Source organism: Eubalaena glacialis, chromosome 4 (genome assembly GCF_028564815.1).
Source record: "Eubalaena glacialis isolate mEubGla1 chromosome 4, mEubGla1.1.hap2.+ XY, whole genome shotgun sequence".
Classification (NCBI taxonomy): domain Eukaryota; kingdom Metazoa; phylum Chordata; class Mammalia; order Artiodactyla; family Balaenidae; genus Eubalaena; species Eubalaena glacialis.
The window spans coordinates 177,140,350-177,353,204 of NC_083719.1; the positions used below are offsets into that span (position 1 = coordinate 177,140,350).

The following is a 212,855-nucleotide window of genomic DNA, read 5'->3' on the forward strand; positions in this document are numbered from 1 at the left end:
CAGCAACTGTGCTGATGGCGGGACTTGGCATGAACTCCCTGCCAAGCCAAGCATTATCAGACTCCCCAGACGTTGGAGGCTGCTATCAGGTGGGGGCCCAGAACAGCCAAGGTTCTGTCCCTGGTGAGTGGGAGGGCTGGGGGCTGGGGATTAACTTGGTTTTAAATTTCCTGGGTAGTGAGCTCCCAGGGTCTGAGCCCAGTGGCAGGAGAGGCCCCTGCCAATCAGCCGTCACTGTCTACCATGGACACCCCCCCACCCCAGGCGGCGTTGCAGGGAGAGTAGCTGCATGGAGGCTGAGGCTGGTGCAACTAGAGCTGCTCCAGTGTGATGGGGGCTGGGAAGGAGAAGGTGACTCCCGCTCCTGCGTGGCATGGGAACGTTGGATCGGGCCATGGGAAACACCTGACCTGCAGGAGACCTGGCTGCTTCTTGATTTCTACCCCACATGGGGGAGGGAATCTGAGGTTCTGCACCAGAGACTGTGGTGCCAAGGGAGTCCAGGTGGGTGACACAGACACATAGTTCATAGTCACACACCCACACCCACCCCCCCACCCCCCCACACACACACTATGCAATTACATAATGACACAAATCCCCTGGTCCCTAAGTCACACACCCCGCATAGTCCTTGCACAAATACTTGGGTGTCTGTGTGTCGCATAGACCATGCACAGACATACAATTCTCAGGCACAAAAACAACCATCCACTATGTTGGTTACATGATGTTATAGCCACACAATCCCTCAGACATAGAATTCATAATCAGGCGCTGACAATCATACACAGTTACCCAAATCACACACAGTCACACACACGATTTAGTCACAACCGAACAGACACATGGAGGATCCTGGATATATTGTCACAGAACTATAGAAGATGCAGTCACACAATCCCATCAAACACAGATGAAGCCTGAGACAGAAAAGTGTAAAACACATCCACACAACCATTCATAAACACACTTTTTTTTTTTTTAATTGATTTATTTATTTACTTTTGGCTGCATTGGGTCTTCATTGTGTTGCGCGGGCTTCTCATTGCAGTGGCTTCTCTTGTTGTGGAGTACGGTCTCTAGGCTCGAGGGCTTTAGTAGTTGTGGCTCTCGGGCTCTAGAGCACAGGCTCAGTTGTAGCACACGGGCTTAGTTGCTCCCCGGCATGTGGGATCTTCCCGGACCAGGGCTCGAACCCGTGTCCCCCGCATTGGCAGGCAGATTCTTAACCACTGTGCCACCTGGAAAGCCCCATAAACACACTTTTGATGTAGTTAGGCACACAGTTATACATCAGGCACAGACATGATCACACACTACAAACTTACATAGTCGCAGCCACCTGTCTCTGATACTGTATATAATTAGTCACACAACTGAACTACTAATGCCCAACCACAGGGGGCGCACCCAAACACAACCACACTAACATGAAATCAGACACCCTGATAGTGAAAGGCATACAGCCTCACCCAGATGGAGGCACATCACCAGAGTTGGTGCACCATAAATGCATCACACAAAAAGACAAAAAATTGTCATGTGCAACAAGGGTGGGGGGAGCAAAAAAGTAATGTAAAAACCAGCTCGACAAACCTACTAGGATGGCTATTAACAACAACAAAAAAAGGAAAATAACAAGGGTTGGTGAGGATGCAGAGAAATTGGAACCATCGTACACTGCTGGTGGGAATGCAAAGTGGTGCAGCTACTGTGGAAAACAGTTTGATGATTCTTCAATAAGTTAAACATAGAGTTACCATATGACCCAGCAATTTCACTCCTAGGTATATACCTAAGGGAACTGAAAACATGTACTGGATCAAGTACTTGTACACTAATGTTCACGGTAGCATTAGTTTCAGTCGCCAAAAGGTGGAAACAACCCAAATGTCCATTAACGGATGGATAAACAAAATGTGGTCCATCTATACAAAGGAATATTATTCAGCTATAAAAAGTAATGAAGTTCTAATACATGTTACAACATGGATGAACCTCAAAAACATGCTATGTAAAAGAATCCAGTTACAAAATGTCACATATTATATGATTCCACTTATATGAAATATCCAGAATAGGCAAATCCACAGAGACAGAAAGATTAGTGGTTGTCAGGGGCTGAGGGGAGGAGGAAATGGGGAGTGACTGCTTAATGGGTATAAGGTCTCCTTTCAGGGGTGATGGAAGTGTTCTGGAACTAGACAGAGGTGGTGGTTGCACAACATTGTGAATATACTAAAAGCCACTGAACTGTACACTTTAAATGGTTCATTTTAGGGAATTTCCTGGCGGTCCAGTGGTTAGGACTCAGCACTTTCACTGCTGTGGCTGGGGTTCAGTCCCTGGTCGGGGAACCAAGATCCTGCAAGCCACACGGCACAGCCAAAAAAAAAAAAAAGTTCATTTTATGTTATGTGAATTTCACTTCAATCAAACAAAATGGTTGAAATTAGAGTGGTTTCCTGGAGAGGAAAGCAGAGTGTCTCTTGGGGAGACATCTTGATTTAGGATAAAGCACTAACAGGCATGTTTGGCTCTGAAAGGTGAGGCAAGAGGATGAGGGTCGGGGGGAGGTGTGGGCATCTGGCTGGGAGATAAGGCCTCTGGGAGCAGGTAGTCAGTACGGATGGCAGACTTTCCTGGGTGGCAAGGCCTGAGCCTCAATTTGGGTTTCCTAATGTGTATGCTGTCATCACCATCTACACCCCCCTACAGAGAACTCCAATATCCACAACAACTCCAGGGCAGGGAGCTTTGGTGAAAGGAAGGGATGGAAGAAGGGAGGCCATTGGTTCCTGGTGGAGGGAGGTGTCCAGAAGAATAAGAGTTATGCAGAATCCCAGACAATTCAGGGTGGTGATGGACTCCCTACTGAGCGAGGAGGAGAGTTCAAATCATTTTATTTGGATATTAAGGGCAAGAAGGGCCCAGAAAGTGGAAGAGTCTGGACACACCCAGGCCTCAGGCACTTGGGGATATGCAGGCTAGTGATCACCTTCAGACACAGTCTCACAGTTACTCCCATCATACTCAGTCAGAGACAATGTGTGAGACAGAGCATTCTACACACACAACTACCCAGACTGTCTATGTGGGAAGAGGTGTTCCTGGGTGGGCAGGGAGGGGTCTGTCCTGGGAAGCAGGAGGCCTGGATCCCAGTCCTGGTCCCTGCTCTGCACCTGGTCCACTGTGACCTTGAGCAAGACCAATCTGCTTGCTGAGCCTTACTTTCCCCAACTGGGAAATGGACAGGGTCATGGTAGATGAGTGACTTTCAGATACAGAGATGGTCAAGCATGATACATCCAGATTCGAAAGCACACCTCACAAGTGCTCATAAAAGTGATCTAGGTGAGCACAGCCATTCACTCAGCTATATACTCAAGCTCACAACCCCACACAACACATAGACCAAATCACACTGACACATGTTATATACAATCGCCCAGACATACACAAAAATATCTAGTCATATTCTCACAAAGATAACAGCCACATCTACAGAGAAAGCCATCAAAACAGAGTCATGGGGCTTCTCTGGTGGTGCAGTGGTTGAGAATCTGCCTGCCAATGCAGGGGACAGGGTTCGAGCCCTGGTCCGGGAAGATCCCACATGCCGCGGAGCAACTAAGCCCGTGCGCCACAACTACTGAGCCTGTGCTCTAGAGCCCGTGAGCCACAACTACTGAGCCCGCGTGCCACAACTACTGAAGCCCACGTGCCTAGAGCCCGTGCTCTGCAACAAGAGAAGCCACCGCAATGAGAGAACCGCGCACAGCAACGAAGAGTAGCCCCCGCTCGCCCCAACTAGAGAAAAGCCCTCACGCAGCAATGAAGACCCAACGCAGCCAAAAATAAATAAATAAATAAATTAATTAAATTAAATTAAATAAAAAATTAAAAAAAAATCAGTAGCCCTGAAAAAATAAAAAAAAAAGTCATGCACACAGTACCACAAAAACACACGATCACACAGAATACCATTACACGAGCTTACAATTAGACAAGAAACCACAATGACGTTCAGCCACACAGTCACAGACAGTTACACAGGCACACAACCACCCATAGTCAACAGCCCCACAACGTCACAGAAACAGTCAGCCCCATTCACATATAGGTACACAGTCACTCAGGCTCAATCAAACGCACAGAATCACAAAGCATAGGGAATCACACCAAGTCACACAGTCACATGTGGCTAGCAAGCTTCCTGGGACAGACTTGCAGACAGCTTGGGCTGAGATCGCCCACCAGAGCCCACCTCCTCCTCCCACACAGAGTACCCCATTAAAGGAGACTTTGAGGTCTGGTCTCCTGGGTACTAGGACTCATTTTTCTCGTGCCTCAGTTGCCTTCTTTAACTCCAGACTCTGCCCTCGCCCCCTACAACCAGGAGCGGGCCGAGCTCCCTCCTAGGGCCAATCAGAGCAGGAATACAGCTGGCCAATCGAGTTGGCGCACTCGCCTTCCGCCCCTTCCCTGTTCCGCCCCTTAAAGGGGTTAAGGTGCCTCGGCTTGGGCGCGCCCGCTTACGCCTGCAAGGCTGCCGTGGCCCCTTTAAAAGGCAGAGCCGTGAAAGAGTGGAGTCTTAGGACGAACCAATGACAAGCCCCATTTGGCCTCTTCCCCGCCCGCCCCCTCCGGAGGTCAAAAGCCTTGGTCAGTAGCACTGTGGCCTGTGCGGTGAGCCCGGGGGCTCCAGGTAAGGACTGGCTATAGGGGCGAAGGGCGCAAAGGGCCAGGGGAGCCAGTCCGATCAGACGCCTCCATTCCTCCAGGTCGGCCTTGGTTGTTCCGCTCGCCAGCTCGCTGCCCACATGGCCCTGAGAGGCGTCTATGCGCGGCTACTGAGCCGCGGACCCAGCCTGCGAGTCCTTCGTTCACGGAGCTCGGCGGCGACGCAGACCGGTCAGTGCCGGACCGGGAGTGGGATGGGGAGGGAGAAACTTGAGGCTCGGGGACTTTCCCGGGGTGATTTTCCCGTCCTGTGTTTGCTGAAAAAGGCGGGAAGACCCAGAGCCGATCAGCCAAGTGTAAGGACCCCTTGTCGCGCCGTGCGTCTGCGGCCCTTGTCCAACTGTCTGTCTGCCCCGGATGGGCTCTATCCCGGAATCCGAGGGCTGCCCAGGCGGGGAGGCAGGGCCGCTGAGGCAGTGAGTTTCCCCGAGAAAGGCCACTTTGTCAGTCCTGTTTGCAGCCCACATTTGTTGGGAGCGAAATGGGGGTTGAGGGATGGAGCTAATGATTCTGGGGGAGGGGAAGGTGTGGTGGTCGGGTGGGCAGGGATGAGCCCCACCTCCTCCAACTCTGCCCAGCCTCGCGGCCCGAGTTTGACTGGAGGGACCCACTATTGCTGGAGGAGCAGCTGACAGCAGATGAGGTCCTCATCAGGGACACCTTCCGCACCTACTGCCAGGAGCGCCTCATGCCCCGCATCCTGCTGGCCAATCGCAACGAAGGTGCCCAGGCAGGCGGGTGGGCACCCTGGAGCTCCCGCTGCCACCTGAACCACACTCTCCACCATTCACACCAGCTATGCCTGCTCTAGCTGGGCCTTAGGGCACCTCTGGCCCTGGGTTGGGGCTCCAGTGGGCCAAGGCTGGGCCTGAAGTTGGGCATCTGTCCCTTTGCAGTTTTTCACCGGGAGATCATCTCAGAGATGGGGGAGCTGGGTGTGCTGGGCCCCACCATCAAAGGTAGGGACAAATTTCTCTCCACACTCTGCAGCCCCCACTGTGCCCTGAAAAGCCCCTTCCTTTCCTTGAGCCTAGTTTCCCAGTCTGTAAAGAGAGGCTGTTAATCCCTCTGTCTGAAGTGGCTGTGGGGATGAAACCCTCAAGTAAGGGCCAGCTTGGTACCCTCTCCTTGGGTGCCCCTATGTAGGTCTGTCTCTTGGGCCCCAGGAGTCACTGATCTCAGCTGGGCAGGGCTTTGTCCCCCATTGCCCTATTTCTCGCCCCCCCCGCCCCCACCAGGGTATGGCTGTGCTGGAGTCTCATCTGTGGCCTATGGGCTCCTGGCCCGAGAGCTGGAGCGAGTGGACAGTGGCTACAGGTCAGCGATGAGTGTCCAGTCCTCCCTCGTCATGCACCCTATCTACGCGTACGGCAGCGAGGAACAGCAACAGAAGTACCTGCCCCGGCTGGGTGAGCAGCTGCCTGTGGAGCCTGGTGGAAGGAAGGCAGTCCCAGTGGTCTGAAACTCAGGGGCGGGGCTATCCCAGGCTGCCTTCTGTCCTCACCCCAAGGATATTACCAGTGGCCACTCAGGCCCCCTGCCAGACCCTGGGCTTCACCCCCACATCTGATTCTCCTAGGTCTCTCTTTTTTTTTTTTTTCCCTAGGTCTCTCTTAACTCTGCCCCTTCCTCACCAGCATCATATCCCCCGTGATTTGCTTTCTGTACTCCCCATTCCAGTCCAAAGTTTAAAGTCTTAGCTTCCTAACTGGGTCCACAAAACCCCATGTGAGCAGGCCTCTGCTGATCTTTCCACCTCATCTCTGGCCACTCCCTTGATTGCTCCTTCCCAGCCACACTCAACTACTTGGAATTCTCAGTTGTACCACTAGGCCTTTGCACATCCTGGTCCCTCTACCAGGACTGCTCTTTACACCTTTTCCTGCTTAACTCCTTTTCACTGCCCTTCAAGACAGTTTAGCCCACCCTTTCCTGACTTGTATTGGGCCTCACCCCATCATGGCATTGTGACTATGGCCTGGGTGAGACCTGTCCCCCCACCACCTGGGAGTGCTGTGAGGGCAGGGCTGGATCTGCCTTGGCCTGGCTCACTGGAGAGGCTGACAGTTTTCAGTAGAGGGAATGAATGGGGGAGAGGCAGCCTCGTGACCCTGTCTCATGCCTGCAGCCAAGGGGGAGCTCCTGGGCTGCTTTGGGCTCACAGAGCCTAACCATGGGAGTGACCCCGGCAGCATGGAGACCAGAGCCCGCCACAACCCGTCCGGCAGGAGCTACACCCTCAATGGGGCCAAGACCTGGTGAGGGGCCTGGGCGCCTCAGGCAGGTGGGCAAGGGCAGTGGGTGACGGCCAGATGCCTCACTGCCTGTCCTGCCTCCAGGATCACCAACTCGCCTGTGGCCGACCTGTTTGTAGTGTGGGCTCGGTGTGAAGATAGTTGCATTCGGGGCTTCCTGTTGGAGAAGGGGATGCGGGGCCTCTCGGCCCCCAAGATTGAGGGAAAGTTCTCTCTGCGGGCCTCGGCCACGGGTATGATTATCATGGACGATGTGGAAGTGCCAGAGGAGAATGTGCTGCCCAAGGCGTCTGGTCTGGCGGTAAGCAGCAGCCACCTTGGGAACTGGCATCAGGTCACCTGCTGGTTCTCTTTTCTTGGGCAGGCACCATGCTAGAGACCGAGCTGGGGAACAGACACACATGGAGTTCACACAGTAGTGATTTGGAGAGGCTCTGCCTGGCTCACTGATGTGCAGAAGCTGCCCCATTTTGGTGACCATCTCACTCATGCTGGCTCTGCCCAGTACATACAGGCCTGAACCAGCTTAATCCTTTGATGCATGTGTATCTTCCTGTCTCCTTACATCAGCCCCTAGGTCTGAGCATCCAATCCAGACCCTGGGCTGGGTAGAACTGTATGCAAACCAAGAGTGAGCAGGCAGTGAGCAAGACCTTATGTGCATGAGCTTTGGTGTCAGGGCCATGTGTGACTTAAACAGTTGCCCTGAGTCCCCCTTGTTTACACTGACTGCATGTCTTGGGTGCCTGGGGAGGAGGCCTCCCCCTCCTACTTAAAAGTTAGTTCTGTACAGGCTCCTCATCTCCTCTTGGTGGGGCTGAGGCCCCCTCTGAACCCTGCAGGGTCCCTTCGGCTGTCTAAACAATGCCCGCTATGGCATCACCTGGGGTGTGCTTGGAGCTGCTGAGTTCTGTTTGCACACGGCCCGGCAGTACACCCTGGACAGGTGTGTAGGGGCTGCCATGAGAACTCCTGGGGGGGTGTGTGGGGACTTGGGTTCCGTCTCTTACCCCCCCACCCCTGGCCCCCACCCACGAGACCTAAGTTCCCTGCTCTGTGAAATGGCCGAGGAAGTCCTTCTGAGCAGTGAGGGGCTCAGTCAACAATAGGGCCAGAGTGAGCTGCATGGGGGCTGAGGCAGCATGGGAAGGCCCTGGGACAGGACTGGGGAGTAGGGCCCTCCTTGTACTTACCCTGACCCTGACCACATAGGATCCAGTTTGGTGTCCCACTGGCCAAGAACCAACTGATTCAGAAGAAGCTGGCGGACATGCTCACCGAGATCACGCTGGGCCTTCAGGCCTGCCTGCAGCTCGGCCGCTTGAAGGATCAAGACAAGTAGGGGCTGTGTGTTTGGGGAGGAAGCGGGAGGCAGCTGTGGTGGGAGGACCCAGTGCCCCTTCTGGGCATGGTGGCAGCTGGCCCTGGAGAGAGAGGTCCTTCCTGCCTGGTGGCCCCCTGGGACCCATCCCTTCCTGCCTCTCCCTCATTACAAGCTGTGTCTGTTGCTGTGACGGTAACCCTCCTCCCCAGCTGGGTTTGCCCAGGGTGTAGGGATGCCTGGATGCCCAAAGCAGGGTCAGTTCTTTATAATCCAATGCTCGTTACACGTCTGTGCTGTTCCCAGGGCCACCCCGGAAATGATCTCCCTGCTGAAGAGGAATAACTGTGGGAAGGCCCTGGACATTGCCCGCCAGGCCCGAGACATGCTGGGAGGGAATGGGATTTCTGATGAGTATCACGTGATCCGGCATGCCATGAACCTGGAGGCCGTGAACACCTATGAAGGTGGGGGCCGGATCCCTGGGGTGGGGTTCACAGTGGCCTCACGTCTGGGGAAGAGGACAGCAGACCCAAGTCCTACTCCCAGCTGTCACCAGTCGGCAGCATGACCTGGGGCAAGCCCCACCCTGTGTCCCTCATCTGGAGAGGCCCACACTGGGACCGTGGAAATAAACCCTCCCAGTCCTTTCCTCCATTATGCTCCAGGGGAGGGATGTTCCCAAGCCTGCTTACGGCTTCCTCAGGCATTCCCAGAGCGGGGCATTAATGCCCAGCAAGCTGGTGGATGCAAGGGAGTGAGAGTGCAGCTACACACAGGAATCACCACTCCATTTTATGTGAGAAAAAAAGAGAAAAGGTAAATCATTTGCAGGCTGTGGTGTTTGCACCTGACAACTAGTTGTGAGTCACATGGGGCCCAGAACCCCTTGCCTCATGGGAAGACAGACATAGAAAAAGATAATTAAAAAGAAAAGAGATGTGGGGAATTCCCTGGAGGTCCCGTGGTTAGGACTCGGCCTCTTCACTGCGGTGGCCTGGGTTCAATCCCTGGTTGGGGAACTAAAACCCCACAAGCTGTGGTGTGGCCAAAAAAAAAAAAGAAAAGAGGTGTACAATTCCAGTGTGAGTCACACAGAACTGGAGGGAGCTGTAACAGGCACTCAATCTCTTAGGGAGAAAGTGGGACCATGTTAAGCCTTGAGGGAGGTGTAGGAGCTCCCTGGGCAGAGATGGTGAAATAGCGTCCATGTGCTATTCTGGATGGGACATTCCAGAAACAGCAAGAAGGAGGGCTGGGGGTGGGGGTTTCTACAGGCATGACAATGACCCGGAGGACAAGCAGAGGGCACCTTCAGATAGTTTTACGCAGGGGAGGGACAGGGTCAGATTTGCACTTTAGGAAGAAAATAGAATTATTTTGCTCCATAAAAGGGAGGCCATAATCTCTGCCTTCCACCTCTGGAAGCTGAGGAAGAGCAAATGAGAACACTGAGGGCTGTAAAGTATTACTTAGACATGTGGATGTGGGATGGGATGTGGAATGTGGGGCGTGGGGCGGTGGCTCTAGGATGGGGGATCATCTGGGACAGGCAACTAACTGTCTGATGTTTGCTTTCCCATTCCTCCTGTGGGTGAGAAAGGGCCTGATCCATTTCTGCAGAGCTCATCAGCTCTTTCCACCTCTGGGGGAAGAAAGCATGGCTGGGTTGAAAATCAAACGTTTAATCAACCGTGTGGGGTTGGGGTCGGGTGAATCGGGGAGCACCAAAGCTTGGCCCATGGTGAGGGCTGGACTCGCTGCAGTTTTGGGCCTGGCACAAGGAGCTTTGGGTTGGTTGGTCGGTCGGTTTTTGCCAAGATGCATTACAGAACTCTGAAAAACAATTTTCTCAGCATGGCCAGAACAGTGGCCTCTGAGCCTTCCCTTGGTGGCTGTCACTAAGGGGGGCTCTCCTGGCAGCTGTCAGCATTCGCTGTCTTTGTGGGTCTGTTCTTCTTCCAAAGTAGTAGCCTGTGGGGAGACATGAAGATTGACTTTAAAGGGAAGTTGTGAGCTGTTAAGACTCCAAACCAACTCTGCATTTATCTTGCCCAGGCACTCATGACATCCATGCTCTGATCCTCGGAAGGGCAATCACAGGGATCCAGGCGTTCACAGCCAGCAAGTGAACCCACTTCACCTGGGAGCCTGGATGGTACCAAACCCCTTCCCAGGGAGATACTGCGCTCTGAGCTTAGCCAGGGAGGTGGCAGATGGAACCAATTCTTCTGGTGGGAAGTGAGAGACGCTGATTTTTAAATATCAAAATTTCCCTTTTGAAGTCATTCAAATGTGTTCCTTAAAAAGAAGATGGGACTCTCTGTACTGAGTTTCTCAATCCAGTTTTAACTGTGGACGGGAACAGACTCCACTCACCTTGGAACAGAAGCTCCCTTTGACAGGGGAGCAGGGAGAGGGAAGGAGAGTGACATGGAAGCAACTTGTGAGACCCACCTGGTGTCTGACTACGCAGACTACCCCCTCCACACAGCAAGAGTTTACTCTGCGCCCTCTGACCCTCCCATCTTAGGGTAAGTGCCTTATGCTGGACGTTGGAGCAGAGTGAGGGGGAAAGAGAGAATAATAAAGAGTCTGCATGTCTGAGCCCACAGTGTCGGACCACAGTTACTTGTAACCACCTGAGAAGTTATTTCAGTCACAGGGGAAAGGAACATGTGTCGGGGCTGTGAAGCATGCTGGGACCTGGTGGGGATTTCGCCCGCCCCAGAGTGATCCACGCCTGAGTCTTGGGCTCAGCTGTAATAAATAAACCCGGTTAGGCACTGCCAGGGCTGAGGGCTGAGGGCAGAGGGGACTTTGTCCTTTCTGTCACCACAGAGCTGACGCACAGTGTGGGAAATAACGGTCCAGCCTCTCAGTTCGGACTCACCACATTACAGGGGAGCACGGGGCCACAAGTGGGATGGCAAGAGCCCCAGGGCTTTTGCAGTAATAGTGGCCCTTGTGGGGTTTAGGGCCCGGCGGTGCTAATGTCCTTGTTCTCTGTTGACATTTACTTTCATCTTAGCCGCTACAACTCTCGTTCCTCCGGCGGCACCCATGTGCATGTGTGAGTTCAGTCATACCTCAGGCTGGCCGCACAGGTCTTTGTACACGGTCTCCACGGTGTGGCACACTTCTTTGAGCTCTGTTTCCAGGTGACTGATCTTTGCCATTTTTTGGGTGAACTCTTGGAGCTTTTCCTGAATGATCTTGTTGTGGTGATTATAAATCTGATACATCCTCTCCTCTAGCTTCTCTGTTAGGTCTGAAACCTTTGAAAGAATAAGATGTGTTCTTGGAAAGTCAAACAAGAGGCATCACAAGACATTTGTTCTAGCTGGCTCTTTCAGATTTCTGCAATTTATCTTATAAAAGTGGTAAAAACAACTCCTGTGACTGGAGGTGAAATTGCCTGTATGTTAAGTTTTTCTTTTTAAAAAGCAAGGTGCGGGAATTCCCCGGTCGTCCAGTGGTAAAGAATCCGCCTTCCAATGCAGGGGACGCGGGCTCAATCCCTGGTCGGGGAACTAAGATCCCACATGCCGTGGGGCAACTAAGCCCGCGTGCCACAACTATTGAGCTCCCACACCTCAACTAGAGAGCCCGCGTGCCACAGAGCCCACGCACCACAACTAGAGAGAGGAAAACCCGCATGCCACAGCTAGAGAGGAGACTGCGCGCCGCAACTAGAGAGAAACCCGAGCAGACCGTGTGCCATAACGAAAAAGATCCCGCATGCCTCAGCAAAGATCCCGTGTGCCGCGACTAAGACCCAACGCAGCCAAAAAAAAAATAAGGAAAATAAATAAATAAAATAAAATAAATATTAAAAAAAAAACAAGGTGCAAAATTATGCATATAGTATAAGCTCAACCAGGTTAGGAGGAAAGTACATAGAACAGAGACTGGAAGAAAACATGCAACAAAGTGGCTTCTGGGTGGTGGTATCATAAGGGTGTTTTTATATTTTTTTCTGCTATGTTATATTTTTCTCTACTCTCTAAATTTTCTATGTACAAGGTAGGTAGGGATGGTGGGGGGCAGCGAAAAAAGTCAGCCTGTCATTGAGAGATGACATGTGGAATCCACAAGCTGTCCAGCTCACAGGACCCATTACGCATTTTGAAGAAGCATTGGCGGGGACAACCATTAACACCAGACCTGAACATAACATCAGGCTTTGTTAGACATAAGCCCCAGCCATGTCCAGGGACCTCCACTCTCCTGTCACAAATCATTCGACTTCTGGAGGACAAATGGGTGTGACAATGCAGGTTACGCCTCAATGCCCTCCTGCCACAGCCATTAGTCCTGGCATGAAGTAAGGGCCTGGGCTGTGGGTGCAGATGAACCTTGGCTTCTTATCCTGTTTCTCTCACTTGGGCAAATTATTTCCAAACCTTACTTTTCCCATCTACAAAATGGGTCCAATCTCTTCTTTGCAGGATTTTTGTAAGGGTGAAATGAGGTACTGCATGCAAATTGCCTAGCACCATGCTGGGAACATAACTGCGGTTCATTCCCTCCCCTTTCACTTTTTACATAAAGAACCCCCTCCCCTTTCATTGGGGCTTGGCAGTATGTGGGGGGAAATCCGTCACCTTGATCCTGAGGCTGTCTCTGAAGTTGGTCATGAGGGCATGGTCCTTCTGCCTGCTCTCGTTGATGTTTTCGATCAGCTCCTGGGCCCTCTTGTTCAGGATGTTGATGCTCGAGTCCAGAGAGGAGAAGTAGGGTCCTGACTTCCCTTCCAGCATCATCAGCTGGCGGTTGGCACTGGAGGTGGAGATAGAGGGGCTAGAAACCTGACTTCTGAAAGTATAGGAAACTGAGATCAGCGCCAAACTCTGTTGACAGTGGCTGATCTGAATTAACTCTGTGGTGGGAGGAGAACCTGTGTTGTGTGTCTCTCGTGGGTGACACTTGTTTATTTCACACATACACCCCCACCCCACCCCTGAGAGGCAGGGATGGCATCCCATCTTATAACTGTGAAAACAGACCCAGGAGCACAAACAAAATCTGCCCAAGGTTCCAGAACAAGATCTGCCTGACTGCAAAGCCCACAGTCGTTTTATTACACCAACTTGCTGCTTTGAAATGAGCATCAATAATATTAAAAATAGTTTAGGTGCTTTCTTAGATGATCTTCCTGTCACCAGCCTGCTGAATCCCTTTCCATCCCTTTCTAAACCTACTTAGTGACGCTCATAGCAGCATGCAGACCACCCGGGGCTAGTGTACCTGCGTGTCTCTGCTCCCATCAGGTAAGGTGGCCTGTCAAGAGGTAGTTATGTTAAAAAATAAAAATTTAAAAAATACCCCTCAAAAGAGTTAGTTATGTTTGTCCCACACTGTACACATGACTATAATTATGCAATTCATTAAATATCGTGTTAGCTAGTGACATGCGAAAAAGGGACAGGTGTCTAATAAAGCTAAATGGAATGAATAAAGGTGACCCTAATAAAACATAACTATTAAATCAAGTGTGGGGGAGACAGCTATATATTGGGACCAAGAACATAAAAATCTAGAAGGATTCTGCATACAGATCGCTTTGTCAAGGCCTGTAAGTTTTTGCTCTGCTATAGAAACACAAAAGTGGAAATTGTGGGTAATGCATTATGAATGAGGTTTATGCAAAAAAAAAAAGTTGCAATCTGATCAGCAGACCCATTGGTGTTTTAAATTAAGCTAAAATGTTTAAGGTAAGCTGCTTTTTTTTTTTTTTTTGGCCATTTCTTTGCTTTATCTGCCATGCACCATGCTAAACTACATGCCTCATCTTGCTGCATCCTCACAACCACGCTTTGGGGTCTACCCGCATCATCTTTACCTCATAGCTGAGGACACAGGCTCAGCGTGGCTGTGTCACTTTCTCAGGATCACCAGCCAGTCTGTGCAGAGCCGAGTGTGGCGCCCAGTTGTCCTGACCCCCAGCCTGTGTCCTGCTTCCCCCAAAGTTCTCAGTTTCCTCCTCGCCCCCTGAGATGCTTCCAGCTCTGAATGGCTGACTCGGAGGTGCCAACACAGCAGTTCCTCAACACACCAGTTCACACACAACCATAAAGTCAGGCATGACTGCAAGCCAGGCACAGCTACTTAGAAAAACACATCTTGATTTTTGGATGCTTCCTCCATACAACTATTTTTTGGACTTCTCCCCGACTGCCTGAGCTCTTCATTTTGGCTCAGGATGCAAGCACAGTGAAACCTGGGTGCATGAGAGCCAGGCTCTCACTGACACAAAAGTCCTCAGGCCCGAGACACTGGCTGTGTCCTTGTCCTCGTGTATTCCTTACCAGAAGTTTTCTTGCCCCTGGGCCTTTGCATTTGCTCTCTGACTGTGAGACCTAGCCCAGACCACGGCATCTCAAAGCCGCCTATGACCTATGCTTGTCACTGTTCACACCCTTATCTCCCCATTTATCTCTGCATTCCCAGCATCCAGCACATAGTAAGTCCTCCACTGTTTGTTGAATGAATGAAGGATACTGATCTAGTCCTCCCTCCTCTGGCTTCACACAAAGCATGCAAGTTCATCTGCCTCCAAAGCCAGACACTTGTGTTCAGTGCATTTGTCAAGGTGAGAAAGTGTGCCTCTCATCAAGGCAGACATTTTATAGCAAAGCCTTATATCAGCTAAAAAACAACAGACCAACTAAAGTCTCCCTGGGCATTCTTGTTAAAAAACGTTTTGCTGTCCCCGGTACCTACCTCTCATGGGAAGAATAATAAAAGTGCATCAAATAAATGAATGAATGACTAGCAAGGGCTTTCATTACCATCCATGCTTTCATGACTCCCAAACTTCTGGGCTCCCAACAAGGTACCTATCCCCAGGCCCATTCCACTTGGCTGTCCCAGAGGCATTTCAAACTCCTCTAAATTTGCACAGCAGGGACTTCCCTGGTGGTCCAGTGGTTAAGACTCCATGCTTCCAGGACTTCCCTGGTGGCGCAGTGGTTAAGAATCCGCCTGCCAATGCAGGGGACACGGGTTTGAGCCCTGGTCTGGGAAGATCCCACATGCCACGGAGCAACTAAGCATGTGTCACAACTACTGAAGCCCGCGCACCTAGAGCCCGTGCTCCGCAACAAGAGAAGCAACCACAGTGAGAAGCCCACGCACTGCAACGAAGAGTAGCCCCTGCTTGCCGCAACTAGAGAAAGCCCGCACGCAGCAATGAAGACCCAATGCGGCATAAATAAATAAATAAATTTATTAAAAAAAAAAAAAGACTCCATGCCTCCAATGCAGGGGATCCCTGGTCGAGGAACTAAGATCCCACATGCAGGGCAGCGCGGCCAAAAAAAACAACAGCAAAAAAAACTGCACACCAGCCCAATGTTGTCCTCCCTCCTCATTTCATTGAATGACACCAAAAGCCACCTGGTTCCCAAGCCAGAAACTTAGCAGTCAGCCTGGAGCCTGGCTTCTCTCTGTCCTTCCAAATCCTGTCACAAAATCCTTTCATTTCCACCTCCTTAATTTCTCCCAAATCTATCCTCTCCTCCCCACCCAACCATTCACAACCCCACGCCTATCATTCTCACCTGGGCCCTAGTGACCTTATAACCGCAATCTGATGTCCCACTTCTGCTCCACAGCCTACAAGAGCCCCCACCAGCTGCAGGAGCAAGTAACTTCCCTAGCACAGCACACAGGGCTTTCCAGGGCCCTGGCCTCCACCTTCTCTTTTCACCCTCCACTCCCAGCAACTTGAAACCTTCCACAATTTCACCAAACTCATCAGCCTTTGCCTGAAATGATTTTTCCTTTCTGTCAACTTCACGAGGCAACGTTTGGAGCATCCTTACCTCACCTTTGCTTTCTAATCACAACACTGCCAGTTTGTACACTAGATTGCCCCCAGGCTCCATGCACACTCTGGGCAGGGACTGCATTGCCTTCATTCCAAAGGCATCACAACTATTTGCCGAATACCTAAATGAATGAACTGCTGCTGGAGCCAGAGCCAGATGTAACATTCTTGCTTTTAAGCCACTTTGCACCCAAAGTTGCTTTGTTGTCCCAACAGTATAGGATTCTGAAATTAAAATCAATGATAGAACCAGGTGCTTCTTTTTGTGTAATTGCTCACAACCTGCTTGACCTGCTAACTGTTCAAAGTTGCTCCTTTTTCAAGCTCAAGGGATAAAGCTGGAACTGGTCTTCGTGGCAGCTACACAAATGGTGAAAAATCAATGGAATTCAGCTCACTCAAATTTCGTTATGGGACAAAGGCCTGCATCAGATGTCTGCAGAGAGCTTCTTGATTTTCCCCAACCTCTCCTTTGGGGATTTATTCCTTTCCATTTCATTTTTCTTAATACTCAGCAGCTGCATATTAATCAGGATGCTAATGAATCATAGGCTTCCCTGGGCCTGCATTCACCAATTAACTTTAATAAACAAAATACACCGTGTCCTCTCCACTGGCAGGCTTCCCCCCATTCCCGGGCCTGCCTCTGTTGCCCAACCCTGGATGGAGGCCAGGGAATGGAAGTCAGCTCAACACAGCAGGCCGCGTGCGCACGGGGTAGGGCAGTGGGGGGTCGGGATGGGGGCTGTGAACACATCCCTCCGCTCATCTATGACGGTCTGTCCTTCTAAGGAGTACCTAATTCGGCTTTGAGGATTAGGACCTAGTTCCCGAGAAGAGCTCAGGCTGGCAGGGGGCCCAGGAACTGCGGAGGAAATGGGTTTAAGCGAAGAGACCATCTGTTCGCTCCAGGTAAAGCTGTGATTGGCAGGCGTGTGAGCCAGAGCCACCCGCTGGTGGGGCCCTCCCTCCGTGGCCTCTAACGGATATACAAGTAAACAATCCGCCAGCCACTTATGACCACCGCAGGCGGCAGTCCCAGGAGGGGAGGCAAGCTAATCAAACATTCAAGGAGGAACACAACAGAATCTTTGGTGCTTGGGCAAAACGATGTTTTGCTGAAGTACAGCCAGGAAGGGGGAAGGTTTGAATCGAAGCTGCGGAGCCCATTCCTTTCACCCTCTGCTCTTCTCGCCCGAAATGTGCTCACATTTTAATCATGTCACTGAGAGTCTGCTGCTATTACCAGATCTATTAACTGGTCCTCGCACTGGTTCTAATTCATCTGCTTCTCAGCCCAAAGCTCTTTTGGAACTCCTCGAAGTATCTCAATGATTCGCAGTTGTCTGTGTCTCCTCACCACTTAGATCCCAGTCTAAACATACTATTTGCAGGAAGGTGTTATCAAACTACTTCAGTTATTTCCTTCTTTTTTTTCTGGTCTCCAACTGACTGCACACACCTGGAAACCATTCTGCCCTGCGGTCTGGTTTACAACTGAGGAATCTGGGAGGCAAGAGGAAGCTGGCTTTGTGCGTGCAGTCCTCAGGCGCCCTGTCCTGAGCCTGATTCTATCCCCAGGTGAGCTCCTTCACTGAAGCAGCACCATCTCCAGCTCCTGGACCACCACCACCCCCACCCTGAATTCTGCGTCAGAAAGTTCAACCCCTATCTTGGATGCATTCATGTGTGTGTCTCTGGTCACCTCAGACTCAACAAGGGCAAAATATAACTTGTGCTTCTGCCAGCTGGAAACTGCCCCAAGCCAGAAAGCGGGGAGCAGTAGTGGCAGGGGAAGCCTTGATTTGTAGTGTCTGCCGATTTCCATGGTGCAGAGACTCCCACTATAGCCACTTTCAAGCTACTAACATGAAGTTGCTAAATGCCAGGTCGGGAAGAGATGTGTAGAACTGGCTCTTGCGGGCAGGAGCTGGCTCCAGCACACCGCAGCTGGGAGACGTCCTCAGCTCATTCCCTTCCTCATGCCTCACTAAATGACCCCCCTCATCTTCTCTCCATCTGCCCTGCTGGATGCCACCCCTGAAGAAGCCTCCCACCTATCTCCCAGGTCCACTCATGCCCCCTCCCACCCATTCTTCACAGAGCAGCCGGTGTCTTTTTATAACAGGAACCTGAGCATGTTACTTCTATGACCCAGCCATTCACCACCTGGGTATCTACCCAAGAGAAATGAAAACTTGTGCTCGGGTGTTCATAGCAGCATTACTCACAAGAGCCAAAGAGCAGAAACAACCCAAATTTCCATCAGCTGATGAATGGATAAACAAAACGTGGTACATCCATAATATAGAATATTATTCAGCCACACAGAGGAATGAAGTTCTGATACATGTTACAACAACATGGATGAACCCTGAAGACATTATGCTCAGTGAAAGAAGCCAGTCACAAAGGACCACATAATTGTATGATTCTACTTATATGAAATATCCAGCAGGGGCAAATCTGTAGAGACAGAAAGTAGAGTTGTGGTTGCCAGAGACTGGGAAGGACGCAGGGACTGGGAGGTGATGGTTAAGGGGTCAAAGGATTATTTCAGGGCAATGAAAATGTTAAAAAGCTGACTGTGGTAATGGTTGCAGAGCTCTGTGAATGTACTAAAAACAATTGAATTGTACATTTTAAGTAAGTGAAGTGTATGGTATATGAATTATATCTCAATAAAGCTGTTACCAAAAAAACAAAAATCCTTAGGATCAAGTCCACAGCCAACAAAATGCCCTGTGACCTAGCCTGTGCTGAGTCCCCCTCTGGCACTCACTCCCCTGCCCACAAGGGAAACATTTTCCTACTACCTGACCTCCTCCGTGTCAGTACTTGTTCAGTATATGCCTTTCCTGTCAGATGGAAGCACTTGGGAGTGTATGAGCATGTCTGTCAGCGTACCCCGGGTGTCACTGCTGCCAATCACAAGGCCTGACATGCTGGCCTTCCCACTGTTTTGTGAACACACCAGGCCTGCTCCTGCCTCAGGAACTTGGTACTTGCAGCTCCCTCTGCCCGGAATGTTTGGGGTCCTGGGCGCCTCCTGGCTGGCTCATCCTCACGTGACCTCCTTAGAGATCTCCAGCTACTCTAAACTCCCTGTCACTCTACTTGCTCCTTCTCTGTTTTGTTTCTTCACAGCACTTGCCACCAAGTGAAATCACATTTTTAAAAAAATTATCTACCTTTTAGAAAGGCAGCTTGGCAATAGACCCAGGATAGCCAACACAATATTAAAGAAGAACGAAGTTGCAAGACTGATGCTACTTGATTTCAAGACTTACTATAAAGCTGCAGCGATCCAGATAGTGGTACCGGTGAAAGAATAGAAAATAGGTCAATGGAACAGAATAGAGAGCCCAGAAATAGACCCACACATATATAGTCCACTTATCTTTGACAAAGGAACAAAGAAAATTCAGTGGAGAGAGTCTTTTCAACAAATGGTGTTGGAACAACTGGACATCCACATGCAAAAAAAGTGAAGTTGGACACAGACCTTGCATCTTTCACAAAATTTTTCTCAAAATAGATATCATAGCCCTAAATTAAAACACAAAACTATAAAACTCCTAGACGATATCATAGGAGAAAATCTAGATGGCTTTGGGTTTCGTGGTGACTTCTTACATACAATATCAAAAGAAAAAATTGGTTAGTTGGACATTATTAAAATTTAAAACTTCTACTCTGCAAAAGACACCATTAAGAGAATGAAAAGACAAGTCGCAGATCGGGGGCAAATCTTTACAAAACACAAATCAGATAAAGGACTGACACCCAAAATATATAAAAAACTCTTGAAACTCAGCAATAAGAAAACAAAAAATCCAATTTAAAAATAAGCAAAAGATCTGAACAGATACCTCACCAAAAAAGATATACAGATGTCAAACAAGCATATGAAAAGATGTTCAACTTCATACTTCGTAAAGAAGTTGCAAATCAACACAACGATACCACTACTGCCTGTTAGAATGGGGAAAATCCAAGACACTGACAACACAAAACGCTGGTGAGGATGTGGAGAAACAGGAACTCTCATTCATTGAAGACAGGAATGTAAAATGGTTCAGCCACTATGGAAGACATTTTGGTAGTTTCTTACAAAACTAAAAATACTCTTACCATATGATCTAACAATTGTGCTCCTTGGTATTTACCCAAAGGAGCTGAAAATTTACATCCACACAAAACCTGCATATGAATGTTTATAGCAACTTTATTCATAATTCTAAAACTTGGAAGCAACCAAGATGTCCTTCAATAGGTGAGTAGATAAATAAACTGGGGTACATTGTGTAAATTACTAAGTGCGTATTACTAAGTGAAAGAAAGTCAGCTCCAAGAGAGCAGGAATTCTGGTTTGTTCACTATTGTATCCCCAGCATCTAAAACAGTGTTTGGGTAAAGAAGACCCTTGATAAATACTTGGTGAATAAATGTACAAGACAAAAATGTCTTTTTAAAGTCATCCGTGACACTCCTCTTTCTCTCACTCCAACATCGAATCTCCTAGCAGTTTATGTTAGTTCTATCTTCTTAAATCTATCCAGAATCTGACCACTTCTCATCACCTACATGGATCCACCCTGGGTCAAGTTAGGGTCATCTTGCACATAAATTATTCCAACTGCCTCATCACTGGCCTCCCTGCTTCCAATCCTGCCCTCAATAATCTATTCTCTACACAGCAGCTAGAGGGAGCCTTTTAGTCCAGAGGACTACAAACTTCTATAAAGGGCCAGATAGGAAGTCTTCTGCTTTGTGGGCCATATGGTCTCAGTTGTAACAATTCACCTCTGCAGAAGCAACCCTGTTCTAACAAAACTTTATTAACAATAGTCCTCACCCTGCTGTAGTCACTTCCTGTCACTCCTCTATTCCAAATCTTTTCATGGGTAATTATCATCCAAAGTCCCATCACCTGTCTGACTGTATCTCTTACTATCTCCCTCTTACTCATGCTGCTCCAGCACAGTCCTCCCTCCGGGCCTTTGCAGCTGCTGTGTCTCTGCCTGGAGTGTAGTCCTCCTTACCCTCATGGTTCACTTGTCACCTCCTCCGTGAAGCCTTCCCTGACCCTCTGATCTAAACTGGCCACCTGGACCACCTAGAGGTGTGGGATAGGGAGGGTGGGAGGGAGACGCAAGAGGGAGGAGATATGGGGATATATGTATATGTATAGCTGATTCACTTTGTTATACAGCAGAAACTAACACACCATTGTAAAGCAATTATACTCCAATCAAGATGTTAAAAAAAAAAAAAAAAAGAAAGAGCAGCTTCTAAGATCACTAGAGTCTGGTGGGTCTAGGAACATGAGCCCTGTTGGTTTTCAGAGTTAGATATTTGGGGAGCTTATCTCTCCAGTGTATGTCTTAAAAGTTGAAATGCCTGAGGAGTGGGTTTGAACCCTTCAGTCCTCAGGGAGAGGCTCCAGGGTTTGAGTTCCCTCCTGCTTGTGGGACACCACACTGGGGGTGGGGTATATGGTGAGATTGTTTCCTAGCCTTTCCTACCCACTTTGATGTGATTTTCTTCTCATTTGCCTAATGTGTAGTTATTACTCAGCCAGCCTTTAGGTTTTTATAAGAGGAAGTTGTTCCACGTGTAGCTGTAGACTCTTGGGAGGAGGGGAGTTCACACGCATCATACTGGGTTGGCCAAAAAGTTCGTTCGGGTTTTTCCTGACCATTTTATGGCACACTCGAACAAACTTTTTGGCCAACCCAATACATAGCTGTCTTGAACAGGAACTGCTATATGATGTTCTTAAGCAATTTTTTCTTCATTTTCAAATGAACTCCAGGTCTCTAAGGGCCTCTTCATAGCAATACTTGGCTGGATTAATTTAGATTGGCTAATGCATATATATAAAAGTTGTTCTGTAGTTGTTAAAAGCTTATTTTATAATTTAGACTTAGCTGATTTAGACTGGCTTTGCATCAGAATAAACAAAATGTATTTTATCAACTTAAAAATAAGTAAATAAATAAACTGGCCACCTGTCACTCTCTCCCTATTTTTTCCCCCAGAGCACTGAGCATCCCCTGACTACTGCATATTCCCGAGTTTATAGACGTTCTCCTAGAATGTCACCTCACTGCTGTGTCCCCAGCACTTCCATCCCAGGCACATGGGAGATGCTGGACGAGTATGTGCAACAAATGCGACAAGAGCAGACACTGGTAGGGTCTTGTGGAAGAAAAGGGTGAATGAGAGGGTCTCAGGGGTCTGTTTGGACTCGATGGGCCGGGTTCTTCCTCACCTAGCTGGCCCTCGACCAGCCTCCTCTTCGCGGCTCTCCTCGCCTTGCTGCTGCTCCTGGCTCTCCCCCAACAGCTGTGGCTCCTGGTCCTTGCACTCTACCTGGGGCATGTCCACCTGTGAGCACGGCCAGCGCTTGAGAGGTCGAAGGAGAGCGAGAAGTGGTCAGATCCCCCTCCTCCCGCCCCTTCAACCCTGGGCACCTGTCTGCCGCTGCGGCATGTTGGGGACCCGCAGAAGAGACGGGGGGTGCTGGGACGGGCACCACGAGGACCGCGGGGATCCTGTGCCTGGAGCACAGGAGGACTGAGGTGGGGAGACCTGGAGGGGGCGGGGTGAGGACAGGTGCTCCGGATGGGGTGCTGGGGGGCCTGGGCTAATTGGTGTGCGAGTCGGCTCAAGGCCTTCAAGGAGGGAAAAGAGGTAGGAGAAAAAGGAGAAGAAAAACGGGTGAGGCGCGTGGATGTCTGAGTCTGTCTCTACCCTACTCCTGCCACTCGCCATGCGTGGAAGTCGGTCTGGCCTGGGCTGTCAGCGCCTCAGTCACACAATCAGTCGGTTAGTCAGGGCCCGGTAGGTCAGTCAGGAAATCGGAGCCCAGCCGGGCGAGGAGGGGCCGCGATGGCAGGAGACAAGTGGCAGGGCTCGGGTTCGTCGGGGAAGTCCAAGATCGCTGCCATTCCCTGCCCGTCCGCCCGCCGCCCGCACGAAGGAAACAAGCGCAGCTTACTCCCGGCCGCTCCATTCCGTCTTTTCCCGCCTTCTTGTTCGCGCCCTCTGCGCACGCGCTGCCCCGCCCCCGAAGTGCCCCGCCCCCAAGATGGGCCGCGGTGCGCACTCCTGGCCCCGCCTCTTTCTGGGAACTTGCGCGCGCAGCGGGGCGGGGGCGGCCGTTAAGTGGCGGTTGGGCTGTCTAGGGGCTGCGCGCGCAGCCGGCACCGCCGGGAGGAGCCTGTGGTCTCTGAGCGCGCGTGTGCGCATGTGTGAGGTTCCAGGGCCCAAGGTCAGTAGGGGAATCCTGAGAACCTTCCGTTCATTCCTTACGTTTCCGTTCATGTGCTTTGCCCGGAGAAGTCTTTCCAATAAAAAATTCTGACCTTTGCTGTCCCTTGATTACGACCTATTGCCCTCAGTGAAAAAGTTTATGCAGTTACCACCTTGAATCAGAGTTACCTGCGCTCCAAAACCAGAAGCTCCTTGAAAGCGTGGGGGCCTGGCCCTTAAGAGTTGGGCCCATACCCCTTAATAATAATAGTAGTAATAACAATAATGAATTAATAGTGACAACAGTAATAGTAATTGCCACACAAGGAGCCACAGACTGGGAGAAAATATTTAACAACTTGTATCCAGTATCTACAAAGACCTCTTGCAACTGAGACAGAAAAAACCCAGTTAAAAAATGGGCAAAGGGCTTCCCTGGCGGCGCAGTGGTTGAGAATCTGCCTGCCAATGCAGGGGACACGGGTTCGAGCCCTGGTCTGGGAAGATCCCACATGCCGTGGAGCAACTGGGCCCGTGAGCCACAACTACTGAGCCTGCGCGTCTGGAGCCTGTGCTCCGCAACGGGAGAGGTCGCGATAGTGAGAGGCCCGCGCACCGCGATGAAGAGTGGCCCCCGGTCGCCGCAACTAGAGAAAGCCCTTACACAGAAACGAGGACCCAACACAGCCATAAATTAATTAATTAATTAAAAATTAAAAAAAAATTCAATGTTGTAATTCTTAAATTTCTAATTAAAAAAAAAAAAATGGGCAAAGGATTTGAAACGGTTGGGCAAAGGCCCTGAGGTCTGAGCAAGCTCAGTGCCTTTGAGGAGTAGCCAGGCCTGGTGGGGCGAGCAGGGCTTGGGGGAAGCAGTGGGTGATGGATGAAGGGTTGGGACTTGGTCCCAACTGACTGGGAAGGAGGTGGAGCTCCTCGTTGGGACACCTGTCACAGTGTTCATGAAAGGGAGACAGTGGGAATCTGCTCACATTGCTCAGCCCTTCTGTGCAGGGCTCTGTCCCTGGCCACACACTAGAGCACACACCTTTACACCTACGTTCTGGAGAACTGGGTTTCAATCTGGGTTCCTACCAATGGGGGTGATCATTAAACTGCCACTCACTCTCAAAACCCATCTTGGTCTAATAGCAAGGCGATAAAATCTAAAACATGAGACTATTATAAGGGTTTCAGGGATAAACATTTGGAACACATTAAGAGTTTAATAAACAGTGGCTAACAGTATCTTGTGGCAAAGCTACAAGTTAAACGAGATGCATCCTCCTGCAGCATCAGATTTGAAGATTTGAGGATTATCTACTGGGAAAAATCTCAGACTTGCTTTTAAGCATGCATACACAAACACACGGCACCAAACCAAAACAAAGGCAACACAGAAGATGCAGGATGATTTTTATGGTGCACGGTCTGTGTAACATTCGAAAACATGCAAATTGAAACCATGTCTTATTAAAGTGACACACGTAAGTAGCAACAGTTTAAAAGCACATGAGAATGATAAATACCAAATTCAGGAGGCGGCAACCTTAGTGGGCTGGGGGCAAAAGAAACTAGGACAAGCTCATAGGGTCTTCAAACCATTAGTCGCACAGATCTAAAAAGTGAAAGATCCAAAGCAAATATAATCTATGTTCAGATTCGAATGAACTAGGGGTGGATTCTTGGGTGTTTGCTGTATTATGCTTATACTATATATGCTTCACTCTCATCAGCCTTTACTTTTTACATGGCTTCTACCCCTCCCTCCGTTTCTTTATCTGTTCATCCTGTCTCTCATGCCTCCCCAGGTCCCTCCCCACCCCCACCCCCCCAACAGCTCCTGAAGGCAGGGACCTGAGCCAGCTTTGCCCACTGCTGGGTCTTCAGCTCATGAACACTGCTGGCACTTGAGATGCACGTTTCAAACTATTACATTTAGAACAGATAGACAACAAGGTCCTAATGTATAGCACAGGAAGCTATATTGAATATCCTGTGATAAACCACACTGGAAAAGAATATTAAAAAAGAATGTCTGTATGTGTATAACTGGGTCACTTTGCTGTACAGCAGAGATTGGCACAGCATTGCAAATCAACCATACCTCAATAAAAAAAACCTAAAAAAAAAAAAGGTGTACATTTATTAAATGAAGGAATATTTTTCTGTATTATTTAATTTGAAATAAACAAAAGATTTGAGTGAGGAGCCCTTGGAAGATCGGTGCCCCCAGGCCCTGGGACCAGCAAAACCCATGGCCTCAGCTGACTGCCAACTGCCCTGGGTATAAAAATGGCCTCATGGTTACATAAAAAATTGTCTATGTTTCCAAAAGCGTGCTGCCCCTGAAGATCTGGGCTGAGCGACGTGGTGATTGGGATTGGCTTTAAAATATTCCCATAGAAACAGGTGTGAGATCCTGCTCACTGTTCAGTGTGAGTGGTGGGTTCATGGAGCTTTATCCTGCTCATTCATCTCTATTCTGGGCTCATTTGAAATCCTTGAGAGTTTTTTTTTTAAGAGTAGTTTTTTAGGGGGAGGAGAAAGGGATAAATGTGTGGAGCACAGAGGACTTTCAGAGCAGTGAAAATACTCTCTATGATACCATAATAATGAATGAATACAAGTCATCATACATTTGTCCAAACCTACATACAACACAGGGAGTCAACTGTAACGTAAACTATGGACTTTGGGTCATTATGCTGTGTCAAGGCAGGGGGTTTATAGGAAATCTCTTTACCTTCCAATCAATTTTGCTATGAACCTAAAACTGCTCTTAAAAAAACAAAAAGAGCAGCTTTAAAGGCTTAGCTTGCTATACGCCCCACCCCACCAATGCTGGCTCCCAGTTGGTGGGAATGCTGGCTCCTGGGGCCCCGACACCCGCCTTGGCCTCCCCTTCCCCAATGCCCCTTCCACAGGAGTAGGGGGTTCTGTTCCCTTCACCTAGAAGAGACCTGGCACCAGGAGGTAAATCAGTAAACGCCTGATGGAGCTAGTCTTCCCTGGCGGGATCTGGCTCAGGCTGGCCAGGAGTTCCTGAGGATCCGAGACCTCCAACCCACCACGCCTCACACCCGGGGCTCCAGCACCCCTCCACCCCTAAGGAAAGGCACCAGATGAGGGCAAGTGCCCACTTTATTAGCCAGCAGCTGGTCTGCAGGGCTCCCCAAGGCCACCCTCACAGGTGGACAACAGAATGAACCTGTTACCCACTCCCCTGTCCCTGGGACCCCGGGGCCAGTGGGGAAGAGGAGATACCAGGGGCAGGAGGACTGGCCTCACAGAGGCCTCGTAAATACAAGGGGGTCACTGGCAGGGATGCAAAGGGAAGCAGGGTCTTGGGGAAGGCGGCCTATCCAGGGCGGTTCGTGTCATGCAGCCTCCTGTGTCGACGGGGGCCCCCGCTCGGCGTCTAGGCGGCACAGGGGACTGTCGTACACCATCTGCAGGTTCACCTTGTGGCCCACCAGCTCCCGGATATTGTTGATGCCATATTTGATCATTGTCGGGCTTGGGAGGGGGGACATGACATGGTTTAACACAAGGTCAGGTCATGCTCTCTTCTGATCAGAACCTCTCTTACCACCTTCCTTGAGTAAAAGCCCAAGTCCTCCCTGGGGCTCAGAAGGCCCTGCTCAATCTGTCCTGTCACCTCCCCACCCTCATCTCCTCCCACTCTCCACCTTCACTCACTCATTCCCTCCAACCACACTGGCCTCCTTAGTGTTCTCCAAACACAGCAGGCCCGCTCCAGCCTCAGGGCCTTTGCACTGGCTATTCCCTCTGCCTGGAACGCCGTTCTCCAGATATCCTCACGGCTTACCAATTCACCCACCTTCAGTCTTTGCTCAGATGCCACCTCCTCTGAGGGGCCTTCCCTGACATCTCCTTAGCCTTACCTGCTGTGCTTTCTCTATAACACTGCTTTTGGACATACTTTAAGCTTTACTTGTTGAGTTATTTATCTCACTAATTATCATCCTCTTTGTTCCACTAGCACCCCTGGCTTCATGGAAGTAGACATGTGTATGTCATAATCACAGCACAGGACTCAGTACACAGCAGGTGCTCACTAAGGGTTTCTCAAATGAATGAACGAATAGATGGGGCTGAAAGTCTGCAGGCCCCCACGCCTGGCAAGCCACCTGAGTAAGGCAGCCAACACCCTAAGTGGTTTGGGTACTCACCGCTCAAGGGAGAGGCCCCAGGCAATGACTGACACATTCTCGGGGAGCCCCATGGGCAGCAGCATCTCAGGGCGGAAGATCCCGGAGTTTCCAACCTCCACCCACTTCTTCAGGCCTGTGAAGGCAGGAGAACGATGGGGCGGCTTGTGTGGGTGATACTGGACCTGGCAGTTAGCTCGGGAGGTGGGGTGTGGGCTTGGCAGTGATGGGGACCTGGGCTGAGCCGTGGGCAGCCTGAGACCTCCCTCCCTGTCCCAGTACGGCATTCCACCCTGACCTTGGTGGTAGCTGAACACTTCCATGCTGGGCTCAGTGTAGGGGTTGTAGGTCGGCTTGAAACGCAGCTGGGTGATACCTGGGTGGGGAGGCAGCCAAACAGAGCGGTGAGGCGGGGGGCAAAGGGGGAGGGTCAGGCTGACGACCAAGGCATCCTCCTGCTTGCCCACCCCAGCCCGCCTGCTCACCCAGCTTGGTGAAGAACTCCCGCAGGACGCCCATGAGGTGGCCTAGTGTGAGGCCGTGGTCAGCCACGACGCCCTCGATCTGGTGGAACTCGGCCAGGTGCGTGGCATCCAGGGTTTCATTCCGGAACACACGGTCAATGGAGAAGTATTTGGCCGCTGTGAAGGGCTTCTGGAGGTGAGAGGCAGGCCAGGCCCGGGCATGGGTGAGAAGGTCAGGATGACAGCCCTGCCCCCTCCAACGCTGCCCAAGCCCCGCCACACCTTCTGGGCCAGGCGGTAGAGGGCGCGGGCGCTGGCCGACGTGGTGTGGGTGCGCAGCAGGTTTTTCCGAGCCTCGTCCAGTTTCCAGTTGTACTTGTACCTTCAAAGGGACATACAGGAAGTCCATGATGCAGCTCTCGGCCCCCAACCTCTTTCCCCCGACACCCCTGGGTGTCCTGCCCAGGACCCAAAGTCCTGGGTCCTGCCTTACCCTTGTGAGCCGTAGCCGCCCTGAGAGTGGGTCCGCTTGACGCGATGGACGTAGTCCATTGGGAGCTGCTGGGCCTGGGCTGGATCTGGGCAGGACAGAGCAACATCTGGTCAGTCAAGGAGCATTTCTCGGGCTTCCCTGGTGGCGCAGTGGTTAAGAATCTGCCTGCCAATGCAGGGGACATGGGTTCGAGCCCTGGTCTAGGAAGATCCCACATGCCGTGGAGCAACTAGGCCCGTGCGCCACAAGTACTGAGCCTGCGCGTCTGGAGCCTGTGCTCCGCAACGGGAGAGGCCGCAACAGTGAGAGGCCTGCGCACCGCGATGAGGAGTGGCCCCCGCTCGCCGCAACTGGAGAAAGCCCTCGCACAGAAACGAGGACCCAACACAGCCAAAAATAAATAAATAAATAACTTAGCATTTATGTGAAATATAAAACCCTTTAAATGTTGAATGGGTCCTCAGATTAAAAAAAAAAAAAAAAAGGAGCATTTCTCAAATAGCCACCGCACTGAAAACAGATAGTGACACAGGCAGCTCCCTCCCCCACCCTCCAGAGCTGCCAGAGGGTACCTGGGAACACCTGAGTCAGTCACAACTCTCCTCTGCCCACAGCCTTCCGTGGTCCCATTTCCTTTTTTTTTTCTGGCCATGCTGCACAGCTTGCAGGACTTAGTTCCCCAACCAGGGATTGAACCTGCACCGTAGGCAGTGAAAGCGCAGAGTCCTAACCACTGGACTGCCAGGTAATTCTCTCCTCCCACTCCTAACTGATCACTTCCTCCAGCCACAGGGCTTCCCTGCTGATCTGTAAGCACACCAGGCATCTGTCAGCCTCAGGGCCTTTGCACTGGCCATTCCCTTTGCCTGGAACTTTCCTTCCCCAGGCACAGCTCCCTCCCTGACCTCCTTCCATCCTTCCTTAAGCAGCCTTCATTTTATTTTATTATTATTATTTTAAAAAATATTTTATTTATCTTGTTTATTTGGTTGCATTGGGTCTTGGTTGCAGCAGGCATGCTCCTTAGTTGCAGCAGGTGTGCTCCTTAGTTGTGGCTCGCCAGCTCCTTAGTTGCAGCATGCGATCTCTTAGTTGCAGCATGCACATGGGATCTAGTTCCCTCACCAGGGACCGAACACAGGCCCGCTGCATTGGGAGCACGGAGACTTTTTTTTTTTTTTTTTTAATTTATTTATTTTTGGCTGCGTTGTGTCTTCATTGCTGTGCATGGGCTTTCTTTAGCTGCGGCGAGCGGGGGCTACTCTTTGTTGTGGTGTGTGAGCTTCTCATTGCGGTGGCTTCTCTTGCTGTGGAGCATGGGCTCTAGGTGCACGGGCTTCAGTAGTTGTGGCATGCAGGCTCAGTAGTTGTGGCTTGCAGGCTCTAGAGTGCAGGCTCAGTAGTTGCGGCGCACGGGCTTAGTTGCTCAGCGGCATGTGGGATCTTCCCGGACCATGGATTGAACCCATGTCCCCTGCGGTGGCAGGTGGAATCTTAACCACTGCGCCACCAGGGAAGTCCCAAGCAGCTTTTATTTAATTAATTAATTTATTTTTAAATAAATTTATTTATTTATTTTTGGCTGCATTGGGTCTTCATTGCTGTGCGCGGGCTTTCTCTAGTTGCAGCGAGCAGGGGCTACTCTTCGTTGCAGTGTGCAGGCTTCTCATTGCGGTGGCTTCTCTTGTTGTGGAGCATGGGCTCTCGGCACGCGGGCTTCAGTAGTTGTGGCTCGTGGGCTCTAGAGCGCAGGCTTAGTAGTCGTGGCGCACGGGCTTAGTAGCTCCGCGGCATGTGGGATTTTCCTGGACCAGGGCTCGAACCCGTGTCCCCTGCATTGGCAGGCGGATTCTTAACCACTGCGCCACCAGGGAAGCCCGCAGCCTTTATTTTAAATTGACAGCATGCTCCCCACCAACATAATGTCAATTCCCCCATCTCATTTACTGCCATCTTGCATCGCCGTGTTTACAGCTTACTCAGAATTAAATGCATATCTCGCCCAACCAGGATATGCGGGTCTCATCAGGGCAAGGATTTGTGTCTCATTCATGGCTGTGACCCAGGTGTTTCACAGAGACTTTGGCACACAGGAGCTCAGTCATTGGTGCAGGCTCTATGCTGCACGAATGTGCAAGTTCTTATGATTCCCTTCCAGAGACACAATTTTAGTGCACGTGAAAAGCCTGACATCAAATCCCAGCTCCGCCGCCTATAAGCTGTGACTCTGGGCAAGTGATGTCCCCTCTCTGAGACCTAATTTCCTCACTTGCAAAACAGGGCTAACAGTCTACTTCCTATAGTTGATGGAAAGATTAAGACAGTGACAGCTAAGTTTTACATATTTTTTTTTCTTTTTCTTTTTTTTGGCCACACTACATGGCATGTGGAACTTCCCTGACAAGGGATCAAACCAGCGCCCCCCTGCAGCGGAAGCGGAGAGTCCTAACCACTGGACCACCAGGGAAGTCCCACGGCTCAGCAAGTTTTGGATGCTGAAATGATGACAATGGCGCTATTGCTCCTGGCCAGGTAACAGACACCCAACAGCCTCATCTGCCCTGCTGGTGGGGGAAACAACAACCATTTTGGAAAGTCATTCAATTTCAGAGAGTACTAAGGACTGTGGAACAAAGAAAGAACTGGGAAGCAATGCTGAAGACTAGCAGTGACGAGCTTTTAGAACTTGGGGGGACAAGGGCATGTCAGGGTGGCCTCTCTGAGATGACATGTGAGCAGAGGCTTCATGCCAGAGCCTGCCATGATGACCTGGGAGAAGACAGTTCTCGGCAGAAGCCACAGCACGGGCAAAGGCCCTGAGGTGGGCAGGAGGGGAGGTGGAAGAAGATCACAGAAGTTGATGATAGCGGCTCACACAGGTTTGTCGGCCACACTGAGGAGGATGGAGTTTATCCTGTAAAATGGTACGCCACCCCTAAAGGCTCTGCCCAGGCCTGGCACCTCTGATGGCGCGGCGGGGCCCACCCACCTCGCAGGAAGAAGGTGTCATGCTGGTCCCGTGCTGGGTGCTGCTGGGGCTGGAAGAGTGCGTCAAAGTTCCAGAAGGAGCTCTCAATGTAATTGTCGGTCGGCATCTCGGTGAACCTGGTGGGAGACACAGCCTGACTGCCCTGCCTGTGCCCAGCAGCTGGGCTGGCCCCACCCCCGGCCCCGTGCTTACCCCATCTCCAGGAAGATCTGCCGGAACTGGGTGCGGACCTTGAGCAGGGGGTGCAGGTGGCCGCTGTCAGGCAGGACGCCATGGGCCGAGAAATTGTAGGGCTTGAAGGGCCGGTCCTGCCAGGAGCCACTATGGGGGGATGCAGGGTACATGGGTCTGGTGGGGGCTGCCTACCACACCCCCATCGGCCCCCAACTCTGGGGCTACCCCCTACCTGGAGATCATCTCTGGGCTCAGCTCTGTTTCCTGCTTGGAGATGCTGGTGCTAAAGGCACTGCCTTTGCTCACCCAGTAGGTCTTCAGGGTCCTGAGACCAGAGGACAACGCTGTTACCTCCTTCAAGCGGTTTCCCTTGACCTCCCATCTGATGCTGACCCCAAAGTCACCCACCGAGTCACTCTGCTGTATTTTCTTCCTGACACTTACCATCTCCGGAATCCTCTTAGCTGGCCCCGACCTACATCCCTATGTTCATGCAGTTACTCATTCAACAAACATTTACTGAGAACCTACTGTGTACCAGGGCCTATTCAAGGCACTAAGCATATAGCTGAGAGTGATAATAATAGGTCAAGTTTAGAGAGTTTATTCCATACTAGGCTCTGTTCCATAAAATCACCCCATAATCCTGTGTGAAAAGGAGCCATTTTACACCTGTGTAAACAGAAGCCTGGAAAGATCAGGTGACTTGGTCAAGGTCACACAGCTAGCATATGGCAGAGCTGGGACTTGAATCAGGCAGACCCACTCCAGTCTGCATTTTTTTTTTTTTTTTGGCCACGCCATGCAGCACATGGGATCTTAGTTCCCCAACCAGGGATCGAACCCAGGCCTCCTGCGGTGGAAGCTCAGAGTCCTAACCACTGGACCACCAGGGAATTCCCAGTTTGCATTCTTATAACTGCTAGGCCACTGCTACGTCTGCTCAAAGGAGTCATCAGCTCCGTGAGGGCAGAGCCCCCAGCCTGTCCAGGTCCCAGCAGTCATAAACTTTCAGACAGTGCTTAGGACTGTAAAGGAAGCAAACAGGGCACAAGGGATGGAGACCAAGAGTGAGGAACTTTTATGGAATTCGCAGGGAGGAAAGGCTGTCAGGGTGGCCTCTCTAAGGGGACACGTGAGCAGAGGTTTGATGTCAGAACTTGCTTTGAAGAAGAGCAGGAAGACCTTTCTCGGCAGAAGGCACAGCATAGGCAAAGGCCCTGACGTCGCAGGAGCCTGGCGTGTGTGCTCGACAACCACAGTGTGAAGGGAGGCTGGGAGGAGACTGATAGCACCCTGGCCCAGTGTGGGCAGAATGGCTCCCCTTCTGCTCCAGGGCCATGCAGGTGACACAGGTGTGAGCCTGGGGGGTGGCACCCACTCACACTTCAGTCAGCAGCTTTCTCTTCCTGAGCTCGCTCCTCTCCTTCTCTCCCAGCTTCTCGGCCTGTCCACCCTGGACCAGCTGGAGCCGCCGCTGCACCTCATCCTCCACGCTATCCACCTGCCACAGTGATGGGCGTGAGGGGCCGTGAGGGCAGGGGGCCCCCCTGTCCGACCACCCGCCGGCAGGGACTCACCACCCTGAACACCCGGGGCCCGTCAGCAGCACTCTTGTTCACTCGGATCCACTTGTTGGACATGGCCTTGCTGAAGCCCACCTTGCCACTGGGCAGTCGCTGTGGGAGCAAGGCTGCAGTGAGGGGGGCACAAGGGTCGCCCTCATCCCAACACCTCCCTAGGCCCTGCCCACTCAGACTCCTACCATGAGCTCGCTCTGGGGCAGGCCCTCTGGGGGGACGCTGCGAAACACCCGGGCCTCATGGCTGCCCTCCCGGGCAATCTCCTCGCCCTCAGCGGTAAGCTCCCAGCGCTTGGTGGAGCGCAGCTCAGCCTCGATTATCTGTAGGAAAACAGGGGGACATGGGCAGGGACAGCGCTCAGATCCAGGCACCCCCTTGCCGCAGCACTGGGGACGCGGGTCAAAGAACAGCCTGTGATGCCAGCTTTGCCTCTCAGCTGTACCACTTCCCAGCGGAGTGATCTCGCCTTGTTGAGCCTCAGTAGATCTTTTGTGACACGGGAAAAATGACAAAAATGATTCACACCTCCCAGGGTCAGGTAAAGTACTGAGGGTATTACCTGTCTGGCAAAGAACAAATTCTATCACTTTTGAACCGGGGAAAGATTTTTTTAAAGTCTCAGGTGAAATGATTTATTTCCACACTTACATGCATCTCAGTGTAGCCAGATGTCACAGAAGAACCCAGGCTGTCCACATTACACACAGGAACCCTAGGCTCCCCTTTCATTCTAATTCCTAGCTCTGCTCCTCTCTTGTCGTGCGACCTTGGGAAAGTTGCTTAACGTCCCTGAGCAAATTTTCTTATCCATGAGAGAAGAGTGTGGTGGGCTCTACTTCAGAGAGTTGTTTTGAGTAACTAGAAAGGATGCAGAGCGCTTAGTATGCAGCAAATGCTGCATAAATATAACTACTACTACATTAATATCATCGTCATCATCCTTACAATGAACCACGTTAAACTGCCACTACTTAACCGTCAATAGCCTACACAAATGTCACTTTCACATCAATCAAGGTACTGTCATCCCATACACCATACCTTCAATCCCTTTCTGCACTGACGACCTCAGGCTTCAAATCCAGGTTTGCCTGTTCCTTCTAGTGACACTGATCAAGATTCTGACCAGTGCTTAGAAGTTGTCACATCTGCAATATGGGGATAATAACAGTGCCATCTACTGAAGGTCACATCAAAGATTGGATGAGGAATAAATCTGAGGCCAGAGCAGGGCACATCATGTAAGTTTGATGTTTTCAGCTATGTTTTTTGAGTCCTAGCCTCACGGATCCAGCCTGCTGGGTAACCCACGGGTCTGTCAGCATCCTCCCACTCTGGCTCCATCACCCTTCCCTTGTCCAAGCCAGAAGGCTGGGCTTCATCCGAGCTACCCCTACCTTTCCATGAACCTTATTTCATTCCTTCACCTGAATCCCTCCTCCATTCCAGCTGCCTCCCTACAGCCAGGGACCATACCCTGTAGTCTGGGGATGTGCCAGCCTCTGCCATTGTCCCCTTGCCTCCAGTCCTGCCCGCACCAATCCTTCCCAAGAGTGATGTAGGCAGTACGCACATCTCATTGGCTCTAGCTCCTGCCATGGCCCCCCCAGCACCCCTGTGAGATAAAGACCTGCAAGGCCTCGCAAAATCTGGCTCTGCTGGGTCTCTCTCACCACTTGTGCCACCCCCCTACCCCACTGATCCTTAAAGTGCCATGGCTTTTCTACTCAATGCAGAAACTCGACTCAGCTGTCATCTCCTTTGGGATGCTCTCCCTGATCCTCAAGGCTGGGTCTGCTATCACCTCTGAGTTCCCCGTGCTTCCTCCATCACTCCGGTCACTTGAGTATATCCATTATACCGCAGCCTGCGTGAAGGCAGCGACTGCGTCTTTCTCGTCCACCATTCTCCTCTCCACCCCCTCAACACTGATCATGCCTCAATGGACGTTTACTGCATGAGGAACATCCGTACGCCGGGGCCCTCACTCGTTCCTGACTCCCCGCCTGCGCACCCTGGGCAGGACACATACAATTACTCCTAACCAGGCCTGAGATAATCTGGCCTGGAGGCAGAGCCCTCCTGGCAAGGGAACCGCAGGTGCAAAAGCGAGGAGGCCCGGCATCACCGGCCCAGCTCACCTCACCCAGCGCCTGCAGGCTCTTCACGGCGCCCACCACGGTCTGGTGCTCTACGCCCAGCTCGGCCGCCAGTTCTGCGCTGCCCAGGCCGCCATCGGCCGCCTCCAGCCGCTGAAGCAGCACCTCTGCCACCGGACCATCTGCCATGACTGCTCCCAGAGCACTCGGCGTGTGCCTGCCGGCGCTCACAACAACCGGAACCGGAACCGGAATCGGCGCCGGGGGGGCGTGCAACGTCATCTTGAGTGTGGCAGACTATGTTGCAGGGCTCGGGGTGCCGCCATCTTGAGCGTGTCACTTGAATTTAAGAGGGGGTTAGGCACCCAGTACTGGCTGGACTGGTGGTTTCTGGTTGACCAGAGAGGTCAAATTAATGCCATCAAAGACAGACTCACAGCATGGTTTTAAGCTTCACCCAGCCCCACCAGCAGGGGCTGTGTGACCTTGTACTTCCGCCTCTCTGGGCCTCAGACCAGTCCTCCCTTAGGGATTCTTTCTTACCCCACAGGAGGGCTGTAGGTGGTGGACTCCAGACATAGTCATCCTGCTGATGTCAACTACTTTTATTTTTTTTTAATTATCAGTTTTTAAATTATTTATTTATTTATTTGGTTGCACTGGGTCTTAAGTTGCAGCTCTCCAGCTCCTTGGTTGCAGCACATGGGCTCCTTAGTTGTGACTCCAGGGCTCCTTAGTTGCGGCATGCATGTGGGATCTAGTTCCCTGGCCAGGGATCGAACCCAGGCCCCCTGCATTGGGAGCACGGAGTCCTAACCACTGCACCACCAGGGAAGTCCCTGATGTCAACTACTTTTAAATTTTCAAAGGGAGGCTGGGTAGGGACCAACCCTATTTATAGAGGAGAGGAGGACTCAATAATAGTTATATTCAAGGTTGCAGCTAACCTGTATGGACGTTCTCCCCTGTGCCCAGCCCAGTGCTAAGTGCTTCAGGTGTCTTACTTCATTTTCCCCAAAACTGTATGATGTAGATACTGATATAATCTACATTTCACAGATGTGAAAACTGAGGCTTGGAGGGTGGTATGCCTTGCCCGAGGTTCTGCAAGGAGCTGGTGGACAGTGTCAGAAATTATAAACACCCCAGAGCCTGCCCCCTCCTCCCCATACCCCTGCTCTGAGAAGACCAATGTCAGGGAAATAATTTGTAGTATAGATCAGTGCTGTCCTATAGAAATATAATTCAAGATACTGGGAATTCCCTGGTGGTCCAGTGGTTAGGACTCCACTATTCCACTGCAGGGGGCACGGGTTTGATCCCTGGTCAGCATGTCGCAGCTTGGCCAAGACAAAACAAAACAAGAAATATATTTTGAGATAGAAATGTAATTTAACACATTTTAGTAGCAACGTTAAAAACAAAAGGGGTGAAATTAATTTGAAGAATTTATAGAACCTAAAATGTCCACATTATCATTTCAACACTTAATATAAAACTACTAGTGAAATATTTTACATTAGTTTTTCACACTAAGTCTTCAAATTCTGATGTGTATTTTCCACTTACAGCTTAGTTCAGAGCAGCTACATTTCAAAAGCCAATAATCACATGTGGCCAGTGGAGACTACATGAGACAGCACAAGTGGATTCTAATCCCAGATCTGCCATTTTTGTCCCTCAGCCAAATCACTTAATCTTTCTGTGCCTCAGTTTCCTCGCTTGGATGGAAATGATATGAGCCCAGGTTACTATGAGAATTAAGTGAAATAGTACCCACACACGTATGCAATACTTGCTGGTACTAAATTGAGTGTGGACTCTGTGTTAGGTGCTGTTCTAAGCACCTACTCATTTAGCCATCACAACTGTTATTTGAGCCTGGTAAATGGGGTTACTAATATCCCCCAATGCTGGACCTACAGTGAGGTCCTGATAAAAATTCAGAATGCATCCCTCAAAGTCTCTTCTTAGCTTCAAAGCACTTTCCCCATTTTTGCTTATTTAATTCCAGCAAGAGTCCTTCTTTCCTTGCTTCTGTCACACGCCAAGTAGGTTTTAAGCCTGTTCTGTGCCCGGTGCTGTAGGAGACACTGTGGGGTGGGGGTGGGGAATGGTGAGGTGAACAAGACAGGCACAGTGTCTACCCTCTGGCAGGAAGCACCTAGCGCATGTGTCCCTGACACATGGTAGAAGGGAGGGAAGGCGGGGGGAAGGTCAGTGGAAGGCCTAGAGTGGTCATCCCAGACTTGGGGGGTCCTCGTGGGGGAGGACCAAGTTGGGCAATACTGGATACTGTCTTGGTGAAGGGGCAGAACCCCAACTTCTCCAAGACTCCTCATTCCTCTCTTTTCTGAGTCCCCACCACTAGAGGGGAAGCACCCCCTCCCCACCCTTTTGCCAGGATCCCCCCCTTTCAGCAGTTTACTTCCACTTCCCAGGTCCAGGGCCAATTTGCTCAGAGTTTGGGAAAGCCCCAGCTCTCCTTCCTCCTTCCTGCAGCCTAGGGGCAGGGAGCTGGTGTGTCACTTTCAGTCATGTGCCTCTGGCTTCAAAAGAAGGCTCTAGTCTCAGGGGTCCTGGCCACCTCCCTTAGACCTTATCTTCCCCACCATCTGTCCCATTTTTTCCCTCCCCAACGGAACCCCCTGCCCTCTCATCTTTAGCCGTTTAATTGCAAAAGCAGGCCGTTTGTGGGAGACCACAAGGCAGTGACCCCTTTCATTTACCGGCTGAGGAGGGGATGGGGGGTAAAGGACAGGCTGCAATAAGGCGAACAACCGTAGGAGACCCAGCCTATAGTCACAACTTCGAGCCGTTCAGGGCTTCCTTCCCTCTGTCCCAGACATTCCTAAAAGCTTTGAAAGCATTTCTGCCGGCCAGCAGCTGGCCGGGGTCGCTCCTCTTGGCCTTTCAGGAGCTTCTGTGCCTTCAAAGAGGCTAAATGCCTTGCCCCAGCTCACACAGCAGCAGTCTGACAGGCTGCCAGGGAACTAGGGGCCGTACGGAGGAGAGAGCCGGCACTCCCCCCGCAGGCCTGCACGGCTCTGGCGCTGGGGTGAAGCGAAGCCCCAGGGCTCGATGCCCTCTGCCCCATCCTGGCGGGGCGGGGGTTAAGAGAGAGAGAGAGAGAAAGAGATGGAGAGAGAGAAGTTCGGAGTGGTGGGGTTCCCCAAATTCAGGGTAGAAAAGGCTAGGAAAACCTTGCCTACCCATCCCTGTAGAGGGGATAAGCGGAGTCGATGCTGGAGCAGGGCCCTAGCTCTAAGCGGCGGCACCCGCGCTCGCGCGGATTCTTTAAACGCCTAGTTCTCTAGCGCTGCTAGCGGGCGAGGGCGGGGTTGGGCCGAGGTCTGGTCACATGACCTGGCCTGAGGTGCTCGAGGCCCCCACTCCACCGGTGGGCGTCCCACACAACGCGTGGTCGACCTTCATTGGCCAGTGGTGCAGCCAATAGAAATCGGCCATCTGGGAACCCAGCGTTCCGAGGCACAGCCTAACTTGCTTAGCCCATAAGGGTCCAATGGAAAGGCAGAGCTGTGGCCACAGACCAATGATAAGGTGGGGGAGGAGGGCCAAGAGACCGGACCAGGTTGGTTTGAGAGGCGGCCGGATATAAAATCGCACGGCTGGAGGCACCGTCCGTCCCCACTGCAGAGCTACTGCTGGAAGAGCGACTTAAAGGGCCCGCGCGCCGCCGCCCCCTCGGCCCGCCATGCTGCTACCCGAGCTGGTGCTGCTCGGCCTTCTTGGCCTGGCCGCCGCTGAACCCGTCATTTACTTCAAGGAGCAGTTTCTGGACGGAGGTAACGGCTAGTCCCGCTTCGAGGCCGTCCTAACGACGCGGCTGGCCCCCCACCCCATATCTGCGTGTCGCCTGTAATTACTGCTCAGAGGACCAACATAGTGGCCTTCAGGGACGAGAGCCGCAGGCGATCTTTCCTTCTGCGTCCCTGGGGAGCGGGGAGGGCGCGGCGGCCTTCCGCGGCGGGACTTAGGGTTCGCCCGAGGATCTTTTAAGCCACCAGAGATGTCAAACTAGAGGTTGGGGTGGGGACAGTCGGGGGGAGGGGGAATCTCCTTCCTTGCCCCCAGCAGTTTGTAGCTCCTGGTAGATGTTTGGTGGGGGGTGATCAGCACCGCTACGCTGACCTGCCCCTTTGGTCCCCTAGACGGGTGGACTGAGCGCTGGATCGAATCCAAACACAAACCGGATTTTGGTAAATTCGTTCTCAGTTCCGGCAAGTTCTACGGTGACCAGGAGAAGGATAAAGGTAAGAGCCTAGGGGTGGGTGCTCAGATCTAGGAGGACTTCCTGGAGGAAGCCCTAGTTACCACACAGTTTGGGTATCCCTAGAAGTAGAACAGGTGGAGGAAGGGAGAGTCGTCTGTATTTCCCATCCTAAGGGTCTCCCGGGGTTTTTGCTGAGCCGTGATCTGACTACCGTTCCTTGCTAGGGCTGCAGACAAGCCAGGATGCCCGGTTTTACGCTCTGTCGGCCAGATTCGAGCCCTTCAGCAATAAGGGTCATACACTGGTGGTGCAGTTCACCGTGAAACACGAACAGAACATCGACTGTGGGGGCGGCTACGTGAAGCTATTTCCAGATGGTCTGGACCAGACAGACATGCATGGAGACTCTGAATACAACATCATGTTTGGTGAGGGGGCCCCACCCTGATGCTGACCTCTGATTAGTTAGAGAGAGTTTGAAACTCCATGAGTTCTTTATAACCCATGAAAAGTGGTCTTAAGATCATAGAAAACACTTAAATGTTTAGACATTTCTTTGGAGGGGAAGTTGAGAGAATAGTTACAGTTAGTAGCAACTTTCTGCATTGTTATCGTTGATTTAAGACTGCTAATTTGCGCTCTTTTATAAGGTAGGCATTTCCTAATTCTGCAAGTAAAGATACTGAGTTCTAGAGCACTGATTTTTTTTTTTTTTTTTTAAATCCCCAACCACGGTCCCTTAGAGATATCTGAATTTTGTCTTTTCACTTTGACAGACCTGAGTTTAAGAACCAAGTTTTCTTTTTGTAAATGGGTGGGGAGGGGTTCATAATGGTGGACAATCTCTAGCTCTGACCGGATCTGCTTCTCATCAAGGCCCGGACATCTGTGGCCCTGGCACCAAGAAGGTTCATGTCATCTTTAACTACAAGGGCAAGAACGTGCTGATCAACAAGGATATCCGTTGCAAGGTGTGCTCTGGGGGTGGTGACAAATGGCTGTCAGGGAAGGCTCAGAGGCCAGCCTGGTGGGCGGGGCACTGATCTCCCACTCTCTTCAGGACGATGAATTCACACACCTGTACACGCTGATTGTGCGGCCTGATAATACCTATGAGGTAAAGATTGACAACAGCCAGGTGGAGTCAGGCTCCTTGGAGGACGATTGGGATTTCTTGCCTCCCAAGAAGATAAAGGATCCTGATGCTGTAAAGCCTGAAGACTGGGACGAGCGAGCCAAGGTTGATGACCCTACAGACTCCAAGCCTGAGGTTGGTTCTTGGGCAGGGGCTCCCCACCATGGAGGGTGTGGAGGACAGCTGGGCCAACTCTGACCTCCTAATGTACCTTCAGGACTGGGACAAGCCTGAGCACATTCCTGACCCCGATGCTAAGAAGCCCGAGGACTGGGATGAAGAGATGGACGGAGAGTGGGAACCACCAGTGATTCAGAACCCAGAGTACAAGGTGAGCCTGGGGCTCTGAGCAGCGCGGTGCACAGTGGGGAATGCACTGATCTCCACTCACCCACCAGTTCACTTCTTCTGCAGGGTGAGTGGAAGCCCCGGCAGATTGACAACCCAGATTACAAGGGCATTTGGATCCACCCAGAGATCGACAACCCTGAGTATTCCCCTGATAGCAACATCTACGCCTATGAAAACTTTGCTGTACTGGGCTTGGATCTATGGCAGGTGAGACACGGAGGGAAGAGAAGGATCCCAGGACCTCAGGTGCTCAGGGTCAACCCAGGAGGAAAGGGACAAAGGAGGTCTGACTCCAAAATGGTGCTTTTTTTTGTTAAAGAAATTCCTGGTTTGTCTTTATGGCGTTCTTACAGCACCCACTTTGAAGTTGTACTTACTAACTTCTTGGTACTTTTTCAAGTACCTATGGGAACCAACTCATTTAATTGCCCCCAACAACCTAGAAGATGGTTAGATAATCCCATTAGAAAATTAGGTTCACAGGGCCTGAATATTTGTCTGTTTTGTTCACTGATGTACCTTCTGCACCTAGAATGGTGCCTGGCACGTCGTAGGTACTAGAGAAATATTTAAAGAAGGGAGTGAGACCCCTTTTTACAGATGAAGAAACTGAGGTGCAGAGAGGTGAAGTCACCAGCCCGAGGTCATGTAGGCTGGAAATGGCAGAGCTGGGGTTTGAACCCAGGCAGCCTGTTTTTTAACTGCAACATTAAACTGTACCATTGTGTAGTGGTTATGGGAATATGGGCAGGAGACCTTTTCGAGGCCAAGGCCAACAGGTTATATCCCCTCTGACCACCCTTCCGACCACCCCTCTACTCCCCGGCCCCATACAGGTCAAGTCTGGCACCATCTTTGACAACTTCCTCATCACCAACGACGAAGCATATGCTGAGGAGTTTGGCAACGAGACGTGGGGTGTTACGAAGGTGGGACCAGGGTCCAGTCTTGGGCTTGGGGGTGGGCAGGGCTGTCAAGGGAGTCCAGGCCCTGAGGTGTGTGGTTTGCACACAGGCAGCAGAAAAACAAATGAAGGACAAGCAAGACGAAGAGCAGAGGCTAAAGGAGGAGGAGGAGGAGAAGAAGCGCAAGGAAGAGGAGGAGGCAGACAAGGAAGATGAGGAGGACAAGGAGGAGGATGAGGAGGATGAGGATGAGAAAGAGGAAGAGGAGGAGGAAGACGCTGCCGCCGGCCAGGCCAAGGATGAGCTGTAGGGGCCACGCCGCCGCCTCCAGGGCTGGACTGAGGCCTGAGTGCTCCTGCCGCAGAGCCGGCCGCGCCAAATAATGTCTCTATGAGACTGGAGAACTTTCATTTTTTTCCAGGCGGGTTCCAATTTGGGGTGGATTTTGTTTTTGTTCTCCCCCTCCCTTTTTTTTTTTTTTTTAAGTTTTTTTTTTTTTTTTTTTTTAACTGGTGTTTTGCCTCTGATTCTCTTTCAGCCCTTACCCCTGGCCTTCCATCTTTCTTGATTTGACATCTTTGCTTTCTGCTGTCCCCTTATCTCCCCAGATCCCTTAGTTCCCCTCCAACTTGGGGACTCGGGGTGGGGTGTGGCGTGGAGGAGAAGCCCCAGGCCCAAGATTCCATGTGCTCTCCTTCCTGGATCCCACAGGGGGGTAGGAGAAGAGGGTGGCATCACCAGCCTTCCAACACTGAGAAAGAATGGGGCTCCTAAGGCCTGAGCTCTGACCTCCCTCTCTCCTTTCTCCCCTGCCCAGGACTGGGCCAGTTCCGAGTGGGGCAGCGGGTTCTAGCTCGGCTCATACTGAGAATGTAAGAACTACAAATGCAATTTCTATTAAATTAAGTTTTGTGTCTTCCTCCTGTGTTTCCTTTTGGGGTAGGTGACTCTTAAGTGAGGCTCATTTTGCAGCCACTACAAGTGTTGGTTGAATGTCCCGTAAGGTTACAGGGGCCCTTGTTTATCCCCAGAACCCCACACAGGTGGGAAAGAGTATTCTAAGTGCCATTACAAATACTCCACTTATTAACTCATTGAGTCGTTGCATCAAACTGGTGAGTTTAGGTTCTAGTACCAGTTGTGTTTGATGAAGAGACTGAGATTTAGTAAGAGGTGGGGTTTGAACCCACGCCTTAGCCACCAACTTGTACCAACCGTTTTACACTGCACCGCATATGTACGTCTTACCTGTTAAGGAGCAAGACTACGCAGAGCTATTGGACAGTTTTAAACACATTTTCTTAATATTAGCCAGTGTCAAAAGCTATTAATTCTCTTTATAGTCAAGGAAGTAGGTTCAGAAATGGTATCTAGCTTGTCCAGTGGTCTTCAGTGGCCAAGTCAGGATTTGAACCTCTTGAAGGGAAAGAGGGGGCACCAAGGGATGGTGCAAAAGTGGCAGAGGAGAGTGTGGACCCCTAGGATTGGCCTAGGCCCACCTCTGTTGGGGTCCTCAAGGCTGCCACTTATGTCCAGTGGGTGGTTGGGAACTGATGTACCTTGTTGCCAGAGGTAAGAATCCCTCAGCCAAGTCTGGCCTATTGTGGAAGCTTCTTAGCTCAGGGCATGCAGTGAAGTGAGAAGCAGCAGGACCTGGTAACAGTTGGGTAATGAGTGAGGTGTGGCAGGCGACTGCCTGGTGTCCTACTTGGATGGGAATGTTGAGAAGAGCAGGTTAGGAGGCAGGTAATGGTCAGTTCAGGATTGGGGGAGAGAGTCCACCCACTAACTGGAAGATAAGACCATCACCTCCATCCTGTCTGCCAAAGCACCCTCTTCAGCTTTGGCCAACCAACTCTTCGATTCCTTGTTCCTTGGATAGGCCTCCTTTGAGCTTCCTGTGTCCTGTGTCCTAGCGCCACCCTTCTGGGAAGCCTCCAGGATTGGCATATCCAGGGAAAGTTTAAGGAGATAATTTTGTATTCAGTGTAGGGAAGCCTTGAAAGTTACATCTTCCTTAAAAACTTTGGGGGTCAGACTGGGGGTAGCTGGGTGAACAAAGTGATCAGGGAAGGAGCCAGCAGAGAGGTGGGGAGACCCAGGAGCTAGAACTGTTAGATTCATTCCAAAAATCCAGCTCTTCCCTCAGGAATGGATGGGGCCACAAAATGGCCTCGTGTCCCCAGTTCCTTGGCCAAACGCGTTTACAGAGTTTTTGTTTAATTGTTGATGACCTTTCAAGTATCCTTTGTAGTTCTTTCAGGGCTTGACAGGCTTCCTGTCAGGGTAGCCAGACCAGAATAAAACTCATTTGGAACGACCAAAAAAACACGAACATTTTATGGAAGAAATAAAAGTATAACAAGTACATGAAGAGTTTGTTCAACGTTAACAAATAAATGAAACTCGTGGGCTTGAAACTGGGGACGTCGGAGCCATTTTGTGGCCGCATGACGTCACCGCTAACGGGCATGGCGTCACTCGCAGGAAGCCACGTGACGGTTGAGCGAGAAGCCCCCCACCCCCGGAGCAGAGTTTAGTCTGCGCATGCCTGGCTCGAGGCCGCTCTCGTGTGCATGCTCATGAAGGCAAAGGGGGCGCGCTCAGGACACGTGCTACGGTGGTCGGCGCGCGCACCGCCTGCCCCGGAAGCGGTCGGCTTACGGCGCGGCTGGGCGCTAAGATGGCGGCGGCGTGAGTTGCATGTCGTGTGAGGATCCCGGGGCCGCCGCGTCTCTCGGGCCCCACCATGGCCGTCACGATCACGCTCAAAACGCTGCAGCAGCAGACCTTCAAGATCCGCATGGAACCTGATGAGACGGTGCGAGCCAGGCCGGAGCCCGGGAGCGGGAGTGACGGGTGCCGGGGATGGGGTGGGGGCGGGGAGGCCGGGAACCTGACAAGAGAGGCGGGGAAGACGGCGCGGAGCCGGGCCGTGCCCATTCTCCCAACGGGCCTGACTTTCCCAGGTACCCTGATGGTCCCCGGCTCAGCCCCTGGTGGCTCGGGCGGAGCTCTTGGATCTCTCTCCAGGCGAGGCTCCACCCCCGGGGCGCCCGCCAGGCCCCGGGTCCAATGCCAGTGTCTTCGCGGGGCGCGGGAGCCGCGGGCTCGGATTACCGGCCGGCCTGCTCTGGGATGGGTCCTCCGAGTTACCAGCTTTGTAGACTTCTCCTCGGGACGTTGGTGGCCGAATCTGGGAGTAGTGACCAGGAGATGCCGGGTGATGACAGCAACGACGATAATAATAAACGGTCTTGACTTTCAGTGGTCCGTGTTTGTTCTTCACCAGTCGCTGAGCGTTTTTGTGTTATCTTACTAAATCTGCGAAGTAGGTTTGTCATTTGGGGACTCTGAGTCTCCCCACTTTACAGATGCGGAAACTTGAATTAAAGAACTTTTGTATAGTTGCATATGCACAAAGCAAGTCATGGCAGAGCGGTTTCAATTCGGAATTGCCTAAAGTGAGAGCCCACGGTCTAAACATGATGCTGTCCTTTTAGCTGAAAAGAGACTTAGGACCTAACAAACATATGTACTTGGCACTTTTTGCACAATTTCCCCCACGAGGGAGACATTGAAGTTCACTTTTTGTAGAAAAGGAAACAGACTCAGATTTTTTGACCAGCCTAACTTTTTGATTTGGGGCAAGTTGGTTAATCTCTCTGTAGTTCTGTTTTTCTCAAATATAAAGTGAGGCCAATGGTAACTGTTTCACTCAGTTATTATGAGGCTTTAAACTTGTGACCCGTGTACGTTTACAATAGCAGTGTCAACTTAGGATTCTCTTAGTAAAGATCACTCTCAGCAGCATGGAGTGAGGAATGGTCCTATCTCCCGTTTATTTTGATTTGCGTTTCATCATGTTTACATCATCTGAAATATGTGTTTTTTCTTCTCCCAAATAAATGTCATCTCTATGAGAACAGGGACTTGTGTTGAGTTTTGTTCTCTGCTGTATCAGTGTCTAAAACTGCACCTGGCACATATCAAGTGTTCAGCAAATATTTTGTTGAATGGTGGAATGGTCTAGTATCCTTGATTATGAAGCTTAGCTTCTCAGCCATCAGGGCTTGCAGCCTCCCCCCTGCCCCCAAACTAGAAGGGAAGAGAATCTCGGGGTTTGCAGTGACTGTCTACCCCTTCCTCCAGGTGAAGGTGCTGAAGGAGAAGATAGAAGCTGAGAAGGGTCGTGATGCTTTCCCCGTGGCTGGACAGAAACTCATCTATGCTGGCAAGATCCTGAGTGATGATGTCCCCATCAAGGACTATCACATCGATGAGAAGAACTTTGTGGTTGTCATGGTGACCAAGGTGGGTGATGTATGCTGGTTGGGAGGGTGGGTGGATTAGCTGGGGAGCTGGCAAAGAGCATGTGTGCCCAAGAGAGATTAGCCATGAACAGGGTGGGGCTGAGATGTGGAAGGATGTTGGGGCTAGATAGAGTTACTGATGCCTGCTCCCTTTTTCTGGGTGTCACAGGCCAAAACTAGCCCAGGCACCTCAGTACCCCCAGAGGCTTCACCCACTGCTGCCCCGGAGTCTTCCACATCCTTCCCATCGGCCCCTGCCTCAGGCATGTCCAATCCCCCACCTACCGCCAAAGAGGACAAGAGCCCATCGGAGGAATCAGCCCCCACGACGTCCCCGGAGTCTGTGTCCGGGTAAGGCAGGGAGCAGCAGCCCCAGATTGGGCCCTGTCTTTCCGGCACATTTCAGCGCCCACATTCGTGGTTCCACACACCTTGGGGGAGGGCAAGCCACCAGAAGCCAGGGTCCGATTTCTCTCTCTTGAATTTGCAGCTCTGTTCCCTCTTCAGGTAGCAGCGGGCGAGAGGAAGACGCGGCCTCCACGCTAGGTGGGTGGGTGGTCCCCAGAGCGAAAATGACTGGGTGCCCCAGCCATCAGCTGGGCCTTGTGTGGGTGTGGGAGGGTCTGGGAGCTGTCCTTCCCTCTCCTTGGTGACCCGCCTTTTGCCGCTCCCTCCACAGTGACTGGCTCTGAGTACGAGACGATGCTGACGGAGATCATGTCCATGGGCTACGAGCGGGAGCGGGTCGTGGCTGCCCTGAGGGCCAGCTACAACAATCCCCACCGGGCCGTAGAGTATCTACTCACGGTGAGGTGCGGCTGCTGCCGCCTGGGGAGTCCTCAAGGGAGCATGCAGGCTTCGGTGCCCTGATGGCTGGTCAAAATCTGCCCCCAAAAGCCTTTGGGTTATGGTTCTAGCCAGGAAAGACCTCCTGCAGGAACCTGGACATGAGCGATGGGGTGGACCTGTGGAGGGCAGAGCAGAGGCTTCACGTGTCTCCCGCCAGGGCTGAGTATGCAGGAAGGAGGCAGTGGGCAGTCTGTGCTTTGAACTAAATAGGACCCCTGACAGGGAATTCCTGGGAGCCCCGAGCCGGAACACGGTTCTGTCCAGGAGAGCCAAGTACCCGAGCAGCCGGCCACAGAAGCAGGTGAGTGGATTGGGAGGTGTGCATGTGGGGTGTCTGCTGTCAAGGCACCTGACTCATCCCACCCCCCCCATACTTCAGGGAGGCCAGGGTGGTGTCTGACCACACCCTTTCCTCCTGCCAGCAGGAGAGAACCCCTTGGAATTCCTGCGGGATCAGCCCCAGTTCCAGAACATGCGGCAGGTGATTCAGCAGAACCCGGCGCTGCTGCCAGCCCTGCTCCAGCAGCTGGGCCAGGAGAACCCCCAGCTCTTACAGGTACAGGCCTGGGGGCAGAGGGGGTCAGTGCAGGTACCATCTCCCTTCTCCTGGGGGTACCACAGCCCCAGAGAGTGGGCCTGGCCCAGCGTGGTATGTAGGCATCTCTATGCTTGGAAAGCAGGACTAACCACAGCCTTCTGCTGTCCCGTGCGACCTAATGAGCTACGTGGTTTCATGTAATGCTCTCAACCACTCTATAAGATGTGGGCGCTACTGTCATCTCCACTCCATGGAGGAAGATGCCAGAGGCTTGGAGCAGCCTGGCAACTGGTGGAGTGCGTGTCTGCCTCCAGTCTCTGGATCCTGTGCTCTGGCTCCACTCCGCGTTTAGCTGTTGCTTCCTGAATGTTCGTAGGGTTGTATGGCAGCACCCAGGACTGCTGTGCCCTAGTTGGTTTTGGGACCACCGTGCTCAGCAAGGCTCCGTCCTGTCCTTGAAGGTTCCTAGGCAGAGGGGCAGTGGCCCCTGAGCGTGACAGGGTCTTCTGGGTCCTCTGTGAAAGCCTGCCTCTCCTGCTTCAGGCCTCTGCTGCTTCTACCCCCGACTTTTCAGTCTCCTATGCTGACTCCTGCTCACTTCCAGATGTTGGAGGGCCAGGGCTGCGCATCTCCATTTATCTGCAGTCAATCCTGGGGCTTTCAGTCTGTGGTGACCCTTAAATCCATATGACCAGTCTGGACCCTCTGGATGCCATGCTCTCCCGTGACTGACTTGATACCTCCATGAAAATGCTTTCTAGATATCCAAGACCAGAACAGATCCTCCCAGCCCTCCCTAACCCTGCAAGGACCAACCTGGGGTTGCTTGAGCCCCAGGCACTGGGGGCCTGCTGGGGTTGTCCCTCACCTGTCCTCTTTGCTCTACTTCCAGAACATCTCACTCAGCCCAGCCCTGCACTCCACCTCTGTGGCTGCCACCTCATCTTCTCCCAGGTCCCCTGGCAGCCACCACCCAGTTCTCTGCATCTGCACAGCCCCCACGATCCATTCTCCACTAGGAGCCAGATTCCTGAAAAAGCACTTTTTCCTTTGATGTGTAAATTTTCAGATGTACATAAAAATATAGAGGCATATTAGAACCCCCAGATACGCAACACCCAGATGAGTAATCTTTTTAAAAGGTACACAGATGTCTTTCCCTATTTAATCCTCACCACCGTGGTGTCCCATTGCACTAGAAGGCACTAGAAGAAAGCATATCTGGTCCCTGCCTCTCTGATCTGATCTTCTGCTTCCTCCTTCCCTTCCTTGTTTACTGTTTTGCCACATGGATCTTTTGCTTTTGGAATTTTCCAAATGAACCCCATCCCTGGGCCTTTGCACTTGATGTTTGCTCTACGTGGAGGGAAACTTCCTTCCCCATTCCGTAGTTCACAGGGCCCTCCCTCCTGGCCTAAAGTGTCTTTCCCAGCCCAAGATCTACGCTAATGTATGTCACGCCCAGTATTTACATTGTAAGTAACTGTCAACTTGCTTGCTTGTTTACGGCCTGTCTCTCCATCCTGGAACATCAGCTCCTCTAGGACAGGGCCCATGTCCACCGTGGCTGTTTGGCCAGAATAGACACCCTCTAAATATTTGCTGAGTGAATGAAAGAAAAAGCAAGGACTGTGACAGGGACCTGGGGAAGGGGGGGGGGACAAGGGCTGTGGGTCACCATCACTTCCTCTGTCTCCCACAGCAAATCAGCCGGCACCAGGAGCAGTTCATCCAGATGTTGAACGAGCCCCCTGGGGAGCTGGCAGACATCTCGGACGTGGAGGGTGAGGTGGGCGCAATAGGCGAGGAGGCCCCACAGATGAACTACATCCAGGTGACACCGCAGGAAAAAGAGGCTATAGAGAGGGTAAGAGATCTGGCTGAGAAAGATGACCTCATGGGTGGGCAGGGCCCCTACCTCTTGCTCATACCTGCCCGTCTTCCCGCAGTTGAAGGCCCTGGGCTTCCCAGAGAGCCTGGTGATCCAGGCCTACTTCGCTTGTGAAAAAAACGAGAACTTGGCTGCCAACTTCCTCCTGAGTCAGAACTTTGATGACGAGTGATGCCGGGAGGCCAGGCCGCCCACCGCTCCCTCCTCCCCACCCCCAACTCCACAAAAGTTTTATAAAAGAAAAAAATATATATATATTCATGTTTATTTAAGAAGTGGAAAAAAAAATCAAAAACTAATAAAAACCAAAACACTCCACCCCAACTTCCCACTCTCCTGAAGTGGCCCCGCATTCCCATCTTGGCCTGAGAAGACCTGGGCCAGACAGCTGTCCTCCCATCCCCCACCCGAGCCCAGCCTGCTCCAAGGAGCTGGCAGGACTGGAGGTGACAGATGGGCCCCTCTTGGCCTCTGTCCCAGCTCCCTGCAGCCAGATGGAGAGGCGGCTGCTTCCCCATCCCCCAAAGAGCCCCTGAGAGCTCCCCCGCCCTCTTGCAGGGTGAGGGGAAGCTGGAGCTCCAAACTTTGATCCTCCATTGGAGTGGCCCAAATCTTTCCATCTGGGGTGAGCACTCAGAGGCCCAAGACCCCTCCATGGTCTGGCCTTGGCCTCCATCCTGCATCCTTTTGCTGGGGGGGAGGAGGTCTGGTTTGTTTTGCCTGGGGAAGGGGAAACATCAGAGTCATTCTGGAGGTCAAGGCCACCCCCCACCGCAGAACAGAACCGTGTCTCTGATAAAGGTTTTGAAGTGAATAAAGTTTTAAAAGCCAGTCCTGTGGTTTGTGCCTGCTGGGGCTTCCCACTCCAGCTTTATGGGTCTGGGGCTAGTTGGGCACAGGAGATGCGGGAATGCCGTGGAGGGGCAGAGGGATCTGTCAGCCTCTGCAGATTGTGGCTCCCAGTGTCTCCACTCCCCCTCCCCCAAGCTGTCTCACTCCCAGGCAATGGGCCCCAGCCCTGGCTCAGCCTTGGAAGGGCTGCTTCTCCCTGCCCCCCACCACCATCACCACAGTCTGTTTTGGCTACACTTCCCCCCTGGTAATTGGCTAATTACTGGAGATTAATGTTGGTAAACAGAAGCCTTCTTCTCCTCTGCCATCTGCTCCTCCATTATTTCCCCACTGCATCCCCCTTTCACTCCCCCTGAAGCCCCAGAGTTAGTCCGCATGGCCTAGAGTCCCTAAGTGAGCAGAGTCAGGGAAGGGTGGGGATTCCCTGGCTCCAGGTGCTGGGGAAAGAACCAGGGTGCCCAGGGAGGGGTGTGATAAGAGAGGATGCAGAGCTCTTCAGGGGTGGGGCTGTCAGCAGGTTTTATTGGGAAAGAACACCACTCAGGAGCTGGGTGTCGCAGAGTCTGCTGGGTCCTGGGCTGCAGCAGCGGCCATCGCAGCAGCTCGTGCCTCCTTCTTCTTTCTTTGTTTCTCCTCTTTGAGGCGCTTGCGATGCTGCTTCTCCAAGTCCTGCAGCAGCTCCTGGAAGCGGGCACTCCTCGGGTCCACGTGGTATCCCAGGCGCTCCTGGGCCTCAGCCTGCAGCCGAGCCCTCCGCTCCTTGTCCGCCCGCTCCTTCTCCCTGCGCTCCTGCTGCTGCCGCTGCCAGGTCTCAATCATCTGTGGCATCTTGGCCATGCGCTCTTCAATGAGCTGCTCCCTGCAGGGGAAAGAGAGTGGTCAGTGAGGGCAGCCAGAGCAGTACCCATCCACCCACACCCCGCCCCCAAGCCTTTGCCCACATCCTGCCTCTCCCAACTCCCCCACGTCTCAAGATGAAAGACTGGGAAGACTTATGGTGGCCATTAAAACGGTGAAAAAAATTCTTGACAAGTGAAGAGAGGCGGGAGAGAGAAACCAACATGTGTAGCCTTGAGCATGAGAGAACCAAGCCCCAGTAATTCCTAGGAGCAGACCCCAAGTCAACGCAACATTTCCCTGAGCTGTCTACTGAATGTCGCATGTTATGCTGCATGTTATGCCAGCTATTCCCACAGCTCACTCCTCCATCCTACAGACATCACTGAGCAACCGCTGTATGCCAGGCCTACTTCGAGGCACAGAAGTGAAGGCAAGAAATGGATTGGACCTTTCCCTCCAATCCTGTGAGTTTGTAGGTGTGAGTCGCTGTCCCATTTTAAGAATTAGAAACATGAAGCTGAAAGCCCCATGGCAGGGTTAGCCAGCTGGGATAACTGGGGTTATCAGAGAGGTGTTCACATCCTAACTCCACCGTTCACTGCCTAAGTGACTGGACAAGTGACTTCACCTTCCTAGGCCTCAGTGTCCTACCTCTAAAATAAGGGTGGTTCCCTCTTCCTCTCAGAGCTGCTGTGAGGACAAGAACAATAAACACCAGGAACACACCTGCCTGCCTTTGGCTGCCCCCTCCCTTCAGTAAGTGGCACAATCAATGTCCCTGGTCTTGCCTCCATTCTACTCCAAATCCTTCAGACCTGCCTCCAAGTCTGACCTCTGCCCTTGATTCCATGCCCCATCACCTCCCACTCTTCCCCAGCTACACTAATGCCCTGGCTGTTCCTCAAAGCACATTCCTACCTCAGGGCCTTTGCACCAGCTGTTCCCGCTTCCCTTGACTACCACTGATCATTCAGGTTTCTGCTTAAACATTTAAACGTCAAATTCTCAGAGAGGCCTGAGGCCTACCAAACCGAAGTCCCCCTCAGGCATGCATTCTCCACCCAATTTTATCTTCCTAATGGCTCTCTGTCACCACCTGAAATTATCTTTTTCTTTCCTGCTGTGTCCTCAGCAGGGGGGACAAGGCCTTGCGCACAGTAGGCGCTCAGTAAAGATTTGTTGATGAAAGACTAAATGAACTGTTATTCAGAAGTCTGTTTTGTATCTAGGTGAGGATTCACGTAAATACTCCATGCAAACCCCGCGATAAAATGCCCGATGGACTAAGTACTGCTGTTGGGACACAGTTCACCCACGGCCCGCAGCCCCGCGCCTGCCCGACCGCACGCACGCACCTGGCTCGTAGCTTCTGCTCCTCGGCCAGCTGCTGCACCCGCAGCGACTCCTGCATGGCCGCCAGGCTCGGGTACCATTCGCGCTCCTCGGCCTCCAGCTCGTGCAGCTGTTTCCGCGAAGGCCACAGAGAACCGGCGGCCACCCCGGAGGCGGCGCCATGCCGCCCGAACTGCTTAGCTGCGTAGCGCGGACCCAGCTGCCAGGGCGGAGTCAGTGGGTCATCCGGGTCGGGCCACCAGGGCCCCTTTGAGCGGCGCGGGGGCGGGGGCGCTCGGTAGCCGCGGGAGCCCGGGCCTAGGGTCATCGCCAACCCGAGCAGGCTGCGCGCCTGCCTTACGGGCGCAGCCATATTGGCCGTACGGGGTCCTCGCGCGCTGGCCGGGCTGGCCAAGGCGCTGCCTGCGCGTGAGGTTTGCTGAAGCCCCGGAGGAGGCCAGTAACTTCCCTACCGCCTCTGTTCCGGGCAGGGAGGAGAAGAGGGGAGTAATATTTTTTTTTACACATCTTCAAGTGTAATTTTAAATTTTATTGTAGCAGTTAATTTATTAAAGTCGTATTTAAAATTTAATTTTATATTTTAAAAATAGCGATTACTTTCTATGTTAAAATTTAAATGTTTAACATTTAAAATCATTTAAATATTTAAACATTCAAATATCATTTCAATTTTAAGTTCAATCTACGTAGTACTTTATATTTTAATTTAAATATTTTAAATCTATTCAAAATATTTAAATTTTATAAACACTTATTTAAATATTGTTCATAACATTATTTATTTTATGCTTTTTAATTTGATCTTAGTATCTTTGTTAAAATTTTAATTTTCAATAATTATTTAAAGCTTTACTTAACATTTATTTTAAATATTTACATTTCTGTTTAAAACATTTAAATTTGAATGTAGCTATTGTTTAAGATATTTATGTAGAAATTTTATTTTAAATTCTATTGTAAATAGTTACTTTATGCCTTTTAATTTAATTTTTTTATATTTTAAAACGTTTAAAACGTTTGATCGTGGTGTAGAAATTAAATACTATTTTTAAAAAAGGATTTCCACCTTGAAAAGGAAGGAAATTCTGACCTATGCTACAGCATGGATGAACTTTGAAAGACATAATACTGAGAGAAATAAAGCAGTCAGGAAAGGACATAGATTGTATAATTCCACTTACATGAGGTGCATAGAGTAGTGGAATTCATAGAGACAGAAAGTAGAATGGTGGTTGGGAGGGGCAGGGAGATTGGGAATGGGAGTTATTGCTTAATAGGTATAGAGTTTCTGTTTGGGATGATGAAAAAGTTCTGGAGATGGATGGTGATGATGGTTTCACAACACTGTGAATGTGCTTAATGCCACTGAACAGTACACTTAAAAATGGTTAAAAAAGGGACCTCCCTGGTGGCTCAGTGGTTAAGAATCTGCCTGCCAATGCAGGGGACACGGGTTTGAGCCCTGGTCTGGTAAGATTCCACATGCCGCGGAGCAACTAAGCCTGCGCGCCACAACTACTAAGCCTGCGCTCTAGAGCCCGCGAGCCACAACTACTGAAGCCTGCATGTGCAGAGCCTGTGCTCTGCAGCAAGAGAAGCCACCGCAATGAGAAGCCTGCGCACCGCAAGGAAGAGTAGCTCCTGCTCGCCGCAACTAGGTCTTCACAGCAACGAAGACCCTACGCAGCCAAAAAAAAAAAAAAAAAAATGCAGTTTGCTCAGTGAGCAAGGAAGCCTGGACAAGAGTGTTCATAGCAGTAACATATATCTCATATATATCAGTCTCAAGAAACAATCCACACCTGAGTCCATCTGCAGTAGACTGGATCCCTAAATTGTGATGTTTTAGCCAACAGAATACTGCACAGGAATGCAGGAGGATTCACAGCTGCTCACAGCAATGTGGATGATTCTCACCGACATTTTATGCAACAAAGGAAGCAGGACCCAAATGATTCCTTTTCATAAAGGAATGTTTTTCATTGTGGAAAGTTTACACAAATTGTCCTTTTTTTATAAAGTTGAACAATCCTAGTGTCATTGTGGATGCACACCTTAAGGGGTAAAAGATAAAGAAAAGCCAAGCAGTGATCATTCTGGAAGTCAGGATGGGACGCCGGGCTGTGGAGGCAGCTGGGTGGTGGTCACGTGGCAGCAGGTGGGCGGGGTTTGCTTTGTAACAGGTCACTGAGCTGGGCATTCCCATTCTGTTTGCTTTTCTCTAAGTGGACTTTATTCAATGTTATTTCTTGATCTGGGCTTCAGTGATGCCTGAGTTATAATTATTCTTTCAGTTGTATATAACTGTATATGTGTGGGCTGCACACTTTCTTGTAGCTTTATTATATTTCACAATTTAAGAAATGAAAATACAAGCAACAAAAAGGGTTTCAGTGAGAAGTCTTATCCCCACCCATCTCCCATCCTCTGCTTCCGTGTCTGAGCCCCTCCACCCCCACTTGTGTTAGTTTCTTATGTATCCTAGAGTTGCTTATACATTCTTATTAACAGTGTTAATGGATTATTTCACAGGGACAGAAGAGTACAGTCATTGTGTCGTCACCCAGGTTTAACAAATATTCACTTTGGCTCGATTGCTTCAGATATTTTTTTAAAAATTCCTTTTAATATAACTTGAGCCCTATTATGAAAGCCTCCAATGACAGTAAGGCCTTCGCCTACAGATGCTCACCCCCCCCCCGCCCCGCCCCGCCCCGCCCTGCCCTGCCCCGCCCTGCCCCGCCCTGCCCCGCCCTGCCCCGCCCTCCATTTCTAAGGAGTAACAGTTACTTTGAAATTAGCATATTCTTCCAGGACCAGTCTTTATGCATTTGCTACTTATCTGGAGTCTGTGGAAACAATATAACTATATACTTTAAACAGTTTACTGTTTACTTTAAACAGGCCTCTCACTGTCGCGGCCTCTCTTGTTGCGGAGCACAGGGTCCAGACGCGCAGGCTCAGTAATTGTGGCTCACGGGCCTAGTTGCTCCGCGGCATGTGGGATCTTCCCAGACCAGGGCTCGAACCCGTGTCCCCTGCATTGGCAGGCAGATTCTCAACCGCTGCGCCACCAGGGAAGCCCAAGGTGTCTACTCTTAAAAACAAACAAACAGAAGGGGACAGCTGTCCCCATTAAACCCTAACTCCCCATTATCCCCTCCCCCCAGCCCCTGGTAATCAACAATTCTAATTTCTGTCTCTGTGAATTTGACTACTCTTGGGACCTTGTACAAGTGGAATCATACAGTATTTGTCCTTCTGTAACTGGCTTATTTCACTTAGCATAATGTCCTCAAAATTCATCCACATTGTAGCATGGGTCAGAATTTACTTCTTTTTTAAGGCTGAATAATATTCCATCATAAGTATTTACCACATTTTGTTTATCCGTTCATCCACTGATGGACATTTGGGCTGCATCCACCTTTTGGCTACTGTGAATAATGCTCCTGTGAACATAGGTGTATAGCAGTTATTATTAATGAAAAAAATAGAATAAAATTAAAATGTCAGGTTGTATCACGTGTAGTAAGGGTAAGTATTGTTTGGTAAAGCTTTTATTTCTGTCACAGATACGTGTATGTATATACTGGTGGTACAATTGTGATTGATGCTAACAAACCTTCCCCAAACAACCATTTTATTATGCTCATTGTGTAGATCAGGAATTTGGGCAGGGCATGGTGGGCATGGCTTGTCTCTGCTCCATGCTATCTGCAGCCCCAGTGGGAAGAATTGAAAGTTGAGTGACTTTATACCCTGTGGCTAGAATCATCAGAAAGCATCTTCATTTATTCATGTTTTATGGTTCATTCTGGCTGGATACTCAGCGGGGCTATTGGCTGGAACAGCTACACAGTGGTCTCTCTGCATGGGCCAGTTTGAGCTTTCTCACAACATGGCAGCTGGATCCCAAGTGAACAAGACTGAAGTGCATGGCATTTTTATGACTGAATCTCAGAAGTCACATGACTCATTTCTGCTGTATTCTATTGGTCAAGCCAGTCACAAAGGTTGTCTAGGTTCAAGGGGAGGGGTCAGAGACCTTGTCACTCAATCAAAGGATTGTCAAAGTCACATTGTCACAGTCGCATACAAAGGATTGTATGTAGAGCATATAGGATAGGACATATTGTTGAGGCCTCTTTGGAAAGTACAATCTGCTACCTCTGGTTTACAGTGTAAAATGTATTTCTTACTGCGTTTAGCGGTTAAAAAAAAGTTGGAAAAAATATCTGCTCAGTATTATCTGTAGTATGAATAAACTATAATTATTCTGTCAGGCTGTTTTGATGGATGTTTGTTTCCAATTTTTCTTTTTTAAATTTATTTATTTATTTTTTGGCTGCGTTGGGTCTTCGTTGCTGTGCGCGGGCTTTCTCTAGTTGCGGCGAGCGGGGGCTACTCTTTATTGCGGTGCGCGAGCTTCTTACTGCGGTGGCTTCACTTTTTGTTGCGGAGCACAGGCTCTAGGCACGCGGGCTCAGTAGTTGTGGCTCGCGGGCTCTAGAGCCCAGGCTCAGTAGTTGTGGCGCAGGGGCTTAGTTGCTCCGCGGCATGTGGGATCTTCCCGGACCAGGGCTCGACCCCATGTCCCCTGCATTGGCAGGCGCATTCTTAACCACTGCGCCACCAGGGAATTCCCTCCAATTTTTCTTGATTGCAGAAATGATGCTGCAGTAAGCCTCCCTGTCTGTGTCCCCATGTGCCCACGGGGAAATTTCCCTGAGGTGCTCAACAAGTCTGTCCCCAGGGTTTGCTGAGGGACAGATAGCCAGCGTGGTTGAGGTCCGGTGAATGAAGAGGATTGAAGGGGGAGGTAAAATGAATAGTGTTAGGCAGGGGCCAGCCATGCAGGAATTATAGGGCATGGTGAGGGGTTCTGGTTTTATTCCAAGGGCAATGGGGAGCCATGGGAGGTTTCTGAGCAGGGCAGTAATGGATATGACTTACAATTCTCCTCTGGCTGCTGAGCAGAAAAGATATTGAGTGGGGCAACATGTAGAAGCAGGAAGACCCATTAGGAGGTAGAAGGGGCCACACGGTCCCTGACCTGCACTGACCTCAGAGCCTTTTCATTACTTTTGCTGTTACCATGCCTAGAACTGTCTCCAGGATCTAGACGTGGTGGGCTCTTTCTTGTCATTCAGGTTTAACTCAGTGGACACCTCCCTGGCTCCTTGGACCTTTGAAGAGATAGGAAATGAAGTAGAGACAGTCCCTGACCTCAAACAGCTCACAGTCTTGTGGGTGAGACAAACTTATAATTATAGGGGAGGCAAAGGAGGAAGAAAGTGCCTGGAATGGAGCTGATAGGCAGCCAGGTGTGGGACTTCTGAGCTACAGTTTCCTACCAGACCAGGAAATTTGGGAACCACTCTGAGTTTTAAGCTGGGAACCAGAGCTTAGAGGTTAAAAGTAGGCACTCTGATGTCAAACCAGCTTGGGTTGAATTTCAGCTGCTGGCTGGGGTTCTCTGCACCCAGCAGGTACCAAATGGTCATGGGGAAGTGGCTTCTGAGGGCAGGCCTTAAACTGAGGTAACAGTCACACAACATAAAATTAATCGTTGTAAAGTGAACGATTCAGTGGCATTTCGTCTACTCACAATGTTATGCAACCACCACCTCTATTTAACTTCTTGCACATTTCCATCATCTGTACCCATTAAGCAGTCACTCTCTAGTCCCCCTCCCCACCCAGCCCCTGGCAACCACTAGTTTACTTTCTGTCTCTATGGATTTGCCCATTCTGGACATTTCATGTAAATGGAATCATACACGATGTGACTACTTGTGTATGGATTCATTTTCTTGGTTGGTTTTATTTATTTATTTATTTGACTGTGCCAGGCAGCATGTGAATCTTAGTTCCCTGACCAGGGATCGAACCCATGCCCCCTGTACTGGGAGCGCAGAGTCTTAACAACTGGACCACCAGGGAAGTCTCTCTTAGCATGTTTTTGAGGTTCATCCATACATGTATCAGTACTTGTTATGGACTGAGTTGTGTCCCCCCAAAATTCATATGTTAAAGTGCTAACACTCAGTACGTGACCATATGTAGAAAAAGTGTCAAGTTAAAATGAGGTCATTAGGGTGGACCCCAATCCAGTATGACTGGTATTTTTATAAAAGAGGAAATTTGGACACAGACACACACAGAGGAAAGACCGTGTAAAGACACAGGGAGAAGATGGCCATCTACAAGCTAAGGAGAGAGGCCTCAGAAGAAACCAACTGTGGTGATGCCTTGATCTCAGACTTCTAGCCTCCAGAACTGTAAGAAAGTAAATTTCTGTTGGTTAAGACCCCCAGTCTGTGGTACTTTGTTATGGCAGCTCTAGCAAATTAATATAATACTTCATTCCTTTTTATAGCTGAATGATATTCCATTGTAGGCAATTAAATTTTTTAACTTGAAATATAGTTGACTTACAATAGGCAATTTTTTTTGTAGTAATGAAAGATGAAAAATACCCAAATGTCTAAGAATAGAGGATTTGTCAAAGAAATTACTGACTATCCATACGATGGGATACTATGCAGATGTTAAAAAAGAATAAAGGCGCGCTCTGTGTCATGGTTCTCAAAGTGTGGTCCTCAGGCCAGTGGCAGCATCACCTGGGAACTTATTAGAAATGCAGGTTCTCAGGCTCCATCCCAGAATCAGATCTGGGCGAGAGCCTTCCAGGTGATGCTGATGTGGGCTCAAGCTTGAGATCTACTGCTGTATATAATGACACAGCCCATGGGTTCACAGGAGCCCTGAGGTGCTTTTATTAAAACACCACTGCCTGGGTCCCATCCCCAGAGATTCCAATGTAGTAATTGATTTGCAGCAGATTCTGGGCATGGATTCCTCATTTACAAGTGACTCTAATGTGCAGCCAGGAATGTGAACCACTGATAAGGAGCAAACTCTCGCAGATAGAGTAGGTGCAAAAACCTAGGTGAAAAAGAGCTACGTTCCAGAATATTCTTTGCAGGATTGTTGGTGATGGTTTAAGAATTGGATAATGGAGAAAAAAATTGGGATGTATATATGTGCAGTGAAATACTGAAGGGCAGGACAAATGAAAGTTAAAAGGATATATACATTCAGATACCATGTATATTGTTTTAAACAAAACAATTTTATGTATTTTTTCTGAATGGACACATATACAGTAAAACTATGAATACAGGCTTGAGGATTATAATTGGCAAATTCAGGGATTAGGGACAAGTATAGAGTCAGTTTCTCTCATATCTGTGATCTTTTATTTCTTAATTGTGGTAATGAGTACAGAGGTGTTTGTTATATATTTATCTCTCTATATTATATATTTATATTACTTATATTATATATATATTACTATATATTTATCTATATCTATTATATATTTTATCTATTTTTATCTATACTTACTTGATTGCCCCAAATCACTTAAAAAACAAGGGGCAGAACAAAGGTATTGTTTGCTTCCATTTGTGCTTTTTTCTTAAGGTTTTTTTTTTTTTTGCATTGAATTTTTAAACTCTAAAGGGACACCGCCCCTCCCCCCTCTCCCTCCCCCCTCCCCCCCATCTCATCTGCCTGTTTAAATGTCCCTCCCCAACAGGAGAATCCTGCTAGTCTTTTCAGTGTGCAAGTACAATTAAGTTGTACCTGTAAATTCTTATCCCTCTTCCCCAAAACGTCAGCACCTTGTTGTGAAATTTTTTTAACTTCATTTTTCTTAGCTATATTTTCCATGTTGAAACTTCAAGAGTGTCGCAGCCCCGTACAACTGTGTGGGATTATGGAATTATGCCTGGGTGAGTCTACGGAATAGCGAAGAAGTCCGCGTGGCTGGAGGGAGTGAGCAAACGGGGAGAGAGTGCGGAGAGACGAGGGTGGGGTGGTGATGGGAGCAAACGGGGCGGGGCCTGGTGGGCTGCAGGGAGAATTTTGGCTGTTAATCCGAGTGAGGTGGTTCCCGGAGGAGCCCTCTGGGTGCTGTCGGAGGAACAGACTTTGAGGGAGGTAGGAGGCGGGAGCTGGGGTACCAGGGCGGAGGGACTGCACTGGTTCAGGTGGGAGGTAATGAGGATTATGTCCAGGTTGGGGACCGAAGAGGGAGTGAGAAATGGGCGGATTCTGGGTAGATTCTGAAGTGGAAGGGACTTGCAGTCATATCAAATTGGGGAGGGGGGGAGTCAGAGAAAGAGGGGGCTTAAAGATGCTGCCAAGTTTGGAGCCTCAGCACCTGGCAGGACGGAGCTGCCATTAGCTGGGTCTAGAGGACAGCGGAAGGGCAGGTTGGGGGACGCTCAGGGGCTCGGATGTAGCGGGGTCGGTGGGAGGTGGCCGCGCACCTCCAGGTGGGACGTCCGGGAGGCAGTTGTCCAGGGCACGGTCGCCGTGCAATCCCGAGAGTTGCCGCCAGAGGGCAAGCGCACCCCATCGCACTCGCAGCTCCGGGGGGCACGAGAAGGACCGGCCCTGCAGCATCTCAGGGCCCCGGGGCCTACAGCTCCTTACCTGGGTGTGAGATGGGGGCCGCGCAGGTGCCAGGGCCAGGGCTGGAACCCCCAGGCGCCTCCAGGGCCCCAGATTCTGGGACGGGGCTGTTTACGTGCTTCCAGCACTCCAACCGGCACTCCCCACGGGGCTGTTCCCACAGCACCTAGGGTCTCTGCAAAAATGTCACTTCCACAGGAAGACCTTCCCCGACCACCCTGGGGTCAGAAGGCCCCACCCCGATTCCTCTAAGGCACATCCCATTTTAGTATCTTCGTAACACTTAAGACTCTGAAATCATCTTATCTTGTGTTGTCTGTTTTCTGCACTACAATGTAAAGTCTGTGGCAGCGAGGACCCATTTTCTGTGTTGTCGTCCTGTATCCCCAGGGCTCAGAATTATTCCTGGCCTCTAATGCATGCCAAAGAAAAAAACAACAGCAATAGTGTTAATCATAGCTTATTCATGGTGCTACTGTGTACCAACCTCTATTTGAAGCTCCTTACATAAATCATCTCCAGTCTTCAGAACAACCCTACCAAGCAGGGACTAGCTTTTCTGTTTTATTTTTTGGTTTTTTTTGGCGGCGCCTCTTGGCTTGCAGGATCTTCGTTCCCCAACCAGGGATAGAACCTAGCCCTGGCAGTGAAAGCACTGAGTCCTAACCACTGGACCACCAGGGAATTCCCCCAAGTAGGGACTGTTGTTATCCCCATATTACAGAAGAGGAAGCTGAGGCCCAGAGAGGTTTAGGGTCTTGAGATTGCATAACCAGGGAGTTTCAGTGTTGAGTTTGAAGCCTGAGAAGCCTAACTGCAAAGTCTGAGTTTGCTAAATGGAAGAATGGGGCCCTGATGGGAAAGGAGCCCCTTAGGGCATTCAGCATTGTGCCCCTAAGCCCCTGCCTCTCCACCTTTCCTTTCTGGTCTCCACAGCCGACACACTCGCAAGCCCAGCCCCGCAGATCCCCTGCCAGGCTAGGGGGAGGGGTGGGAACCCAGCAGGTAAGGGGTTTACTCTCCTCCCCATTGTGGGTTTGCAGAGGTGCCTCCCAGGCTACCCAGGTTGGGGGCAAGCCATTAAAGGTGGATCTGGGGACTTCCCTGGTGGGCCAGTGGTTAAGACCCCACGCTCCCAATGCAGGGGGCCAGGGTTTGATCCCTGGTCAGGGAACTAGATCCCGCATGTCACAACTAAGATCCTGAATGCTGCAACTAAGACCCGGCACAGCTAAATACAAAAATAAATAAACATTAAGAACAAAACAAAGCAAACAACAACAAAAAAGGTGGATCTGGAGGGAGTTCCCCGGTGCCCTTAGTGGCTAGGACTCAGCGCCTTCACTGCCTAGGACCCGGTTCAATCTCTGGTCAGGGAACTGAGATCCTGCAAGCCACGCAGCTCAGCCAAAAAAAAAAAAAAGGGGGATCTAGAGAGCACAGATTCCACCTACCAGACAGCAGGGTTGGCTGCCCAGGACCCTGAGCCCAGTCCCAGACTGACCAACAGACAGAAAGACAGACAAACAGATGATCCTCAGTCAGCTGACCACTCTCTTGAGCCTGCTCACTGGGGCCTGGCTGCCCACAGGCTCAGGGAGGCCTGGACCCCGAGGCCTCCCAGCTCAGCCCCAGGCTGCTGCCAATGAGACCCAGTCTCTGGGTCAAGGGGCCCCAGCTTTCCCAGTGCCATCCTCTGCCCTTGGCAGCTGGAAGGTCTTCTTGGGCCTGCAGAAAACTGGGCAGCTGGGGACAGACAGGCTGCAGCATGGGCAGGATGTGGCCATCACTGTCTCTGCCACTGGACCCACAGGAAGTGGCCCAGGAGATGTGCAAAGCTGTGCCCTTCACTCAAGTAGGGGAAGGAGAGGGCTGGGTTTCAGTGTTGATAGAGCACAGGCTGTGGCACCAGACAGATTTGGGGTCAACCCTGCATCCTTCACCTAAATGTCTCTGATCTTCAGTTTTCTCCCTTGTAAGATGGGGCATAAGCATCTCCCACCTGGGCCAATGCAAGTGCTGCCATCTTGGTCTCCCAGCTTCCGCTATGGCCACCCTGTCTCCTGAGTCTAGTTTTCCATCTAGTGGCCAGAGGGCATCTGGGAACACCTGAGTCTGATCACATCCCTCCTCTGCTCAGAACCCTCCATGGCTCCCACTTCACTCAGAGTGAACGTCCAAGTCCTTCCTGTGGCCCACAAGGCCCTGCACAAAATGCCTGTCATCTCCTGCCCTTACCTCCTCCCACTCTCCCCCTCACCCACTTTCCTCCTGCCGCACCAGCCATCTCGCTTTTCTCCAGACACACCAATATTATGTCTACCTCAGGTCCGTTGCACTGGCTCTTCCCTTTGTCTCTAGCACTCCCCACCCCCAACATTCTATGGTTCCTTCTCTCACCTCCTCCAGGTTTTTACTCAGATGTTTTAAAATGTTCCCCCTTTCTGCTTTATTTCTCGCTGTAGTTCACATCATCACCTAACAAATGAAATTGATTTTGTAGTTGCATTTACCATCTATCTCCCTCACTAGAATGTTTGCTCCACCAGGGCAGAGATTTTTATGTCTTGTTCACTTCTGTAGCCCCATCCCTGCTCTAGAGCAGAGCCAGGCACACAGTGGGCACTCAGTAAGTATTTGTTGAATGAATGAATGAATGAATGAATAATAGTAGTACTTGCCTCCTAAGGGCTATTGGGCAGCCTGAATGAGAGGGGTAAGGGAAGCACTCTTACAGCTGCATTCAGTTGGCGCTCCATAAAGGTTTTGATAATTCATACCATGTGTTGTTTATGGCCCAGGTTTTGGAGCTAGGCGTACCTAAGTTCAACTTCTGCCTCAGCTGCTGATTTCTGTGTGACCCAGGGCAAGTGGCTTTCCTTCTTTATGCCTCAAGTCCCACCTTTGCAAAAGGGAGTTAATAATAGTTGAGAACTCATGCAAAGTGTTTGGCACCATGCCTACCAGAGTGTCAGTTCCCAAGACCCCTTGGCTTGTTATCCATTCAGCAAACTTTCATTGAATCCAGACAACTCGGTGGTATTGCACAGCCCTGGACCAGCTGCCTCAGTTGCCCCATACAGCCGTGCACACTGCACACAGCAGAGGGGACCCCTGACCTGGGATCCAGCTGTGTACCCTCTCCCAGAGCTGCAACTGTCCCAGGGGGGCACAAGGATGCTCTAAGGGCTAGCAGTCCCCTCGGCAGCTGTGTAGTCTTAGGCAAGCAAGGGACTTCTTTGAGCCTCAGTTTCCTCATCTGTAAATGGGGATATTAATGGTTCCAGCCTTGCAGCATTGTGGGGAGGAGGGAGTTCCTCAAAGGTGAGCAGCATGGGCTCGGCAGGGTGTTAGGCTTCGGCAAGTGTTAGGTTTTGTTATGATGCACCTCTTGGGGCTATAGCCACAAACAAGACAGAAAGAGTCCCTGCCTTCAGGTAGTGAGTATTCTGGGAGAGAAGGGAACATTAACAATCCCCCAAAGAGACATAACAATAAATTGCTATGAGACCCTGGAGAAAGAGATGAGGATGCTAGGAGAAAGACTGCCAGGAGGGTGAAATTTGTCTTGGGGGTGCTTCTGAGGAAGGATGGATGAATTGGAATGAGCTCTGGGAAGGGTGGATGGAAGAGAAGTCCAGGTGGAGGGCACAGCAGGGGCAACGTCCCGGAGGCAGGCACAAGTTTGGTGCATTGAAGGAACAGCGAGGAATAGAACTACCATATGATCCAGCAATCCCACATGTCCAGGGCATATACCTGGACAAAACTATAATTCAAAAAGATACATGCACCCCTATGTTCATAGCAGCACTATGCACAATAGCCAAGACATGGAAACAACATAAATGTCCATCAACAGATGAATGGATAAAGAAGATGTGTACATATATACAATGGAATACTACTCAGCCATAAAAAGAACGAAATAATACCATTTGCAGCCACAAGGATGCAACTAGAGATTATCATGCTAAGTAAAGTCAGAAAGAGAAAGACAAATACCATATGATATCACTTATATGTGGAATCTAAAATATGACACAAGTGAACCTATCTACAAAACAGAAACAGACTCACAGACATAGAGAACAGACTTGTGGTTGCTGAGGGGGAGGGGGGTGGGGGAAAGATGGAGTGGGAGTTTGGGGTTAGTAGATGCAAACTATTACATTTAGAATGGATAAACAACAAGGTCCTACTGTATAGCACAGAGAACTATATCCAATCTCCTGGGATAAACCATAACGGAAAAGAATATAAAAAAAGAATATATATATATGTGTGTGTAACTAAGTCACTTTGCCGTACAGCAGAAATTAGTACAACATTGTAATCAATTATACTTCAATTAAAAAAAAAAAGAAAGAAAGAATAGGGACTTCCCTGGCGGTCCAGTGGTTAAGACTCCGTGCTTCCAATGCAGGGGGCTCGGGTTTGATCCCTAGTTGGGGAATTAAGATCCCACATGCCGCATGGTGTGGCCAAAAAATTAAAAAAGGGGGACTTCCCTGGCAGTCCTGTGGTTAAGACTTCTCTTTCCAATGCAGGGGGTGCGGGTACGATCCCTGGTCAAGGAGCTAAGATCCCACATGCCTCGGGGCCAAAAAACCAAAACATAATACAGAAGCAATATTGTAACAAATTCAATAAAGAGTTTAAAAATGGTCCACATCCAGGAATAAAGACGCAGACGTAGAGAATGGACTTGAGGACACAGGGAGGGGACAAAGTGAGAGAGTGGCATGGACATATATACACTACCAAATGTAAAATAGATAGCTAGTGGGAAGCAAACGCATAGCACAGAGAGATCAGCTCGGTGCTCTGTGACCACCTAGAGGGGTGGGATAGGGAGGGTGGGAGGGAGACGCAAGAGGGAGGAGATGTGGGGATATATGTATACATATAGCTGATTCACTTTGTTATCAAGCAGAAACTAACACACCATTGTAAAGCAATTATACTCCAATAAAGATGTTAAAAAAAAATGGTCCACATCAAAAAATAAATAAATAAAAAAGAAAGAAAGAGAGAAAGAACATCGAGGAGACCAGGGTGGCTGGGGCAGTGAGGCGGGGAAGGGCAGGGAGATGTGGAGGCGGGAGGGCGGATGGGGGGTGCAGGGTTTAAACAGAGAAGGGCCATGATCTGGGAGCAAGTTGATAGATCCACTTAGGTGGAGGAGATCATAGGAAGAACTAGCATTTTCTGAGTGCCAACTGTGTGCCAGGCAATGAGCTAAGGGTTTTCTGTTTAATCCCCCCCAGGGATCCTGGAATACCACCCTTCCTATTGTCCCTCACCCCTGGAGGTGGCAGCAGCTTCCTACAAGTGCCAATCCCCAGGCCACCTTATCCTTATCATCATCTCCTGCTAGGGAAAAGCAGCCCTGCTCTGTATTAATTCTTTCTGTCCAAAGGCCTAGAGTGGTTTTCTTTTTTTTCCTGGTTGAACTTTGATGATTTTACAGGTGAGAAAACTGACGCCCAGAGAGGTTGAGTAAGTTGCCCCAAGGCACACAGCCAGCAGATGGCAGAGTCAGAATTTGAACCCAGGCATCCATGCCTCTCTAGGTAGGATGAAGTCTCTGGCTCCAGATTCCACTGCCCTTGACTCATCTCCCTGCCTCTGGCCCCAGGTGCTCTCCCGGCTGGGCTTCATGGCTGTCCACCTCCTCAATCACCTCTGCTTTGGCCACTGCTCCTCTTTCTACATCCCCGCTCATCCTCTGCAACAGCTGTGTGCCCGCTCGCACGCGCTGGGCACCTGTGGTTCTCTGGTGTTGGGCGGGCAGCCCAGCCTCCCGTCGCCAGGTGAAGGATGTCCACTGTGCGGGTTGAGGGGTGTCAGTGCAGACCAAAGGCATGAGCTGAGCATCACGAATGGACACACAGATGCACGCACCTTGGAGAGACGGGGGAAGACAGGCTGAGAATGATGCCAACCTGGACCATGCACACTGGGTCCAGCAACCAGGGACGCAGGGACAGCCAGACAGGTCTCCAGAGTCCTCACCCTGCTCCTAGGGACGCCAGGCACAGCCCCAGCCATGGGGGTGGACCACTCATAGTCAAAGTGCATATTTATTGAGCACTCACTGTTTGCCAGGCCCTGCTCTAAGTCTTTGATAAGTACTAACTCATGTCATCCTCAGAGCAGCCCCATGACATAGGGGTTAGTAGCATCACATTTTACAGAAAAGGAAACCTAAGTCCCAAGAGGCAAAGTCACTCACTCAGAGTCACACAGCAGTACATGGCAGAGGTGGCATCTGAACCCAAGGCATGGTGGTTCCTGTTTTTAACCACCAAGCTGGACCTCCTCTCACAGAATGAGTCGAAGACACTCCCAGCTGCAGGGAAGATAGATGGCCCCACCCAGACTAGGAGACACAGTGATGACATGGTCCTAGCGATCCCGAGAAACCAAGGCCGGGAGGCAGACGGAGCTGCTGGGGGAAACCTGGGCTCCCCGAGTCAGAGGCAGGACACACGTGCCCCCAGCTGCCCTTCCTGTCCCTCCCCACCCCCCCCACCCCCAGTCTCCACACAGCACCATGCCCAGTGTGGCATCTACAGGAACCATAAAGGTTGGCCAAGTCTAGTTGTGTGTGTGTATGTGTGTGTGTGTGTATTTCTCCAATTGGGGTTTCCTGGGAGTGGGTGGCCCTGTGCTGGAGCGTGAGCATCAGGGGTGCTCCTTCCTCAGCTGGGCTCAGGGTCTGCAGTGGACGAGGGCAGCCTGGCTTTGGGCGGCTGGAACCAGGGCCCTAGCAGATGGGCCCGTCTGGCACAGACGCGGGGACATGTGGCGCTGTCAGGGTTGCCTCCAAATGCCCCCCGGAGCGCAGGGCGGGGGTTGGCCAGGCCCCCCTCAGCCTTCTTCCTGCCTCAGGAAGGAAGGCCCCAGGTGAGGGGAGCAGGAGGAGGGGACCCGAGGAAACAGATGGGCCAGTGGGGCGTGGGAGCCTGTGACCTCTGACCTCACAGGCCTGCACAGAGGGGTGGGAACAGGCCAGGCAGGCAGCTCCCAAGGCCCTGCTCCAAGGGCCCTGAAGTGGGGGGTGATCACCAGGGGCCCACAGAGTCGGGGGCATACTCTCCCTCCTCCCTCCAGGGTTCTGTGCCAACCCCAAGCAGTGTCCGAGTGGGCAGCTCAGCCCTGGCACCGCGAGCACCCCTCTCTCTGGCAGGCATGAGGCGCCTGCTTTCCCCCCCTTCAGCTGTGCCCACCTCCTGCCAGCCGGGGAGCCAGCTGGGAACCTTGGTGCCAGGGGGGCCCCCGGAGTCCCTGCCCCCTCCCGGGCAATGCCAGCCGGCCCCCACCCCCGCCCCCCAGGCCCAGTAATGGGTGGGTAATGAGTGCTGGGGGAGCGGGGGAGGGGCGGGGAATGCAGGTGCCACAGGCGCTGGCACAGGGGCCGATAATCAGGTTTGCCAACGCCATCTGTCACCGCGCGAGCATCTGGGGCTCAAGGTGACCCTGTCACCCTCAGTTACAATTACGAGTTTGGCATCTGTATTAAAGCCCGCCAGCCGGCCAGGCGGTGGGGGGGGAGCGGAGCTGGGGTGGGCATGGGGGTGCGCGGTGAGCCCCGTCCCGGGGGTCCCGTTCCCAGGGGCTGTGTGGCTGCCAAGGCACGGGGCTTCTCTGTGCCTGGGAGAGTTCGTGTGTGTATGTGTGTGTGTGTGTCTGTGTGTGTGTGCCAGCCTCCACAATTCTGTGAGCGAGCGTTATCTGCGTGCAGGGCTGGGAGTCATGGGTTTTTGTGTGTTCTGGGCGTGGTGGTTGTGTGTCTGAGCTTGGTGGGATGGCCAGGGCTGGGGGGCAGCTCTGAGATCATGTGGGTACACAGATGGGCATGTGTTCATGTGCTGGGAGAGGAGCGTATGGCAGTTCCAGGTGTCTTTGGGTGACGGTGTGTGTCCGGGTGAATGCATGATGGTGTGTGATGGGGTGTGTGTGTGTGTGTGTGTGTGTGTATGTGATTGTGCATGTGTATCTGAGGGTGTGTGGTGCTGTACACCTGATGGTCACAGGCTGTATGTTTGGGTGTGTGGGTCTGTGTATAAGATCCTGCCAAAGTGTGTATGTGTGTGTTTGTGAATGAACAGGGGCAGCAGCTGGGAGAGGGTCTGTGTGGTCACTGCAGGGCTCCTCTCCTGCCCCTTCACTTTGTTCCTGTCCTCACCAACCCCTGCTGGCAGGGCTCTAATGTGGAGGACTTGGGGAAGGCAGGGAGCTGGCTCTGAGGAGGGCTCTGGGTTCTTGGATCTGGATTCTGGGTTCTTGATTCTACTTTTTTTTTTTTTTGGCCACGTCACGTGGCCTGTGGGATTTTTTTAGTTCCCTGACCAGGGATCGAACCTGGGCCCTGGCAGTGACAGTGCCGAGTCCTAACCACTGGACTGCCAAGGAATTCCCGCTGGGTCCTTGATTCTAGATTCTGGAGGATAGGATCTAGATTTTTGGATTCTGGATTGTGGGCACTTGGACCTGGATTTTAGATTCTGGGTCCTGAGTTCTTGGATCTGGATTCTAGATCTTGGTATCTGGGATCTAGATTCAGATTCTGGATTCTGAGATCTGGTTTTGGATTCTGGGATTGGGATTCCAGGCTCTGAATTCTGGGTCTGGGTCCTTGCTGCTGGACCTTGGCTTCCCGTCTCTGGGTTCTGTGTGTTGACTTTGGCCTGTCCTCTCTGCCCTTCTATTCAGACAGGGCCACTGGGCTGCCCACCATCCCCTGCACACACCCCACCCCCTAACCTGATGGGTGCAGCTAACATGCATGGCCACCAGGGGACACCCTTGGTTCAGATTTGGGCCAAGCTGACCTAGACGTGGAGGAGTTAGGGGACCACCCTAGCCCGGATTGACACAGCTCTTTGAGGGGGACAGGGACAGGGCTTCACCTCCCTCCCCACCCCTCCAAGTGTCAGCTGGTGACTGATGTGTGTCAAACATGGAGAACTGGACCCAGCATCCCCATAGATACCAATCCGGATCAAGGGACAGGGTGCCCAGTCAGTGGGTCAGATTGGGCAGAAGGCACGTGTGTGTCTGTGAAGGTGTCAGTGAATGTAGGGAAACATCTGTGCATGTGTGAGGGTGCACTGTGTGTCTGGAGTGGCCACATATGACAGCGTTCCCATGGAGCCTGAGCCCGTGTGGTGGTGTGTGGCCATGTGTTACCGGGACTACGTGTCTGGCAGGATCCTCATGTGACGGCACATCTAGGGGCCGTATCTGTAACTGTGAGTGCCACTCTGGTGTGGGGTACTAGTCCCTGTCATATGGGTGTGTCTGGCTATGACCATGACTGGGTCACTGGGTGGCTGTGGGTGTATCTGTGGGTGTCACTGTGCTCATGAGGGTGTCTTGGAGTGTCTGGGGGAGGGTCCCCGAAGACTGGGACCCTGTGTCAATGATGTCTTGTCAGTTGGTGTGTGAAGATGTGTAGGAAAGAGGTGTGCCTTCTGAGAGTGTCGAACCAGGGAAGGCGTGTGGTCCAAAAGGGGGTCGAGAAGGGACCAAGGTGGGTGGGACCAGAGGCACTCAGAGCATTTCCTTCATTTCTTCCCTAGGTATCTCTGACCCTCGTTCTCACTGGGTTTCTCTATGGCAGTGTCTCTTCCCACCTCTCAGCATCTCTGACTTTGTCTGCGGGTCCTGGTCCTCTGCCTCATCCTGTTGCCAGGCACAGTGTGCTCCATGGGTATTGGCTGGCTGGTCCTGTCTCCCATTCCAGCCCTTCATCTTCCATCTCGATCTCCGACTCTGCCTCCCTTTGGCCCTTTCTCTCTGTCCTTCCTTATTTGTGCGTTTCTCTTGCAGGTCTCTCCCATCTCTCTTTCTCCATCTCTGTCTCTCTCTCTCGGCTTCTAAGTGTCTTTGCCCATCTACAGCTCTGTCTGTCTCTCTCCATCTCTTGTCTCTCCCCGTCTCTATCTCTCCCAGTCTCTGCCGGCTCGAGTGGGTCCGGGTGGGTCCGGGACAGTCCGGCCCGGGCGCCGCTGCGAACAATGCCCCATTCACGCGGCCAGTCAGCGCCATGGCAACGCGCCCGCCCCGCCCTCCCCGCGTGCGGGCCGCTCGTGCCAAGAGGATGCCATGGTTACGTCAGGCGCGTGCCCGCCCCGCGCGCTCGTGAAGGGGCCGGGCCAGCAGGGGGCGCTCCGCGGTACCCTCTGCCTGGAGTCAGGCGAGGCCATGCTCCTTCAAGGGGCCTTCAGCCACTCATTGCCTCAGTGTCCCCTTCTGTAAAACATCAGGGATGGGCAGAGTGAGATCCTGTGTGCTTCTGTGTGTGTGTGTTTTCATGCCTGTGTGTGATGGTGAGTGTCCGTGTAGTTTGGGTGTGATGGTGTATCTGTGTGTTTGTGGTCTTTTGACTGTGTGCCCTTGTGTTTGTATGCCTGGGGTGTGTGTGTGTGTGTGTGTGTGTGTGTGTGTGTCGGTGGTTTGGGTGTGATTATGTGCTTGTGAATTCGTGTGACAGTGTGTGTGTCCGTGTTTGCATGCCTGAGGGGTGGGTGTGAGAGAGACAGAGAGAGATGGTGGGTGTCTGTGGTTTGGGTGTGATTATGTGTTTGTGATTGTGGGTTCATGTGATAGTGTGTGTGCCTGTGTTTGCATGCCTGGTGTGTGTGTGTGTGTGTGTGTGTGTGTGTGACGGTGGATGGCCCCGTCGTTGGGTGTGGTTGTGAGTTTGTGTGACGGTTGTTTGTGGGTCTGGGGGTCCGTGTTCACAAACTCATATGTGCCTATGTGTGTACTGGGTATAGGTTCCAAGGACTGCCAGGGCTTGGCTGAGCCCCCCCTCACCTGAGGGCCTCCTGGCGCAGAAGGGGGTGCCCAGCTGCCTGGGACCTCCGACTCCCCACAGGTTCAGGAGAGCCCCAGCTGATGAATATTCATGAGGCAGAGGGGCTGGCACCCACCGCCTACAGCTGCGCGTCTATTAGCCCCCCTGCTCTCCAGGCACCAACTGCAGTGGGGAGAGGGGGGTAGCAGCGTGGGCCTCTCCCCGTCTCCATGACTTGGGGGGCTGGAGGGCTTCCTAGTGACTACTGTGGGGGTCATGTCAGTGTGCCTGGCTGCTTGTTGGGATGGCTAAGGGACTGTCTCAACGTTGTGACAGGCATTGGGGAGAATGACTGTTGTGTGACAGGATGTCCTTGTCACTGTGGTGTGGCTGTCCCCCACTGTTTCTTTGTAGCTCTGTCCGGGGACTCTAGGCAGTGCGAGATGTGTGCCTGTCACCTGCAACAGTGAGACGCTGAGTGCATGTCATCAGAATGTCTGTGAGCAGTTCTGCAGTGGCCTGTACCTGCTGGCTACCTGCTCTGTGACAATCAGGGTGTGTTGTCGCGTTATTGGAGCAACTGGTTGGGTTCAAACTTTGCTCGAGGGGCAGCTGTGCACCACACCCTGAGAATGAAGTGCTCAGATCTGCTTCCCCTCCTTGTGACCTAGTGGGGCAGTGACTCCGTGTGGCCTCGTGGCTAACACAGCTGAAGGGGCACCCGGACCAGGTATGTGAGTGTGCCCCTGCTGGTCAGACACTGATACAGTGTGAGGGTCAGCGTGTCAGGGTAAGTGTGAGGATGTGTGAGACAGTGTGGTTGAAGGCATGTGTGACCAGAATCCTTGAGGCTGTGATGGTATTTCTGTGTGTGACAGGGTGGCTGGGGGTGTGACAGGCAGGGTTGCTGGTTGAAGGTGTGACAATGTGGCTCTGTGTGTGGTTGAAGGTGTGACAGCATGTGTGACAGTGTGACTGAAGATGAGACAGTGTGGCTGTGTGTGGCTGTGTGATTGAAGGTGTGATGGTGACACTATGTGTGTGACAGTGAGTGTGTGATGACATGAGCCAAGGGGCTATGACTGCCCCGCCCCCTCCCCAAGGCTGCACAGGGAGCCCGGCTACACTGTCACACACAGCTACACTGTCACATCCCCAGCAATGCTGTCACATCCAGCCGTGGTGTCTTACCTTTGCGCTGGATCGAGAGGCCTTGTGACGTGGGAGTGGCAGCTGCTCAGCCTGAGGACACATGTGGGCCTGAGACAGGGGATACCTGGAGATCCAGTGCCGGCCGGGGCTCTGCCTCGCTGCTCTGTCTTCCCTCTGCAGGCTGGGTTGGGGAGTGGCCTCCAGATGCGGTGGGGATGGGGGTGAGGGGAGCTCCTCTGGTCTGGGGGACTCCAGCTTGGGCCCTGGTATGTGGCTGGGTGGCCCCTGATGCTCAGCCAGGGACACAGTGTGGCCGGCCTCACCCCCCTGATACCCACACCCTGGTCGGCAGGGTGGTGGCAGCACACAGAGGCCCCATTCAGGAGCCAGGGCCAGGTTTCCAGGACGGGTGGGGTGGGTCTCCAGCCGGCTGCAAATGAAATGTTTCCCCAGCTCCTTCCCTTGCCTCCAGATGAGCGTTAGCCACAGGAAGCCCTGCTGCCTGCCTGTCCTTGGCGCTAGCCATGCTGTGCTGCTGGGGCACGTGTGAGTGTGTCTGTGGCACCTTGTGCACAGCTGCGGGCTGGCCTGAGTATCCCCATTTGTGATTTAGGGATGCCTGTGTGTGTCTTTGGGTGTCAGTGTGTGATCAGTTGTGACAATGGATGATCCTGTGTGTCTGTGTATATGTGATCTGTATATCTTTGTGTCACCCTGCGTGTGCCACATCTATGGATGATTTTGAGAACATCTGTGTACGTGACTCAAAAGGTCTGTAAAACTTTGTGTAATTGTGTGACTTTGTGTGGCCTTGTGTGTATCTGTGTAACTGGACTCAGCGTATGATTCTGGGAGTCTGTATAACTGGGTTTGTCTTTGTGAGTCAGTGTAAATCTGAGTCTCTATGGGGGAGGTCTATGTGATGGTGAAGGTCTTTGTGTGTGACTGGAGTGTTATTGGTGTCACTCTGTGGGTGGCTCTGGGGAGATCTGTGTGGGATTCTCTCTGCAGCTGTGTGCTTGTGTGTCTGTGTACTAAGTGTGTGCGACAGCATTTCTGGGTGATCCTGTGTCTGTGTGTGATTACGGCATTTTACATGACTGCCCAGAGGAGGAGGAGGGTCTGTATCTTTTTGTGTCTGAGCATGCCTGTGTGTGTCTTTGTGATTCTGTGTGCACATGACTGTAGGAGTCTGGTGTGTGTGTGTGGCATGGACGCAGTTGCCTGGCCAGGTGTGCCTTGACAGTGGGGCTGTAACTCCTCACTCCCCACTACAGGTTCCCAGCCCAGGGAGGGGGCAGCGAGCACAAGGCTAGGACCCCAGCCTGGGCACAGACCATGTCCTCCAGGCTGGGCAGGAGAGGCATAAGGCCCTCTTGGGGAGTGGGGATCCCCAGTCCTGCCAGGAGGGCCTAGAGCACCCCTCCCCGACCCTGGCAGCACCCTCAGCCTGGCTCTTGACTTATCTTGTGTACCAGATGTTCATCCTCCTCTGCGGAGAGGCCTGCCCACCTGCCCCGGAGCCCAGCAATGCCTGGCCCCACCTTTGGTGGCCCAGGACTTGGCTGCTGGAGCCCAGATGTTTTGGTACCACCTCCTACTGCCCCCAGCATCCTGGCTGGGTAATGCCATGGGCCTGGTGCCCACTCCTCCCTCCTCCTCCCCCCGCACACCTGCATTGTAAGAACACACCTGCTGCCAGCCGCAGCCAGGTGGGCAGCCCCGGCAGGGAGGAATGTGGGAGATTCCAGCTGTGGCATCCCAGCTGTACACAGCCCCCCGGCAACACCCTTCTCCCCTGTGATTTCTTGAAGGCCAGGTGTGGTCCTAAGACCTGGGCTCTGGGGGAGGGGGGAGGGGGAGGGGGGGAGGAGGGGCCCGGGTGTCCTCCAGAGCAACCCCTCAGCCTCTCTGTAAAAATCCTCCCAGCTGGCAGCTGTGGAGGGGGGAGCAGAGTGGATGTGGATGTGTGTGCATGGTGTGGGGGGTGTTTGTTGTGGGTATGGGGGTGGTCTGAGCAACGTGGAGAGAATTCTGAGTGCGGATATGTTCATGAATATGGGGGAAATGTTTTGTTTGTGGGAACATGGATGGATGTGCAAGTGTGTAAGGAAGAGAGAGGGTGTGTGTGTGCACACAGGGAGGGTGTTGTGGTGTGAGGGTGTGTGAATGGAAGGATGGATGTTGTGTGTGTGTGGATGGATGTTGTGTCTGTGTGTATGAATGGAATGCGTGTGTGAAGTGGGTATGGGATGCTGGTTCAAGCAGAGCCCAGGCTTGGTGCCAGAGGCGGGACCGGGAGGGTGAGGAGGGAGTGGGCAGACCCCAGCCCTAGGGCCTGGCACGGATGGTGGAACAGGGCTGGGAGGACAGGCTGGCAGGTGGGGAGAGGACTGGGCCAAAGTTGATGGGACTTCTGAGGGGTTACCCCTTCATGGCTGTTTGCAGAGGGGCAAGGAGGGTCCACCTGTCTCTCGAGGTCTCCCCAATCCCCCAATTACACTAAAGATCCCAGACACCCCAAACCCTTCAACCATTCCTCCCCCCTTCCCCAAACCTTTCCTATTGCCCCCCCTCCAGCCCCCCACAGGCCCACACTGCTCCAATGTCCCCTTCACCCAGGCCCCGTAACCCCCCAGATTTATCCTCTGCTCCTTCCCTCAGCCATCCAAGCCCCACCTTGGCACCCCAAACCCCTCCTGGGCATACATATCCCCAGTTCCTTCTCCCAGACATTCCAGCCTCTCTTGGGCCTCCTCAAAGGCCCCCAGACCCATCCCTGTCCCCCCCCAACTTCCTGCTTCCCTCCCCTCCCTATCTTCCCCCCCTTAACCTCACATCCCTTTCCTGAGCCATCCAAGCCACCAGCCCCTTGATCCCCAAATCCCCTTCCTGCCCCTCCCCTCAGTCCCACATATCCTCCAGTGCCCTCCTGCAGCCCCTCCTCCATCCCCCCCATGTAGCCCCGCCCCTTCTCCTCGGCACCCGCCCCCCCGCTCCGGTGCCTCCTCCCGCACGCCCTCCGACTGCAGTGGTGGAGGCTTCGGCCGGGAGGCAGCAGCGGCGGCCCTGAAACTTTAAACGGTGTTAAAAGTTTCTGTTTACGAGAAGCCCTTGAATTTTTAAGGACGTATCGATTCCCTCTGCCACGGCCTTTCATCGGCAGCGGCTGCGATGCAGAGGGGGAAGGCTGGGTCGGATCGGCGGGATCACAGGACAGAGCCCCCCAAGTACGGCAATGACAGACACACATGTACCCAGGCACATCCTCAGGCACACAGAGCCCTCCCTCCCTGACACACATGCGCACACACACACCTAGTCACACACACCAACACAGCCTGATACACAGACCCATATCTCTGAAAAGACACAGAGCCCCGCTCCCTGACACACACAGTCACCTGTGTACACATGCTCTGGTACACACAGATCTCCATCACTGCCCCAGACTCACAGGGACCCAACAGAGAGAAACACATTCCTAGTGACACCCATTAACACTTTCAGCCACACAGACCCTGATTACAGACAGACCCCCTGGGTCACACACACTCTGGGACGCGTAGAGAGACCCACATCCCTGCCACACATACACAAGCTTGTTACGTACACTGACACTTTCTGACAGAAAGAGCCTCACAGCTGATGCACGCACTGTGGTCAGCTCAATACACACACACATATTCACCTAGGCACCCTCGTCACCCCACTTCCTGTCAAAGACCAGACACTGCCAAGGTGACCTCTACACCTAACTCCCACTAGAATGTCAGCACCCCCCATCGCAGGGTCTTTTGTCTTGTTCCCTACTATGTCCCCAGTGCTAGGCACAGAGCCTGGCAGACACTCACCCTCTGACTCACAGACACCCCAGGTACACAGCCAGACCCACATCACTGCTACACCACACTGGCCCATTCAAAGAGACTCCTAGACGGACATACACTGACCTGCACCTCCTTTCCCCCAGAGGACACCCGGACCCACCCAGACTCCCAAGAACACAACTCTGGCCACCCTGCCTCAAAGATGCAATGTGACCAGGAACACATACCCTCAGGCATATTTTCACATGGACATACACACACGCCTGGGCATCGACACCCCTCCAACAGACAATGCATAGCTGAGAACTGCCACAGCTTCTTGGCCCAGGAGGGTGAGAAAGTGCTGGCTGCACCTGGCAGCAGGAGGGAGCTTTGCCTCGGCAGGAGCTGCCTGGGGGCTGCAGGCACCACCTCCCCGCCCACCCTGGGGGTCACTTAAGGGCTCCCCTTGCCCCCATGCCAGGGTCCTCAGCACAAACCTTTCCCCCCATTCCTCTTTGCTCTGGAAATGGGGGACCAGGGGCCTGCATGAGGGGAATGGAGCCTCACCAAGGGGGTGTGAATACATGTACCTGAGACCTCAATGCCCATTTCTGTCCCTGATGGTTGGGCTGTGTGGTCCTTGCTAGATTTGTGTGTGTGTCCATGATCAGGGCCAAGTACAAGTGTGTGTGTGTGTGTGTGTGTGTGTGTGTGTGTTGGGAGTGGGGCGTGGGAGGGGCCAGGGTTTATGTGTGTGATACCTGTGTACATCTGGGCATCAGGTGTGTGGTATGTGTTCCTGTGTGCTGTTGTCTCTGCCAGTGTCACTTTGTATCAGGGTCAGTGCTTTCCCTGTGTTTGGCATGTATGTCCTGGTGTCTGATGGTTTGTGTTTGTGTGACAGTGCATTAGTGCATCTGTTTTGGTGCAGCTTTGTGCGTGTGTTGTATGTGCATTTTGGTGTCTATGTATAGGAGTTGTGTGCCTGGAGTGTGTGAGGATGTGGTTGTGTGATCATGCCAGTGTCAATGTGTCAGCATGAATCTGTATATGTCAGCATGCACTGGTGTGTGTGTCTTGGTGTGTATCAGTGTGTGTCTGTGTGAGGCCCATATTGGAGTGTGTCCACCTGTATCTGGGAGTCTAAACATGGTTTGTTGTTGAAATGCATATGTGTGGGTATCATGTGATGGTGGGCCCTGTGTGCATGTCAGTGTGTGGGTTGTGGGTTGCTTTCCTAGTCTTGGTGGGGGGTGTCGGTGCATGTGTGTGGGTTGTGTGCCTATGCTGTGTGCGCGTAGGTGATTGCGAGTGCTTTGTTGGAATGTGGAACGTGTGGCAATGCGTTCTGTACGTGACATGTATGGAGGGCTCCGAACCTCACTGCGTGTCAGCGTGTGTCTGCTTTGGAACGCGGGCCAGCACGTGTCGGGGTGGCCGTGTTGGCGTGCGCCCCCGCGCGCGCGTGTATGAGTGTGTGTGTGTGTGCATGTGTGCGTGCATATGTGTGTGTGTTGTGTGTGTGTGTGCGCGCCGGCCGTCGCTCCCCCGCCCTGCCCGCCCCTCCCCGCGCCCCTCCTCCCGCCCGCGCCGCCCGCCCGCTCCCTCTCCCCGGAGTGCGCCGCTTCCAAACTTTGTCTAAACTTTCACTTTCACAGCGCGGCGGCGGCGGCGGCGGCGGCGGCGGCGGCGGCGGGCGAGGGTGACCGGCCGAGCGGCGGCGGCATGGAGTAGACGCGCGGCGGCGGCTGCGGCGGCGGACGCGAGAGGCAGCGGCGAGCGCGGCGGCGGCGGCGGCCCCGGAGCCGGCGGGGCCGAGCCTGCGAGCGGCGAGCGCGGAGCGGCGCCGGGCCGAGCGCGGGGCCGCGGGCCGGGCGGGCGCAGCGCGGCGGAGGCCGGAGGAACCGAGCCAGAGCCGGAGCCCGAGCGCGGCCGCCGCCTGCCGGGCCTCCCCTCGCCGCGGCCGGCCGCCGCGCTCCCGCCCGGGAGCCCAGCTATGTACTCCCCGTACTGCCTCACCCAGGTACCGGCCGCCGCCCCCGCGCGACCCGGGAGGGGAGCGGGCGCAGGAGGCCGGCCGGCGGCGCGGGCGGGAGGGCGGAGGGGGCGCGCGGCGGCTGGGGGGAGTGAGTCCGCGGGCGGCCGAGGGGTGCAAGCCGTGCGGTGGGGAGTCCGGCCACGCGTGCGGGCGCCCTCGTGCGCGTGCGACCCTGGCCAGGAGGCAGACTCCTGTTGGGGGTTCCGGGGGCTGCCGGCTGCGTGCGTGGCGCTGCCCCTGTAGCGCGGAGCGGGAGTGCGTGTTTGTGTGTGTGTGTGTGTGTGTGTGTGTGCGCGCGCGCGCGCACTCGACTGGGGTGCAGTGGGCAGCGGGACTCCCGCCGACCTGTGGGCGACTGTGGCGTGCACCCGGACAGCGTGGCCGCTGGCAGTGTTTGCGGGATGACAGAGTGGCAGGGGGTGGTCCCGAGGGCGCAGTGCGGGGACTGGGTCTGGCGGCGCTCCCTGGGGCGGGCGCAGCGGTTCCCGAGGGTGGCAGCGGCCGGCGTGCGTGGTGGTGGCCCCTGCGTGCCGCCGGGGTGCCCCGGGCGGGCCGAGCAGCCCGGGCGTCTCCCCAAAGTCTTTGTTCAGGCCTCACATGGGAGCGGGGCTAAGAAAATGGCGGGGCTCCCAAATTTCTGTGGGGCAGGGGAGGGGAGGGAGGGGCGGGCGGGCTGCCAGCCCTGGCCGCGCCTCTTCGCCGACCCTGGACGCCGCAGCCGCGGCGCCCCCCCCGCCAAAAAAAAAAAAAACTTTCCTTGGCGCAAACTTTCCGGCCCCAGCGACCCCGGCTGCCGCGCGGTGGACCAGGCGGGTTTGGGGAATCCCGTCCCGCTGCCCGGAGGCGGGAGGGGCTGGCGGGAGCCGCGGACACTGCCGACAGTGCTGGGGCCACGCCGCCGGGTCAGCCGCGGGCGCTGTGCCGACCTTGGCGCGCTGCGAAAGCGCGTCCCGCCTCCAGCGAAGTTCCCTGCACCGCGCTCGGCAGGCGGCAAAGGCCCGGGGGATGCCTGCCCTGCCACCCCACCCTCTCCGGTGGTGGCTCCTGGCTCTGAGAGGGCACAGAAGCTGCCCAGAGCCCCACAGCAGCCCTGGTAGCGCTGTCTGCTGGGCCACGCTATAGCTGGCATCCCAGACTCCGCAGAGGCGACACCTGGGGGCTTCCTAGCCCTGCCTGCCAGCAGGGCCTGCGTTTGTGGGGGGAGTCTCTAGGCCAGGCCTGGGTCCTAATTGTCCCCTCTGCCAGTCTGAGCCTTGCCAGCTGTGTGCCAAGTGTGCCCAGGCTGGGAGTGGGAGTCCATGTGAATATGGCTGCTATGTGTGTGTGGTATTGGTGACGGGCTAGAGGGTATGTCAGGGGTGTGTGTCAGCCCCCCCACGTAACAAACAGAATGCCCACACCACAGTCTTGTATCCACAGATGCAAGTGTGTGTGTGAGTCAATCTCGGGGGTCTGCTTGTGGCCTTGTGGATCAGCCGTGGGCAGCCCTGTGTGTATGGACATGTGTGTGGCCCAGGGTGAGGGTCTTCCTGTATAGGATGTATGTATTGGTGAGGTGCACATGCACACGTATGTATCACGGTGTGCATGCAGGTGTGAGCAGGCACTCTGGCCACTATGGCAGTGTGGGGGACCCCCATATCTGTGCCTCTGACTGGCCGGCCACCCCATCTTGGGCCCCCGCACGATGACCCTACCCACCTAGCTGGGTCTGAGCTGTGGCTGCCTTTGGTGCCACATTTGCTTGGCCGGTGTGGCTGGTATTCGGGGCCTAGTGGGACCAAGACCTCATGCTTGAGCGGCCCCTGGCCCACCAGCCGCCAGCTCGGCTCCCTGGCCTACCCTCCTCCTCGGCCTGGGTGAGAACTTGGCTCTTCAGATGTCACAGACCCTGGGAAAGAAAATGCTAGCTGATCTACTGGTGACAAGGCTAGGGAGAGGCTGGGGCAGCCCCCAGACTCAGGGTGATGGCCAGGGCTTGGCTCTCTGACACCTTTGAAGGGAGCAAGGGCTCAGCTCTGTGTCACAGGCCTGAGTATGCCAGGGCGTGGGGGGAGAGAAGGGGGCACGGTCTCGCTAGATTGAGCCCCTCAGCTCTGGGTAGGCGGCTGCTGTTGGCTGGTCAGCAGGGTCCAGCCTGCCCCTCCTGACGGCCACATTTCTGGGAGCTAGTCTGTTTTTATAAATCTTTCTGCTTCCATAGTTTGCTCTGCCAGTTTCTGTCTTTTCCTGTATCTCTGTCTCTCTCTGCCCCTTTTCCATCCGTCTCTCTGTCCTATATCTTTGACTGTCCCTGTCTTTCCCTGTCTCTGATTCTGGTTCTGGCCCCATCTCTGCTCCCCCCCTCCCCCTGAGTCTCGGACTCTGTCTCTTCTCTGGCCTCTGTGTGTGTGTGTGTGTGTGTGTGTGTGTGTGGTGTGTGTGTGTCTCTCTCTCTCTTTCTCTCTCCTTTTTTTCAAACCAGAATTGGCTTCGATTTTAAAGTCAATAAATGATTGAGCAGGAACGAGCTTGGAGCAGCGGGGCCCTGGTGGGGAAAGGCACTGTGGGCGAGGGGGAAGGGCGGGTGTGGGGGGAAATCTCCTTCTGGAAAAAGCATCGAAATCCAGGGCGGCTGGGCGGGGTGCTTGCTGGAGCTGCTTGAGCCCACTGCAGCCATGGGCCTGAGTCCTCGGTGGAGGGGAAAGGGGTGGATGGATGGCCCCGCACCCCTAACAAACAGAGGCACACAGGATGTGGACACACACATACACCACCGCTGCCGCCAAGATGAGGACATGAACGACATGTTTATGCTGATGTCCAGACACAGCAAGTTCGGCCATGGACAGACGAACTTAGGGACACAGGAAACGGTGGACCTGTGTTCTCTCCCCACCAGCACACACACACGAACCCCTTGAGATGGGATATGTATATCGACATAAACGCACGGAGACACAGCGATACCGTCCAGACACATTCGAATACAGGCTGACTCAAGTGTGTGTTCACCCCCACACTTACACAGACCCAAGGGCACATACCTTTACACAAGACACAAGGCTGTTGGCTTACCTGGGTGTGTATACAGACACGCATGTTCGCCGACATTCCCTGCCACACGGCCCCACGGGAGCAGCGGAATGTTCACGTACCCTTGTTTCCACGCAGCCACATACACACTCCTTCAGGGGAGGGGGATGGACTGGGGCCTCCCTGATGCCCCCCCAGCTCTCTCCCTGGGTCTCTGTGGCCACCCCTCTGTCCCTGTGAAGCTGTTTCTCCCTGTCCCGGCACCAGCATGGGGCCTCCTTTATATGGCGCATTTTCTCTGTGCTCTGGCCCTGCCTGCTTCATGTCCACTGCTGGGTGGGAGGTGTGTGTGGCCACAAGCTGGGACAGAGTAGGCCATGCCTGGGGTTAGGTTGAGCTTGGACAGACTGAGCTCAGAGCCGAGGGCTCTGCTGAGTTAACACGGGGGCAAGAGGCTCCCCTCTCTCTGGGGGCTGGAGCCAGGGGTCCTGGCCCAGCCAAGAATGTCTTGTGTGGCCTCAAGGGCTCCCAGGTGGAGCTGTGGGAGCAGAGGTTGAGCGTTAGACTTTGCAAATAAGACAGCACAGAGTTTGAGCTCCAGCTCTGCATCTTAAATTCTGTGACCTGAAACACAGGATTTTCTTGGTCTGTAACATGGGCAATAAAAAAAAATAAATAAAAATTAAAAAAACAAAATGGACAATAATAGTACCTACCTCTCATGCTGTGATTAGGCTCAGTGTCATGCCTGGCACATAGCATGTGCTCAAGAAAAGGAATGCCGTGTCATTTTGGTTATCATCATTAGGCCAGCCCCGGGCCCTCCCAGCTGAGGGTAGGCTGCTTCAGAGGGATGGAAGCCAGGGTCAAGCACCTCCCAACCATAGAAATCCAAATGGACTTTCTGGAGGAGGAAGCAAGAGAAGAGTTTGGAAGGAAAGAGGCTAGCTCATGGCCCAGCTGTTTTCCCTTAGGTGGGGTCCTGTAGGCCACGTAGGGGACGGCAGGGGTTCAAGGCAGGGAGAGGTGATGGTGGGGGTAGGGGAGGGGGCAGGGAGAATGCCAAGGCCTGGGCTGCCCCGTGGGGGCCACATGCCATTCTTGGGGGCTTTGGCTGCCCTGGCCCTTTTCCTGACCTCGACCAGGCCCGCTTTGGGGCTGGGCTCTGAGGACTTGTGCCAGAATGTGCAGGAGTGTCTGTGCACATGAGTGCCCAAATGTGAGTGGGGCAAAGAGCCTAGAGATCTGAGTGGGTCCCAGTGGTGACCTTAGGGATGTCTGCATGGCTCCAGAATCATTTCTGCATCTGCATCAGGGCATTGTCACCTGGGACCACCATGGGGACAGGATGCATGTGTGGGACCCTATGTGGGCACTTGGCAGGGTCAAGTGGGCGTTTCAGGTATGTGCAGGGGGTGGGCATGCAGCTGTGGCTGACAGTGAAATCCCCCCGGCACTGACCACCTGCTTCCACTTCCAACCTGCTGGGAGCCTGGCCTTTTTGGTCTGCTTGGTTCCTGTCCTCTGCTCTTGAAGTGCAAGTGTGGGGGTCTCACACTTTCCTCCAGCTGGACCGACAGAGGATGAGGAGGCGCGGACAACCGTGCTTCCCTCCAACACAGTGCTGAGGATGGGGCTCCTGTCCCTCCTAGCTGAGGTGGGGGAAAGGAGGGGGTGTCTGCACTTTGCTACCCCCAAAACCCTGGATGTGGAGGCGAAGGGGCCAGGGGAGACATCCCTGAGGAGCTCCCCGGGTTCTCCCCGATTCGCATGTGTGTTCATCGGCATGGTGAGCCTTAGAGCCACCATTTTCCCGAGGACGGCAGTGTGGCTCTGCGTGTGTGTGGGTCCCTTTCCAAATGTCCCTGTGTCTCCAGAGGGTATGTCCCTGGATGTCTGTGTATTCGGGTGACGGGTTGGTGGTGTGTGTCACCATGTGTATCGGGATACCTGATGTGGTCTTTGTGTCACGGTGCCGCTGTGGTATGTCACTAAACAAATCATCGAATCCTCTGGGTGTCTGATCGTCATGACAAGCGGTGTATCCGTGTGCCTTACCGTGCATGGCGGCCTGTTTGTGTTGACATACCTGTGTCAATGCGTGCGCCTACAGGTATCGTCCCCATGGCATTGTGCGTCCTGGGCTTGTCCCTGTGACCATCAATGTGTGTTTCACCACATGGGCCCCTCTCCCTGGCCTCCCTTGGCCTCTTGGCACCTTGGGAAGTGCCCACCATGGCGGCCAAGCTAGTGTCTGGGAGCAGGCTGGCTTCTTCGAGGCTTCCCATGAGGTCGGGCGGCCATGGTGGCCCTGCTGTGGGCCCCACCCGTGCCCCTGGCCCGGCATGGACAGAAGCCTGTTGTGTGGCGAGGTGCGGGTGTGTGTTTGGGCCGCCCACAGGCCTCCCTCTGTCTGCCCGGCGCACATTGATCTTGGCTTCTGCCTGTGTCCATCCTGGCCTGGCCAGCTGGGGTGTCCGGCTGTCTCTGTGGGCCAGAGCCCACCGCCCCCTACCGTCCCCAGCAGCCAAGCCTGCTCCAGGTCCCACACCTCCGTGCTGCCCGCTGTCCCTCCGAGGCTCTGAGAGCACGGATTTGGAAACTGAGGCCCCCTCCCTGTTTTCCCCCGCCCCCCTCTCTTTCCTCCCTCTCTCTTCCCCTCCTCCCGCTCCCTCTCTCCCTCTCTCTCTCTCCTCCTGCCAAACGCATCTTGGCTCTGTCTGAATATCTCTCCTCCTCGATTTTTGGCTCCAGCTCTGGGCGCGTTCACTAAAAGAAGGGCTAGCTCCCCCCTTCCCCGCCCCCCTTCCTTGCTGCCTCCCCCCCCTCTGGAGGAGCCCCTCTGAGGGCGGGAGTGGCCGCGTGCAGGGGCCTGGGCCCCCAAGCGGGCTTGGCCAAGGGGGCACAGGCCTGGTGGGCGAGGGGGCTGGGTGGACTGGGCCTGGCAGCCCGAGAGAGCAGTGGCCGGGGTGACCATGCTGCCTGGCTGGGCGGGCGGCCGGGTGGGGAGGGGTCGGGGGCACGGAGCTGGGGTGTCTGGCTTCTGGTGGGGCTGGCAGGCCTCTGTGAGGCGCAGCTGTGCCCAGAACGCCGAGCTGCGTTTGCCATCACTACCGATGTGGCTGCGCCAGCGGGGAGGGGGAGGCGGGTGGCGGGCACTGCGGCGCTCCATAGCCAATCGGAAGCCGGGGTTGCACTGGGGAGCTCTCCCCCCACTGGGCCCCACCCTGAGGGAAGCTGGGGTTGGTGGCCAGCAGTGGGTAGGGGGCAGTGCCACCACCGCCGCCGAGGACCCTGCCCCCTTGGTTGAAAGCTCGGGGCCAGCCTTCCTGGCACAGATCGGGCAAGGGCGGGGCGGGGGGGTCTGTCCCCACCTGAATCCGCAGGAGCCAAGCTGGAGTAAGGGGCAGCTCAGAGGCGCACCTCACCCCCTTGGCCCCAGGAAGCGGCTTTCAGTCCGGGGCAGCCAGAAGCTGGGGGTGGGGGGCGAATCATCCAGGAGGGTCCGTCCAAATATCGGCTTCAGTAGAATCATCTCGGGGGTTTATTCCGGGTCCATCTCACACAAAGTCGCACACTCTCATTGGCACACACAGGCACAAAGAATCACGCTGTCACACAGGCACGGCACACCCTGGCACAGCACACAGACAGGAGCACACAGACACAGGCGTTCCCACACACAGGCTCGCCTTCGCACCCAGACACCTAGGGATGCCCGCCACACTGAACACAGCGGCTCGTGCTCCACACGCAGGGACACACATGTGGGTGCAGACCCTGGGGCACACATGGTCACACGGTAACACACCATGAGACACACGGTGCAGACACAGGCACTGCCACCGCCCAACACACAGGAGCTCACGGCCCCACAGACACGTGGTGAGAAGCACACGGCACACGCACACAGTGACACTGTCAGACACATGGTGATACACACACACCTGGCGATGTCTGGAAGCATTTGGTTGTCACACTTGGAGGGGGGTTTGCCACTGGCACCTAGTGGGTGGAAGCCAGGGATGCTGCCCAATACCCCACAGTGCACAGGACGGCCCCAACCACACATAATCATCCAGCTCCCAATGTCAACAGTTACACACACGGGCCCAGCTAACCTCTGACACCCACTGCGCACACACGCACACGGACAAGAGTCCGGCTGACACAGTAGCTCACAGTGTCTTGCTTACTAGGACCCAGGTTTTGTCACAAATGCAGGACCCCCCACCTCTCACACACACACACACAAGCCCAGGTGCAAATGGTGTGGCATGTACACAATCCCATGTTGCTCCAGCACACAGGGACGAGGGTCACACCCACACACCCATTCACACCTGGGCCACACCAGGCCCTGCTTGGAAATGGCACCTGAGAGGCGAGACCTGCCCTCCTTTTACCTCCCCTCTACTTGCTGGCCCTGCTGGCTGTCTTTGAGCAGCAGATCCAACCACCCCAGCCTCTCCTGAGGGAACTGGGAGCTCTGAGTCCCTGTGCTGGTTTGTAGAGGCCTGGGGGATACTCCTGGGAGGCCACATGCCCACCCATGCCCAGGACACCCTGGCCTTCTGGGCCCAGCGGCTAGGGGCCCCCGTCTCACAGTCTTGCTTCTGGCAGCCATCGAGACAGTCCAGGATGGAGGTGAGGCTGACCTCTGAGACTCTTGTCCTCCGTGTGGCTGTCTCATTAATCTTCTGGCCGTTGACTCCTCATTTCTGACTCTGGAGAAATATGACTGGTGGAATCATACAGGAAGAAAGCGTTTTGTAGGATAATAAGTGAATGAGTGTTTGTCCTAAAAATCATAGCAATGGCCAAAGTGTGCTGTGTGCTTGCTGTGTCTCAACCTGTGCTAAGTGCCTTCCTAGCTTGTCTCCCTGAATCCTTCCACATGAGGCGGGTGTGGCAAGGGTTAGCTGTGCCCATGTGTGTGTCTGACAGTATATTAGGGCAGGGTTTCTCCACTTTGGCACTGTTGGCATTTGGGACATTATTAGGAGAATGGGGCCTCTGAGCCAACTTCCTGGGTTTGAATCCTGGCTCTGCTACTCACTAGCTGTGTGACATTGGGCAAGTCGCTCAACTTCTCTGGGCCTCAGTTTCCTCTCACAGGGTTGTGGTAAGGATCAGAGAGGAGTTGGCTTATCCAGAGTCCTTTAAAACAGTGCTTGATGTGAAGTAAGTGCTTGATTTTATAGATGAAAAACTGAGACTCAGAGAAGAAGCACCCTGGGACAAGGCCAAGGGCTAGAAAGTGGTGGAGCCTGAGCCTCTTCTCTGATCGCCACCATCCTAAATCCTACTGATGGGACAAAAATGCAGCTTATTCTCTGGCCTTTACCAAATTTCGGAGTGGGCCTCTAGGCCTCCATACCCCCATTTGAAGTATGTCCCAGCTGTTGGCCCTTGAACCGTCCTTACTGCTCTGACCTTCAGATCTTTTTCTGTCCAGGGCTCAGAATGAGAGTGGATGGTTATCTCATCCCCTCTGCACACCCACTGGCCAGGCTTGCCCTCACCTTCCTGGCAGGGCCCAACACCCTCTCCCACACATTGCTGGGCACCTAGCCGAAGCCCTCGTGCTGGGGGTGCAGCCAGGGGCCTGTGCATTCCTTCCACAAATATTTGTTAAGCACTTCCTGGGTGCCAGGCCCTGTTCTAGGCCCTGGGGGCTCGGCAAGGAGCAAAATCAGTGGAGGTGCCAGCCCCGGTGGGAGGATAGACCGTGAACCCGATAAACAAGGGAGGGTCCAGCACTTGAGACAGCGATAGGTATTATGGGGAAAAGAGAACAGTAGGGTCCTCCCTCGGAAGTGCTGGGCAGCTGTGGTTTCAGCAGAGGTGGTCTGGGAGGCCTCGTGGCTCGGTGTTGACTTTCAACTCTGTTGCTCTGCCACAGCTCAAGTGCGGCCTCCCGGGCCCTTTGCCCTCTCCAAGGGGGCGGTGCAGAGGTCAGGGGTACGTGACTTAGCATGGTTGCCCCCACCGTCTGCCCGGAACGCACAGCCTGTTGTTGCTGCAGTCTGAGGTCATCCATTATCCGTACTTGTGCATACACCGTATGCTGCCCGCCTAAGACCTGGGGACAAGATGGCCGGCGCCTCTTCTCTACAGAAACTGGGCGTCAATGGGCACCGGGCACTCTCAACTGTGCCGCTCTGAGCTGGGGGGTGGGGCTGGGGCAGCTGGTGGCCCGGAGTGGCACTTCCACCTGGGCCCCTCAATTTAGCTCCCTTGGGGCGGGTCCAGTTTATTTTTACCCCAGCCTGTCACCCTGGCAGTGCCAGGCCGTGCCATCTTTGTAGGGTCTTGGGGACCTGCCCAGGGCTTGAGGGGACCTGGCTTTGTCTGCTGGACCCCCGATTCCCAACTAGGTCCCCATCTCCCTCCACCCCCAGAGCTCCAGGTGTGAGGGCTCTGGGCTGGGGCTAGTGGGGTAGGCACTGCTGGCTGGCAACCATCGTGCCCAGCCTGGTGGCATTTGGTTTGGCACCCTGCCTGCCCCCCACCCCCACCCCATGCCTGGGCAGAGCCGAGCGGCTGCTGCTGCCAGTCTCCATCTTGAAGCTTGGGGTGGGGGTGGGGGAACGCTGGGCACCTCCCGGCCCCCTGCCCGCCCCGTGCCACCTGGGGCTTGTCCCCCATGCCTACTCCTTGGAAGGGCCCGGGCTGCTTTTCCCGCTGCCCCTTTGCATCCTGGAGCTCGGCGAGGATGCCCGCCTGGCTTCCATCTTCCCTGCTCGCTTCCTCCCTCTCTCGCCTGCTTGCCTGTAATGGCTCACCATTTTTGGCATCTCCTCCCCCTCCCCCTCCCATAGGCGCCAACCTCACTTCCAGACCCGCCATTGCTGGCTCTCTGGCCTCTGCTGCCTGGGGCTGGGACCCTGGAAGAGAGAGTTTGGGGGGCCGAGCATATGGGCATGAGGGGGGCTTTCTGGGTGCTTGTGTGAGTGTGTGTCTGGAGGGGGAAACATGCTTCGAGCCAGCTCGTGCAACCAGCCTCGAGGTTGGCAGAGCTGGGCTGCAGAAAGGGGGTGGCGGAGAAGTGCAGACTCTCCCATTTCTGACCGGCCCCGGGGCCTCATGTCAGCCTCTGGGCCACTGGGAGACCAGGTGGGCATTTCTGTCCAAGCCGGGGGTCTGGACTGGGAAAAGCAAGGCTTCATTTGTAGGGTGCTCCAACCCTTCCTCCCCCAAGTCACCCCCATCCCCAGGACTTCAAGTTTTCTGTTTCCCCCGCCCAGAGCCAGGGGTGGGGGAATCAAGCCCCACGTTGGGCACTCGTGCCCCCAGAGGGACAAGGGACTTCGGAGGAACCGGTTTACTGCCCCCCCCACCCCAGCTCGCTGCCCGCCTCTCTCGGCACTAAACAAAGTTTGCTAAGTAACTTCAAATGTTATTTGAGGACGGCCTGGCCTCAGCCCAAGGCGGCCCTGTGGAAACTTGTTTTTCGCTGCCGAGGCTGCAAGTATCAAAGACACACTTTCGGGGGGGGGGGTGGTGGGTGGGGTGGGGGGGTGCTTCGACGCTTCTCCCCTCTGTCTGGCAGGGGCTGGCCCTGAATGGACACATAGACACACAGAGGCCCGCACCGGCAGAGGGACACACACATCACGCTGTAGCTTGCGACACCAGACACATGACAGGCAAGGACCATAGCGCTCACTGATAACACACACAACACACACATACTGACACACCCAGGGGGGAGGGAAGGGTTTGGAGTGTGCTGCCCCCAGCCCACAGGCCCTGGGGTTTTTCCAGCTGGTGAGATTTTTCCACACTGGGAAAGTGCATGGCCACGAAGCCTGGAGTCCTGCTTTCTCAGGTCTCGTGGGCGTGAGTGGGTGCTCAGATGGGTCCCCTCCCCTTTCTCAGCCTCAGTTTCTCCAACTGTAGAAGGAGGCACTGGGCCCAGAGGGTGTAAGAAGCAGAATCCCACACTGATGAGAAGAGTGCCTGGGTTGGAATCGTTGAAGGGAGGAGTGAGTCCCTAATAGCGGGGTCTGGGCATGAGGCCTGGGGTACAAGCAGTGCTCATAGGTGTCAGCTGGCATTTCTGCAAACCTGATGGGTGTCCACCCTGACTGGAGACCCCGACCTCAAGAAACTCTAGGTTTGCCAGTTCCCAGGGAAGTCTCTGTTTTTCTCACCACTCCCTCCATTTCTCTCCTGGCTTTTCTTGATCTTTCCCTAAATCCCTCCTTCTCTGGGTCTCCAGCAGCCCTGCCCAGGCCTGGAGCTCAGGGAAATCGTGGGAAACAGGCTTGGGGTGTGTGTCCCTCACCGAAGCCAGACAGGCCTGGGGTCCTCCATGCCCTGAGGTCCCTGATGACCCTCCTGGAGTTCCCCAAACTCAGGCAAGAAGCTGGGGGGTGGGCATCTGAGCTGACACAATGTGGGAGGGGGAAGATCCATCATAGGGTCCCTCTGAACCATCCCCTCCTGAGGTTTGTAAGCAGACGGGATCCTGCTGGACAATAGAAAGGCCAAGGCTGGACAGGACACTGGACTGACCCGCCCCCAGGCCCCGAGAGCCTCCCCATCTCACTGTCAGCCAGACCCTCACTGAGATAGGTTTATGGGGGTCCCCTGGTCCCAGCCCCACACACCGCTTCATCTCCACTCACAGTCGGTACCCGCAACACCCCGCCACCCGCAGTCTGTCGCGCAGTGACAGCCTGTCACAGGCACCGCCGCACACCGGCACAATCTGTCGTCCACGCACAGTCTCACACACAACCTGTCACACACACGCACACACACACAGCGGCACAGTCACACACACAGCCAGCCTCACGCGATCACACCAAGCGTCACAGCTTGTCACAGCCATAGACTCCTCACAATAAAAATAACAGCTACCAACTCCAGAGCAATTATGCCTGGGCAGTGGGTGGGCGGGTGCACGTGACCTCCTGTAACCCTCTCAGCATAAGGCAGGTATGAGTAACCTGCTTTACAGATGAGGAAACAGGCCAGAAGGTCAAGTGCCAAGGTCATGAGGCTAGAAGTGGGGTGGCAGGAATTACTCAGCCAGGCCCCCAGGGGCAAGCAAGATTTAAACAGATCTCACTGCTTTTCAACCCACTCCTATCCAACTGAGACTCCCCCTTCTGGCCCCCCCATGGGAGTTCCCTTCCCATTCCCCAGATGGGAAAAACTGAGGTTCTAAGCAGCCCAGCCAAGAAACAGGGGAAGGGGCCTCCTGCCCCTTGCGTAAGAGGGCTCAAACTGTCTGCCTTCACCTGAGGAAATGTGAGCCATGCCCTCCAGCCCAAATGTTACTTTGCTCCTTGTGGACCACGGTGGCTGCAGCCTGCGGTTCTGCTGGATTCCATGTGTAGGAGCCTTTGGCTGGGGCCAGGGTTCTGGAAGGCAGAGAAGTTCTGGGTCTTCAAAATCTCTGTCTCCATCCACAGTTGGGGGTGGGAGTGGCAAGCCCTAGGCTGCCAGGCAAGTCCCTCGGCCCAAACCATGCCCGGGAGACTCGGGCTGCCCTGTACCCCTACTCCCCAGGGCCCTCCGCATTCCAGGGCGCTTCCTCCTCCTCTGCAGCTCGCTTTCCCCTTCTTTGTTCCACCACCCCCACCCCACCCCCGCCCGGCTCCCCGGGGCTTCCCCCATTAGCGCTGCCACGGCCAAAACCAACACCGCTCCAACGACATCCCGCTGAGACCCGCCGGGCGGCGGCGGGCCCTGCCCCCTGGCCCGCTCAGGGGCCAAATCCTGGCTCGGCGTGGCGGCGACGGCGGCCCGGGCGCACGTGGCTACCCTTAGGGCAAGCACATGCGCACACCCCGGCGCATCGGCCCCGACGGGGCACCCGGGCGGGCGCACTCCCAGGTCCAACGCCCCAGTGGACACTCGGCCGCGCGCACTGCACGTAAGCACGCTCCTGCACAGGGGCTCAGACCCTGGTCGCCAGCGTGCCCTAGCCAGGCGCCCCCGACCGGGATCCCAGGCACCGCCAGCTTATACGCATACACGGGCCTCACGCCCCAATGGGACTGCTGGGAGCACCCCCCCCCATAAATAATACCCTTTCCCAACCTCAGATGGGGTCCCGGCGCGCGCGCGCGCTCACACACACACACACACACACACACCCCACACACGTGCGCTCTTGCTTGCATCCTCACCGGGGTTCTGAGCGCTGGTACTGCCCTGCGTCCCCACGGGGGTCCCGGGCTTAGGTGAGCCTGCAGGAACTGCCGGTGCCCACGCATGTGGCTCCAGGCCCACGCGGGCACACACCTCCCCAGTCTGCACACGCGTGTATTTCACGTGAGCTGCACACCTGCCAGGCCGCCCAGGGCACCTGGCTGCAAAACCGCATTCAGGTTTTGGGAGGAGGGGACTGAGAATCGGAGGCCTAATTCCCACCGCCCCCATCTCTCTTAGAACACCCGCCTCCCCAAATGTCCCTGGGGCGCAGGTAAGACGCCCCAGAACTGTTGCCCAGTGGCGCCCCTGCATGTGCTATATTTATATTGGAAATGTGTACCTTTATATATATTTCTTATATGTAAGAACCTCCCCCCATTCCCGCTCCACGTTTATACTTGGGTTTTACCATCCCTATTCAGCTTCTTCCCAAACCTGCAAAAACCCCCATTTCTCCAAGCAGGGACGTGGGGCGAGGCGGGAGCAGCCTCCCCCCTTCCCACTGTGGACGCCCCTCGTTCTTAAAGGCTAGGGACCCCCCTTCCCACGAAAGGCCGAGCTACATCACCGAATCCCCAAGCCCTCCCCGAAACACAATCGCGGGGGTGGGTGCTGGCGGCGAGACATTGCTTTTTGGTGTGTTTGCTGTTGCTGCTTAAATTAATCCTGAGTGACGGCCTGCAATTCCTCTCCACAAAGAGGCCATTTAATGCCCCCCCCCCTTCTCGGGCGAAACTTCCATTTGCCCCCCCTGAGTCCAGCTTGGCAGCTCAGGCCGCGCGCTACCAGCCCTCCTGGTCTTTCCCTCAGGTGCGCCCGGGGCTTGGAGGCGGGTTCCCTGTGAGCACCGTGGACCTCAGGAGCGAGTGTGGGTGGGTTTTGGAGGGATGGGAGATGTCTTAAAATAGAAGCGCCTCGCTGAACGGAGGTGGGGGGAGGGCGTCCCAAGACTCCCTAGACGGCTCCACTGCCCAACCAAAGCCCTCCGGATGCCCCCGCCCGGCCGAAGAAAGATCAACTTCCGTGCCTTCTCCAGAGCGCCCCGAGGGGAGGATCCAGACCGTCCCCCACGTCGCCCTGAAGCCCCCCAGTCCGCGTGTGTTTGTGGAAATTCCGGCAGAGCCGTGCAGCCGGTGCCCGGTGCCCGTGTGCTAGCCCCAGCGTATGCTCCTCGCCAGGCTCCCGCCGCCTGCGACTCGTTTCATTGTCACCTCCCGGGTATTCTTTTCGTGCGTGACATTTCCCCGACCCGCTGCAATTGGCTCACGCTTGGCTTGGGGGGCAACATAGGTGGGTGGGGGTCGTGGGGAGGCCTCCCCTGGGCTCAGGCAAGGGGAGAGCTGGGTGTTTTCCACGCGCGGAACTTGGGTGCTGACTGTCGTTGTCACTTGCAACGCGCACCACCGGGTAGAAGGGGACAGCATAGCCCTCCAAGGTGCGGACGGCCGGGACCCGAGGGCATTTGAGGGCCAGGGCTCAAAGTCGGGCGTGCGCGTGCGCCGAGGCGAAAAGGCGGGAAGTGGTGCGTTGAAGCCCCGGATGTGGAAAGCGCCTGTGGCATAAGGTTGTGTCGCTCGGCAGGCGGAACGGCTCCAGGCGTTGAATGAGGACTGAGGACCACTGCCCCCGCGGGCAGGTGAGGGGAAACCGGGAACGGGTGTGAAGGAGCAGCGGCGACAGGCGAGGCCTTGGGCCGTTTGCGTCGCAGCCAGAAGCACCAGAATGATGCCAACTAGACCCCGAGGGGGTCTGTGGCGGCCTTTCGGACCCCGCACTGCGCAGGCGCGGCTCCCTCTAGCCCCGGCGCGGCGCGGCCCAACCCCTCCCCGCGACCCCGCAAAAAGTAACCCGGTGCGGGCGTCGAGGGCCGGCCTGGTTCGCATTCTGGGACGTTCGCCATTTGCAGCACCAGAGGCCTGCGCCAGAAAGGGCTCAAATGGCGGCGTTTTGGCCTCGAGGCGGGTTCGGTCCCTTCACCAGGCGTGCGGCGTGGGGTTCCGGGCCGCCGTTTCCTCAGTGTCCCTCCTCCTGTGCCATCTTGATACCCGACAGGGGATAACGAGAGGGCTTTGGGAAGAATGCGATGTTAATGATTCCTGTTTTTTGGCTGCTCGAGGGACTTTTTGAGCTTTACTGTCCCCAGAATCTTGAGGGCAACTTTGGGGCGTCCTTACGGAGAGAATCCCTCGTGCGCGTCTCGGCCTCCAGACCCCTAGCCTCGGAAGAGCCTCCCCATTTCTCCCCAAGTCGCCTCTTTTTTTGTGTGTGAATAAGGGCGGGGAAATTTACCAGGGGAGCATTTTGTTTGTTTCAAGGGTTGGCTGGGTTTGGGGGCGTTTGGCCTCCAGCGAGCACAGGGAAGAAATGTGACTAAGTGTTAGAAAATGCGCTTTCCCTTTCCCTCTTTTCCGCCCTCAGGCCGCGGGAGTTGCGCAGCTTCTAAGAACCTTTATAAAAAATTTCCCCCTCACATATCCCCTGATCGACACCGCCTTCCCTCGGCGCTGACTTCTTGAATTTGGGGCGCTAAGGCCTCTCCACCCATTGCTACCAGCCATTTTGCAGCACTTCTTCTGGGCAGGCCGGGGGAGAGGATGGAAAAGAGGAAAAAGAACGTGTGCGCCGAGTGGGTCCGACTTAACCTGTTGGCGAGGGAGGCTAGTGTCTGGAAGGCGTCCCCCCCCCCAAGTCTACCCCCGGAGCTCGAGCAGCCCCCGGGCGTTCAGAGAAAGCACTCAGGGGCCTTCCGATCTGCCCCTCGGAAGCCAGTCATAAACCCGACTTCTCATCACCCGAAACACTTAAGGGCGCTTTGATGGTGTTAGGTCCTTTTCCTTTTCCACGTGCGGATGACTCAGCCCGCTCCAGCTACGACTGGGGAGGTGACCCGGGGCAGCGGTTGACACGGCGCTCGGCACCCTCGATGGGATGGGAGGCGCCCCATGCCAGTCGCATCCACTCCCCTCAGGCTCCCAGACCACACTTAGCTCCCCTTTCCCCCCTTTATTTTTCGGGTCATCTTTTCACTCTTCTTTAAAAAAATTATTTTAAAAATTGTAAGGAGTTTTTGTACTTTTTTTTTTTTTTTTCTTAACGTGAGACAGAGGCTGGATAATGGAAACAGGCATTTAAAAAAAAAGAAAGGAAAAAAAATACATGTCGGCTGTCCGTGGAGCTCGAGCCTCGCCTGCTTGGCGACTGAGCTTTTGGTCGCCGGTTCCCTGGTAGAACCGGCATGGGGCACCTGGGATCTCTGCCCCTGAAAAGGCGCTATAGAAATACGAGGAATTATCATGATTTTAATAAAATTGTGTCTCATTTAGGAGCGCGCTTCTGCACTGCCTCTGTCGTCGGAGCCCGGGTTTGCCACCGCAAAGTCTGTAATCAGAGAAAAATACCAGCTTTGTTGAGGGTTAGAATATATCATTGGCTAATGCGTGTGGTTTTTTTTTTTTAATAATGCTAAGCATTGGAATAATTAAAGAGTGAGAAATAATTCGTCTCTCCTCTCCCCTCGGTATTGTCTTATTTAAGGGTGGAAAGCGCACTTTTAGGCAAAGCTGGTTAGTTTTAATGCGGGCTTTTTTTCTCAATCGCCTTCCCTCCGCTCCGGTTTGATTCGCAAATCCCCAAACTGGCACAAGCCGGGAAACTTGCCGCGGCGGCCGTTCTTCTCCCGGAGTTGGAGGCTCGCTTTCCTTTTTTCCCCCCTCTTTCAGAGACAACCCTCTCCTCTTCCCTCCCCCGCCTCTGGGCCCTGACCCACTGCCTGGTTTTCGCTAGAGCGATTTAAAAAAGAAAGAAAGGAAGAAAGGAGCCGGGCTCTGGTACCCCCGTGCCAGCCGAGGGCGCGTTTCCCTGGCGGCCGGCTGGTGGGAGAGTCAAACCCGGTGGCTGGCGGGTGTGGGGTCTCAGATGCACAGTCTCGCCGCCTACCCTGCACCCCCCCCCAAAAAAAAGGATCAAGTAATCCAGTATTTCTAAAGATTGAAGCCTCAGAGAGCTCAGATCCCTTGTCATATTTTAAATTAAGCTGAACAGTTCTTTCTTCCCAGCCTCATATGCAATAGGAAGAGAAAATTCGGTCCTCGAGAGCCTGCCTTGGCAGCCCCGTGCCCTTGGTGGGGGAGAGAGCTGTCTACTTGGACTGGGGCTGGCATCCAGCCCCAGGATGGTGCCACTACCCACAGGGCCTAGATTTGGGGCAGGAGAGCAGGGTCCAGGGCCAGTGGTGGGCGCAGCCTAGGGAGATGTAGGAATAGAAGAAGAAACATTTCATCAGGGCTGCAGAGGTTTGCTCCAGGCTGGTGGGAGGCTGAGCCACTGTCCTGGTCATTCCCCCAGGTGTTGGGTGGATGGGCTTGAAAGGAAAAGAGGCTTTGGTGGTGCTTGGGGAAGACGCAGCTCCCGGGAGAAAAGAAAGGGGAAAGTGGGCAAGAAATTGGGGGTAGGGGCTTGTGCCCCAGGCACCAGTGGCTGTGCAGTGGCTTCGCATTGCCAAGGGAGTTACTTATTTATTTGCTTCAGGTGTTTTTAATTAAATGGGTTCCTGTTTTATTTACCTTGTTATTCGGTGCTTAGACTTTTCAGCGATCCCTTGCATTCTTTTTTTTTTTTTTTTTTTTACATAAGCAGAAACTTTTTTCCCCCCTTGGAAAGATATTGTGGGAGGTATTTTGCCTTCAGTGCTTTCTCTTTCCTGCTTTTTTTAAAATTTAATTTTAAAATTTTAAAGTAAATTTAGTGCGAGTGAAAGTGAGGGGGGAGCCAGCTGGGGCTGGAGCCAGGGAAAGAGGGAGGCAGATGCAGCAGAGTTGGGCCTCCCTTCCCGCGACAGCTCCACCCCAGGACCCCCTCACTCTCTAGGCCCCCTTCTGCCACTGCTACTCCCTTCCTCTCCCTGCAAGGCTCTTTTGGACAGGGATGAGGGGAGCCTGTCCTGATGGGTGCTCATTCACCCTTCAGGAACCCCTGCCTCTGCAGAGCCACTTTTCCCTCATGACCGCCGAATATCAGGGCCCCCCAGTCCCTGTCTGCTTACTCCCGTCAGTCACTATGGCTGTTTGGCTTTCAGCTCGGTGGGCCCAGTTTGTCTCCCACACTTGCCCTGCTTGTCCACTAACCCGGCTGCATAGTTGGTTGCCCTGTTGATGGGATCAGAGTTGGGCAAGCACAGAGAGAGACGGACAGACAGCCAGAGGCGCAGAAACCCGTCAGCAGCAGTGAGGATTCAAGGGGCTTCTTTTCACTATGAATTTTTGTGGTCACATTAGTGCACTTGGCTCTGTAACGTGCGTGTATACATAGGTGCTCAAATTTGAGGCTGCTGGTGTGGGCAGGAGCTATTTCTAAGGCATATGAATTATGAGAACTCTGTAGTTGAAAAACTCAAGGCCCCTTGAACAGTACTGAAAATGTTCTATTTCTTAATCTGGGTGGAGGTACACAGGTGTGTTCACTTTGTGAAAATGTATCGAGTGGAAGACTTAGAACTGTGTGCTTGCTTTCTGTGTGCCACACTTCAGTTAAAAAGTTTATTTTTTAAAAAAGAAGGCACAGCCTCAAAAGTAAAGGCCGACGGTTACAAAATAATAATAATAATTATTATTATTTAAATAAGAAAGTTCTCCAGCCTGCTTTGCTCAGGCCTCTCCACTAAGGAATGGTGGGAGGGCTTGTAAAAATTAGTGGGCTGATAAAAAACCTCTCAGGCATGTGGCCCATGAGGCTTCCTTCTTCCACGTGTGCGGAGTGCCTGGAAACCACCTGCAGACTTAGGTTTAGCTGTAGGATTTTAACGTCTCAGGACCAAAGGATAAAAATTGGTAAGGAAGAAGTTACATGCCAATTACATTTTGCTGTCAACATCTGGAAAGCAAAATTGCAGCTGTTCTCCCCCTCCCCATTACCACCTCTTCTTTTTTCCTGCACACTTAAATTTTTTGTACTTGTGCCATCCATACTTCGGTTTTCTGCACTGTTAAAACATTTTCACGGCTCTGATGAAATCAAATTGTTGGGTTTGGGCTTTTAAAAAAATATGTATGTATATGTATGTATCTTACAGTCTGACAGTATAATTTTTTGGAGCGATTTATTTGAACAGGCCCGCAATCAGTTGATAATCCCCTTCCTTTTCTTTCCCCTTCTTGGCCTTTCCAGCACCATTCAGGCCAGAAGCTTGAGGGAGAACGCTTGGCCGCTCTTGCCTCTGCTCCTTTGGGCAGGTACTGACAGCTTCGCCCTCCACGGCCCTTCTGCGGTGTTTTTGTTTTCCCTTCGCCCCCCAAAAATATTTGAACCAAAAAGCCTCTTTTTTTTTTTCCTCCACCCACAGCAAACTGAAAGGGCTAGTGAACCGTGATTCAACAGAGCGAGGGCGCCTCTTTTCTTCCTTAGCATTAATTAACTCAAGTTCGTTAGGACGTTGGGTCTGTCGCCCACAGTTTTCTCTTGTGTGTGCTGAATCGGGTCATAGAGGGAGACTTCCCATGCAAACAGTTTGTGTTGGAGCTGGAGGACACAGAGGGGGAGAGAGGGTAAGAAAGAAAGGGAGCCAGTGAGGGACGGATTGTGGCCGAGGGGTGGGCATGGTCCTAAGCTCTGGGCACCCTGGTGCCAGCCTCCGAAGGGGCTAGACACCAGGGGAATAAGGATTCTCGGGTTTCCTTGGCAATGATTCTGACAATAAAATAGTTGGGGAGAACAATACATTTTGAGGGATTGGAAAATGTCTTCCTTCCAACTCCTAAAACTGTACATTTGGGGGAAGCCGCTTGCTTGGACAGGGCCCATCCAGCTCCCCTGAGCCCTCGAGCAGTGAAAACCTCGGGCTCTTCCCATCCTGGCCACCCGCTCTCTGCCCCAGGCTCTGGGCACTGCCTGTTGCCACAGCAACTGCAAGAAAGAGGTTCTCTCTGGGTCTAGGGGAGTGCAGACCAGGCAGAGGGCACCCGGAGCTCAGAGAAACTCTCCTCTTGCCCTGGCCCTTCTCTCCTGTGGCAGGGGGAATAGACCTGGCAAAGCAAGGGGGTGTCAAAACATCCTGACGGAACTCATGGAGCTCATGAAGAGGACTTGGGAAGGCCACAGGAATTGTCTCCAAAGTGCAGGGCGAGTGGTGGGGACAGGGGAGAGGACCGTCTTCCCTGGAGGATCCCCAAGCCTTTTCTGGGGTCAGTAGTTGGCAGCCGGGCCTTGGGCGAGTTTTCAACATTTTGCTGTTTGCTCTGGCCTCCTCTCTTGCCCTCCAGATATTTTCTCAATGCGCTGGGCACAGACCTCATCTTCACCTGCTAGTCTCCCCTTCCCATGCCTTTTGTCAGTTTTTCAGTTTTTCTTTAGAGAAAGTTGTGAAGTTGGCTTGTGGGGTTCTTCCTTCTTCCCGGGCCCTTGACCACCATGGAGTGACACTTTCCAGACCGACTTGGTGGGTGAGGCTCAGGCTTCGCACTGCCCTTGCTCCTTGAAGCCCTTGGCTGTCATCTGTCCTGTGCGTTCGTTCATTCCGATCTTCGGAGGGTCCCATCCTCACATAGCTTCCTGAATGCCAAGACCTTCCCGGCTTTTACTTCTGTTTGGTGACATAAGAAAGTTTCAAGCAAAATAGTGAATTAAAGACTAGGGTTTTGTTTCCCATACTCTGTAGAGGATGAAAGTAAACAATTTCCATTTGCACTAGAGAGAATAGATCGTCTTCCCCAATACCTCTATTCCTGCCCGATTTTATTCAGTGCCAGGAGGGAGAGGGGAGATGTGCCTGGAGCAGGGTAGTGTTTGGAGCCAGAATGAGGCTGCCTGTTGGCCCGATCCCAGGCCACCGCTCCCGGTTTGTAGTCAGGAGGAGAAAAGGAAGGGAAGGGGGTGGGTGTTGGTTTATAGGAGTGTGCAGCCTGGTTCTGAGGCAGGCCTCATCCTAGACCCAGCAAGGGGTGCGGGGCAAATCCATTCAGCAAGCTGAGGATGCTAGAAAACCCCCGTCCGGTCCGCCATTCCTGGGCAGAGAAAAACAGGCCCAAGTCAGCCAAAAACCCGCTTTGTCCAAATTCTCCGAGCCTCCTCGCAATGTGCATATTCTGGTTTCCATGCTTGGCGGTTCCAGACTCTTGGATGATTTTACTCTGGCTGCAGAGCCCCTTCCTGCCTGCCCCCCCAGAGAGGGGAGGCCCCACCCACCTCTCAGATAAGCAGCCGGCCCCTTCCTTTTGCTGCCTACGGTTCTCTTTCCATTTCTGTCCGGGAGTCGGGCCACTGCTTTCTTGTATCCCTTCTTCTGTGGGACAAGATGGAAGATCTCAGGGATACGAAGTTGGCTTCTTTTCGGTTCAGGCCAACGCTGAATTATAAAATCCCAGGAATTGGACAGGCTAATCGGGGCTCTATTTGTGGCCTTTTAAAATTTCCTGCATCTTTTTTCACCCAGGCTGCAGAGATGCAGTAGTAAAATGGATCCTGATATATCTGGTAATTCCTATGTAGGTTTTGTCAGTTATTTGCACTGTGTATAGTTATCTAAATTAACACGGACATATATAAAACTAGCATGTGTCCAGGGTCTGAAAGAATAAATCTGAGCCTTAAAGCAAGCAGGATGTGGACAAATAGGATTTTTTTTTTTTAAAGATAAAGTGATCTCCAAATAGTGGCCCTGTTTTTAAAGATATAACTTCTTGTGCTTCTAGATGTTTCACTATTGGCAGGTATAGGCCAGTTGCAAAACCTGTCTCAGGCTGGGAAAATTATTTTGTTTCCTTGAAGATTTTTGAATACTGTGTATATGAGTGAGATTGTGTACACATTTCCCTGTTTTCCCTTAAATAATCCAGAAGGCCTCATTTGTTCTGTGGATTTTTGGAAAACGACACATTTAACTTTCTCAAGCTAGAAGCAGTCACTTTAGCTAGTTTTTCTTTTCTTTTCTTTCCCTTCTCCTTCTCATTCTTCTTCTTCTTCCCCCTGTCCTAGAGTCCTTATCTTTTCTCCTTGCTCATTTTTCCTTTTCAGCTGTGTCTTCTTTCCCTCCATCTCTGTCCTTCTCTCTCTTTGCAGTTTTGGGCCCAGCTTGTCTTTCTCTCTCAGGATTGGGCTTCCTTCTCTCTTTCTTTCTCCCTCCCCCTATTCCTCTTCTTCCTACGGCCTGCTCATTCTTTTTCTTTTGGAGGCACATTTTTCCTAGTGACGGCTGAAACCAGCATGGGTATTTCAGAAATGTTTCAGTGAAAACTGTTGTTGTTTTAAAAAAAATCAAATTCTATATACGTGACAGTAATGAGAGAGGCCTTTCTCTCACAGAGGCAGAAAAATTCCTCTCCACAAACTAAAAGCCCATGTGAATTTTAAAAGTCTAATCTCTGGCTTCTGGGATTTTTCTGTTAAATGAGGGAAAATACCTTTCCCCTCAAATTTCCCTGCTTTTCCTTAATTTTTCCTCTTTGTTGTCTTTAATTTTCTCTTTTGCTCGCTACTGTCACCAGCATCACTGGCTTCCTTACCCCTCCGTTTTTTCTCTCATTCCCTTTCTCCCCTCCCCTCTCCTTCTCCTCCAAGGCTTGCCTGTCCCCTTGCTCCCTCCATCCCCTGAGCCCTTACATTTTTGGGTGGCTCAGCCCTGGAGAAGCCTTGAATCCTCAGAGGATTTTTTTTTTTGCCTTGGCTCTGATCGGGGTGCAGGGTGCAGAGTATCTGAGCTCCCAGCCAAGACCGAGACTGGGACAGGTAATCTTCCAACAGGAGCCTCTACTCTCTTAACAAAAGGGGGACAGTCCCCTTTTGTCTGGGGTTTCTGAGGGGCGTGTCCAGGACCGAAAGCCGCCATCAGTGGCATTCAGGAGGAGGGGGCTGTAGGGGTCGGTTCGCCAAGTGTTTCTGTTGGAACCTGAGCGATTCTTCTCTGTGTGCCCCACAGGAGGGAGAGAGACCCAGTCATTAGAAATACCCTGGCTGCTCACCCAGGAGGGCCTCCCCCGAGAGCCAGATGCCTCTGTGGGAGCAGGGTGAGGGGAGAGTGCTGCCTGGGAATCCTCTCAGCCCACCTTCAAGGTTACAGGCCACTGGCAGGTGAAGGACAATTGATGATTGTTCTCCTTCCCTGTTCCTCCCCTGGGAAGTGCCTGTTGCTCCTCCTGTTAAGGGAGAATTGAGGGGGTGCAGTGGGTCCCTGCGGCTCCATTGAGACACTCCATTGGTCCTCCTGGGCCACTTTTATGTGCAGTCTCTCCACCACTCCATCGACCTTTGACCTCTCCCTTCATCCAGGAGTGAATCATGGATCTTGTCCTGTTTCCCTAACTTACAAGTGGATCCTTCCATCCACCATCTCCCTTGCCACTTACCCAGTTGCACCACCGGATTCAGAATCGACCCATGTTTAGCACCCGGCATGGTGGTCTGTGAGATGGAACATGTTAGAATTCTCTAGGAGGCTCACATTGACCGTTTTCTGTTTGGTGTCTAATATTTAGTATGAATCAAAAAACCAGAAAAACACACCCCCATGCCAAATATAAACTCACTTGTAGTTTCTATCATTTCATCTTTATTATTTTTGTTTGTTTGTTTCGTCTCATCTTTAGAAAGTAACATTGCTTCTCTCAAGGTGGAGAGAGACAGGGTTTGGTACCTTATGTTACTCAGCTAATATCCTTGACTAATTGGACCGAAGCTGGTTATTAACGTGATGTTAATTATTGAACACCACCCTAAGAGGCCTGTCTTGCAGTGACACCTGCCTCTTGCTCTCTTGCCTCTGTTTCTCTCGGCCAGTCAGGCCAGTCAGGGCCTGGACTGGGGTCCCAGGTGCTGGGCAGCACTGTTCCTGTGGTCTGGGTCCAGCACCAGCCCAGGGCTACATGTTTTGTTTGGGCACACCCCGGTCCCTCTTCCTCGAACCTTTCCGCTGAGCGTAAAGGCCACCAAGCACAGGGTTTCAGATGGGGAAGAAAGGGGCGAGAGTGAGCAGTGACCTTTCTGTTGCCAGCTGAGGGCTGAGCCTCGCCTGGGGAGAGGGCAGCTGTAGGGACTGGGTTCTGAGTAGCATCAGTCTCTCCCTGTCTGTGTTCACGTCCTCCTCTGCTCTTCCATTGCTTTAATAACTGTCTCCGTACTGCTTCTCAAAGGCCTAAAGCATGGCTGCTCAGGAGCCCCTACCGGAGGAGAGGACCCAGTGGAGGCTTCCACACTCCTGGCTTCTCTCCCCCATGTTCACCTTCCTGTCTGGGAGGAAGGTCCAGAGCAGGGGTTCCCCTGGGGCGCTCTTCCTGCTGACTCGGTTTCCCCACGGTTGTCTCACGTTTCCTGATAGAGCTCTTTTCTGCTTTCTCGTTTCCTTTATTTGCTCTCTCCCTTTCATTTAGGGTTCTTATTTCATGCTCTTGCACCTTGCTCCATATGGTTTGGGCCCTTTAGTCTGAATTGAACGGGGCACAGGTAGGTGAGTGTTCCCTCTCCTCCAACCAAGAGACACTAAACACAGATCAAGTGGAGAGGGCAGAGCTGGAGAAAGCAAAGAATTAAGAGTTCAGGAGGTGGTGGTGGTGGCCGTCGTGCATAGGCAGGACTCTGTGTTTGGAAGTAGTGTCCATCTTCGTGCCTTTGTCACTTCCTCCTGGGGCTGGCTGTTGTGCTTGTGGCTGAGTGTAGTGCTTGTCAGTGGAGCGCTGTGACAGGAGGCTATTTTAATAAACTGTTGCAGTTTCTCGAGCGGAGCTGCATTGCATTGGCATCCCTCTTCACTGCTAATGGAGCGTGCGTGGCTGGGTGTGGGCCGCCGAGGGAGGCACTGAGCTCGCTGGGGGCTGGGGAGAGGGAGGCCGTGCGTGAGGTGCTGGGGGGCCTGCCTCCCTCGTCTGGGAGTGCTCCTGTGAGCAGCAGCCAGACTGGGGGAAAGGGTGGCTACACCCTGGGCGCCAGGTCCCTGCCCTGGAAGTGCTGCTGGCATCGACACTTTCCGAGCTCTCTTTCTTCTTCTCTTTCTATTCATAGCACGGCAGGCAGGCTTGTGTGTATGGCCAGGGAGGAAAACTTCCACTCGCCCCTGTGCGTCCCATAAACAAAAAAAGGAATAGAACCAGAAAAAGAGTGTGCGGGCCTTAGAGAAAGAGACTGAAACCAAAACACAGAGAAGAAGGCGCAGCTGCTTTCCCCAAGGCCTTCTGGGGCTCCCTCCCGCCCGACAGCCCGCCCCGGAGTCAAGCCTTTATTTATTTATTTTTCTGGCTTAAAAAAAAAATTCTGTGTCTTCCTCAGTCCTAGTCCCCCTCACCCCCTTCAGATTTGCTGGGTGGCCGCTGCCAAATGGACCCGAGTGGGAGCCTGGAATGAAAAATTCATAACTGCTGGACTTTGCTTGTTCATTAGACGTGAACTTGTCGATTGGGCAAATTGTTTTTGGTCTCCAACTGCCGGGGGCTCTCCCCACCCTCTCGGCTTGCCAGGTTCCCTCCTCCCCTTGGACGCAGCCATTGGCTGCTCGAGGATGTCTCATTGCCAAATAGGTGGATCCTTCTCTCTCTCCCTCCCCCCTTCCTCCCCCCCCCTTTTTTACTGGCTTTGGCACAAGCAAATGGATGGGGATTGAGCATGAAAGGAGAGAGAGAGAGGGAGTTTGAGAGAGAGAAAAGAAGCAAAAAAAAAAAAAAAAAAAATCCAAAACCCAACCAGCGCACATACATACACACACAAACACACACACACACAACACACACACACAGCCCCATCCCATCCACGTCCTCTCTCTCTCTCTCTCCCTCTCTCTCTCTCTCCCTCTCTCTCTCTCTCCTTCCCTCCCTCCCTCCCTTGCTCCCTCCCTCTTTTGCACGCTTCTGCCAGCGACGATCTGCAGCCGGTCCGAACTCGTCCTCTTCCCCGGGAATCTGCGAGCTCCCCCTTTGCCTGCGATCAGGCTCAGAGGCGGAGGAAGGCAGCTCGAAGTTTATACCCCTGTGCCGCTGCCAAAGCCGAAAGCCTTTTTCTTCAGCTGCCGCTTTTCCCCCCTCCTGGTTTTTGTTTTTGTTTTTGTTTTGCACAGGGGTGGGGTAGGGCGTGTTGTGTGTTGGGGGGGGGGCGGGTGGGAGGTAGGTTTTGACTTTTAAATTTTGCATATTTTTCTTTTATTTATTTATTTATTTATTTATTTTTAACTGGAAGATGATGCACAGGGGGTGAAACTGAAAAAATTTTTTTTGTTGTCTTTTGTTTACCTGGCGTGTGTGGTAACCAACTCGCTCCCTCTCTCTGCTTGCTATCCCTGACCTTTCTTTCTTTTTGCTCCTTTAAAAAAAATATTAATTTCCCCCTTCTGTGCAGTGGAGCATGGGTGGGGGGGAGGAGGGGGAAGGGTTTGAGAATCCACCCAAGCCCGGCCCCTATTCCCCAGAACACCAATAATAACCCCCTTTAAAACATTTACCTTCCTCCCCTGCTCCTCCCCCTCCCCCCTCCCCCCACCCGCCCCCAACTCACAACTCTGTTGAGTCCAGAAGCTCAGAATCGGGCGTTGGGCTTTGCCGGGTGCTTCAGATCAATGGTAATTATTTAATTTTTTCCAGTTTTATTTTTGTAAACAGAAATCAATTATTATTTAAACTTCAAACAAGCAAACAAGCAAAAAAAAAAAAAAAAAAGAAGAAAGAAAAAAAACCAAAAACCGAGAGCCCGGCCCTCTGTCACCTGACTGAGTGGGAAGGAGGGTGAAGGGGTCAGTGGGGATGGGGCGCAGGATGCCCCATGTAGCTTTTAACCCTAATGTGGTTGATTGATACCACCACCTTATTTGTGTTAACAAGAAGCGTTTTCTTCCTTATTACTGAGATTAACATTAGTACTGGTGTCGATAACAAAGCTGAAATCACATAGTTAGGGTTTAGATCTGATTTTTAAAATGCTGGGGTGGATGTTCCAGTCGGAGCAGGAGAAAAGAGAATGAAAACAGCCTGGGGAGGGGGAAGCCAAATCCGTTTCCTCGCTTGCTGGCTCGTGGATGTCATGTTCTCTCTTCTTGGGGGTGGCCAAAAACCTACCGGTGTCCGGGCGTGAGGCGGCCCCCGCATGCCCTGCGTGTGCGTCCACGGGCATTTGTGCAGACTGGACACTGTGCTGGGGCGAGCTGAGACGAGTTCGAGGCTGCGATAGAACATGGAGATGTCATGGGCGCGACAGAGCCTGGCGGGGATACCAGCAGCGTGTGTGTGTGGACGGCAACGTTGTCTGTGCGCGCGTGTGTGTGAGTGAGAGAGAGAGAGAGAGAGAGAGAGAGAGAATAGGTGTGTGCTCAGGCTCTGGGTGTCTCTGTCTGGCTGCTGAGGCTGAGATGGGAGCAAGTGGCTGGCTAGGCTGGTGGCAGCTCCAGACCACACTTTCCTAGAACAATCGCAAGAGAAAATTGTTGTGCGGGGGGCGGAGGAGGAGAAGGCGATTTTTTTTGTGCCCCCCTTCTAACGCTTCTTTTCTCCTTTTCTCTTTCCCCCTCACCCCGTCTTCCCCTCCTCCCGTCTTCCCTCGCCCCGCATGCTCCCGGCTTGCCGCCTGCAGGATGAGTTCCACCCGTTCATCGAGGCGCTGCTGCCTCACGTCCGCGCCTTCTCCTACACCTGGTTCAACCTGCAGGCGCGGAAGCGCAAGTACTTCAAGAAGCACGAGAAGCGGATGTCGAAAGACGAGGAGCGGGCGGTGAAGGACGAGCTGCTGGGCGAGAAGCCCGAGATCAAGCAGAAGTGGGCATCCCGGCTGCTGGCCAAGCTGCGCAAAGACATCCGGCCCGAGTTCCGAGAGGACTTTGTGCTGACCATCACGGGCAAGAAGCCCCCCTGCTGTGTGCTCTCCAACCCCGACCAGAAGGGCAAGATCCGGCGGATTGACTGCCTTCGCCAGGCCGACAAGGTGTGGCGGCTGGACCTGGTCATGGTGATTTTGTTTAAGGGGATCCCCCTGGAAAGTACTGACGGGGAGCGGCTCTACAAGTCGCCCCAGTGCTCGAACCCCGGCCTGTGCGTGCAGCCACATCACATTGGAGTCACAATCAAAGAACTGGATCTTTATCTGGCTTACTTTGTCCACACTCCGGGTAGGTTGCTCTCAATCCCTCTTTTGCCCACCCCATTTTATTTTACTTGCTGGCATTTGTTCTGTTTATTGTACCTCTTCTTTCCAAACGATACATGCATAGACGCGATGGGCCTAACTGGTGCGCCCGTCCTGCTGAGGCCTGAAGCACGTTTGATGTTCCCTTTTCCCTTCTGTTTCCCTCCACTCTCTCCATTCTTCCTCCTTTGCTCATTTGCCATGTTACTGATTTTCATGCATCTCCATCTTTGGAGGACTCATCTTACCCAAAAGACGCTGCAGGTCCTAGGACTGGGGCCAGGATGCCCCAGAACTATCCACAATGGTGAGAGTTTGTGATGAACACCACTACCACAAAAAAAAAAAAAAAAAAATCACTCCTTGCTCTGATTTAAAATGAGTCAGAAGAAGTATTGGGGGGCAGGTACTGGTTTTCCTGCAGCATCCCCTCAAGTCCTGGAGAAACGCCAGATTTGGCACAAGCAGGGTGGGCAGCGGTTCGGTGGAGAGAGGGGCGTGTAAAACCCCCGGATATGAGACAGAATGAATAGGAAAGAGGAAAGAAGGCAGAGGCGGGCAGCTTCTGAGGCCCAGATGCCCAGGCGGGAGCTGTTTTGGCTGGGATTTGGCTGACGGAGAGGAGAAAAGTCATTCAATTTCACAGAGAGTGAAAATGAGCACAAGATTCCTTGCGGCTCTTACCCTTCACTGTCCCTTCCCCTTCGCTTTTTAGCTGAAGCGGCGAGACCCCCGGATAGATGCCCGCAGCCCCCATACCTCTGCTGGGGGGCGGAGAGGCTTTCCCCAGCATAGGCATGCCAGGGAGTGGGCCTTGCTGCGGAAGAGGTCTTAAAGAAACAAACAAACAATCAAAACTCTGTAAAATCTCCTTTTCCTTTTGTGTTCCAAGTAGTTCCAGCTCTCCTCTTTGCTTTTCCAATTTCACCCTGCATTTTGGGTTGTGTGGTTCAGTTCTCCTCCTCTTTTCCTTTTTTTTTTTTCCCCTACCCTTTCCCTTTTTATAATTTCTTTCCGCTTTTGTTTTCTTACAAATTGAAACAGAGATGGCTGGTTAATTTTTAGCCTCCACTCAGCTACGCCCAATTTACTGCCGCCTTTGAAACCTAAACGGGCGGCACTCTGTGATTAAGCAAGGCAGAAGTGTGTTTACATTATGCCCAACCAACTTGTAATGAGAGGGCTACCAAACCTTTCTCTCTCTCTGTGTTTTTTTTTTTTCCTTTCCACCATTCCAGTATTTCCCCCCCTTTTTTCCCCCTTCTTTCTCTCTTCATGCGAATGTAAGAGAATGTGGCTTAACTTCAACTCTAGTGAATGTTCTTTCCCGCAAATATGTGTGTGTGTGTGTGTGTGTGTGTGTATCTTCCTTCCTGTTCATTCACAAAAAAGAAAAGCAACTCACTTTTCTGCTGTGGTTACCCCCTTGCCTGTTTGGGATGTTGGGAGGAGAGGTATGACTTAATCCAGAAAGGAAATTTTGGGGCACTTTCAGCATTGCATCAGCAGTGGGATTAGAATCACTGAGAGTTTCTGTGTTGGAGAACTCTGGGGAGGAAAAGGTGGTATTTGAGACCTCTCTTCGTGCTCATTCTCTCATTCTGAGAGGTGGCTTTGGTAGTTGGTTGGAGGCAGTGGATACCCCCCACCACTCCTGTTGTACCTCCCTCCATGGATCTTTCTAGGCCTGTACCTGGCCCTGTGTGACTATCATGGCCCACTCACGAAGAATGACCAACTGCCGGTCCTCTTCCTCGTTCTTCCTTTTTCTTTCTGGAAAAGAGACCAAAGAAAAAATTAAAAGTTACTCCCTGATTCTCTGTCTACTCAGCAAATCAGAGTGGGGAGGATGTGTGCCTGGTGGTATTGGAAGTGGCTTGGGGCAGACTTGGAGCCTTGAGCTTGTGTCTGTCAGATAGCTCCTCTGAGAGGGGATTCTGCACCTTCCGATTTTGGAACTAGGGCCTCTAAGATGAAATTAATACTCATTTTCCTTTTGAGCCGGCTTCCTCCTACCTTGCTCTGTAGCTGGATCCCTGTAGCTGAGCTGTTTCCCTGGCTTCTCTTATTTTAGGCCAAATTTTTGACTGCTGCCAGCATGGGGCTGAGGTAGGATGAAGTATGTGTGATGGAGACCATTTCCTGACTAGCCACCTGGGTCCTGGACTGACCAGGCAGGTGTCAGGAGAAGGGAGGCGCCCCCACTTGCCCCCTAGCCATAATGAGATGATTTGCCCAGGAATATGAGTAAATTCATGCCCCGTTGCATGCAGCCATGGCCACCTCTGTCCCAGCTGAGGCCGAGTTCCTTGACAAAAGCTGAGTGGAGAACTGAGGATGTTTTCTTATAATTTGTCTATAATTCAAGTCCCTGGACTCCAGATAGTTTCAGTGAAGGTAGGATTTTTGTTGCTGAAATTGCTTTAATTCAAGGGTGCCGTACTGAAGGAGTGGGGGTGAGTTGGTGAGGCATGGGCTACCAGTGGGCCTTGGGTAAGTGACCTCGAGATGGCATGGAGTGGGCATGGCTTTCTCTCTAAGCCACTCCAGTTTGCTAGAAAATGTCTTCTCCTGGCTGAGCCCCCAGACAGTGTCAGTCCAATAGCACGACGCTCCTTCTCCACGTCCACGCAAAGACGTAGTCAGTACGGTGCCACTTGCTCCTTCCTTCCAGTATAAACTGGGGTTGGGGGCTGGGCTGGCAAGGGCTCAGACAAGAGGTAGGTTGGACTCTAAAAGAAATGCTTTCCTTCCTTTCAAACTGGGCTGAAGAACCTGATCTGGGCTGAACTGGTGGTGCCAGGTTTGATGACAAGCAAAGTTGACATGATGGTAAGCATGGGGGCATGGCTTCCCCTCCAGGCACCATTGTCATCTGTCATCCATGGCCCTTGTGGGCGCTTTTTTTTGTCCCACATGAAGCTTTAGGAGGTGGCATGGTTGAGAGGGACTAAAGGACGTGTGTGTGTGACATCAGGAGCTCCACTCCCAGAATACGCAGTCCTAAAAGGCCACCCAGAGTGTTTTGCACCCTTCATGAGGGTGGCCTTCCTGCTGGGAAGGAATGTCGCTGTGTGTCTGTTCCATTTAGGAGGGGACGTTGAGGCAGAGCAGGGTCAGAGAGCACTGCCACGGGGAGGAGGTAGTACATTCCTGCCAATGTCCTTCCATCCAAAGGGGGTGTCCCAGGGCAGTGGCTGGAGACAGAGGGGAGCCTGGGGCCAGGAGGAAGGATGCTTGTGTGAGGAAGGATGGCTGAACTGGTCTGGAAGCACAACTAGACTATCTCCAAAGCTTCTGCAGGGGTCTGAAGGTAAACTGGCATCTTCAGACCTTCCTTAACCTAGGCCTCGGTCCTAGGAAAGAAAAAAAATCTGAAAGTAATAAAATGCTTTACTGAATGGAAATGTCAGCTTCTCCCCATCAGATCCCTCCAACAGGCCCACCGTGGAGGTCCATGAAGTCCAGGTATTCTTTTCTTTATCTCCGCTTTTTCATTACAGAGAAATTTACACATAGAAGGAACCCCCATCACCAGTGCCGACTTATGGCCAGTCTCAATTCATACACAGCCCCTGCTGCCCACCTTTGCACTGGGTTGTTTAGGAGAAAATCCAGGCATCATAGCTTTTCATTTGTAAATATTTCTGTACATGTCTCTAAAGATAAGGACTCTTGAAAAACGTAACGGCAATATCACTATCACACCTAAAACAATTTTAGTATGGTTGGATAGCTGGTCAGTGTTCACATTTCCCTAATTATCTTCTAATTTTGTTTGTCTAGATCAGGATCCCACTCAGGTCCATGCATTGCAGTGGGTTGCTCCATCTTTCAAGTCTTATAATCTCTAGGTGGTCCTCCTCCTCCTCTTTCATCTTGGTTTCTTTCCTGGCAGTTTCTGGGTTGTTGTTGTGGAAGGAACCTGATGGGTTATCCGGTAGGGTTTCCCTGTTTGGACTCCGCAGGCTGTGTTCCCCTGCGTTCTTCAGTGTGCCGCTCTGAAAGGAGATTCTACCTCCCTCCTCACCTCCAGGTCCGGGGATAGGTGGGCCTTACCTGTTGCAGGAAATGGATTAGCACCTGAGGATTTGTCTAAGTGAACTTTTTCAAGTGCAAGGTTGCCCTTCTCAGTATAAGAGCTTCGTAGTTTTTGCTGTCTGCTTCAGGACTTGGGGCTTTGCGGTGAGCACTGGTTTTCTGGTCCAAGGGAGGGCTCCACGTCTGCGTCCTTCCTCAGCAGTGGAAGGCATTGCTTCACCATGTCAGCCCTGCCAAGATGTGGCTGATGCCAGTGATGTCCCCCAAGCCTTTGCTGGATGCCTGGCCCGTCTGGTGGCTCTGGTGTGAGTGCACGGGGGTGGCCACAGGCATACCAGCCACCGTCTCCGGAGGCCTAACTCCTCCTGAGGCCCCTGTACCACTTCACCCATGCCTCTTTTTTTCTAGGCCCAGAAATGCCACTGGTCTGTGTTTTTGAGGCAGCGCCATCTGGTGCCAGGGCTGTTGAAGACTGCAGGGCCTAGTTACCAGATTCCTAAAATTAGCAAGATATACCAATGTAGGGTTAGATGCCTTTTAGAGCAACCCAGAAGAGATGTCACTGTTGTTCGAGAGTCAGCTTTGGTCATTGTAGGAGTCTTCTGTTCACCTAATTCAGAAGTTGGTTAAAGGGATTAAACCAGCTAATACGTAAAGATACTGGCACATAGAAGAAAAGCAGTGGACGGCAGCTGCTGCAATTCCAATTGTTATGATTCCATGAGCCCAAGGATGTCTCCCTGTCACCTTTACCTGTTGGTACTATTTCTGCCTTAAGGGATGAACTAAGTGAGAGCTAATTTTTCTGTAACATAGCAGCGTTTCAAGTGCTGAAGACAGGGCCCATGGTTCCTTTCCACCCCTCTTCCCAGGAAGCTGTCCGTTCTCCAGGCCAAACGCTGCCAGTCTCTCACGCCTCCCACATTTGATACGGCACCTTGCGCACTTGCCATTTTGGTCATCACCCTCTGGAGGCCCTCTTAAACTGGAGCGTTCTGTATTGGACAAGGAAAGTCCAAGTTTGATCAGATCCCATGGTAGCTACACGATTTGCTGGGCCTTCCAGCTACATAATTTGCAGGGCCCAGTGCAAAACGAAAATGAGGGGTTCCTAGTTCAAAATGATTAGGAATTACAGCGAGACAACAGTTAGATCATTAAACCAAGCACAGGGTCTGTGTGACTGCCCAGGTCACATACCCGAGAGGTCTGTCCAGGCTACATTTGCTCTGTTAATGTGACATGGGGTGGTGTAAAAGGGTGATGCGGCTCAGGCTGGCTTCGGAGGGGGCATGACCCAAAAGAGGAGATCAGAAATACTCAGACCCACTCCTTGGGCTGGTCTCGTTCTGGGACTCCCTTGACCATCTGCTCTCATCCCCTTTGTCTGTAGCTTGTCTGTCCAACGAGTCAGGGGTCCCCACTGGCTGTGATGTGCAGGGGGGTCTTGGTGGAGTGCTCACTCTCATGGTTGAGTTGGAAGCTGTAGCTCAAGGAAAAAAAGAACTACCTTTGTCTGAGCTTGAGCTGGCAGAGTTCGGCCCATGAATAAGCTGGAGGGGACCTAGGAGCCCAAGCATGGTGACCAGCTGTGCTCCACTGCCCACCCAGAGGAAACAGGGCCACTCTGTAGCAGGAGAGCTGGGGTCCAGATGTACAGAAGGGCTTCCTGAGGATTCAGTTTACTTTTTGGCACTGCCAGAGGATGGTTGAATTTCCTTTATTCATGAAATACGTACGCATTTGGTGAACCTACTGTGAGCAAGGCCCTTCTAAGAATCAGAGACTCCTGCATGTGGCCTGCAGGGTTTGGGTGAAGGCCTCCTGATAACTTCTAGAAGACACCGTCCTATAGATGTGAACGAACAGTGATCCATGCAGGAGGCGAGGGAAGACCCAGCAGAGCTTCATCAGGAGCAGCTCCAGGTGGGCTGTGAAGAAGGAGGCAGGACTCATCTTAGCCACCTTCTAGAGTTGCAGGGACTCAGGGTGCTGAGGAAGGGTAGGCCAGAGGGGTAGAAGGCTGTGCCATGGTCTCTCTCTGTTCTTGCGTCCTGCAACTGCTGGGCAGAGAGGGTACAGCTAAACATCTCCCTTTCTGCCCTGGGAAGAAGGTGTCTCCCTCCCCACCCCTTTTTCTCTTTGCCCCGTCAGTCCCACCCCCCACCCCACCCCCCTGTCTCAGGAGCTGCCACGCTTCAGTTATTTTATCCTTCAGTGTCCGATTCAGAAGTCCTTTCAAAGGCCCCAGCAGTGTCAGCGCAGTGCTCGCACAAAAGGCCTCTTTGATTTCTTGTTTGTTTTCATTTGCCAGCAGAGGGGGAGGGGGCAGGAGAGAAAGAGCTTCTGGGTTTTAAAATTTTTATTTGGGTTGCTTCATTCTCAGAGGAGTTGGCTCCCTGGAACTCTTTTCTGAGTTAGGGGCTCAGAGGCAGGAGGTAGCCTTCTGGGGAGAAGGCTGGGATGGGGTGTGGGCACTGCCTCCTGAAGCAAGAGGAGGAGGTTTGGGGGATTAGGATACAGTCATTGATTCACCTTCAAATGTTCTGTGCTAGGCCTGAGGGTAAGAAGGGTCAGGTTGGAGCCCTGCTGCTTGTGTAGAGAAAGGTCTGAAGTGCCTGACACCAAAGGACATTCCCCTGTTAGCCGCATCCCTAGCAACGGCCTCTCACAGCTGTAGGATTTGAGTAGTCCTGAACCTTGACTTTGCCGTTTTCCCTTTATCATCCCAGATTCTGCCGTTTCCCTCTTGGTTGGAGGGGAAGGGGGTGGGGGTCCTTTTAACATGCACACTCCTTGGAAATTCTTAGCACCTTGAAATACAGGCTGTGGCTCCCCACTCTCCATCAGGGAAGTGGAGGGGTGAGAGGTCTACCCCACAGCCGGGCGTCCTGCCGGCAGTGGTACACAGGCCCGGGAGGAGACCCTGTCCTCCCAGGGCTTGCTCTCTCACCCCGTGCCTCTTGTCTCCCCATGATGGCTGGCTTGTGAGACGCTGCAGCATGGGTGCCGCTCCCAGAGGACCCAGCCCATGGCTCACAGAGGACTTTGAGGGCAGGCCGGTCCTGCCTGAGGAGCAGGGAGCTGAGGCTGAAAGGAGATGGAGGACCACCGGTGCCTGTGGTTTGGGACTAGAGACACGGCGACCAACGCCTGTGTGGGTGCAAACTTTAAGCACATGTGGGCACGCCCTGATAAACCAGTAAGAAGGGGTGCAGCCTGTTGGTTGTTGCGCCTGTGTGGAGGCCTGACTGCAGGGGCTGGGGAAGAGAGCGCCGGAAAGCGAGGCTTGGGCAGGTGGTCACGGGCGTCAGCAACAGGGAAGTGTGCCCACTGGGTGAGGGGGGCTCCGCAGGGCCTGGTTGGCAGACGGAAGGAGGAGGCTGGGGGCTGAGAGATAGATAAATATAGCTGATGGCATTTCTCATGATAGGTTTTTCTTGGCACTGAGGGCACCGTGGCAAACAGTACGACAAACGCCTGGCCCTGCAGGCCGCCGTCGCCATTTTAAGCATGTTTGAGCAGAAGAGTTGTTGGCATTAGAAAAGGGTCCCAGCAGGTGGAGGGGCTGCAGCAGGGGGGTTTGGCTGGACTGGGCCTTACCGCCCTGGGGACCTGGGTTCCTTACTTTGTCTGTATGGATATCTAATATCTGATTTTCTGGCCCTTTGGGGATTTAAAAAAATATTTTGGGGTTGCCCTTTGTGGGCCTGTCTCCCAAGTGACTTGTCCCCCCACCAGCCACCGTGGCCTGTTGGTGGTGGGGGTGTTCTGGCTCTTCTCACTTTTGATGTCTTAATGATGACACGGCATGCCACTGCCCCAGGGTCAGGGACATTATTTTTTCTTTTTTTCATTTTTATTGGATTATAGTTGATTTACAGTGTTGTGTTAGTTTCAGGTGTACAGCAAAGTGAATCAGCTATACATATACGTATATCCACTCTTTTTTAGATTTTTTTCCCATATAGTTCATTACAGAGTATTGAGTAGAGTTCCCTGTGCCTCATTTGTTATAAATTTGGGGGACATCCAATAACTTAAGAGACACTCCTTTGTCCAGGTTCCAAACAATTTTTTGTTCCCGGTTGGTGGAGGAGAGGGCACACCCGTGGTCTCCATCCCTTGCTTTAATTCCATTTTTCCATTGAAGGCCCAATATGGCCGAGGCACTGTGTTAAGTCCTGTTCGTGTGTTAACCACCCAAATTCTCACATTGATTCTAGTTTTAAACCCACATTCCCGGCTGTGAGCGTGTGCAATAGAGTGACACACACAGGGGTGTTTGTGTGTAGTGAGGAATTGGCGAACCAGACTCGAGGACCTGGGAGGCTTCCTGGAAGATGACCTGCTTGAATTGCACCTTGAAAGACAGTGAGGAATTAGTTCGTTTTTGTCAGCTGGCTGAGCCTTTTCAGCTTGCCTTGGGCTGATTCCCTCCTCACAATGGTTGAGTGATATAGGCAGGGCAGGTATTATTATCCCCACCGTACAGAGAAGGGAACCCGGTACAGAGGTGTCAGGGCGCTTGGGTCACACAATCAGTTTCCTGCAGAAGGACCCCAGGTTTCAGGCCACTGAGCACCTTGGCTTCCCTCCGTGGGCCGTGCCATTCCTTGAACTTCATGGGGATTGCTGGCCTTGGTGGAGTCTCAGAGGAGAAAGCGAGCAGGTCCCCGTGGTCTCCCTTGCTCTCTAGGAGCTGAGACAGAGTGGCTGGAGCCTAGCCTGTGACTCAGCTCAAGGGCTCCCCCAGCTGCTGAGCATGTGGGGTGGAAACAGCAGTCGGGAACCTGGCCTGTCCTTGACACTGGTCTCCCTTCCCGCCGGCCAGCCCCCTGCCTCTGACCTGAGGGGCAGCATGCTAGCGTAGACCGGGGAAGCTCGGCTGGATGCCCCCACCCTGCTGTGGCCAGCTCAGCTTCTTGGCACCCCATCCTGGAGCGTGGGAAGGGCAGGTAGAGTGTGCAGGAAGTCCAGGTGTGCGGTCAGGCGGGCTCGGCTGGATCTTGGGATCCCTGATCCTTGCTCTGTCACGCCTTTTTCCTGGGAGTCTGCTTGGAATTGCAGTTTGAAAAAAAAATGAATGTAATTATCCTAATTAACCAGATGATCGCTGGAAGTTTTGCAGTAATCTGCTCTTCATTGCCTTTTATGCTCCTGAATTCATGTAGACTCTCATTCTTACCCCTTTCTTAAAGTTTGAAAACTTTGGGGCTGTGTATATAAAAACTCTTCCAATATGCTGAGGGGGGCTGGGTTGTGAGAGAGGCTAGCTTACTGCTGGAGATTTTCCTGTTTCCATGGCTAAGAAGATAGGGACTTGACCTCTTAACCATTGAAATCAGGTCCCATAGAGCAGGGTTTCCCAACCATGGCGCTGTTGACTTTTGGGCCAGATCCTTCTGTGTCATGGAGACCGTCCTGTGCATTATAGGGTGGTTAGCAACATCTCTGGCCTTGACCCACTAGTTGCAACCCACCCCACCCCTCCGCCCCATGTGTGACAACCAAAATATTTCCATACATTTCCAAGTGTCCCTGAGGACAGAATTGCCCCAGCTGAGACCCTCTGGCCTGTAAGAAACAGAGCGATTCAGACAGAATGTACCCCAGATTCACCTCTTGCCTCTCTTCCAGTTTAGGAACTTATTTACGTTTTCTCACATGACAACAGAACCTCAGAGCCCTGGCTGTTCCCCTGCATGTCCTGTTCCATTTTCCCCTTTCTGGGCAGAAGGACCCTGGGCTGAAACCATCTGGGGGCTCCTCTCCCGTTGGGAATCATGAGTCCCCCTCTGAGTCTCCCACTGAACATCCCTCTTGATGTCTTGCATTATGGTCTCTCTGTGTGCCAGGGCTGCTGTTCTGGGGACTGGAACAGGGGATTTACTACTCAGCTGACCCAGGCCTATGTGGTGAGCCATTGACCGCATCAGGCCCACCCCAGACCCCAAAGAACAGCAGACATTTGTTTCGGCAGCATGGGAAGCAGAGATCAGAAGTGTCGCCTGAGCCTCAGCACTACTCTTTTTAAAGAATGTTATTTGATTTTCCTTATTACGGTAGTAAAACGCACTCTTTATTAAAAATTCAAACAATAGAGAAATGTAAGAGACAGGCTCCCCAAATCACCCTCCTGCACCAGAGAGAAACTTACTTCCCAGATCCATGTAGGTTCTTCTAGTTTTTTCATCAATTAACTTTTCATCAAACAACTTTTAAATACAGAGATATCTATTTTAAGAGCAGATGATATGTTTGGACTAATTGAATTGGCTCCATTGAGTGCCATTGTGGTCTTAAATTTTCCTATCCCCTGCCCATTCCACCTGTGTCCCCCATCCCCCCAGGTGCAGAGCCCATGTCCCTGTACTCGTTTCCCCTGAGGTGACAGTTTCTCTTTGTCCTTCCTGGGAGCAGGGTGACCAGCAGAGCATGTGCTGCTGTCTGAGCAGCCAGGATCCTGCTCTAGGGCATTCCTGCTGGCAGCGTAACCCCGATGGCAGAAGTCAGGGCTGCACCAAATCTCCAGATTCCTTCTTCCTGTCTTGTCCCTGCCCCTGGCCTAAAGAGAACACTTCTGTCTGCCATATCTTTAAGCCCGACACAAAGGGCCCTACCAAAGGCGCAGCTACCACGGGGTGATGAGGGAAGGAGGAGCCACTGAGAAGTGGCCTGCTTGACTGTGCTGGCTTGTCCCCAGTCCTTGCCTCTTTCCAGCTCTTTCCTGGAGGGCCAGGGTGCTCCTCTGTGTGCGGCCAACCCTCTGCCAACTGGCCTGGCGTCCTGGAGGCTTTTCTAGACCCTGCAGGCTCCTTCCAGGGGTGACTGCTGCTGCTCTTTTCCTTTCTTGAAATGGAGAGTGTCCCTTAGCCTTCCAGGATTTATCCCTTCATAATTCTTTGTGTCGGGCTTAAAGATAGGTAGACAGAGGTGTTCTCTTCAGGCCAGGGTCAGGGACAAGACAGGAAGGAGGAATCTGGAGAGAGCTTTGCAGCTGGGTCTGATGGTCTAGGGGAGGCTGCAGATGACAGTGGGAGTAGGGTGACACCTGGTGACTCTTCTCGACTGGGTGGAGTGTGCAGAGACATCAGGAGACCCCTGGAGGCAGGCCTACCGAGTGCAGCCCTTGGGGAGTGTGTCCTTATTATGCCTGCAGATTATATCCCCATTAGTGCATAATTATTATGTAATGGGCGTTATTGCATAATGGCAGTTATATAACACGTGGCCCAGAATACGGAGGGGGGGCATGTAATAAGTATATATCCTTTGGCTATAAATAGTTACCAGCCCTGCACTGAATCTGTGGTCACACCAGAGCCACCTTATAAATACCCAGCGCTGGGCTATAAATTTCTGAGCCGTGATGTAGGCAGGCGCACGATACCTAGTTAGGGAGTGGTAGGAGGGACCCGCAGCCCCACCCAGCCACATGACGTCATTGTTTCTGTAGTAACGAGATGGCTCCCTGGGGGACCAAATGAAAGGAGGCCTTTAAAGGGAGGAGGCAAATGGATAGAAAGCTTTGGTGGGGGTGGTTTGCCAAACCTGGGGCTGACCGGGTGGGGTCCGCTGTGCAGAGGACTCCCAGGTGTTCAACCAGTACCAGGGCAGAAAATGCCATTTCCTTTCATGTCCTCTTTAGAGGGTCTCAGGTCCTGTCCCTGTGTCCAGCAGGTCATGTGAGACTCAGCCGAGTGTCAGGGATAAAAGGGGAGTCAAATGGTGTCTCCCCATCCTTCCATCTCCCAGGTGATCTCTCCTTGGCTCTGGGGCCACTTGCTGAAGGGGAGTTGAATGTGTGCACACCGGAGCTCTGCACCCCAGTAATGTCCTCCCCAGGGTGGGGCCATTTCTCCTAGCAGACGTTTTGGGTCAATTTTGGCCTTAGTAATGTAAGAAATATGTGAGCAATTCGGCTCATGGCTCAGAGAGCCTCGTGGAAGTCATGGCTGTGGGAGATGGTGCCCGGGAAGAAAGAGGAGACAAGGATAATACTTTGGTCCCAGAAGAAGCTATAGGGTAGGATGTAATCTTTTTAGGTGTGTGAGCGGTGGTTTCATATAGGGTGGTGAAGAGCTACTGTTCACATCCCTGAGGGTAGAGGAGGAACTGTTTTTTTGTTTTTTTGTTTTTTGGCCACGTGGCATGTGGGATCTTAGGTCCCCAACCAGGGATCGAACCTGTACCCCCTGCTTTGGAAACACGGAGTCTTAACCACTGGACTGCCAGGGAAGTCCCGAGGAAATGTGTGGGTTTTTTTGTTTTTTTTAAAAAAATAAATTTATTTATTTATTTTTTGGCTGCGTTGGGTCTTCGTTGCTGCGCATGGGCTTTCTCTAGTTGCGGCACGCGGGGCTACTCTTCGTTATGGTGCGCGGGCGTCTCATTGTGGTGGCTTCTCTTGTTGCAGAGCACGGGCTCTAGGTGCTCGGGCTTCAGTAGTAGTGGCACGCGGGCTCAGTAGTTGTGGCTCGCGGGCTCTAGAGCGCAGGCTCAGTAGTTGTGGCACATGGGCTTAGTTGCTCCATGACATGTGGGATCTTCCCAGACCAGGGCTCGAACCCGTGTCCCCTGCATTGGCAGGCGGAGTCTTAACCTCTGCACCACCAGGGAAGTCCCGGAAATGTGTTTTGATGGTAGGTAGAGGGATTAAAGTTAGTTAGGAGGGAGGGAGGGAGGGAGGGTGGGTGACCTACTTGTCCCAGTTTGCCCAAGAGTCTCCTAGTTTCAGCACTGAAAGTCCCTCTTCCCAAGAAAGCCCTTTGTCCCCTGACAACCAGGATGATTGGTCATCCTAGAACAGCAGTTTTCAACCAGGGGCAATTTTGCCCCTCAGGGAACATTTGGCAATGTCCATAGACGCTTTTGGTTGTCACAACCAGGGGAGGGTGCTGTTGGCATCTAGTGAGTCAAGGCCAGTGCACAGGACATTCTCTCAAGAAGGAATCACCTGGCCCCTAATGTCACTATAGATCTTCCTCAACCTACAGTGGGGTTACATCCCGATAAACCCGTCATAAATTGAAAATACTGTAAGTCAAAAATGCATTTAATATACTAACCTACATCATAGCTCAGCCTAGCCTACCTTAAACGTCCTCATAACACTTCCATTAGCCTACAGTTGGGCAAAAGCATCTAACACAAAGCCTATTTTATAATAAAGTGCTGAATAGCTCACGTAATTTATGGAATACTGTACTGAAAGTGAAAAACAGAGTGATTGTATGGGTGCAGAATGGTTATAAGTGCATCGGCTGTTTACCCTCCTGATTGCCTGGCTGACTGGGAGCTGTGGATCGCTGCTGCTGCCCAGAATCAAAAGGGAGTATCAGAGTATCATACTGCATATCGCTAGCCCAGGAAAAGATTATAATTTAAAATTTGAAGTATGGTTTCTAGTGAATGCGTGTTGCTTTGCACCACGTAAAGTCAAAAATTGTGAGTCAAACCATCAAAAGTCGTGGATTGTCTGTAGTGGTGAGACCGAGAAGCCCTGCCTTGGAGGTGCGTGAGCAGAACCTGTGTGTCTCTCCTTACGACGGCCATCCCTTGCCTCTGCTAGCGGAGGCCCCCAACCCCTGCCGGGCCTCCCCTCTGAATTTCTTGCAGCTCTATTTTCCATGTTTTGATTGGTTGTGAGTAGGGTTCTGGGGCTGGGAGAACTTTTTTAGGGAATCATGGGGCTTCTGAGAGGGTCTTTTGCCCTCTCAAAGCTCCGAGTCCCTTTGCAGTTAAGATAGTGCTGAGAGTAAGCCCCACCTGGCAGTGTGGCACTGAGTGGATCTTTTGCCTGTTATTAAAAAACTAATGGTAATGAAAGAATCATTAAAGAGCGATCCCTTATTGCCTACCAAAGAGTTTCCGAGAGGCAAGACGTGCTTGCTCCCCCCGTCTTTCAGGCCAGCTCTTCCCACATAGACCTGAGCAGGCCACGGCAGCCTCTGGGCCATGGGGCCCCCTGAGTGTACCAGTCCCAGGATCAGAATTTGTTTCCACAAAAGCCCATTTCCCAGACTCAGCAACCAGGGCCAGTCTCTGCCACCCAAAGAGACTTCACAAATGGAACAGATGAGGGAGCTGAATTCTATTCTGGCACGTGGAGTTTACAGAAATCTGGATTCTATCTACCTGATATCATTTATAGCAGATTACATTTTGCACAGCATACGTGAAATATAATCACAAGAGTATAGCAAACTCTTTCTTTCTCACCTTTGTTTAGTGCCTGTTTCGTTTACTACCTGGCTGCAGTTTACTTGGTCCCTTCTGGCCCTGACACCATGCATAGTGTGGCCAACTGGGTCATCATTACTGCTGGCCTGGGACAGGGCCCACAGATGATGGCCAGGATGGTGGTGCAGTGGTCTGGTCTGCACCAGGGAGTTAGCCAGAGCAGGAGGATCAGCTGCCTCTTGTGTGTGTCAAGCCCAACTTTTGAGTTTGGACTTGGGATTAAGACAGCTAATGAGCACGGATGGGAAAGCAGGGCCCATGGGTTTGCAGGCAAGTCCTGCCTGCTGTGCCAAGGGGAACTCTGTGGGGAACAGTGCTGGCTTCAAACACAAAGGCCATTGCTCCATGGAATAGTAATCCTCAGGGTATTGCCAACCCGAGGGATATGGCCAAATGAGAGGCCCCTGCCCCAAGGATAGGCCAGATTTCTCTCACTTATTCATGGTACTGTGGTTTATAAAGTGGGCCCAGAATACAGATCTCTGGGCATAGTTTCAAATACATGCATTTTTAAAAAAATTAAACAACACACACACACACACACACACACACACACAGTCTGTTCTAGCCATGCTGCTACCCAGGAGTGTTCCTGGCCACGTGGGACAGTAACTGAGGATGATGGTCCTGAAGCCACCGTCTAATATTAGATTTTGAAACTCAGAGATTCATTAATATAATTACTCAAATGCCAGCCTGGCTTGGCAAGGCCTCTTGAATTGTGTTCCTCTCCAACAAAGCACTCTGGCTGCAGGGATGCCCCTGGTGAGCCAGAGCCCTACTCCCTGGTTTATGGATGGTGGTTGAAGGCATGTGTTGGCTTCCTCAGTGCACCCTCCCTGGGAGAGGCGGGGAATTCCCACGGTGCCAGGTCCTGCCTTTATGCATCTTGTCATGAGACGGGCACCTCTGGAGAGTCTTCAGTAGAAGTGAGCAGTCAGCTGGGCAAGGCCCCATTTGAATGCAAGTTGGACCCAGGCTTGGCTGAGGGCCGGGTAATTTTGCTCCCCTATGACACTTTGCACTTAATTTTGTAGGTTTCTTTTGCTAGGCTGGAATCTTGGAACTGGGACTATGTTTTATCTGCCTTGGCATCTGGCTCTCGCCCAGTGTATAGTTTTATACAACCCCATAAACCCATTTTGAATATTGAATTACCTTCAGATGGGAAGCAGCCGACAGCCCATCCCATCCCTGAGATGATGCAAAGGCATGAAATGGCATAAAAATCAGAAATGGGGCTGCTAAACGAAAGGAGTGGAGCAGGGAAGAGTGGCTGGTGTGCTTTCTGAGTGGGCATCATGAGGAGAGAGTACGGACAGATGAGGAGTGATGGAAGCTTCTGGAAGGCTGGAAGGAATGTGGCAGGCAAGTGGGAAGCTGTAGGTTAATTGAAAGGGACTTGGTTTCTCAAATTTTTTTTTTTCCCTTTTTGAGAATGGGAATGAGGTGTCAGGAAAATGGGGAAAGAGCAGCCCTCTCCCTGGTCCCCTTGTTAGACGAGCCACTGCTGGGTGGGTCACAGGCTCCAGCTTAGCCGGTCCCACCTTCACTCATGCCTTCCCTCTGTCTCCTTGGCTAATCCTGCTAGACAGAAGGGGCAAAACATACGTGCCCCCCCAAACCCCCACCTCCGCCAGCCCCCAGCCCACCCGTGAAGGGAACTCGTCCCATGCCAGATCCTCCCCACCCCGCTAGCCTATCAGATGCCCTGTAGCACAGGTTGGCAGGGAGCAGCCCCAGGGCATGGAGATTGTTTGCCTTTTGCTCAGGGGTTCCGCCTCATCCCCTCCCCTTTCCCCAGAAGCCCTGGCCTCCAGGCTCCTCATGTGGCTGTGGATGCAGACACGTGGCTGGCTCTTCCTTCCCTCTCTCTCCTGGGGACCCCTCTGGCCCAGGCCTCCTGGGTTGAAGATGGCTGCCGTTCCCCAGCTGGTGTATATGCTCCCAGCTCTGGTGGCTAGATTTGGTTCTTAGCAATGAATTATTAAAGGAACACGAACAGTGCGTTTCTCATATACTCGCACATGCACAGCCACTTCTCTGAGCTGACTCTATGGTCGATTCTGCCGCTGCTGCCCCTTCACTTGCCTCAGACCTTAGAGTCGGTTCCATTAGTTTTGGAGTGAATTCCCAGCTCTCCTCTCTCCACCTTAAGAATCTCCAGTCAGCCACTTCCTCCCTGGTCCTGAACCTCTTTCCTCTGGCCCTCTGTGCCTGTCCTTGACTTTCTTGAAGATCTGCTTTCCCTTCCAAAGTTCTCCTTGTCAGTGGAGGGGTGGCCTGGTGCCCCAGTAGTCTTAGGAGTGTGGTGTGCAGGAGTGTTGCAGTGTGACAGTGGTTTGGGGGTGTCGCCCTCTTTCCTGCTCTGTGTCCTTTGGCCTGGAGTCCGCCTGAGCATGAAATTTCCTGAGGCGGAGGCCTACCTGGCTCAAGCGAACACGCATGCGGCTGGACCCGCAGGGCTGTGGTTTGCCATCACCTCATTATGCTCTGCTACGATTTGGGGAGAGAATCACGTACGTATGGTCTCTCATCCATCTACTGTTTTAAGAAAGGCATTTTTCTGGTTATAAGACTAGTGCCCATTCCATCATAAAAATACCAAATAAGCACAAAGTCTACATAAATAAAAATTATCAAAATTCTACCACTTAACCACTAATAGCCTTTTGTTGCATTTTTTATACCTATTCATGCACATATTTTATTTTTTAAAAATTGGAGTTTATGATAGAAATACTTTGGGGTGCTACTTATAAAAAATTTGTGCATTCTACCATGTCACAATTTTTCAAAAAATACTTTGTGGTGGTTTACCATCTTATTATTAGCTGCATTGTCCCTAATTCTCAACATTTCTAGTGACTTCTATCCTCTTTTCATTTTGGAAATAAGAAATTACCTTTTATTATAAATGTAATATATGATTATTTTTTAAAAATACAAACATGCTTTTTGAACAGCTCATGACACTTCAGCGTTCCAGAGTTGATGTAATCCCTCATGTGTGGATGCCTTTAAGTTGTAAATTCTGCTGGTATGGACATGCGGGTGCACTAAGCTTTGTAGCTCTGTTTATGAACTTCAGACAAGTCTTCCTAACAGTTGAATTACCAGGCATTAGGGTATAGACTCTTACAAAGACTTGTCACATATGTTGTTAAATTGCTGTCTGGAAATTTCATGCCCACAGATGGCACGTGAGGGTCCATCTCACCACATCCCCAGCTGTACCCTGTTTGTGCTACCCAGCGCCTCAGAAAGACACTACCATCATTTGCACACATCACGCGCATATCATGTACATATCACATGAGGATGTGCTTTTTATGAACCCACATCCCATCCCTGTCATAGGTGTGTGTCCACTGCATCAGCTCACGTGTCCCCTGATGGGCGCGTGTTATCGTCCAATGAAAGAGCTAATCTTGGACATCACCCCACACACTCACATCCTCCAACCTGCATTTTTTTGTGAGTCTGAGATCCCCTCTCCCAGGCCTCTCTCTGTTAGCACTGCTAGAAGGGGAAGGTTTCTGAGGGCCTCAGGCATGGCAGTGTCGGTTCTCTTGGGCCAGGAGCTGGCAGGGGAGCCTGGGGACTGCCTGGCAGTGAGCAGGTGCTGGCCATGGCATCTTAATGGCAGCAGCCCCCCAGCGCCGCCGCCCATGGTGGCCACCAGCAAGTGCCCCAAGAGTTCCTGAGGAAGCAGCTGTTGCCCATCCCTGAGGCCAGCCCCACTGTCTGCCACCAGGACCCTGGGCCTGTCTGGTGAAGTGCTTGTCCTCCTATGAGTGGAGGGGAGGCTAAGGGAGGGCGAGCTCTGCCCTCCAAGCTGTAGACTCTGCCTTCACTCACACACACACACACACACACACACACACTTTCACACCCTATGCCCCAGAGATGGCATCCCCCAGGGGTATCATCACATATCTGGGACACCCAGCTCCTTGCGTCCTGCCCCAGGGCCAGGGCCAGGGCTATCTCCTTCCCTAAAGCCCCTAGGCATAGGTATGTGAGCATGCTCTTGTCGGGCTCAGTTCCCACTGGCTCTAGTCACATGCCTTTGCGTCTGCATGTACACACATGTGTATTCATTCACTTCGAACCCTTCTACATCAAGGCTGCAGTGCCTTGGGCCCCTTCTACTTGATGCTCCATCTTGCCCAGAACTTAACTATCCTCGGGCCCTGTGAGGTAGGAACTTCCGTATGACTCCTGAGGCCCAGCGGGAAGCCTGTGAGGTGCAGCAGTGGAGGGGTTGTGCAGGACAGGGAGAGGCAGTAGAAGCCTTTCTCCCTCTTCTTGCGGTGGCAGTGCCAGGCGTCCAGTGCCTAGAGGGCCCGTGGTCATACCATCGTGGCAGGGACTCCTGTGTTTATGGAGCTTGGTTCGTTTTTTAACTCTGAGGGTGTTCAGCATGTGTTACCCTGTGAGTGTATGTGCATGCGTAGCCAAGTGTCAGGAGGTGGGTATCTGTGTACTAGTGTGGGTTGGGGTGTGTGTGTAAATGTCAGTGCGAGTCACACCCCAGGGACGTACAAGTAAACTTTGAGGGTCATGAGGTTCAGACTCTCCTTGCTCCCACGAGGACACAGAAGCCTAGGGAGAGTGCAGTTACCTGCCCCCAGTCACCCAGTGAGCACCCAGGTCACCCAGGGGCATGGCCAGCCCAGACTCCAGGCTCTGAGCCCCTTGGGCCTGGAGTGAGCATCTGAGTCAGTGGTGTGCTTACTTGCTGCGAAGTATCATGCCCTTCCAGCCCTCTCAGCAGCTGAGCAGCTCCTATCTGGGGCTCTTTGTGAACCTGCCTCACTATTAATCTACCTGTTAGTAAAAGAGATTACAATTGCTGTAATTATAGGGCGCTGCGGCTCCACCATCAGGAGCAGAGCTGAGTGAGAGGTGAAGGGTGGGGGGAGACCAGCCCCACAAGAAGCTGCTATTAAAAGCCCCATGTTTTGATATGGTGCAGGGATAATAGCCCTTCCTGAGGGGATGGGCGGGTGGGCTGAGGTCCCACTAAGGCTCTGGCATGACATAAGGAGGTCATCAGGGCTGAGGACAGGGAGGGCAGAGGAGGCCCTCAGGCACCCTGACCTCACGGGCCCCATGCTGAAGGGATGGGCCTTTGCAGGCACAGAATGCAGGAGACGTGGTGGCAGTTAGGGTGGGACAATAGCTCTCTTCTTAGGGGGCTCTACAGCCACCAGCTCCTGTTGATTGGTGTGGACACATAAGTACCTGGTCTGTGCTAGCATGGGTCCAAAGCTGTATGTGACATGATCCTGGGAGGACAGGACGCAGGTGATCATAAAGCATGGGGCTTCTCAGTGGGGGCACTTCTGCCCCCAGGTGACTTCTGGCGATGTCTGGAGACCTATTTGGTTAACACTACATGGGTGTGAGGGGTGGTCACTACTGACGTTTAGTGGGTTAGGGCCAGGAATGCTGATAACTGTCTTACAATGAATGGGAAGGTCCCGCGGCAGAGAATGATCCTGCCCCAATGTCAGGGGTGTCACAGCCGGGAAACCCTGACCACCGCAGCAGAAAGTGATGGCAACGGGCAAGTCAGGACAAAGGAGGGACCCAAGGACTCCCTGGTGCTGCATCTGGAGACCTCAGCCCAGGGTGCTTAGCAGGTCTGTCCCTGGGGAGGTAGGAGAGAGCAAATCCCAGGCTGACAACCCCAGTGTGTTTACCCTGTGGTGGGCGTCAGAGGACTGGAGGCCATGGGCACTCGTGTCCATTCCCCTCCCTTTTCTGGCAGGCCTTTTCCTCCTCCAGCAGCAAGAGCTGGACTCGGATTGGGACACTTGCCCTTGCTCTCCCCTTTCATGTCCTCATTGCCCACCAAGGCACCTGGGAGTGAAGGGTTCAGACCCTCTCCCTCAGTTTGAGCCTCATGGGCCTCTCTGAGTGGGAGGAGGCGAGAGGAAGGTGTGCAAGGATGGGAAGGGCTTGAACCCTCTGGTTCCCATCCTGCAAGGACACTGGCCACATCCTGGCTTCTCCAGAAAGCACATCTGGCCCAGCTTCCCCTCTGAGGCATGGAGCAGAGCAGGACAGAGGCCCCTCATCAGTAAACTGGAGTTTGCTCTTTTCTGGATAGGCTTCTCCACCATTTTTTCCTGTCTACAGAAAGGGCAGTACTGCCCCCTTTCCACTTTTGATTCCAACTTGGGCCCCTTCCGAGGTGCCCCTTGGGAGAGAGGACAGGAGGGTCGAATAGGAGGCACAGTGGGGAGTGGCTTGCAGGTGGATGTGGGCTCTCAGTCCTGTATCTTAGGGTATGTGCACTGCTTGCGAGCAGGCTGGGCGGTGTGGCTCCTGTTGCCCTCCCAGCCCTTAGGCTGCTGTGTCTCTGTTTTCCGCAGACAAAGCACAGAGATTTTCAGCTGTTTTGAGTTCTGTGTTTCACACCGAGTCCCTAATAGTGGAGTCGCTTAGCCTTTTTCCCCCTTTTTTTGCCTTGACAGCTCCAACCTTGTAATTTTACCTTCTCCCGCCCCGTGTGTTCCTTTTTTTCCCTCTCCCCTTCCTGGGGTTTTTGCTGCTCATCGCTGGGAACCCTCTTTAGGAGGGATCGCTCCTGACAAGAGGGGAGGGGCTTCCTGTCAAACATTGGGGGTGGATGTTTTGTTTCGTAAAATGTCTGTAAATAGGCTGTGAGGCGATGATTCTACACGGATCCCTGTGCACCAGAGTGCCTTTTTGTGTCTGTGCACATCTCCACATGTGAATGTCAGGAGCAGAGAGAAAGGGAAGAGAAGGAGAGGAAGAAGAAGGGAGGAGAGAGGAGAGGGATGGCTTCTGGGGGCCCTGGGATGGCTCTCTTCCTTCTGGGATATTGTCTTGGTCCAAATCACAGGCCCTTATCAGGAGAGGGCCCAAGACCCAGACCCTTAAGGGGCCAAGAAGAACATCAGAAAAAGCCACTGCCTGCCACAGTGGCCCTGGGCCAACTGTTCAGAGAGCTGGGATGGGATGGGGGCCCATCCTCCTCTCTAAGGCCATAGGTCTGGAACCTGACCTTGAAGTTCAGGTATCCAGGACTCTTAGGCCCTGGGAGGTGGGTCCTGGAGGGAACTATTCTCAGCATCAACTGATCACTTTAGATTCCTGGGAGCAACGTCATTCTGCCACCCATGAATGGGAGCCCGTTGTTCCCTGGACATGAGGCTGTCTCTTAGGTAGTACAGTCTGCAAGGCCACTCCTGTTCTTTTTTTTTTTTTAAAGTAAAAATTCTTGTTACCTCATTAGATCAGTCCCTTTTTAAGCTTCAGGTGGCTTACCTATCCCAGGAGTTGATGTACAGCAAACTCACTAAAAACCCTGGTTTACTTGACTTTATAAACTTGACCACATCCTTTTCCCCGCCATCAGCCTTCCAGACCACGGAATGCTCTGCATTTCAGCTGTTCCTCAGCCGACACCCTCCCTGAATCCATTTTGAGTTGTTCTTCCCCAGCCCCGCTAGAAAATGTCGGCTCCGACTGTACCATGCTCGTGAACAAAGGTGCAGAACGATTTTGGCTGCTTCGTCCAGGAAATAAATTCCTCTCTGGTGCCAGAAACCATTGAGTGGTGCCATGTGTTGAGCTCCAGGGCCCAGCACCGTGGGCAGGGCTGTCGCTCAGGGCGGGGAGGGTGGAAGCATGGGATCAGGAGGCTCTGGGGATGAGCGGCTTGCTTCCCACACATCCCACGTGACTTGGTCAAGGACCTGATAAGTTGCCACTTGGCCTCCTCTCCCAGGCCTGGCTTTCCACATGCAATTGCCTGTGGTCTGGTTGGTCCCTCAGCCCACAGAAGATAGGCCCCTTCTATCTACCCTGAGGCATCCTGGCCCCTTTATTTCCATGCACCTCGCCTGGGTCCTCTTGCTCTGTCTGCCCTGTAAAGGTTGGTTTTCCTGGGTCTGCTCATTCTCCTCTTCTCTTCCTGCACTCTTCACCTGTAATTGCTGATGCGACTTGTCGGCGTCACTGAGCCCCATCTCATTTAAGTCCACGACAGTCTGATAACACTAGATGCTGTTATAATCCTTGGGTTATGCCTGGAAGCCCAATGCACAGAAGAATCTTTCTGTAGGCCTTGCACTAGGGAGTGGCAGCTTGGGGCCCATTCCCTCTGTGCACATCTGTCCCTCACTGCTGATACCCCTGGCATATCTTAGATCTGATTTCTCCAAACTCTTCTTTCCAGCTCCTAGGCCGACATCCAGTTGATACCCACCCTGTGTCCATAAGTGACCTCACCACACTCCCAGCTCCCCTCTTTTCTCTCTGTTCCATGCCTAGTCTTGGTTGGGGGTGTCACCAGCTCTCCAAGCTCATGAGCCCTCACAACCAAACCACTGTGGCCCTGTGGTGGCTCCAGAGTGTCTCTGCCTCTTCACCACTGTCATTTTCCGAATTCAGCTTCTTCTCCTCTCTTTTGGACTTGTTTTATATCGGGTTATAATTCACATAATAAAATTCACTATTTTAAAGTGTACTAGTCAATGGCATTTACCACATTCATAATGGTGTGCAACTATCACCACTGTCTAATTCCTGAACAGTTCCATCACGCTCTGCCCCAACAAAAGACTCCCATACCTATTAACAATTTGTCCCAATTCCTCCTTCCTACCAGCTCCTGGAAACTACTAGTTTGATTTCTGTCTCTATGAATTTACCTGTTCTGGACATTTCGTATCAATGGAATCATACACTATATGGCCTTTTGTGATTGACTTCTTTCACTGAGCATAATGTTTTCAAGGTTCATCCACAATGTAACCTGTGTCAGAACTTCATTCCTTTTTATAGCTAAATAATATTCCATTGTGTGGCTATACCACATTTTGCTTATCCATTCTTCTGTTGATGGACATGTAGATTAATTCCACTTTTTGGTGGTTGTGAATAGTGGTGCTATGTGCATTTGTATACAAGTATTTATGTGGACATATGTTTCTGATTCTCTTGAGTGTATACCTAGTAGGGGAATTGCTGTCTCCTGGAGTTTTGTAACCACCTTCAAATTGGTAGCTGGTCACACTGTCTCCCAGGGGTGCCATCTTCTTAGGTGGGCACACAGGATCTCTGACAGGTCTTTACTGGCCATTCCAGCATCATCTCCCATCACTTCCCAGGCATTGTGTATTCCAGCAAAAGGAGCTCTTTGCAGGCCCTGCGTTTTGCTGTGCTGTTCCTCCTCTCTGGGCTTCTGCTCATGTTTCTCTCAGTCTGCCTTTCTCTTTTCCCCTTTTTCCCCTCTATCTTTCACACCCCAACTCAGCTGTCACCCCCCTTAGTGCAGCCTTTTCCCACATCACTTCCCACCCCCAGAGCTTATCTCTCCTTCTGCAGGGTTGGGGTGGGGCTGTATTTTGTCCATTATGCACCCAGTTTCCAATTGCAGGGGGAGTTGCCCAGGGCAGCTTCTCTGGTTCTGTATTCGAGAGCATCTAGCAGGTAATAGGTGCTTAACAAACTCGTCAAATTAACCTTAAGGCACTGTATTGCTTTTCCTGCATGTCACAGATCTGTGTGCGACCCACCCCAGTGCCCCTGCAGACATACAAATGAACATACACTCACATTTTGTCTCCAATCCCCTCTGGACCCTGGGGTGTCAGTGTCTTCCCATTCACTCCTCCACCTTCATGGCCCCATGTTGTCCACTCCTCCCATCCAGACCAGCCTCTCTGGAGGTGGCCCCCGAGTGGCCTCCAGGGCCCAATGTTGTTGGCCATTAGCATAGGCTGGGCTCGAGCACCCTGTGAACCTCTGGGACCTTCCTGAGGCCAGGGCAGCAGGTGAGCAGAGGAGCCGGGTAGTAGCTGCTCCAGACTTGGGTGGGTGCCTTGGATCTTGGATCCCGGATCCTGGATCCTGTTGCAGAAGGTGGGGCAGAAGTGGTCCCACCAGGTGTTTGGGACATGGCCTGGCCCACGCACCAGCCTCGCTCGGTCTCCAAATGAGTCACCATGCTCAGGCTCTGCCGGGTGGCCCAGGATGGGCGGGAGGCTCAGGTGGGAGCAGCGCCACCCCAGCCAACCCACCGCAGGCTCAGGGAGGGGCAGGGGCACGCTCACTCAGGGTACAGAAGGTAGAGAAGGGGGGAAGAATGCTGTCTGCACCTGAGGGGGTCCGCACCAGTTAGCGGTCAGGTGAGGCCACCCTTCATCTCTTGTCTTTCCCTCTCACTGGATCCCTGTCCTTCCCTGGCTGGTGATCCAGCTCTGGTCAGCCAGCAATGCATCGCTCCTGTACCTGAATCAGTGAGCCTGATTTTCTCCAAGCCCCAAGTGCAGGTAGGTTCCAGGCAAGCTGGAAGCCCAGTGGCCCCCCTCCTGGAGACGCTGCCTTCCTAGGCACAGCCCAGCCCTCCTCCTCCTCCTCCCTCCTCAGCCCTCTCTTCTCCCTGGGCCTCTTCCCCACGTGGCTCATTACAACTCCAGTTGTTCAGGTCTTGACCTCAAGAGCCTTCCCTATTGACCCCTGACCAGCGATACTAATCTGTGTCAACAGGCCCCAGGGGTTAAAGAAACACAACCCGCTGCTGCCGCCTTAGCAGGTGCCTGGAGGGGGCGGGGTGGCTCCTGGGAGCTCTGGCTGCGGTGGGAAGGAGCTTCCGCAGCATTGCTCCCTGCCCACTGTGCCCGCCCTCCTGCTCCCCCTTTCCTGCTCTTCCTCAGCAGACCCCCTGCTGCCCGCTGCCCCCCACCCCCTCTGCCACCACTCCCTTCTGTCTTTCCTTTGCTCTCCACTTTGCCTGTAGGACTTAGGACCGAATGCCCCCTTGCATCCAGGTGGCACTGCCTCTGTGCCCCATCCTCCCTCTCTTTCTCTCTCTCCTCCTCGCATTTGCAGTCCCAGTCAGGACCCTCCCCCTTGGCCATTGGTTCTCACACCAGAGCCTGCATCAGAGTCCCCTGGAGGGCTTGTTACAACACAGATTCCTAGGCCTGCCCCAGAAGGCATCTGCATTTCCAGCTAGTTCCCAGATGCTATCCGTCCTCCAGGCTGCCCCCCCCACACACACACACCTCGAGGCTGAGGAGGCACACTGTTGGCCACCCGGGAAGGGCGTTCAAATGAGAGCTGCCCTGGTGGGGCAAGAACCCCCCTGAATGATCACTGTATTCTGAGAGCACGGGGTGGGTCACCTGAGGATGGCCTGGTGACAACACAGGGGCTGCCAGGAGGGACTCATGGTGTAACACTGGGGTCATGAAAGGGAGCTTCCTGCCTTCCCTGGTCATGACTGATGGGGACCATGTCAGGGTGAGGGGGCACCTTCCTGACATGATGATCTGGGTCCTCCTAGAGAAACAGTCATGTGTCACACACGTGTCCCCTTTCTTGGGATGAACCTAGAGTCCTGCTTATAACATGCCCTTAACCCTACCCTTTGAGGGAACCATAGGCCATCTCAGCCCTACCTGGCTGCTCTGTGCTGCTGGGGGCAGCCCCTACCCCCGTTCACACACTCACCAGAGGAGGGAGAGTGCTGGGCACAGGAACATTGTTCACTGTTCCTGTTCTGCCTAGCCCGTGGGGGGTCTGTGAATTCCCACATTGCCCTCATCCTGCTCACAGGGAGTTGAAAACCTAGATAGAAACCCCACAGGCCTGGAGGCCACCTGCCTTCTCTTCAGTCCGCCTTCGGAGCTGCTGTTACTGCCTCTGGCTGCCCATCTTAAGACATCCTCTCCTTTCCTGGGGGTCACGGTCACAGGTTGCCCCTCCAACTGGGTGCACATGTGTCTGGCAGGGGGTGGCCCGGGGAAGATGCTGAGCAGTGCACTGGGGGGGGGGGGGGGACTCCAGCAGGGAGCGGCCATCGCAGGCTTGGTGTGCTTGGGTGGGCTTGATAGCGTTTTGTGGGGATCCTTCTTTCTGGCTGTGGAGAGGCTGGTAGGCCAAGGGGTCAGGCTGGCTGGTGGGGCACCTCTGGGTCTCCCCACCTTGCCTGCTTGCTCTGCTTCTCTTCTGAGTTTCTACTCTGTCCCCTACTCCTCCTTCCCTTCTTCTTGGCTGTGCCTCCCCAAGGCTGGGGAGCAATAGACAAACTCTTCAAAAAATTTTTTTTAAGTTTCCCAAACTTTTCCAGATGCCAAGAAGGGGCTGGAGAAACCCTGCAACTGCAGAGGGGGAAGGAGGAGGGAACATGTTCCAAGGCCTCTCCCCACTCTCCCATGGTGGAAAAGAGGGACAACTAGGGGAGTGGGGTGACTCTGGTACTTCATACAGCCCGCCTGGAGGTCAGAGAGCCCCTTCACCATCCCCAACCCCCTCATCCTCACTCAGAAACCCGCAGCCGCAGCCAGCGTTGTGAGGCAGAGTCAGAGGAGAATGTCTGTGGGGCTCCGAAGAACTGCAGCATCAAATTACAAGGGAAGTGACTTCTGGGGTTCAGAAGGGTGGATTTGGGATACAGCATAGAGCACTCCCCAAGCCAAGGGAAGTGGGAGCTGAGAATGGGGGAACCTGGCCCCAGGGGCTCCCTCCCCTGGAGTCTGGGGCCTGATATGAGATCCCACCACTGCTGGGGCCAGGAGTAGGGGAAGACAGGAGGGGGCGGTGTGTGGGGACAGTGCAGGCATGGCTGCCCTTCCCCAGTCAAACCCCCAAGGGGGTGCTGCCCCCACCTCTGCTGTTCTGTCCATCCACTCCCTGGACACCTCCTAAAACAAAGGCCTCTTTGTGGTCCTGGCCCACTGGCCTGATGCCAGCTGCATTCTTTGCGTGTTTCCTGAGCAAGATCCCGGCACCAGCTCCGTGGTCAGCTCCTCCCCCACCAGCCCAACTCCTCGGGGGCTCAGAGCAGTCTCCTCTCTTCTGCCCTGCCTGGGGTCCCCTCACGGCTCCCATGCCTCCCGTCAACAGATCTGGGCCGAGAAGGAAGAGCCCTGGGAGCCCTGCCACCAGGCCTGTGGCGATTCCATCCATTCAGGCTCTGGCTGATCTCGGTTGGTTCCACTGAACCTTGATACTCTCATCTTTAAAACTGGGGAAAATAACAGCCACCCCATGGGGCTGTCAGGCAGATTAAATGTCTCCGAAACACCCAGGTCCTGCCTGCCACACAGCGGAGGCACTGTGTAACTTGAGCTCCCCACTTCTGCACTGCACCCTGTGGGGCTGGGGGGCTGTCAGTGACCTCAGGGGATGGCTGAAGAGGTCCAAGGATCTCAAGAGCCTTAGGTGGGGGCATTTCTCTACAGTCCTATGGTGGACCCAGAGCCTAAAGCCTACTCCTGGGGGTGCTAACGCCAGCACCCCAGGGAGTTCTCCTCCTAAAGGATGGAGCTGGGTCTTTAGCAAGTGACTCGCCAATCCCAGGCCTGGTTCCGCTCTCTGTGCCCCTTGCCCGTCCTGGCAACCACCTGTAACAGCAGCCCTTTTTGAGTTAGGCATGGGGCAGGGGGAGTTAGATCTCTGAAAATAAGGGGACCGAGGAGCGGGGTGGGGCTGGGAGCCCCAGGTAGTGTTGGCTGGGCTTTTGGAGTAGAACTCTTTGGAAACTGAGCAAATACACACCCATCACCTTCAGTCACCAGTCACTCATGGTCACACACACGGTCCTAATGAAGTCCTAGATTGCTGCTCTGAGTTTTCTCCCCCCCCCCAACCCCGTCGTTAAAAAATGTTCATAATTTGGAAAGAAAAGAAGCTTTTTACAAGCTGGCAGCTCTAGGGAACTTTCCGTCGGTTCTTTCTGGCCTCGTGATGGGTGGGGCTCGCTTTTCCCTTCCCTCTCTCGCCTGCTCCCCTAATAATCGCCCCTCCCCAGCCCTGCCAAACACACAGGAGACCTCCAGCCAGCTGTCACCCCAAGAAAGCTGAAGTAAGGCCGAGAACCTGTCTGTGCCCTCCTGGGCCCCAGGCAAGCCCTGGCACAACCCCCGCCTTCCCCCTGCCCCCGGAGGTTGCTCTCCAAGGCCTCGAGCCCTCAGATAGCAGCGCTTCCCGGAATCTCTGCCCGGACCCAGGCCCGGCAGCCTGCCTGCCCTCCCGCACCGCCCCCCCCCAGGGCTCGCCCCACTCTCCTGCTGAGTGAGGGTCCCCTGAGTTCTCCTGGAGTCCGGGGGCCCTGCCGGGGAGGGAGTGGGAGGTGCTGAGCTCACCACCTCGGCATCTGCCCTCCCCTCCCCGCCTCTGGTGCGAGGGCCGGCCACACTCCCGCCAGCGCCTCGCTCCCTAATAGCTTTTTAAGTCCAACCACATGTGTCTGCGGAGCGAGAGCGTGGAGCCGCCCCTCACAGGGCCTCAGTTCCCCCCTCCTTCTCGTAAAGACCACCCTTTACTCTGCGCAGCCTTGGGGCTGGGGGAGGGTGTCTGCTTCCCAACAGCCCATCTGCTTGCCCCCAGCCAGATGAGCAAGAAGGGGATGGGCTGGCAAGATGGCTGAGCAATCGGGAGTGTTGTGTGAGGCCAGCCCTCAGGCTCAAGGACCCCCAGCCTCCTCTGTCTCGGTCCTAGGGTCTGGGATCCTCACTCCCTGAGGCAGGCGAGGAGGGGCCAGCTGTCTGTGTGTGGGAGCCTGAAACAGGCGGCAGGCAGCGGGTGGCTAGGAGCCTCAGGAGGAGCCCTGACCTCTCCATGGGCCTCCCCTGCAGGGGCTTTGTGCCAGTACCTCTCTCCTGCACCCCTACTGCTCTGACCCCACTATCGTCCCTCTGACTTGCACACGTGTGGTTCTCTGTGCGTGTGAGTGGTCTGTGGGGAGGCCTGTGGGGTGTGGTTTCGCAGGAGGGGAGTGAGGGCTGAGAACCAACGTGCAGGCAGGCCTGGGGTCCTAATGAGAAAATTGCTTCCAGCCAGGGAGCCCTGCTCTGTGGCTGAAATTGCATCCAGCCCCAGCCAACTCCACCGCCGCAGTCCCACCCTTCGGAAGGAGGTGGGGGAGCAGTCCGGGGCAGGGGGAGGAGCAGGGCTTGCACACGACTCAGCCCCCCAGCCCCCAACACCTCGGAGAGAGTCTTCTGCCTCTCAGGGAGGAGGGGACAAGAGTGAGCTCCAAGGCCCGGCTTGGCTCAGGACCTGAATGCTTGATCTTTAGGAGGCAGAGGCGGGAGAGGGGACTAAGAGATTCCCATCTTCTGCTTCCTGCTCAGTTCTGCCATTGCATTTGTGGAGCGCCCTTGAAGAGGTGGGCCCATTTACAGTCTTCCTGAGAAAGGATGTGAGGAGCATTTTGTTTCTACATAAATGCCGTGTGCCTGTCTGTCTACCCAAGTGGAGTCATTTGAAATCCAGCCTCCCCCAGAGACTCAGGGTTCGGCCCCTCTGGCCTGCCTGTTCACTCAGGGGAGCCCAGTGCCTGCACCCCAGGCCAGGGGACCCAGTCAGTGAAAGGCCAAGGCTGTCTTAGCTTTCTTTTTTCTTCCTTTTCCTCACTCACTTAGGCCTTTGAGCAGAACCACCCATAGAATTTGTAAGGCCCAGTGCAGAATGAAAACGCAAGGCCTCTTGTTCAAAAGTTAAGAATTTCACAACGGGAAGAGCAGAAACCAGGGCCATGAAGCCATGGCCTTGCTTCGAGAAAAGCTGGTACCCACTGCCCAGCGGCCAGTTGGCTATGTGAGATCTGGCCCCAGAGGATGACCGACCTCGGGCCTGACCCTGTTCTGCCTGAGTAGACCAGAAGGTTCCACCTGGTGGTTACTCGTGAGGGAGACCTATCCAATTTCTGGGAAAGTCTCTTCTTCACCGCATTTTGGTCTCTGCTGCTGCTTCCATCAGAGACTCTGGATCACCCATTTTCTGGATTTTAGAGATGGTGGTTAGGGAGGAGGACTGTGTGGGGAGGGAGCCGAGGGAGAATGGGCTACAGCTTACATGCTTAGAGACTCTAAGGACAAGGCTCCTCTTGCCGCCCTCCAGAGAACCTGATGGTGGAAACACGCCCCATGAGGTAGAACCTGCCACCCACTGGGCCCAGCAGGCAGCGGGTCAGCCTGGACCTTCTTACACCCTACCCCCATCCCGTGGGGCCTCACCAGGCACTAGCAGTTTGCAGTGGTTGTGCTGTGCAGAGCGGGGCACGAGCAGGAGTGCTTGGAGGGAGGGAAGAAGGCAGGAGGAAGGAAACAACCCCATTGTCATCCCCCAAATTACTGGCTGGGATGGCAGGGGAGGAGGTGGAAAGCTGACATTGTTTACTTAATTAAAAGTAAACAACAATTTGCCACTGCCAGCCTCCCATTAGCTGTGTGCCGAGCCCTATGAGCTGGGGACTTGGCTTTCGCTCCCACCAAGCCGGGCTCCTGTCACCACACCCCCAGCCAGGGATCCCCAGGGCCCTGCACCTTTCCCTAGTTCTGCCCTTCCAGGCTGAGCAGGGGGGGACAAGCTAAAACCAGTAGTGTCTCAGAGTCCTATGCGTCAGGATAAGAGTGTCAAGAAACCATCATTTGGCAGGCAGGCCACTGTGGGGTGAGAGACCCCTGCGTGTGCACACTGTTAGGCCCTGTTGTGGCCCAGTGAGGAAGGGCAGGGGGCGCCACCTCACCAGTTAGCCGGTTAGCCCGATGTCATGATCCCTGGGGAAGGTGGCATCACTCCCTCCCCACCGAGGCCCCAGTCCACACTACCTGGAAGTCTAGGCCTCTCTGCCCCGCCTCCCACTTTTTTCCTTTTCCCTTTTAGCAGCTTATAAACATCCTTCTTCCATCTTTTTTGGCTCTGCTCCCAGAAGGGGGCTGTTCAGGGCTCCTGGAGGGCCAGGGAAAGAGGCAAGCTCCCTGGCCCTGAGGGGAGAAGGGCTGCTGGAACTGGGTCCCCCCACCCCCACCAGGACAGCTACAGGTGACCCCAGGAACAGGGGAGGGGGGTTGGCCTGGGTTGGGGTTTAGCTGGGGACACCTAAACTCCTGCTTCTCTGGAGCCCCCAAGCAGGAGGGTAGTCTGATGGCTAGAGTTGTGCACGACTTTCACTGGCCTCCAGGGGCTGAGCAGGGTACCTTTCCAGGGGTCTGTACTCAAGCAAGTCCCCATCTCTCCTGTGGGCTTTGCTCCCAGCGATGTAGAGCTCAGGCTTCTTTCTGGACCCAGGCATGACCTCAGGCTCGTGACTTTTAAATACTCTGAGCTTTCACTTTCCCTGTCCAAGGGCCTCCTCCACCGCCACACTTCCTAGCACTTGGAGCTTTATAAAACCATCGCTGAGTCTGAGTAGCTCTAGACCTCCTCTGGCCAGATGGGTAAGGTAGGGAGAATGGCTCAGGAAAGGAGAGCCATACCCGAGACACTTGGGAAGCCAAGCACCCTGGGACTATAAGCCCAAAGGGGGAGAGGTGAGGCAAAGTGCCGGTAGTAAATACACAAACCATGGTTTTCATCTGGTGCCCCAGAGCAGCGGGTTCCACCAGGGCTGATTCTGCCCTCAGGGGGGGTTTGGCAATGGCGGAGGCATTTTGGGTTGTCGCAAATGAGGGGGCATGATGCTACTGGCATCTAGTGGGCAGAGGCCAGAGATGCTCGCATCCTACTGTTGTACAGGATGGCTCCACCACAGAGAATGGTCCGTTGGGTGGGGGTTGAGAACCCTGGTCTGGAGTTTGGCCCTCCAAAAAGATTTGGGTACTCTCACTCTTCCCCTGAGCCATTCTGCCCCACCCCTGTCCTGCCCCTCAACATTTGCATCCTCTCATCTTCCTCCCCCACCATCAGGGTTCACACATCCACATGTGTGCGCACATGCACACAAGCTTATAGCTCCCAGGATTCAACACATTAGGTTTTTCACATGCTCTTGAACACACAGAAAAATCTGGGAAGTCTGTCCCGTGCTTAATTGAATTAAAGGACTGGGGTTTGGCAGGACATCGTGTATCTGAGCTGCAGCTTCTTCCAGCAGTTTCAGTGCCGTACAGGATGGTTCAGGCTCCCTGCGATTCCAGCTGCTGCTGCCTCTCTCCCCTCTCTCCTTCCCCCACTTCCCCACCTGGGGAGGGCAAGGTCAGCAACACCTCACTCCTCCTCCCTTCTCTCACCACCTTGCCTTCCAATACTGCTGGCAGGAGGCCAGGGCCTCCTGTGGAGCAGGTACCCCTCAACCTGAAGCCAGGGGACTGGAGAACGATCCTGCCAGGCCCTCATTCCGGGTTTTCTGCTGCTGTGGATGGGGTGGGAGCTGGAGAGTGCCGCTGGCTGGAAACTTCTTGGCCAAGTGTAAAGCCATCAAGCTCTGCTTGAAAGGTCCGAGGGCTCTGGGGAGCCTGCATCCCTGCTGGAGTGGCTAGGAGCCTTAATCGACAGGGTGGGGGTGCCGGTGGAGGGCACACAGTGTCTGGCACACAGTACTACCATCCCTCGGGTCCCCTGTCCAACTTGAGCCATTAGGGGGTATGGGGGTTGGGATGTGCTGCAGAGCAAAAGGGATGCTTTTCAATACCTCTCCCTTCCCACCCCTGCCCACCCCCTCTGCAGTCTGTCCTTTGGCAGGCTCTGGGGGGTGGGCCTGTTCTCAGCCCCCTTTGTGACCCCACTCTGGCACCTCCTTAGGGAACAGATGGAGTGAACTCAGGCCCTGCCTCTCAGCTGAGGGCAATCCCAGCACCAGAGCCCAGACCTCGCTTTGAGGAAGCCCTGCACGAGCCACCCCTTTTCCAGAGCCTGAGGGTGTTGGAAAGGGCCCATATCTGGAAATGGGTACAGGAGATGCCCTAGAGCCTCACTGTGGGCAAGAGGAGCATGGTCAGTCAGCCTGTGCCTCCTGGGGCACCATCTCCTAGGATGTGTCACCGTCTTTCCCCATGCCTTTGCGGGGGTCCTGCTGTGTGCAGAATCTGCCCCCCAAGCCCCACAGTTAAAGAGCAGCCTGGGCAAGCTGTTAGTGGCTGGCAGCAAGGGTATCCAGGGGGCCCACTGGAGGAGCCCAGCCCCACATGCGTGACTCTTGGTGCTTGGGCAAGGCAGAGGGTAGGGAGCAGTCCTTCCCCGGGTGCTGGGCTGTTCCGCTGGCTGGCAGGAGGGCTGGGAGAAGGGCTGGGGGGCCGGAGAAGCAGCTGGGCCCAGTCCGGGGGCCCTGAGAAGCGATCTGCGCAGCCTAGGGTCAGGGGGGAGGGGGCGGGGCGGGCCTCACCTCGGCTAACCTCCCTGCGGAACAAAGGAGCCTTTCTCCACGCCTGCCCTGGGAGGGTGTGCCTGCCCGACTGCTGCCACCGCTGCAGAGAGCACTGGCCTGTGGGTTTTTTTTTTTTTTTTTTTTCTTTTCTCCATTTCTATCCCTCTTTTTGGTTCCTGATCTCTGACTTTTAGTCTCCATTTTTCACTTTTTGAGAGGGGTGAAAAAAAAGAAAGAAAGGAATCTTCCCCTTCAAGCGTTTATCAAGCGCAGAGGCACGTCTGTGCTGCCAAAAGGTGGGGGCGTCGTGGGCGTGTTGGGGGTCACGCGGCCGCAGACCTGCCCACATGCAAGGGCAGCCCCGCTCTGGGGGAGGCAGGCCGGGACTCAGCTGCGGTGGCGTGGCGGCTGCGCAGGGTGGGCCTGAGCTCATTGGATTACCTCTCCCAGCCATGCACCTGGCAGTCCTCCCCCCGCCCCCCACCGCTTCTCCTCACTCGCCCATTCCCCGGCCCCCTTGCATCCGGCCCCCGCACCGCAAGCTGTTCCTAATCAATGAGAACGGGAAGCTCGGCCCTCATATCACATCACGGGATGTGCTTGGCAGCGGCAGCAACCAGAGCTGCTGCCTCAGGCAGCACAACCCTGGGTCCGAGTGGCCGGAGCCTGGCCGCGTCCTCCTCGTTCCAGCTCGGACCTTGTGGCTGTGCAGGGGGAACCCAGGCCCCCGGAGCCCAGGGCGGACTGCGCGCAAGTTCGCCGCCTCCGCCCCCGCCGCAGCCTGTGGAGGGCAGCTAGTGTTAACTCGCTGTGCCACCTAGCCGCCGAGTCAGGGAGTGCAGCACACCTCTCTCGGGGCTGCGGGCCCCTGAGCCCCACCGCCCTGGGAAGACACTTTCGGTACTTCAGAGCATTGTGAGTGGGGAATTTGGCACCTGCCATTCTGTAGGATCTATGTCATTTTGTCCCTTTAGGGGCTTGAATTGTCCCAGCCCTGAGTCTGGGTAGCTGCCTCCTACGCCAGCCTCTGAACTCTGTGCACATTTGGGCTTCTGGAAGATGCCCTTCTGCTGCTCCTCAAGACCACGGCAACCCTGAAATATAGTCCCAGAAGCTGCCCCCTTTACCCTATCAATAGCTCCTTATGTATGCTTGGCACTTTATAGTGTAAAAAATCTTCCCGTTTCATTCACTGTCAAAATTCCTGCTCACGTCTCCCCGTGCCCTCTGAGGTAAGCCTGGGGTTGTGTTGCACAGAGAGGGAGAGGAGGCCCAGGAGACATGCTGGGTGCCGAATAGCAGCAGGTCTAGGATTTGGACCCCAGGCTCCTGATTCCAAGCCCAGGGCTCCTTCCAGCAGCCAGAGAGCCATCTCAGCCCCCCAGGGAGGTCACCTGCCTGCCCACCCATTCGGCCTAGCCTGGGCTCTCAGGGCTGGGAGTTGGAGATTTGCAATCAAAGTCCCAAATTCCTTATGTTTCGTCTGGGCAGCTCTGGACAGTGGCTGCCTGAAGGCCTCCACGATGGGGAGTGCAGCAGGCCTGCAAGAGTGCTCCCCTGCCCTCACCTTCATGGGGAGACTCTTGTTCCTTCCTTTGGTCAGTCCAGTCATCGGGCATGAAGGCCGATGTGTCCAATCCTGCATCCAGGCCCAGTTGGGCTTTGCAGGAGTATTAGTGGTTCTGGGCTTTCCAAATCAATTCCTTGGGTATGAGTGTCGAGGTTTGGGTCTTCAGGAAAGATGTTCTCTCAGGAGTGGGAAGATGCCAGCTAGCTGACATTTCTGTCTCCTGGGTGGTCTTTGTAGCCACGGTTGGAAGAAGGATCTAGAAGGCTTTCTTCAGAGTCTTTTTATCCACTCAAACTGCACTTCCAGGTGTGGAGGAGAGAGTAATGAACAAAACGCTGATAAGCCTTGACCCCAAGGGACTGATGGTCTGGTGGGGCACTCCTGGCCAGGAACCACCAGCCTAGGAGATCTGCTGGCCAGGTCCTTAGGTCTCTCAAGCTGTCCAGAGCCAGAGTCTCCTATTCCCACAGCCCTGGCCAGCCAGAGGTTCCCAGTATGGGTGGGATTTGAAAGAAGGGCTGCTCAGCTTCTATCCTCCAAGCAGAAGCTCTCCACTTAGACATTTGATTATGGCATGCATTTGTGTTTGTTGCTCTTCCATGAGCCCAAGTCTGACTCCCTCCACAAGGCAAGTCCCTGGTAGAGGAGCCTCCTTTAGGGTTACCAGCCTGGGTACCAGGTGCTCTTAGGAGGCTGAGGAAGTCAGAGCACCTGAGGATGAGAGGCACATGGCCTCTGTCCGCTTCTGCTTCCCCAAAGGAGAATGGAGGTAGGTGGGTTCTTCTTCTCCAGGCCCCCAGGGTTCCTGGATGGATTCTCCCAAGGAAAGGGGACAGTGGGAGGCAGGTGGGGGCAGAACTCTGCTCACAGTCAGAAAGAGAGAGGGAACATGGAGCGCAGGGAGGCCAGGGGGCCTTGATGCTTCCCCATTTCCACCGTCCTCTGTCCTGCCTGGCTCCTTTTGTAATAGGTGAGGAGCTCCAAGTGTGGGGGCCTTCCCCTTCCCGGGACTGAGAGTGAATTTCCTAATCCTGGGGATTCGATTTTCCCACCTTCTTTTCCTGGTCAGTTATTCCTTCTCTGCATCTCCTCCCTTACCCAGAACACTGTGAGAGTGGGTGGGTAGGAGTTCCTTGGCATGGCGTCTGCCCAGTCCCTCGCTTTGCCGAGCACCCTACAGAGGGATGCTGGCAGCTAGATGCAGACCAGAAAGTTGTGCTCGTGAAGCCACTCCTGAGTATTTTTAGGAAAGTTTTCTCCCTTTCTGTTTTTGTTTTTTAATGCATCATTTTCTCCTTTGCTTTTTCTTTCTCTCTCTGCTTTCTCCCCTTTCCCTGCCTCTCCTATAATGTTCTACTTCACTTCTCTGATTCTTTCTTTTTTTTTTGGCAGCATCTCACGGCATGCGGGATCTTAGTTCCCCAGTGGAAGTGCAGAGTCTTAACCACTGGACCCCCGGGGAAGTCCCTCTGGTTCTTTCTATATTCTTTCTTTGAACCACTTTGCTTTGACTCTGATTTTCTGTCTTGGCCCCTCCCTCTCTGTCTCTCTCTTTTAGTCTTAATTTTGTGTTTTTGTCATTCTCTTGCTCGTGGGTTCACTGCCTTCTTCCCTCCTTCCCTTAAATTCCTGCTTGTCTCAGGAATGTCCCTCAAGTGGCCTCCAGAGCCTTTGCCTCCCCTTTCTCATCCCAAGTTGGCATTAGCACCCAGAGGACTCTGTCCCTTTACAAATAATTAGACCAAGGGCAAGTGTATTTAGGGGTTGGGGGGAAGGTGACGCCTGGCCCTGGGAGGTAGGGACACTATTAATAGTCCTAAGAGCAGCTGGGGTGGGGGCAGTTGTCTGGCCAGGCCTGGCCTGGACGGCTCTAAGGGCCAGAAAGGGCAGCACTGGAAATAGAGTGGACAGGGGTAGGGGAGCAGCTCTGCAGGCCCCTAACCTGGATATGCCCTCTCTGCCGGGTCCCGTCTTTTCTTGGTTTGTGGAGTGTGGAGGGCATTCTCTACTATCAGTTTCTATCCATCAGGTTGGGAGGGAACAGAACCTTCAGGGCCTGGGGGCCACTTTTCTGGGCCCCACCATCACATGACTTCTGGCCCCAGGCCTTCTTGGAAATGTTGGCTCCAGCTGCCGGCTGAGTCGTGGCACTAGCCTGTGTTGCCAGGAGAGTCACCCAGCCGCTTGTGTGGCGGTACCTGTGCTCCTGGTGTCCTCAGCTCTCTGTATGCCCAGCGCTGAGCTAGGATGGGCAGGGCTTTGTGCTCAGCACCCTCAGAATCCAGGGGCACAAGCCTCTCTCCCCTCTCCTGTTAGCTTGCCCATCTTCAGGCCTTTCCTTTCCCTGCCTCTCCCCTACTGTTTCCAACATCGTGACTGTCCTGAGACCATTTACTGTGGCTGCTGAATTTGGGGAGGGATGCACCTGTAGAAGGCGTTCTGCTCTGCCTTTTATTTCCAGAGAAACCTCTCTGCCCCTCTTTGCAGATGGTAATGGGCCAGGTCTTGAGGGAACCCCTCTGCTTGCTGGTGGTGGTCTCTGGGATGAGACGCCAAAAACTATCATCTAGGGTGTACTTGATGTATCATAAAGAATATGAACTCCTATGGGAGGGGAGCTGAGGGTTAGCCACAGCTTCCCCACTGAGGTGGCATTTGAGCTGAGCCCAGAAGGAGGGGTGGAGCTTTAGCTGAGGGGGGGGTGAAGGGAATTGGTGATCCCAGGGGAAGGACAGCTGACATTTATGGAACCCCTACTATGAGCTGAGCCCTGGACTAAGCACCTTATCCCTGTTTTTTCATTTATTCCTCGCCCAGGAACCCTAGGGGGCGGGCGGTATCTCCATTTTACAGACGAGGAAACAGTTCAGAACTTGGCCAAAGTCACTGGGCCGGTAGGTTCTAGAGCATGGATGTGAACTCAGGGTAGCCCCTTTCCACTGTTGCTGGCTGCCCACCTCCTCCCTCCCCTTGCCCTTGGTGTGCCCCCCCTTTCCCCTCTGTGCTGGGGTCCTTAGTGGGCACAGGGTCCAAACGAAGGGTACCTCCCTGGGTGGGCCAAGGGCAGGCTCAGGGTGGAGGCAGAGGCAGGCCTGGGGCCAAGGGCACCTGCCTCCCTTTGTCTCACCACAGGTCCCTCCCTTTGCAGTAGTGGCTGTCTCACCTTCATTCCCTCGCTGGTGTGAATTCTGCTCTGATGGGACCTGCTAGCCCCTGGGCATCTCTGGAACATCCAGGATGGTGTTACTGCCCGGCCCTGGGTCTGCCCGTTCAGTCTGCAGACAGCCACGGAGCACTGATATCTGAGGTGCTGGGGACAGTGTTGGGTCCCCTGCAAAGGGCAGACCCAGGAGGAGCCTGCAGGCCCACCTGCAACTCCTAGTGCTGCTGTAGGTGGGGGTCTCATTCGTTAACTACTGGGCGGGGCTTGGAGAGGCAGCTGACAGGCTGATGGGCCTGGGCTCTTTCCCTCCATCAACCTGCTGGGTGCTTTGCTCTGCACCGGGGTATGTCCCTCCTCTCTCCTTTGCTGGCCATTATCTGTCATCCCTTAGGGATGAGCAGCTGGGCACCAAGTTCCCCCAGGCTTCAGTGCCCAGGCCCCATCTCTAGTTCTCCCTTGTCTGGGGGCAGTGCTAACAAAGGTTCTCCTGGCAGGTGCAGGGCAGAGAACACTGAGCAGCTCACACCAGGGAGCAGGCTGGGGGGCTTGGAGCTGCTTGCCTGAGCCCAGCCTTCAGATCCCACTCTGCTCGTCCTTTGGGCACCAGATAAGCCCATGGACTTGCCTTCTCTTCCCTTCCCACAGCTTCACTGCCAGCCCATGAGCCCTGCTGTAGCCAGACTTGGCCCTTGCTCCCCAGGGGACCCCAGATAGCCGCCATGGAGGCAGGGTGTGTTGAGGTGGAAAAGGCAGTACGGTCGGGGTCAGGGACCAAGAGTGGAATGTCCCATCTTGATGCGGCTGCCCCTGGCCTGCCAGATCCCTGCGGTCTGATCTGCTGTCCCCATCCCCCACCCCCACCCCCAATGGCCTTCCTCGAACCTAGGCCCCAGGGACAGCCAGAGCAGATCTAGACCACATGTGTGTCGAGGTTGTAACTTGGTCTCTTTCTCTTCGCTGTCACTCATCTCCTCTTCCCCCCAACAGGTGACTCAAGTCAAGGGCTTGAGCCCCTTTGGATCCACGAGGGGAGGGGAAATGAGAGAAAAGAGGAGGGTGATGGGGGGGAGTGACACGTCTCCCCGCCTTGCCCCTGCCCACACCCCACCCACAGCTTCAGAGCTGTGCTTCCTGGTCAGGCTTCTGTCTCCAGCCATGTGGGAGTCTAGGGATGACAGAGGAGGGAAAAACCTCAGGATGGCCCCATGTCCTGTGCGCATACATGCTGGCTCATGGAGGTGGTGTAGAGAGTGGAGGGAAGGAGGGGAAGATCTAGAAGGCCCCCGGGCCTGGTCCAGGCCAAGCCCAGCCCCCTTCTGTCCCCTGGCTGCCCTGCATTCTCAAGGACTTCCTCGGTCTTGAGTCTCCTGTTTGCAGAGACAGGGAGAACCCCTCTGTGACCCGTTCCCCTAGCCCCCCATCCGTCTGCCGCTCCCCTCCTCAGGGTGTCTCAGATTCTCGGACTTGGGTTTCAAGAGGCACAATAGTTACATTCTCCAGCTCTGATTGCTGCAGGCCAGGCCTTTGGCTCCCCTTGAGATTGGGTTTCTCATGCCCTGGATGCTCCTGAATTGCAGAGAAGGTGTGTGTGTGTGGGGGGGGGGGCATACCACACTGAGTAGGGCCAGGGATCAGTTCCCGAATTGGCCGTTCAGAGTATGGCACCCCCAGAACAGAGCACACCCTCACCTGCTTCTCGAACTTCAGACTTGGGGAGGGCCAGGGGAGGGAAAGGGCGGGCACACCCCAAGGGCTGGTCTCCCCAGCCCTCAAAGGCCAATAGTCTGAACAGAGCTGAAGGGGGTTCCTCTTAGCGTTGAGCATGCTGACCACAGCTCTGGACACACCATCTCACTCCATCCCTGCTGGACAGCATGAAGTGGCTGGTGGCATCTCTAAGTGTGTGTATGTGTGTGTCTGGATGCATAGCAAGTGTTCGCCCTAGTGCATACACGTGCCTGGGTACGCATGTGTGGGTGTAGTTGAGCTGGGCCTGCGCGCCCCTCTCAGCCCCCGAAAAACGCACTCAATCTTTGATGTGCGTGGGGGCAGCCAGCCGGTGAATTACATGTGGCCCCTTTCTCAGAGAGAATTTGTTTCGGGTAGGAGCCAAGGCAGAGCATTTGCTGCAGTGAGCAGGAATTCCTCCCTCACCTAGTAGGAGCCATAAATATCTCCCTGTCTATGGCTGGAAATATATATATATTAAAAACATGCTGTCAGTTGGGGTTTATGTGCAATTCTGGGCTCCTTCTGGCTGCTGGAGCTTCCCCTCTAGAGCTCTGATGAAGAGGCAGAGCCCTCTCGGAAACACACGCACGTGTGCACACACGTGCGTGTGCACACACACACACACACACACAACTTGTGCAAACAGGCAGGATTGGGAGAGGAAAGGGGGCCCAAGAGAGGGAAAGTGAAGGAGAAGGAAGGACAGAGAGAGGGGCATGGAGCCAAGACAGAGCAAAATGAGACCAGAAATAGGATTCCAGAGGGAAAGGCGAAGAGCTGGATAAAGTAGGGAGGCTTCAAGAACTGAGAAGAGGTAGAGAATGAGTAGAGCTGGTGGAGGGGTGAGAAAAACAGTATTTCGGGGGCTTTGTGGCTGTTCCAGGAGAGATGGAGGAACCCTGAGGAAGAGAGGGTCCCACGCTGCCATCCTTTGGCTGAGCCTGGCCCAGGTCTGGGTGCTGCACAAGGCCTGCAGTCCACAAACGTTGACCCAGGGTGGGCGACTGATGACATGTGGGGATGAATGGAGAGCAGCCCTGGACCCGTGAGCCAAATCCCATTTCAGAGCCTTGCTCTGCGGAGCCTGCTTGGGCCCACAACTAGAACAAGTCCAGATTCGTCACCTGCCCCTGCACAGTCCCCCCCTTCTGGAAGCCTCTGCAGTGGTCTGAGTCCTGAGGCACCACTGGCAGGCGAGGCCTCTGCCTCGGAGGTGTGGATTGCATGAGTAGCCCCAATCCTGAGAGGAAAACAGCAGAGCGTGCTCTCATGTATGACACGAGCCAGCCTGAACACACCCCTTCCACCCTGGCAGCATCAAGGACGAGTTGTGGCTTCCAAAATTCTCTTCATCCCCAAACCTGGACCAGGCAAGGGCCTGATGCCTGCACGCCCAGGCATCCATCATCAGACAAAGTGGCCGGACTTGGTTTTGAGGAAGCTGCATTTGATGGGCTGAGTGGAAGGCAGCTTAGAGCACGGAAGGCACTCTCTGGTTCTGAACACCAGGATGCAGGAAGATGTTGTCTCAGGACTGGAGGGAGGTAGCAGTGCCTTTGGTCCCTCTGTCCCATCTCCAGTCTCTCCAGAAGGTGAAGACAGCCTTAGTCCCCGAAGAGGGGTGCAGGCATGGGGGTTGGGGTTTAGTCAGGGTGGCCCTGAACTGGGGGTGTGTGGTCAGGGTCCCTACTGCTCTGGTAACTAGGCTGGAGAGAAAGCCAAGGCTGGAAAAGTTGCCAGGGGACATGGCCCTAGAAGGCTGGGGAATCAGAGCGACAGCCTCAGAGGCGTGGGCCGGGCGGGAGAGGATAAAAATGGAGCCGGGCACCTGCCCGCCTTGTGCCAGCCAACACTTTCCCTGCCCCTCCACTGGCCCACAGGCCACCAGCTGGCCCATTGTCCCCAGTGAGAAATCAGACACTGGAGGGGGGCTCCCATGTGGCAGGAGCTCACTCATGCAAGGCCGCCCGGTAGGGACTGCCAGGGGAGAGCCACCCCGTGCGGGGCCGGGCAAGGCGAGAAGGGAGGTGGCAGAGAGAGGATCCCTCACTGCACAGCAGTCAGGGCTCCTCCGGGGCCGTTGGCAGGGGGCAGTGCGTGGGGCCTGCGAACAGGAGATAAAGAGTTCAGGCAGAGGGTTTTCTCTCACTAACCGTGGATTTGTGTGTTTGTTCAGCTGGTGGCTCTGATAAGCCCCATTCTGCTAGATAAAAGCCAAGCAGCCATGAGGCGGGGCCTGGGGAGGGGTGTCACAAAGGGGCCTGCCTTTTTCTGTCCCAAGGCCTGGGGTTATCCCCTCCCTTCCCTAGGGAGCCCAGACAGGGAAAGGAGTCAGGCGCTGGGGTGTCATGCTCCCTGATGTGCCAGCCTGGGGTGCAGCTCCTGATCCCCAGGCCCTGACCTGAGGGCACAACTCCCCAAAGGGCGCATCGTTTAAGAAAGCTGGCCAGGCTGCCTCCCGCCTCTGGGTGGGGAGGGCATCTCCTTGCCCTCCCCAGGAGCCTGCCCGCCACAGTCCTAGTGGCCTCTCTGGGCCCTGCAGCCACTGACTGGGCTCCTGCCAACCCCCTTCCCCTGTCTGCCCAAGGTGTAACCCCCAAGCTAACCGGGTGGACAAGGGCCTGCCCCCATCCTGCCCCTTACTGTCCTGAGGACCCCGTCACCTTGTCGGGGCAGGGGTTTACTCGGTACACTGTCTGAGGGCCCTGGGCCTGGGGATGGCCCGTGGGGGCCTCAGCCACGTGGAGTGGGCCCTAGCCTCGGCCCTCCCTGTCCGTTCCACTTGGCATCGGCCAGGAGGGTGAAGGGGGTGCTGCCTGAGCGGGATGGTGGGGCCCTGGCCACAGCTGCCCCTGCTGCAGGGCTGGCTCTTCTGCCTCTGAGCCCGGGTCCAGATTTCTAGTGTCTCTGCCTTTTGTCCTGGAGCCGAGCTGAGCGTGCCGGAGGCCGGCGGTGGTGGCGTTGCGGGGATGCTGGCTGGGGCCGCCAGCCGTAAGATGGCTGCCAAGGGCTAAAATGGCTGCCAGCAGCGCCCGGAGCACCGCCTGGAGGCGCGTGGCAGCGGGCCTTGCCTGCGCCGGATCCTCACTCCTGCTTTCTCCCTTACATGGAGATAATAGTAATAGCAGCAGTAATGTTTCAGGGCAGTGTCCTGGTTTAGAAGGATTTCCTGTCTGTCGCGCTCTCCTGGAGCCCCATTTGTCTCTGCCTCTGTCGCTGGCCCACCTCCATCTCTTTGTCGGGTTCTCTCGTCTTTCTGTCCCTGGGCTGGGTGTGCGCATGCGCGCGGCGTTCTGTCTCCACCTGGCCATTTTGGAAGAGCTGGGACCAGTCTCATTGAGTAGCCTCGTCCATTTCCTCCTACTCCACTGTCTCTGGCCTGGAGGGCTCCGTGGGGACTGAGTTGGTCCTGGGACAGGTGGGGTCAGTGGCAGGGACCCCTCGGCAGCAAAGCCTTGACTGTGTGCCCCTCGCCGGGCTGTACGCGCAGGTGCTGCAGCTGTGCTCTTCCTGAGCTACGAATCTGGGAAAGGACGGCCCTGAGAGACATCAGGCTCAGGGCCCCGGTCCAAGGAGGCCCTAAGGTGGGCTGCCTACTGCCTCAGCCCCTTGCCTGCTCCCTCCTGCACCGGCTGGGGCTTGCATCAGACCCAGAGAGTCAGGAATGAGCTGAGGTGAGAGAGGAACAGGAAAACTCACATCCACAGAGAGGTTGCCCTCCCAGGAGCGTGGGAGGAAGTCCTGTGGGCTCTCTCCAGAGCAGAGTGCCACTAGCAAAGAAGTGGCCTGGGGTGGGATTCGCCATCCCTAAACACACCACAGGGGTGCGTGCAGAGGGAGGTGTGGAAGGACACACCCCAAACACAAGGGGGTAAGGGGCCCTGTTAGCACTTATAAAGCTCCATTTTCTTGATTTGTGACTAGATTTATTACTATTGTTTTCTTTAGAATTTAAAAAAAAAAAAAAGTGAAACAAGATAAAGGATGGGGAAAGTGGAGCCTGAAACCATCCTGGGGGCAGCCTGTTTTTTTCCCACCGGCCCCAGTGCGGCAGGAGGCTAGGAACTTAGTCGAGCCGCAGTAGGGCCTGGGCTCTGAAAAGGCTACTAACTATTCTGCCCACCAGCCCCAGCACCCAGGGCTCTTCCTTCCTTCCCAAGTGGCTGCAGGGTCCCCCCACTTCTATCTCTTGGGCCCATGTCACTCTTCAGGAACCTCCTTGCTGGTCACTCCCCAACGTGAGCAGCTCAACTGTGAGGCCAGTGGAGGATGGACACCCTGGTGAGCCGGCTGATTGTGAGGTGGTGGGCGAGGGTGGTGGAGGCAGGGTTACTCCAAAGAGTCGGGCAAAGCCCTGGCCAGTACCAGGGCCCGGTTTTCTGAGGCCACCCCATGTGGTCCCCCTGTGAGAAGCTGATTCTTTACCCAATGCCTGCCTTTCCCCTGCCCCACAACCTGCCCTGGCCCCCCTCTGCCACCCTCTCACCAGCTGTCGTGCCCAGGCAAGCATTCTGGAGGTCCCCGTTGTGCCCCTGGCACACAAAGCTTTGAGGACCTGGGGGGCAGGGGCGGGGGGCTTTCCCAAGCTCAGCAAAATATTCACACACACACTCCACCCTGCCCCCAGCCCTCTGTGAGCTCCCACCGCACAATGGGCCCTTGTCTCGGGGCTCCCTCCGAGCAGCTGTGGCACTGGGGCATGAGACAGCCCAGACAGGCTGGCACAGAGCAGGCGACAGCGTCAAGGCAAACCTCCCCCCCACCCCCGCCCCGTGTTGCCAGGCACTACCCGTAAGCATAAAGGTGAGGTGGGGGTGGCGTGGGCAGACAGGAACGGCTCTAATTAATGAAGGGAGGGAAGAGGCTGCTCCTCTGGAGCTTGAGCTGGGTAGAGAATGGGGGTCCCTTGGGTCCATCCCAGCTGTGCAAAGAGACAGTCGCTGGCTTCTCTCCTGGGCGCCTCCTTGCCCTGACTCTCAGCCAGTGCGTTCACTCGTGGGCAACTTGCCCCCAGGGCACATCAGGCAGTGCTTGGAGACCGGTTTTTTGGTTGTCACAACTGGGGTGCTACTGGCATCTAGTGGGGGGTGGAGGCTAGAGATGCTGCCAAACACCCTGCAGAGCCCAGGATAGCCCCACCACGGTAGTAGCAGTTCCTTCTCTCCCTGGTCTCCTTGGGCTGCTCAGGGAGGGAAGGGGAGTGAAGGTGTTTATAAGGCTGGAGGGGCAGCTGCTTGCCTGGTGTTTGTGGAGCACTTTGGTTTTGACCCATCCCCACCCTTTGTGTCTCCTGCAGAATCCGGACAATCAGATAGTTCAAACCAGCAAGGAGATGCGGACATCAAACCACTGCCCAACGGTCAGTGCCCCCTGCCCTCTTGCCTATACCCAGCCTCCCTGGCCTGCTGTGCCCACCACGTCCTCCCCAAACCCTTCTCTGCTCTCCCCGGCCAGGGCAGGCCTGCCCCTGCCATTCCCCTTCACTTGGCTGTCCCTTGACTGAACTTGGGCTGCTATTCAGAGGGGGAGGGCACTCATCGGTAGCACACCCTAACTTCCAGGGAGATCTGAGACCCCTGAGGGCCAGCCTGGGGCTGGGACATGGGGCATGGGATGGAGCAAGTTGAGGGGAGGGAGAGCTTTGGGGAAACAGGCAGACATCCCCTCCTGGCCTTGCCTCCACTCACTCACTTGCCCTTTTCCCTCCTCAGGGCACTTAAGTTTCCAGGACTGTTTTGTGACTTCCGGGGTCTGGAATGTGACGGAGCTGGTGAGAGTATCACAGAGTGAGTCCTTCCTTCTGGGCCAGGGCTGAGTCAGCAGGGATGGGGGTGAAGCGGTGGGACTTGGACCCCACGTAGCCCCCCACTGATGGGGTCTTGGTTGGGGAGGGGGCAGACAGGTTTCCTGGGACACTCTCGGCCTCATTGGCATGGGGCTGGGTGGAATGGAGGCATCCAGAGAGCCCCACCTCTAACCTCCATTGCTTTGGAGGAAAAAAAATCGTAACCAAGGACTCTTCCCAACAACCTCCAGCCAGGAGGAGGTTTCCTCAGCAGCCTTCACAGTGAACTCACCCCAGGGCTTCTGGGGGGCTGCGCATGGCAACAAAACAGGCGCCCACACTTTCCAAACCTCATCACACTCTCCCTTCTTCCCAGCTCCTGTTGCGACAGCATCAGGGCCCAACTTCTCGCTGGCAGACCTGGAGAGTCCCAGCTACTACAATATAAACCAGGTGACCCTGGGGCGGCGGTCCATCACCTCCCCTCCTTCCACCAGGTGAGCCCCGCACCCCGGCCTTCCCCCAGCCCCCCCAGGCATCTCAGGCGCTTTGGGCAGCCGTACCACTGTGGCCTGGGTGCTTCAGAATGTCATCCTTTGTTGAGGGCACTGGCTCCAGAGCTGGGGCTCACTATGCTCCCCAACCCCTGAGCTTCCTACTTTGTGCTGACACAGGCACTCGGCCTTGGGGACACAAACTCAAACAAGGCATAGCTTTGCCTAGAAGGTGCTCCCTGTGGGCACTGGAGAAGGCCCCTCTCTTGCGGATGTGACATTTGAGCCCAGGGGTCTGGTACAGGCATGGGGTGGATGCTCCAGGTAGAGAGAGCAGCCTTCAACCTGGCCAAGGCTGGGCGGGCTGGTGGGACTATCCCACGGAGGACTTCAGAGGCCAGAGGAGGGTGTTTAGGGCTTAAAATCCACTGACGGGTTTTAAGTAGAAGATGCGGGGGATATGTGTTCTAGAAAGTACTTCTGGAAGAAGTTAGAGGCTATCCCAGCAGGTCGGAGGGGAGGAGGGCCTGAGTCAGATGGGGGATTGGCCTGAGAGGGAGGGATGGAGTTGAGAGATATTTGGGAGGTAGATATAGTAGGCCCTGGTCAGGGCCAGTCACGCAGGGCAAGGTGGGATCCTGTCCCTTTTTAAAAAAACCTTGGGAAAAAAAAAAAACAAAACCATGGACATTTTGGTTCATTGTGAGGTTTAGGCATTCATTTTGATATGTTAGGATATTGCATTAAAATGTTATGATATTTTCATATTTAATCATATTTTAATATAAAATAACATAATATCACGATGACTGAGTTTTGTGTCACCCCCTGGCGTTTTTGTCCCTGGCCAGTGCCTCGCACGCCTCGCCCTAGCCGTGGGAGCTGATGGGAAGTAGAAGGTGGGGCTGAGGAAGCAGCTGAGGGTTTTGCCCACGTCTTTGACTTGGGCAGCTCCGTAGATGGTGGATGGTATTGTGACTGAGAAGGGGCTCAAGGAGGAGGAGTGGGTGGGCTGGGCCCAAGGGGCTCTCGGTCTGGCCTTGGGGGGTGGGCACACAGCGGGTGCCCTGAAGCGCTGCCGACAGCGGGCACCCACTCCCCACGCGGAAGACTGTCAGTGCAGGCTTCCTCGGCCTGAGTACCGGTACCTCAGCTCATCCTTGGCCCACCTGACCCCTTTCCTCTTTCCCCAGCACCACCAAGCGCCCCAAGTCCATCGATGACAGCGAGATGGAGAGCCCTGTCGACGACGTCTTCTATCCTGGCACAGGCCGCTCCCCAGCAGCTGGCAGCAGCCAGTCCAGCGGGTGGCCCAACGATGTGGATGCAGGTATGGGCGCCACGAGGCCCGACCTGGAGCAGGGGCAGCATGGAGCCTCCTCTTCCCCCTCAGTTTACCTGGCAAACCTCCCACCGTTCCTCCTGCTGTTGGTGGCACTGCCTGTCTTTTCACCTCCTGATCTTCCAGAGGAGGGCGGACCAGGAGAGCAGAGGCGGGCAGCTGGGTTGCCCCTGAGTGGGCAGTAGAGCCCACAGATGTGGCAGAAGGAAAGCAGAGGCCCTGACACTGAGCCTCTGGTGCCCTGCAGGGGGGGCGTGGCCTCCTCCTCAGAGCCCCCTCCTCCTCCTTCTCTTGGGATTTCTTTAGAGAGGTTGCCCCAGTTCTGCGGTCTTCACGGTTTAAAGCCATTTCTCAAACTGGGCGCTCTTGACATTTGGGGCCGCGGTATTCTCTGTAGCGGGGCCATTTTGTGCCCTGTAGGGTGTCGAGCAGCAGCCCTGACCTCCACCCACTAGATGCCAGTAGCAAACCTCCTCGCCAGGTGTGATGACCGAAAATGTCTCCGGACATTGCTGAATGTCCCCTGGCGGGGACAGGACCTTCCTAGGTTGAGGACCGCTGGTCTAAAGGGCCCACCTTCACAGAGAGGAGCAGAGCCTGGTAAAGAGCGAGCAGAATTGTTTTCAGGCCTCCCAGCCCTCTCTAACCACACCCTTGCTGGTGAACACACCCGCCTTCACCTCCAGTCTTGACAGGAGGTGTGGGCACACCTGGAGAGCCCAGGTGGGGTAGAGGGGGGCTGTGTGCGTGTATGTATTGCACAGGTGTGTGTAAGGAGGCTGCCTGCAGGACGCTTCTGCCGGACACATTGTTGGTGCAGCCTGTGTGTGTCCTCAAAGTATGGGTGTCTTGGGACCAGGTAGTGCAGACCTCTGTGTACGGGATGCGCATGAGGTGCGTCTGCATCAGTCAGGCCTGGGGACAGGGGCCTTGTTCTCTGACGCAGGAAGATGAGGGTCTACCTGATGGTGTTGTGCTTGGTGTTTTCCAGATGTTCCCCTACTGGGAAGGGCCAGGTGGATGGGCAGGGGCCAGGGCTGGGGGAGAAGCAAGACTAAAGGGCAAGGGGTGCTTCTGCTTTCCTGCTGCCCCAGATGCAACCTCTGGCTTCTGCTCTCAGCAACCTGGGAGGAAGAGAGGACTCACCTCCAGGCCTTGGGCTGAGGGAGAGGGTTAGACCACCAGCAAGGCTCACCTCTGCCGGACAGCCCTCCGGCACGACTCTGGGTGCCCCTCCCAGGGTGTCGTGGCCAGTGGGGGCCCGGGCCAGCACAGCACAGATGCTTCCCTGGGGGAACCTCTGGAGGTGCAGAAAGAAGGGGTTGAGAAGGCCCCGAAGACTCCCCAGCTAGGGCCTCCGTGAAGTGTTTCCTCAAGGACTGGTGTGCCTTGAGGGCCACGTCCACTGCTGGCTCCTGAGGCATGGGCCCCCAGGTCCCTCTGCGCAGACCTGGTTCCCGAGGAGCCCTCCCCTCCGCGGTTCCCTGTCTCTCCTTTCTTGGCTGCCTGCTGTCGAGCCTGCCATTTCCGCTCCTTCCAGCAATTCTGCCACGCACGGCCCCAGCATCCTCCTGCAGCACCCCCAGCCCCCTCGCCTTCCCCCCTTTTCCTCTGTACTCATCCCCTCCTCCCACCAACCCTGTGCTGTTTTCCTGTTCTGGGACAAATCACCAATTAAGCAGCCCAGCTGCAGGACTGGGAACAGCTGGGGAGGCACTGTGCGGCCATGGTGACAGCTGTGCACAGCTGGTGGAGGCGCTCCCCCCGTCGTGCCAGCTATCAGGTGGCACACAGCTGCTGCCAGATAACACCTCTGCTGGCGGCTGGGAGTTCACCCTTTCCCCGCCTCTTCCCTCTGTGGTTAAGACAGCTCTTAACTTCTGTGTTCTGAAGCCTCCCCCCCCAACCCCCCGCCACCCAACACACACACACACCCCACCCAAACCGATTCAATTTGTGTCCCAATGATGGCAGCTCTGGATATCTGCCCTGACTTCACCTTATCCCTCCCAGCCTGGGCACAGCCTCAAGGCTCAGCTGAGGACGGGAGACAACCTCCCCTGGCGGACCTGGCCTGGGGGACCTGCTTTGTATAGCATCTTGGATGTCATGCCCACTGGGCACAGAGATGACCTTGACTGGCAACATCAGGCTCTTAGAGGCAGAGCTCAAATGGGGTATTCTCTGTGTCCCTGTCTCCTGCTGAATGTCACCCCACCTCTGGTACCGGGAGCCGAGCAAAGCCCTGGAATTACCCATGCTCTGACAGTCCGGCCTTTGGGTCCCCTGACTGAGGGAGTCCTTTCCTGTCTAGCTGTAACCCCAGCACCCGCCCAGGCCCTCCAGCCTCCTCCCTGCTCTCTTGTCAGATGCTGTTTCTCCACGGTGGTCCTTCCCAAGGGCCAATGGCTGTGCTTTCCCTTCCCGTAAGGAGCTCTGGTTTCTTCCCATCAGAACCTCCCAGAGCCCAGGGCCTGCGCTGCGCAGGAGCTTAGTTCTCTGACCAGCGATCAAAACCGCGCCCTCACCCCCGCCCCACCCCGCATGGAAGCGCGGGAGTCCTAAACCACTGGACCGCCAGGGAAGTCCCTGGGCCGGCTCACCCTGAAGCTGCTCTCCCGGGCTCCTCCTGCACACCTTCCCTGCCCTCTGACCCTGCATCCCCCCTTTTACTCACTCTGTTCCCCTTGAGCTCCTTATCTGCTTGTCAGGGGTCAAGATGGGCCCCCTTACTCACTCCCTGCCCAGTGCACCAAAGGGCCTTATTTTCCTCTCCTGTCAGCAGCACCCACGGCAGGATGGTTTGCACACGGCCTGAGGAACAGAGCCACAGTCAGGCAAAGGAGGCAGGAGGGAGCCTGATGGGGGAAGGGGCAGCCGGGAGGGGGCCGAGGAGAGAAGGAGTGAGCTGCTGGCTTCCCACCTTCCCCTGCTCCCTCCCCGGCCCAGCTAAACCTGCCCTGTGTTGCTGATTCCTCCCCCCAGGCCCGGCTTCTCTAAAGAAGTCAGGAAAGCTGGACTTCTGCAGTGCCCTCTCCTCTCAGGGCAGCTCCCCGCGCATGGCTTTCACTCACCACCCGCTGCCTGTGCTTGCTGGAGTCAGACCAGGTGAGAAATGGAGGGCCCGGAGGGGGGCAGTGGGGGTGGCAGAGGAGCCCAGATGGGCAACTGGCCAGGCAAAGGGGCCAGGGCCGACCCTGAGTGACAGCCCCAAGCTCTCTGAATGGGCCATGGTATGGCAGTGGGTGGGCATGGGAACGGGCCCTCCCTCCACAGCAGCGCCTCCTCCAGACCCAGGCCAGCCCTTGGGCCTCCTCACCTTGTTCCCCAGCACTCTCCCACTTGCTTCTCACACCCCCTGTGCATGATGCATGCTTGTGCGCTGTGTGTGCACGTGAGTGTGTGTGTGTGCGTGTGCAGGTGCTGTGTACATGCATCGGATGCATGTGTGCTCGTGTGTGTGCTGTGTGTGGCACAGGCCCGTCCTGAGGCTTCCTCCCACTTACCCCTGACTGCGGAAGCCTCAGGCCCATTCCTGCCCAGTTCTCCTGTCCTCCCTCCAGCTGTGGGGGGGATAGCACAGGCTTCTCCCTCTGCCCTCCTTTCAGCTCTTCTCTCTCAGCTCCTCACAGAGCCCGGGGTCTGTTCTCCCAGCACCAGCCCAGGTTGGTGTGAGCGCAGGTTGAGAATAGTACTCCTAGGAGCCCAGGCTCCCTTCTCGAGGCCTCCCTGCTCTTTTCCAGAAGTGAAGGGCTAGGCCAAGGGGAAGGTGGTACCTGGGCTGCTCTTCAGGGAAAGCAGCTGGCCCTGCTGCCTTGGGAGCTCTCTTGCTTCAGTCTCACGGAGAGAGTGCTTGGGGGGAGGATGCCTCCGTGTTCTGGAGGGGATGGAACCAGGCAGGAAGCTGTGGAGGCTGTCCTCAGCCGCTGCTCTCTCACTTGCCTCTTCCCTCTCTTGGCACCTGTCTGGCAGAAAGAGGCCTGGAGTTTTTCTGAACACTGCCCTGTGTCCACCCGCTGTCTCCTGGGCCCTCCTATAGGACCCGGAGAACACTGAGGTTTACCCTCCTGGCTTCTTCCTCAGGGCCTCCTGGCTGGGAGCCCAGAGGCAGCCAGCAGCGGGGCAGGGCGTGGTGGCCGCAAGGTGGGGGCGGGGAGCCCAGGCCCTCTGCACAGGCAGCGGGAGGGCAGCAGGCCCTGCTCGACTCAGCTTTTATGAACTCCAGAGAGAAGCCAAGTTTCTTCAGGCCCCTAATGAAACTGAGAGCAAGAGGGAGCTGATTGGAAACAGACAGGAGGGGGAGGACTTGGCCAGGGAAGAGCTGGGGCCTGCTCCAGGGTGGGAGTTTTGCGTTCGAGGATGTGTGTGCGAGCGATGGGGCTGAGCACAGAAGAATGTGGCCTGGGCAGCAGCAGCCAGGTGCACACCCACCCGCACGCAGGAGATGTGTGTGCGCACTGCAGGGGCCCCTCTTGCACTGGCGCAGGGCTGTGTGTTTATCTGGAGCCCCGCGGAACTGTCTGTCTCCTCATCAAGGCTCCCACCCAGGCCCTGGACCAGGGTGAGGTGAGTGAGGCACTCACCTCGGCGCAAAATGTCAGGGAGCCCCTAAAATCTCAGTCATCAAGATAAATTTTATTTTAATGCAATATTTCTAAAAATTAAAACTATTGCAAAAATATACGATGAGCAAATACCAATATTTTAAACAAAAGATAGGACTGACCTTGTGCTTGCATGACCCTCACTTACCTCACCCTAACTCTGGCCCTGGTTCCAATCAAACTTTATTTACAAAGATAAGCAGCTGGTCTGTGGGCCCCGGTTTGCCAATTTGACTTTTTAAAATATTGCATTAAAATGTTATTTATCTTGATTTACTGAGTTGTTTGGCGCCATCTTAACTTTCACACTAGCGGCCAGTGCCTCGCTCCCCTCACTCTGGTCCCTGCCCTGCTCCTGCCCGTTCTCTGGATCCAAAGTGCTCTGACCAGCAGTTCTCCTTGTCTTCAGTGCCCCCCCGCCACTGCCTCCTAGGCCCTGACGATGCCCTTTTCTTCCTGCCACGTGCATGCAGGGAGCCCACGGGCCACAGCATCAGCGCTGCACTTCCCCTCCACATCCATCATCCAGCAGTCGAGCCCATACTTCACGCACCCGACCATCCGCTACCACCACCACCATGGGCAGGACTCGCTGAAGGAGTTTGTGCAGTTTGTGTGCTCGGATGGCTCGGGCCAGGCCACCGGACAGGTGAGTCCAGAGGACCCCACGAGCCCCTCTACAGCTCATCTTTGCGTCTGTCTGTCTGTCTCAGGGCTCACAGGGAGAGGGCCCAAAAGCCGGGAGCCCACCTGGGGCTGCAGCAGCAGAGAGCCGGTAGTGCCGAACACCTCGATCTTCTGGGTCTGGGAGTAGGGGTCCACGTATCGGGCCGGGGCCTGTTCATCATGGTCCAGAGATGAGGGGGCAGTGGCTGGGCCCACCTTGCTTGGGCTTTTTGCCCTCCTTGTGGTCTTTTCCTCTAGCAGGAGTGTACCCATGATCTGTCCAACCCGGGCCCAGGCCCCTTAGCTCCTAACACCCCTCTTAAACCTCAGGGCTGCAGGGATTTGGTAGGTTCTAGACCAAGGTTTCCCACTATTGACACTTGGGATTCTTCATTCTCTGTTGTGTGGGGATGTCCTATGCACTGTGGGGTATTGAGCAGCATCCCTGGCCCCCACCCACTCTATGCCAGCAACACCGCCCCTTCCCCAGCTGTGTTGATCGTGAATGTCTCCAGATTTCAGTGGGCCCTGGGGGCATCATCATCCCCCAGTGAGAAGCCCTTAGTAGAGGGCAGGCCTAGTTCCACAGGGTCTTTCATGAGATTCCTGTTGGCAGGACTCTTAACAAGGGGTTCTCAGGTCAGTCATGGTTCTGGAGTGAAGTCTTCTGCTCCTCAGCCTGGGAGAGAGACTGGCTCCCCATGGAGCTCTGTGGCCCCACTGTCCTTCTCCATCAGCAAGCCCTGGGGCCTGGTCACTGATGAGCAGAAACACAGAGCCACTCAGCAAAGGAATTATCCCGGACGGCAGTGGGCCAAAGGTGACCCTTCAGTGGGACAGTGGTCCTTGTTTAGTCCCTGGGAGACCATTCCAGGTTGAGGCATGGTGGTCTCTAGACCTCTGGCAATGTTCTGGAACTCCAGCAGCATGCTGTGCTATGAGAAGGCCCAGCTCCTTTCCCCACAGTTGGTCCAGCCTGGAACCCCACTGTGAGAGGTCAGATGGGGAGGACACTCACAGTGCCTTGGTAGGGAAAGACATTTGGAAGCCCATGCCAGAGGCAGCCCAGGGAGAGCAGCGGCCCTCAGCTGCTCAGCCTAGTGATGCCTCAGGGCGCCCTGCGCAGTGCTGGTGTATTGATTTGGGGCAGGGCCATGGCTCGGCCTCCTTGCTCTCGCTGTCTAGGACAGAAGCCAGTCTTCTGCCCTCCTTCCCGCTCTTCTTCCTCTTCCACTTTTCTCATCTTTTTTTCCCCTTTGCCCTGCAAGGGTTTCTTTTGCTGGCTCTGCAGCTCCTTAGCACACTCAGAGCTTTGCCCACCTCTCTGGACAAGCTCTGTCCACTTTTAGGGGCATGGAGGGAAAAGTGGACATGACTCCAACAGCTTCCGTGCTTCCTTCAGAGATGCTGGCAGAGTCTACGGGAGGTGCCAGCATGTGTCCCAGCCCCCAAGGGGCCTGGCGTCTGGAATATGGATCAGAGAGGCCAGGAACCCTTCCGTGCCTGCTTCTCACCTAAGGATGCAGCTGGGGTTTGGAATCAAAATGAGAGCCACCTGGGGGACCGACTTAGCCCAAAGAACCGAAGCTAACCCACAGGACCCTCAAGAGTGTGGGTCAGTCCATCCCTGGGCATCCTGATGGCCAGGTCTTGAGCCTCTACCTTGACTTGATCATTCAAGATCAAGGGCTCAGGAATTCCCTGGAGGCCCAGTGGTTAGGACTCCGTGCTTTCACGACCCAGGGCCCGGGTTCAGTCCCTGGTCGGGGAACTAAGATCCCGCAAGCTGTGTGGCGTGGCCAAAAAATAAATTAAAAAAAGATCAAGGGCTCACTTGGCCTAGATGGTTCTCTTCTCAAGGCAGGTGATTGCTTGGAGTATACCGCAGACAAAATGCTACCGACAGGGGAGCAAACAGCCCCTCTGGTTAAACAGAGAGTCTAGTTCGGCTGGAGAGCAGTCTCTGTAGGTTTCCTCTTGTGGCCTGTTGTGCCCAAGAGTTGGGGGGTAGGGCTTGAATTCTGCAGTGAGTCTGCTCCATTGGGCCCAGTTTCTGAGAGGAGGCTAGAGATGGCACCACGCTATGGAGGAGGAGAGAGCCAGAGAGAGGCCCTGGGCTCTGCAGCTGACCTGGTGGCAGACAGCGGCGGTACAGGGCTGTGCTTGCTCCATGGCCACCTCCAGAGTAGTAGTTCTCAGTCTTAGCATGTATGAGAGTCACTTGGAGGCCTCACTAACACACAGGTAGCTGGGCCTCACCTAATTCTGATTCAGCAGTTCTGGTGTGGGACCGAGAATCTGCATTTCCCCCCAAGTTCCCAGGTGATGCTTCTTCTGGTCAGCGGACCCACTTTGAGAACCACTGATCTAGAGACGAGAGGAGTAAATTCCTAATCTCCTTGAGAAGCTGAAGTTATGGATCATCTCTGCAGAAAAATATAGGCATACAAAATTTTACAGACAACTTGCAGAATGTTTCCCAGGCACCTCTTAGACCTCAGCATAAGGCCCTGATTGAGAAAACCACATCGGTAAAGGCCAAGGTCAAATGGAGATACCACTTAGAGGACTTGCAAAGGGCAGAAAGAGGATACCCGGTTGGCTGTATTTCTGGCATAGAGAAGAGACCGCCAGGTGAGCGCAATGGAGAAGTTGCTGGGCCTGATGGGACAGTATGACTCTGGGAGGCAGAAAGCCTGGTACTAGCTCAGCCTTGACCACCAGTGCCAGAATGGTCAGGCCCACATCTTCATCTGTCAGATGAAAGTGAGGAGCTATCCCAGCCCCTAGGTTCCTTCTAAGATCTTAACTCACAAGGTCTTAAGGCACTGCAAAGTCACAAGACCTTGAGATTTTTAAAACCTCAACTTGTACCCCAACCAGAGCTGAGACATCCTAGCCTGGCTGGGACTTGCTTCTAGAAAATGAATGTTGTAAATCAGCGGGTTTCAATGTCTGGCCATATTGGGCTGGGATTTGCTTTATTGGATGGGATTAGTGATTTAGATCCTCCTAGGGAGAGACAGGCTCTGAGGAAGCAGAGGCTGCGCTATGGGAGCAAGGGCTGCCTGGAAAGCCCCCGTGTCCCAGCCCCCCTGGAGCCCAAGCTCAGGACAGCCCAGAGAGAAGAAGTGAGGCTGTGAATCTGTTGGGATCATTCCATTTCCTGCCCTGATGGAAGAATGAGATAGGAACAAGATAGACTGTGGACACGAGGGAAGGCAGTTTCCACTTGTATGTCAGAATCACCCTGCAGAGCCGGAAACCCTTGCCCTCTGGCCCGTGCTGTTGCTTGGAACTGAAAGGTCCATTTCCAAAATGACACCCAGCACAAAGGGTCTTCAGCCCAGGACCCCGATAAGCACTAGAAGCAGCCACTGCTTGCTTTTGTCACGGGCCTCTAAGTGGGCAGGAAAGATCAAGTCAAGGGAACCATTTGGAGGGACAGTGTCAGACCTAGGTGACTGGTCATTGGAGGTGAAGGATGGAGGGTGGGACAGCAGAAATTCAGAAGGGCATGGCCTGCGCGGGTGAGCCATGGGGCTCTATGGTTTTAAAGTGCAGCAGGATGGACTAGTTGATTCAACTCAGTCAGTGGGACTTGAGTGCTACATGCTTGGGCCACACAGAGGTGACATTCCGCCTGCTTGTTGGGGAGCCTTGGAGGTAGTCTGCTTCAGAGGCTCCAGTGGAGGTCAAGAGTGTCCTGGAAGAACAAGAGAGAGAGAGATGGATGGTGATTCAGGAAATCTGGCTGGTCCCCATGCTGGGGATGGTGTTTTCTGAGCAGGCCTTGAAGGGTGTGAGAAAGGGTATTCTAGAACAGAGGGTTCTGCAGTTAGCAAGTGTGCAGCCCCGACTGCTTAGGCTGTGTTCTGGGAACCCCAGTAGGTTTACAATGGGAAGTACTCAGGGGGAGGGAGTGTAGGGGCATGAGTGGTGGAAGACCCCATCTGGGCTCTATCACGGCGGCCTTGCGTGCCTGGCCAGGGAGATTATGTTTTATGTCAGATGTAGTCGTAGCTGTGGAAGGTTTTAGGGCATCGGAGAAGTCTGAACTCCTTTGGGTTTGGGAAGAGGGTTAATGAGTCTGTTGGAAAGAATCCGTAGGATCCTAGGAGTTAGACAGACATGACTATGAATTTCAGGCCTTTCCAATTACAGCCGGGTGACTTGGGCTAGACCACTTAATCATGAAGAGCCTCAGTATCCCCTGTTGTGAAAGGGGGCGTAGAGCTTCCCTTGCAGCGAGGTTTCTCAGCCACAGTACTGTTAATCTTTGGGCCAATGAGCCTTTGTCCTGGGGGCTGCCCTGTGTGTTGTGGGGTGTTGAGCAGCATCCTCTCAGCCTCCATCCCCAAGCTGTGCTAACCGGAATGTCTCCAGACACTGTCAATAGCCAGAACTGCCCCGAAGCAGGAACCACTGCCTTACAGGGTGGTTGGAGGATTGGACACAACCTGAGTGAAGTGCCTGGTACAGAGCCAGGTGCCAAGGGTGCTGAGCTGATGAGCACACTGTCGGCAGAGGGGAGGCCCCTTGGGAGTCTCATTGTCATAGTGTAGGTGAAACCAGTAAGGACAGAAGGACGACCTAGCTGGAGACGTCTAGGGGTGGGCCCCACAGGGTCTGCCCACCAATAGGAGGAGGAGCATAGGAACCTCCCAAGGGCCTAAGCCTGGGTGGCTGGGAGGGCAGAGGTTTGACCCACAGGAGAGGGACCAGTTTAGGATGAAAAGCTGTGGCCTGGCCCCCTTGAGCCCAGGCTGCAGGTGGTCATCGAGGGCACTGCCCAGAGCAGCAGGAGGTATGAAGTCCAGGGAAGCTGTGTCTGCAAGAGGCTGGGGACCTCTGCCCTTCCTTGTGGTTCCTACACCCCCTGAAGCCCAAAGGCTGATTGAACACAAGGCCACACATGGGGCCTGGAGGAGGAAACTCAAGTGTAAGGCACAAGAGGGAATAAAGGACAATTAGTGGATCTGGTGACCAGACATCCCCAGCTTCTGAGGGAAAGCCACTCAAAGAACCTTGTGGGAACCAGAGCTGCCAGCAATGGATTTTCCTCTTGGGCTGTTCTGTAGCAGATAAGCCAGCACCCCACTGTCCTCAGGCTACCAGAGCCCAGGGCATGCTCCCTGGCATCCCCCTGAGGCCATGACGTGGGGCAGATGCTGGTGGGCCTGTGGTCCTTGGTTGGGTCAGCTGGACCTACCCCAGGGGCCCACGGAGGGGAGGCACCTATGTGTTTTAGGGGGGCACAGGAGGTAAGCTGGTACATCTTTCCTGCCATAGGAGAAGGTCTTCAAGAGCGTGAGAGTTCTGAGTGCAGCTGCTTGTACGGCTAGGTGGCATGTTTCGGTACCTAAAACCTGTTCCCTAAGAAATAACAAACCACCCGTCGGACATCCCCCTTCCTCCCTCCCACAACTTCAAAAGAGGACTACAAAAAAAAAAAAAAAAAAAGAGAGAAACACCTGAGAGACCAAATAGAGGCCTCATGCCCTCACCAACCCTGTGCCCTGGAGGAGAGAATCCCATCCTGCATCATCTTCCGCCGGGAGCGCCCGCTCTCAGGAGCGAGCTGGCGTGGCCGCGCAGGGGAGCGTGTGTCTGTGTGTGATGTGCCTTCATGCGTCACTCTATTTATGTTGTTCGCAGCCCAACGGTAGCGGCCAGGGCAAAGTCCCGGGGTCATTTTTGCTACCACCGCCGCCTCCAGTGGCCAGACCTGTGCCCCTTCCTATGCCTGATTCCAAATCCACCAGCACTGCCCCAGACGGCGCCGCCTTGACTCCTCCATCACCTTGTAAGTGGACGATGAAACCGAAACCACAACGCCCAGCGTCCCCAGCCCATCCAAACAGTCTCCACTGCAAAAAGAAAAGCCCCCTCCCTCACTGCCAAAGCCCCCCAACCCAGAGTGCCACGGAGCCTCCCACCCGGACAAGAGCAGAGCTGAGCCCCCCAACCACGGCCTCCTGGGCCTTAGTTGCACCAGCCAGCACCCCACTAGCCCCCCTGCCCGCCCGCTGCTCCCAGCTGGGGCCCCTGGCCCAGGCCCCTCCGGGGGGCGGGAGAGGGAGCACAGTGGGGCACACAGGCCAGGGGTGCTGGCCAGGGGGGGAGGGGGGAGGGGAGGCACAGCCATGCCATCTTCATGCCTAATTGCTGTTTTTTCATTTTTTGTTTTTTCGTTTTTTGATTTTTTTGTTGTTTCGTTGTGCCCCCCCCCCCACACCAAGAAAATTAAATGTGACCACAAGGCGACGCCACCACCATCCCCTTTTTGCCTTGCCCCCCTCACCTCCATTCTGGGCCCCTCAGGCCTCTAAAGGTGCAGCAGGCCAGCCCCTGATCCCCTCCCCTTCAGCCTTCAGTCTCACATTTGGTTTCTCGTTGTTCCTCTTTTTTTTTCCCCCTTTCCCATCCCTCTCCCTTCCCTCAATTTCTTCCCCAGGTTGGATGTTCCAAGGACAAGGAAGGGCTCTGGGCCTTGGCTTACTTCATCTCTTTCTCTCTCTCTTTCTTTTTTTTTTTTTTTTAAAACCGATGACAAATTTTGTCAAAGGGAAGAGAAAAATCTGAGTTGAGAGGCCCAAGCTAGACCCGACGACGCTTGAAGGACAGGAGAGGCGGAGGGTGGGCGGCGTGCCGTCTGTGGGACTGTGGGCGGGGGGTGGGCAGCGCTTCGGGCGCTCTGGGGGCTGGCAGGCCGTGGGCCAGGACTTCGGGACAGCGGTGGAAGGGGTGGCCCATCTCACCACTTTTCTTCGTCTCGCGCTCTCTGTCTCACCTTCTTTTTTCTTGGTTTGAGTTCTTTTCCCCTGTCCATCCTCTTCATGCCATCTTCTCATCTGCATTCGCCACAAGACACGAAGTCATGGTCATGGTCATTGGAGGTGGGCAGGGTGGGAGAGGGGGAGCCAGGCTTCGGGGTGGCTGGGGGCCACTTATGGACAGAATCTGGTGAGCACGGGGTCCCTGGGGTGTATCTGGTGCAGGGAGGGGTGGGTTGGGGGCTCCCAGTTAGCTGTGACACTCCTCATCCTCTCTGGGGGCATCCTTCCTCCTGGGTGCAGCGCCAGTCCCCTCCCATAGGGCTCCAGTCAGACAACCCAAGAAGAGCTCCTGGGTATTTGGCCCATTTGCCCCCCCAGACCCCAGGACAGTTGCCCCTGGTGCCCAAGCCCTGGGGCTCTGCCAGGCCCTCTGGCCTCCTCCTCCTCTTGTACCTCGGGTCCCTGGGAACCGCAGGACCATAGGACCTGGCTCATCCATCAAAGGAGGAGAATGTCTGCCGGGCCTGAGCCTTGCCACCCCTGTGCCTGAGCCAGCAGCCAGCTCCCAGACCCCTCTCTGACCCTGACCCACCCAGCTCAGCCCTCTATTGGGACCCTTCAAGTTTCCCAAGCCACCGGCCGAGTCCTTGGGCCCAGGGTGGTAAGTGGTGCAGCACCCAACTAGGCACCCCAGTTGGAGGGGTGGCCTGGCTGAGATGGCCTTCTCCAAGCAGGGTGGGGCCAGTCTGCCAGAACTCCCACCCTCCCAGGCTCCCTCTTCTCCAGACCCAAGAGGGCCAGTAGGAAAGCAAGGGTAATTGCTTCGGGTGCTCTGGGAGGAGGGGTATCCCTGGCCCTGCCTAGTGCCTGTTTAGGGGACAGAACTGGGTCCATGGGGCCTCAGCTATAGCCTCCAGGGCCATGAAAGAGGATGCCTGGCTGCAGCGGAGTGCCAGGGGTGGGGGACTGTGTGCTCCTGGTCCAGTGAGAGGATGAGGGGGCCCCTCCGGCCTGTCCTTCCCACTGCCAGCTTAAGCCCAGGCAACATGGTCTAACCTAGTCTCTCCCTCTCTCAGCAGTCCCAAAGGGCAGTGCCCGGGCAGGCTCCAAGTCCTCACGGGGTCTCTCCCTCTCTCCCCTGCTCCCCACAGCATTCGCAACGACAGGCGCCTCCTCTGCCAACCGGTTTGTCAGCATCGGACCCCGGGACGGCAACTTTCTGAACATCCCACAGCAGTCTCAGGTAGGAGGCCCTGCCCACCAGGTGGATGCAGGCAGGGTTGGGGGTATCTTGGTGTCAGGGAGGAGGCAGGGATCCTTGGGGCAGTCCGGGAGAAGAGGCTGGGGCAGGGCTGGAAGGCTCAGGCTTTTGCATGCCCAGCTGAGCCTGCCTCCCCAGGCAGCCCCCAGGCCCCCTGGCTAATCAGCTAATTGGATAATTAGCTCTGACAGCCCTGGCCCTGGGGAAGGCAGCCAAGGACCCAAGGCTAGAGGCGCTCTGGGCCAGGCCTGGTGGAAGCAAAGATGGAAGCAGGAGGCTCCATCCGGAGGAGGACAGGGTCTGCCTTGTTGCTTTCCTTTTGCTCCGGCTGGATGCCCTAGCCCCTGGCCCTCCCCTCTTCCTTGGTTTTGGGTGGGCTGGGTCGGGGGTGGAGGAGGGACAGAGGCAGCCTGGTGGGCCACGTGCCCAGAGACTCTGGCACCGAGGGTAAGGCAGGGCTCAGAACCGCCCTGGAGGGGCGGCTCCCCCACGTCCTATGAATCCTGTTAGAGGGGAGGCCAGGCTGTTGGAGCCCCCAGTTCTGCTGCCATCTGCCCCCAGTTCTCACAAGGAAATGCCACCCCTCCAGCCTTCCTGCTGGAGGCCCCTGGACCTGGTTTTGCACAGGCATCTTTGCAGCCACATGCACGCAGGCCCTCTCCTCCCTGTGGCTGTCCCCCAGAGGCCGGGAATAGCCTGTAGAGCCCAGGGCCCTCAGGGCACCAGGGACCAGCCTCAGGAGCAGGGCAGAGGCAGCGTTTACAGTATGAGGCTTCCGGGGAATGGAGGGGAGGGGAGCATGCAAATATCTTTTTCTTTTGCCCATTTTACAAAAACACACCCTGTGAGCCCAGGGCCTTGGAGGCTTCCTCAGCCCTGGGGCCACCTCTTTCAGCTCCTGCTCCCTCCTTGCTCTGAGGCCCAAGTCCAAAGAAAGTTGGTGGATGGAAGTTTTGTGTGTGTGGTTTAAGGTTTTGTTTTTTTCCCTTTTCCTTTCCCTCCCTAAAAAAAAAAAAAAAAAAAAAAAAAAGAAAGCCAAAAAACTTTGTCAAACTTCAAACTTCAGAGCTCCCTAGTGGCAAGGAGGGGAGGGGAAGAGAACTTCAACCCCCTCCAGCTTCCCACCCCCTTTCCCCAGAGTCACGTCTGACCCGTCTGGTTTCCAGGAGCAACCAGACATGATGTAACACCCAGATGAACTTGAACTTGGGGGTGTTGAGAAGAAAAACAATGGCTCCGAGCAGGGGCTGGAGCCAGCCCCCTCCGCTCTGTGCCAGGGAGGCCAAGAGAGCCCTGCTGGTAGAGGGCAGGAGGGGGTGCCAGAGGAAGGGACAGCAGGAGGGCCTCCCCTCCTGGCTCTGGGCTGGCACCAGGCGGCAGGGCTCCAGTGCTCCTGCCTGCCCACCCTCCCTCCCGCTGTCCGCCCTGCAGCTCTGACTGTATATTCGCTTGCTCACTCTCGGGGACCACTGCCACGAGCCCTCCCCATTCACCCCGTTTCCGCTTCCACATGCTTTCCCTTCTTCACTTACTCTGCTCACTTTGCTTGGATGTTGGGGCCAACTCAGAATCTGAGGCAAGTTTGGGAAACAGTTTTTCTTACCCTTGTTCCTACAAGGAGCCTTGGGCTGGGGCCCTGAGCAGGCAGGTGTGTCTGGGGATGGGGGTTGCGGGGCCGGAGTCGGACAAGCCGAGCCGGGAGCCCTGGGGCCTGGGGGCAGGCAGGCGGCTGCAGCGGGCGCAGGGGGTCCAGTGGGGGGCGGTTTCCACAGTAACCAGTGACTTTAGCTGATCTCTGGAGCACCAGATGGAGAGAGAACAATAGAATGAGGGAAGAAAAGAGAATTTTACCAATTTTGTCATTCCCTGGGCAGCGCTTTTTACTTAGTTTTAATCAATTTTGGACCTGGCTCAGGAAGCAGGGAGGGGTGAGCAGAAAAAGCCGCTCTGTGCTTGGCAGCAGATCCCCCGTTTCTGGGACCCGTGGGGAGGCACCAGGGAGTCCCGTTGGAGTTGTCTTTGTCCCTAACTCCAGGCCTGGACCCAGAGTCTTCCTCCTCTGAGGGTGGGGGGGCCTTCAATCTGAGCACTGGTGGCTGTCTCCCCTGCCACTGTGCAGCTCAGGAGACCCCAGCGGGGCCAGGCTTGGCCTGCCAAGGGCAGAGGGGCCAAGCAGGTCCTCCCTGTCCTGGTTGTCCCCGGCCTCTTTTCCCTCACAGGAAGGGGGAGGGGCAGGCGCACAGCCAGGGTGATGGTGTAAGGGTTCCGGTGTCGTCTCCCCTTGGGAAGGTGGTGGGGGGGGGTGTCCCAGAGAACACTAACACCCGAGCCTGCAGGGACAGGGGGCTCACCCAGGCAGCTCCCCCATTCCTCGGGCCAGGACCGAAGCCTGGGAGCTGGCTGCTGAACCAGCCCTCCCCCAGCCACTCTGAGAATGCCTCAGGCCTGGGTTTCCTCCACACCTTGCTAGGCCCCCATGAGCCTGCATTTGGCCTAAAATCAGTCGATGGGGTTGAACTTTGGGCAGGTGCTCCAGGAGCTCCATCACAGGAGGGCAGGTCTCCTCTGTGCATGTTGTCCAGTACATGGCAGGAAGTGTAGTATCTCTGCCCACCCAGTAAATGCTAGCAGTGCCACCAGTCATTGTGGCAACCCCAAACCCCCGTGTTTCCAAATGCCCTCCACCTGCACTATCCAGTGTGGCAGCCACTGGCCACATGTGGCTGTTTAAATTAAATAACTAGAGAAAAACTTAGTCCCTTGGTCACACTAGCCATATTTCAAGTGCTTAGAAGCCATGCATTGTTAGTGGCTACTGCATTGGACAGCACAAATAGAGAATATTTCCATTGTCCCAGAAAGTTCTAGATGATCTCCGAGGCCCTTTCTATCTTCTTTTTTCCAGTTTTATTGAGATATAATTGACATATAGCATTGTATAAGTTTAAAGTGTACAACATAATGACTTGACTTACATACATCACGAAATGACTACCACGATAGGTTTAGTAAACATCTATGATCTCATATAACCAAGGCCCTTTCTAACTCTAAAACTTGATGTCTCCATCTCACGGTGGACAATGGCCTGCAGTTCCAAACCAGAGCCTGAGGGCTGTAGGCATAATCTGTGTGACCAAAACAAGTGTTTTAAATATTGGAAAATTTCACATGAAATTGTGGGGACTTTCAAGCTTTTTTTTTTTTCAAATTAATAAATTAATTAATTTATTTTTGGCCGCACCACATGGCATGTGGGATCTTAGTTCCCCGACCAGGGATCGAACCCGCACCCCCTGCACTGGAAGCTCAGAGTCTTAACCACTGGACGGCCAGGGAAGCCCCTCAAGCTTCTTTTGAAAATTTGGCTGATCTAGCCACCCTAGGCCCTCACCCTGATGTGGCAACCTTGGCCACAGCCTTGGAAAGGTGCGGGTGTCCTGGTCACCACAGACCCTGCCTCCCTGTGAACATGCCACACATAGCTGTTACGAGCATTGAGTCTGAGCTGCCCCCTGCATTTGAGTCCCAGCTTGGCCCTGTGGGCTGTGTGGCCTTGGGCAGTTCAGCCACCCTCTCTTCACCTGGCTTCTGTGCAGGGCTGGAGTGAGGATAGAATGAGTCAGCACCAGGTGCATGCTCTGTAGTTAGCTGTGCTTGGCCTCTGCAGATCTGAGTCTGTGACCCAGAGCCGGGGAGAGGCCCCAAGATGCATTTTCAGGGAGCACCCCCCACCATTTTGCCCCGAGGGTACCACCAGGCATACCCAGGCACTGTAGACCATAGAGGAGAACCCCCTGCCCTGCCCCTTGGCCATGAGGTGGGGCCAGAGCCTTTTGTGGAGGGTTCTGCCAGGCAGCCCAGTTCCCAGGGGTCCACCCTAGGTGTGTTTTGTACTGAGTGGCTGCCAGAGCCTGTTTGTGGGAAGGCGGCGCCCCCTGCTGGCACCCTGAGGGAAGCGATGCCCACCCGAGGGAGCCTCAGGTCTTCCCCAGGGCGTGGTGCCCAGGAGGGTAGAAGATCAAACCCACTGGGCTACTGATCCCTTCCCCCAGGCCTGGTACTGCTAGGGACTGAAGCCATGTGGTACCTACCCCTCCCCAGAGTTTCAGGCTGTGGGACCTTAGCTGAATTATGCAGATGGGAATTTCTGCTTTTAATCCAAAGAGACAGAAAGAAAACTCAGCAAGAAGCTGGGCTACCCCCCACGCCACTCCCCAAACCCCTCTGGGGACAAAAGCTGTAGCCTGGCATCCTCCCCCACCCTCCAGGACCCACACAAAAACCTAAACAATTGGAAACATGGCCAGATCCCAGGTCTGTGCTTGTGCCAGTGCCAGCCATGGGGGTTCACCCGCTGGGCACGGTACCTACGAGAAGGCCAGCTGGACTCTAGCACCGGAGGCAGGGTCTCTTGGGGGGTCAGGATTCCCATTGGAGGGACCGACAGAGTGGGGATGTACCTCTGCATGAGGTGTTGGTGTCCGTGGCTCTGCTGGAGCTGGACCCTCCAGGGGCCTCAGGAACCAGCCTGGAGTCACAGGACCAGGTGGGAGCAAGAAGGGACCTGCCCCTGCTATTCTCAATATCGCCTCTTTTTTTGTCCCATTTCAGTCCTGGTTCCTCTGATAAGATCGACAAAAGAAATGGCAAAATGAAAAGAAGAGGTTCCTCAAAAGGGGGGAGAAGAAATTTTGAGACGTGGAAAAATCCCCCAGCCCAGCCCAGCCCCACCGAAAAGCAAAAATTAGACGTCGTCAGCCACTCAGCCCTTCTCTCCTCCAGCCCGGGGACCCCTGCAGGCCCCCAGAAGCAGCTCAGTTCTCGGAGAGCCTCAGAAGAGGTCTCGGTGGAGCTGTGCACCAGCAGCCAAGCAGAAAGAAACATGCAAAACGGACTCTGTCAAGTAGAGGACAGAAAGAAAGGATGCAGAACTGCCTTCCTCCCCCCACATCCCGTCCCGGCCTTCTGGGGAAGGAGCAAAATCCCCAAACAAAGCAACCAGCACAATTCTGAAGGGGCCTGTCCCCCACCCTCACCCTTCCTAGGGGAACCCCACCCTCGACTAGGGCCGGAGCTTCACTAGGGAGCTCAGAGGACCAGCTTGTAAAGATGATGGGGTGCAGATCCAGAGGGCTCTCCCCTCCAGACTCCACCCCCTCCCTCCCTCACTGCCTTTGCCTCTGGCTTCTTACCCCAGCTGCTCTGGACCGGGTGAGGCAGGGTAGCCTCGATGTCCCTCTGCCCCACCCTCGGGCTAGAAGCCCCCCGACCCCGGCTGGGCAGGGGGCATCTCCCGGAGCTAGTTTTGTGCTCCCAGAATGGAGGGTGTTCTACCACCCGACCCTGAGCTGCAGGGGCAGTTCCCCGGGCCCCAAACCCCTCTGTACAGTCCATAGGAAAAGGTCGGAATGCTCTAGACAGCCCATCCCAGCCTGGGACAGGTCCCCTCTTCCTTCTCTCCCAAGGCAGGCCAGGAAGGTCACCGTCCTGACATGCTACAAGTGAGGGGAGGTGGGCCCCAGGTTGCCCCCACACCCCAGCCCCGCATGCAGGTGCCCTCGCTCCGCCCCATTGGTCCCTGCCCCTGCCCCTACGCAGACAGCCCTGCTGTGGCCGGGCCGGAGAGTGGAGCAGAAAGGGGACCCCGGAGTCGAGCGAGGAGGACGAGGCAGCCGCCGCTGCTGTCGGCTAAACCGCCACCTGCGCTAGGTAGGCGTCCTGCTTGCCGACTTTCAGTTCCTTTGGAGGGTGTTGGGTGTCGTCCTTTTTCAAAAGTGTTTTGGAGCTTTCTCTGCCCCCCCCCTTTCCCCCCACACCACCCCCATGGCCACTTCTCTCTGGATTTCAGCTGTAATGTCTTTACTCTTTATTTAGGGGTGGGGCATTCATTGTTTCGGTCTTTTGCTGTTGCAATTGGGAACTCCTCCATTTGAGCAACTTGGGAACAATTTGGTTAACACACCACAAGAAGTAGCTCTCCCCCACCACCACCACAGCCCCTTCCTCCCCCAAGGGATGGTTGGGGGCCTGTCCAGAGGGTCTTCAGAAGCCCCCCTGGGAGGGAGGGGAGCAAAAGCACACCCAGCCCGCCTCCAGGGTGTGACTTGGCCCCTCTGGCTTGTCTTTCTGTGCCTTACTCCCTCCTCCCTGCATCTTGGCCCCCTTCTGGAGTCCTTGTGCCTCTCTCTCTCTTTCTCTCTCCTTCTTAACTGTATGAAAACACAAAGCACAGGTCAGGATCCTCTGAAAGTCAATCAACCCAACGTTGCACCACATAGGGGTGGGTTATGGGCTTTATTTATTGTGAATCTAGTTTGTGAGGCTGTGGCCCCAAGCAAAGGGAGGGAAGGAGGGGAGGGAGGTGGCTGGGGAGGAGAGGAGAGCTCTTACCTGCGGCAAAAGGGGCCAGCTTGAGTGGTGCCTCCTCCCCAGCTGGAAGCCACAAGGTGGCTGGCCCCAGGGGTGGCTTTTGTTGGAAGTTGAGCGAAGCCCCTCCCCCATCCGCGTGCAGCCCTCGGGGAGGACCGGGTCTGAGAAGCAGGGGATAGGGGAATCCGCGGGAGCCTGGGGGTCGTGGGGAGTAGGGCGGGGGGTGGGGGGCCGGGTGGGCCGGGCGTGACGCGCGGTCAAAGTGCAATGATTTTTCAGTTTGGTTGGCTAAACAGGGTCAGAGCTGAGAGGGGAGCAGAAGGGACCCCTGCCCCCCTGCCCGGCCGCACACGCCCCTTCCCTCGAAGACAATCGGGGCCGCGGGCGCGGTGGGCCCTCGGGGGCGGGGGTCTGCGGGGCGCCCGCCTAGGCGAGGTCGGAAGCTGCAGGCCAGCTGGGCCGGGGCGGGAGCGCGCCCTGCAGGGCTGCCGGGGTGGGCACGGGGGTTGGGGGCCGCTCCTTTCCTAAGTGGTGTTGTGAGGGGCAGGCGAGGGGCGACGAGGGCGACAGGAGATGTGGGGACGTGTTAGAAGAGAAAAAACCCACAAAAAATATATATGGGGGAAATGAACTTTTTTTTTTTTTCATTGAACCAAGTGCAATGCATCAGAGAGTTTTCCTATCTTTGTATGTTAAGAGATTAAGAAAAAAAATTCTATTTTTGTTGTAATGTCCTCGCGGCTCTGGGGACGCTAAAAGAACCGGGCCTGCCCCGCCTTGTGCGGGGGTAACGAAAGCTGAGTGTTTTTTCCTTTTTTTTTTTTTTTTTTTGTTCTTTTTTTTTTTTTTTTTTTTAAGTCGTTTTCCTGCGTTGACGAGGATGATCTGGGGTTTTTATTTGTTTCGTCGTTCGTTCTCGGTTTCGGTGGGAGGGCTGAAGGAAACGTTCACATTTTAGAATTGAAAAAAAAAAACAAAACAACACCTCGACATTAAAAAACCAACACAAGATCAAAAAGGAAAAGGACGAGAGAAAATTATTTTAAAGATAATTCAACATAAAAACCCTGGTGCTTCTTACATTATAAAGTACGTTTTAAAAAACCCACAAACTATTATACATAAGTTTATGAATCAATTAAATATCCTGCACTTGTTAGGAACACGCATATCCCTTCTTTGTTGAGTTTAACGGAACGGGACAGCGGCGTGCGCCCGGCGGCGGGCTGCTCTGGCCGCGGGTCTCCCCGGGCGTCCCCTCCCCGGGGCCCAGCGCCCCCTCCTCGCCCCATCCCCGTCCGGGCCCGGGGGCGCGGCGGCGGGTCCCCAGCCCCTCCCCCGCAGAGGTCAAGGCCAACGAACAAACGTCCCCTCCCTCCCTCTCCAACCCGAGCGTCCTTCTTTGAGCCAGACGCCAACTTGACCCTCACCAGCATTATCAGGAGCGCGCTCAGCAAGTTGGTAGTTTCTCCCCTCCCCCCGCCCCCCCCCCCCCGCTTCCCTGGCGCCCGCGACTCAACACCACCCTCCCACCCCCACCCCGGTCACCCTCCGGGGAGTACGGGGAAGGCTCGACGCTCCAGGACAGGACCAGCCAAGCTGACAGGTCGATTCGCCCAGGCCCGCGCACGCACGCACGCACGCACACGGCCCCGCACACAGCCCCATCCTACCCTGCAACCAACCCCGTCGACTGCCTTACACACCCGCCCCCGCGCTGGCCGGCCGACCTAGTGCCTTGTTCTCACCCCCGTGCTGGCGGAGCGGACGCCGCGCTCTGGGTCCCAGAGGGGCCGGGTGGCTCAGACGACCCACCACTTCCCCACCCCGACCGTGCTGAACGGACACCCCCACACACACACGAGAGAAAATAAAGGAGCAATAAAGTCACGAGAACTTTCGTCCCCCAATCGAGAGCCCGAGGGGCACCCCAGCCCCGCCTCTGCTCCCCCCCACCCACCCTTGGGGCGCCCCCCTCCCCCCGCAAGCCAGCCTGGGCCAGCCCCGCTTCGGCCCCGGGAGATCCGTGCGCCCGACCAGCACCAGCATCGCGGACCGCAAAGGCCGCCCGTCCCGTCAAACAAGTTTCTTCTTAGGCTAAGAAACGCAGTATATACGAGTATCTCTATATATAGTACTAATGGATTTGGTGTGCTTCCCCCTTAGCGTCCCCGTCCCTCCGCTCCTCTTCCTTCAGCCTGGTCTCCCCCTCTCTGCCCTCCACCCCCGTCTCTGCACTGAGATACATAAGAAACAAGGGTAGTTTACTGTCTGTTTTGTTTTCTGGGTTTTCAGTGTCCTAGCGGAATGCAAGTAGGCAGCCAGCCCGTACGTTCCCTCTCCGCCCCGCCCCACCCCACCCCGCCCCCGTCACTGCGCTTCTGTTATACCATCTTTGCCTGACTCTCTCCGGCTTCTCCATTGAATGGCTAATGTGTATGTGAAATAAAGAAATAAAGAAAAACAAAAGCCAAGAGCGCCTGAGCCTTCGCTAACGCGATCGTGCGGGACAGTTTCGGGATCGGTGGGGTGGGGCCGCCGCATGGATTCTGCGCCTCTCTCCTCCCGCCAGGCCGGCGGCCGCCACCGTCGAGGAGCGCGTATCTCTTAGTCTCCGGGAGGGGGCGCCGGTGAGAAAGGAGTAGGCTCTCCGGTCCCTCCCCGCCTCCCTCGGTGACCCCAGCACGGAAAAATGCGGCACCACTTGGGTCCGATGACCGCTCTGACGTGTTGGTTCCCAGACCCCTCCCCCGGGAGGGGTACGCGGACAAGGCCACTTCCAGCGGGCGGTGGGCGATAAAAGGGTCTGCAGGGCCCCCGGGGGCGACGGTCGCCCTTCCAGACCCCCGGGCCCTTTCCCCTGTAGGGGACTCTTCACTGGTCCTTCTTCGGGGGAGTCATCTCCAGAGCAGGCGCTGAGCATCGTCCGCCCCTTCCTGGACGGCCCTGGGCTGAGTTCCCAGTGCCCTTCGGCTCAGAGGCGACACCGTGGAGGTCATCGCACCTCCGGACTCACAGCCGCTTTTTCTGTCTTGATGGGTCGGCCCGCCCCACCGGGGCTGCCATCGGGGCCGCCTGGGGGCGCGGGCTGCGGGCGCGCCACCACCTCGGCCCTGCGACAAGGCCCGCGGCGGGCGCCGTCGTCCAGGGCGCGGTGCGCCGGCCGTTTGCGGGGCCCTGGAGGGGCGGAGCCTGCGGCCAGAGCCGCTGCCTGGTCGCGCAGCAGCCGCACCAGGAAGCCGATGTATTTCATGGCAAGGCGGAGCACCTCGTTCTTGCTCAGCTTCCGGTCGGGCGGGTGCGTTGGCAGCAGTTTCCTGAGCTCGGCGAAAGCGCCGTTCACGTTCTGCTGCCGCCAGCGCTCCCGACTGTTGGTGAACACGCGCCGGGCCACCTTCTGGGGCTGGTGCCCTGAGGACAGGAGTGGCAGGGTTGGCGCCATGGCCCGGGGGAGGCAGGCACCCCCACCTGCCCTTACTCCAGGCTCCCAGCACCCTCATGGGACTTCAACCCCGGCGGCGGGCTGGGGCTTTCTCCACCCAAGGGATACACACGTAGGATCCACGTGTAGCTCTCCTGCCAGTGAGCAGCCCCCGCAGCCCCACCTCTAAGCTGCCCAGACAAGGACTATCACAGGCCCAAGCTGCAGACAACTGAAGCCTTCTGTACCTCTGTCTACACCTTGATGTCAACGGCTGAAATTCTCTAGGGAATGCGGCTGCCGGTCCGGGGAGCTGTCCCTTTGGTTCTCATTCTCATTCTGAGAGTTTCTCTCCCTGTGATTGGGGTGCTGTTCATGTCTCAGGTGGCCTTGTGAACTCCTGGTATATCTAAATGGCTGTGGTGTGTGATCATTGCCATGTGGTTGTGCTTGTGTGGCTAATTCCTGTGTGGCCATGGACCTCAGTGGCTGTGGTTGTGTATCTGTCTCCTGTGTGGTTGTGGTCCTGTGGATCTCTCTTGTGTGGCTGTCTCTTGGATGGCTGCTGTCCCGTGGCTGTTTCCTGTGTGCCTGTGCATGTGCGTGGCTGTCATTTTGAAGCCCCCATGCCATGCTGTGTTTTGCCGTGACTCTTTGTGGCTCGTTGGGTGGCTGTGCTTGTGTGGAACTGGCCATGGGTCTGTGGTTTTGCACGTGGGTGTAACCTGCCTGAGTACTGAGCCCCTGTGTGGGCTGTCCTGTGTATGTCTGTGTGCAATGTCACATAACCTTTCCCTGTGGAAGGTTATGTGACAGACGTGGGCCCCAGCAGAGATGGCTGGGCGAACACAAACCCATACTCACCCTCAGCCAGCTCCAGCTCACAATGGCTTGGTCTCCGCTTCAGCCGGCTGCTAGGGAAGATGCTGAAAGGTCCTGCCGGCCCAATGTAGAGGCTGTAAGGGGTCGTGGGTCACTAATGCCTTGTGGGTAAGGACCCTGACCCCGGATTCCCCCCAGGCCCCAGTCCCCCACTGACCTGTTGAGGAAGGGGTGAGGGTGGTAATGCAGGGCCAGGGGCGGTGGGGCGGTTCCCAGGGTGGAGAGTTGCAGCAGCGGGGGACGGAGGGTGCTTAGTTCCGTGGTGGCCATGGCTGCCCCTGGGGGCCTGGTGTGGCCCAGGCTGATCACTGGCACGCCAGGGGGCAGCCTGGGTGGCGAGGAGCCTCTGTGGCCCACCTCCTCCGCCTTTGGGGGCCCAGGCGAGGCAGGCTTTGGGGGCGGGGCAGGCACTGGGCTGGGGGCACACACCATCTTGGCCTTCTCGGTCATGGTGGGGCCCACCTCTGCCTGGGCCTCGGGCGGGCACATGGACCCCGAGGGGGTGCTCACCTGTGGGAGGAAGGAAGCCAGTGGGGAGGAAGGAATCAGAAGCCACTCCCCACCTTTAGCCCAACAGAGCCCTCAGATGGGAGGAAGAGTGGAGGGGATGGCAGTTCAGTGGGCAAAGGCAGATGCGGGGTGGGCCCAGAAACTACCAGGACATGGGAGGGGGTCCAGCACAAGGACAGGAGGTGCCCACTGAGGTGCTGGGCAGCACTGAGCTCAGCAGTGCTGCTTCTGAGCTGGTTGTGACCCATGAGGCCTTAGTTGTAGAGCCCCTGAGCAAATTTCCCTTCTTCCAGAATCCCCTCTCGCCTGGAGCCTGGAGAGAAGGGCAAGGCAGGGAACCCATGATGGACCCTTTGACCACAGGATGCCTCTGTAACCCTCAGATCTGATCCCAAGACCCTTCATTGACACCATGGACCTTGGAATCCCTCCACGACTGACTGCCCCTTCACTGACCACTGCCCCCTGGCTGACCATGTGGCCCTCAGCTATAACCCTGAGGCTCTTCCCATTGTCTCCATGTCAGACCTTGAAAGTCCTCCATAATCACTCCAGTGACCACGCCCCCACCCGCTGAAAATGTCCCCTTTACGAACCCTGTGACCCCACTGCTGACACTGACTCCAGATGCTAACCCTACTGCCCAGCACAAAGTCATGCCCCAATCCTCCCTCTGGCTCTTGTGTCCTCCCACCCTCCCCACCCCCCATCAGTATCCACCCCTTTGCACCCTGTTTCCACATCCCTGTTCACTCTTGGCCTCATGGCCTGGCGTGTCCCAGCAATGTCTGGGATTCCTGGCCCCTCTGCCCTGTCTTCCCTAGCTAGGTCCTGGGGAAGCTGGCCTGGTCTTTCACTTAGTGGGCCCCCTAGATGAATGACGGAAGGAACGAATGAATGAATGCAGGTGGGTCCGGGATCCCCCAATTTCAGGCCCACGCCACTCTTACCCCAGCACTGCTCCGGATGCCTGCTGATGGCCGTGACTCTGTCCTTCAGGTCCAGGATGCGGTTCCGACTTCAGGCAAGGCACCGCCACCCGCTCGGGCCTCTGCGCTCCGCTCCGTGCTGCTGGCAGCCGGAGGCCCTGTCTGGGCCGCAGCATCAGGCCGCCCCTCTTCCTTGGCTCCCAAGGGCCACCGCGGCGGTGGCAACAGGGTAGGTCCCTCCAGGGAAAGTGAGCAGCTCCGAGCCGCCCGCCCTCTCCCCGCCCCTGGCGGCCGGGTTTCCTCCCTCTCACCCCTGGCGCAGCGGCCGGAGGATGCTGGGCCAGTGCAGATAAGGGCCTGGCTGCCTGGCCGCGCCTGATAAGGAGCCGGGCTGACCCCGGAGGAAACCAGCGGGCGGGGATCTCCTAGCGCGGGCCTCAAGTCCCCGCCCCCAGCCGGCGCATGCAGGACTGACTGTCACCCCTCAAGGCCTCACCTTCCATCCCCCCAGGCACTGAAGGATCCCAGCCAGGGTGCACACCCCTAGGAGTGAGGTGCCCAGTTGCATGCAGAAGGGACACTGAGGCAGGGATGGATGCAGTGGTCCCTATGTCACTTGGGTCTGTCCTCCAGCTTTGAATACCCCTTGCTGTGTCCGTGCTGATGGGGGTGGAGGAGAGCTCTTTCCGGCCCTGCTGGGGCCTCGTGACCCAGGGGCCCCCTTCTCCTCTCCTCACCCTGCCTGGTTCCTCTTTCTACAGAGTGCCTCCCCGCCTTTCTGCCAACCCCACCCCGGAGTGGGGCACTGACTGGAGAGCAGTTCTGACAGTTTGGCCTTTGGTGTCCAGCCTAGGCAGGTGTCTTGGGCCCCCCCTGTGCACTATCCACACCACCTTTCCAGGCCCAGGAGGGTGAGAGGAAGTGCCACAGCTGGGGGAGATTTCCTCCGATGCCAGAGCTGGCAGAACCTTCTAATAGGTGCCTCCCCAGCAGGTCCCCACAATCCTGGGCCTCTACGTCACAGGATCACATAGCCCCAACTCAGAGGTCCTTGGCCCTCATCCCACAGTGGGGGTCACTTCAGGGTGGACGGTGATAAAGAGGCATTGGGTAAATATCTTGGAATGGTGGTAAAGCTCAAGATCCTGCTGGACCTCACAAAGGGAGGGGTGCTGGGTACAACAACATAAGCAGTGACAACACTGTCCCTTATCCCCAGCAACCTCCCACCGGGTCAGTCGTACTTTGCCCAGTGCATATCTGGGTGACTGCAGGAGCCCCAGGCAGGCCCTCAGCTGCCACCCAGCACCGAACTATCGCCCCCCTCTCAGGAATCAGGTGAAGCCCAGGACCCCACAAGCAACCTTGCTACTGTCCCAGGGAAGCAAGAGTACAGTTCTAAACAGACGAGTTAACTCTGGTATCCCTACAAGGTGGGTTCCGGAATTAGGTTCATTTTACAGATGGGGATGAAGCAAGGTAAAGGGTGCTTGCAGGGTCCCACAGTTACCACGTGGCAGGCTGGGGATTCTGCCCCAGGCCTCTTCGTTAACGCTGCCACCCGCCCCTGCCCTGGGGGGGGAGGGGTTGCAGCAGGCTGCCGGGTGCCTCAGTGTGCGAGCCCGAGGGGCCGCAGGGCAGGAAGCACCTGGTCTGGAGCGGATGCATGAGGCGCCTGGTTCCGGTCCGGCTTCCGCCACCGGGGCCCTGGGGGGAACTGGGCCAGAGAAACCAGGCGGCGAGGTGGCGGCGGCGGGGGCGCGAGTCTAGAACACCAGCCTGCGCGCGAGCCTGCATCCAGGGGGCGCGCCCACGCTGGGAGGGTGGGAGGAAGGGGAAGGGGGTAAAGGTCCCTGCGGGCGTGAGCGCACGGCTGCCGCCCCGTGGCCACCTCGGGAACGGCAGGCGCCAGCAAATGGGTGGCTAAGCACCTTGCAGGAAGTCGATCAGCTCCCCACCTCCCCAATACAGACAGAACACTCCAGTCAGAAACGATGACAACACCTCATTCAGGCAGGGACAAACACAGCCCAGATGCACAGAGCTCCCCGAGGGAGTTAAAACAGATGGACAGAGGAACAGACCCCAGACAAGCAGCTGAAGAGATGGACAGAGCCCCTCCAGCAGATGGACAGACACACCACGGGCAGCCTCCCCATTCAGACAAATGACAGTCAGGGGAAGGTGAAAAGTCTTTATTATTGGCTCAGTCTTTGCCTGGACCAGCAGCAGCCCCAGGCCCAAGGGGGTTCTGATCGGGGGCCTCTGGACGGTCAGTGGGGGTGGCTTCAGCAGTGGCCTTGGGTGTCAGGGGGCTATGCGAGTAGCAGCACTGGTCCCCCCGCTGACAGGTGCCCTGGTGGGAGTATGATGGGTGTGAATGAACCCTGGCCCGGAGCTCAGCAGCCTCCGCTGGGTTCCTTCCCTGGATGGGGAGCTCACTCCCACACACTTGCCTGGCCCCAGTTCTCCCAGCCCTGCCTGCCCATTGGCCCAGCCCTGTTGCTGGGAGGAGAACCCATGCGTGCTTCAGTGGGGGCTGGGGGGCACCTCACCTCCTTGAACCTCTTGCAGGGAAATGTCTTGAGCTGGGCAGCCCGCTGGGCCAGGTCCTCATCCGGCTCCTTTCGCTTATTTTGGAGCAGCTTGCGTCTCTCTTCCATAGCTTCGCCTGCTGCCTTGCCTCTGTGTAGGGAGATGAGTAGCGGGGGCTCCATCTGGCCTCTGTGCCCACTCCCCCCAGCCAAGCCCCACCCCCATCCCACTCTCACCCTGGCCGGGCGCGGGGCCGGGGACCCCAGTTGGCCTCGGGGTTGGCCTGGAAGCGCTTGAGTCCTCGCTGGCGGGAGCTGGGGTTGGCATCGTCCCGGATGGTGAAGTTGGCCTGCAGCCTAGGGAAATGAGGGTGGGGGCTGAAGGGCATCTGCCAGGCAGGCGGGCACACACCGCCCAGGCTGCCTGCCCACCTCAGTGCAGCTCGATGTGCTTTGGGAAAACTGTGTCTGCAGACGTCAGGTTTCTATCATTCATTTAATAAACATTTATCAAGTGCCTACGGTGTGCCTAAAAATCTGCTGCCGGTAAAGCTGACATTCTAATGCACAAGACACGCAAGCAATGGGGCAAATCAGAAATCAGCAAATTATAATGTGTGAGGGCATGAGATTAAGAGTTTTGGGGAAAAGAGAGCACGGTAGAGAGAATGGGGAGTCTGGGAAGGAGTGCAGCAAGGACACCGGAAGAAGGTTCAGGGAGAGCCATGAGGGCACCTGAGGACGGCACTCCAGGCAGAAGGAAGAGCCATGCAGAGGCCCTGAGGAGGGGCTGTGCCTGGTGAGTTTGGGTGAGGAGGCCAGTGTGGAGTTGGGGCGGTGGATGAATGAGGACAGGGAAGTGAGGGGGAGATGGTGCAGGGCCTGCAGATAGAACTGTTTCTAGTGAGCCAGGTGGGAGCCACGGAGGGTTCTGAGCAGAGGAGGGACGGGATCGGACTTGTGCTCACAGGTGCCCTCTGGCCGCTGCGGGGGGAACAGAATGTGCGGGGAGGAGAGCTGGGGGACCAGGGTGAAGGCCACTGCACTGGTCCAGGTGAGCAGTACTGGGGCCAGAATAGGGTGAGGGCAGAAGGGGAGGGAGAGAAGTGGATGGATTCTGGATCTCACTTGAAGAATGAGCATGTGTCTGTGAGGAGAAGGGTCTGTGTCGTCTACTTCCCGTGCCTGTGGGCAGCCGTATCTGTGCCATGCCCTTACCTGGGCTCCACACTGAGAATGCGGAATGCCGGACTGGTCTCCGACAGGCGCTCCCGCTTCACCGGACACTCCTTCTCCTGGGAGGCAAAGGTTAGAGGTCAGAGGATGCTGGCACTGACCATTCCCTGCCTTCCCAATTCCATCTGGTCAGGCCTGGCCTCACCCAGCAGCGCATGATGTCCCAGAGGGCCGAGGAGGGGGCGTCCGTCTTCACGGCATTCTTACAGGCGTGGGAGAGGGAGACCCGGAAGCCAGCATGGAGGAGGGCAGACCTGGGGACCAGGAGGGATCGTGAGGGGGAGGGGAAGGCTGGACCCCAAAGTCGGTGCTGACCTGTGTGTGAGTGTGACCCTTGTTTCACGGACTGGCATGGCTGCACGTCTCCTGGTGACATACATTGCCTGCATAATGCCAGCCACCTTAACAGTAAGACTATCCCCCTGGCCAGGGCTCATGGCTTCTAAGAGCTGTTCTAAGCCCTTGTGCATGAGAAGCCCTAGACCTGGGTTATGTTGGATCTCCATTTTATAGGGGACTCTAGTCCAGGAGGGACCCGACTTGCCCAAGGGCGCCCAGGGGTCAGGCACAGGCTCCAGCCCGGGCCCGGCCTCACCTCAGCTGCAGGAGCCTGGGCGTGCTGCAGTGGATGGTGCTGCTGAGCTGGTCCAGCGTGTAGTAGAGAGGTACATCCAGGAGCTCCTGCCAGAGGGGACGGGATGGGTGTGGGGCGGACCGAGGAAGGATGGCTGGGCACCAGCGGAGCCTCCTCCCGGTCACGGCGCGGTCCCCACCTCAGCGACGACGCTCAGGACCCCACGGATCCGCTCAGCGGTGTGGAAGCGGCCAGGGTTGGCGCTCACAGCCTCTAGGACACGGCCCACGAAGTCTAGGTCGTGGAGGGGCTCTGCCCACATGGGGCCACCAAGCTGTGGACACACAGGGACCAGATAAGCAGGGGATCAGGACAGCCAGGACCCCCGCCTCCCCCTGGCCTTTCCCCCCGCACCCCCGCGCAGCCCCACCTGGTGTCGCTGCCCACAGTGCTCACACTCTGGGGCCACAGGGGGACCGCAGGCTGCAGAGAACTTGACCCTGCACAGAGAGGGGTGAGGCTGGGGGTGGTGACCCTGGCTGGGATGCCCCCTTCACCTTCCTCCCCAGCTCGCCCTTGCTCACCGGCCACCAGAGGCTCCTGATGCTTTGCCAAGGCGCTGGAGGTGGAACGCCCCGCAGCCCACACACTGGAACACCAGCGCCTGCTTGCTGTGGGAGACAAGGGTGGCCACCAATTCCTAGAATGGCCACCACACCCCAACTCTTCCCTCAGGATGTACTGGGTCCCCATTGGGCTCCCCAAGGCAGCCTTCCCTCCCCCCTCCCCCCCGGGAAAGGCCCCGTTACCTCCCTCATCCATCACCCTTCCCTGCCCCAGGCAAACCTGGCCGAGGCCTTGACCTTGGCCTGGCCGGTGAAGACACGAACAAAAACGCGCACGTAGAAGTCAGCGCTGATGCTGAGCAGCGGCACCACAAAGCGCTGGTAGCAGTTGGCGTGAAGGTCCAGGCTGTGCAGGACAATCCTCAGGGCCTGGCGTGGGGGATGGGTGCCAGCCATCAGTCCTGCCCCCACGCCACCTCCCCTACAGGGAGCCACACAAGGTGCTCGCAAGTACAGGGTCAGGGCCGGCTCCCTGGGTTCTCAGCCCAGCCCTGAGTGACCCTTGGCAAGTGAGAGCCTCAGTTCCCTCATCTATGAAATCACACCAGTCTGTCTCTTTAAGGCCCCGGCACTAAATGATTAAGGAAGGGACTTCCCTGGCGGTCCGGTGGTTAAGACTCCATACTCCCAATGCGGTGGGCATGGGTTCCATCCCTGGTCGGGGAACTAAGATCCCACATGCCATGCAGCACGGCCCTCCCCCCCAAAAAAAAATGATTAAGAAAAGCACAGGCCCAGTAAAACCAAACCTCTTCTAATTAGCATTCTCAGCATGCCCCGTGCTGTGTGATGTGGCACAAGGACCTGCATTCCTCTGGGCAGGATACTGGGTGCTGCAGAACTACTGGGGCCTTCTCCTTGCCAGAGGCTGCAGTAAGACTCTGACAGGGGAAAGGAGGCAGTATTTTCCAGACTGACCTGACAACAGGGTCCTTAAGGAACAAGGACAAGAGCTCTCCTTTCCCAGCCCCTCGACATAGCCAACCCTACCTTCTTGAATCCCCATAGCAACCTGGTGGGGTCTGGGTCATCATCATACCCATTTCACAGATGCAAAAACAGAGGCCCAGAAAAGGTGAAGTCACTTGCCCAAAGCCACTAGCAAAACTAGGACCTAAACCCAGAGCCAAATGCAAACCTGGAAAAACTGCCTTTAAAAAATAATTTTGTGGACAACCCTGATGGCACAGTGGTTAAGAATCTGCCTGCCAATGCAGGGGACAAGGGTTTGATCCCTGGTCCAGGAGGATCCCACATGCTGCGGAGCAACTAAGCCCGTGCACCACAACTACTGAGCCCACACGCTGCAACTACTGAAACCCACATACTCTAGGGCCTGCGTGCTGCAACTACTGAGCCCGTGTGCTGCAACTTCTGAAGCCCACGCGCCTAGAGCCCGTGCTCGACAACAAGAGAAGCCACCGCAATGAGAAGCCGCGCACCACAACGAAGAGTAGCCCCGGCTCGCCACAACTAGAGAAAGCCCGCGTGCAGCAATGAAGACACAAAGCAGCCAATAAATAAATAAATAAGAAGCATAAAATTAAAGATAATAATAATAATAATAATTTTGTGGGAGTTCCCTGGTGGTCTAGTGGTTAGGATTCTGGGCTTTCACTGCTATGGCCTGGGTTTAATCCCAGGTCGGGCAACTGAGATCCTGCAGGTCATGCAGAGCGGCAAAAAAAAAAAAGAAAAGAAAAGAAAAGAAAATTGCAAAGTTGTTGAAGTAGAGAATACTAGAAAGAATAATGTAATCACCCACTCTTATCCTGGGCAAAACTACTGCCCCACCCCACCCCCAAAGGACCATATTTGGCAGCCATGCTCTCAGGAACTATGCGGGTTAAAGAACGTGCTTGTTGGGACTTCCCTGGTGGCGCAGTGGCTGAGACTCCGTGCTCCCAATGCAGGAAGCCCGGGTTCGATCCCTGGTCAGGGAACTAGATCCCACATGCGTGCCGCAACTCAGAGTTCGCATGCCACAACTAAGGAGCCCGCCTGCTGCAACTAAGACCCAGCACAACCAAAAAAACAAATAAATAGATAAATATTTTTTAAAAAAACAAAGAACGTGCTTGTCATCGAAATCCTGGGATGAATCTGGCCAAGCAGGTCTGGGGGTGGGAGGAGAGTTGGGAGGCCCCTCACCATCTCGTGGCAGGCCCGGCTCTTGAGGGCCATGGCCCCGTACTTGCTGTAGCATGTCTCCCCACTGTTCCCCGCCAGCACTGCCATGTCTGTGCAGGTCACACACAGCAGCCCTGTGGGGAGGGACCCGGCAGTGAGGACCCTCCAACACCCCAAGCCCTGCTCAGTACATAACCCCCGCAACCCATCCCCACCCTGCCCTCGCATCAGGCTGGCCTCACCTCCTTCACTCACAGCCTGCACGGCTGCATCCAGGAAGGGGGCGGGGCTGCCATAGGGGTCCAGGTCAATGACATCAAACCGCTCCGATGCCTTCTGGTGCTGGTACATCAGCATCCTAGGAGCGAGAGGGCCAGGTCCTCAGCCCCCTGCACCAGGGACCCGTGCTGTTCCCTACACATGTTCACTCATACAGTGTGATGGTTTTGGCCTGGACTTGGGGGCCAGCTGCCCGGCTTCAGATCCTGGCTTATCCATCTGCTAACTATATTAACTTTTCCTCCTTGGGTCTGTCTACCTATCTAACAGCGGCAATAATAATAGGGAATTCCCTGGCAGTCCAGTGGTTAGGACTCCGTGCTTTCACTGCCGAGGGCCTGTGTTCAATCCCTGGTCGGGGAATTAAGATCCCATAAGCCATGCAGCGCGGCCAAAAAAAAAAAAAAACCCCAAAACAAAAAAACAGAAAAACAAAATGGCAATAATAATAGCCAATACTGACGTAGCACATATTTACCTGACACTGTTTCAAGAGGTTTATAAATGTATTAACTCATTTAATCACACAATCTTCAACAGATTTGAAACTATTGTTGTTCTTTGCAGGTGAGAAAATGCAAATGCTACTGACCATGTAATTTATAACTGCAACCCTTCCTTCGTCCATCCCTTGTACCCTGTTATTTTCACCCCTGCCTCCAGCACTTCTCACCTCTAGTTTACTACACAGTTTATTTATTTGTCATGATTATTGGTTATCATCTGTGTTTTCTACTAGATTCTTTTTTTAAAAAAAAAAAGATTTATTTACTATTTATTTATTTTTGGCTGCATCAGGTCTCTGTTGCGGCACGCGGGCTCTTCGTTGTGGTGAGTGGGCTTCTCTCTAGTTGTGGCGTGAGTGTTTTCTCTCCTCTACTTGTGGCGCGCGGGTTGCAGAGCGTGTGGGCTCTGTAGTTTGTGGCACGAGGGCTCTAGTTGAGGCGCGCGAGCTCAGTAGTTGTGGTATGCGGCCTTAGTTGCCCCGCGGCATGTGGGATCTTAGTTCCCTGACCAGGGATCGAACTCACGTCCCCTGCGTTGTAAGGTGGATTCTTTGCCACTGAACCACCAGGGAAGTCCCCCTATTAGATTCTAATATGGTCAAGAAAGCAAATATTTTAAATTCATTTATTTTCTGTAAAGGGTCAGGTAGTAAGTATTTTAGGCTTTTTGGGAGACATATGGTCCCTATCACATATTCTTCTTTTTCTAAACCTTTAAAAATGTGAAAAACATTCTTAGATGGCAGGCCATAAAAAAACAGGCTGTGGGCCTCGCAGGCTGTAGTTTGCTGACCCCTGCATTATGAACTCCACAAGGTCAGGGATTTTGTCTGTATTGTTTACCGATGCAGTCCTGACAGGAAGAATGGTGCCTGGGGACTTCCCTAGTGGTGCAGTGGTTAAGAATCTGCCTGCCAGTGCAGGGGACACGGGTTCGATCTCTGGTCCGGGAAGATCCCACATGCTGCAGAGCAACCAAGCCCGTGCGCCACAACTACTAAGCCTGTGCTCTAGAGCCCTCGAGCCACAACTACTGAGCCCACGTGACACAACTACTGAAGCCTGCGTGCCTAGAACTTGTGCTCCACAACAAAAGAAGCCACCGCAATGAGAAGCCCGTGCGCCACGACAAAGAGTAGCCCCTGCTCCCCGCAACTAGAGAAAGAAAGTCAACGCGCAGCAACGAAGACCCAACGCAGCCAAAAATAAATAAATAAATTTATTAAAAAAAAAAAAAAAAAGAATGGTGCCTGGCACTGGATATACACTGGTTCACTTGACTGAATAAAAGTACGAGAAGTTGAGTCTAAAATGGAGACCATAATGGTACTTATTTCCACCTCCGACCACAAGCTACACAGCTATAATCAGTAACCCCTATAAAATACATTAACCCCTATAAAATACAGCAACCCCTATAAAACTACTGTCCTTGTTTTATAGACAAGGAAACTTGGGCTCTAAGAGGCTAAGGCCACTCTCCCAAGGTCACAGAGCAAGACTATGACACAGCCAGGATTTGACCCCAGGGACCTTTGTTCCAGAAAGCACCTTCCAGCAGCTAGCCTCTACTGCCCAGCACCTACCGGGCATCTGCCTGGCTGGGCTGTACAAGGTGGGCCACATCGTTGAGCTGCACATTACGGTGCATGAGATCCACGGCTCGGGCAGAGGCATCATTGGCAACCACGGATCGGAGCCCAGGCACCTCTAGCGCAAAGCGAATGGAACGTAGGCCGGAGGCTGCCAGGCCTTCCAGCACTCGCAGGCCTTCCTGTTGGAGTAAGCAGGGAGCCCCACTCACATCCATGCCTCCATCCTCTGCTGGGCGCCAAGGAGCCCCCCCTCCCAGCTCCTATTGCTCTCCCCCTCCAGGAGCCTTCCTTCTTTTACCACCCACTGGACTCCAGGGCTGCTACCTCCTACGTTCAGGCCCCACCTCGCAGATATCCCGCACGGCAGCTGTTCGAGGTTGGTCTCCCGGGGCCAGGTTTGCACCCTCTTTCAGTTCAGCCTTGTCCTCCTCTTGCTCCAACAAGTCCACGACCACCTTTTGCACATCCTTCTCACCTGGCACCTTGACTGCAGCCATCCAGAAGCACAAGTTAGGGGATATCAAAGCGCCATCTGAGAAACCTGCCCCTACTCCTCAGAATACAGAAGATTCAGGGAAGAAAATCTTCCCCAAAGTCCCTGGAGAAAGGCAGAGGAGCAGAGCCCAGGGCCTGCTACACGGCTGGACTCTTCCTGGAAGGTAAGGGAGAGAAGGGGCGGGGCAACGAGAGAGCTCTGCGTGACACCCCTGCCCACCAGGAGCCTGGACCTCTACTCACTCTGGATTCCTTTGGCCCCAAGTTGAATGCGAGCAAACTCGGTAATCACAGCACATCTGCGGGAGACGGAGAGTCAGCTCACACCCCTTCATCCTCATAGACCCACTGCCCTCTGCCAAGCTGACCCCGGACCCTGCTTACGTCAGGTCCCGGTTGAACTCCTGCACTGGATTGTAGAAAACTTCGTTTGCGCTGGGGAAGACGATCTTGGCGGCCCCCTCAGTGACCGTCGTCTCCTGAACCTCAGGTGGGCGCTCTTCTCCGCAGGGTTCGGTGCCATTCTCCATTGCCGCTGGATTTGGCGGCCCTTGGGGCTGCCCCTCCATAAACCGGGCTCTAGAGAAGCTGCGGGCGGAGCGGAGAGTCAGGCTTAGCCACAGAACGATCCTCGCACGGAACATCCGCGGGCGCCTCTGCCCGCCAAGCCTAGTTCGAAGGGCGGGGGAGAGAATAGCCAAAGCATCACAGAGTTGCTTTCCTGGCCGAATGGCCTACACAAGTGTAAAGTAGGGACTAAGGAAACCCTGTGACCTCAGTAAATTGACACCACCCCCCGTCTTTGGAGGACTGTCCCTGAGAAGCCGGAAGCCCTCGAGCGGGCCCACCCATGGTCCGGATCCCTCCCCGCGTCGCCCAGGCCCCCCTCACCTTCTCTTGCGGCACCGAAAACCAAATTGGTCTCGGTGCACGTTTCCCCAGATTAGGACCTGGGCGCCGCCATGTTGGCACAGTGGGAGGGCAGATCATGTGACAGAATTTAGTCAATCATTGATGCTACCTATAGTGGGCAGCTGGGATCAAAATACACGGCGGAAAGCGCTGAAAGTGTTGTGTGACGGCCTTAATCACTGCGGCTCCCCTGGGAGGGGACACGTCACTAGCCCCATTTCACGGATGAGGAAGGTGAGACTCAGAAAAGGGGCGGTAAGCGGAGAAATCTAACACCTATTGATCGTCTCCTGTGTGCTGGGTTTTGTAAACACAGTATGTCAGGGCACCCTGCGGGAATAACTCAGGCTCTCAAATCAGATTTCCTGCGTTTGAATCCCAGTCCTACCACATGCTCTTGACAAGTTACTTAAACTCTCTGGGCTTCACTTTCCTTACCTGTTAAATAAGAGCCCTAGCTTCCAAGATAGAGCAGAGATTAAACGACAGAATGCCTGGAAAATGTGCAAAGTAGGCTCTCTCACGTAGCAAACCCTCAGAAGGTTCTAACCGGTGTAGGAAAGGAGACCGTAGTGTCGGTACTGACTGGTTCCAGCCCCAGCTTGCCTTCCTACTTGTTCTTAATGCTCTCTGCTTATATTTCCCCATTTGCAAAATGGGCAGAACTTTTTAACGTTCGTTATTGAGTTGTGATGAGAATTAAACGAGTTAGTGCAGGTAGAATGCTTAGAATGGAATCTGGCGTCGCATAAGCATCGTACAAGTGTTAACGTTTATTGTTTCTTCTTGGGCCCGGTTTTGAATCCTGGCACCCGCCACCACTTCCTTGCTGTGTGATCTGGAGCAGGCTTCTTCATCTCTCTGTGCCTCCCTTTCTTATTTTCTATAAAATGTGTGTGTGTGTTTATAAAATAATTCCTACCTAAAGATACTACTGTGAAGTTTAAACGAGATAATCCCGTAAAGAACCTAAAACAGTGCCTGGCACAATAAACAGCAGATATTATTGTTTGCGTTTTTACAGGAAACTAAAGTTCCGAAAGGCAGAGCGACTTGCTTAAGGTCGCGGGACTAGATGGTGGCGAGGTCGGGACTCGAACTCTGCAGCAGAGCCAAGGTCCTGACGGGGATTCCGAGGGGCCGAGGGAAGAGACTGAGGAGAGAAGGGGCGCGCTCGGCGCTCGGCTGGCCTAGCCTCGGGGGCAGGCACTGGGGGCGGTGCGTGGGCGGGGCCACGGCCGCTCCTCCCCGGCCCGGCGGCGGCGGCGGCGGCGCGCCTTGCGCTCGCTCGGCGCTCGGCTGGGGCGGCCTGGCCCACAATGAATGGCCGCCGCGGCTGCCGCTGCTGCTGAAGCGGAGGCCGCGGAGGCCGCGGAGGCGGACGCCGAGGCCCCGGCGCAGGGGGGCGCGCCCCGGGCCCAGGCCCGGCCCCAGCCGCCGCTGCGGAGCTCGCCGGGAGCCCCCGGAGCGCGGCCACGGCGCAGGTGAGGCAGCCCGCCCCAGGCCCGGTTCCGGCCTCCTTTCGCCGGGGCGGCCGGAGGGCATCCGAGGTCCGGCTAAGGGCTGAGGGAGGAGGCCATGGGGGCCTCCTCCGACCGGGGAGGAACTTGGTTAGCAGCCTGCACTGTGCCCCGGCCCGAGTGCGGAGAGTCCCGATCCCCGCGAGCGGCCTTGAGCGTTCAGCCCCGGGCCGGGCCGCGGAGCTTGGGGGCGTCGGGATCGGGCCCAGACCTCCTCCTGTCATTCCCCGCGAGAGGGGAGCGAGACCAGGCCCGGGCAGGTGCAGGGGTGGTTGGGGGCCGGGAAGTTGGAGGGAGGGCCGGTGGAGGAAAAGTGAGGAGGCGCCCGGGGAGACCGGAGGGGGAGGGGGAGGAGGAGTCGGGCTTTGGGCCGGCCGAATGGGGGAGGAGGGGAGAGTGGCTTGGCCGGAGGGAAACGGCCCCGAGGGGGGGCGGGGCGGGGCCGGGCTGGCAGGTACAGTCGGGGCGCTGGAGGAGGTGGGTCAGGTTACAGGCCTGGGGGCGGTTGAGGAGAAGCCCAGGAAGTGGGGCAGGGTGGGTGTGGGCGGAGTTAGTTCTAGTGGGGGCGGTTAGGAGATCCCTGAAATGTTTGCAGGGGTCACATGAGGTTTCGGTTCGGAGAGTGGGGAGGGGGTGGCGAGGGCCTGATACGGAGGCGATCAGGTAGGTTGAGGAACTACTGTAGGAGCTTTGGGAGTCCGGGGGAGGCAGAGCCTTTGGGCTAAGTAGGCTAGTGGGGATGTGGGAGCGGGTCCGGAGAAACTAGTGTGATCAAAAGGCAAGTGCCAAGGCGCACCCCCTCCCCCCCTTTCCCGTCCAGGTGTTAGTTTGGGGCCAAATCTGAGGGGTTTCTTCTTTCTCACACCTCATCCCTGCCTGTCTCTGGGTCCCGACATACCCTTTGGGCAAGCCTCTGCTGGCTGCTCCAAGGTGCTAGCCCGCCAGGTGGGCGTTTGTGTGGGCAGCTTGGGAAATAGTCTGGAACACCTAGCTTGGGCATCTTGTTTACCACCCTTTTGCCCACCCCCACCCCATATATCGGCAGGGAGGCAGCCCAGCCCCTGTTATGTGAGTATCTTAGGGTCCTAAGATTCTTTCCCCACTTTTTGTGACCAGAGCCTTGAGGCTCAAGCCTAGGGGTTGGGACCTCACTACCTTTCAGGCATCAGCTCTCCGCAGGTGAGTTACTGGGAGGTGAGCATATAAAGCTCTGTTCATTGTGTCTTGAAGCCTGGAGGCATGGGGTTTGGAGAGGGTTGCAGGTTGGTCCAGGAAGGTCTGTCCCGGCTCATCAGTGTCTTGAAGGCTCCTGATGGGGTGAAGGCAGGTCACCAAGAAAGGGATCAAACCAGGCACCTACACCCTGGCCCAGGCCTTTGGCGCTCCGGGTCCCAGGGCTCTGCCTCTGCAGTGCTCTTCCTGGGGCAGGCCCTGTGCTGAGCTTGCTGGTTAGATGAGCTCATTGATTGCTCACCACCACCAGCTTAACTTAGGCCTTCTTCATGGTACAGGGGAGGAAGCCGCGGCTCCGTGGCTTGTCCCAGGTCCCACAGCTAAACAGTGGCAGACTGGGATTGACTGACCCTCAGCCCCAGCCCGCAGTCCCCTGGAGCTGGCCTTTGAGGGGCGTGACTGGAAGAGCTCACTGTTCTGGATTCCCTGGTGGGAATTCTCTGTCCAGGACTTTTCTCTTGCCCATCCCAAGGGATGGGTCAGTACCCTTGCGGACAGTTTTCCTGGTGTTCCAGGGAGCCAGATCAGTGGAAGCTTTTTTCCCAGAGGCAAGGTCATCCCTGTTCTAATGGGAGCCAAGAGGTCAGGGGTCACAGAGCTGTGGGCTGGCAGAGGGAGGTGGTTATGAGGATGGAACCTGGCTCTGGAGCTGGATTTTTGCTTTTTTTCCTGGTTTATCTTTTCCTCTGTTTGGTCCCTGGTCAGACCACCCCTGCTTTTGTTCCTTTTATCTGGGCTAACTGCAAAGCTGCTACCAGTGTGTCCTGGGAACGTTGACTTGGGAGCCTCAGCACCGGAGGCAGGAACCACAAACTGCTGGGTCCAGTGGTATCAGCTAGATCTGGGTTTAATGATGGGTTGTCACCTCATTCCCTCCCTTCCCCCAATCTCCTCGTAGTTCCTAGAACTGCCCCCACCTGGGCTCGGCCCTCCTCCCCTCTTTGGCTGGCCGCCTGGTTCTGGGAGGGGTAGAAACTGGGCCAGCAGCCCCATGTAAAGAAGCCTTCCCTCTGCCTGGTTGGGCTGAGGCTGGCTGCCGTGGCGCAGCCTGGGGCCTCAGCCGGGGCTCCGGGCTGGGTACTTAGGATGGGGCAGCTGCCTCCAGTCATAGAGCTGGAGTGGGGGCAGAGACTGGTAGGAGTTGGCCGCTGTGTGTGGATGGCAGAGAAGGGGGCAGTGAGTCCGAGCCTGTGCCTGGAGCTGGAGAAAGCACTCTTAATAATTGCTTTTCTGTGAGGATTTAGGGTGCCCAGACCTGGGGCGCCAGAGGAGGCCAAAATAGCCTGGCAGGTAAGAGCAACAAGTAAAGGGACCCTTGGGACAGTTTGATTTCACATAGGTGCCAACTCCCTGCTGGGGCCTGGGGAGCAGCCCTGAAAAGCAGCTCCTAGAACTGCTCTCAGCAACTTCTAGTGAAGGTTAGACAAAGGTTTGTCTGAAGGTGACTGACCTCAGACAAACAAATGATCAAGCTCATTTCTGATATCCCTGCATTCATGAATATAGTAAAACCAAGTGAAGTGATGGTGCTGGGGTGGGTGGAAAGCATTAGATTTGGGTGGTCAGGGAAGGCTTCCAGGCGAGCTGAGCTCTGAATAATAAGAGATCAGCCTGCTGGTGGGGGAGCTGGGGCAGGGAGGGGCGAATGTTCTAGGCAGACAGGACAACACATTGAAAGCCTTTATTTAGCATGTGCCAGGCTCCTGCTAAGTGCTCTAAACATTTTGTGTTCATGAGGGAAGGAGTGAAGGGTGACCCTGGCGTGGAGATAGAGACCCTTAGTGCCGTTCCCAGAAAAGAAGTGTCTGATCTCAGGGTCTCCTGGATCCCCCCATCGCCCCCAGATGCAAGTCCAGACCCCTTGGCCTGCATCCAAGGCCTTCTAAAATCTGGTGCCCTGGCCAAGCAGTGGGGAACCCCAGCAGGTTCTTGCGCAGGGCTGCAAGGAAATGAGTTTTGGTCAGTTTGGCAGGACCCATCATGGAGGTCAGCCTGGAGGCATGGGGTTTGGAGAGGGTTGCGGGCTGGTCCAGGAAGGTCTGACCCGGCTCATCAGTGTCACTGCCAGAGACTGTGGTGGAGGAGGGCCTGCCAGGTTCAGGTGGGGCTTGCAGCATTTGAGGCGACGGTGAGCCGGCCTTGAAGACACGGAGGTGGTGTTTGCACCAGCCTCTGCTCCTTCTCTTGGGTCCCCCCTGCCTCTCATCACTCCCATCCCTTTCCTGGGTGCCACGCTGCTCTGAGCACTTTCACCCATTTGTAAATCACTTAAGCCTATGCCTAGCATGAGCACGCAGGCCCGCCTCCCTGCCTCTGCTCCTGGGTCCCCTTGGCCAAGAGTGTCATCCCTCTGTCTCCTCCTGAAGAGCCTTCTGAGCCACAGAGGCTGTGAGGTGGGACTGAACAGGTGGCTGTCTCGTTGTGTCCAGTATCTGGTTGTGATCATTGCCCCTTCTCCTCAGGATAGACAGGATGTGAAGGTCTCAGCATCCTTAGAGATCCGAGGGCCCTCTGTGAGGACCATGACTGAATTAAGCAGAGGGTGGGTAAAGGTGAGCAAACATGGTGTAGTGGAGAGTCAGAATCCACTGTTAGCGCCACCTTGCTCAGCCAGGAGACCCTGGGCAAACGTTGTGGCCTTGGCGCCTCAGTTTCCGCATCTGATAAGTGGGGACAAGCAGGCATACCTGCACTGCAGTGGTTCTCAACCAGAGGTGATTCTGCCCCCCTCAAGGGATGCTTGGGAAATGTCTGGAGACATTTTTGGTTGTTACAGCTGTCACAGTAGAGGCCAGGAATGCTCCTCAATATCATATAATGTACAGGGCAGCCTCCACCACAGCGGATGATCTGGCCCCAGTGGCAGCAGGGCCTCAGTTGGGGCTCCCCGCAGCGTGGTTATTGGGAGGGTCATGTGAGAGGTTGGTGTCTGGGGTGTGATCAGCTGGTGCTGGGAAGGCAGTGCGGGGAGCCCTCAGTAAGTACGGCCTGATAGCTCATGAAATGGCCTAAGGTTCTGGGAGATGGTGAGCGGTATAAGATGCCTCTGCTGCTGTCAGGGAGTTTGCGGTCCTGCGAGGGGCTAGGGGGGCAGACAGAAGGGAACATAACTAATAATAGCAGCTGGGCACTGGCTGCAAAGTCAGCACCAACCTACCTGCCTGTGTTACCTTAAGGTGGTTTAATCCTTAAAACAGCCTTGTGAGGTGGCTGCTTGTTTTATAGTTGGGAAAGACTGACGTGGGGGGGTGGTAAGCACTAGTACAGATAAATGTTTTCTGGGAGTGTAGAGGAAGGAAAGCGTAATTCTAAGCGGGAAGCTTTGTAAGGGATATTTGAGCCTAGTAAAACAGGATTCTGATTCTTTTGTCCTGCCAAGGCCCTGCAGGGTCTCCAAGCACATCTCCATGACCCATCCCCAGTAACCGCCCACCCGCCTGCCTCCTTTGTGTTAGCCTCCCCAAGGTCACCTCAGGGCCTTTGCACTTCCCTCCACCCTTTGTGCAGCTGCTGCCCCGCCCCCTTGTCCTTGGGTCTGGAGGCACACCGGGAGTATGAGGTAACTCACAAAGGTGGGCTTGAGGTCAGAGTGGGAGGGGGGTGGGGCCTGGCTGGGTTCTCCTAGGAGCTGCTGCAGGCGGAAGCCAGATTGCTGAGGACTTCGAGGAGAGAGTGGGAGGAGGGAGGGAGGAGAGGCAGCAGGCTAGAATGCTCATTCCCGGAGGTGGCAGTGAGGGGAGGAGGAGTAGAGAGTAGCTGGGGGAGGCTGGGTGAAGGAAGAAGGCCTCTGGGGGGGAGCAGGAAGAGCAGCACCCAGAACCCTGGGGTTGGGGCCCCAGGTGGGCAGCAGACCCCAGCTTGGGTCATGGCTTCCCTTCTCAGCTCCAGTTTCTCAGTTTTCCCAGTCATGAAATGGGTCTAGCTGAGGTGGCCGCCGGCCACACGGAACAGCAGGACCATGCAGAGGACGAGTGCAGCCTGGGCCGGCCGTGGTCAGGAAGCCCCAACACTCAGCTCCAGTGTCCCCTCCTCTGTGGCTCTTGGACAGGAGCCACGTGGCCTGGGTGCCATCCTGGGCCTTGCTCTCCTCATCTGTAAAATGGCAGGAAGACTCATTTCTTCCTCAGAAACTGGTGAGAGGAATAGCTGAGCCCTCATCAGGTGCTGGTGCACAGTAGGGGCAACGTCCATGCCACCTTCCATGCCACCTATGGTTGCTAATCCTGTCACCCACTGTGGAGTTAACAGGAGGTTTTCAGGGAAAAAGAAAATGAAATAAATGTGCATGTACCTAAAAAAGATCTGTGCAGTCGGGTATCGCCTTGTTCTTCACTAGCTAATGTTTGCCTAAACTACCTTCCAGTTCGGCTCCTGCAGAGGGTCCGAATGGCTTTGGGCCAGGAATGCACCCCGAGCAGCCTGGGGGGGTGTGCCACTTTCCTGCCCCCAGCTGTCACTCTGACCTCATGCTGAGCTGGGTGAAGGATTGTGGGGCTTTCCAGGGGCCTTCTGTCCTTCTTAGGCTTGGAGTTAGTGGGTTCCCTTAACCAGCTTACATGTCAATGGGCAGCTCACCACTTCCCTGGAAAGTCAGCCAGAAAAGACAGTCCTTGGTGAGGCAGACACAGATATGTCCCCCAGCCTCTGCTGGCTGGGGTACTCAGAGCTCCCTCCTCAAAGAGCTGGCAGTTTCCACCCCCAGGAATTGCACTGCCACACAAGCACCTCCGTTTCAAGCCTGCCGCACCCCAGCGGGATCTGGCAGTAGGGCAGCAGTCGGTGGGAATCCCAGGTTCAGTTACATTGAGCCCCAAGTGGGACCCTGACTGCAGGCCACCCACCTGCTATGGCTGCCAGAGGAGGGTGTCTGTCTGAGCAGCACCCTCTGCGTTGGCCCCAGCGGCGCCCACTGCGGTGCGGGTGGCACCCCTGCCCAGCCTCAGAGACCTCCTCCAAGTCCCCCTCTGTTCTAGTCACAGTGCGACTAAAAGGGGAGTGTAGTTGGAAGTAACAGAAATAATTCTTCATTCATTCCGCAAACAACGATTGTGCGTCCACTGTGTGCCTGTCTAGTTGTAGGGGCAGGGGACATAGTAGTGTGAACCAGACAGGCAGTCGCCCTGCCCTGGTGGAGCTCACACAATGCCAAGGACACATCTAGTTGGTAGATGGTGGGAAGTGCCAAGGAGGAAAAATGAAGCAGGAGAAGTGGCCAGAGGAATCGGGGTTGGGAAAGGCTGTCTTTGGAAATCTGAGCTAGGGGGATCAGGAGGGGATGAAGGGCTGTGACCATCTTGCGGCCTGCATTGTAGGAGGTCTGAGAGCAGGCAGTCCTTACTGTGCAGGGCCCCCATACACATCGTAGGGGCCCAGGTGGTGAGAACTGGTTTTGAAGGAATCAGAGGTGTGAATGCTAGGGTCTTCACCCAAGCAAGGAGGGCTAGATAGAGCCTGTGTACACTGCAGCCAGAGCAGGCTTGAGGGGAGAAGGGCTCGGCTGAGGATGCATTGTGTGGGCATCTGGGGTATGTGCAAGTCTGCCGTCCAAGGGGAGGTCCAGGCCAGGGGCTCCATGAGGGAGTTGTGGGGTGAGTAGATGGTATTTGTTTGTTTGGTTTTTTTTTTGGCCGCGGCATGCAGGATCTTCCCTGACCAGGGATTAAACCTGTGCCCCCTGCATTGGGAGCATGGAGTCTTAACCACTGGATCTCCAGGGAAGTCCAAGTAGATGGTGTTTTGAGCCTGTCTTAGTCTGCTTGGGTCGCCATAAGAAAATACCATAGACTGGGCGGCTTAAACAACAGACATTTTCTCACAGTTCTGGGGGCTGGAAGTCCAAGATGCCAGCGCGGTCAGGTTCTGGTTGGATTCTAGTGTGCTCACGTGGCCCTTAGTGTGTGCGCTTGGAGAGAGAAAGAGAAATCTCTCTTCCTCTTCTTATAAGGACAAAGAGTTCTGTTGCATTAGGGCCCCACTTTTATGACCTCTTTTAACCTTAATTACCTTCAAATAAGACCCTGTCTCCAAATACAACCACACAGGGGATTAGGACTTCAACTTAGGAATTGGGGTGGGCGACACAATTTAGTCCACAGCAGAGCCCTGAGACTGGGTGTGATCCCCCAAGGAGAGAAGCAGACTAAAGACTGAGCCCAGAGCCAGCTTTGCCTTCCTCCAGTTTCTGGAAGGGCCGTGCCTGCTTCTCCCTTGGGGCTCTGCACACCTTCCTTGTGCCTTGAGGGCCACGCTCCCAGCCCACCACTGCCCCATTAGATCACCCCCCACCTCCACCCCCTCGTGCCCCCCAGATCTCAGCTCTAGTGTCCCCTCCTCTGCGTGAGGTCAGAGGCGTGGACCTGCAGCTCGTTGATCCGAGTGACCCTGGATAAATGGTCGTGTCCACGAGCTCCGGAGGCAGGGCCTTGTCTTAGTGGTGGCCTGCCCCAGGCTCTGGGCACTTCCTGCCCCAGGCAAGGCGCTTGGCAAATATTTGTTGAGTGACTGTTGAGAGGTCATGGAAACCATGTGTCGTGCCCTTGCGTCTCGTCAGGAAACCCACCCTCTTCCGGGGCCAGGAGTAGCGATGGAAGGGTCCCCTTGGCCTTGTGTGGGTCTGGGGGCTACCCCTTCCCTCCAGGGGGATCTGGGCACCCCAGAATGTGTGCGGGCTGATGTGCCAAGTTGTGAGGAGAGAGAATTCAAATACGGTTTTCTGCCCTGGGGAGGTTATAGTCAAGTGGGATTTAATGTTCTCAGAGGTAAGCGTAAGGTCCCTATGGCTTGGGGCTTGGGGGTTGGGGGGAGTGCAGAAGAGGGCATCTTCTCCACTCTGGTGAGTTCTCAGAGCACGGGGCAGCTGAGGGTGAACGAGGAAGATGTGGGTAGTGGGAGGAGAAGGGCGCTCCGGGCAGGGTGCACAGCTTGGGTAAAGGTCTGGCTGAGGGGAACCGTGCAGTACAGGCGAGGGGCTCGGGCTGGTGAGGACAGACCTGTTGGCTGGTTTAGAGAACTGCCCCGCCCCCCCCCCCCCCCCCCCCCCCCCCCCCCCGCTCTCCATCCTACCACTTCCCAACCAGCAGGTGACCCAGGCCGAGCGCCAGCTGCTTTCAACCTGTTTCCTCTGGAAGCCCGATCTGGCTCCATGGCTCCTCCCTCACGGGCGGTGTAGGTGAGGGGCAGGACCACCGGCCATTGTTCTGAGTCTGGCAGCCTGGATTGGTGCCGCGATCCAGGGGTGGGTCTCTGGGGTCTCCAGTGGTCTCCAGTGGCCTCTTCCACCTCCACCCCCCCCCCACATACCCTGTCCTACTTACAGGGGCAGTGAGGCAGACCTAGCACCCCACTCCCTGTCACTGCAGAGGGTGCGTGCTTGTGCACGGATTGCATCAGCCCTTTGCACAAGTTGTGTCCCCGCCCCGCCATTGCTAGTCGAAGGCTTCAAAGCGCTGGGTGCTGGGCTCTGAGGCCCCATGGGGCTCACGAGGCCTGGGGACCCCAGACTGAATGTCAGGTTGGCTCTCGCCCTCGAGAGCCCTCCTCCTTGCGTCTCTGTTCCCTCCTGTTGAGAACCTTATCGCCCCCGTGCTGAGCGCTCACCACAAAGCCATCCTGCACCAGTTCCCGGTGAGGGGTCAGGCCCTGAAGCCCAACTGCTTGGGACGGGGCAGGGCGGTGCTGTGATCCCCACCCATAAAGTGGGGCCCTGCTAGCCTTCACTGCGGAGTGCTGCGAGCACTTCGGTAGCCTTCGGGAAATGCGCGCAACAGTGTCCGGCACACCGAGCACAGTTAGGAAGACACTTTGGAAGGCCCTCCATAGCCCCAGAAGCATCCACACCCATATGTGTACTGCCTCAGCCCCCTCCCCCCGTTCCCCCATGCTTCCCACCCCCACCCCGCAGCTGCCATTTCCCAGGCAGCAGCAGTCTATTCCTGCCTTGGTACACTATTTGACACGTTTACAAATATTTATTGACCGCCTCTCTCTGTTCTGATGAGCTAATCATGAACAAATCTGCCAGCATGCCTGCCCCCTCTGGAGTTGACAGTCTCCTTGGAGGAGTACCTATCTATACAACTTTTTTTTGGCTGCGCTGTGCAGCATGCAGGATCTTAGTTCTCCAGCCAGAGATCGAACCCGTGCCCCCTGCAGTAGAAGCACGGAGTCTTAACCACTTGACCGCTAGGGAAGTCCCCTGTCTACAACTTTTAAAACAATACCCTGTCTCCCGTAGAGACTCATTCCTGAGTCACTCACCCCCTTCTCTCTGTCCCCGCCGCTGATGCTGGGAATTCTCCCAAAGCTGGTCTGGGCCCAGTCTCCCTTGCTCCAGGCTTCCCATTGCTCACTCTGACATTCATCCTCACCAGGCCAGGGCCCACCTGTCCCACACCCTGTGCCGCTCTCCAGCCACACTGGCCTCCTTTGGCATCTCCAGACTGCACCTGGCTCCTTCCTGCCCAGGACTGTTGGTTGCTGTCTCCATCTCCCCATCTTTACCTCGCCCACTCAGTGACACACTCACCCCAACTAAAATTAAATCACGCCCTGTGTCTCCTCACTAGACAGTGAGCTACGTGTGGGCACAACCAGTCCTCTTCAGGGCTGTGTCCCCAGCACCTTGCAGTCCATGGGGTGGGTTGGATGTATACCTCCCCATTTTACACATAAACAAACTGAAGCACAGAGAGGTGAGGGGCTGGCCTGAGGTCATGCAGCTTCAGAGTGGGGCTAGCAGCAGAACCCAGGTCTGAGGGGCTCTGGCTCCACCGCATGCATGTCCTGCCTTGGTCCTCCCCCTTGGGGTGTAAGCCTTCCAAGCCAGGGGTCTAGAGCACCCCTCCAGGGACTAGAGGCTAGGCAGCCTCTTCCTTGGCTGCCTCCGCCCTGGTCACTTGGGCCCTCGGACCCGGGGGTCTTCAGTTTGGCAGCCTGGGGAGGTGGGTCAGGGCTGCCAGGGCCCTGGAGGAGGCTCTCTGGGCTCTATCCTTTGCCTCCTCTTGGTGCCTCAGTTTCCCCTACCGCCTCGTTCAGAGGCCCAGCTCTGAATGAGGAGGTAGGAGAAACTGAAGCACCAGCTCCTAGCCTGTCCGGCCCTTAGTTTGACCTCCTGGGACGTGAATGCTGCCGTCTAATTCGGATTTCCCTGTCTCTGCCTCCCCCTCCTGATTGCCTTTTTGTTTTTCACGGTGGCGACAATGATTTTGATGAGGAAGAGGAGGGTACAGCAGAGGGGAATCATGGATTTCAGTGCCCAGACAGATCTGGGTGAGCCAGGACTCACCCTTGCCCTGAAGTGCACCTCTGAGCCCATGGGCACATGGCCCCTTGTGTTCCTCCAGGTAGCCCTTTCTGAATGAACCTGGGTAGGGCCCAAGTATTCACTGCATCCCCAATCCTCAGCCCACAGAGGCAGCTTAGAATAGACTGGTTAATGAAAAAAAACTGAAAGATGCATGAGAGCTAACATGGGAGTGAGAGAAGAACAGCTGGAAGCTCTAGTTAGTTCCTGCCTCAGGGCCTTTGCACACACTCTTCACCTTTTTCCTCTTTCTTCTCACAAGCCTGACTCTCTGCTCAGGCCTCTCTTCTCACCCGTACCTGCCCATTCAGGACTACTGCCCTCCACAACTATAGAATGGCAGGGGACTCAGTTTTACCAATGGGGGCACTTGTAAAGCCATATCTTACCTCAGAGCCCTTTTATGATTGCCCCCAGAGCATCAGACATGCCGTCCTCACCCGACCAGTTCTTCCCTCCTGGGTTGGAACATGCACTGATGGAATAGGCTCTGATGCAGAAGGTCACACATTTGAGAGGTACCACGGCCCCCCAGGTGGTACTTCACAGGTCAGGATGGGGGTGGGCTCCCTGAGCAGGGTCTCATGCAGTTCCTTAAATTCACATTTCTTTCTCCACCCACCCCTCAAGCACTTTGGGGTGAATTGTTTGTGGTGTGATTTCACACACTTTATTTTTTTATTTTATTTTATTTTTAAAAATTTATTTATTTTATTTTTGGCTGCGTTGGGTCTTTGTTGCTGTGCACAGGCTTTCTCTAGTTGCGGCGAGCGGGGGCTACTCTTCGTTGCGGTGCATGGGCTTCTTTTGTTGCGGAGCACGGGCTCTAGGCACGCAGGCTTCAGTAGTTGTGGCTCACGGGCTCTAGAGGACAGGCTCAGTAGTTGTGGTGCACGGGCTTAGTTGCTCCGTGGCATGTGGGATCTTCCCGGACCAGGGCTTGAACCCATGTCTCCTGCACTGGCAGGCAGGTTCTTAACCACTGCACTACCAGGGAAGTCCCACACACTTTATTTTTAAATATTACTTACTTCTGTAAATAGGCAATACATTCACCAGGTTCAAAACTTAAAAGACCCTAAGATGGAATTCCCTGGCAGTCCAGTGGTTAGGACTCTGAGCTTTCACTGCCAAGGGCCTGGGTTCAATCCCTGGTCAGGGAACTAAGATCCCACAAGCCGTGTGGTGTGGCCAAAAAAAAAAAAGAAAAGAAAAAAAGACCCTAAGAATGTACATGGTAAGTCTCATCCCCAGTTCTACACAGAGGACATTAGTCTTATGGTTTCTTTCTTCTTTTTACAGCTTTATTGAGATGCACATACCAAGCAGTTCACCCGTTTAAAGTGTACAGGTTCAGGAGTTTTTAGTATATTCAGAGTTGTGCATCCATCACCACAATTTCTGAACATCTTTCACGAGGGCAAGAGGAAACCCTGCACCTGTTTGCTCACACTCCCCTAATCCTCCAAGCACCCCCAGCCCCAGGCAACCACTAATCTGCTTTCTGTCTCTTATCGATTTGCTTGTTCTGGACAGTTCATATAAATGGGATTGTATAATATGTGGTCTTTTTGTCTGGCTTCTTGCATTTAGCATAATGTTTTCAGCGTTTATCCAAGTTGTGGCATAGTGCATTCCTCTTTATGACTGAGTAGTATTCCATTGTGGATCGACCATATTTTGTTTATCCATTCATCAGTTGATGGACATTTGGGTTGTTTCCACCTTTTGCCTATTGTGAACAGTGCTGCTGCAAACATTCACGTACAGGTGTATGTGTGGATATATGTTTTCATTTCTCAGGAATAATTCCTAGAAGTGGAATTGCTGGGTCATATGGCAACTTCATGTTTAACCATTTGAGGAACGGTTTTCCACAGCAGCTGCACCATTTCACATTCCCACCAGCAGTGTAGGAGGGTTCCGGTTCATTTCTCATCCTCACCAATACTTATCTTTTTTATTCTAGCCAGCCTAGTGGGTGTGGAATGGTGTCTCATTGTGGTTTGGATTTGCATTGCCCTGATGACTAGTGATGTTCTCATGCAGTTTCAGGGTTTCTCGAGTGGTCATTCAGTCATTCAGCAAATGGTGATTGAGGGTCACGTGCTCAGCACTGCAAACACAGTGTGAAAAATCTGATGACTCTGCCTTCTTGGTGTCTCTATGCCTGTTACCCTATGTGTGTAGTGCTAGTGGTGGTTCATGCTCACGGGGGGCTCGCTGTGTTATCTCATTTAATATTCAAGCACAGACGTGTAAGTATGCCTTTGCCCTCCTTTCTGCAAAGGGACGGCATAGGCCACCCTGGCCTATAGCTGACTTAGCTGATTTGACAGTCTGTCACAGAGGAAAGGCCATGCTGGGACAGGAGTGGGCGGCACCTGCGATTCTTACAGTCGTGGCAAATTCCACCACATGGATGTCCACGCTCCCGTGTGTCTCCCTGCAGCGGGCTGAGTCTGCCGTCTGACCCTGTCCCTCCGTCTCTCCCTGTCCCCTGCGCAGCCGCCGCCGCCATGGCCCAGACCCTGCAGATGGAGATCCCGAACTTCGGCAACAGCATTCTGGAGTGCCTCAACGAGCAGCGGCTGCAGGGCCTGTACTGTGATGTCTCGGTGGTGGTCAAGGGCCATGCCTTCAAGGCCCACCGGGCCGTGCTGGCCGCCAGCAGCTCCTACTTCCGGGACCTGTTCAACAGCAGCCGGAGTGCGGTGGTGGAGCTGCCGGCGGCTGTGCAGCCCCAGTCCTTCCAGCAGATCCTCAGCTTCTGCTACACGGGCCGGCTGAGCATGAACATGGGCGACCAGTTCCTGCTCATGTACACAGCGGGCTTCCTGCAGATCCAGGAGATCATGGAGAAGGGCACAGAGTTCTTCCTCAAGGTGAGCTCCCCCAGCTGTGACTCCCAGGGCCTGCACGCCGAGGAGGCCCCCTCGTCCGAGCCCCAGAGCCCTGTGGCGCAGACGTCGAGCTGGCCGGCCTGTGGCACCCCGCTGCCCCTCGTGTCTCGCGTCAAGACGGAGCAGCAGGAGTCGGACTCCGTGCAGTGCGCGCCCGTGGCCAAGCGGCTGTGGGACAGCAGCCAGAAGGAGGCCGGCGGTGGCAGCAGTGGCAACGGCAGCCGCAAGATGGCCAAGTTCTCCGCGCCGGACCTGGCCGCCAACCGGCCGCCCCAGCAGGCCCCGGTGGTGGCGGCGGCACAGCCCACCGGAGTGGCGGCGGGGCCCGGGGCCGGGCAGCCGGCGGGGGGCGTGGCGGCAGCGGCAGGCGGAGTGGTGAGTGGGCCCAGCACGTCGGAGCGGACCAGCCCGGGCACCTCAAGCGCTTACACCAGCGACAGCCCCGGCTCTTACCACGAGGAGGATGAGGAGGAGGACGCGGGCGAGGAGGGCACAGACGAGCAGTACCGGCAGATCTGCAATATGTACACCATGTACAGCATGATGAACGTCGGCCAGACCGGTGAGGTGCCCCACCACAACCCCAAGCCTGGCCCCGTGCCCCCGCCCCCGGCCCCGCCCCCAACACACCGCTTTCGCCCCCGACAGCCGAGAAGGTGGAGGCCCTCCCTGAGCAGGTGGCCCCCGAGTCCCGGAATCGCATCCGAGTGCGGCAAGACCTGGCGTCTCTCCCTGCTGAGCTCATCAACCAGATCGGCAACCGCTGCCACCCCAAGCTCTACGATGAGGGTGACCCCTCTGAGAAGCTGGAGCTGGTAACAGGTGGGCTGGCCTCACTTGCTCCCTGAATTCCCCCTTCCCCCACCTTGGGCCTCGATGCCCTCTGGGCCAGCAGCCTGCAGCACAGTGCTTAGGAGCCAGGCGCAAGGTCCAACCCCAGCCCTGCCGCCCACTGGCTGTGTCCTGGGGCAGCTCACACCTCTTTGCATTGATATAAATCAAAGACTGGCTTGTAGGTTTCCACCCCGGAGTCTAGTGTAAGTGTGGGCCAGCATTGTTGGCCACGTGGGAGTAGATCAGTGGCTTCATAGCGTGGTTTGAGGGTTGATTAACACGGTGGTTAAGAATTTGGCCCTCGGACTCAGGGTGCCAGGGTGCGAGCCTCTGCTGCTGTTCTTTCTGATGCTGGTGGTTTTGTGGGCAAGGGCCCGGCACGTTGGGTGTCCCGTGGACGGTGGCGCCACAGTCTCTGTCCTTTCCTGAGTGTTGAGGAGGACGCTGTAAGTTGATTGGTCGGGGGGGGCGGTGGTCTTGGTTGGGCCCAGGCCGGGGCGTGGCCGAGTGGGGAACATGGTGGTTTGCCCCCCCACACCCATCATCCTCTGGCTCCGTCCCCCCCCTCCAGGCACCAACGTGTACATCACCAGGGCGCAGCTCATGAACTGCCACGTCAGTGCGGGCACGCGGCACAAGGTCCTGCTGCGGCGCCTCCTGGCCTCCTTCTTTGACCGGTGAGGCCCATGCCAGAGCCCCGGTGTGGGGGAGGACGGGGTGCCCCATGCCCCCCCACCACCACAGGGGGCCTGACTCCCCTCCCCCATACCCCTCGCCCAGGAACACGCTGGCCAACAGCTGTGGCACCGGCATCCGCTCTTCCAGTAACAACCCCAGCCGCAAACCGCTGGATAGTCGCGTCCTGCACGCTGTCAAGTGTAAGTGTCCACCTTTCTGGAGTCGGGGTTGGGGGATGGAGGTCTGGGGCGTGCAGGTGGTCCTTTTCACTGGTGTTGGCCCTGATGGATGGGTAGGTAGGGTTTGGTGTTAAGAAGGATTCTGAGGTTCAGTCTAGGCTTGTTGGGAAGAGGGCTGTGATTGGTTAGAGGGTTCTTGGTTAGAGATTTCTTGAGGGGGTGGGTAGGACACTGAAGGAAAGCCACGAAACCTATGGGAGGGGGGGGTCTCAAACTTATGCTGGTCGTCAGAGTGAGGAAGTGGCCAGGCCTCAGCCAGTTGTCAGGAGGGAAGTCTAGGTTTTCAAGTGGACTCTCCCAGTTTCTAAATTCTGGTAAATGACCCACATTTTTCAAGAGCACTGGGCCATCCCGCATCAAATCCACACATCCCATATGCATGGCCAAGCTCTGTCAGTCCCGGGCCCACTGATGTGGTTTAGCATGTTGTCCGCAAGGCCTCAGTTTCCTCAGCTCCAAGGGGGGGGCGTTCAGGGGTGCCATGGTTGGGGGGGGGCGGAGATTCAGGAGCAGCGTGGGGGCTGAGTGCCTGTTGGGAGGGTGGGAGGCCCAGGCCACGCTCGGCATGAGCTACCCATTCTGCCCGCACAGACTACTGCCAGAACTTTGCTCCCAACTTCAAGGAGAGCGAGATGAACGCCATCGCAGCCGACATGTGCACCAATGCCCGCCGCGTTGTGAGGAAGAGCTGGATCCCTAAGGTCAAGCCGCTTATGGCCGAGGGTGACGCCTACACCACCTTCATCAGCTACACGGGCAAGATAGAGCCGGACATGATGGGTGTGGAGCACGGCTTCGAGACGGCCAGCCATGACGGCGAGGCCGGCCCCTCGGCCGAGGAGGCCCTCCAGTAACCCCCACCGGACCCTCCCGCGGGGCTGTCACACTCCCCCTCCTGTCACACCCGCCCGCCATCTTGGTCACGAGCTACTGTCTGTCCTTCCCCAGGACCCGCGGGGGGCACTGCATGCTCCCAGCCCCTCTGCCTCCCCGTCCCACCCCCTGACCCCAATCCGATCGGGGATCTGGGCTGGGAGAGGACGGCAGGTGGTGCAAGGTCTGCGTTGCCTTCTGTAGCACACACTCGTGCACAGTTGGGGGGCTCTTGCTCCCCCTCTCCTAACCCCTAGCAACTGTCTCCCCACTCACCAGGCCAGGCACAGGGAGGGGCTGGCCTGGGGGGCTTGGGAAGACCCCCCTCCCAGGCGCTGGGCCACCTAGCCGGAGCATTCCTCAGCCTCCGCCCACCACTGCAGCCCCTTGGGACTCACAGGGGCCCCGGGTTCTCAGGACCCCTCCCGCCACCACCTCCCAGTGCTTCCACGTTTCCAAAAGCGCCTTCCTGTCTCCCTCGTCTGTCCCTGCGCCTGGGGGCTGGGGTAGGCGAGGCCGTGAGGACTGCCCATTTTACAGCTGAGGAAACTGAGGCTCAGAGAAACTCCATGACCGACCTAAGGTGGCGGGCGGTGGCAGGCCCAGCGCCCTTCTCTTCCCCCACCTGTGCTCATCCTCTCTTGCCGCCACCAGCCCCCTGGGGCCTGAGAGGGGCAGGTCCTGAGAGGGGGGCCCTTGGGGGCGGACCGAGGGTCTCTGAGGATAGAAGGAGAAGTTTCCGGGGCTCGCAGAAGCGTGTGGGTGTGCATGTGTTGTGTGTGCGCGCGTGCGTGTGTAGAAGTTTTGCTTTTAAACAGATGAAGACGTGAGAGGCAGTAGGACCAGGGGTGGAACCCAGGGGAGCAGGCTGGGGGGTGCTGCTGCCTTTCCCTCCCTCCCCCCCCACCCCCCACGGCAGGGCTCCCAGCCCCCACCCCCTGTACATACTTTTTAAAACATTTTTTTAGCTAATGAAATATTGAAGTATAAGATTCCTTTTATTTTTCAAACCAACGGGACCGTGTCTGATGTCCCCTTCGGTCCTCGGGGCTGTGGAAGGCAGGACGGAGTGGGGAGCCAGGGGCAGGCTGAATGTGCGCGTGTGTGTGGAGTGGGAGCGTGTGTTGCCGGGGGGTGGGGGTGGGCCCCCAGGCCCCGCTCTGCCTGGGCTCCCGTGGGTCTGGCCGGCTCACACTCAACCCCAGGGCCTCCCCCCAAGGGCTACATTGCAAGGGTGTCCCTGGTTTGTCCAGTTGGCTGAGTCCAGCACCTGGCAGGGCCGGGTCCGCTTCATGGTTAAAGATTGTTTGCAGAATCTTCTTTTACCATTCCTCTCTTTCTATCCTTGGCCTAGCTCCACGAGTGGTTTTGTGGTTTTTTTTGAGTTCTACATGTAAACTCGGAGGGTTCTTTTTGTTTTTTTAACTCTCCCCCCCGCACCCCTCCCCACACACGCTGGGTGTCCGTTTCTTTGCAATTTCACATTTTTGTCTCTAGCCCTGGTTCTCACCGCCTCTGTCTCCCCCGCAGTCTGACTAGCCCATTGCTCCCAGCAGCCTCTCTCTCTCCCCAAAGGCAAGGGGATTACAGGAGGTGGGGTGGGGGCCAGCTGGACCACTGGGATCTGACCTGGAGGCCTGCCCCCCCGCCCCAGGATTCCCTGCCAGCCTGCGGGGAGCGGGTCCTTCCTGACATCTGCTTGCTGCCGGGGGTGGGGCGCGGGGGGGGGGGTCAGTCCAGCGGGGCCCTAGCGCTCTGTTTTCCTGGCCCAGCCCCAGTACCTTAGCCCTCAGCCGGCCCGAGTGCGTGGGGGGAGTCGACAGCCCCAGCTAAAGCACAAGCACCTTAGTCGCACCTCCCCTGCTCCCTCATCCTGGCCTTGACACCCCACCCCAGCGTAGATCCCAAAGCACAATATCCTGGTTACTTGGCAAGCTGCCGGGCCGACCAAGGCCGAGGGGTGGGCTGGGGCTCCAGCCAGACCCCCAAAGGAAGCAGGAGTCCCCAGGCGCTCCCCTCCTTCCAGGCCTTAGCGGGGGCCAGCTCTCTGGGACTGGGGTCTTCTCCCTCCCCACCCCCTTGTCCTGGGCAGGCCCCTGTCCAGCCCCTCCTCGCCTTGTCCTTGGGTGGGGCTTGCCCCGTCCCTCCTCCGAGCCCCTGCAGCACTGGGTTGGGTGGCAGAGCCCTCTTGTTTCAGGGACTCTAGGAGGTGCCCCTGGCTCCCTGGACTGTGTGTATAGGTCTGGGGAGGGGGCGGGGGAGAGGGGCTGGGCAGGGGCGCAGGGGAGGAAACTCCTCACCAGGAGAGCCAAAGACAGGGTTGTGCCTTACCCCAGGAGCCACCCCTGCGCCCTCCCGCCCTGCCCTCCCCGCTCTTGGGCGGCCTGCTGCTTTTCCTGCTTTCCCTTCCCCTGGCCCGGCCCTGCCCTGAGCTGCATGGACCCCCCCGCCCACCCCCACCCCCCGGGGCAGCCAGGAAGGAACATGAATGGAGGATCACCGACCAACGCAAAAAAGACTATGGGGGCCCCCCTCCACCTCCCCCGGCCGCCCATTCACCCACATCTCTTTCACGCAGGACAGACCACCCGCCCTGTCCGCGTGGAGTGCCAACACCCTCCCTGCCCTGGGCCGAGCCCCTCCTCCCCGGGCCCATAAGTGAGATTGCACATTAACTACTGTAAGAAGAGGAGCCGCACTGGGAAATGTGAACCATGAGAATATCAGTGATACTGATGAGGAGAATAAACTAAACGCCTTTGTAACAGCCCTGCTGCAAGCTGCTCACTGGGGGCGCGGGGTGGTGGGCCCAGGAAGGGACGCTGGCTGCACACTAGGGCCCCCCTCCTTCCGCAGAGCAACATCCCCATTCCCCAGGGCTTCACACTGATAAATGCAGTGGGGGCCCGGCTCGGGGTGTGCTCAGAACGGCCATGCCAAACGTCATGCCTCAGAATGTCGGCCTGAGGGGAGGGCCCTCTTTAGGTGGGAAAACAGCTTCCAGCAGCTTCCAGGTTGCCCCAGTATGTACAAACAACACCCTCCCTAGGCTGTTCCCTCACACGTGTGAGCCCTAAATCCTGCATGGGCGTCCCACGGGAGCCCCTCCAAAGCTAGAAGGGCAGCTGCTCCATGGAATTATGTGTATTACAGACCCACTCGCTGCCCTTCCATGGTATTTGACACTCCCAGCCCCAGAAACGTGTCCTGAACATAAGCCCACACCCTTCGCCCCGTCCCGAGCCACTGCGTCCAGAAGGAACACTAAAATCAGAAGAAGGAACACTAAAGTCGGGATGGCAAGCCTAAAATCAGCCGGTGGTTGTTTAAAATACCTGGAAGAGGGACTTCCCTGGCGGTCCAGTGGTTAAGACTCCGCGCTTCCACTGCAGGTGGCACGGGTTGGATCCCTGGTCAGGGAACTAAGATCCCACATGCTGTGCAGGGTGGCCAAAAAACAAACAAACAAAACTGGAAGAGCTGTAGGGTCCTGAGGATATGAGTGGGAAAATGTTCTAACAACTGAAATAGAAAAGATGCAACGTGCCCTAGGGTCCCATTGATTCAGAGATGTCTCAAGTAGTGTGGGAAGACTACTGACAGACCTTAGGGATTCCATCAGATCAAAAGATCTTTGCTGGGGAGGTGGACAAGGGGTTTCATCTCCGCCCAGTCCAGGTCCGACCACCCCATGATGATTGGAGGGAGCTCCAGACTTCCTTGGGGCAGATGATTGAGGGTGACTCAATTCACAGGGTGACTTGGGCATGTTTCAGTAAGACCAGCCCCCTCCGGAGTCCTGAAGCCCAGCTTCAGCCAACAGAAAGCAGGGGTTTGGGGGAGCCAACAGCATCGTCAACAAAAATCCTCAGGTGACTCTGGTCCAGAGTCACCTCAAGTAACCGGAAGTCTATCTGTCTTAACATGTAGGCAAGCCCAGGTAGGTGGAAACACTGTCAGACTCCCAGAAGCACATCTTTTTAACCCCAGGAAGACTTAGAACCAAGTGTAGAATGCATCAAGACAACCTGAACCACAGCATTAGTGGTAGTGGTTTTGCATTTAAAAAATAAGGGGGGGGGGCACAGAATTCCCTGGCGGTCCAGTGGTTAGGACTCTACGCTTCCACTGCAGGGGGCCTGGGTTCGATCCCTGATCGGGGAATTAAGATCCCAAAAGCCACATGGTGCGACCAAAAAAAAATAAAGAATCTGAACATATTTGGTTCTCTTTGACAAATCAGCCTAATGGAATGACAGACATCCTTGTAACAGCACTTTACAATGTGTAAATGAGCG

The 212,855-nt window shown here is 54.8% G+C and overlaps 11 protein-coding genes across 22 annotated transcripts; 6 read left to right on the forward strand and 5 right to left on the reverse strand.

Annotated features, from left to right (window-relative positions):
• Positions 1 to 4,650: 4,650 nt before the first annotated feature.
• Positions 4,651 to 10,929, forward strand: GCDH (glutaryl-CoA dehydrogenase). Of its 4 annotated transcripts, XM_061190344.1 has the most exons (12): positions 4,651 to 4,711; positions 4,788 to 4,917; positions 5,013 to 5,042; positions 5,325 to 5,468; positions 5,643 to 5,705; positions 5,985 to 6,155; positions 6,875 to 7,004; positions 7,086 to 7,302; positions 7,844 to 7,947; positions 8,214 to 8,339; positions 8,629 to 8,789; positions 10,381 to 10,929. In XM_061190344.1, exons 2-12 carry the CDS (start codon positions 4,827 to 4,829, stop codon positions 10,452 to 10,454), a joined length of 1,311 nt encoding a protein of 436 aa, XP_061046327.1. In that variant the 5' UTR covers positions 4,651 to 4,711; positions 4,788 to 4,826; the 3' UTR covers positions 10,455 to 10,929. The 4 variants fall into 4 exon arrangements, with proteins under 4 accessions (XP_061046327.1, XP_061046329.1, XP_061046328.1 ...); XM_061190346.1 differs by lacking the exon at positions 8,629 to 8,789; XM_061190345.1 differs by lacking the exon at positions 5,013 to 5,042.
• On the reverse strand, positions 10,028 to 23,178 carry SYCE2 (synaptonemal complex central element protein 2). The gene is made up of 5 exons (XM_061190347.1): positions 23,163 to 23,178; positions 22,434 to 22,567; positions 12,930 to 13,104; positions 11,412 to 11,600; positions 10,028 to 10,296 (listed from the first exon to the last, which is right to left on the reverse strand). The coding sequence occupies exons 1-5, from the start codon at positions 23,175 to 23,177 to the stop codon at positions 10,249 to 10,251; spliced, it is 561 nt and encodes a 186-aa protein (XP_061046330.1). The 5' UTR covers position 23,178; the 3' UTR covers positions 10,028 to 10,248.
• Positions 23,179 to 26,542: 3,364 nt separating this feature from the next.
• On the reverse strand, positions 26,543 to 35,619 carry FARSA (phenylalanyl-tRNA synthetase subunit alpha). Of its 3 annotated transcripts, none has more exons than XM_061188724.1 (13): positions 35,436 to 35,619; positions 33,477 to 33,614; positions 33,292 to 33,390; positions 33,097 to 33,215; positions 31,944 to 32,036; positions 31,730 to 31,858; positions 31,538 to 31,653; positions 28,549 to 28,633; positions 28,338 to 28,437; positions 28,077 to 28,245; positions 27,890 to 27,967; positions 27,613 to 27,727; positions 26,543 to 26,935 (listed from the first exon to the last, which is right to left on the reverse strand). In XM_061188724.1, exons 1-13 carry the CDS (start codon positions 35,580 to 35,582, stop codon positions 26,797 to 26,799), a joined length of 1,527 nt encoding a protein of 508 aa, XP_061044707.1. In that variant the 5' UTR covers positions 35,583 to 35,619; the 3' UTR covers positions 26,543 to 26,796. The 3 variants fall into 3 exon arrangements, with proteins under 3 accessions (XP_061044707.1, XP_061044709.1, XP_061044708.1); XM_061188726.1 differs by lacking the exon at positions 35,436 to 35,619 and adding an exon at positions 34,336 to 34,427; XM_061188725.1 differs by lacking the exon at positions 33,292 to 33,390.
• Positions 35,620 to 39,013: 3,394 nt separating this feature from the next.
• On the forward strand, positions 39,014 to 42,937 carry CALR (calreticulin). Its single transcript, XM_061190348.1, has 9 exons — positions 39,014 to 39,199; positions 39,566 to 39,667; positions 39,852 to 40,055; positions 40,504 to 40,598; positions 40,688 to 40,897; positions 40,980 to 41,093; positions 41,177 to 41,320; positions 41,950 to 42,042; positions 42,128 to 42,937. Exons 1-9 carry the CDS (start codon positions 39,109 to 39,111, stop codon positions 42,326 to 42,328), a joined length of 1,254 nt encoding a protein of 417 aa, XP_061046331.1. The 5' UTR covers positions 39,014 to 39,108; the 3' UTR covers positions 42,329 to 42,937.
• Positions 42,938 to 44,593: 1,656 nt separating this feature from the next.
• RAD23A (RAD23 homolog A, nucleotide excision repair protein) lies at positions 44,594 to 50,440 on the forward strand. Of its 2 annotated transcripts, none has more exons than XM_061190349.1 (9): positions 44,594 to 44,839; positions 46,171 to 46,332; positions 46,501 to 46,682; positions 46,822 to 46,877; positions 47,011 to 47,138; positions 47,403 to 47,481; positions 47,603 to 47,736; positions 49,421 to 49,585; positions 49,668 to 50,440. In XM_061190349.1, exons 1-9 carry the CDS (start codon positions 44,768 to 44,770, stop codon positions 49,779 to 49,781), a joined length of 1,092 nt encoding a protein of 363 aa, XP_061046332.1. In that variant the 5' UTR covers positions 44,594 to 44,767; the 3' UTR covers positions 49,782 to 50,440. The 2 variants fall into 2 exon arrangements, with proteins under 2 accessions (XP_061046332.1, XP_061046333.1); XM_061190350.1 differs by having other exon boundaries at positions 44,596 to 44,839; positions 47,606 to 47,736.
• Positions 50,441 to 50,955: 515 nt separating this feature from the next.
• Positions 50,956 to 53,028, reverse strand: GADD45GIP1 (GADD45G interacting protein 1). Its single transcript, XM_061190351.1, has 2 exons — positions 52,657 to 53,028; positions 50,956 to 51,320 (listed from the first exon to the last, which is right to left on the reverse strand). Exons 1-2 carry the CDS (start codon positions 53,004 to 53,006, stop codon positions 51,002 to 51,004), a joined length of 669 nt encoding a protein of 222 aa, XP_061046334.1. The 5' UTR covers positions 53,007 to 53,028; the 3' UTR covers positions 50,956 to 51,001.
• A 9,643-nt stretch (positions 53,029 to 62,671) lies between these two features.
• Positions 62,672 to 67,012, forward strand: DAND5 (DAN domain BMP antagonist family member 5). Its single transcript, XM_061188728.1, is given in 5 exon segments — positions 62,672 to 62,925; positions 62,927 to 62,996; positions 66,783 to 66,859; positions 66,861 to 66,963; positions 66,965 to 67,012. Coding segments are annotated over 5 exon segments (552 nt in total).
• Positions 67,013 to 78,825: 11,813 nt separating this feature from the next.
• NFIX (nuclear factor I X) lies at positions 78,826 to 174,543 on the forward strand. 3 transcript variants are annotated; one of them, XM_061190352.1, is made up of 10 exons: positions 78,826 to 78,938; positions 106,668 to 107,199; positions 152,341 to 152,403; positions 152,756 to 152,830; positions 153,206 to 153,326; positions 154,517 to 154,653; positions 157,651 to 157,773; positions 159,743 to 159,918; positions 167,866 to 167,957; positions 172,590 to 174,543. In XM_061190352.1, the coding sequence occupies exons 1-9, from the start codon at positions 78,912 to 78,914 to the stop codon at positions 167,935 to 167,937; spliced, it is 1,326 nt and encodes a 441-aa protein (XP_061046335.1). In that variant the 5' UTR covers positions 78,826 to 78,911; the 3' UTR covers positions 167,938 to 167,957; positions 172,590 to 174,543. The 3 variants fall into 3 exon arrangements, with proteins under 3 accessions (XP_061046335.1, XP_061046337.1, XP_061046336.1); XM_061190354.1 differs by lacking the exon at positions 157,651 to 157,773 and adding an exon at positions 165,594 to 165,741; XM_061190353.1 differs by lacking the exon at positions 157,651 to 157,773.
• A 2,788-nt stretch (positions 174,544 to 177,331) lies between these two features.
• On the reverse strand, positions 177,332 to 180,406 carry LYL1 (LYL1 basic helix-loop-helix family member). Its single transcript, XM_061188729.1, has 4 exons — positions 180,111 to 180,406; positions 178,808 to 179,160; positions 178,633 to 178,724; positions 177,332 to 177,758 (listed from the first exon to the last, which is right to left on the reverse strand). The coding sequence occupies exons 2-4, from the start codon at positions 179,137 to 179,139 to the stop codon at positions 177,343 to 177,345; spliced, it is 840 nt and encodes a 279-aa protein (XP_061044712.1). The 5' UTR covers positions 179,140 to 179,160; positions 180,111 to 180,406; the 3' UTR covers positions 177,332 to 177,342.
• Positions 180,407 to 182,269: 1,863 nt separating this feature from the next.
• Positions 182,270 to 191,039, reverse strand: TRMT1 (tRNA methyltransferase 1). 2 transcript variants are annotated; one of them, XM_061188731.1, is made up of 17 exons: positions 190,956 to 191,039; positions 190,449 to 190,733; positions 190,308 to 190,363; positions 189,914 to 190,056; positions 189,561 to 189,748; positions 187,432 to 187,547; positions 187,211 to 187,323; positions 185,280 to 185,428; positions 185,018 to 185,104; positions 184,864 to 184,933; positions 184,633 to 184,767; positions 184,455 to 184,540; positions 184,005 to 184,113; positions 183,842 to 183,918; positions 182,861 to 182,980; positions 182,645 to 182,774; positions 182,270 to 182,445 (listed from the first exon to the last, which is right to left on the reverse strand). In XM_061188731.1, exons 2-17 carry the CDS (start codon positions 190,706 to 190,708, stop codon positions 182,296 to 182,298), a joined length of 1,989 nt encoding a protein of 662 aa, XP_061044714.1. In that variant the 5' UTR covers positions 190,709 to 190,733; positions 190,956 to 191,039; the 3' UTR covers positions 182,270 to 182,295. The 2 variants fall into 2 exon arrangements, with proteins under 2 accessions (XP_061044714.1, XP_061044713.1); XM_061188730.1 differs by having other exon boundaries at positions 190,449 to 190,652; positions 190,956 to 191,035.
• An 86-nt stretch (positions 191,040 to 191,125) lies between these two features.
• NACC1 (nucleus accumbens associated 1) lies at positions 191,126 to 211,322 on the forward strand. 3 transcript variants are annotated; one of them, XM_061190356.1, is made up of 6 exons: positions 191,126 to 191,210; positions 205,539 to 206,495; positions 206,582 to 206,755; positions 207,339 to 207,444; positions 207,548 to 207,645; positions 208,276 to 211,322. In XM_061190356.1, the coding sequence occupies exons 2-6, from the start codon at positions 205,550 to 205,552 to the stop codon at positions 208,536 to 208,538; spliced, it is 1,587 nt and encodes a 528-aa protein (XP_061046339.1). In that variant the 5' UTR covers positions 191,126 to 191,210; positions 205,539 to 205,549; the 3' UTR covers positions 208,539 to 211,322. The 3 variants fall into 3 exon arrangements, with proteins under 3 accessions (XP_061046339.1, XP_061046338.1, XP_061046340.1); XM_061190355.1 differs by lacking the exon at positions 191,126 to 191,210 and adding an exon at positions 192,402 to 192,460; XM_061190357.1 differs by lacking the exon at positions 191,126 to 191,210 and adding an exon at positions 193,128 to 193,159.
• The last annotated feature ends 1,533 nt before the right edge of the window (positions 211,323 to 212,855 follow it).

What these genes read in the sequence shown, in the direction of transcription:
- GCDH (XM_061190343.1), top strand. Translation starts at nt 4,827, where the DNA reads ATGGCCCTGAGAGGCGTCTATGCGCGGCTACTGAGCCGCGGACCCAGC. An exon ending in GCTGGCCAATCGCAACGAAG is followed by an intron (nt 5,469 to 5,642) that starts GTGCCCAGGCAG and finishes GTCCCTTTGCAG; the next exon opens with TTTTTCACCGGGAGATCATC. An exon ending in CGGCAGTACACCCTGGACAG is followed by an intron (nt 7,948 to 8,213) that starts GTGTGTAGGGGC and finishes CTGACCACATAG; the next exon opens with GATCCAGTTTGGTGTCCCAC.
- SYCE2 (XM_061190347.1), bottom strand. An exon ending in GAGACAGCCTCAGGATCAAG is followed by an intron (nt 11,601 to 12,929) that starts GTGACGGATTTC and finishes ATTCTTTCAAAG; the next exon opens with GTTTCAGACCTAACAGAGAA. An exon ending in ACCTGTGCGGCCAGCCTGAG is followed by an intron (nt 10,297 to 11,411) that starts GTATGACTGAAC and finishes GTCTCCCCACAG; the next exon opens with GCTACTACTTTGGAAGAAGA.
- FARSA (XM_061188724.1), bottom strand. Translation starts at nt 35,582, where the DNA reads ATGGCAGATGGTCCGGTGGCAGAGGTGCTGCTTCAGCGGCTGGAGGCG. An exon ending in GGCGGCTACGGCTCACAAGG is followed by an intron (nt 28,438 to 28,548) that starts GTAAGGCAGGAC and finishes GTCCCTTTGAAG; the next exon opens with GTACAAGTACAACTGGAAAC. An exon ending in TGGGGCCTCTCCCTTGAGCG is followed by an intron (nt 26,936 to 27,612) that starts GTGAGTACCCAA and finishes CCCCCTCCCAAG; the next exon opens with CCCGACAATGATCAAATATG.
- CALR (XM_061190348.1), top strand. Translation starts at nt 39,109, where the DNA reads ATGCTGCTACCCGAGCTGGTGCTGCTCGGCCTTCTTGGCCTGGCCGCC. An exon ending in GGAGCAGTTTCTGGACGGAG is followed by an intron (nt 39,200 to 39,565) that starts GTAACGGCTAGT and finishes TTGGTCCCCTAG; the next exon opens with ACGGGTGGACTGAGCGCTGG. An exon ending in TGACCAGGAGAAGGATAAAG is followed by an intron (nt 39,668 to 39,851) that starts GTAAGAGCCTAG and finishes GTTCCTTGCTAG; the next exon opens with GGCTGCAGACAAGCCAGGAT.
- RAD23A (XM_061190349.1), top strand. Translation starts at nt 44,768, where the DNA reads ATGGCCGTCACGATCACGCTCAAAACGCTGCAGCAGCAGACCTTCAAG. An exon ending in TGGTTGTCATGGTGACCAAG is followed by an intron (nt 46,333 to 46,500) that starts GTGGGTGATGTA and finishes TGGGTGTCACAG; the next exon opens with GCCAAAACTAGCCCAGGCAC. An exon ending in CCGTAGAGTATCTACTCACG is followed by an intron (nt 47,139 to 47,402) that starts GTGAGGTGCGGC and finishes GACCCCTGACAG; the next exon opens with GGAATTCCTGGGAGCCCCGA.
- GADD45GIP1 (XM_061190351.1), bottom strand. Translation starts at nt 53,006, where the DNA reads ATGGCTGCGCCCGTAAGGCAGGCGCGCAGCCTGCTCGGGTTGGCGATG. An exon ending in GAGCAGAAGCTACGAGCCAG is followed by an intron (nt 51,321 to 52,656) that starts GTGCGTGCGTGC and finishes TTTCCCCTGCAG; the next exon opens with GGAGCAGCTCATTGAAGAGC.
- NFIX (XM_061190354.1), top strand. Translation starts at nt 78,912, where the DNA reads ATGTACTCCCCGTACTGCCTCACCCAG. An exon ending in TTACTTTGTCCACACTCCGG is followed by an intron (nt 107,200 to 152,340) that starts GTAGGTTGCTCT and finishes TGTCTCCTGCAG; the next exon opens with AATCCGGACAATCAGATAGT. An exon ending in CGGGCCAGGCCACCGGACAG is followed by an intron (nt 159,919 to 165,593) that starts GTGAGTCCAGAG and finishes TGTTGTTCGCAG; the next exon opens with CCCAACGGTAGCGGCCAGGG.
- LYL1 (XM_061188729.1), bottom strand. Translation starts at nt 179,139, where the DNA reads ATGTGCCCGCCCGAGGCCCAGGCAGAGGTGGGCCCCACCATGACCGAG. An exon ending in CCTCACCCCTTCCTCAACAG is followed by an intron (nt 178,725 to 178,807) that starts GTCAGTGGGGGA and finishes GACCCCTTACAG; the next exon opens with CCTCTACATTGGGCCGGCAG. An exon ending in TGAGCTGGAGCTGGCTGAGG is followed by an intron (nt 177,759 to 178,632) that starts GTGAGTATGGGT and finishes TCCTGTCCTCAG; the next exon opens with GGCACCAGCCCCAGAAGGTG.
- TRMT1 (XM_061188731.1), bottom strand. Translation starts at nt 190,708, where the DNA reads ATGTTCCGTGCGAGGATCGTTCTGTGGCTAAGCCTGACTCTCCGCTCC. An exon ending in ATTCTCAGTGTGGAGCCCAG is followed by an intron (nt 182,981 to 183,841) that starts GTAAGGGCATGG and finishes TCATTTCCCTAG; the next exon opens with GCTGCAGGCCAACTTCACCA. An exon ending in CGGCCCCGCGCCCGGCCAGG is followed by an intron (nt 182,775 to 182,860) that starts GTGAGAGTGGGA and finishes CTCCCTACACAG; the next exon opens with AGGCAAGGCAGCAGGCGAAG.
- NACC1 (XM_061190356.1), top strand. Translation starts at nt 205,550, where the DNA reads ATGGCCCAGACCCTGCAGATGGAGATCCCGAACTTCGGCAACAGCATT. An exon ending in GATGAACGTCGGCCAGACCG is followed by an intron (nt 206,496 to 206,581) that starts GTGAGGTGCCCC and finishes CGCCCCCGACAG; the next exon opens with CCGAGAAGGTGGAGGCCCTC. An exon ending in CGTCCTGCACGCTGTCAAGT is followed by an intron (nt 207,646 to 208,275) that starts GTAAGTGTCCAC and finishes CTGCCCGCACAG; the next exon opens with ACTACTGCCAGAACTTTGCT.